The sequence below is a fragment of the Glandiceps talaboti genome, chromosome 4 (assembly GCF_964340395.1).
Source record: "Glandiceps talaboti chromosome 4, keGlaTala1.1, whole genome shotgun sequence".
Lineage (NCBI taxonomy): Eukaryota > Metazoa > Hemichordata > Enteropneusta > Spengelidae > Glandiceps > Glandiceps talaboti.
In genome coordinates, this window is record NC_135552.1 from 17,490,417 (window position 1) to 17,778,341 (window position 287,925).

Sequence of the window (287,925 nt, forward strand, 5' to 3'; positions counted from 1 at the left end):
ACTGTACAACCATACTGATCATCATCAATCATTTGCCTCCACTTCTCCCTCTCATCTCTTCTCTTTTTCTCTTTTTTGGTCTTCAATATCTGCTTCATCTTCATCAACGTCCTCTGTTTCTTTTCTATATACATGTATCTCCTTCGTTAAATTTTATTTCACAACCCTACATAATATCTCAGGCTTTAGTTTTCTGTCGATTCGCAGAGATACTAGTAATATGAGTAAACTGCCTCCTATCTCCAACGTCCGCACTCTAACACATGTCCCGGATTATGTAACCACCTGTTGCGTCTGTGACAGCTTCTCGTGTCAAAGGTCATGTAAAGTCTTGTGATACACAGTGCAATGAAATGCAGCCGATTCTTATACACTTGTCATTTTTTAAGGATCACACAATGCTGCCTGGTCTACGTATATATAGTAACAACACATGTCATGTAATGACGTTAGGTGAAAACTATGCAATAGTAAAAATCGATAGCTTAGTGTCACTCTTCTTGACACCGAGTGTATAAATAACATCACCAATGGTGCATGAAGCTATTTTTTATCGACTAAAAACCAACTGTAAGACTCCGTGTAAGACATTCTCAGTGGTTCGTTGCACTGTCAATAAAATGGATTGAAAAGACGAACACAAATTAATCATTTCTGTCTTTTACCTACAAAACTCCCCACGATGTTCTTTATACCACTTTCGCGCCTCAACGGTCCTGTTGAAGGAAACTTTGCAAAAGTGGGAAAATTTTCCAAAAATGCGAGTATTAAACTATTCATGATCGCTTAATATCAATATCTATTCAGCTTCGTCTGAAATATTAGTTTCTGTGACTGACCTATCTAATATATATATATATCATGGCATCAATTAAGATGACTCATCGTCTCAAATAATAGCATTTTGAAGGAGTTTGACATATGGGCCCCATATACATGAGTTCGATAACTGGGCGTGATTACATAGTTTACTATGTACATCGACGAAAAAAAATCAATTTAAAAAAACCAACACCGTTAGTTATTGTTACTGTGTCACTGCGTTTTATATGTTGGGGTCATGGGAAAACTGAGCCGCTGTGACGACCATAAAAGGCTTTGATTTCCCGCCGATTCCCGCTGATCAACTTTAATATCGTACAGTACAGTGTAAGCTTATATTGTGACAGGTCTCGAGTTTCACCATTTTCTAATTAAATTGTTCCGAACGTCTGCAATCTAATATGTGTAAATGATATTTATTCATAGTATTAATTAAAATATTTCAACAATTTTAGTCAGTTAATAGTGAAAGTGTATTTTTAGATTGTGACTCTAGAATGAAGTCTCATACTGTTAAGAAAACTGTTAAGGACATTATTTTTTATTTTGTGATTTTTTTGGTTACCCATTTTATTATTTCAGCTGCGTCGTCAAACGCCTGCAACTACAGATGCCTCGTTTTGAAATAGAACCAGATCATGTCGTGACGGTGTGCAGACAGACTATATCATCCAACGCGACGTGACGTCATCATGAATAACTAGGGACAATCGTCTTGGGCAAGTGAAAGGGACTACCACGCCGAGGAATGTCTCCCGTGTTACTGTTTTATGCTTTTCTCTTCACTTGTAAACAAATCAGGGTGTAAATCATTTGGACGCCCATCCACCCAGCTGCTGACCCTTTTTTAACTTCTCGCCATGTGTGCGATTCAAATAAAAACAAAAGACAAACACATCGGGACCACACCTGTACTTGTTAAACAAACGGTGTCATATCGACTGAAAGAAATCCACATTTAGTACTGATCTAGGCGAGTGTGGTCTAGTCATTTGGGTGGAGAGAATCACCTTCTAGCCCAGAATTTAGGTAAATAAACATCATAAAAAGTAGTTGCAGTCAGACATAAAAACGGTACCGATCGCACTACATAACTAGTATTTATTTCTTTTTGGAGGGAAACGTTACCAGAAGGCACATAATAAACTAGCTTTCACTTACTCTTTTATTTTAAACTAAAATACAACTATCATTCAAACTTGACGAAAATTAATCTATAATCTCAAAAGTGGTACCTTTTCTTTAAATTCATACCAAGCCAGTCATGTACATGCAATGTGTATTACAATGTAGCTTGTTCTTCTTGACGCTTTCAAAGAATGGTGTAATTTCATTGTAAAAAGTGATCGTGGGTTCTACATCAAATCTGATTCACTCTTTTGTAAAATGATATTTATATTTTGACATCGGTGGTGATATTTCCCCATCCCGTTACTAGTAATAGGTATTTTTTTCTTCAGTCTACAAGACTCATAACTTGAAATATATTCCAGTGTTGATTTACACTGTAAAATAAAAGCACACTAGATGACGTATTGCGTGCATATGTTGTAGACTTGTAGTTAAAAACGGTTTGAGAAACTACTTTAGAATATTGTTTGAAACTGATAATGACCCGGGGGGTAGTGAACGCCCCCCCCCCCAACACCAACACCAACACCAACACCAAAACGAAGAAGCTATGACACGTCATGGAGCTAATGAGCGGCACGTTTGGAGTTTAGCACTTACGAATTCGATGACGTCACTGTCCGAACAGAAGAAACAAACACCATACCACATTGAGATGTACATTGTGAACTGAGCGTACTTTACCAGCAATCAACAATAATGGTGTTAGTATTGGACTCGTCAGAAGTGACGTACACCCATGTAAAAATTATAGCGTACAAATTCCATGGTTGTGTTTTTGGATAGCCATCAGGAAGAGTGACGATAGACCATCAGCAATAGTCATGACAACAGACGTAAGACAATAGACGTTTTGTTGTTACTAAAATAACAACCATGACGTTCTACGACATTGTACTAATATCTGATAAATAGATAATATCATGATAATATGTTATCTACAAGTGTGTCATGGTGCTGACTGACGCAAATGATTTAAATTAGTTAATCTATAATTCATTGAGTTTTATTTTTCAGTTGCCTTGTTCTGAGAGATTGATATATAGAGTAATTTATTTACCATTATAACTAGTGATAAGACGTGAAGCGAATCTAACTGTTCTTCAATAGACTCTATTGCAGGAAACTTAATAAAGACAGTTATTTCAAGGTCCTTGTTTCAAGGCCTTTTCTTTGAAGTCAGTCTATTGTATTTGTTAAAACTCGTACCATTGACGGTAAGAAAATGGTTTGCATTGGTCGGAGGTAAACGTTTGTACATTCGTTGTCAGCATAACCTTTCAAATTCATCGCCATTTTCTTGTTCTTTAACTTTCACTTTTTTGGGATTAATTTACCTTGATTCGAATTTGCCCAGTAAAATGGCAGTGGAATACGTGGAATAATTATTTCTTCATTGTCAAAAGCAAATCATAAAATTAACTCACGATATCATGTATCGTCTTAAAAAATAGCCCCTTTACGGCATCTTCCGAGACGCACAGCAAAGGTTGAACCACAGACAATATTTTAATAGGGAAAAATGTTCTTGCCTATGTTTGAGCACAATATTATAAACTACTTGTTAAGTAAACAACTGGTTTTTACCAACATTTCTGTTAACTCTATTTTTATTTTCCTGTAACAGAATTCGAATGACTTAAAATTAGCATTGTTGTCATAATGGTTGCCATCCTGAAATTATGCGTCGCAACCTGGAAACCACTGCTCATGGGAGGGTTAGGGGGTGAGAGAAATGAGACATGGCGTGTCTGGTCTTTAATATAACGATAGTGTACGAGCTATACAGCTGAAATGCTGCAGTAGAAGCTATGTAGTATAATGAATTTAATAATCTAGTGTACTTGTAACTGTCGGATGTTCAATCTTCTGTCTGAGCGATTGAGAGGATGGGGGAACCGTATTTTTTATCAAAACATATTATGTAGATTTTGTGGCATATATTGATATTTTGTTTGTGTGCATATTTTAATTTGAATTCAATCCTTGTAGATTTCTTTTTTTCTAAATCGAACTCGGATCGATTTTTGGATTTGTTTTGTTTATTGTTTTTCCCTCCGACGGTTGATAAGCTTAATCCGAATGAATTTTAATCTATATTAAATAGACAGTGAAGATTTCTACAATCTTTCAAACCGAACTCCACATACATCAGATATGGTGTACCTATCCGTATAACATGGTTTCGAAGTACAGACCTCTCACTAGATAGAATAACAATTTAAGCAGTGACCACGGACGTAGTAATACTTGTAATCCATACGGCACCAACACCGCTTGGTAACGTGATTATTGTCTGTTAATGAGTGGCTGTAATTAGTGTGCAACAGACAGTCCGACTTCATGTTATTTAAAGTTATAAGATAAAACGAAGATTAAATTTAGAATTTTAATCTAGCCTGAAATGAAATGCCACTAATATTTGTAATTGTTTTTTCGCTTCTGACACATGGAACGCTAATTTGAAAGCAACAAATCGCAGTACTAGGGCTCCCGCAAAGCCATTGAGTATTTGAACCTTTCCCTATGCAGCTCCATTCTGCTGTCATCTCTTATCTCCCGTCCATACTCCTTTTGGAAATTATTGCTTAAAACGGGATGATGTATACATTTCAAGCTATCAATTCGACAACTAAAAACTTTGTTTGCTGGAATCGTCTCGCCTGTATATACCCTGGATTTCTCATCACCATGTGAGTCAATAACCTTTCACATAGTGTCCTTTGAAAGATGGAAGAATTGCAAAGTGACTCCAAAGTACATCCCAGCATTTTTTTTTCGCCCTCAGTTATCATGTAGTGACGTAAATTATTGAGCCACGCTTTGCGGTACTTCAACCTTGCCATTTTTTTAATACGACAACAAGGATCCGTATTCTGTTGACAGACTGCCGTTAAATTATCAACTCAGGCAAAAGACTGTTTATGAAAAGACACGAACGCAAATATGTTCTATAATGGCAATGGGAAAAACTGAATTAGACAATGACACAAAACCAACGTTTGTAAAAAAAAAAAAAAAAAAAAAGTAATAATGTCTACATGTATACTGGTCTTTTCTCGTATTATGAAATGATGTCATCAGTGTCAGTGAACGAATGTGTCTATTTACTCTAGCCTATATATTGGCAACTCGTTGGGTTCATAGACTTCACATTTTAAATCAATCCCAACACATTATCTCCGAATTGAAAACAGTTGATCTGTGACATGCGTACGTGTGTTTATTCAAGTGTTGACAGTCTGTTGTTTTGTCCTGGGTCTTGGAAATACGGAAGTTGTTTACAACTTGTACTTTCTGCCAATATCCGTTATATACGGTAACAATAGTCTTATGACCTGTTGTAGCATATAATACTAACTTTACTTTATATATGTATTTTTTTAACAACATGTTGGTAGGTAACAATGCATTGGTCTTCCGGCGATATTTGCTGTTTATTGTTTCCCTTCATATTGTTGTTTTCACCGAATTTACATTCTACTACAATACTTTCACTGTTCATGATCAAAACCCCTTGAACCCAAATTGTCTGGGACATGAGTGCGGTGCACATTTTGCACGTAAAAAGGCTTAACCCTTTTCTCTAATTCATATAGTGTGACTCTGTATATTTTACTATTATCTATGATTAATACTATCAGCTTCTTTTTCTGCATCAGCTTGCTTAAACGGGATGCGGTGCACTTTTACACTTTCTCTACAAACTACTTGAACAGTTTTCCTATAGTTCATATTTCATATTTACATCTGTGTCGAATCAACCCTTTATTTATTGCGCACATCGCTCCCTCCATGAGATGAAAGTTACCGGCGTTGCAACCAAAGTCCCGAAGCATGCCATACAGTCGTACACCGAACGAAGTGGTCATATTTCATATAGCATGGTGCATATAAAATCCTATATTTGATAACTACTTACTATATAAACCAGTATGCATTGAGATGATCGAATATCAGTTTTAACGATTGACTTTATCTTGCCATACAGTGATATATGTGAGAGTTTCAAATTGTTTGTGTGTGTATTTATATAACCATGATTTATATAAAATGTATGCTGCGTGCCTTCCGTCTTGAAATAGTATACATAATTCGTGGCTTGCGGCTTTACAGTAAAACTTAATTCATATTTCACTGCAGTACTTTCTTTAAAGTTTACATCTTTGTCATGAAACTAAACGACGGGCTAGTAAGACGAAATTTCCGAAAAGAAAATGTTTGATAGCTGTGTCACATATGTAGGGCTATGTAGTGAAGGGTGACATGTTATGAGTCAGACACTGCTCATCGTTTCATCACCTATAATATCACATTTCTACTCTCTGTGATAAGATGAAACCATTCCTGTTTTATTATCTGGCATGGATCCGTGTTTGGGCCTTCAGTTTATATTCTTCAATGCACGCTGAGTTGTCGTTCGTATCACATTTGTTCATTACATTTTACATCGTATCTATTCCCCTTGTGATGGATCATTTTATGGTTCTGTAACCAGGAGATTATTACAATACAACGTCGTAAAACTGCGGACCCTTTTACAGCACCGTCCGAAAAGTACCCGCCTTCATATTTCATTGCTTCAGCGGAAATATGTGTTCTGGTTTGCGAGAATGATTATTGTTTGACTATTGTAAAAATCATATATAAGGAAAATGACATATATATACATTTTATAATAACTTTACTAATAGACAGATCACTGTTACGGTTGTAGTATATTTCCATGAGTGACATTTTAATAAGATGTAGTATGGTAGACATGTTTTCGTTTGCCGATTCAACAATACAAACAATGCAATATCTATATTACTTCAGTACGCGTATACGATATTCCGAATTCACATTGTTACTACCACATTTTTGTCAAAAATAGATACTTTACAGCAGCTCTTAAAAAATGATTTATATACTCGAAATCCGTGTCAGTACTTTTTCTAACACGTGTAGGAAAAATTAACACATTTGATATCTTTTCATGGTCAATCAAATAAATTGTAAACAAAAAATGATGTGTTCATATTTCAAGGATTGCTTTTCTCGTTAAGTTTGTAAAGTGGTCTTTGGACCTTGTTGAAGAGCTCGTATAAACAAAGGCGTCGTTTTCATGTCACTCCACAAATTCATTTATTATTGTTCGTTTCATGGCCATAAATGTATGTCCTTCTCATTTTAGTATTTTTGAAGCTGTTGAAATATCCAATGGTGATCCGGTGCCATACAAATATGATAAAAATTATAAGTAGAACTACGGATGAGAATTTGCTGAATGCGACGCGGGGGGTTGTATGTATGTAGGTATGGTATTGTTTCTCACATGTCAATTTTGATTACTTATCTTGTATCCTGGATTTGAAGACCCCCAGTAGCGACATACCTCATAACCTAACCGGTGACTGTAGCAAATGCAAATGCAAATTGAAACAAAAGGGAAACGAAACAAAAGTAAGGGTAATTCCCCGGATGTACCGGAATATGACAACGCGTGGATCACGCGCGTGATGGTATAAGAATGTGATGAATAAAAATCGTTGATGTAATGTTCGTCTTGTTTATAATTTGTCCATTTTTTTTCTCTGTATACGTAAATATTTACGAATTGTGGAATGGGTCTAGAAACTTATAAAGTAATATCAGAATAGGAACCGGGATATTTGTCACAAGGTACAAACATTATTGAATCTCAAAATAAGTAAAAATATTTCTATAAACCGCTTGTCAATTTATCAAGATGAAGGGATTGCTAGATGAGTTCGTTTATCCGAACATATATAATCGAACATATACTTTTTAATAATAATAATAATAATAATAGTAATAATAATAGTAATATACTTATGTTTTTATTTGGTTTCAATCATAAACGTGTGATTTGTCTGCTATGTAATTATAAATGACAGTTCGAAGTGTCTTAGGCAGGACAATGACAGACAGACAGACAGACAGACAGACAGACAGACAGACAGACAGACAGACGTTTCAATCCTGTAAAGTATGGTTATATTTCCTGTAGATTTCCTTACATTTTAATGATTACCAGCTATAAATATTTCCCCCTATTTTGTTTGTCAAGATAAGGGATAGGAAGGCTAAGGAGGCCAAAGAAGAGGATGAAAGGAAGGCAAAGAAAGGAGGCATTGGAGAAAAACCTAGAGTATCTACCTGGCTAGGGTAAGACTTATGATCAAATACTTCAAGAAACAGTGTGTGTTTTTTTGTAAACTTGTTGTTTGAATAAAATATTTAAAAAAAATATATATTTTGTGTGAAATGATAACCTGATTGATTGATAGAGAAACAGTCGGTGAATGCCTAAGCCCTTGGGAGACTATTAAAAACTCGACTGTGTGGGTGATTGTAATATCCAAGTTTGGCAAACTTCGATGGGACTTTTCACGTAGTCTATAAATAGCTCTCTCGTCTTATTTTCTGAAGTACACCTTTAAAAGTTTCCGTAATTCCTCTGAAAACAAAAGGGTTTTCGAAACACCCAATCACATTCTTATTTATCAGTACTTCCGCCTACCTGTTACATACCACAGATATAACGGCACTTGGAAAGCTGCACCCTACTCTTTCAATACGTTCCTCTAACTATAAAAAGGTTTCTTGTAAATCGATGACACATGAATGCATAAATCATGAATGAACATATTATATCTTATTCATGTCCCATTGTCCGATTTCATTTCACACATGCTGCCATCATTTGAGAAGTATAACTATAAGCCTATAAAAGTTGCAAAGGTTGAATACCATGCACAATATTTCACAGCGTTCAAAGTTTTTTATCACACAGCATGCCGGGAAATTGCGTTGTGTGACTTTTGATTGGATGAATTGAAAAGAATGACATCATACTTCGGGAGACAGTTTCAAGCGAGCCCCTTATTCTTAATAAATTTTCTTGATTGTAACATCGTTATTATTGCCACAGAGGTAGGTGTAAACGTGCATATATATTACTTTCAACCTCAACTGTAAGAAGAAAAAAAATACTTGTTGGACGAGTGCTACTATTCGCTACCGAGGAACTTGAAACCGTGCCAAATTTATGGTGTCAAAGTTGACACATGCATTCGGTCCATAGCTGGACGTCCAGATTCAGTGATAGAGAAAGACTTCAAACGACACGGTTGCATTTGTGCTACCTCGCTGGAAACGTGTGAATTTTTAGGACAAACATTGAAGTCAACGTGTAGGGAAGACCTGAAGACCAAAGCCTTTGATCCGGCTGGATATTCTAGTTTCAGAATAAGTATTATCGCGTTCCTTACGCTAGCTGACTGGTATATATTTTGACTTTTCATCGGACTACATAACATTCACCGGTCGATGGTCGCTTAAAAACGGTTCCCCTTTCAAACAACTCGCTCTCGGAAGGTACATATTCTTCTTTTCATCGTCTCCCGAAGACAGTTTTGATGCCATTGAAAGAGAAAAACATGAACTCCCCAACGGGGTTGCTGTTGGACGGAGTTGAAAAACGAAGGATACTAAAGGGAAACAACTTTTATGAATTGTATGCGGTTGGACACGAACTTGGAAGGTATGTTTGTTGCTTCTATATTTCAAATTTCAAAATTTGTGTTTCAGAATTTGAGATGATTTGGTTTCACATAAGATACTCACATGTAGTCTGTTATTGTATTTCTGGACAAAAATTGTAACGTTATTTTTAAAAACGATGATATTTTGATGGTTTTCATACGGACTGTACGTTGCAGCATTGCAGTTTCTACTGTCACGTTGCACTGCACACCGGTCACCACCGTCGAATGTTGTACATCATACATGTACAAAAGTTACAGACGTCATTACGTGTTGTCGTTCAAAATGCCCAAAGGGCACACACAGTACAAACTTCGCTGAGATAGAATATAGTGTAACAACGTTGGCAAATTATCGGCGTTCCATACTATATAAGTTAACTGTTTACAACTGTCTACGACTCGACACATTACACACGATATCAAACCAAGCCGAGTTCACACTTTCGAGTTCACTAATATGTTGTTTTCATGTGACGGCTCGCTATTTCCCGAAAGCCACAACACTTGAACACATTCACGACCTATTGTCCCGACACCCTGTGTGATTGGTAATATTTCAATGGGGTCCTGAGCGAAACGTGGTCGATATTTCAAAAATCGAACTCTCTCTTTATTTTCGTGTTACTCACATTTCGCCGTTCTCACCCACTTTGGTTTCAGCGTTGTATATAATGTTTCTGTATTGTAATGGATTTCTAACTTTTCCACGGGTCTCGGATATTTCGTTGCGTCCGTATTATTGTATTGTGTCGTGTGAATGGTATTTGGTGGGCTTTACAATATAATGAGCGAGGACATTTTCATTTATTTTAAAAACACACACTCATATTTGTATAAAAGCTGTTTGTTTACATCGCCTGTGTTACATGTAACTTTCACTTGGTTTTTATTTGTTTGCTCATTTTCTGTTTTCACGGGTGTTTATTGGTTACGAGATTTCGTCATCTTAAATGAATCACATGACAAAAAAGTTTGTTTAAAGAAAATCCCTCCCTCAGAGTAAAAGGATAATATTGGCAATATAAGTGAATGAATAGATGTGCTACTTCCCCGTCGATAAAATAAGGAAGAATCTTTCAAAGAGAAAAAAAAGACACCGTGAATGGTTCAATATAGTAACCAACAGTATAACCATAGACTCTCTGTGGTTTAACATGAGTCATTTGATGGTTTGGCACTGTAAGATGGGTGGTTTGGGAAGAGAATTTGCACATAGTCAAATGTTTGTGTGTGCAAGGTGGGTAGCATGTTATTCTGACATGTATCTTGAAAATGGGTTGAAATTAGTCTTGATGACAAAAATAGTGTTGGCCCTCTGTGACCTTGTGATGCACAGTTCGCCCAGTAGTGTACACTAAAGAACACAACATGCCTTTTCTGATCAGTGATGCGATGGTTATTGATGAGGTATAGGAGGTGAGACAGTGTGAAAGAAACGGAAGGTAGTAGGTAATGTGTGAGTGACGGCATTCATTTTCCTTGAAAGAAGGGGTAGTCATAATGTTGCTTACATCTGCCTGCAGACGTTTTCAATTTCATGCCAAGTTTGCAAAACAACATGTAGTAATTACTATTGTGGGCATGGTAGTGGTATAAAGACACGTGCAAATGATTTGTTATTTGTCAAAGTAAAAAAAAAAGTCCTTAAAAGGAATAAAGCTATAAAATTTCATGGTAACAGAATTAATTTGAAAGATAATGTACAGAGAATTGAGAAATCCCCCATCAACATGGTCGAAAAGAGTCCCTTACAGAATACCAAAAGCTCTAAAGATCTGGCGATCCTCTGATGTAAAACTTTTTCATGAAGGCAAAGATCAGCAAATGTCATGCCCATGAAATAGTGTTTTGTCACAGAACTGCTCCTGTTTTCTCAATTTCAAACCGGTAGTTGAATAAACCACTCAGGGGGCCTTTTGCTTGAATGAAAATACTGAATACTAAGTGGTAGCAAGACAACGTAGCAGACATTTGGTATTGTGGATACTTTAGGTAGTGGTGCTAGGCTTAACACAATTCTATTCAAAGCACCATACAATGGTTGCTAGGCACCCACTTCTGTCTACTTTATTGGTATTATATTTCATTCTACATATCGTGAGAGCAGTAAAATCAAGTTGAATTTTTTTTTATATTTATATTTAAAATTTAGGATATGTATATGTCAAAGCAAGTACTCCCCTCCGATAGCCTTCTTCCTAAAAAATTACAAAAGTCAGACCTGTGTGAATAGTTATAGTTTAATATAAGAATCTAAATAAAATGAGAAGTTCAGACAGTTTGATATTCTAAAAGTCATAATAGTGAGACGGGCTTTGCTTCATGTATATTAAAGACACAAAAGTATAAATATAATGTTTGAATTTGATAATCAAAGTGCGAGTGCAGTATTTGTTGTGTACACCTATTTTGTATTTTGCCGCTCTTGTTTGTAAGACCCTAAATCTGTGTGTGTGTAGGTGGTTGCTGTGTTATCAAATGTTTGTTTGCTTTGGGAGGCATCAAACAAAGGTGAACCTTATCGGGGCACCCGTTGCAATCTATACATGCAGTTTTCTCTAGTATTGCATATGGAAATTGTAAACACTTATCATGACTTGTCATTTAATTTTTATCTGTTGTTATTTTTTGATAAAAGAAGTAGTTTTAGTCATGGATCTTTATGATCAGCTGGTACACGCATCTCCAAGGCCAGGTAATATACGACCCAAGTGTTGAACACCTGCGTCATCAGTAACAGGGTTCAATTTTAGAGTCTCCATAACACAACAAGCTTTCAAGTTCCCGATATCAAGGTCGAAGTCAAACATTGTGGTTACCTACAAATGACATATGCAGCAATGTTAAATATTTGATTATGGATACAATTGGGCTGCAAATTATTCAGAAAAATGGCCACCAGAAAGATCTTTACCATAATATGGCATATTATCCTCAAAACTAAATAGAATATTCTGTAGAAGGCTAATGCATCATTGTATTTGTAGTTTACAATCTACATTGTCGATCACGAACAGAAAAAAAGGAGATAATCCTAAAGGAAACAGAAACTTACTTTCTTTGTTAAGAAATAATATGGGAAAAAAGTTACAGTATTGTTGCAATGAAACTTGACAAATTCACATACGGAAATGAAACTTACTTGTTTATCAGCAATGTCAAGCAAGCTAAAAATGTTGTTTCTGTTTAAATAGCTACTTGCTACCTGCTAACTGAATAAATCACATCTAACAGTTTTAAACATGTCAGGGATTACTTGAATTATTGGTGTGCAGAATATAACAAATTGATTGCTCTCACACAGGTTAATGAGAAAATCAATATTCACAGTATGGTGTATCCCAAGCTAGACAGGTGAAAGCTTGGTATTTCTGTACCCGTGACAAGGGTAGAAAGTCTACTATATATAGACAGTGGGAACCTTTACGCTAAAATTCTTACTTGGATATGCATGACTTCATTGCATTGTTTCAAAACTATTGATTTTGTCAGTCTTTTTTGTGACTTTTCACTTCCACATTCAATAAAATCTGATAAATCATTCTTGCGTTTAGACAACGTGAACCATACACTGCTAGTACTAATTTACACAGGAGGTACAGCCCATGGCTTATCACTGCTGTATAGCATGGTAGATAGCGATTGTGGTCACCTGATAGATTGTGAAACGTATGAATTAAAACTCAGTAACAGGGACACTGGACAACACTTAAAAAGTGTCTCCCCTGGGACTAACAATAGCTATGACTCGTCCTCCCTTGTACTATGATTGATAATATATTTACCCTCACATAAAGAGAAACATAGATGTGCCTATATTTTTTGCTTACTTGAAGTAACACCTTATTTTGTAACCTTTTTTCTGTTCCAGGGGAAAGTTTTCAGTTGTGAAGAAATGTACAGAGAATTCATCAGGAAGGGAATTTGCTGCAAAGTTTATTAAGAAGAGGAAAAGAGGGAAAGATTGTCGCTCTGCCATACTTCATGAAATTGCAATCTTAGAAATGTCCAAAGAACATCATAGACTTATAAAACTTCATGAAGTCTACGAAACATCACATGATTTCATTTTAGTTCTTGAATTGTAAGTACGCATACGCCATAACCTGGTGATACTTTGATATTTACGTTTAACTTTTACGCAACAACACCACTTGTTACGCAGATCTTTCATCTGGTGTGAATGCACAGCTTTCTTTTGACGTAAATGGTTCGGTTTGTTGAAGAATAACAATTAAGCCACCATGAATTTTCACTCTATTTTGGTATTTTCTTACACGTCTTAAAGGTCAAAGTGGACACCTGTTTGGGTTGTTCAAGGTGGTCTGTAATTTTGTTCTACTCTAGTGACCTCGTTTTTCTTGTTGAAGTCCAAAGTGAAAGGATTCCAATGCTATTGCTGGTGTTTATTGGTAATTCCATTCACATCATAATAGGTGTGAATCCTTTATTCCTGAAAATGGTCACTCTGACCCTACAAATTCAGCTCTCTTGTTGCAGTCTTTCAAAAGTCGATTTCTTTTCAATGTTGAAGTGGCTTTTTCATCAGCACAAGAATGTAGCTCCTCATAGATGCTTTGTTGATCCGTTTTGTGCCATCTCAATCGTCGTAGTCTGAGGTAAACGTTCAGCCGTAGATAATCGGGAGAAAGAGGATAAAAGGACCAGTATGTATAAGGTTCAAATTGAACGTGCTGTTTGTCACATAGTCCACGCAAGATGCCCAGTAACTTTCTCTTGGTGAACTTACAATGCTTCTGAGCTGGGCGCTTCTGCTTCATTGCAAAAGTTGAGTGACCAGGGTACCTGCTGTTGTGTTTTTGCATTTAGCTGAATGTGGTGCTATAAATAAGTGTTGGGAACAAAAAGGGAAAAAATCAATAATTTCTGACCATTCAGTTATGTTTATTTGAAACCCTAGATTGGATTATAAGCTTAAAGTTTCAATGTGTTTCTCTTTTAATAATTTAGAAGATTTTACACAAAAGAGGAAAGACATTGGAGTACATTAGGAGCTGTGACATTTCTCATTGAATTGGTCACTTCCTAAAGTCTCGCCATTGAATCAAGTTATTGATCTGTTTTGATCATTAGAGAGACCTACCTCTGTGCTGGTCTGAACAATTTGGTGTAGATGTACCAATATCCTTGAAAAAAATTGCATAAATGCAGAGTATTAAATAATAGTTGCTGTAAGTTCAGTTTTAAATAGAAACAAGAATGACCTTTTAGTCTGTCGACAAAATGGATAAGATTTTTATACTTGACAGCTCAATATTTATGTGTAATTCAATTCAAACAGGAAAATATGACATGAAATCAATGCCACTTTTCCAGAGTGGATTGAAAAGATAAATAGTTAGAAAGCAACTTGCTTGGATCTGTGTGTTGCTACATTTTTTTTGGCACTAAAAGAAAGATTCATCTCGTTTAATCAGTACACATTTAAAACAAGACAGATTGTTAGTATAGTTCTCAAAAAAGTTCAAGGATAATCTTTTATTTGGAACTTTTACGCCCAGGGTTTTTTTTTTACTACCTGGCCGCTGCAGTTCATTTGGTTTGTGATGTGCTACACTACAGTGCACACTCGTCTCTATGTATACAAGCCTAGGTGAGTCTGTTACAAAGGCTTTAAGTCCTGGAAGGCTGCTTTTGTTCTTCTGCATACTTTGAGAATGAGGTAATGCCACTAACACTGCTGCAATTCGGTTACCAGTCCAATCTGTTACAGCAAATTGGTCTTCATTGTAAAGGCATCAGGAACATAATCCATGCACACACACTAGTCAAATCTCTCCCCTTTCCAACCATTGCCATAAGCTTTTTTTTGCACCCTGTTTCTTTTTTCTACCAATAAACCGGGGTGAATACTGCTTTATTTTGTTTGTTGTCTACTATTCCAACCACAAGCTCCACAATAGCACAGTTACAAACTCTTTGAGACCTGTTTTTGTGTCCGTTCTTGTTGGTCCGTTTATCTGATCTTTATTTCACTAATCTGTGGAGTGCTTTCATTCTGTGCCAACACAAGAATTAGCCAGTCTACAGACTGGGGGGACTATAAACCCTAGTACTAGTAGCTGGCTTTTGAGAAAACTAAAAGAACGAATGGCTAATGAATTTTTAAGCATTTAGCAGCTTAACTGCTGCTCCTATTTATCAAAGAATAATTGCAGCGTAATCACATTGATATAAATAGCACAAGCAGTATTATTCTGTATTTGGAACCAAGGTCATTCATTTGTGTTCGATTCTTTTCAGTTAACATTTAAAAGATTAAAAAATTATCGAACGGAAAGACATGAACTTAATTAGTATATTGATGAAATGCTTTGCAGACTTGGCAACCCATTGACTACATTCTGATTTCTTAATTTATTTGATCATCACATCTTTTATATCTTTTTCTTGACCAGAAAAATTGAACCTTGATTATTTTCTTTCACCTGTACAGAGCTGCCGGTGGCGAATTACATCACCATTGTGTTTGTGAAAAGGAAGGTACTAATTTCAGTGAACGAGATGTCGTCAGGTTGCTTAGGCAAATCATAGAAGCAGTACACTATCTCCATGAAAGAAATGTAGTTCATTTAGATTTAAAGGTGAGTACAAGCACTATTAAATATTAACTTCGTACATCAGACTGGTATCCTCTACTTTCAATTCCTATCACCATATTTCTGATGATGCATTGAAGATTAATATTTTACCAAGGTATGTTCAATGTATTGTGAATGGTAATCTGTAAGATATGATGTGTCATGCCATCCTATTAACCAGTACTCCCAGAGAAGACTGGTTAGGGCTGAGCCACCCGACATGCATGCATGTATCTTCCAATCTATCTCAATGTATGCCCCTGGTGATGTTTGCCAATATCATGTCAACTACTTTTACTTATTCTGCCAATCAACTTACAGACAGATTCCTAGTGGGAAAAGTACTCACGGAATGTCCATGTCTGTTGTCCATGTGCCCAACTGACATTCAGAGCTTTTTAATTCTTGACTGCCCTTTAACCTTTCATGATTATTTCACTACCTTTATTGCTCATCAATTCATTTGGAACACTTTTATGGTACCTGAAGTGCCAGTGATCAAGACAAAATATTGAGATGAATTAGGCAATAACAGGTACTTGAAGGAACTTTGGGTTAAATGCCACATAGTAAGTCAAAACTTGGTACACCTGGTGCCCCAAGGTTTTGTCCCTCTGCTCTGACCATCTGAATATGAATGGTGACAATCTAAGATTAGCTTGTCAAAATTCAACCTTACCTCATTCTCTACATGATTAATGTTTTGTTAAGCATAATATCTGGAAGAACAGAAGGTATGGTATTGTATATCTAGTTAAAATTAACCAGAGAAAGCTCTGAGCTATGTTGCTTGGAATTCACAGCCACAGGGAGAGAGACTGCATCGTCTGGTGTGACATTTCTCAAATAGTTGGCTCACTATGTTTTCTAGTCACGCCACTCTGTGGTTTGTTTGAAAAAAATACCAAGGCATGTGTTGCTAAAAGATATACTGATCGTAAATTCCAGAAAGACAGTTACATTCTTATTACAGAGTAACATCACTACCAGGATAAATATTTTCAATATATTTCACAATTTTAATATCCTCCTAAGTATAGCACAAATGGAAGTTTTTGTTATCACACCAATTTTTGTCGACATCTATGATGAACTAAGTCCTTAATTGAGTCCAAATGTCTACTGCACCTTATACCTAGCTAGAAAAACTAAGTATTTTATAATGAAAAGAATGAAAATTTGATAAACAACATTATTAAAGAGCAAGATTGTAAATAGAAAGAATTTTTCCCCTAGTTCCAATTCCTAAGATTTGCATAGTGCTGGAATGACTGCAACTATCTGTGAAATGTTTTAATTATAACTGAAGACATTATTCAACAGTAATTTGATTAGTATTTGTAAGATATTTGTTACTGAATATAGACAGTTTTATGTGTGGGTAGGGACATGGCATATGTGTGCAAGCTGTAGTGTGTATATTGTGAATTTAAACTTGTTGTGAATCGGGACCAGACTAGAAGTCATGCTAACTACTGGTTATTGCATTTGTTATATATCTACACCGTACAGCATGACAGTATGATTCTCAGGGTACATAGGGAAATGTGTTGCTGTGAAACAGGTGACAGTAGTACCCACCACCAGCAGGAAAGGATAGAATTAATCTATTTTTAAGTATTACAGGAAGTAAGACAGAATTAGCTATCAGGGATCCTCCCACCGGAATCAGGATGCTTGTTGAACTACCACTTGACCATGACATACATCAAGTAGTGCAAACTGTAATGAATTAGATTTGTAACCATATATTGACTTATACATCATGACTTTAATAGTACAAGTTTGAACACCATGGCATAACACAAGTTGAACATTGTAAAGTAACTGATTTGTGGTACCTGTAGTAACTAAATATTGATCAAATGATAATAGCATTTGTTTCTAAATACAAGACTATATGTTTGTAGCAAACACCACCAGTATTTTATAACAAATGATATATTAAAGTTGACATAAAATCAACTGTGTATGAGTATAAAATGTCAATATACAACTATAAAAGGTTTAAACAACTGTCAAATATTGTGGTAAACAAGTTGACACTTTTCTCTTGTCTCTTTTGTAACTGTTTGCCCAATATCTATATATATATATATCTATATATATAACAAAGAAATATTGATTGCTGAATTGATTTAACTGATCTATAAACAGATGATGTGTAACTAATTCCCGGTGTCAATAAAATAATAGACAAAAAGAACATACATTTTCTCATGAGAAAAGGTCAGAGAGCCACAATTTTATGCAGATTAGCTTTTACGCTAATAGTCCAAAAGTCTTAAACCAAATACAATGATGTAATTGTAGCCTGTGGTTTCTAGGGGCAACAAGGACAATACAAGGAGAATGAAGTAAGTTGATTAGTTCCATGGTGCCTGTGAAGAGTTTAGGATATTTGTTATCGCAATTCAATAAACTTGTCATTGAAATAGTCTGTTATATCACAGTTATAAAGAATACAGTCGTTGTTTTTAGGCAGCATAGATTTGTAAAATCAAAGTACACAATGATGTCCAGAGGATTAAAGTATTTATTGAGGTGTACAGAGTCTGATAAGTCATAATTTAAAGTGTTTGTCCAGTCATTTTTAACCCCAGTGTGACAGAGATGAATGGAACGAATTCCTTTGTTTCTGATAAACACTTCTGATATGCCAGAGATATTATGTTAGGTGATTTAAAACGTTTCCCTTTGTACAGTATCAATTTATGTAGTGTTCTGATTCTAGGACAAAATGTAGTTTGAGATATGATATCCTTGTAACACACTGAGATATTAATAAATGGGGAAATTCTATAGCCAGATATTGTGCAGATGTGGACGGAAATATATTAATTGAAAGAGTAGAAGCAGATTTTTTGCAAGAGTAGTTTTTTGTCACTGCCTTTATAGAGTAACCTTTGTACAGCAAATAGACAAGCAGTTACACGTACCAACATTATTAATAGTAATATGGGTAGTATAATATGGTAGAAGAGGCTCACAAACTGGTTGTAGACTAGAACCTGTACCCAATATTACTATTATTAGTAGCACCCTCCAATTTTCATGTACCTAGGAAAGTGTATTGATTTCAGTTAAATAGTGTTAGCACTTCTTGTAGCACCTTCCCACAGGTGGTTTCATTATTTTGGCATTGGAATTGTTGGAATCGTATCATGTCCATCATCTTCACAAAATGACAGGTGGATTTGTCACATAGAAAACCACAGGAAGTGATTTGTTACAGTTTGTGGTTTGTGTGAAGTGGTAGAATTCCAACAAGTCTGAAAAAACAAACTTTATCAGGGGGAGGAGATAACTGAAAAGATGCTACCATACCTAACACTTGAGAAAAAAACTAGACTGAACTCACGTACACGGTGTACTTTAAAACATGTTAATTCATGGAAAGCATTCTTAAACTTAGTTCCTTCTACTTTTTGTGCCAATAATGAGACTAATTATCACACCTGTTGGCAGCAATCTTATTAGAATATTCCATTCTTTAGTTTTTCAGGGTGCTAACTGTTATTCACTTCTCATAGCCCAACCTGAGTTGAAGCATTGTAATTACCCTGCAAAGTCTATTGGTCCTAACATAAAGGCACTGTTACTAAGCATTTATCAAAAGCTACCTATGTTCTCAATATACTGTAGTGATGACTCAACAAAATAAAAAGGTTGACATGTCCACAGTCTAACTAATCTAGGATCGTTCCTTATCAGTCCACATACAAGTGCTCAACAATTTGAAAAGAAAATATCGATCTCTTTTACTGTAATTAAACAGCTGGGGACATAGTACATCTGCAGCAAGCACGTTTCATAGGTATGAAGGTCCGTGTTTGAGTTTATATATATTGTATTGTTATCAGCCAAAGTAAAACCTATTGCCAAACACTCAATTACCTAAGTAACTTGATCAAAATGGGCAATAATTAGTAATACTGTTATCAAAAAGTACAAAATGAAAAAAATTGAAATGTAAACATATAGTAGAAAGGTAACAAGTTATTTGATTAATCCAAGACCTCATTAACTCAAACAATATTAGTAAAGAGAACTTTGCAAACAAAGAGAGATGGCATTCAGAGCTTTCCTATAGTAGAAACACTGTGTATATAAAAAAGGCAGGAAAAAGTAAAGTGTATTCCTATACCATTGGCTTTGTACTGTGTTTATAAGGAGGGATTTTGATGGTGTACTGATGATGTGTAAGATACAAATGCAATTAGTGTAAAAGGCAATGAACAGACAGACAAGTAGGCAGGTAGCATGCAGTTACAGATTTCAAGTTATAGACTGGCCCCTGGGACAGACAGAATTTGTAGACAGAGGCCGGCATTAGCCACTTTACAAGGTGATTTCCTGTCATTCAACACGTTGTGGTCTTGGTGTATGGGGAATTGATATGGTGAGGATAGTACATTCCTAGCTTGCTAGTCTAGAATGTGTTTTTCGCTGCTGGGGACAACAAATTTTGACTTCACTGGTCTTGTGTCACATTTACAGCCACTTTCTCGCTACTTCATTTCTGCAAGTAGATATACTTGAGAGAATGTGACACAGACAAGGTCTGCTCCTTTCAGAACCTGCCAGGTATCGAACAAAAAGGATTGAGAAAAGTGTCAACTTGACAAAGCTGAGTCAGAAAGCATTAGTCACATGATCGACAAGCATTTGTTGTAGTCGAGTCCAGTGGCTTTGAACTAGTTCAAACAGGTATTTTAGTTTGGTGCTAAGCAACTCCCCAAGTGTTGTTGGGCAGTTGTTCATGACCCAAGTTTTTTAGAGTGACAGCAAACTGTGTTTTCAACTTGACCAAACAACGTGATCAGGGTCCCAGTTGACTGCTCCTACAGAGACTTGTCATTGAGTAATTTGTGTACATAGACTCTTGGTTGCTTTTTGCCTCTATTGTTGTATTTTCATTTCATCTGATACCATTCGCTCAGACTATTATTTTACCGGCTCATTTCAGTCGTTCTCACGGCAGTCCATTCTGCAGATAAGACTGTGGAGGTCCCAAAAGCCTTCTGGCTTCTAAACCACTCTAAAAATATTTCAACATGCTGAAAGGTACTGCATTGTAAGTTACAAGTCTAACAACCCTAGAAAATGTCAATCTTTTTCGGAGTGCTAGCATTTCTACCTAGTAATGGCACCTGAAAGCTGTACCTGAGATTATCTGTTGTTTCAACAGGTAGAGGATGAAAACTGACTTTTAGTGGTCAACGACCAAAGTTTCTCCTTTATACATGACTACACAGCACCTTTCTTTTATTTCATCACAACCAGCTAGAACGAGGGTTTCGCACCCTATTGAAAAATACATCACAATAATATTGTTCCACGAAATATAGCGTTCAGTAATAAACAGGGAAAGCTGAGAATGAACAACAGAAAAATGTTTGGTAATTTAAGAAGTGACTTCAATGAATTCTTTAGGTAGACACAAAGGAGAAGGTATGCTGTTTTTATGGCAACAGACAGTTATATTTGATGTGGCGTAAATGTTGTGAAATTCCGAGGGGGGGGGGGGGGTTAGTAATGACTGCATGCATCATTTGTCTTGATATTAGAGTTGTTACAGTGGGTAATGATGTAAAGTTAATAGATAGCTTCAAGCAGAAATCCATCAGTATCAATACTTCAAAAGCTACCTATGTACATTAGTATTCTCAAAATAGAAATATGTTCAGCCTCACTACCCTGAGGAGTGGTTCAAGGAACTCAAGTTGTTTGTGTGTGACATGCTATTCAGGTGATACAAAATAGAACCCTGACTTTTTGAAAAACCTTTTAGATTTTGATAAATAGTAAAATGCCAAAAGGAACATCTTGTCCTGCCATTTTTGACAATACATAGAGGGCAAGGAAATGGGTAGGATTGGCTCAGTCATAAGATGTAAACAAAGAAAATTGTACAAGACGTCATCAGTCAGTTTGGTGCACAAACACCTTGTAGTGACAAGTGGAGTCCCTGGAAATTTTAATCTGCCCAGTGTTATTCTCCCTCACCAAGTGGAAAACAACACCACTTTTCATGGTATTTAAAGTAGCAAAATCTGTATTGCACACAACTTGGATTTTGAATATTTCATGATGCTAGTATTAGTAAGTATAGGCCTGTACAGAGGAGTCAGGGTACTAGTGTTTTAAGTTGTGGTTGGTTTTGTTTGTGTGAATTAACTGATACAGTAAATGGCCACAGGTTATGATCATCACCATTACATTAATTTGCTGCTTAATTCAAGTAATCTGTTCTGAATGGTCTTAACTCCAGGTACGGACACGATTTGGTTTAATCTTGGCCAGAAGGAATGATGTAAAGAATTCACAGCCTGCTTGCGTCAGTACTATATACATGTTGCTGTTTTTTCTTGTTACGTAAAACAAAAGCTTACTCTTATCAACAACAGTCTGTGAAATTCTTTGATACCTTGTTGAATGTTCTCACCGTCAAGAAACTCAATTTCATACCAAAGTTCCAGTTCTATCTATGCGGAAAAACCACCCTGATCAACATCTCAAGTCCTATAAAAATCAAGCTTCTTCATCCATAAAACTTCCTTTTTTCAAATAAAGTCACTCAAGAAGTGAAGACACTTTGAAGGAAATACAGCTTAGTTCAGGGAAGGATAGCAAAGAAGATTTCCTCAAAATGAGTTTCTGTTCAGATTTATAACTGTTCCCTTTAATTAGTGTGTGTTCCTTATGGGCATGCTACTAAAGAAATAGCAGCTCCATATCCCCAGAAGTGTGCAATGACAAGGGGATACATGAAAGAGGATGTAATAAAGTTGTTTTATGTTGTTAAGAATTCCCTCTGGTGTACTACCCCACGTGCTGTATTGGGCATGTGTTTCCATCAGTGTGGTCCTACATTCTTGCCAAGGTAACTTTAATGGATGTGGTAAGTGATTGAGGAAAGAGATCTACTTGGGTTGGGTTTGCTGTAAAACAGTTGTAATTATTCCTGGGAGATATTGCAGGATTGTTAGAGGCAATTGTTACAACCAGCCTGAATAAAAATTACAACCACACCGAGAGACATTACAAGGTGTTACTGTACCATTTAACTGGATGACTCTTGACTATGTTATGTTGGCATTGAAATGTTGTGAGTTTTATAGCACTTGAAATTCTCCAGTAACCTTGTAGTAGTACAGCAGTTTGGTGTCTTTTTTTCAAATTCAATGTGAGGTATTATGTAAAGTGTTGATGGATGAGTTTGTTCTTTGTTTTTATAGGAAGAATGGTTTATTCAGTCATATTGTAAATTGATGGAATTTGTTTAAAAAGTGGTAACCATTACCTTGTTATAACAATTCAAGAATTCAAAAAGAGATCAACTTGGATTGGCGCATATAAACAAAAAACCACTAACATTGTCATCGCCCTTGGGAAATTAGGCCCATTAACACTGCAGTTGCCATAGTGACCGGGGTTAGCTCTATTTTGAGCCACTGTGAGGCTGAAAACAGTATTCATTGCTTTTATACAAGTGTGACCTGTCTGTTGGAAAGAAAGCATTTTAGATGAAGTGTTTGGCCTGCTTTTATAGAGACCCTCCCAGGTTAAATAGACGGGATGTCTGAAGTTCCTTCTGACAAAACTCTCCTGCAACTTTGAATTGTCAGATGTAGACAAAAGTATACATAAAATTACATAGCGGTATAGTAATGCAGAGAATACTGTCTCTATACAAACTGTTCTAATGTGTTTTAAAGTTTTCTTACTGTTTTGTTCTTTTGTTTGGAGTGAATGGTGGGCATGAACGATGATACCTGCATGACGTCTTGTTTTGGGTCATCTTCCTGCATGCTCAATGCCGGCCTGTCTACTGTGAGTGTACCACTGTTCGCATCCTTCACTGGCCAAGTGATCAGTTCCACACTTATAAATTATATAATTGAATGTTGTAATTAAGAAGGATAGCGTAGCGTCAGTTCTTGTTTGTAAAGTTGTTGGTTGTTGTGTAATGGAGTCACTGTTCTTTTTAGAACTCCATTACAAGGGAGAGAGTCCCTGTGTCTTCACCCGCTATTCAGGAATTATAGCATGCTTGAATCACTACCTTTATCTCACCGCTCCTCCTGGCATAATAGGAACTCTGTCACTGGTGTGAGAAGAGGTGTTGTGCCTGCTTCACCAATGGTTTACCAATCAGGTGAAACAGGTTGCTGGTTGGTACATGGCATGGGGCAAATTTCTGAATCTAAGAATGGCTGATCACTTTTGCATCAAGAGCTTCAGTTCTGGTAGCACACTTCAGTGGATGAGAATTAAACTTGAAAGAGATATTTTAAATTTTACGGTTTAATCACATGGAAATGACAAGCCGGAAAAACTTCCTGGGAAAACAGATTTTTAATAGCCTGGTCCATTCAGGTGAGAAAAAACAACGGAAGTGTTTATGTAACTGTTAATAGCAGTCTGATAAACAGCTTTGTCTCACTATAGAGGTCCTACAAGTATATGTTTGTTACATCTGACTGATTCTGTATAGAATGAAAGATTCTGGTCATGGAACGTCTCCTTAATCAGTTGAATGACCAAGGATTGCATAGGTACAATAGGTAGCAAAATACTAACTTGCGTCAGTGCTTGGTATTGATTCTAAGAACCTGTTCTAGTATTACTCTCACATCTCGACTTCTCGATTTTTTAGTCAGATTGAGATGACTAAGATATTGATGGTGTAGTCTAAGACTGTCCAAGAAAAGTTCAAGGTCTGGTAAAGTAAACCGTGTTGTAGTTGGATTGTTGTAATAAAAACCACTGAGTTTGAACATCAAAGGCAAAGGCGCAGGTAATGTCAAGCTTCATAAAGTGGGAAAAATACAAGTGCTACGTGTATGTTTTGTCCTCAACATGACCTAGTGTTACACCTTGTTGTACTGATCATGTGAAATACAAATAATGTAAAGCAGTGTGAATTTGAAGAATTAACTTAAACATTGATTTTTGGCACGGTTTCACAAAAAAGGGGCTATTTGCACAGAGAACTCAAAAAGACTTGCGTATTTCAAGAATTCAAAGTACAGAGCACATTTGTTTGATCCATGCAGTGTATATATGTGTAGATATTATCAGACATGAAACAAAAATTGTGTTTTCAAAATTACTTTTAGAGATTTTCGAGATAGAGTGACGTTGCATAATATTGCCATGCTTTGAAGGACACCAAACCAGGATAAGATTTACACAGGCTTATAAAGTAGAGTTGTATACTTTCCACTTCTGTTTGGAAGCCAAACATCAACATCAAAGTATTTGCACCTTACACAATACACCAAGGCCAAGTGTAGAAGAATTCTAAACACTCTTTTACCCTCCTTGCAAAACCCTATTAGGGATTCAATTTTGTCAACAATTACTTTAGCTAAATGGGCCAGCTGATCCCTATTTCTAGCTGACTCAGGAATGTTCATTGGTAATGGTATACACACATACATGTAGTTATAAATTGTAAGTGAATGGTTACAAAACTACAAGGACAATGTTGGTGTCCTGTCTGTGTGAATTTGCTGGGACAAAGCTGATGTTATGCGTAGATTTTTTGTAAAAATGTAGTTGTCTAGACGATGACATGTCTAGTTTTGAATGATCAAGAATTGGTTTTCCATATGAATTTTTTGAAATATTTCAAATATGTTTTTGTTTAGCAAACACAAACAAATTACATGTATGGTAGAGTATTTAGATGTGGTAATAAGGTAGGGCTGAATGGGTAAATAATACTGCCCGAAACTGGTCACCAAAAAGAACGGATATTAAGTCATCTATTACTTGGAAGTCCTTCCCCAGCTAGAAAATTGAATATATACATCAGGTTCCTCGTAGTCTGTGGTCACTTGTCCCAGCTAGAAAGGATGTCAAAGTCTATATGTCTGACGTTAACACCTCAAAATCTGTGGTCTATGGTCCCAACTAGAAAGAATGTTGAAGTATATATGTCTGATGCTAACGCCTCAAATTATGTGGTCATTGGTCCCATGATACTTAATCTGTACAGTGACAAAGGTTGTGGCAATATGTTGTATGAGGCACATGCAAACTCTACATTTAATGCAAGAAGTATTGATTCAGGAGTACATAACACTTCAATTAGGTGTAGATACCAATACTTTGCAAGTTACAAAGAACCCTTTGTTCTACCTCCATGGAAGGGTCAATTCATAGAAAAACCCACTTCAATAGGGCACACCAGTAGTACCAGTATAACAAATCAATGTCCAAAAAATATTTGCAAGTGTTGTTTTTTTAATCTGACTTTTTTAAACTTCAAGTCTGTGTGATTCCAATAATAATTATCACTTTTGTTTGATTGTTTATTGACGTAAACTTGTTAGAAGTGTAGTGTCAAGTGAAATTTGAGGGCTCGTCTTTAATTTCCCTGGAACTAGCCACTCTTTTGTTGTGTGCGGTTACCTAATCTAGTGTTCAATACCAGTTGCAACCTGACACAGAAAACAATGCTACCACAGCCAGCCAAAATATTGACTAAAAGTCCCCACATATGTAGCTACACGTACACACGAATTCCTTTATAGTTATATAAGTTAACAATTTCAGTGACAGGTGATTTGCAACCTGACTTGTCTCACGTCATCTGTCACCTGTAATGAAATGTTATCAATTCATAAAATTTTTCCTGCTAAGTTTTAACCGAATAAGACATAGATTTATTAGCATTATGACATCTATAAGCCGAAGTAAGGGTTTCACCAGCAGGAAGAAATGCATGCTTTATAATTAACAAATAATTGTATTGTGACAATGAAAGTAGAGGGTATATACAAAGACTATAAGGATTTCCTGTTCTTTTTAATGCAAACCACATCCTGTGAGACTGAGGGAATACCTGACTGTTACTAGATGTGTAGTTGGAATAGATTTATCAATTCAACAACAATCAATCTAGAAACTAGAGGCTATAGTCCAAAGAGGCTGTTAAGATTTGATCATTTGCATACAATGTATTGTGTGCAAGTGTGATAGCCTTTGCTTGTCTTTTGGGTTTGTACACCTGACCTGCTTTGGAATTTTTAGGAGAATTTTTACTTCGTTTATTTAACACTGGCATGATGATTGACTTTATCAGCCATGACCAGGTTGATGAGAATGTGTCTCAGTGTTGTATAAGAGTAAAAAAATATCACATACACACGCACACACGCACACACACACACACACACACACACACACACACACACACACACACACACACACACACACACACACACCTTGACAGACAGACACACATTCAATCTCAACTTGAAGTGGAAGAAACTAACAAAATGTATGAAGGTTTGAAGCATAAAAAGTTTTATATATTGCATGTAAATGTATACAACAGATTTGAATATCAAGTTAACAATAGCTGCATGAAAGGTATGTGGAAGATAGCATGTGTAGCATGGTTGGGAGATCTCATTAACAGAGTACAGAGTAGTATAGGAGATCTCAAGTACAGAGTGGGTGGAAGATATCAAGTACAGAGGATAACATTTTCCTTTCTTTTCAAGCCTGTTTGGTAATATATAATTGTTAGTTGTTGAAAGGGGGCAGCATAGTTAGCAATTATAATGTATTTTCATTAGGCATCATATGAAGCATTCAATACACAGGTATGCCAGTAATTCTTTCAATTTGCAATTTGAGCTTACAGGCTCAGCAGGAATATGTTTCCTACTAATGATGCAAGCAAGTAATCAGTGATATTACACCCATGTGGTAGCACCTTGTGTTTACAGTTATGCTGACTTTGGACTATTACATGTAATCCTGGAGCCCAGGAAAGATTTGAGATATGCTGGCATATTACCAATAAATTCAAGACAGCACCTGTACTTGTAAGCTGTTTGATATACAGTTTATCCAAGCTCTATTTATTACACTAATGAGCACAATTGTCTCCCCCGTACATAATGGTGATATGTCATTGTATTGAGATGAGACATCTTGTAACAGTATGGTCTGTTCAACTGGGTCCAAGCCAAGACTTTTTTGTGTTTTGTAATTACTTGACTTATGTATCAGACTCTGGTGTTTGGTAACATGACTATGTCTGTAGCCAGGAGAGATCACTACAGTCTCGTTAATTTTAAAATTTATTTGGTATAGGGGATCTTCATCTTCTGCTTACATAAACACTTATGTAAAAATAAGAATTCTGTTTATATCCGAAAGTGATAATTCAGGTTTGTGTATATTAAAAGCAAGACGCAGCTTTCTGTGTCAGAGTGGTTAGTTACTGGCAAACTTGTAAATTACACTTTGGTATAAACTCTTACTGTGTGAGTGATATTGTCACTGTATAAAATAATACAATTGTATTAGTTTTCCCATATTACTTAGAGTACTGGTCATTGCTATGACAGGCTGCGTAGAGTGAAACTTGGAAACAATATTACATGCTAGCTTTGTCTAAATAGGGCGGATGTAGCAATGCAAATAGGTTCACTTTCTGTGTAACCATAATACTCTAGACAAAGTATTAACGAAATGTTGATAGTGTTGTATAATACAGTCAACCATGAAATACTAATGCTATAGCTTTTCTGCAAAGATGTGAAATGCAATTAAAAAAATCTGAGCGGATTAGGCAAAGCTGGCACTGTTTATACTCGTGAAAGGTATATGGAGGCTTAGTTTTATGCGTCTATACCCAACATTCATGTTTTTCTTGTCCATTGTTGTCATTGTTCCATCTCTCAACATCATTGTGCTTGGGTAAAGTAATATGTGTTTTCTAACTGTGTAGCGGATTATTGGTGTTTGAAGAATATCAAAAGGGTTAGCTTAAGATTCAAGAATGGTGTACAGCTGACAGTTATTGATGATGATGTCAATTTGTTCTCATCCCTATTGTGTGTGGTGTAGTATGTTCACTGGTAGTCTGTCTGTGTCTCTCTGTTCTTGTAATTCCTACCCGCAGGCCTGTCCTGTATAACTTTGCAATTAACGTATAGATGTCGGCATTAGCGTCTGCACACATCTGTGCTGTTGAGCCGTTCCGATAATCTTATCAGACATTATTAGAAACCATCCAGCCCTTGATAATCTACACTTGTGTATCACCATAACTAAGTCACGTCTGCCCTACTTTAATCAAACTTTGGTTTGTCACCGATGTTGCAGTTAAATGCCACCTTTCACCCAATTGTTATCACTTATTGATCACGAATTGATCAAGAGGATCCTTTAGTATAGAAATAATTTATCACAAAACATCCACTTGTGGCATTTGTACATACATAGTAGAACAGAGTACATTTGTAACTTCAAAATCTGTAGATCTTGATGACAAGGTATGTAGGACAAATCCAGTAATCTGCTAGCTACATTAACATACCTCTGGCTTTAAAGTCTAATCAAAACAGGACTAAAGCATATCAAACATGAGCTAGCAAACCTCCTAGATGACTTGATAATTTGAGGAATTTTTTTCATCAGGAAATATGGCTCAAAAGAAGGATTGCAAGTCAGTATTAATAATATGTATGATGTATGAATATTTCGTTGGTTGGAATAAGCTAATTATGGTACGTAATATGGGATGTGAGTAATTAGATTTGAGAATTAGTTGGAAAACATCTTTGATTAAAAAGTTTGTCTATGAACCATAGTCTAGAGACTATCTGTTGGGTTTGAATCTGAAGATCTGTTTACGTGAAGAGATCTTCAGATTCAAAGCCAATGGATAACCTCTAGACTAGTAGTAAGGTATGACTATTTTTTAAACTGTTAAAGTCATCGCTATTGATTAAAAGGTTTGTCTGTGAACTATAGTCTAGGTAGAGGCTTTGAGGGTTTGAATCTGAAAATCTCTTTACCTGAAAAGATCTTCAGATTCAGAGCCAATGGATAGCCTCTAGACTAGTAAGGTATGACTGGTTTTAAACTTTAAAGTCATCACTAAGTGTTGAAGTACATACTCAGACCATTTGAGTAGATGGGAAGAATGTCTAAGAATTATGTTGTGATTCAAGTAACACATTAAGTAGGATCACGTTCACCTTTATAGATCTGTGTTGAAGATTAGAAGATTGTCACCCAAAGCAGCTGAAAATATTAGGCACTTCACTTTGTTATTCAGTTTCGTACCACATAACTTGTGTGCAAGTCTTGATCAGTTATTCCGTGCTGCTCCACCCAGCAAAGTAGGCCCAACTTCAGGAATGATAATCCACAAATCCATACAGTATGATAAAATCACAAACAAATTAGATATGACGCACTGCAATGATTTTTGAATTGTTCAGTAATATTTCATCTGAAATATAGATTGAGTAAGGATAAAGTAGTATGTAGTCTTGTGCAAATGTGTCAATTGTATGGAATGACACAGTGGAATGAAGACTTAGCTATGCTATCCAGTTCGACAGTTGTCTAGTTCCTATACGGTATCGTTACGATTTTACACCTTCACTCACCACGTTGGCATCCAGACTAGTTTGACATTATCATTCACTGTATCAGATAGCCAAGTATTTGGGCTGCTGGAGTACCAACTGCTCCAAAATAGCCTGGAAAGTACATGAAATTCTTCTATAAATTATAATCACAAAACCGTCAGATTAAACCAGAACGTTTGATGTCTTATTACCAAAATTCTTATAAAATCCATTTCTAACAACTGGACTAGTAGAGTCAATCTCTCAGATTACCAATGGTGTACACTCAGCTAAGAAGACCAGACTAAAGAAAGTAACTGAGTTCTCATGACTGTGGTTTATTTTACATTAGCAAACACCTGTTACTTGACTGAGATTTTCTTCTGTTGTATGCAGTCCTCATTCAAGTTCTGTGCTGATTTTTCGACCAATTCTTTTTATCAGATACAAAAACAAGTTCTTTTTCTTGACACTTCTTGTGTTTTTGGCAGCTCCGTTGCTTTTTTTGTTTTCTAACATGATAGATTTGGAGTGGAGGGCACCTTCAACTCGCGTAACTTGACTCTTGTTGAGGTAAATTCTGATGAAAGCTTTCTGTGTTTGCATTCTGAACAGACCAAGGAACAGGTGCTGAAATAGGGTTCCTGTTGTTGTCATTCAGTTTTGTTCTTTACCTGTTACCCTGGGGAAATGTAAACTTTTAAAAACAAAGAAAAGGAAGTATTCATTTGAGTAGTACAATGTATGAAAACAGTTGAATCAGGAAATGCAAATTTAAAAAGTGAACAAACAGGGTTTACTGCTGTTGCTCTAGCAACAACTAACTCTTGCAGTCAGTGTCACCATGGGAATACTTCAAACATTGGTTGCCTGCTTTGCATATTGAGCCACACAAGTGGCTATCAGTAACATAAGGAGGAGAATTCAGAGAGGCAAATATTTCAATCCCAGGCTGTAGGGAAAGAGGGAGGCTGATAGACAGATGAATTGTGTAGGATACTTTACTTTCACAGGGGACTTGCTTGCTATATTGTGCATGAAAAGTGCATAGCTTTCAGCATACCCTGAAAACCAAATTCTTTGGCTCTTTTTACAGCCCAGCTAATTGAATGTTAACAGTTTTCTTTATTTTGATAGCCATGCTTGGTCAATTTCTTACTTCTCATTGCTATTGGGCCATGCAGGACTTTCTGGTTCTGCATGGTTACGAATAAATTCTCCCTCCCCAGACTTTTCACGACTTCACCTCTACCTTTTTTTTTTGTTGCCATTGCATATCCTGTCATTAGAATGGACCAACATGTTCTTTTCTGTTAGTCTTTGTACAAATTTATTTACTTGTGGTCAATAACGTACAAGGTCCATTATTACATAGCTAGAAAGTACTTTATCTCAAGACGTCTCCTTTACTGAAAGCTTTAGTGTGTGATGCAAGGTACCATATCATTGCCAGCCCACAAAGTAACCGGAGATGTACTAAATTTTAGACAAAGGGTGTTCTTGTGTTTCTTTTTCTTTCTTCTCACCTCTTCTCCTAGAATAAACTCTTATCTACGTGTTGTTGTAATAGGAACTCAGTTCAACTTTGAAAGTTTCAATAATATATTATTACACTATGTACCTGAGATTACTTGCACTGATGTGTGCACTGACTAGTGGTATTTTCACTGCAGTGCAATACCGAAAACAGTATTGCATACCTACATGCAAATGATATGCAAATTAGGACATGGTCGTTTGCTACACATGAAATTGTGCAATTGCACTGTATGATTTTATGGAGATTTGCCATTTAGATAAACATATGTAGTAATAACAGAACCCCATGCCATGTGAGTGTCACTGTGGGTACTCGTGTTATTTATTTGCACTCGTGCTTGCAGTGTTTTCTGCTACACTTTCAATCGCTGCACTTGTGAAAGTGTGGGCGCAGAGAGCATTGCAAGCACTTGTGCAAATACCTCGAGTACGCCACACTTGCACTCGCGTATCATGGGGTTCGGTCATACTATTGGATGTGTGTGTCACTAAGTGTGTGTTGCTGTGTTCATTGCATATCTAGCTGGTCTCTGTCAGTTGTCATTATGTTTGATATTCCTTTGAACAAAAAGTTGAAAAAATAATGTAATTTGTGGGACCCTCTCAAAGAACCTAGATCCTGAATGTACTATATTTGCCATTACATGTGATGAATATGTCTGACCCTGTATAAAATGACTACAGCTTTGTGGGCAGAGTGCCATCTATGTATGGGGGAAGTTTTATCTTGTGTCAGCTTTCATTTGTCACTGTCCAGCATAGAGTAGAGATTTAGAAAGGTGATGAAAACCGTGTCATGGATTAACAGTAGAGATAACATAGCACCACCATACAAACTGTCTACAGTTGAAACACCTGTAATAGAGGGAGGCTGGTACGCGATGTTTGTCTAGTTGGGACTCCGACAGATTAAGTTTCATAAATAAAGCTAGTCAGCTAACTAGACCTACAAGAAGTGGAACGCCGAAATGGACAGTAATGATAGATATCCTCATTAGTGTTTGACAAGCGTGATGACATAGACATTTCACCGGGTTCCTCACAACAATACCGTTAACCATAGAAAGCTGTGGTCCCTCTCAAACCAATCTCATATGTTTTGCCGCAAGCAAAATACTTATTTTGTGGCTGGTTATGTTAGTTCTCTGGCTCAGCAAATTAGTATGGTCGCCATAAAAAAGAAAAGAATAGTGATCGAGACGTAAACAAAGTAATAAATAAGTGATGAATTGCAGACTTTGGAGCCAAAGTAGAAATGGTTTACTTCTGTGTTGGATAATGTCTAGACATTCAGAATAATGTGTTTACCACTTTCCAATTGTAATATTTTCAGCATTTATGATTATAATGAAAAATGGAAGTACAGTGGTCCCTTACATCCTTCGGTATCCTTGTTCCACCTGTACATTGTTATGCCAACAATATGCCTATTCATCATTTAGATTTCACTATTATCTTTTTCCGCTTTGTGTTTCCTGACACAACTTTTTAAGTGATTTTTAGATTCACTACACTACACTATACTACACTACACTGCACTGGTCTAATGTTATGTTGCTTTTCATGAATACATGAGTTTTACAAGTTGTTAAAAAGTTGTAGTTCCAGAGATTTGCTTCTCTGACTGGACATACTGACTAAAACAAACTGGCTTGACCTGGTGAGTGACATTTTCAAACCAGATAGCCAAGTCTGTGGGTGAAGTTTGTTCGTGAATGGTTTCAAAAGTTATACCAAGATGACTACCACTATAAAACTTAGCCTCGTATCAACAAATGGTAATTTGTAACTACTTTAACTTGAAGGAGCCTGTTGTTGGTTTTACAGTGAAGGTTTATCACATTCTAGATACTGTAGATTTAAAAAAAAGAAGTGGTGTTGGTTGTGAGATATGACTTCTTCTCAAGAGTGTTTATTCCCAAGCCATGGGGTAACTAATCATTCTAGCCATAGGGGGTTGGCTGTGTTTGCTAGTTAGCCATAGGCAACTATATTTTGTGGCTACGCATGGGGTAGGTCATATTGGCGTGAATTGTGAGTTACAGGATTGTTCAAACAGCTATGACATTGGGACATATAGAAGGTGAATAAAAGCACTTGTGAATAACGTGAATGTAAAACCAGGAAGACCTTACAATGCTCACCTAATAGAGAGTCGCTCTTGTGTGAGTTTGAAGGTTTACAAGTAAATAAACACCCATTGACAGAAGCTTGTAAAGTAAAATCCTTTGGACAGGTGTTCCTTTAAATCAACACCTGTAATCCCCCTGGGCAACCTCCCCCTAAAAAACGGTACACTGTTAGAGCTACTCACTAGTAAACATTTTAGTCCTCATTTAGTTATCGACTATTGTGGCATTTTCCTGTTAAATTTCTTTCAAGTACTGACTCTCAGTGACAGGACTACATCCAGAAAAAACAACACACTTGAATTGTATTGTTTTCTTGGGCGGAATATTGGCAAACATCACGTACACCTCTCCTTGATGTATTCTTCATACAGTTATGAGCATGAGTCATTATTTTTCAAGTAGACATTTTCAGTGACTTGTAACTTTCTTGACAAATATTCTCAGATATTGAAACTTTGTTGCTGTATGTATAGTATATCTTTATGAATGAGGGAATGATCAGAAAAATGAACAAATCATTTTGATATTATATATGTTTATTATTCAATATTGTGTTTCATCTGCAAATATATTGAATATACATGTAGTCCCATCTGTTGTCAGGTGGTTGACTTCATGCAAGGCTTGCTATGACACAACAAAATCTTGTAACACTAGATCACAAAACTCACGTAGTCACCTCACACAAACTAGTGAGCGAGGGAAAAAGAAGAAATCTGAGAAACTTGTTTGTGGAACAATTGTACTTTGTTGGTAAATATTGATTCAATGAGTCATTTCTAACCTAGATGAACTTTTCTTCTCTTTTTTCCAGCCTTCCAATATTCTCCTCACACACAGCCACCCCACACAAAGCGATATCAAACTTGTAGACTTTGGGCTTGCCAGACTAGTCAATAAAAATGAAGAAGTACGAGAAATTTTAGGAACACTAGATTATGTTGGTAAGTTGTTGATATATTCATCAGGTGAAGTTTTGTAAGAAACCTTTGTTGAGGTACAGTATCGTGTATTTTAATTGTTTTGTTTATATTTTCAAGTTTGTACCTCAAGTATGGCAAGCCGTCACGGCTGAAATATACTACATACAATTCGCTAACTTCACTGGGTAGGACCCCTGGGTTGTAAATTGCTATAGGGAGGGCTAAAGACTTTTCTATGCAAATGTTAGTAATGTGACAGAGTGGTGATTGTGTCCTTTATGACAATGATGTATTGTTTGTTTCGTGTAAGCCCACCCAGTTAGACTAGCTGGTGTACTGATCCTTGATTTCATTTTTTTACCTTCAACAGCACCAGAAGTTTTAAGCTATGAACCAATTTCACTGTCAACCGACATGTGGAGCCTAGGAGTCCTAACGTATGTCATGTTAACAGGAGCGTCACCGTTCCTTGGTGAAGACAAACAGGAAACATTTCTGAACATTTCACAAGGAAATTTAGACTTTCCAGAAGAACTGTGGAAAGACATTTCACCTCAGGCTGTAGACTTCATTAAAAGGCTGCTTGTACTTCAACCTCTGTAAGTACATATATATTGTAACTGGTACATCTAAACATCTGTTTTTCTTTGATTTTTAGTAAAAAATTATCAACATTGTTGAAACAGAGTAAAAATCTCAAAGATTGTAAAATACCAGATGTAAGCCAGTGATAATTGTTTTGGTCTCAGAAGTATACTGAAATCAAGGCCAAAGTCTTACCTTGTCCTTCTTTCCCTGAAGATGTGTTTATTTTGGAATACGTTACAATTCAAGGCTTTGCTTTTTGCTGAAGTACAACAGTTTTCACGACGATCACATTTATTTGCTTATTTCAGTTGAATGCCATAAAATCAGACAAGTCGAAAGTTGTTTCCTTTTGCCATAACTTTATTTCCTCATATTTCTTTACAGAAAGAGGGCATCAACAAAAGACTGCATGGAACATCCATGGCTCAAAATAGAGTGTTGTCCCGACATGCAAGAATGTGCAAGATCACCATGTGGAGTAAGGAGAACATTGTCTAGCAGTAGTGACAAAGAAAACGTTGTAGCAGTTGAAGTAGCAGAAGCTAAAAGAGTGAAACTAGAATTACCAGTGACATCTGAAGAAGGGTTCAAAGAATTAGACTGTGTTTGTCAATCGTAGGGAAAGAGTTGGACAGAAAGTGATCTGAACAAACAGCGCCCTCTAGTGGGCAGACTTTACCCACTATCTGAAACCAGTGTGGACAACAATCCTGTTCTGTTCTGTCTGTTGCTGATTGAAACCAAAGACTATGGCAGCATTCTGCTTATGGTGCATGTTGAAGAAATGTTATATTTAACCAAATTGGCTGCTTGTGAATGAACTATAGCTTCTGAGTTATTCTAGTCTTATTGGGTTTTTTTTTTCATTGTAAGTTACTAATATATTAACAAAGCCAATTAACAAATATTAACATCTGATTCTAGTGCTGGAAATTAATTTTTCCGAATACGACAACTCTTCATTCGGGATCCTTCGATTCGTGGAATGTCTGATGCTAATACTTTTCAGGGCTAATTCTTATTTAATTTTCGAGTGACAAACTGTTCTGTGTAACAGGCACTGATTGGTAGAGAAGTTGAAAATAGGTAGTCAGCTAAGTGGTTTAGCCAATCAGAAGATAGCTTATCAGAATGTCACACGTGTGCAACTGCAGTCTACAATGGACTGTCTTATTTAGCTTTAACTGGGACTAAACTGTGGTGAATTTTGCGGTGTTTTTTGTACAAATTTTAAATTGTGTTTGTGATGCACACTCTCTCATACAAATGTGTCGTTACCTGATGTAAGTCGGGTAGTCTTTTGTATAGTATCTTTTCGTGGAAAGGGGGCTTGATTTGCACTGATCTGCAGTTGCACAGTTTCAAACTAACGACTTTGGCACAATAATGCCTCGAGGTAATTTCTATAGGTTTTTTAAGAGTATCTAGTATACACTGATAAAGTTATAACAAGGTACTGTAACAGTTGTTATATTCAGGTTTTGTATTTATAGTGGGATCTGTATCTAATGTTATTTATCACAAAGTGTTGGGTTATGGGGGGTGCAGGTATAACTTTATAGGTTGTACATCTTTACAAGAGTGATGCAGGCTAAATGGTTGTTGGAAAATTGCAGTGTTTTATCCTACTTCAGAGTAGTCACTCAGCCTCGTCTCTTTGAATTGTCTTAACCATTCTGAAAAGTTTGGTTGACTTTTCATGAGGAAATAACTGTGACTGCATTTGTAGCCTGTATATGCGTGTATATTGAATTGTGTGATACTGCACTGGTGTTACTTCTTCTAGTGTGTGGAGTTGTCCAAGTAAGTGAACAGTGAGTTACCAAATATCAAGGTTTCAAAAAGATAAGTCTAAAGATCTAAATATCAAGGAACTGAGTTGGTTCCTATGTACTTCTCACCCGTCATCGTTGTGTGTGAGAAGACATACAAATATCCCTCGTGTAGGCTGGACTTTTATCTCAAAAATATGGATGAGAATTTTACCAACTAAAGCCAGCATTTGAGGATTACAGTGTCAGTGTGGATTTCAGCTTTGACTAACTGCAGTGTAGATAGTGCTTTGGTCGATGACTTTGTGGCAATGCGAAGGACACACTGACATATTATATACATTTGTATATATATATATATATATATAAAATAACATCTTTTCAGCTCGTAAAACCATGTGAGCTGTGTATTCATATTTACTCATTGAAAGTGTTCCATTATTTCTAGACGTCTTGGTTTCAGGAATTCATCTTGCTGTCTTGTAGATAATGAATTTCTTATGTTTGCTGTGGCTAAGTCGTAGTTTGTAGAGATCTGTGTACCAATGGACTTGATGACCATTAGTCATCGGAATCACGGCTAAAAAAAAATTTCATGGAATTCCTGAAACTAAGACGAGATGAAATAGCTTAGAAATCAATTGAAATTGTTTGGTTTGACGTCTGACGTGCAAAATAATTTGTAAGCTCAAAACTGTGTATTTTTTTGTCCATTACAAGTCTTCCTTTTGCATGGAAGTTGTTTATGAGCATGGATTTTAAGTTTTAAGTCTCATTATTGAAAGTAAAAACTGACAGCCATGCTTATTGTTATTAAAACCTCAAACATTTTACAAAAGGAGGGAAATCTTTTATATAAAGCATCTGAAGTCATTTACAGTTTTAATGCTCTTGTTTCAGTATTCTTCCCTAAAACTTTTACCAATTGTATGTTTGTGGGGACCAAAAATTATTCATCAGGTTCAGACCTCAATCCAAAAATCTCATTTGATGTTTTATTAATATATTACATGGTTTGAAAAAAAACCACAGTGATATATATATATAGTTATCGATATATTTAATCTTTATATTTAAGGTTTAATATTGTTTGTATGGTTAGGTGTTACCTATTGTGGAGGCTTTCTGTGTTTTTTTTTCTCATTTTCTGTGAGGACAATCTCTCTGAAGCGTGGCCATGTTTGTTATCAATCATTTTAGTCCCTCTCCCTGCGTAGACTAACACTCTGCTAAATTACGACTTGGCATTATTTTGTCAAAAACAAAAGCGACCGAAATGTAATTCCTGCATTGCATTGCATACCCTGTACTTTTAGAGTAGAGAATATTTTGTGACAAGATATATGAAAATATTGCAATCTTCAACAACTTCAAAAATAGTTCATGTCTTTAGTATCGCATCTTCATAGTTTGATATCACAACATGGCCTCGTTTACAGAAATATTGTCACAGCCTCTATAAATTGGTGAAAGTTAGAACCTCTATTGTAAAATATTTAACTAATCATTGGTTCTTCCAGTAAGTGTTGACTAATACTTCTACTTATTATAAAAACAATTCAACCTATTTATTATAACAGTTTTTTATCATAATTATAGAAATGAATGTCTATGCAAGTTACACAAATAGACGACTGTTTTTTTTTTCCTGTTGCAGACATTTTCAGAATGAAAAGTTGATTCTTGATAGTGTTTTAGGTATGATGGTTTATACAATGCTGCAAATATATGCCTGTCTTTGTTTTCCCCATACACATTACATCGGTTATTGATTAAGAAATAAAATCATCCAAAATTTTCATTACATAAATTTGTCTTGTTAAAGTTTATGTATGTATGTATGTATGTGTGTGTGTGTGTGTGTGTGTGTGTGTGTGTGTGTGTGTGTGTGCATGCGTGCGTGCGTGTGTGTGTGTGTGAATGCAAGTTGTGCATGAAATCTCCCATGAAAAATTTTGTAATTTTCTTTTGTCAAATACAAATGCAGAATACTCTGATACAAAAAATGTGTCCCTTGTAACATGTAACAATTCTATGTTGCCATTAATTAAGGGTTGGATACATAAAAACAATATTGGAATTTATACCCTGGTCACTCTATATCACTATCTGTGGCATCTAGTTGTATGATACTCATATGAGTCAAAATGTTCAAAATTGTGATTGGTTAGTTTTAGTTAAACCTGCTCTAGCTGCAACTGAAACATTTTTTCATGAAATAACCAAAGATATATTCACTAAGAATTGGCCAGTTACTTATAGATATACATTGTATCTGTTAATAAGTGGTCAATGTTATCTGTTGGTAGTGAAGTGGCAAGTTTAAATCTTGAGCGAACGATTTGTTTTGAATGTCAACGTGATTAAACTGTACTAGTTGTAACTGGAGTATCATTTTTCAATCAGACAACCACAATATTTTCACTGAAAATTGTCAAAATACCAATAATTAAACATTATGTAAATCAGTACTAGTAAAGACATAAGGTGAGATCGTGATCACCGTTGAGGGCGCTGTGGACCAAAAATCAACATTTACCCACAGGTGATGGATCGAATACTTTTCACGGTGTACAATATTATGAGTAAGTTATTGTTATCTATTATTATAACAACAAATTTTTTTTTTTCAAATGTTCCGGATGCATCTTAGTGCGGTTTATTAAAATACTTGTGGGAGGCATAATGCTGTTACTCCTTGACCTTTTTTTTTTTCATTCTGACAGACTGAAAAATGCACATGAAAGATTTGACACTACTCACCTTTTCACTCCTAGTGACAAGGCCCCTTAGGTCACTCATATTTTCCTTAGCTGAATGAAGAAAAAAATCCTGGGGAAAACAATGTAATACTAGTGACTATCAGTTAACATCTTACGTTCTCATTGGAGTAGGCATTACAGTTTTTGTCAAAGTGCATATCATAGTTCAGTAGATTCATTTCATTAGTTCTTTACATGTAACATTGTATATTCAATTCATGTTGTGCCATGCTTGAACATCAACTTTATGTGTCATAATATTGACCACTACCATACAGTACAGATGAACGAAATCAACTTTTTCTTTGCCAGCTTCCAAAATAAAATGAGGATTGTCATGATATTGACCACTACCATACAGTACAGATGAAATCAACTCTTCCTTGCCAGCTTTCAAAAGAAAATTATTCAAATTGAGGTATCCAAACAGCTGGTTGGTAGAGCTAGCTACTCTATCATGACTATAGAAAGTTTGTCCTGAACAAAATACTGATGTGATCTAATTCTCCTGACTATTGATTAGATAACCTACATTTGCTTTCACTTTGCTCTCTGTTCCCTGAAGCGCAAATTCAAAAAATTTAAATATCAGTTAGGATAGTGGAATAGTGTAGTGATAGCCATTCTCAAGTCTACAGGTAGGTTATTTTTTTAGATAGCATTGATGTGAGAACATTGGATTAAGGGGCGGGATCAATACTTCAATGTAGGATAAAAAACTAAATTCATTTACTTTGGGTGGGGTGGGGGGGGGGGGGGTTGAACCATTTTATAAAATATTCTCATCCTACAAAAACTATTTTACTTTTAATGGATCTGTTTGTTTTGTACCCCTAAATACAGATATTAGAAGAATTGTTGTTATTGTAAATGCATGGCAACTAAAATAGAGCAGTGTCAACAAAAGAAATATTTTTAACTTACTAAATACTGGCTTTTTATTCATAGTACAACATATTTACTACTACATATCGATTCGAAATCGATTGTGCTCTCTGAAACAATTTTCAAGTTTGGTCAATTTAATTAGAAGGGGGTGGGGAGGAGGGGCTGGGCCTAACTAAAAAAAGTGTTTTTATCCTACATTGAACTATTGATCTCGCCCTTAATCATGGGCCGTGAAATTTCTGCTGGATTTGAAAATTTTCCATTCTTTGCCTGTGAGGGCGATCTTTGTACAGGCGCTCAAACAGTACTGCTATACTCAAGACGTCACCGGTAGTATTTCTCACAGAATTCAATCCAGGGTAGGCATAAAACCTGAACATGTAGCGCAAACTACTAGCCATTTTTCATTAATCACTTGTAAACATATCTATAGCAAATTTGGCAAGCCCTCTATACAAACATTACGTGTAAAGTGAGTTACGTTTCACATGTCAGTGGGTCTTTCTTTCCAAGTCAGATTTAGAGAAATATTTCATGATGGACAGACTTATGAATTTGTTAATCATTTCACATTTCGAGGAGGAAAATGTGGTCAACTGTTTATTTATATTTTTCCCAGTTACTAGTAGCCTCCCAAGGGACTGCTAGACCAAACTCCGTTGACTGTCCCAATAAAACGTCAACGTGGACAACTGTACTGACACAAATCAAGGTATTCATAAGATGGCTAAAGAATCAAACAGGTGGCTATGCAGCAAAGTATTGGCAGACACCAGACAAATGAAATGCATACATAATTTACAACTAATAGTAAAACAAAGGTATAAAATAAAGACAAAGTGATGGCGCTATATATATATACATCGGCTACACTAGTTCGGTGTCAAAATATAAAAATTCCTAATTTATAAATCTGATGTATGCATACGGCTCGATTCCTTTTACACGTAAAAAACATATCACTCCCACTGAAGGGACGGTTGACTCTCTATTTTAATTGTGTGATGCGCTCTCTGTGAGTAATTTGCTTAATATACCGGAACCTAAATTTTGCATTTTAATAGCAGTCTTCTGAAATGTTATCCTTCGTATTTGAAAGAACTCTTGAATTGATCAGCAATTTATACGTCATTTCTTCTGAAACATTATTTTATTGGCAGTTCTTTATTTCGTTGTTGTTGTATTATTTTCATTTTTTGGTGTACAACGCGCCGAGACGTAAGTGCAGCGTTTCTTTAAGAATTGAAATAATAGTAATTTGAAGGATAATTTTGACCAAATCACTAAATAAGGTGAGAACCATTTGATTTCTGGGGGGGGGGGGGCTATGGTAGCATTTTTTTTTTTATCCCCATCACTGTGACAGAATTTTTTTTCTATTGTCAGTCCTGCATCACATTATTTTTTTTCCATATGCAGAAACAATGCAATTTTTTTTCTCGCTTACCAATTTTGTAGCATATCGCAACATTATTTTTTTTACTTTTGTCCGTTGGAACAATTTTCTTTTCTCAAGCAATTACGGGATCAAATTTTTTTCCTTCTTCACCTGCCGACAATTCCCCCCCCCCCAAAAAAAAATCCTCCTACCCCCCCCCCCAGGAATCAAATGGTTCTCTCCTAACAGCGGCAAGGAGACGTTCAATATTAGTGACAAACTTTATTAACGGACGAATATCGCATATCTTTACTTTCCATATTTATTTATTTATTTATTTATTTATTTATTTATTTATATGTATTTATTTAAACACAAAACCAGCTGTGGAAGCAGTTTTAAGGTCGCCATATGGTAAGAGGGGAATATTAATATTCTTCCCCTGTCATGTGTATTTATTGCTGGTTGAAAATGAATTTCTAGACTAGGAAAATCCCAGTACAACAAGTGTTTGTGAATCACTTTCGTGTATGATCTGTGCTCAAACCCGGCGAGTCATCCGTCGCTCATCCTCAGTGTCAAAGGTCATAAATCACCTGATCAGGAGTGAATGAATCTCGGTGACCAAACATGGCAGAGGGCTCGAAAACTCCGCAGACACATCTGTCGAAAACCATCGTACTTGTTGGTTATGGCGGTTATGACAAACTGCAAACATGGCAGAGAGAAATCGAAGACCCAAAGGAAGGAGAGATTCTCATAGAAGTCAAGGCGTGTGGGCTTAATTTTGCTGAGATTGGAGCTCGTCAAGGACTCTACACTCCCTTACCTACACTCCCACTCGTAATGGGTTTGGAATGTTCTGGCATAGTTTTAAAGTTGGGAAAAGGCGTGGAGGAACCAAAGGTACACTTTATATACATATATGATCAGTGTAAAAGAAGTGAGAATTTTAGTTTTAAAAATCAACAGAGGAAAGCAATTACATGTAAAGATATTTAGGTGTTAGTTTTTATAGCTTTACATTTACATCACTGTTTAGCGAGATGTCATCCGGGATGTCATCATCATCCACGCTTTGATAACCTAGCCATGGAACGATTACAAATATTAATCTGATATTAATATTGTGACATTTAATAGTTCTACACAATCATGTCATATAATTGATGAAGAATAACCCGGATACATTAATTATTAAATAATGATTAATTATCATCAGAACAATCGGAAAAAAATAAATTAAAATTTGTGCAAAATGTCTAATGTTTATTGACCTGAAAAGGTGTGTTTGGTTTAATGTTTGGCAACCAAAGTCAGACATTAACTCTATAGATACATTGCTTAATTATTAAAGTATGTACACCTATTAGCCTGTAAGATCCATATCCAGGCGTTGTTTCCACTTAGTACATTAGTATGATGACTTATGTTGTCATGACAATGTTGATACTCACGTCATACACAAATTGTCATTTTATCTGCACAAAGTCAGTCTGTCTGCAATGTTTAATATGTAAACTCTAAAGTGAAATATCTGTGTGATGTGTAAATGTAAACTGAAGTGACCTTAGTTACATGGAAGAATTTTAAAATTAGTTTTCTAATTATAGTGTCTTGGTTTAGTTCAAAATGCTCTTGAGATTTGTTCATTTCACTATTATTAAAATGTAGCTTACTTCATGAGAAGCTTTGACCTTTGAACATCTGTATGGATATACATATTGTAGACAAATGTCAGGCAAGGTATCACTATTCATTGTTTTAGTAGTTTATACATATTTGTCAAGTGTGAACAGTGGGGGAGGTGTCTGGAAATTTTCAGTGATCAATCACACATAGATGAGAACTAAGTGTACTTAGTACAGTGTGGGTGTTTTCAAACTCTATTCTGTCAATAAACTGGATACTATGCTGTGATTCATTTCAACAAAACTTTGGTTCTGAGATTATTTTGTACAGTGTGTATTCAGACGGTGGGTAGCGAGTGGTTACAGAAGTAGACCAAAGGCTGGACCTTTCAGACTAGTACACCCACTTGAGTCAAAGTACAAGTTTTCATTCTATGTTTGAGACACTTTGGACTTTTTTTAGATAAGGATTTGTTTTATTTTGATGCAGGTTACTGATAAATATATTTCACTAGATGAACAGAGCACATATAAGGTCATCCCAACAATATTTTACAAATATAACATAATATTATATTTTGACAGGTCCTTATCTAGAATTCATCTCATTATATTACTATTATTATTATTGCTCAGCTATTAGTTTGTTGACTTAACATAGATTAGATATCAAAGCTGTTGACATTGTCATAAAATTGTAAATGTTGAGAATGTTGAATTGGTAGTGTGCATCTCGTAAACCACAATCTCTTTTATGGCACCATCCAGCAGGAATATGTACTCATGCTTGTGAGAATGGGTAGTGTGATGACAGATCCAATATATAGTGGAGAATGATTTCCTTGCATTTTTGTTTGTGAATAATTTTTGTTGATTCAGTATTTTTTCCTAGAAAATAAATAAAATAATTTTAAATAAATAAGCACACATTCATGCAAACACTCATACACAGGTAGAAATGTAGACAACTTTGCATATAAATGCAAGTGCATACATAGCACACATAACACATATGCATGCAAACATAGACTAAAGTGTGTAACCATGCACATGCAAACATAATCAAATTGACGTAAATACATACATGCCATAGTTATCCAAACCAACATAAATTAATAAACTGATACTACAGGACCACATTTTATATTGTTTAGTAACAAATAAATCATACATACAGAGAGAAAATTAATCTAAGTTATAAGTTGGGAACTTTCTCATATAAAGGTTGACTTCTCTATAATAAATAAATAAAATAAATATTTATTAAGAGACCATTTTTTTGAATGTCAAATTTAGTCAGTCACAAAAAAGAAAGAAAACAATCTCATGATAAAATTCAAAATAATCATTTAGTTTGTGAAAAGGATGGTATGTACTTTTATAGTTATTTCCTTTGGTAGTTTGTTCATTGTTTATCTCTTTGTTCTCTTAGGTTGGTTCTCGTGTGGTCTGTATGAATAACTGGGGATTATGGTCAGAGTATGTAACATTACCAGCTGAGAACTGTTTTGCAATTCCTGATGAGATGACATTTGAAGAAGCAGCAGCTATTCCTGTTAATTACCTGACAGCATATCTAATGTTGTTTGATTTTGGTAATTTACGTCCTGGTAAAAGTGTCCTCATTCACATGGCAGCAGGTGAGTAACGGCCCTACTCCGATTCATTTACGTCCTGGTAAAAGTGTCCTCATTCACATGGCAGCAGGTGAGTAACGGCCCTACTCCGATTGTGAGGTGTATATTAAAGACCTGGTATATTTTGATGACCAGGTATGATTTAATAACAATGGAAGATTGGTGGGGTTACCTAAAAGTTAACAGTTGTACCAGATTGAACACTTGAAGATTTCTAAGGTTCTTTGGTACAATATAGACCCTGTCCCATTCCCTAGTTCTCACCAACAGCCAGGTCTGTAACTTCGACTACTATTAAAGCCCCATACTACATGAAGTGATAGACATCTAAACATGCAAATTAAGCTATTAAAACTGCATTAGGTATAACTATTGTATTACTTTTTTGATCAGACAAACCAACAATATATTCACTTAAATTTAGTGTACATATACATTAGAGGTCAAATCTATAAATAGTACAAATAACAGTTTGAAATTGTGACCTTGCTGAGGGTGCTGATTTTAAGGTGTGGAGCAGAAAATCAATTTAGATTTATTCACCCATATTATGTGCACAGTGTGTCTATTATGAAACAGTGTGCAACTGATTTGTCATGTCATATTTGCTAAAATCCAGTTTTGTAAAATTGTTCCTGACGGACATTTTTCCTTTCATATGCTAAGGGATTTCTGTGTTTCAAATAAGTTACGGAGTTATCCGTATTCAGTATTCTACAATGGTTTGATTTTGATATCATATTGACCTAGCTCTTTCAAAAATGTGTACGGTGACCCAAAATATCTTTTCTTGATTTTCACCGAGAGTGGGAGTTTTCTGAAAACAAAGTAAAATTTTAAAATTGTTATTTCCGTGTGCACACTACATTAATAATCATATACCTAATGTTTATACACCTTTAATATATGATTCACTTCAGGTGGTGTTGGTTTTGCTGCAGCCCAGCTGTGTAAAACTGTACCTAAAGTTACAACATATGGAACAGCCTCACAACACAAACATGACGCAATCAGAGAGAATGGAATAACCCATCCCATTGATTACAGAACACAAGATTATAAAGAGGAAATTCTCAAAATTGACCCAAAAGGTGAGTGTGTAATTACTAACTATTTATCATATGTAATATACAATTTAAAAAGTTAGATTATCTGATAAAAATAATAAGTTTAAAATAAATTACATAACATGCTTAATGGTAGACAGTGTTAAATTGGAATTTATGTAATACATTCTTAGGATAATTACAGTATGCCAAATATATAAAAAAATATTATCACATTATTTTTTGGATATAATTATAATGGATGAATTTGATCAATTCTAGTTTGTTAGAAATTTGTATAGACCAAGGCTCTACTCATTATGGATGCTACATAGATCTAAGCCTTTGATAGACACTGTCAATGAAATATACCACTACTAACTAACTGGAATTTGTAGTTTGAAATTTTAGATTCATCAATGAAATACTTCAAACTAAGAAGTTTAGGTCTGGCACACTCTGCCCAATATATATATATATAAGGGCGGTAAGTAGATAAAATTGTCCTGGGTTCCCAAACAAAATTACCATAGACTCTTATGTGGAAACGCTGCCATTTTTACCCCTTTCTCCCTTGCTGTTACCACTATTCCCCTTTCTGTTACCACGGTTCCCAAATGTTTAGCAAAAACACTGTATATGTTGTGTAGCTGAGTCTGTACAGTAACCCAAAGATAAATTAAAAGAAATAATGTAACAGTGCTAACACAAGGGTTTGGGATGTTAGAGTACCCATAATGGCAAGACTAAAGAAAACAGAACCCATTATGTATGTTGTGTACCGTACCCTAGTCTGTTTTGCAATCCAAACAAAATGAGAGAGACAAGTAACATTAGAGTTAGGGATGTTAGAGTACCCACCATGACAAAAAGTGTAGAACACTGGGTCCTACAGATACAGTATATGGTGTACTCTAGACTGTTTTGCCACCTAAACAAAATGAGGTAACATTAGGGTTAGGGATGTTAGAGTACAGGCTATATTGTTCACAAAATGATTGTTAGAAACTTCAGCCAATGTAAAATTGTTATCACATTGACACCTTGTCCCAGTTATCTTCAGGTGTGTTAAATTGTGTTCTATAGTTTGTCTGTAATTGCTAAATACAGAAAATATGACAAAGTGCATAATACTATTTCTGTTCGTTAATTTTAAGTATGTCAGTTATTTTGTCCCGACTGCACCAGGTGTTGATATAGTGTTGGACCCACTGAATGGTAAAGACACAACAATAGGTTATCAATTGCTGAAACCAATGGGAAAAATCATCGTTTTTGGTAAGTGGGATATCACTCATTATTTTACTCATTACTTATTAAAGATAAAAATACTGATATCAGATTACATAAAGTAATGCATGTACTTAAAAATCACAATTTGAAACAAAGGAATGCTAATATTTACATATTTGTTATTTCATTGTTTGCTGTATATTCATATTAAGGTAATAATTAATTTTAATATAATTATCATTCAGTAATATCATATCATACTTGATAACAACTCATTGTATTTTTTACTATTCTCATTTACCATCTCAATATCCTGTGTATGTTTTTTGTCTATTAATTCATTGACATCATTGAGTTTGATGTAAATTGATACCAAACCTATACATGCTGACATTTGCTACGTAAGTCTTTGTTTTCATCTTTTGATGCATGTAAAACTTTGGGGTGCTTGATGCAAAATTTGTTTTTTTTTGGTGGGTCAAAGGTCAATGGTGAAGGGTTATAGCTCGGTGTAGTTGTATTAGATAGGTATCAGTTTTGAAGTTTTTCATGGGAAAGTTTTTGGGGAAACGAGATGCAAAAATGTTGTATGTAATGTGCTAGTTTCATATTTTTAGCAAACCATCACAGATTAACCTGATAGAAAGAAAACAAATTATCAGATAACTTTTTATGATGAAATGTCAGTGCTTCCCCAGGGTAATATTAACATGTGTTGCTATGGCAATACCATTTACCGGTGATGGTAGTGATGGTCCAGTCTGGCTGGTATTCATATTTGTTGCCATGGCAATACCATTAGCTGTTACTATGGTGATGCTCCTCCCCCATATGATATGGTATGCAATCGCAGAAGGATTTCAACACTATGGTATCATGTGAATAAAAGGAAACACTCAGTTATTGATTGATACATAGACACTAACTTCCAAAACCTACTTTCAGTGAAGATAAAGATTACTAATTTAGTTTGAACTTAATAACTCTGGATAAAATTCCTTACTTGTTAAGGAAGAGATTCTTAATGAAAGCAGAGAATTGTTTGTAAAATAACTAATACCAGTCTAAGTAGGTCTCAATCTGATTAAAATCTGATGTAGTGTACTTGATGTGATTTCTTGTTTAGCTCTTATGTTTACTGTCCTTTGCTCTTTTGTGAGAACCAGTTACCTAGATCTGACACAATACCATAACCTTTCTTGAGCCACAAGAGAGCACTGAGTGAATTTACTCAATGAATTAGAACACGTAATGTGCCAAAAGATTACATACAAGTGCTCACAAAAGAACAAATGACAGTAAACGTAACAGCCAAAAAGAAATTGTGACATGTACACTACATCGGATTTTAATCAGATTGGGACATAATATACTTTGTTATGGAATTTAATCCCCTTTCTACCAGAGAATATTTGTTTGTATACAAAAAACTACAAGTTGGGTAAAACACGATGAAACTGCAAAGAACTCAGACAACATTATTTTCATTTTTACAGTTAGTGAGGTTGACAAAGCTTATCAGCTCAAAATATTGCTCCCGTTACCCACTAAATAAACACACAGCAAATTAAATAAACACACAACAAATTAAATAAACACACATCTTATTCTATATATTCAAGATAACATTTTAATAACTTCAACCAGCTTATTTACATAGCTATCATACTCAGAAAAAAGAAAACACAATTTTAGTTAATGTTTCTAAATGTATGAATTTCTCTGTTTTTAGAAGCAGGTGCAAGAAGGTGACTATTTAAGCTTTCTTTCAGTTATCATATATAAACCACAAGTTAAGCTGATGTATCACTCATATTAGATAGACTAGATCTATTGCCATTTCATGTTGTATTTATACAGCCGGTAGTTTTTAGGATATTTGATATATAACGGCAGAAATGCCAAAATAATACAATGCAGTCACCAAATAAAGACTACAGTACATCAGATCGCTGCATTCATGATTGCCTTGTGGAATTTTGTATCAAATTTAGTTTCAATCCGGGGAGTGGGGTTTGTTATTTTGATGACAGACAGACAGACAGACAGACAGACAGACAGACAGACACCTTTAACAGATACAGAGTCAGAAAGGCAGACAAGCAGACAGCCAGCCTGAGACAGATGAGCAAGCAGACAGACAGATAGACAGACACAGACAGACAGACAGACAGAGGTAGACAGACAGGCAGGCAGACAGGTAGACAGACAGACAGACAGACAGACTTTGAAATTGAAAGCCATAGGTTTATATACATAATACAGTATCACTACTAGAGCCTTAACAAGTGAAGATAAAATAAAGATAGAAATAAATACATAATTGTAATTTATGATATTTGTTTCGTAGGTGGTGCTAACTTTGTGACAGGTGAACACCGCAGTTATTGGAATCTATTAAAGAATTGGTTCAGGATTCCATCATTCCAAGGAATGAATATGATGAAAGATAACAGAGCTGTTTGTGGATTTCACCTCGGAATGCTAAAAAATGAAAAAGAACTGATATCAGAAGCTGTACATGTCCTTGTACAGATGTTTCTGGATGGAAAAGTCAAACCCCACATTGACTCAGTCTTTCCATTTGAAAAGGTAGCTGTATAACAAATATTTTAATTCATAAAATGTGTTTTGCTTGATTCTTGGAAGTGAATGTATTTTTTTAGGGGGGTGTTATCTATGATTTTAGGGATGCAGAATGTGTTCAACTATTTACCACAAACATCATTATGTTCTCTTGTAATTCAACAAATCTTTCCCACTTTTATTGATATCTCATATGCTGAGGGGATTTACTGGCTTTGGTAACAGCTACACACATCATTCATTTCACAGAGCATTTATTTGAAAAAATAATAGTTCAATTGATATGAAACTTGAAAGACAAGCTCAAAAATGCCAACTGAATCGATGTACGGAAAAATAATTGATGGATGAACTCAATGGTTTTGGCAAAAAGCATTCAAATTGATTGACATTTTTTGAAAAAATGCCAAATTTGATGTGATTTTTGCAGGTTAGTGAGTAGTACCTGGTAACTAGCTATAGTGGCTGGCTTTGAATCTGCATGCAGCAGATTGAGCCATAGCACTATTAGGTTTTGTTTCTGAATAGCTAAATCCTCGAGCAAGATTTGAACCACAATAGTGCTTCAATCAACCCAACTGTATAATAGGGGACCTGGTAGGATAGAGGTTGCAATGTGAATGTTTTAATCCTATGCGCTTATAAAGGCTGCAATGGATTGTATGCTCCCCAGAAAGAAGTTATATGTGGCTGTTGTGGTGATATAGGTCCGTGCCAGGGGGTGATTATTTTACAGCACTTGATAGCGGCATCCATTGTAGAAGGCACATTATAAAAGTCTGCTAATATTTTGTACCATTACCAGGATTTTAGTTTAGGATGGCGATGATTCATAATTTTGTTTGTTTTTTATACAGGTTGGTGAAGCCATGAAAAGAATGCATGATAGAAAGAATGTTGGTAAAATTATACTGGTACCCAAACTGCAGTCTGATGGGGATGAGGAGAAAGCAGAAAATACTGACAGTGAAAAAGATGCTACCAAACAACCGTCAAGTACTGATGAAAATGTTGACAAAGAAGGCAGTACTGCAGCTAAAGACACAGACAAACAACAACCTACAAGTCCAGAAGACATCAATCCGGAATTACCGCAGACTGAAGATAATTAAATTCAGTGCCAAAAGTCAGAAGTCAGATTACATCAAACCAAAATCATTTGCATGGAATTTTGATTAGAACGACTTACCCTGTCTGTTATCCAAAATCATTGTTTTATTTCATAAATTTCTACGATATGTGTTGGACTTTTCTTTGAATAACCTAAGGATGCTTCATTTGATGGAGGTCATTGTATCAGTCTACAGGTGATCAATGTTATGTTGAAGTCACATTATCTATGGGTCGAGGGTGCTTTATTTGAAATATTATAGGCCTGAGTGTTTTGATATTGAAGTCATTGTCTGTCTATATATACTTCAGTTGAGAATCACGTGTGATTTAATACCAGCCAAATATTTTATTTCTCAGAAACACTCCCGAGAGGTCTTTGTCATTATTTGCCACTTACATCCCAGTCAAACTGATAAGGCCCCCTATGTTACTTGTCTCCGAGTCAAATTGACAATAGCCTAGTATTCTAATTGTATGGTGATTTTGACTATTGTCTCCCATCACAACTAGCACTGTCATAACGGTTGTGTATTGAAACCTAAAGTTAGATTGTGTTTTCTCACAGCAATATTCAACCACCACAAATACCTCTATGTGATGTCCATCATGAAATCTACACCTTTGTGATTGGCTACTCTCGTCTACTGAGGTTCATTAATATTCATAATGTCCATTTTATGATCATACAGCTCCATCTCTGAGTTTATTCTAATCACTTGGTGATGCTATTGGCCGTCATCTCTCAGTGAGTAATTTAAAAATACCCAATAAGCATTTGCACTGTTTTTCTGTCCAGAGTAGTTTCATTAAAAGTAAAAAAAAAACATTAGGAAAATGCGAGTCGTGATGTAGACGATAGTCAAAATCCAGACATGACTGAATACTAGGCTAAACTGACAAACCCTCACATGACCTGTCTGTGACTCAAAATAAGAACCCCATTATGTTTTTTGTATAATTATTATACTTGAACTTCATATCTGATATAGAATTCTCTGCCAAATTTTATCAATGCATTAGAAGTATAGAAAGTATTTCTATGAAGAGAATAAGAAAATGTATATTTAATAACTAGGATCTTATTTATACACATCCACAATGCATGTTGCAGATGCAGCCAATGGACAGATTTGTTTTGTTTTTTTGCATTTATTTTATGTTGTTTCAGACCAAAATTGATGTTTTTAATAGAATCACCCCCTGTAAATATTTGTGGGGAGGGTGTTTAGCTGTTCTTATGTGCCCTCCTACTGGTGGTGAAGGATATCTGCCCTCCTTCCCTCCCACTGTGTTTTAACTTGTTCGCCAGCCTACTGCCCACCCAATATTGTAAATGATTTACCCACTCCCCACCAGGAAAACGTTTGTGCTTTAAATTTCCACTATACCAACAATTAATTTTGACATACACAATTCCATGTTTCCCCTCCCACTGTATCAAAATCAGGACTTCCCTGCCACAATTCCTCCTTGTTTGTTCCAAATTGCCCAACCACTGAAAAATTGCATTTTGCAAGAGCAGCTTCGTTGACTGCACCTGATGTTGAAATATTACTTGATCTATAACAATATACAAAAGAGTCTCTTTAGACTTTATGTAGGGTATGGATATCTTCACTGTTTTTTAGATTATGTTCAAGACATGAAAAGACTGGCATGATGGCTATTATCATTTCACTATTATGAGTACTGTTTTTGTTCAGCTCTGAAATTTATGTATTAAGTATACTGTAAATTATTAAAGGCAGCCATAGTGTAAAGTGAACTGTGGGGATTGGAAATAATAAATTTGTAAAGTAGTGTTCAGAATGGAATTATTAGATAAGTGACATATAAGGGTTAATGGTCATGTTCTGTGCATTTTCAAAATTTCCCAGTGCACGTCACATGTTTGGAATGTTTGCAGACAGTAGTTTGATACTAAAATTTTAAAAAATCTCACTCTTTCAAGGGTCGACTCAAGTGTAATCCCAAGGTACATCTTGGTTCAAACTGTACTCTCTCCCTTGTATTGGTTTGGTTTGTTTGTGTTCCTCATAAAATCCTGAGTCATCCAAAGCACATCTGCATGTTAGGTGTGGGAGTTGAGGGGGGTTGGGGGGTTGGTTCTCACATAGCAGAATGTTTACTAAGCAATGGACAGAAAGAAGGAAATAAGTGGAGAGAACAGATCAAACTATGATATATTATGGGATTACGATGGATGCTTGAAAACACCCCAATTTTAAAAAAAAATTTAGTGTTAAATTTCGGAGTAGTGCATGACCATGGACTGAGCTTTAATTGCTGTCAATATTTTACCAGAAAATAGTTAATTTATTGTGTCGTTTGATGGTATAGACAGGGTAACTATTTGAGCAACAATTAATGTAGTGGTATTTGAATATATCAACAATGGGGGTGGGGGTGGGGGGTAAAAGAGTCAAACAAACATATCACAGTGTGAAATATACACCTTATCTAATACATCTGATACATCTTTCCATACTATGGTTCATTAGAACTGTTTTAGGTAGAGCTAGGATAAAACACAGATGCAGATTTTGAATTGGCAATTGAAGAAAGCAGTGTATTAAAACTGCGTTAGGTAGAGCTAGGATAAAACACAGATGCGGATTTTGAATTGGCAATTGAAGAAAGCAATGTTGTATAGTCATTGATACTGTATATTCAGTGTCAAAATTGTAAAGATAAATATTTACTTTATATCATGTCATAATGTTTTCTGTAATAATATTTGTATTACTGCATGGATGGAAAATAAAGTACAAAGTTGTGTATGTGTAAGTATTGCCTCATTTAAAGGACAGTCTCAGGCTACTGTGCATACACCCAGGAAATGAAATATGAAGACAAACTGCAAGTTCAAAACATCCAGAATTTGAAAATCCACTGTATAGAAACTACCACCATGGTTTCATTTTGCCAGCACCTACTGATGAAACAGGCTGCAACTGTGAGTAGTATAAAATGTCCCAAACTAACTTAGAGGGCGCCCTTGCAAGTCCATCATATACTTTTCTCAACAGACAGAAATTCACACTACAGTGTCATGTTTTATATTGCGGGCTTCCCCTTCCGAATGAAAGTTGACAACAATCATTTTGTTTCATTGCGAACTTTTTATGTATGGAAATCATCATGAAATGATACATTTATCATATTTGCATTATGTTTTATTCCATTCATTTGCATAATTTGTTTTTGTCAATGTACACAGTTATATTTATATGTTAATGTGTTGATATGTTTTTTTGCCAAAATTCCCACAACATTAAAGTCAACAACATTAGCAGTCTGAGAACTGTTATACTCATCAGAAATGCTAACACCACTATAAATATATGATGTGTGCAGCTACCTTTTTGTGGAAAGGGGTGATAAGGGAGCCCACAACATCTGCCCTCAGTCTAGTACCATTGCTAAACAGTGTTAGAATGACAGGCACACATACACTCTGTTAACATCAACGTATTTACAAAATTACATGAAAAATTAATTATGATATAATCTAAATATATGCAAATTCTTCATTAAATATTTATAGGATATTTATCAAAACGTAATCAGTTCTAGCCATTATCCAAAAGAATTTGTGTACTGAACTTCGTGTGAACTGAGCCAGCTGTTTTTGAGAAAACAATGACACAGACAGACTGAAGGACACACACACAGCTACATGTACAGACACACACATCACTAAAGGACTGATGGTAAAAAAGGACAAGCGAACTGAAACATTCAATTTGGTTCTTTGAACTTGGTTATTGCAAGGAATCAAGTTTCAGATTATTTTAAAAGTATGTTTTAGACTGTACTGTTTTGAGTAAGAATGGCATTATTGTATGAGCCATATAAGAGACTACATGTAATTATCCTAGAAATGATATTCCAATGATATTATATCATAAATGTCATAACCCAGCATAAACAGACATATACTTAAATTTACATAAATTATAACCATACACAGTTTAATGCACTATTTGCAGTTAATGCATCTTGAAATAATACCCCACCCCATACCCTCATCTTCTATCCCTATGGCAAGCGAGGGCCATATTTTGTGAATAAATGCAGAATAATATAATTTCCTAATCACAATAGTATTATGGGTGTTTTTGTGTTAAAATATCACCTAACACTTCATTTAGATTCGACGGATGTACAAAAAATATGATTTGACGGGTCTAATGCACATGTAAACTTCTTGATATGAAAACCCAGGAACAGCCATGTATTTTGAGAAAAAGTGTGCCAAATAGAAAACTAACAAAAAAAAATGTCTTTCAATTTTTGTCCACTTTTAGTGTCATTAAGGGGTTTTGACTACAAAACCACTTTTAGACCATGTGTTCCAATTAATGGTCTTTCGAGGTACATCTCTCTGATTTCCACTGGCCTCAAGATGGAAGGAGGGTAAAAGCAGTGCCTGGCTACTGGCTATATACTTATCGACTACTGCCCTCATGCTAACATTTCTCAATATGAGGTCAAAGTTTACACATGAACTCATGGAAATGTAGGTTGATTTTCTACCATCTTCTAAATAAAGAACATAGCTATGATCATAAATTATGACATATTTATGGCAATAGACTAATCACAGAAGTGGCTTCGATATTAAGTGTATATGAAATTAATTCAGAATTCTAGTCCTGATCATTCAGCTGATATTTACAATAGAGTTATTATAATCTAGAAATTGAAGGGCTGATACTTACCTGGGGCTGTGGGTTATATATCAGCTGATCTTGATTCATGTTCTTAATAGTCAGGGATGCTACCACTCTGGTGATGCCTTGCACAGTTGATGATACGCAGTTTGAAATTATAATCCTACCCCAAAGCAAGCCGTCATATTAATGTATATGCCAATTGTGGCAGTTACACTATACCTGTCAATGGAAGCAGTCTAATTTTCCTTTTAAGAAATACAGATTGTTTGCAAATTAAGTGTAAATTTGTGTATGATTTTTCACTGTAATACATACCATTCCTAATTAAATATCTGCTACATTAATTGGGTTAATAGTTGCTTTTTAGGCTCTCTGTCATTTTTAAAGTCTGCGAGCCGTGTCGTCATAAAGGAGGACTGGAATGCTTCTTGAAAAATTCAGTGTGGCAGCTTTAGTTTGTGTCTGAATTAAAACGTGATTGTAAATGACATAACACTGACAGGTTCATGTTTTCAAAGGAGGCTCAAATGGTAAAAATTTTGAATATTAAAATGACTTAATTGACTGTGATGAATATATGACACATTGTTCAATACTTGGGGGGGGGGGGAAGTATGCAACTATCATAGACAATAAACAACGATAATACGGAGGGTCCACATGAAAGCAGTCCCTCTTTTTTTTTGCTCTCTGAGGTATGAGGGAGGGACTTATACTATAGTCACATTAACATTTCAAACATGTTTTTCTTTAGTCTGGTTAAAGATCAAATCTGAATTCCCCAACATGATTAGAAGTAATTTTTACAATGTCAGACTGGGTTACAAAATCATAGCATAACCTGCATAACAAATTCATTACCATGTCAGAATGTACCCCCTGGAATATACCATGGCATGTGTGTTATTACTACTAACAGAACTTATCAACTCAGATTACCTTCCTTAGTGTGACTCTCACACATACCATAGTATCAAGGAAATCAACTAATACATGGACTGACCATTTAGTCTGTGAGCTATGCAAGGTTTCATCATTTGCATACTAGTACCATCTACTTGCATGCATCAGTACAATTCTCTAATACACAGTTCTTAGGTATATATTTATACTGACCTTACACACACACACACACACACACACACACACACAAATACACATGCATGGAACCATTAGCATATATACACACATGTACATTGTGCATACATTTACAAACAAACAGTAAACCTAGAATTTCTCACACCTTAAATTCCCTAACTTGTACTTGACTTCACAGATATTTGAACAAAGAAAAATGCAGTATGCAGCTAAAGATCTGACAGTGTAACAAAATCTTATTCCTAACGTTCAACCCCCTTCTTCCCCCACACACGTCAATAAACAGAAACCATTACCTTTATAACATTCTCGCAAGCGTGGACATGTTTTTCTGCTGACTCATCACAGAATACCCCCCCCCCCCCAAATAATGCCTAGCAGTGTGTCTTGGACAGTAATGAGTCTTGTGGTTTTAAGTAGATGCAGTAATAATCGCTAACTAATGTTATTTTACTTGTCAACTCTGTTGGTCATTAAAAAGGTAATGTTATACAACACAAAACATGACAAAGAGACAAACGACACTGTGGACAAAGTAAACTTAACTGCAAATAGAATAACGGTTTTTATTACTAATAATAAAGACAGTCATTTCTGTATTTTCTTTTGTCTGTTACAACAGGACTATTATGAAATCCTTTTTGTCTGATAGATCAGATCAACAGATCTAGTAGACGGAATTTAATGATGTCAAAACTCTGACAACGAGAAAAAAATCAACAACCTGTATTACAAAAAAATTTCTGTGTATCTATCCAGTTGAAACCACAAACTCAACATGACAAGAGTGTGTGGTATATACGTTTCACATACAACTACACATCCTGTTTTGGCAAATATTGTATTTGTGCGATTATTTTCCACAATTCTTACGACTGTATACATGTATCTACTACAAATGAACAGATGCCAGCTCTATCAAACAATCAGCACAAAATCTAGTAAACTTACGAGCAGCCGGGCGAGTTTGCAAAAAATCTGATTTCACTGGATAGGTACAAAGGAAATGTTGATCAGAATGTCCCTTTAAGATATATGTCTATGACAGCTTCATCGACACATAGGACAAATAAGATGTTCTGAACACCCTCAAAAGTACATGTTAACTTCTCCTAAAAAGCTGGTAGGTACAAATTATCAGTACTCACTGAATTTCAGTTGAACACTTGTAAGAACAAAATTTCAGCCATTGGAATCAGAATCAAAAATATACATGACAGCAGCCGAACAGCAAACAAGTTACAATTCTTCTTTAATAGGGGAGTTTTCATGCATATCACATTTGGTAATAATATTTTGATGGTGATTGTGTTACATGTAAATGCTAACTTTGTAGCTCCCATGTTTAGTATCCGGTTTTATAGTGGTCATTCTGGTGTAATTACACTAGTAGATGTTGACACAGGGTGAACTGCACACACAGAGTATTAGTGTAGAACTTAAACAGTTACACAAGTTTAACGAAGACAATCTCGTCTTTTAGTTTTAGATATACTTTTATGTCTAGTCAACAATTATTAATTCCTTGTTGGTTGAGCATGTTAGTCACAGTACAATGAATGAATAAAACACACCATATACAGTAATTTCAATTTTTTTAACATGTCAAATTTTTGGAATAGTTAGTCTTCTCTAGGACTTCGTTGAGATAGTAATTTATAATAATATACTGACAGTACAACCTACTGTCATCTAAAACAATAATCCTTAAATTGTCTTTTTATTTAAAACAGTTCATTTTTTTTACTGTAAATTGGACGAATACTTATAGGGAACAGTATATAGTGAAATACTATAAAGTAGTTGTTTTGTCTTCAAACTTCTGGTACACCATCAGTAAATGTCTAATCAGAGAAATGATTAGCTGCTCAGCAGATTTTGGAAATTTGGAATAATAATATGTAAACACGTAATATCTCTAACTGTTATTGCTGTCTGCATATGCTGTATTCATATTCGAATTCGTATTCAGCTAGTTAACTTATTCCACAAGCAGCAACTAATCAAGTACTTGACAATAGTACAAAGTTAGCAATATAACGTACGTTAACTTAGTGTATTTTTTTAAAAAAGCAAATCATAGGGTTTTTTTTCTCTTACAGTAGAAGTTTTTTGTTGCAGGTAACACCTGTCTTTTAAAAAGTTCTGATCTGTTGCATTGTCATCTTTCTGTAAGTACTTCTTATAGAGCAGCTTTTGTAAGACACTTCTCCATTGGTTAAAATTGTCACATGACTGGTGAACAGTGACCTATCAAACGCTGCAGCACCTAAACAAACTTGTCAACTTAGTTTCTTTTCACAACTGTCAACAGTGAAGGTTTGTATTTTTTTTTTAAGTGTTCTAGTGACAGAATTATAGAATACTGGCATGGAGTGAGAAGACAAACATATATCAATAAATTTTATGTTTCTCTGTACAGTTGTACTCCAAAAACAGTCTGCGCCCATTAAATGTGACAAAACTTGCCTCGATGTCAGTGTGAAAGTTTTTTTTTTTGATGGGTTAATAACAAAACAGTCGCAAGATCTTGACAATAAAACTGGTATGTGTGCCTTTGGTAAATGAATCACCTCCTTTGATGAAATGCTTTGTATAAATTAGACTGTAAGATAGGTCGTGAAGTTCCACCCTCACCGGCCTCCTCTAGGGGATCGCCCGATGTGTGAGGGCGCCCCATCATGGCGCACCTTACAGACTAGGTATAAATCAATACCAAATATGCCAATATCCTACAAACTATCTCTAGTACGAACACTGCAAGTAGCTCAATATCTTAAAACTGACATGTTGTTGGTCATTTTACATCAAATACTTCAGCCTATTTGATTGGTATTCAATCTCATCCTGTCATCTTCTCCTCTACACATTCACACACACGCATACATATTGTGGTCATTCAACACCGTTCTTCGACTCAAAGTTTTTTAGTTCACTCTTTCTCAAAGTCAGCTTCTCATTCAACTCCTATTCATTCACTTATGATTCGGAGTGAAACATGCAAGATTGTATGGATGTTGGCTGGAATATCTTGCCTTACAGCAGAAACATACTTGTAATATAGACTGTAAGATACACCATGTCGTCCAGCCCTCTCTTTACATAAGAGAGACGCCCCCCAACATTGCGTATGTTGCAGCCTTACCAGTAATTCCGCTTGCAATTCACAGTACAGTATTTTTGATGAGTACACATTACTCAAGTTGTATTCTCACACTGTTTCACTCTCTGTGAGTTATCATCAACACAATATTCTTAACGAGTGGATTTGCTCCGTTTCTTGGACACTTCATAAAGTCTATATGAACTTTTTTTTTTAATAGCATAATGAACACTTCATCTGTACAAATCATACAACACTGTTTAAAAACACAAAATAAAATAAGAACAACAACAACAACAACAACAAACAAAACAAAGCGAGTACAGGAAAATCTGTAAAATACAAAGCTAAAGAACATATTATACACGACTTCTTGGTCTTTCACTCATACAAATAAAAAATATGTTACTATGGCATCAAAGATAATTATACATTTGGTAATATTGGATATCAACAAACAAGTGTTTATGATGGAAGGGGCTTTATACCATGGTGACACGTTTATGCTGAAATAGTTGCCACGGTGAGCAAATTAATGATAAAAGGGTTGTCATGGTGATTTCACACAGGAAACAATCAAAAACCACTCCTCTGAATTAGTCAAGTATTTGATCAATTTTCTGCCTTTGTTTCCTTGAAGCCCTCAATGTTAGTTTGATCTCTAAGTAGGTATGTATGTACGAGATGTAGGTCATGTGTTATCACAGACCCTTAGTACCATGTGGCAAATCATTTCACATGTGGTTGCAGAAAACAATATAACAAGTCTTACAACGGCTAGGGAACATCAAAATTCTGTTTATATAGAGTAATAGTCATGGGAAAAAGAGACAACAATTTACTCATAAAAACATTTAATATAATTTTTGTCTAATCTCATGGAACTGCTGGATAATTGCTTGAACTTGTACATTTTATTTCTAGACACATCATCGTTATATCTTGGTACTACCTGACGGTTTGTTTTCACTTCTGGCAATATTCCATCATAAACACTTGGTAGAATGAATACTATGTTCAACAATTGAGAATGTATGAAACACCATTTCAATACTGCTGGATTTCGGGTATATTCCCAGAAAATATGACCTATAATTCTGTGGTGGATTTACACCATAGAACTTTTGGTCTGTCATGGTTTCTATCTTCTATCCAATACATCTATGGGAACAGTCCTCAGGACGACTAGATAGATAGATCCGATACATCTACAGATTACTTTCTCGATGAAATACACAATGGAGGGATACTGATGTTCAAAATGAAGATAACGTCCTTACATCAAACTTGTTTGTACCACAAATGTCAGAGGTACAACACAGTGGTGATCCACACTCATGTCACTGATCATTCAGAAAGTCCTAAATTAAGGCAGCGTAACTGCTGTAGTTATATGTTTCACTGACAATAATTCAGCAATGTTTGGTAATCAGTAATCATATGTGCTTCGGGTGTTTCAGGTACTAGATTAACTTAGTTAAGAAACATACATAATCCACTATCAATACCTCAAAGTCATCAACATGTACTGACGTACAAATGACATCAAGTATTACTACAATGAGATGATAAAAATGACACACCCATTACTGACTTTCAGTTGATGACTACTATAATCATTGACTATACATGAATGACATCATCATCGCATACTAAATGACGTAAAAGATGGATGTCAGCACTTTTCTGTTTCCTGGCAAATATATGGTACTCTAAATATCGTTGTCGGAGAGATGTCAGTGGTTTGAGGTCAACCTTAACAGTGTGCGAGATATGACATGTTGTGCCGTGCGCTATCAGCTACAACTTCTTGTAAGAGATGGCTGATTAGGTACGAACAATATGACATATCTAACAGTCTAAGGTCAAATAGACAACTATTTGTATTGATTTGATTTGGATTGTAAAGTGGTTGAGAAATGACGGTTTCTACTGGACACAAAGTGACACAAGTTTGATAACATATGTGTTGCATACTAGCATAACCTTAGATGCTATTCATTTCCTAACATGGATGTCAACCAAGCTAAATTTGAAAACAGTTCAACACAATATGTGATCTTAGTTAACAAAGTCTTGACTAATTCCTTGCACAGCTGATATCAACTACTGAACACATGTACAGTACACTACATTCTCAAATTTCATTTTATACTTCAAATTAACTTCTATTTTTTTATATAACTGGACTGTAGTATGAGGCATGTATATCAGTATAGTAGATGTAAGTGATAGAGGATAGTAACCATGACAACACACAATAACATAGCATTCAATATAGTATATAATTTCTCTATATATGTTGTGTGTGTCTCTCTCTCTGCTACTGGCCTTCAATTCCAGCTGAATTGGTATTCTGTTGTACTGGTGATTTCATAGCAAGATCATGAAGATCTGGGTAGTTGGGTAGAAGTGGACAGAATGCTGAACTTTGACTAGGTCTTAGGATAAAGGTAACTCTCTTGTCTGGAACATACAAGTTATCTGGTACTGTACAGGGTCTGTAAGAAAGTGAGAACAGTTACAACTTTAGTGGCGATGAAAAGGCTACCATGATATGACCATGTACTGAAAATCAATGGAGGCTACCGTGATGCAAGTATTATGGTATTACTTCAGTCCTTGAAAATCAAGTTATTACAAACACTTTGAAATATGGTTCATCAGTGTAAAGGTTATATCACCATTGGAATAAAGGAACCAAGTGACCATAGATTGCACACAATGCATGCACCAACAAAAACATGTGCTCGCAAGCTTGAAAGTAAAATTAATGACACACATGCGTTGTTGATCTTGTTTCTATAAAGCAAGCTTTCTTATCCGCCACTCCTTCTAATATTGTTTTGGTTAATCTTTACTATGAGTTCACTTTCTTTCTAATAGTAATACATTACTCTACCCCGATCATGTTACTTGAAATATAAAATTTCATTCTGAAAGTTGCTGAAAAGGTGACAAATATATCATGTGTAAGCCAAAAATATGGAATATATACCCTGTTGTTTTATGTCATGACAACACGTGTCTAGGTCTCTGGTTGAGCTGTCTTTGAAACATGAGTCAAAATGTTCAAAATTGCCATTATTTTCTCCACATTTTCTTTGATATTACTGGCAGTGGTATATAATTATACTATTCTCCAATATTTCTCTTCATTCAGCTGGAAAATGCTCATGACCTAAGGGTCGGGTCAGTCGTAATGCCAAAGCCCCTTAGGTCAATCATATTTTTCTTGGCTAAAGGAAGAAAAATATTGGGGAATAACAACTAAGTATTTTTACTGTAATACCTAAATACTTTATCTCATTGACCTTTCACAAACATACACAGACTGTTTTTTATGATAATTTGCAGAGACATTGATTGTTTTATGGACAATTCATTGCAGATGGTGGTCTTCACGGAAGACATAACCTGATAGTACAGAACATAGGTCACACTAAATTGTCATTAGTTTATACAGTAACAGTTTTGTTTAGAAAGTCTTGTACTGTGTGTGACCTTACAGGCCTTATTGTCATTTTGTTTCTTCCACCCACAGAATCTATCTTTCATATGCTGTCCACAGAATTTTTCACCAAAATATGGAATTTTTAAATTCAATCTTTTGTTTGCTCATGCACACACAATGCTTGGTCGAACTGTTAAAATGAACAAATCTGAGAATTGGACTTAATAAATGATGATATATTGTCAGACAGTGAACACTTGTGTGGCCCCAGGGTCCTCACTACCATGATAGTGTATTATATAGCATTTCTATTACATGTTTACGCTAGTTACTAACAATTTTGTTTTAGTTTTGGATGTCTTCATGCCATGTTGTGACCAAGCCTATGTCAATGACTCAAAGTGAAACTGACCAGTTTGTGGACAATGCAATTGAATTAATAGTGAAACCTTTGGCCACCAACCAACAATTATACAATCTGTCCCTGGAGAATGTACTGTGATGGTCCCTGATTTGACAATGGGATCATCCATCCCCAAGCATTGAAATACAGAGTGCAACCAAGCCTTGGTCACCAATTTAATAATGGAATCACCCATCCATACACATTGCAATACAGTGAAACCAACTTTTGATCACTGACCTAACAATAGAATCACCACCCCTAACAACTATCATGCATAGTACAGCTAACCCCTGGTCACTAACTTAAACCCCAATGTTTTTGAATCCCATGGTTTTGATTACTACTATCATATCAGTGGGCCCATAGGGATCAAATAGGATTATTCTTTTATCTAAGAACAACTTTCTATACTTTTGGCAGAAAACTAAATCTTTTTCATGCCTAAATTTTAATCCTAATATGACATTAGCCTTTAACAATGGAACTGTAACCATTGACCACTAATAATACAATGCCTAGTGCATGTTTTGCATGCAGGGGTTCATGGGGGGAAAACACTTTGAACAAAGGCACTGCAACTATGCACTACTTTGAATAAAATGAAGACAAACTCTTCTACCACCTGTAAGGCATACACCACACAAAGCTACATTTTTATTACAAATGAACAGCAGTAAATTTCATTATTAATTCATGTGGACTCATTTGCTTCAAAAACTAGATTCCAATAAAGGTAACTCTACCAATACTAATACTCTTTACAGTATTTCAAATTACAGCATAATGTTACATATTTGTTTAATGACTGCAATCAGGAATGGGATTCAACTGCATGCATACATGTCAATCACACGGAGGTGGAGGTCACATTATTATACCTGTACTGGGAGAACTTGTCAGACCATGGAGTGACCAACCCTTGGGCATAGTTTTCACATAGGCAGTCAATGACACCACATGCCACTTATTGTCCGTTTCATGACACACACACATATACACACTCTTATCTTCTATATGAAGTACAAGAATGTTGGTTTCATGCCAAAGAAACAGACATTACAATAGAAATGAACACCACAAACACAGACTGAGTTCTGTATTTTTACAGCCACTCAGATTAAATGGATTGCTTTCTCTGCTTGCTGTAGGCCAACAAATAACGGTTTCACTCTATATTCAATCATTTTCCATTTCCTTTAAAATCACAGTTTTTTTTTTAAAGGGTGACTTGCCCTCAGCGGTAATTACTATGGAAATTTACTTTCAAGCCATCAATATGGTATTAAACGAAATCAGTATTATTGGTTGATTGATGAAGCTTTGAAAGGAATGATTGAATGAATGATTAAACGGTATACAGTTTATAAGCACATCTGTCAATTATTAATCATTTTTATATTATTCATAATTATCATCTTAAAAGATAGTTTTGTCTTAACAATCAAATTTGCTTGATTTATGTTCAATGCATTTTGTGGCTGTTAGTGTACCACTCATAGTATTGCTATCAATTATCGGATTATGTTACAGTTTAATTCATTATATGGACTTGTTGTTTCTAGTACAGTTTTTCAATGTCTGTGGAAATCATTCATTTATGTCACTAAACCCCTTTCATAGTACACAGACAGATTTTGCTTTGACGAATGGCAAACAATTATTTTATTTTACGTATTTCAATACCTTGGTGTTTAAAGTATAACTGTTACTGTATTCAAAATCCAAACAGAGAAATAGTGAGTTTGCAAAGGGTGGTTGAATTTTCTACCAAATCATAGGATGTACTTTATTAATGCTGATTAGGCTGAGTGACGCAATTTTTCTTGAAGGCTAATTAAAGTTTAGATGTTGACATTTCCCTGTCTGCAAGGTATCCTTTCACAGAAATATGTCATTTTTTGTAAAACCTCTACACTGTGCACAATTGACCTGTTCATGTTTTTTTTTGCCAGGGCCTCATTAGGACAGACCAATACTTAATTATCCATGCCATTTCTTGGTGGCCTACGCCTGCTATATAAATATCAGTAGTCATAAAAGCATTCTGAATGCGGGTATGAATCATTTGGTGACGGCTTGAAAATAAAAGAACTAATTCAAAACTTTGTTTTCAAGTAACTTGAGTCACTATACAATATCACTATACTTCTACAAAGATCTGTATGCGTAGGTTTCACATGTTTGACTCCCACACAGGGTGTGACCAGATCTGCAGTTGGTCTAAGGTCAAAGGTGAAGAGGTCAGGTCAAGAAGAGACAGTACACATGTTATGCACTGCAGTACAGTAGCTTGTAACTCTAACTGTGCAGATTTCATAACCAAGGAAAGACAACTATGAACTAAACTATGGGGATAGCTGACAAATACTGGATTGCAACATGGCACAACAATACCACATAGGTCTTATAGTCTGAAAGTGAAAGGTTCAGTCACTGGTTCGCATATGTAACCACTTGCTACCCCACGGTTGAGTGTATTAGATAAGCAAACACAATACCTGGATCTTTCAGGCTAATAGGTCCTTATAAAGAAAAATGTGTCCAATGTTAAAAGTACTGATATAGTTTGCCATTGAAACACCACATTAGAAAGCAAAGTGCATGTACGAAATATTCACAATACAAAATTACATTAGAAGGCTACACATCTAAATATCTAGATACTACTCCCTTATATTTTTCTTCATTCAGCCTAGGAAAATACAAGTAACCTAAGGGGCCTTTGTCACTAATACAAGTGACCTAAGAGGTCTTTGTCACTAATATAAGTGACCTAACAGGCCATTGTCACTAATACAAGTGACCTAAGAGATCATTGTCACTAATACAAGTGACCTAAGAGATCATTGTCACTAATACAAGTGACCTAAGAGACCTGTCACTAATACAAGTGACCTAAGGGGCCTTTGTCAATAATACAAGTGACCTAAGGAGCCTTTGTCACTAATATAAGTTCAAGTTCAAAAGTGACTAACCCTTAGTATTGAATGAAGGTAAATGTTGGAGAATAATACTATAGCTCTGTAAGCATGATCTACGAAATGTTGGGGAAATGATTTGTGATTTTGAACATTTTGACTCATATTTGAACACCATAGAACAAATGATGCAGACTGGACTAGGTGGATTTTTTGTTTGAACATGTTAATGAATGAGGCATAATGGGCAATAGACACAATCAATACTTAAAGTGGCACAAGCTGAGTTTACAAAACACACAATCATAAACAGCAACTAAACTGATATAGTATGATATTAATGTCAATACATGCCTTCTGTGGCAGAAAAAAATTGTACTCTGTCATTGTTTGTATAGTCAGTGGCATAGTATGACAGAACCCCATGACACGTTAGTGCAAGTGTGCCATACTTGGGGTATTTGCATGACTGCTTGCAGTATTCTCTGCGCCTGTACTTTCATGAGTGTAGCGAGTGTAAGTGCAGCAGAAAACACTGCAAGCACGAAAGCAACTACCCCCACCCCACCCACACTGAAACTCACGAAGAATGGGGTTCTGTTATTATTACATATATTCGTTGGAAGCAATAAATTTCCATACGTGACACTATGTGATAAAGCATTTCAGCGTTCAACGAACGACCGTGTCCTTATTTGCATATCCTTGGCATACAGGTATGCAATAATGTTTTCAGTATTGCACTGTAGTGCAAATACCACTGTGGGTGTATGTGGGTGCATTGTTCAGTATGTAATAATAATAAGTGTTTCCTGGACTTTTTAAGAATATGTAATGATTGATTGTGTCCACTCACCTTGACTCATCGTCTGTTTTCACTTTCTCACACCCATCTGGTGGTTCTCGTGTTAACAGATACGATTTGTTATGATTTGGTGAAGATGCATACTTGGCCAGACACTGGTTCTCTGGTGATGTATCTCCTGTAACAAGTCAAGTCTCGTTATTTACATCATTCATTCTTGGGACTAGGACATAGTGTTTTATAAAGCACACACACACACACACACACACACACACACACACACACACACACAATGATGGCACAGCAAATATTACATGTACAGTAACACAGAATTGTATAGACTGACAGATTCGTCACTGTTTGTACAATGTGAAGTACAAAATAACTACAAATCTTCAGTCCTTGTAGAATATCAGCAACAAACATTATATATCTTACACACACACACACACACACACACACACACACCAAAGTTCACACATTTATTAATAATTCTTCTTCTACCTGGTTTGGAGGGGAGGGGGGGGGGTGTATTTGTTGGTACACAAAAAACTGTAAGTTCAGAGCAAAACATGATTTAAAGATGCTTCTAAATCAGAACGACTTGGCTTGGTTTTCAAGGAATTCTTCCTGCAATCTATAATGTCATTTTTATGACACTATTTATGTAATTCTAACCATAAGAGACACATTTTGTTTTGTGACAGAAATTTTCCTTGAAAGACAATACGACCTTTCAACATTTTATGGGTGTATCATGTCATAAATTTATTTTCAAGGACTTTTCGAAGAGTTTAGGGAAGTGAGTTGAAATATTCAGACTTTCAATGATGGGGTGTGTGAACCTTGGCATCATAATAAAACGGTGTAATAATATACACAATGTTGGCTGCAAACATTCTAACTATATTGTGACATACACAAATTTACTTCTATTTATAGTACATTTAATTCTCGGCTTTGATAAACCAAAACATAAAATTACTTCTTTATTACAAGTTGTTGAAATTCTCTTTGTTGTCAACTTCTACCTTTTTTACATGTAATGCATTAAAACACACAAACCATGCAAAAGCAAAACAGAATGCATCGGCAATATTTACCCAATGATAAGTAGCAATGTTAATAGTAAATTATGAAGTAAAACACATAAAAGACATGCAAGATAGGGTTAACACACCAATGAACAGAAAACACTTGGGTTAATTAATGAGAGTGTTGTTAATAGTGACGTGATGAAAGCAACTCAGAAGACAAACCACAAAGACGGAAAACAAGAAAAAAGAAAACAGAAATACAGTGTACGGTACTGGCAGCAAGACATGGCCACTCTATTAGATGAATCCCAATATTCCAAGAAGAGACACAGACATAACAATGAAATATCAGGATTTATCTACACAAAACACCAGACTGGTCATGTCTTTTAAAATCCCAAAAGTGAAATCACTGATACCGGTGATGATGAGTTACTACAAAGAAATTAAAACACAAGTGTGTCAGCAAATCAAAGGAACCATGCACCCACCATCCATCTTTTCACATTTTTTTTTAGGATTTGCATTTTGAATCCTAACAACTAGTTTGGTATTACAGCTTATACTTACTCTTTAGCCTACATATCCCTCACAGTGCTGGCTTTGATTGGTTAATTATGGTCACATGAACATCATGTGACAAACAAGACAGTTTATAACCCTTCTTCTCATTGGCTGACTTAGCTCGTATGTATACAATGTAATGCATGTCAACCACTGAGACAAAACCTTATAAACTATGATGTAGTTGGAAAGGGTTCTTACACAAAGTGGATAAAACTTGTTTAGTTTAATGTGAGGGATTCCAGTGGCTAGGATAGAGCAAGCATAAAACTGACCTTGTTTTTCAATCTTGTCATTTCCGGATGAACAAGATCTGCTGCCAGGTTGTGATCCGTCCAGACTGACAGGGAACTGAGGTGAGATGGACTGGCATCGACTACCTGATTTACTACTATCACTATTATTATCATCGTCTTCAAGACCATCTGTTCCTGCTGGCGTCTGTGTGTCTATGCTCCGTGTACTGCTGTTTGTTGTTCGTATCATTCCTGGAACTGGTGCTCTGTGACCATCTGGGGTTGGTTCCTGAGTCTGAAAACAATTGCCACTTTCAATTGTCAGTTTAATTACATTACATCAAACAACATTCAAAGTATGATATTTTCAGGCCAACTACAGAGATTGCAGTACACTGTGTTGGAAGGCCAGATGTTGAGGAAATGTATATGACTTTAATCTACAAAAGTCAATGTAAAACAAGCCATCGAAGATGACACAGCCCCCGCAGTGGATGTTTGAGACTTAAAGTCCTAGCCCCCCAAAAAATAAAGTGTGTTTTGGTGGGGACAAAGAAAACAGTATTGCTTTTGCAAATTGCCATGATTTGTCAATTGGATGATAATAATGTGTAACTGGTGCAGAATCACTAATGATTTTACAATCATTATCACTGTGCTGATAACTTGTTTGTGAAACAGTTCTTTGTAATTTGTCTGATTTACACACCTGTGTCATGCTATGGACTCTATATGTAGCTATCTCACAAGTGTTTTTGTGAGTTAATGTTTGTTGTTTTGTTGAATATATCTGTACCCTTTTTAAATGAGGTTTTGTGACATTAATTTTAAGTACACATGACAAAGGTTGTGAAACAGTTCTTTGTAATTGGTCTGTTTTACACACCTGTGGCATGTTTTTGACACTACATGAAGCTGTTTCACTAGTATATTGTGTTAATGTGTCTTGCTCTGTTGAATACATTTGTACTTCCTTTAAATCAGGGTTCGCGACATTAATTTTACGCGCACATGATCTTTCTGTTTTTGAGAATTTTTTTTTATTATCAACTTTAAGTGTTTGTTTCGTCTTATGTATATACTTTTCTTCAGTTGTACATGTTATGATGGCAGATGAACATATCCCATAATGTGCTGTAAGGTTAAAGGAATCACTTGGACTATTTGTTGTATAGACTAGTGTAGGAGTAATTTCAAAAGCCACACTTGCAAGAGAATCCTCAGTCAATGTTGATGTTAGTTGTCTTAAATGGGTACAGAGATCATGTATTGTCTTGAAAATGATAAGAACTGCATGTCCATCAGGCATTGAATAACCTTGATCACTTCTGCTATGAGGATCGAACAAGTGGAACTGGTCATCTTGAGTAAATAATGCCATACCATAGTCTTTCACTATAAGAATACACTGGGATGAAATTTCTAGAGCACTCTCAAATACACTCTCCATTTTATGAAATTCAATATCAGTGGTAGGAGTAAATTGTTGGATCCTGTACTGGTTTACAAGCATACAGACACAACAAAGGCACACACCTTGCACAACAGACATAAATACAATAACAAAGTTCTCAGAACCCGAGAACACTCTTCAGTTGAGGAGGTTAAAGTAGGATTTGGGCACCGTCCCAAATTAACTGCTGGTCTGAACATAGACCACTAGAGAACTAGAGAACACAAAGAGAACAAAAGCAAAGACAACAACCAAAATCTAATAAAACACATGTGATAGGACAGTACATACATAAAATAAAAGACAGGTGATAGGACAGTACATACATAAAATAAAAGACAGGTGATAGGACAGTACATACATTATTAGAAACTTGTCCTAGAACTCACTACAATATTATAAGTTGTACCAAGGATACAAACACTTGAAAGAACTAGAAATAGAAAGTCCAATTGTCTTAGTTTATATTTCAAATTACTGACTAGGTATTAGCAATAAAACAATCATGGGAATGTGTGTCCAACAATACAGGCAGTCTGTAGGAAGTTTTTATTCTGTGCACTACATGATCAATGTAAAATTAACAAAGATATTGTCCTTCTGCTGCGCTTGTATTCTTCGCCTTTACTTGTATTATAATTATTACACCAGGATGTTGCTCCTGCTTGGAGGTGATATAGAAACAAACCCAGGTCCTCCAACACCAAAACAGACTTGCCCTGGTAAATTTGCAATTATTGGTAGTATACATCAAGGTTCACCCCAATTTTTGATTACTGAATCTGGTGCATGTCATTCATAAAAATTAATTGAAAACAATTCATTTCCCTTTATTTCTCTAAAATTTGATATCCTTTTAATTTTCATGAATGGAAAATGATTTTTCATCCAAATTTGCCGGAAATACGTACATTTTTAATGTGACGAATTTGGGCTAAGAATAACCGAATACGTTCAGTGCAAACGTGCAGTAACAAACATGGCTGCCACATTGGAGCTACCTCGTGGTACTACGATCGCGATTCACATCCAAACGTGATCATTTAGGACATAAATTTTACCATGGAACCGTACCGGAGTAGTTATTTCTAAAGAACATGTATAAATTTTATGATTTTGTTCGTATTTATCGATACAATGTGAAAATTGCCGTGACATCGTACATCGTATGCGTACTGTATTACGTATACGGGAAGGCTTGGAAATTACCGGCTTGATATACCCGGCCATAGAAACTACCAACATACCGTCTTCTACTTTACGACGGTACTACATTTACTGTTTTTGTTTCGGCTACCATTGTTATAATCAAGGCGATAAATAAGTTCATAAATGATGATAGACGCAGTGTCGCTGTTCACTTCCTTCATTAACGGCATTGAATAGAATCTCTTGAAGACGTTCACATCAAAACAAAGGGGCGCTGAACGCAAACAGAGGGGCGGTCCATGAAAACAGAGGGGCGGTGCGCCCCTCAAAAACCCCTCGTGGAGAACACTGATAATGTAGGGTTAAACTTACAACGGAATCTACTGTATCGTGGAGAATGGAAGAAATTTTGTGCGAGCACTACAATTCATGAATGAAATCTAAAGCACATACGTCATCAGCCTCTTTTTGGATAACGTTGGCGATCTTGCACAATATTCTCAGATTTGGATTCACACTATTAGACATATTCATATATTAGACGAATTGGATAGGGACCAAATAATTCTCAAAAAGTACAATAAACCGTTTTCCGGCCATATTTGATGATTTTGATAAACAAATATGCATACTTGCGCTTACAACTTTCATTTAAAAGCTTTATTTACACACATACCATTTACCACAAATGTACAATTATGATTGGCACAGCATGAAATGCATTGTATGTAATGAAGTGTGCACTAGTTTTCATACTGGTACAAAGCGCATTGACAATAAAGATTAACAATTATCCAAAGCACATTGACAATAAAGAATAATAATTCTCCTTACCTTTTATCGATGCAGATATAAAAAACAAAAGTCACTCTTACAAACATCCGAATCTAATCTGAATTTGAATTCGATAATCTAAATTTGAATTCGATGATTGCAATTCTGAACCCATGTTCATACACATGTACAATTTACTCTACAAATTATTGTTACAGACATGTGAAATATTTTAAATGTTTGTAAATCAGCTAAACCACATCGCATCCAAAAGAAAATCAGCGTGCATATGTAACTCATTTCTAATTATGAATGTACCAATTTTGGAAGGAATCGGTCCATGATTGTCCGAGATATGGCTGAGGACGGACACACGCATGCATGCACGGACGGACGGACGCACGGATGCACACACGCACGGACAGAACCCAATTTATAAAGCCCCCGCCTCGGACTTCGTCCGACGGGGGCTAAAAATCAAGACCTTGTGATATGATGTGATTCACATTGGGAACCAGATCTTGTTCAGTTATAAAACTGTCTTGCTCAAAAACAACACAAAGTACTTCAGAAATATCTCTTAAATAAAGTTTTCCAATCATATATATGTAACAACATCTCCATATATCTAATAAAATCTGTCTCTTTTTTTACCATTTGATATGGTAAAGATATACCAAACTATTTTTAAATTCCATCTTTCCATGAGTATGGCTGAATTCTAAAGTGACAAGTATGGACTGGTATTCAGAAAACAAATGAATACAAGTACTTGTACTAGATCTAAATTTAATGTTCTGTGTGTTTACCAATGTGGTATGGATAAACTTACTCTGTCTGCGTCTTCACCGTTAATCCCTGAGATACCTGTGAGTACCAATTTTTCAATCTCTTGATTAAGCCCTTCTACACTTCCCCTCGTTCTTGGAACCTTTGGAATGCTGGGTGATGGAATTGGCATGGCTTGTGACGTGGCTGTCGTTGCTGGTTGTTGGACTGCAGCATGGTTCCCATGCACTGGTGACTGTCGGTTGTTATTTGTTGTATTCTGTCTGCTTCCTTGCTTTCTTATATTGTGTTTTAGTTTCTGTCACAAGACACAAAGAGTTGAAGTCTTTAATCTTAATTTGGCAAACTTTCAAAGACTTGATGTTCTGGCAGGACTCCAAAGCATGGATAATTTTGTAAACTATGTTTGTCTGCCAGGAATGGTGTACATTTATATAATTTGATTGTAATGGAAAGTAGTGCACATCACACAGGTCAAAAGGTTAGTAAAGTTTCTTACAAGGACTACAGAATTATATGTACTCTAGGAGGGTACACCTAAATGTCAAAATCATTCTCGATACCTGCAATAGCACTTTCCCTCATGCTAGAGTGCCAAAATAGATCAAGAAGGTTGACTTATTCTCAGTACCTGTAACAACATTTTACCTCATGCTAAAGGGTCAAAATAGAACAAGAAGGTCGACTTATTCTTGGTACCTGTAATAACATTTTACCTCATGCTAAAGGGTCAAAATAGAACAAGAAGGTCGACTTATTCTTGGTACCTGTAATAACATTTTACCTCATGCTAAAGGGTCAAAATAGAACAAGAAGGTCGACTTATTCTTGGTACCTGTAATAACATTTTACCTCATGCTAAAGGGTCAAAATAGAACAAGAAGGTCGACTTATTCTCGGTACCTGTAACAACATTTTACCTTCATGCTAGAGGGTCAAAATAGAGCATGTATGCCTATACTAATGCGTGTGAAGGGTGTGGAATGGAAGTTATGGTGCCGACCAAGAAATTGAATGTTCATTAGCAGCAATATATGATATTTCAGGTATCAAGAATTGTGTAGCTTTCATACCTCTTTAATTCAGCACTACCCCACGATACTGCTCTAGGAAAGTAGACCGAAATGTCGAAATGATTGCGCAACACCCTTACCGCTTAATTCTTTTGATCACCACTATCCCCACGATACTGATCTAGGAGTGCAGAGCGAAATGTCGAAATAATTGAGTAACATCCTTACCTCTTTAATTCTTTGGTCAGCACTACCCCACGATGCTGATCTTTTATGTGAACCCTTACTCTTCTTATCGTCATTTGAATCATCCCACTCAGTCTGCAATCAAACAAAAAAATTTGATTTAGAAGATCATTTTACCTTCTTTTTAATTTGACATTTTCATTTTCATGATAACGCAGTCATTTTTTCTGCAACTATGGCAAGTATAAGGTACATGTAGCTATATATAAACATGACCTGTCATAGAAAATACAGAAGATATATTGGAAAACTATGAAAGGAAATGAAAGTACATGAATAATTCAGCCTGTTCATCAGACGTTGGACTATGGGATATCATATATGGGATTAACACCACTTCTCTCTGTAAAGTGATTACTGAAAAGGTGAAGGTTCATATGCCATGCACTAGCATGATCAATTCTAATTTCATTAGTACCAAGAATTCTAAATAGCTGGATAATTAGTGAGATAAACAATTGGATGGGAGATAGAGATGGAACAAAACAAGGGCTAAAGGGCTATGTTTCAATCCTGGGTCATCACATTAGTGTAACTCTGTTATCTTATCAGTGGAACCATACGGCTTACAAGTTACATGGTGATCAGTTTTTTGGTTCAGGACCAAATTATTCTACAGCTCTGCCAGGCAACTGTTTTTCAGTCCTAATCCAAAGTAAGCCTTTCAGAAAAAAGTAAGTAAAGTGGGAAAAGGCAGGAGGCATTAACAGTGACCTCAGTTGTGTAGAAATAGAAAAGAAGAGAGCAGAGAACATAATAAGCAAAATTGAAAAGTAAACTATAGCATTACAAAGATAGTGGGAAAATGTATGTTCAAGTCACATAATTTTTGTTTGATATTTCCAATGTTTTCTACTTATTATTATCATTACGGTGTTAAAACATATATATATTACACAATTTATGGAATGAACTCTTCCACATCATGAGTTTTTGCATTAATGGACTTTAATTTCTGTGATAGCTACATTTTCTGTTGTTGCCAAAAAATGTGTTTTCCAAATTAATAGAGTGAACTCTAACATTATAACATAATGAGTTCTTAAAAATAAACTAGACTTAAGCACAAAATAAATGATTAGTTACTATAAGTACTTCACTGTTCAATTCACTAGACTGAACTCTTAAATGCAGCTATGTAACCAAGAACTTTTAGTACAACTACTTGGTCCTGCCATTTGTATATGTATGTATACTGTAACCAGCTTACTGTAATTACTTAAAATGTCACTGTTTCATTTGTACACTGTAGCCTGTATAACTACTTCATAGATTGAGCTGAAAGTCAGTGTTCATTTGTATACTGTAGTCTGGTGTCAATGTGATTGCTGGATGTCTTCATTTTCACATTTCTCTCAAATTTTGAAAACTTTCATGCCTTCAATGATAACAGGTTCTGTATTTACTTCTGAGATGTTGATAAGTTGACTAAAATTTACATCTAATGTGATGTACAGTGCATGGGTTTCCAGTAGTATTTTAATGTGTCTACCATCATGTTATGACATTGCACTGATTATAATGGTGTGACTGCTACAATTTTCACCATGGTTTACATCATATAATAAACGTGGTGTCTTATTTGTGAATGTTTGTTTAGGGGGGAGGGGAGGGGAGGGGAGGGTTTTTTGTCATATAGGAACGAAGTTCATTTATTGAGCTTGTGTGACGTTGTATGATCATCCCAATTAGCAGTCTGTGTTTCCGGACAAATCCTACGACAAATCTCAAATGTATTACGTCAAGGCAGATTTGCAAATTCTAGGAAATGTGTATAGAAGCCAGAAAAGTATCCTGCCTACATGTACAATGACAGCAGACTTCCTGGTAGTATTTACTACAATCTCCAGTGTTAAGAAAACTGTTTGAGGCACATATCCATTTTATATGTAGTCTAAAGAATCTAATTCATTGTGTATCCATCAATGAATGCTATTTGTGTAAAACTACTGATAGGATGGATTTAAATCGCTAGTTTATTTTGATACACAGTAAATACAGGTACAGTAGAAGATGCAGATGACATGCTGAGGAAACCAGATTGAAAAGAGATAAAGAGGATGAAATGATGGTAAAGAATCCAAGCTGATGGTAATAAACTAATTGATCATGGTAAAATAAAATCAGTGAGGCATACTGTCTCTCTTTGACAGCTATACTAAGAAGTGCTCAGAAAGCAAAGACTGAATACAGCCATATATCTCATGGCCATCTTTTTTAATCTCTTGAAACATTTCTATCACTGAGGAAGCTCCTTGTTTCTATGACTGGACTATCTAGTGCTACTAGTCAAAAGGAAATGATGTGTTCCTTGGCCATCAACAATTAACTGACAATACACTGTATCATGTGTGATCATAAAATAGTGACGTCATGAATATTCAACATATAGTGCTGATTGCGAGCACTATAACCATAACACTGATAATTTCCACACAATTTACACTTCATTTTAGTGTGACACTATCCTTATTTCAAAGCATTTATTCTCTTTCATAAAACTGTGATCACAGAATAACTATGTGTGTATGTGTCAAATCCATCACAATATAGCACTAATTGCAGGCATCTTTTTCAATTGTATGCAAGTCGATCTGTTCATGAAATAAAAACAACCTGATCTTTTCCATACACTGGTAACTATTGAAGTGTGAAACTGATCTTCAACATTACAACGTCAAATCCACACAGTGGGATAACAAGTATGAATTTCAGAGCAAACGTGACCTGCATGGTTATATATAAAGTGATCTTAACAAGCTGAGTGTTGACTTGTCTTTCAACTTCCTCTCTCAGATACCAGCTAATGGGTCAGTAGCTACTGACCCATTTTGATATTTAGTTCATCTTAACATTACCCGTAAATATACATTTTTTATCATCCTATCATAAATACCATAGTTTTATTAATAATATATATTTACAAATATTACTAAGCATTAAATGCTATATTGCTCCTCATTTTTATAGATGGTGAGTGACCTGATGATTATTTTCTTTTCAAGGTCCATTTTAACCCAAGTACAATTTGGAGTTTTGTTAAAATGGTTTCATACCGTAATTCTTGTGACTTTGTATTAATTAAATAAATAACTTGCAAATTTGTTTGAAATATATTATGTACATGTACTTTCAATCTTTCTAGAAATATGATATTTATGTTTTTCCGTGCCATCAGGCAAAATATGTATCTGCCACAACCCACGTACAATTTGCTATGGCTCCAAACTTAGTGAAATTTGTCCAGAAAATAAAATAACAGAACCCCATGATGCATGAGTGCAAGTGTAGCATACTTGGGGTATTTTCATGAGTACTTGCAGTATTCTCTGTGGTGATACTTTCACAAGCATACCATGTGCCTAAAAAACACTGCAAGCATGAATACAATTACTTCCAGTACCCACACTAGCACTTACACAGCATGGGGTTCTGTTATTATTATATATATGTATCCGAAACAACAAATTTCCATTAAAATGATACTAAGCGATCACATGCTTTTGTGTGTTGAATGAAATGGCATGTCCTCATTTGCATATCATTTGCATGCAGGTATGCAATAATATTTTTGGTATTGCCCTGCAGTGAAAATACCCCTATAGTATGCACATGCACTGAGTGCAAGTAATGTCCAGTACATATACAACGAAAACCAAGTATTTACCCCAGATCTTTTGTTTTTCATCTGTTTTTGTCTTGATAACAAAGAATTGAAAGGGTGATAATTGATTCACTAGTTAACCCTTACATTGTAAGTGAGATACTTTAAAGCGCCTTGGCACTAAGCAAGCCTTTTCACTAGCCTAGCTATCACAATACATGTAGTCACAGTGAACTTTTTAGACCCAGTTTTTGTATTTTTGTCGGTATTTCTAAAAGGTAGACATAAAATATTAAATGTATCCATGCCTCAGTAATGTTTATGAGGTGGAAATGCATTAGGTATAAGGAACAAAAAAGTATTGGGTCTTGAGTGTCATGTACGGCTGGCCATACAGCCACACAAAACTGGCATTCTAAGGGTAAATAACTAGGCCTATGGTGGTCACATGGCATTCATTTAAATGGTTAAAATAACTGAGCCTATGAGGTAATTTGGCCAAACATTTCATAACATTCAAATAATTAAAGCAGACTTAGGGGGTCATATGGCCATACAGTACATGGCATTCAAATGGTTAAATAACTGGGTCTAGGGGGTCATATGGCCATACAGTACATGGCATTCAAATGGTTAAATAACTGGGTCTAGGAGGTCATATGGCCATACAGTACATGGCGTTCAAATGGTTAAATAACTGGGTCTAGGGGGTCATATGACCATACAGTACATGGCATTCAAATGGTTATTAAATAACTGCACCTCGGGGTCATTTGGCTATACTACATTGCATTCAAATGGTTAAATAATGGACCTAGGAGGTCACCTGGCCATACAGTACATGTATATGGCATTCAAATGGTTAACTAAGTGCACCTAGGAGGTCACCTGGCCATACAGTAGGAAACATTCTAAGCTAAATAATTAGGCCTAGGGGGGTCATATGATCATGCACTACTCTGTGGGCCAGTACAGTATTCTATAGTTCAAAGCCTAGTCACATGAGATCAATAATTTAAGTAAATGTGTCAGTGTCAATATAACCATGCAAACATGTAAGAACTGTTTTTAAATGGATACAAATTATCCTACAACATGCTAATCTAACAAACCAACATTTTAATTGTGCTTTTATTTTCATTATGCTGCATGGATTGAATGATGAAAATTATAACGCACACCCCCCCCCCCCACATCCCATCCCCCCCCCCCCCACATCCCATCCCCCCCCGGTAAATTGTTGACAACCATACAGTACTTCTGTTATCATTTTGATTTCAAAATCACTCAGGTAAGTGACATATAAAGCAAAAGTTCATTTTCTCTAGCTTTCATACAGTATGTAAATTTTGGCCAACATTTGCATCAGATCTATTGGCAAAACACCAATGTCGTCTTCAAATATTTGACTTTGCTTTCAATGAAAAGCACTGAAAAGAAGAGTTATTATTCACCAATAAAAGACTGTGAGAGATTAATGGTGTATCAATACTCTGGAGTTTAGTCAATACAATACGCACGATATGTACATGTTGAAGTATCGATGTACTTTTTATATTTACCCTTATCATATTATATAGGTCATTTTTTTTCTTTTTAATCCCTAAAACACTGAAATTTTTATCTTATCTCTTGGACTATAACTGATTATTCACATGTCTTTCTTCATAGTTATCTGAGGCTGTTTTATACACAAGGTAATAAAGGTTTTGCTTTCAATAAAAGATGTAATTTCTGTCCCAAGTCTTTTCATGTCATATATATTTCATCATTCATTGACGTGCATAATGTACTTTTTCTTTTATAGGGTTCAAACGTTCATTGACTTTCATAACTTTACATTTCACTGTGACCTCTAAACTACTTCCAGAAAGCTGTCTTCTCGCAACTTTTTCCAAGTGCTGCTTGACAACATTACACATACATTGTAGTTTCAACCGTCTGGTAGGATTTCATAACAGAAGACTTATCTTTTCTGCTTTCAGCAAAGTAAAGATAATCACTCACCATGCATATGTAATGTCAAAAGCTTCAATATGCCCCTTGGAGACTTGTATCAATTTCTACAACTACATCCTGTTTAACATTATATTTCAACAAATTATACATGAAAAAAGTACAAGCAACCCATCAGTCCGAATAGCTCCTGTTGTGTTGTTACCCCAAGTTTGAACTTCATCAATTGTACGTTACAATGTCAACGTACAGGCTACATGGAATCATAAACTGTTTATGATTGAATACATGATCATGATCACACCATACGATCAGAAATCCTGTCATTGTGACATTTTGATCCAAATTAAACAATTTAATAAACATTCCTACACTCCAAACACTTTCAAAACAATTTTACCACTCAACCTACCAAACTTTGTTGATGAGATCTCTTAGAAAAATAAAAGTTTTCAAGGGTATTCACTTTATGATGTCATCAACCTACACAGGCCAGCATAGCTGCAGTAATTGTAGCATTTGTTGTGATTTTGGGGGGTCTTCTTCTGTTTTTGTGCTTTTTTTCGTTCTGATATTTAACTGCAAGCAAATGTTACCGATTCAGATCTGAATCGCAAAGCTGGGTTTATTTTTATGCTAAATTACACCTTGCCTACCAAAAAATCAGATATTTCCTAACTCCAACATTAATTATGGAACCTTCAAACAAAAGAAATGTTCAGAGGTACGCCAATAACATCAAAATCAGCAACGCATTCAGCATTCTGAAATGGGTAGTACACTGACATCGCGTGGTACGACTGGAAATCCTGTTGGAAATCATGTTATTTGAGATATTTTGATTCAAATCAAACGAAAATTCCTATACTCTTGAACAATGTTATAACTCAACCCACCAAACTTAGTTCCCGCTCTCTTTGAAAAACCAAACATTTCGAGGGGATTTACATGATTAACTTTATGTGTCAAGGAAGACGCCATTTTTTTGGATTTGTTTTGAAGTCTTCAACACTATTTCCAACAGACACTTGTTGAGGTGCACGATTTGTAGAATTCTATAACATATTACATTGCTTGTTGTCTGCCCTTAATGGCGTCTTTTGAAAAGTGGCTGCTTACAGAACTTCAGTTTACTGTACTAAAATCAAATATGGCATCGGTCACAATGCACATGCATCATGGAATTCACTTGTTCAAAAAATACAAAAAAAAATCAAAAAAAATAGAAAAGAACATGTACTAACTTGAAATTAACAAATCTGAGTAAGCTACCCTCTGGGTATCGACATGCCAGATATCAAAGCAATCTGACAAGTAGTATTTGAGAAGTTGAAAATATCATTTTTGACAAAAATGCAGAAAAAAAACCTGAAAATGGCACAGATCAACTTGGCATGAACAAATCTAAATAAACTCTCCCCAAGGAACATGCACACCAATATCAAAGTATTCTGACAGTCGGTTTCGGAGAAGAAGACGAAAATAACAAAAGTTGACAAATAACAAAAGTTGACAGACAGAAGACAGCGAATCACCCTAACCCTTAAGCTCTGTCACTGACAGCGGAGCAAAAACAGTGGGTTTTTTTAAACACACTTGGGAAACCAGTTCATTCATGGCAATATGGAAGTCTAAAACATACTTTAGGGTTACCATATGTTTGTTATGGAGTGTCAATACTTTAAGTCCTTGTTGACTGGTGAATACTTCAATTTTGCTATCTCCAATCCCCTATCCATCCTCCTCTTAACAGTATCATTCAGAAATTTCCTGTGCGTCATATGACACTTCACATCTGAAAACCATCCTTTCACTACACTTACGACAAATGGTCTATTTTGTCCAGTAAGTATATATGTACAGTTAAAATGGAAAGAAACAGTGAACACTGATATATAATATAAATGTAAACATCTGCTACAGGTACATGTACCCCACCCCTAGACAGAAACTGGATTCAAACATTTATACCAGTACTGTACTGTTCTTGTGAACACAAGTGCATCACTATCATACCTGGGGGTGAGAGCCTGGTTCTCACAGAAACTGGACTCACAAACAAACAAACAAACAAACAAACAAACACGGTCACTACAGTTTATTCTGAACACTAGTGCATCACTATCAGGTTAATATCCTGTCTAATTACTACCATAGTACCTTTCCTGCTGCCATCAAAATCTACATTTTCAAAAAATAACATGGCATCTAAATTTGAAAAAACACAAACACATTACTGTGTGAATTACAGGACTTAAATACAGGATACATGGTATTTGAAATGAAGAGTAGAGATTATTTCAATCAAACACTTTTGGATTGTGAACTGATTTACTAGGTGTCACAGGGGATAAATGTTGGTTGTACAGCAATGCTCTAGAGGCAGGCAATCTTCTCCCTTGAGAAGATTTATCTACAAGGCGGCAATGCTATTGCTTCTAGACAGATTATCCTGAAATAAAGGTCTGTCATCGAACACCTCTGTATACCCCAATTTACAGGAAAGCTCATCATGTAAACCTCCTCATGTAAACCACTGGACACTGGATTGGATTTCTTTCACCACATTTGGATAAAAGGATAGTATGAAATAATCATGGATTAAAGGGTTTCCTTCATTGATAAAGTTTCCATCGCTAGCAACTTTGAATATTCAAAAGAAGTAACCAAACAATATGCACTTACTATGTTTGTATAAATCTTTCTAAAACCATGCAATTTGTACATTCAAGAAAAGTTGAATGAACTATCAATTGCCCAAACATTATAAAGAAAAGAAAAAAGAAAAAGGAAGAAACAAAAAAACAACAACAACAACAACAATAATAATAACAATAACAACAACAAATACTAAATGTTGTTGTAAATAAAAATTTATCCTGGCACTCTTAAAACTCACAAAACACAAATCTCAATTTACATTTTGCATGGCCTCGCCATATAATTTATGTGACAAACTTGATTAGAATGATTTGTGATTGATAACTTGTCCTCTACAGATGTAATGTTCTAATCCCATTCACCAGACATCCAAACACCAAATGTGACACAAGACATGATGAATCAGACAATAAATCATAATGGATTTACATCACCCACAAATAAACAATACTCTAAGTCTAAGGTGTTTACAGCTTACATATTTCACCTGTGGTCAACTCAAAGATGATGACAGAGTCAAAATGACAAAAACTCACTCAAATCATTAGGTCAGAAAAAAACAGATAGGAGTGGTTGTAATGACTGACATCTATTAAAATTTTTGCTTATAAATTTTGAATCTTTGTGGAAAGGTTATTATAACACTGGATAGTAATTGTTAAATCCACAATAAAACAGTATGGATTCTATGATGATTTAATGACTGACATACTTTCAGCTGTCCATCAATACCCCACACACGTGCACACCCGCACGCCCGCACGCACGCACACACACACGCACGCACGCACGCACGCACGCACACACACACACACACACACACACACCCACACACACACACCCACCCACCCACCCACACTATAATTTTCTCCCTCCTTACCCACCTTAGTTTTGAAGGACATATGTTATCTTAGTCTGACCATATTCTTTTCAAGATGCTTCAGAATCAGATATTTGTATTTCCAGGAAATCATGGATGCTATGCTATTTAATCTGAATCCAACAATATTTTGGTATTTTGTCTTGAAGATGTTTTGATACACTGGCAAAATATATATCAATCATTCATTACAAATTTGTGAAATGTTCTTAAAGCACACGTTAACCATTGCTTTTTTCTTCGAAGGTGCATGGTGGACACTTTCACAACCCAAATAAAAAGACTGATGACCTCGATCAGGACAAAGATAATTCTGAGTGGCCTTGTCAATCAAAATGTGTGGCTTCATGCAATGGCTTATTGGACTGATAATTTGTCTACATTTTAAAAGAGTGTAGGTTAGGTAGCAAATGTGCTATCACACACAAAACAATATCATCTTCACTGCAACACTTTTAGTTGTTAAAATTATTCGAATATTTCAAAAACAACATTACATGTACCTTCACCGTAACCCTAACTGTAACATTAACACTGACAGGAAATATTCTAACACTGATTGGACCAAAGTCTACATATATTTACAGATTCCTTGACCTCTAAATCGTCCTGACGTCAACTCAATAACATGAATTGGATTGATTTTCTTCATTCTAACAGAATATTTGTTGAACACATTCCATGTTTTCTGTTTTTAAGTTCTGAATGATAGTATAATACAAGAGTTGATTTTAATGTATATAATGGCTAAATAGAGACAAGCAGCTGCATATCGAGATAAACAGATTGTATGTGCCATTGATTTCACTAGACAGGCTTTGTGATATTGTTTGGAAGAACCTCCTATTGAGCTCCTTTCAAACCAACCCCTCAGGATAAAATACATGGGAGTACTTCAAACTAAAAGATAATTTGTCCAACATTAAATGTTTTCCATCTGAACGGCTACTGTGACATTATAAAGGAACACATACATGTATATGAACTCCACTCTGTCCATAAGTCAAAGTCTAAGCACTATCCATATTAAGTCAAAATCTACTCGATAGACTTTAATTTTCAGAAGCATTGATCTAGCTTGCCTTACATATATATGTCTTACTTGTCAAGTACAGTTCCTGTAATTCATTTCCTCTGAGTAACGGTGTTTGAGTCAAAATGAACGGCTACATTACCCATTAAGCATAACACTTCAGATGTTCATTATAATATATATACTATACACTATAACTGACTATCCATGAGACAGTGTATTTAATATTAGCTTTCAATCACTGGCTATAATGACACTCAACAGAGGTTACTCCCAAATACTCAATACTCAATATGTGATTCATTTCATCAATTTCTTCCTTGGGTCACACTTGAGAATATCTTTAGCCTCCATAGATCAATTACATGTAAAGCTATGTTTTCTATTTGACAGAGCTGGTTAGAATGAATTGAAGTAGTGATGAAATATAGGCACACTTATATGGTAAGGGTAGAGGCCACCTTCCATCAGATTCAACCTTTGGTACATCTCTGCTGTCAATTCATCACCACACATAATATAGTACAATTTGTTGTATCAATGGTTACAGCTCTCCATGATATTGACTATTTATCATGTATCAGCTACTGGTATTGACATTCAAATTTGATGAGTGTGTTATTTCTGAGCCATATTTCTAATTGTATAGGATATTTATCAGTATATTCCATGTTTGGTTAATTTCTGTGGTGAATTGAAATTTACAACTTTTATTCATTCCAAGCATCAGCTGTTATAGAATTTCATATCTAGTCTTTGATATTTACAACTTTCATTCATTCCGAGCATCTGTTATAGAATTTTGTATCTAGTCTTTGATATTTTTACTACTTTTATTCATTCCAAGCATCTGTTACAGAATTTCATATTGAGTCTCCGATACATATGCTTATTTCCTTGTACTTATATGTCTTATCATCACATGACTATAGATTATGGGTGACCCATTTCATTTTTATTTTGAGAACCCTGAGGGTGACAGCTAGTATCTGAGTTACTAATCAAATCTGTTGAACTGAATCATGTAATCATAATAGAAGTGGATCAATACATCCATATTCAACACATTCAACTACAATGCACTTCAATTATATTTACAATTAGGCTTTACATCAATCTCAACTCATTTATTCAACTGAAATTACAAACCTTTCATTCATTCATTCATTCATTTTTGGTATGTGTTGTACACTCATTTTACCTGCAAATTGTTCTGATTGTCATAAAGGAAATTCATTGCCAACATAATAATGGAGAGAAGTGATGAGGGAAATGAAACTAGATGAAAAGACACCATCGCTGTACTTATTACTAATAAATGTTGTGGATTCAAAAACAAGAAAACAGAAATCTGATGAATATATAAGTATACATATACATTCATGTATATATATATATATACTATATCTTGCAATATGTTTAGGCGCATTTATTAGTTTTGTTTGTTTGACATGTTCTGTATATATTATTTTTTTTCTCTCTCTCTCTCTCTCTCTCTCTCTCTCTCTCTCTCTCTCTCTCTCTCTCTCTCTCTCTCTCTCTCTCTCTCTCTCTCTCTCTCTCTCTCTCTCTCTCTCTCTCTCTCTCTCTCTCTCTCTCTCTCTCTCTCTCTCTCTCTCTCTCTCTCTCTCTCTCGAGTTTTTCATTTTTAGGAGCCTGTAAATGGGACTTGCTCCCATTGGTCTTCCATTAAATAAATAAATAGTTTTATCATATCATGATTTCTGGGTAAAGGTTTGCATCATTATGGTTTAAGGCCTGGGTCTTGTTCTATTTATCTGTGTGGAATTTTTGACGATTTCCTGTGACATGAAAGGTACAGTTCAAAAACTTGTCACAATGTATACATGATGATATTTAGTGCAGTTGACATTACATTTGGCATTCAAAATGCTGGTTATAGCGGGATTTCTAGTTGTCAGCTAGGTTTCTATACAAGGGGACGTGCAGTGATCACATGATACAACAAGCAAAAATATAGCTGTTGGTGAAAAATACGCCTCCATATATGCAGGGCTCTTGACCAATCAGAATGCGAGATTGGTGACAGGTGACGTATGATATGGTTTAAGGCCATGTGTCTTGTTCTCTGTTTATCTGTGCTAAGAAAATGGCAATGTAGCACATCAGCTGAGGTATGATTATTTTTGCTTTAAGGTTTCATTGTTTCTGAAGATGTTATCATTTCCAGAGTTGATTTTTTAAAATGACTGAATCTTAAATGCTCAGTGGAGATGATTTTTTAATATTATAATGGCTGAGTTCAAGGTTACATGTACATGTGGGTGGGTTTTTAAACATGGTCAGTATCACTGTCACAGATACAATGTGTAGATGGTGGCTTCTGTATCACTCACTACAAGTATAAAGTTAGTCTCAGATTCAGAATCATATTCACATTGGAGGAAAATACAAGGCCCGTCTCATATTGAGCCTCAGATTCAGCCTCACACAGAAAAATCTCAATGACACCCAACGAAAGCTGTCAGACAAGAAATTATACCATAGGGATTATAGGAAATGTCTCACTTCTCACCTATCGTAAAATATTACTTCTACAGACTTTTAAATAAGATTAAAATCTTTGCGAACAGTTCTCAATGCAGTTTCCATCATTGGAATAGTGCGTCTACCAACAAACACATCTGCTGAACTTTGACCTTTCCTAAATATCTTTGTGACAAGCTATTATCTGATTTTCAGGTAATGTTTTCCCATGCAAGCTGTGACATTCCCTCTCCAGACAAGTGAGTGTGAAAGAGGAACATTTCCTGTAGCCTGGACATTATATTTTCTTGTTTGACAGTTTTTTCTGGTGTTATTGTGATTTTTCAAATATGAAAATGAACATGAGGCTCAATATGAGGCTAGCTTCATATTGTCCTCCAATGTGAATCCGATTCTGAACCTGACACTAACTTTATACTCTTCACTCACCGTCAAGGGTAGACATCACACACAGTAATAGGTCAAATATTTGTTTGTGGGCAGATGGTTGTTATATGACCATAACCCTGTGACCTCCTGATTTGCATATGATTTGCATCTATTCATTAGAGCTGGTTTACACATTGGGTATAGGCACTCAGGAGTCATGAATATTCAGTGTGCAACTTGAATACATTATTCCTGCTGACTCCCACAATGCATAGCCCATAGCAAAGATACCCTATAAAGGTACAAGCTCAACTTGATGTTTCTCTGAAATCGCAAGTAATTGTAGGTGATATAAAATCATGAAATGAGACTCCAGAATCTATAGATTATGAAAATGTCAATTTTCTGGAATGTCGTTTCCCTTGAATTCTGAAGTGTCACAGCTTCTTCCGTTTATCATAAGTACTGTATTTTGCCACCAAAGTATGTCAAAATGACACTGCAGCATTTAATTTAATACAACTTGGCAAGTTAGGCTTGCTACAGATGTTTCTTGTCTCACAGCAACTGTATGATTTATCACTGACCTGTGTTATGTGGGAAAGGGTCACGGAAGAGGTAGGTCACCGTCCTATATCGAGATGATTATTAGATACTAGACACATGCATGGTTACTATCAAAGGTGAAGCCAGGCAACTACACGCTAATACAACATCTGTAAAGACTTGATTCTCACCTGTGTTGATTTATGTTTCATTTCAGGACCATAATTTGTTCCATCTCTTGGCCATATACCTGTTAGATAGCCAGTTATAGTGTCTAATGAAGAAGTACGCCTAATGGAAGATGAAGGACTAGCTCGGACTGGTTTGGGACGCTCAACTGAAATCAAAACAGACAATCATAAAATTAATGCAATATAATAAACTGATAACATTTTTAAAATTAAACTGTTGTCAAAACAGTATTTATTTCTTCCAATTCATCTACAATATTTACGAAATTTGTTACATGTCAAACCTAAATGTCTTCTGATATACAAAAATCAGGCTGTATTACTGCATTTCAAACACCTGTAAAAAATTACCAGCTCATCGTGTGATAACTTCATCATCCACATGAACAGTAAGAATAATTGATAGCAATGTATTATCCATGTACTGGTTTTTAGAAACTAACCAATAAACACACAAGCAACATTAATGACAAAAAGGTAAAAGGCAAATACCCATGGTAATCCTGATAGTAGCTGTAACAGAAATATTTTTTGATAATTTTTTTTATTTGCGACTTCTTTATTTTAAGGTACTTGTTAAACATTATGTGATCATAATCTGATTAAAGCAAATGCTATTAGTATCCAACAAATTCACACATTGTTGATATACAATAGGGAACTTGCAATCAAGACTGAGCATGCTCAGATGCAAAGGACCATGGGATTATCTGTAGTTATCTTAATACCTCATCTGGAGCTACCGATAAAATAAACCACCCACAAAGGTCAGGGTGACTATGAATTGATTATCTGTGGTTACAAACCATGTAACAATATTGTTTACAATACTAAATGATTAGCATTTATTATCCCATTTCCCATGATGCAACATTCAATATGGCAGGTTTGCAAGTTCCCTATTAAATGGTTAGAACGTTTTATCCTAGATTGCATGGTTGACACAATCAACAACTCACAGGTAATTCAACTTATGAGAATTTAATATATATATATATATATTGTCAAATGAATAGTTTACCAAGATATGAGGTGAAGAGGATATGCAGACATGATATGGGAACCTGGAAAGGACTGTCTGGATATATGCAGATATGGCGTTGTTGATCACAAATATAACTATATATTCCCTGTTTAATAAATTTTTACTAATAGCTCTCAGGATCCTACTTGCAGAAGGAGTCAACAACAGTGACATCCCTTTTCTTTTTCTGTCATGTGAAAACCTGTGCCACAAACCTGAACTACCCTAGCACTGCCTAAAATCATTGAATTAACAAGCCTGGCAATAAAATATTAGCAATCTATCGAATATTTACTTCTTTGGTATCTCTTTGACTACAATAGTCTCACTCAGATGACCAGAAGTCACGAAATCAGAAATATCATAATTTCAAATACCAGGTTCAAGTATCTCTTTCACTTACGTATGTTCTACGGAGTATCCAATATGGCAGCATATATTTACATAGGTATAAAGTAGGACTTCTGATATATCAAAAGTTCTAATTTCAAGATTCTTGGTCATGCAAGCAGGGACTTTTGTTGTCAAGGAGATGTGAAATACATGTATAAAGTAGATAGTTGATTGATACCTAATGTTTGACCACTGGACCATGTATAGTTTTTGTTATTGGCATATCACAGCAGTGTTGGCATGCTATGACCAGGCTAGTTACACAGCGTAGAAGGGACAATGTCAGGACCAAGTTCCGACCAGTGTACCCTCTAGTAATGATAAGCCAAATTTTGTTGTTGTGGGTCAGCATGATAATAACTGGCATTTCTTGTGAATCACCACATTGTAAGAGATAGGGAACACCAAATTTTGGTGTGTCACTAGAAATTGTGTGCATCAGTGGTGCATGAAATTGGCTTACAGCTTTGGCACACTGGTCCTGACTTACTAAGTTACTTCATCTGCAAGCAGGACTATACTATAGCTGTCACAGTTGAATCAGTGCCAAAAAATTAAGCATGCTAAAAGTTGATGGGAAAACCTGCTACCATGCATGGGATTACATTTAATGAAGTGTCTTCACTACACCATTCTTGTTTACAATATGTGAGATGTATTAAAGTAGAAAGTGATTACTTTCACTGTGTACACACTTCTTTTTGGTTCGAATTAGTGTCACAACATACGTGTGTGACAAACAGGCCACAATGGCAGAACAGTTCGATCAATTTATCCTATGTGTTGTTTTCATCAGTACTCTGAAAGACTCAGCCACAAAGCAGACTGTTTACAGACAATAGATTTTACAATATGATTGTTGAAAACATTCAATACAATTTGACTTGGCTGTTTGCATTTGAAATAGTGATGTCATGGAAATGTGACAGATATACGCAGTAGACTATTTCTGTATAGTATGTGACAGCTGCAAAAGTTGTAGTGGCGGGCAATACCCTTATCTTCATTTCTCACTACAATATATATGGCATTAGAGGCCACAAAGTACAGATACCTCTAAAAGCACACTCCATACAACATATCTTATTCAACCTTTATAGCTATGAATTTATCATGACTTTTTTAATTGTTGTACAAGATTTCTTTCAGACCCTTTAGAAATACAGAACCATGTACTCACCATCCCCAATACAAGGCATCCTGTTTATGGCCTGTTATTTTCCTGTTTATGGCATGTTATTTTACACATTTTACAGAATAAGTGTGTGAAAAGGTGACTATCTCTGGTATTTATCATAGTATGATGCATTTACACTATCGTCATTTATCAAGATAGGGATGAACCAAATACAGGGTAGACATCTGTCAGGGACAGGTCACATCAGTACTATACCTGATAACACATGCATATTAGAACTTGTGATTCAATGTATCCTCCATTACATTTGTAAATAACCAATACATTTTCAACTATAATGAGCACTTGAATATGTACTTGCTTGTTCTGTTCAAATTGTCAGGAGTAACTCATCTGATATTATCACTTGTCTATGTTTACAACACTGATGAAACTTAAAAATCCTCCCACATAATTTTTTTCTCCAAAAAACTATCAACACCAGCTGCACTGTATACACCCACATTATGTAAAACACTGCAAGAATTCAGCCAAGTGATATTTGGACTTCTTCCCACCTTAGAATTCTCTCATCTCACCTCAAATAATGATATTTTCATTTGGCAAGCTTGTACCATTTCCCTACATGTGGTATAAAACACTGTATACTCATATACTTGTATGGGATCTAGATGAGGGTGCAGGCCAAGATGTGAAGTTTTGAAGAAATGATGCTAAAGATGTAGAGATATCTGTATTCTACTGTTACAGTACTTGTCAAGGAATGATATTACTGCCAAAATATGGGTATTTGCGTATGACGATAAGGTGATAGTCTGCTGACATAAGGCAGTCAGTAAAATCCTGATCTGAAGGCGTAAATACCTAATTTTGGGATGTAACATTTCTATTACATGCACAATGAATGTATACACAATGTATATGGTGGGAAATGTACATAATTTGGTTTACTATGATTTTCATCCACTTGAACTTGCCAAAAGAGAGAGCATCTTCTAGAATTGCAATTAACAGAGCTTCATTCTCCAATGTACAATGTATTTTACCCGTGGACTTATCTCCTGCCTGCCAATTATCCTGGATGTTCCTATCTGAACCAATTGCAAGATTACTTGATTGTATATATATATGATACATGTCCCAATGTACACATCAGATGTGTACACTGGGACATGTATCATATATTCACCATTTTTCTTATTTAAGTTCACTGCCTAATAATAGCATTGTTACAATTAGTAGATCCTACAGAATGGTAACATCGCTAGTTCACACACTGACATCCATTCCAAAACAAATTTTGTACAGCTTGAAAAAGAAACCACTGTTTGCAAAACTTTTTGAACAACTTCAGGCACTGACAGTCTAAGAATGTGTACACAGTTCTAAATTATGGTTTTAATAAGTTGAGATAGATACCTACTACAAAGGCTGCATAATGATTTGTCTGATACATAATTCAACATCATGTCACATAATTTGTCTATTCATTTTTCAAACAGGAAAGATGTAATAACAGTGGAACCTGATCACCATATTTGTATCGAATGCTGTACATACATGTACATTTAGACATGCTTTTGACAAGACTTGAGAGAGTACGGATGCAGAACATACCACGGCAGTCATGTACAAGGCTAAATAGGTTTGATCAGTTACATGTACCTCAAGAAATATAACACGAAGAAATCTACGTCATCAGTTGTATTCTCCTAAAATAATGATGTAGTTGATATTTCTAACGTGAAAACAGCACGCATTACCCTATGGTAAATATACAGTCGGATCACAGTACATTGACAATTTCGCTGTAATGGTGATCACCTGGGTTGATTTACATGACGTGATGTGATGTACTCTCACAAACTGATGTTACATTCTAAAACAACAAACCACATGTACAAGAACATTTTTTTTCAAATTGTCTTACGTACTTTAAAATTAATATCTGACATACTGACTGATGATACTGAATACAATCGCTGATTGAATGATTGCAGGGAAAAACCTATTGAAATATCTAATAAAGAAGATAAATGCATCCATTTCCTGTTCTAGTTTTCCAATATGTCTTCCAATTTGGGTTTTATATGACAGCTAATATCTAATCCTTTATCATGTTTGACACAGATGTACAATAATACAGTAAGATAAAATCAAACTAATAAATGGTTTCCCATCATTCTGTCTGGCCGAAACTATCTACCCCAGCCAAGAGATGAGTCATCTAAGTACTTAGCAATGTACAACTTGACTTGAGGACAATAGTGCAACATAACACACCACTTGTGTTAAGTCATCTGAAAGTTCAACAAGTGAAATCATTTCCCTCCTTTCATGTAGCATCTTTCCTTCTGAGATGAATCGATAACTCAAAATGACATTATGTCAGCTGTCATAAATGATGCAAAATTTATATGACCATTTCTATGTTCGTTTTATTCCCTACAGATGAAGTTTACATAAGGCTGTTAATATCTTGTCATGTAAGAAAGCACTTCATTTTGTCACACTGTTTGTATTTCTTTCCAATCACAAAATAATTGTGATGACCTGGTTGAGGATAACGGTAGGATATTATGGCGACACAAGTTTGGCGCATGAGTTTGATATATCATTAGTATAGTGATGAAACATTGAACCACAATTTGACACCTTTTCTGTCTATTAAATGTCAAAAAATGGTTGCTATTGACAACTGACCTTGATGGACAAGGTCACACAAAATTTGGAGAGTGAAGACAAAGGCACCACACAAGTATTTCAAATCACAAATGTGAATATTTATAACTGAATTAGAAGTACAAAGAAGTAGAAGTACCAATTATATTTGATGAGAAATGGCAGTGGATGACTACATGTGTGGTTAAAACAGTCAGAACCAAGACTGCTTCTCAGGCAACCACCACACTCAAGAATACATCAACCATTGTAATCAAATAGAGAAATAGCTGTATACATTACATGTGACTCAGAGAGGACCACAAACACTATATAAGTGATGGGATAGGTTGTGGACAGCTATCAAGGACAGACAGACAGACAGACAGACACACACACACAGACAGACGAACGAATGGACGGACAGACAGATAGATAGACAGACTAGGCAGAGACAGACAAACAGACCATCCAAAGAACACTGTGTGCCCATCAATGTGTGTTGATTTGAGATAGAAATGGCTGTGAAACCTACTCAGAAATAGAGACCTACACATCCACGAACAAATCATACAAACCAAAATACATCAGACATGAGAAATGTGTGGGTTGTGGATAGCTATTTGTGAAAAAAATACTTTCAGAACTTTGAATAGAGTACAATGAAACATCATTCAGGAAGCTTAACATAATAAATGCACATTTGGGAGGAATCTGTATTTTTTGTACAACAGTTTGACTACTAAGCTTTTGGGCATGTTACTGTTGAAGTAGGTAGTAAAATCATTCTGTCAATGGCACATGTACAAAGTGTGATAACTCAGCATTTTGAAAGTCTGACTGAAAACTATTCACATCGTACACAGAAGAGAATTAGCAAAATGTCAGTATGAATATCAAGCCAATTTAGCTTTATATTGCCAGCAAACAGGACATATAGAATGTGCAGTGACATGAAGAGTTTGATGATTCATCTCTGTGCTAGGTTTGATTGTAAACCATTGTACAGTACAGCCAGAAAGATGGTTAGATATCTTAACTCATGATAATGGTACACATTTTAACAGCTATTTAACAGCTATTTTCCCACACATGATCCTAGCTCTGTACAATAGGGAACTTGCAAACCTGCCATGTTGAATGTTGCATCATGGGAAATGTGAGAATACATACTAATCAATTAGTATTGTAAACAATGTTGATACATTGTTTGTAACCACAAATAACCAATTCATAGTGACCACTGTGGGAGGTTAATTTTATCAGCAGCTCCAGATTAGGTATTACAATAACCACAGATAATCCCATAGTCCTTTGCATCTTAACTTAACTTCAACTTCCTCCAGGGATCATACAATACGTTGAAAGCAAATGGGATTAAATCCTTTCTACAATGAATTCAGTTATACTGTTATTCTCAGTAATATGTACATGTACAACTTTGATAGATTGGTTAGTTGGCACAAATCTGGGGTAACATTGTATAGTAAACAAACACATTGTCAAAAAAAAAAAACGAATACATTTGCCTCAAGTTTTCTGCATACAGCAGGTAACATGTTCAAGTCCTTGAGCTGACAACGTACTCAAATAATTCAAAATGTCAAATTCGACTGTGCAAGGCAAATTTTCAAGCTTAATTCTAAAATACACATAACTTTATGAATGTTTGTACCTATTCAATATTCTGTCTGCCATATGACTGTAATTATGTAAATACAGCTAACAAGTGTCATATGCATTCCTTCCATAAAGTAATATATGCATTTGCACGGATGGTTTTTATTCTTGCTTATCTGTTATGTTGTATTCAAATCTTTCCACACATACACACATAAAATTGGAAATACTTCCTCCGAATACAGTTGTACAACGTATGGTATAAATCTGGGTCTAAAATTAGCTTTTTACAAACGTACGTACAATTAGAAAGCATCTGATGACAATAAATTACCCATTTCTATGGAAACAGTATGTTTCAAATAATCATAATGGACTATTTCACTATTTAATTTGTATCTGCTTTCATAAAATTACTAAAACTCATTTATTATGAACGCACTCAGACATTGGAAATCTTAAGATTATGCAGTTGGCCTGGTGATTCAGTGTTGCCACGGTAATTTATGTACTCTTCTAATTATGTATTAAAATGTCCAGACTTGCTAATTGACCACTTTTGCATGTAGCTATGTCTGGTTATTTGATATACCACTCACTTAGTGTCTTGCCAAGTTGATCCTTTAACTTAAATTTCATAAAATATGAAATAACTGCAGTGACCCTACCTGTATACGTACCTGCACATATAGTTTTATACAATATTTCATGTATATTTTAGGAATACACTTGGATGAAAGTCAGTGATTTGGAGGCACTGGCATGTGCTCTGATGTGTATTTATTATATTATTGACTTCAATAAAGTACACATTTTGTTTTCTACTTGGTTGATCAGATCTAATGATATACATTACATATAAAGTATACAAAAAGCAATCAATGTATATAAGAATTCAATCAATATTCCTGAAGCATAACTGAAATTATTCCATGTTATTGTAATTAAACCAGTTGCGAGATGCTATCGTCATGGCTACTTGGGCTTTTTCAAATGATAGAAATTAGAAAATTAATACTATGTAAATGTAGAATATTTATTTCCTAGAACATCTACAACTTCATTTGTTTCAAGGAAGACATTTTGGTTCTGCAGTTGCTATACAAAAGTAGGTGTGGTCAGTCAAGGTGTGAGAGACTGCAAGGAATAAGACATGCTCACTCTCCATTTACCGCATTGTCCTAGTTGCTAGGGACCAGGTCTTCCTAAATGAATCTGAAGCGCTCGCTCTCATGTTTTGTTTTCATCTCTGAACACTGCAATACACTTACTATGGGCATAGTCCTAGTTGCTATGGACCAGGACTTCAGTGAATCTGGAGCGCTCACTCTCATTTTTTGTTTTTTACCTCTGAACACTGCGATACAGTTACTATGGGCATAGTCCCAGTTGCTATGGACCAGGACTTCAGTGAATCTGGAGCGCTCACTCTCATTTTTTGTTTTTTACCTCTGAACACTGCAATACACTTACTATGGGCATAGTCCCAGTTGCTACAGACCAGGTCTTCAGTGAATCTGAAGTGCTTGCTCTCATGTTTTGTTTTCATCTCTGAACACTGCAATACAGTTACTATGGGCATAGTCCTAGTTGCTATAGACCTGGACTTTAATGAATCTGTTATGTTCATTGCCAAGAACACAGTCCTATCTTTCTTACGACTGAACATCTCAATATAATTACTATGAGTATATAGCGAGGAACCTGTAATATTAATATCAAAACATCCATGATAAGTACCCAATTTTGAACCAAACACACTTGGAACTACTGTGGGAAAGTTTATTGTTGCTAGTGATGTTCAAAATAGATTAGGAATGTTAATTCCCTACGACCGTAAAAACACTTGTATTTTATCAGGCTGAATTATATATTTATTTAATCTTGATGAGTATGGTAAAAGTTGATACACTATCAATTCAGCTATTTTGCACAATAATGACATCATTTTCACTTTCACATGATGTCATGTAAAATATCAAAACTCACTCGTTAACTAAATGGATCCCATTGTTTACTATTTACCTGGTATTTACCATACCAGACTTTTCTCTAATATAACATTAGCAAATGGTTGATTTGATTGATTCACCATGATATTTCACAGTTTTATCTTTAAATACCATTGCTATGTCCAGGTATATGGGACAAAAAGACAAAAGATAATAAATATTTTATTGTAAGGATTGTTTATAATTGTTGGTTAATTCAGTATTTATGAATGGATTATCGTCAACCTGATAGAATAATATCTTCATCCCTAAGGGTATCAACATGTAAGTTGTGTGCAAACAAACATACACACACACACACACACACACACACACACACACACACACACACACATACACACACACACAACTTACAATAATATACAGATATGATCACAGCATTACTACTGTAATATACAATACATGTAAGCTATAGTTGTGCTAATACAGAATTATGAACACGTACAGATTTTTTCATTCTATTTTTTTTATTCTTTAATTAACATTTCATTCTTCTTTGCAGGCTACAAGCACAAATAAGAGTTGCCTGTTACAATGTACAATCTAGCTAAATATTCCAATTCTAAAGTACTTGACGACAAGGGATCAATACATGGTATTATCCATGAAGAAGTGAACAATTGTTTAGGTAAACAAATTGTACAACATTCCAAGTCTTACAATTTGTTGCATAACAGGAGATATACAGATCTATGTCTAAATGTGTATCCTGTGGGTGGAGGAGGGTCTATGGTCTAAAGCATAAACACTGCACCTAAATGTAGCCATCACTGTCAATTATTTGAGCTAACAATATAATCTTTCAAGAATCTATGTTTGGGACAATAAATGTCAATTAGTAAACTGTTTCTTAGAGAGGTCTGTAGCCAGAATTGTAATTGCCAAAATACCTAACTATCCCAAGATGACCATAAACAGCAAAGGTAAAGTGCTAATTACATGTCTTCATTTGTTTTAACACAGTATTCACACTGAATACAAGATAATTAAATTGTCAATCTTTGTGAAGGTATGTGAAGGTAGACACTTGATGGACATTTACCTTTCAACTGGTATAATACAAGAGTTTCCAACCACTGAAACCCTGGCACCAGACTATAAATTTTGAACAAGTTTGCTGACAATTGATTATTCTACTCAGTAAGCTGTGCTACCTGGAATTTACAGTCTACATGTACTTGCAAATTTGGACGGTATTGCTACTCTAAATGTCTGTCTTTCCATGAAGTCCTAGCCACATGTGACAAACAAAACCAACTGAAAATAGAAAAATAATCACTTTAAAGTTAGAGTAACAGTTAGCAGTGTTGGTCTTTGTTGTTACATTCTAAAACCATAATTCTTCCATTGATTTAATGGTTCAATTAATTCTAAATGAAAACGCTGCATACTGAAGTTCCACCTATTTGCAATGTTTCAAATGAAGCTGTCAAAAACTCCATCGATTAGAAACCTACATTTACACAGCACTTTCTTAAGTTGACCATCAATACACTCAAACACACTTTGAAATGTCTCCAAATTAAAAGCAGTCGAGCATACACTGGCTACAAACTGTTTACTTTTGCATTTTAGAGTTGTCAGTTTCATGGGCTAAAGGAAATCGATAACAATAAACATACTATGGTTGCAATGTTCAGTACTTCAAAAATTAAATACAACTTTGGACTTATTTGCTTCACTGCATGTAGGACAATTTCAATGCCTTTGATGGTTGTCAAGACTATATAATCTTTCTATATGTACATGTATGTATGTATGTATGTATGTATGTATGTTTGTACGTACGTACGTACGTACGTACGTACGTACGTACATACATACGTATGTACGCATGCATGCATGTATGTATGTATGTATGTATGTGTGTGTGTATGTATGTCGTTTGTACGTACGTACGTACGTACGTACGTATGTACGCACTACGTATGTATGTAGGTAGGTAGGTAGGTAGGTACATAAAAAGTAGTACGTATGTATATGTATGGAGAAAGTTTCCTTTGCAAAAATATAGAGTTGATCTTGTATGCTAGATAATATACAGGAGAGAAATGTATGTATACATAAACGTATTTGTACACACAAACTGTGGAAACACATATACAATGTATGTCATATATTTAAAAAGGCAAAAATGAGTTAATTTGGTGTAAGAAATCTTTTAAGTTGATTTTGGTTGAGATCGTTTTCATTCCTTCTCTTATGGACATACATAATTCTATATAGTAATAGTAAATCCTCAAAATGTGTTCCCATGCAGATACAAAAGCATGACTAACAGGCCTTAGTCTACCCCCTATACGGTATTGTTACGATTTACACCTCCACACACATGGTTTAGTTAGAGACCACGTTGGCATCCAGACTAAACAGGCCTATATGCTAAATGACTAAGAAATCCATTATGTGCATAATAATGAGTGTGGAGAACATTCCTGCAACTGGTTCTCATGGATCATCAATAATTGCACCCCATGCCAGGTATACACATACATTTGTAATGATGAAGTGGGCGAAATACCAGGTCTGTGACTTTTATGCCTCTATACAAGGTGTACATGTGTGTGTACACAATGGATAACTCTAACAAAGTAAGAAAATAACCAGGTTGTCAGGTGCTTTAATACTTTCTGTTAATTTCCTAAACAACACAATTACACAAATTCAAATACTGATTCAGGATGTTAATTTCACTATTTACCAATACCTGCCTAAACTGTACAAGAAACTAAAATCTAATGAATCTAATTATCACAGAGCAACATTTCAATACTACACATTAGAATATAACTACATTTTCAATTCAAGACTCAGTATATATAATATATCAACAGTACATGTACATTGCATCAAAGCATATCAAACAAACACATGGTATTTTATTGTTATAACATGGACCCCACTGTTTGTATAAACTCAATAAACTAATAACATAACACATTCTGTATTTTCAGACTATAGTCCATTCCCCACCTGATTCCATTCAAAGTCAGATTAAACTGATCCAGAATTTGATCACTGAAGCCACTTTCTGTCCCACTAAAAAATTGAAAGATGGATTCGATTTGAATTACATTAGTGTACCTGTCCCCACACACACCCCGTTTCAATTCAAATTACGCGATGACTGTGCCACAAAGCACTATGGATCATTACCATGACGACACTCTTTCCAATTGGACTTCATGGGAAATCATGGCGTTGATGAAACTATTCATCACACAGAGGCTGAAAGAGCTCGTGGACTAATTCTTGTGAGGTGACCTACAGATTCTGACCTGAGAACGGAGTAAGATCTTGTGAACATTACATGAGTGAGTGGTCCCTCCGTTTACAAATGATTGTTGTAGTTTTGGCTACAATGGCTGTTATAGGCAAGTCAACAGCGAGATCAATAAATTTATTTATTTCCAGGATAACCAACGGGAGCTAGTCCCATTTATAGGCTCCTAAGTTTCAGTGTTAGTGTAGGAGGAAACCGAAGTACCCGGGAATACCTGTATTGTTCGGCAAGGTCAAACTGAACGACACTCTTCTTACTTAAAATGTGGTAAATTTAATAAAACCCTGAATGGGTTTGAACCCCGACTGCAGTGGTAAAGAGGCAAGTGTTTAACCACTCTGCCACCGACAACCCTGTTTCAGTGACATGGTGGCAAAAATTGACCTTGGGTTCATGATACAACAACGCAAGTGCATATAATGTCGTCCCTATTTTGTTCATGATCAAACTAATTTACCTGAGTAGTACGTTCCTTTCCAACCGGGTGTAACTGATCACGAGCTGGTTCAAATACTTTGACTCGATTCGAAATTACCACCCTGAATAGCCTTTGATCTGGATTACATTATTCAAATTTCTATACGGATTACGATGAGAGGGCAGATAAACCAACTCTGATCCGAATGAGATTTTATAATGGGGACAAGACTTATACACATCACAATGACGACTAAGGAATATGTAATTTTTTGACCTTGTATGTACTTCTATGTTACACAGCTTCTGTTACATATTTTGCATGTACACGAAATGGCAACACTTTTTTAAAACACCGTAGGAGGTGTGAAATCTTGGGCAAAAACCATTGCAAATGAACATGGCAGCACATATATATGCATGTACCTCAAGGATTTCTTTCTGATCCTCTTTAGCCCATGCAGTGTCAGTCTGGTTTTAAAACTTGGCTTTTCTGGTATTACACATGTAGCATATAGGGCTGATGTGCAAGCATTAACCTGTCCACTTGCTAACACATACTGATGAAGTGTTAATTCAAGCAAATGTTATCCCGAGCTAGTCTGATATGCTAGCCTAGTTCTAGCAGTTGGAAAATGATTCTTGAGCTGCACTAGATCAAAGCCTGACTCAGTGTCATACATACATAATATATACCCTCTGCAAAACACATGAACTGGTTAGATTTTGATCCTTGACTCTAGAAGTACAGCAAAAGCCAAATTGGCATTTTCCCAACAGGAAGATCATACCTAACAATATAAAGTCTAGACATTTGAATTGTGCCTACACGTACATGTATGATGTATTGCAGTTCTTGTATTTGTATACTCACAGGATCTTTATGACAAACAAGCCTGCCATTGTAGGTCAAATCTGATGTTGAAAAAATTGACATACTATCTATCATTATCTTTCTACATACTTCGAAAGAAATCAATGATGCTCCAATATCCAGTGTTCTCCACGAGGGGTTTTAGCAGGGTGCAGCACCCTGGTATTGAAGGCCAGCACCCAGCTTTAAATGTTTTGCGCCTTGGTATATCAGTCATGTGCCCTGTTGTCATAGTCTCCCACTTCCCGTATTGTTCTATGAACATTTGCATCCTTTGAGCACGTCCTTGCTATCATTATTTATCATGTGTTAAACCCTCTTAGAAAACAAACGCCCCAAAAACAAATGATCGATCACATCATTTCCGAAGTAAAGTGACACCGTTCCGTTGTACCATGCGATAACGTGTTTCCCCTCCACTGTCATGAATTACATGGCAAAAGTGATGCTGTAGACTTTTGACTTATTCAATGTTGTAAAAAAAAAAGTATAACACAGTCATATACCTTTTGATAAAGTGGTGATGCTGTGTCATTAGCTTTATGTTCTAATTTACTCTAAAAACACTTTTAGTTAATAGTTGGCCATTGTATATCGCAAAATTCGACCAGGGCGACTGTATACAAAATTCCAACACGGCAGATAATGACGTCACAAACTCTTGCAAGTTTTTGAAGTCCTCAAGTGTAAAGTATAGTAAGCCTCACGTATCACAAGATTTCGGCCAGATGCGACACCATATAGACATATGCAAACTTTTTGATGTTTTTTTTTTAAGTCTACTCGTCTCTGGACATTTAGTTTGAAATAATTGTAGCTTCCCTGAGAAAAATAATCATTACTGTTTGATATAATTTGAAATTTGTCTAACTTTATTGATAAAACTAATTGTTATTGTTATGCAAATCATATTACATTATGCAAATGAGCTGTCCTGCTATGAGCACAATTCGTGGAGAACACTGATATCATTTGCGATATGCAAAATATACATGGCTACTTTGGACATTTGACCTTGAAGGTCAAAGTGAAATAATAAAATTATCACCATCAGAAAGACCAGACACATGACCTGTGTCTCAATGTTGTCTTTCTTGTCAGAGCTATGTACAAATTGAGTATTTTTTTCAACAAATATAGTCAGTTTGGAAACAAATTAATATGCATACACATACCCACTGTAGTAGCTCACCTTTGTGCCAGATTTGAATCAAAACCAATTATGCTTATTTATGCTGATGTTGAACAATCTTCATCATGTTTCATGGCAATTTATAGACAACTAATACCCTGTGATATTTTGTTAAAACAGATTACAGACACAATGAACACAGACTGATACCAATATATTACAATACAAACAACACACACACCCAGTATACACTAATTATAACATTTTTGTAATTAAGTGACAGAGGAATGGCAGATTTCCATTATTCAATGGGCTGCTATGGCAACAACCTGGCAATTAATAAACTGCATATGATACATGGACAGGATCTTTATGTATGACCACTGACCAGATCATAATCTATGCAGTGTTGTGCATATCATAACCATGTGTACAGGTTGACTATGTCTGTACACTGTGACTTTAATATACAATAATTCATAACATGTTCTTACGTTTAGGTTATAATAAGAAGTAAATGCAAAATTATACAATTCTATGGTCTCTGTGTCTTCCTAAGTTAAATGTTTCTTTCAAGATCTGTATGTACAAGTTTTTCTACAAACATGGTTACTGTTGTTGACTAGTTAATCTTGGTTGGAACAACCCCATCTACTACCAATATCAATGTTTTAATTATATTTTTTGAAAGACGCTTCTTCCTTCAGATGGAAGAATGAAAAGCGTTGCAGTACTTCTAGGACCAGCACATCTTTAACATGACATGACATGTATTTGTAACACGTTGACAAAAGCTTTCTGGACACAGGGTCAGACAAACACAAATATGTACAGATGGAAAGCTGCCAACTAGTACATATTGTTTCACCTGATACTGGATCCCATCATCATGCTAAAATTGGACTTTACGTATTATATTTCACTATTGGCTTCACTATCCATGTCACATTAAAGAATGGCCTGTTTAGTAACAAATATATATTGATTATATTAACAAATAGCAAGATGATAGCAATACAAATGTATTCTAATGAAATCATCCGTACAGAAAAAAAGAAGAGAAAATTGGCTGCATTAGAGTTTTGTTGTGTGTAAACAGTGAAATGAGATCACCATGACATGTTTATCTTTGAGTTGATTTGCAAGTTTTGTATTGAATACAATGCAGCTACTTAACATTGAGCTTTAGTTTTGAAAGCGTTACATGGATGCATTCATATACTGTATGTAATATGGGTATATTGAATGACTTACTAATTTTCTGCCTGACAGAGTGTTTTTAACATGAGGGTTACACATGTCAATGGTTCCAATATAAGTTTAGATGAACAATCCACTGTGAAAGGGGTTTGTATGTTTTCTATACGCACCATTTCTGCGCACTGATCCTTAGTTGTACTGTTGTATATGAAGAAAGGATAGGATTTGGGGAGTGGTGGGTAGACTTAGTCAGACTTTGAAGTTTGTCACACCAAATATATCTAATTTACACATCTTATCTATTCTACGCTTTATTTGCAAGGTACTTTATCTATACATGTACATCTGGATGGAAATTTAAAAGTCCATAATCCTCCCACAGCTATTATCTTTTAAATGGACTTGACTTGATGAGGGACTTGTACCTTACAAGAGAGAATCATAATGGTTATAAATTTTTACTTTTAAATTTTTTAGAACATTACATTATAATTGATCGCAAAATATATTCTACATGATGTCTGTGTAGTACGAAGTACCCCCTTCCCCACCAAATGTTTATCCTACTCGTTTTGGCCAGTAAATATGTACAGGAAAGACCATTCCACATCAGTCTCATTTTAAATAGACTTTCACCCCTAGGATATGTGTAACTATAAGTTAACATGCATGAACCAGGTTCAACAAAAAATATGGAATATACACAGCGCATTTATGTTATGACGACAACGCATATCTACGTATTCGAAATGAATCAAAATTTTAAAAATGGACATTCCTTTGCCCAATTTTTTTTATATTACTGGTGATGGTATAATTATATTATTCCTCACTGTTTTTCTTCATTCAGCTGGAAAATACTTCTCACCTAGGGGTTGTCGTGACTCGTAGTGACAAAGCCCCTATTGGTCACTCGTATTTTCCTTGACTGAGTGAAGAAAAAATATTGGGGTATAATATCTAAATGTCAATTTCCAAAACATAATTTGTATGATACATTTCATATACTCTGAGCAGTGATTGGCAGGGTCATACTTTGTATTTTGAAAAGCTCAAAGGAGCTGTGCAGCCATGGCCAGTAATTTGGTTGCTTCAGTTCAGATCTTGCAACGTGTAATAATTAATAGGTATCAAATCATGTTTTGTTGTTATTTGAGAACAAACAGCTGCTTTTCATATTAGGCTATTTTTTCCTTCACACATGGAGTGAAGATATACAATTTATATGGAGTTAATAACAAAAGCCTTTAGAGGGCTACACACCATTAATTTATTTCATCTTTCACTTCTACATTCATCTGATCCATGTAAACACAACTTGAAGAATACATTAAATGAAACAGCATTCTCCTATTTTCAGAATATTAATACACAGATCATTAAGCCAGTTATACATACTGACAGATTGGTTGTTTTTCACAATTACAAGACCTGCTTAACTAGGACCCCGTGCAGCTCTGATAATATTACCATCTCAAATTTAACAACATGTCCACACAGTTTTGTAGACTGGTATGAAAAACTATCACTTCTTCTTGTTACACAGGTACATAATGAGTATAAGGTTGTGGCAAACAATTGAGGTCAGGTCTTTCAGTTTTACTTGCCACTGAGAATATTATCACACATCACTCTTGATATTGGCATTCTGCCAATTCCATAGCATACTTTATACCATTAGAATTGTTACTATGTTCCTGTTTGCTTTCTATTTTATTGTTACATTCCTAACATTATATAACACAGAACTACTAATCCTTTACTGATCCTATCATCAAATTAGCATGTCTGAAAAAAAACCCACCAAGAATAGTTAAAAAATTGAAAAATTGAGAATATGCTGTCCACAATGAGATGATCATTTAGCAGATGAAATACAGAAGACAGGTTAGAATGTTTTGGTAATATGCCAGCTTATCATAGTCAGTTCAAGGTTTCACCATTCATTACAGTGTTGTGTTCAACTTCTTGGAATCATGCCAACTTGTGAAATAATTTATCTTTTTGGTAATAAATGGTAAAAACAAATAAATAATGCTGTACACCGTTGGAATTTGTAGTAAATACCCATCAATGACAGCTGTTTTCTATGAGAGCCACTAACTCATTCTGACCCCTGATAAATTTTACACAAACCTTTACTTACCAGGACAAACATTCTCCAGAATATACACCCCAAACACAAACACAGGCTGGAGAAACCAACAAAAAGTAATTATAGCAATACCATGATAAAAGTATTGTGTGTTAGCTAATGTACTTCAAGTGTGAAAGTGGTGTTGTACATAGAATGAAGTCTGTATTCTTTTCTTCACCATTTTTTTTCTGCTCTGGCGTTGCTGCAGGCCTTATAATCCTGTAATGGCTAGGCATGGCAGCTTTATGTCTTTCGGCTTAAATGGTTTTCATTTCTGTCTTCAGATTACTATGATAAATGTCCTGTATCTTAAATCTTTATTTACTACATGTTAACAACTATATCGTTAATAAAAAAAAAGAGAAGAGAGATAGACTGCAGATTCTTGGTACATATACAATGTACAGGTATCTGTTTTCTTGTGGATTTGTTAGTTTGGCATAGGAGTTAGTCAAACATGTTTTTTGATAAGTAGACAATACCATAGATATTATCTTTTAGAAATAACCTGCATTTGATATTGCAAAACAGACTGTTGGTTTTATAAAACTTGAATTTCCACATATCCAAGAACACATGCAGCACATGAAGCAATTCATTGCATGTAAAACATTGTACTATGGGGTGGTTATAAACCAGCAACGAATGTCAGTTGAATCACCTGTCCACTCTATCTATGTTGGGGTCATCACCTCCCTGCGGTAAACTAAATGGATTCAGTTTTTTCAAAGGTGTGGTCAATAATCAAATTCAATTAGTTAAACGATTTGAGTTTCTCAACGTCCAGTCTGTTCATGCTGAAGGACAAGAGAAACTCTGACTCAATGGTGATGGTCAGTGGGAATACCTTGTTTGAGCAGCTTTCAGATTGGAAATATCAAACATGGTACAGATCTTCAACCCGACTGACATGGACATGCAATCGCTTAGAATTGCATCATCAATTGCGACCAGAGTCAACTTCAATGTGTCCACAATCACAAATTAAAATCAGAGTAAAACTCAGTCCCGACTTCAACCACCCTCTCACACACCAACACTAACCTCACCCACCAGACACAGGGCTGACTTGCTATTAAACTGTTCACAATTGAATTTTAAGTCTAAGAAAGACAAAAAGAGACTCTACAGCAGCTCAAAGTGTGCAGTACGGTGAACCCATATATATTGGTGCAAAATTTACTTTGATTACGTGAAAGAGTAATGTTTGGAAATTTCAAAGCAATAATACTACAGTACAGCAACCAGAATAGTTCAACAAGCAACAAATCATACATTCTCACAAACCAGAGCATTTCGTCCATGACACTGTGAAAATCTGCGATGTGTTTTGGACGCTGCCGTAAAAGAGGCTGTGGATTACGACGATGCAAATTATAGGGGAAAACATAGTATGTGGCGGCTGTTGCTACTTGCAGGAAATCTGATTTTCTGGAATAAGCCAGGTCACTGAGGTGACATGTACAGCTATGCGATTATGAATTTGCACAAGACAGGTGAAGGTTTCAGAAGCACTCTGTCATATTTGATGAGTTGCTATTCTCTCCCTCGTTGCTGTCACATGTGTAACCACATCATTACATGTACAAATATGCACTGCTACATTTATCTGACCACAGTCTGGAGGCTATTTGTAGCATCAAATCTAACGATCTCTCTTAATCTCAAGATCTCTCTTCCCCTCAATCAGAAACCCTGAACCAAAAGTTGTTCAAGCAAATGAGTGAACCCCAACAGTAAAATTATGTAAACAATGTATAGGTTGTCCCCTGATCAGACAAATGTACATGTACCATATTTTGACATAATCTACATGTAACTGTCCCAAATGTCCCAAATAAACACCAACTTACTATTGGGCTGAATTCTGTGATTGATTGACAAAGACATGATTGGTGTTAATGAGTGTGTGGATGGCTCATTTGAATTTGAAATTTCATCCCAGCATCTCATTCAGCTAGACAGGAAACGAGATTCAAAGCCATAGATAGCCTCTAGACTAGACTGACCAAGCCATGTCAGTCCAGTCACATTTTGTATTAACTAAAATATAAGATGAAGGCCAACATCTGACATATTTGTCAACTGAACAGGAATCTTTTCTTGCAAGTTTCAACACAACTTAGAATGCCGATACCAAATCTGTAGAAAAAGACAACTATACGAGGAACTTGAGCTGAACAACACGGATTCCTATTTACATCAAAGCATTGCATTATACCATGACACAGGAGAAGTTTCCTGTATATGGGCATCACAATGACAGTCATTCATTCAATATTTTCTACCAGAACTTCAGAGGGACTTTTCCAGGAAATACCTATCTGCCAGTCAAAGGCAACTCCAACTTGAGCACACAGTCATGTACAAGTATAAATTATGTATTTGGTTGGTCATGTATGATGCTGTTCTCAGTCAGAGATTTAGGCTTCATTAACATGCCACACACAAGACCACCTGGGGTCTCTGTCAATGTAGAGGTCATCCACTATCTAAAACATACTATATGCAAATTTAGGCTTAATTACCATATTAAACAAGAACATCTGAGACTTTCATCAGTCTGATAAGATCAACACCCCAAGAGGTCATGCACCACTTCAAATATACTACCAGTATGTGCAAGGGTCCACATTTCCTTACTATATTACAAATAGGAAACTGAAAATCTAGGGTATGAAATGAGGATTAGGAATGTCCATACCATGACAGAGTAGACCAAGTACACCAAACGATTTGGTATAACATTATCAATACAATTAATTATAAACCAAACATCTGGAATATTTGTATAATCAGGCTTGAGTGATCAATTCCACCAGTTGCAAGTGTAATAGTTCACAAACACTGTCACAAAGGAATTCCTATACAAGTGGCAAAGGTGCATTTGAGAACATAAATTCTTCAAAGGAACCAAACTGCACCTTTCCAACCTTTCTAACCTAGATACGCAAATGAAGGTGATATTTTTATTACATTAGGTGTAATATTAATCATCACATACACCCTAATATTCCCAGTGAGACGTCAAAGTAAAGTAAAATAAAATTGATATATTTTCACAATACTACACTGATGTCAGACGTATTAGTACTAGTAACTTACGTCAGAACTACATTTGTACTTTCAGTTTGTCATACTGTACCAGCCAAGCATGAACTACATGCATGGCGATGATGTTAATATGTAAATTAAAATTGGGATTCAAAATATCACATTTTTTTTGGTTTTCACAACATGGTTTCCTTTCCTATCCATGGGTTATGAATATCGGACATCCTTGTCAGTCAAAGTAAACAGTAAACAAGCACAGCTTGTACTGTCACATTGCTTTCTATGCAACCATCATCCGTGTCAACAACAACACTTTCATCCTTACATTATAATTCGAACACACTGTTGCCAGCATCAAGCAGCCATGACTGTAGCTCGCACAGCAGCAGCAATGTGTACCTGGGCAACGATGGATAACTGACTGCATATTGAACATAACCATTATAGATTTTGCTGGCACAGCGAGCAAATTAAATTGTAGTACATCTCAGAATGCAGTGGTATGATCCACTGATATCACTGCCGTCAGCTGGAGCCCCTTCACTTTATTATGAAATAAGTGTATGATCAAAACAAAATAATTTCAATTTTAGCACAAAAATGAAGATTATCATCAAAATGAAGGCAATTATTGTCTGTGTATATGATAACAAAATAATCTCCTGATATTTCTGATTTGTTTGACATCAGTTCGGACGAGAGTTTTTTTTTCGAAGCTACATGTATATCCTTCCTCGCCCACATGTATCCGTTGGCGCAGAGGGATAAGGGAGAAAAACTCATCCTCAATGATGTTACACTCATCCAAAAAACAGTGTGTTTGATCAAATAACAATGATTACTAGAAATAATCCCCAGAAAGTGTTTATTTGGAAAGTAATCATGGTGTTTCTGTCCATCCTGTCATGTCACAATAGCAAATAAATATTATTATAAAAATATTATTATTATTATATTACAGACAGAAAAACAGGAGTAAAACTGAATGATGAGTATGCAAATTTAAAGTCCTGAGAATAATATTGACAATACATTGATTTATTTGAACAAGTTGTGCAGGGTACAAATTCCCCTCCCTTCCTTCCAAAGTTCCTACTATAAACAAAATATGATTTTTTTTATCAACCACCCTCACATGGGATGCTACTCAAGCTCAAAATGTAATATAGCCTCACTTGAGAATAAAATCATGGTTTCTTGACAAAAGTGAACATTTCAACAAGTTTTGTTGGTGAAGTAAGTGAAGTCACAAGAACACTGTGACCAGTAGTAGCCTCACAAACACAAACACAAACACAAACACAAACACAAACACAATCACAAACAAAAACACAAACACAAACACAAACACAGGTTTGAAATAAGTATTTGACATTTTGAAAACATCTCTATGTAATGTAATCAATAAGTAGCTCCTAAAAATTGACTACATGATTTAGCGTTTTCAATTATTAACGTTTTTTCAAGAAGTGTCTGCCTGAAAACACAGGACATATATTTCTAACAAAAAAAACATAAATTATTACACTTCTCTATAATTATATCATGATGTATTGACTTTGCATGTACATGTACACATTTGTATGACCTTTCAGATCAAGGCAAAGGTCAACAGGAATATTTTGATCAAGAAGAACAATATCTGGATTTGCTGCATCTACTAGAGCAAAATTCTATCATAACTCATCATACTCTACAAATATTTCAGTATTTTTGTTGTTGTTTTTACAAATTTAGTCAAACTGGATTCCAACAAGGTGCAAATAGCCATTAGCCACTGTAAGTCATATTGCTATGAGACCTGTCTGATCATATAGATTGATCAGCTGTGCACGGCAAAATAACAGAGGAATAAGTCAGACAAACTTCAAATGATAGGATAACCAATTTTGATATATCTCCTCCACAAATTTCCATCAGCTGCAAACACTGACTAATACAGAGAAGTTATACTTATGACCCACAGGTACATGTACATAAAATTTGTATATACTACCACTACCCATTGTGAAACAACTCAATATGGCGACATAAAATGAACTATGACTTCATCGCGTTGAGATACCATTTTCAAAGCTTATAAAATAATGACTGTAACCTTTTCACAAAGTAGATAAACTGCCTATTATTGCATGATCATCATTTCATCTTATATACATGTAAGTTCATTTGAAAGCAAGAAACTAGGACAAATAAACTCCATGCACACAAACAAAACTCATTTGCAGGTAATTTATATCATTACATTTGTCAATTCTGAAATATTCAATAAATAGCATACACTTTTACAGCCCACGACATGATAATATTACTTGGCTGAAAATTTTCGTGTTTATTTATGCTATAACAATGGTACTGTAACAGTTTGAATGAAGATATATTTTTAGGCTATTAAAACCAACAGAAAGACAACCACTTTATATTATATACACGAACTGATACTGAGATTTTAATTTTACAAATTTACAAGACCTTCTGTTTATAATTTCCCATTAATATACCAGGTAATATCCTGGGCACTGGATGGTTATCTACATACTTGTATCTGACTTATACCATGTAACAATTTGGTGGCACACACCTCTATAATTCCTCCACCTTTGTCTTGAATCATTTGTTATACAAATCTGGTGATTTTGAGGGAAGAGGGATAATTTTCTTGTACATCATAACTAATTGCTGATGAAAAATGTGACTGATTTGAATGGAAATAAGACTAAAATTGGTATACATACAATACCTACAACATAACTATCAGTTATCAACTGGTTTATGCAAAAACACAGAACAATGCTGGGCTGTGGTTGCAACTTCTTTTTATTTCATTCACATTTTCCCAGTGTCTGCAGAGTAACCAACACATACAAAACCATTGAATTTACTCAGGCCTTTCAAAGTGCCCTACCTTGATTTCTATAAGTTGACAAAGAAAATACATCCACACTGGACAAGCATAAAGTATATTTGTTATCATAGCTACCACCTCATGCCCCTGGAAAACTTGGGTAAAACAAAATGGCTGATGGGGTGTGAACCTGCACGTATTTTACTATTAGACAAGGCCTAAAAACCGCAAAATCAATATCTACAAAGAGTTGTGGAGTCCAATTTCAACAATGCATTAGGTTGCCGGCCACATTGTGGTTACCAAAGTGGTAATTGATTGTTGTAATTCTTACACACATCCTTGATAAGTACAGGATGAAAATATACCCACATGCTTCTACATGACTGAAACTCCTACAAAGAAATGGGGAAAGGGAGGAGTTACACATTTAACACACTCATGAGCATTACCTAGCATGACAAAATGTGGTTACCATTTTGAAAACTGATCTGAGCACATTTTACACACCTATTGGGTTATTTACTATTCTAGTGACATGATCTTGATCAGCAAGATCGAACAGTTTTATATCACTCCTTGAAAGAGAAAGAATACCACTAACAAACACATCATTATGAGTGGAAAATGTATGTTAGTATAAATATGCCAAATGTTGTAATGCTGTTACCAACTTGGTTACATCCTGAATCACTACAAATGTTACATAATGCTACAGTAACACAGTCAAAAGTATGGGATCATGCCATGGAGAGGGGGGGTTTGGGGGTTGGGTTATTCAACATTATTCAAAATTTTGTCACGCTGTGCCAGTTTCACAGGCTTTCAGAATGGTGTACACTGTCCAAACAAAATGCATGGTGGCAAACACATTAACAGCAACAACATCCATGTAAGCCATACATGTAAGCTACAACATACTGAATTCACACTCAGCAGAGAAACAGACACATAATCTTCATTGCAAAAACCCAACCACACAGTGGTGTCTTCTTTCTCCATTGTTTAGTTATGATGTTGTAACATGTGAGCAAACTTTCAGAACGGTCTGAAAATAAGACTAGAGTACAATATACTGCTGTAAATCATACCACCAGTTTTTACAATTTCAAATATATTTCTCAAAGAACCACACCTAAAATTTAGGAAATCACACGATGCTAGTACTTCAAGAAACATAATAATTTCAATTCCGATTCCAAATCATTTTGGAATTCACAAACGCATGCATGTATACATGTAGGTCTTGCTTATTTTTTCTTTTCTAAAAACCTCACTAATACAGAATGATTAACTGACTTGGTTCATCATACCCTGCAAATCAGACTTGTCTGCAATGAAAGGCTTTAAATAGTCATTCATGTTTTGGTTGAAGGAGCATGTACATGTAACATGTGGATGTTTCTGTGTGAAAGGTTTGCAACATATGGCCAACAGGAAATTTACATGTTTCTGTGACTTGTTCTCAGCTAAGTTGGTGTATTCAAATATTTTAATTTGTCAGCACTAATTCCTAACCAGGGTTGTGGCCTACTAAAAGCTATTATGTGTGGTAAAATAAAAACGATGGCAAAGACTATCAAAAGAGACAGAGAAAAGCAGTTGAGAAGAAAGCTATACAAAAGTTACTCTTATCCAAACTAGCAATACACTGACTGGCAGCCTACATGTACTGTAATGTGTGAGGTAAAAATATTACTTGGTGATATATTTCATCACAACTGAGTTGGGGATGTTAGGTGTATTCATAATAAAGAAACCAGATTCAGTAGGGTAAATCATCCAGCCAGATGATTGTGACTTGATGTTAGGCAATCATGGACATTTTCAAATAATTACACGTCAGCCAAACATGTGCTTGCCATGAAGCCCTTCAATGTCATTCAGACCAATCCTATTTAAAATGATTTGTTGGAACATTTCATGTACAGCATTCCTTTATCTACCTCGTCCCACTGTTTTTTCTGATGCAAACTCACAAATTTCTTGAGTACCAAACAATGTAACTAACATTTCAGGATTTATAGCAAAAAGTAATCAACAATCTTCAGATAATCATATTCATAATGATCGAGATATTCATTTTTCAACATCCATTTGATAGGAAGGTACATGTATCATCAGAATGTCATGTGAAATGAAAACAACAACGAGACCCCGATTCCAACCAGCTCAAGACCAGTTTTATGTCAAAGTACGGTGATGACAGCAACTGAGCTACATGGGTAGACACCACTTTGAAAGTCACTAGCAGGAATACAACTCATGATAACCAAGGTCATTTGTGCAGCAACATGCCAATGACAAAAACTTCTTATGTAGTTTATCTATTCCACATAATCTTACTATTACTTATAATCCCACACTCAACAGAGTTACAACAGTAATACAACAGAAAGGCACTGTTATATAACTGTAGCGTAAAAGCCGAACATGCATGAAGTTTGCAAACTGAAGTCTTTGGAATCATCAAATCTTATAAATGATCCAGGGTGTACCTTAACCATTTTCTTTACTCAAGTATTTCACTGTTCCAATGTCACCAGGCATTATTTTTGCATAGGTACTCCTAACTTAGGAGAACTTGCACGATTTTCATAATTTGAAAAGAGGTTATTGTGTTAGGTAATACTACTATGTCTATTGTCTGTGTCTTGATACTGTAAACACAAAAGAGTTCTATTTAGTATTTAAAGCTGTGTGATGATTGTTTCATTCAAATGTGGAACACAGTTACACTTATGGTATCAGTCACAAAATAAATGGATTTCATTTTGAATGGTGACAGGCGTTCATTGCTTCAACATTTCAACAACTTTGCAGGTATGATAAAGAAACATATTATATGGTAAAAATTAAAACTGCCATATGCTGCATCATCGGAAGTTCTCGAAGTTCTATAAATTATATTTGGATTTTTGCAATTTGATAAATGAACAGCTTGAAATATAAAAGACATTTTTACATCTGCACCATTAATAAACACTGTATTGTTTAACTACATTATTTGTGTACAATTTCATAATCTTTCATACCATTATTTTGCATAACATAACAGTCACAGAAATAATTCATGCTAAGGCCTAAAAAAGATAATTGTTTGGTTCCGGTTACCCGACCCCACCTAGCTTTTCACTGCCGACCCTAAACTTTTTCGAGAAAAAAATAATAAAATCGCAAAAATCAACTTTAAAATATAAAAATGTTCTTCCAATCTGTAATGGCTGTACATCTGATAGGAAGAAATAAACAACACAGAGACCATTTTGAAAACAATGAAAAACCTAAACTAGACACACATGAAAAAAAATATAATAAAATAAAAAATCTACCTACCCCACCTATTCTACAATTGAGTGTAATAGGAACCACACAATTTTTTTATTAGGCCTAATGAAGAAAGATGATTTTAAAACCTTTCACATTCCTACTCCTTAAAAAATCAGATTTGCCCCTGGATTAAATGGGTCCCTGGGACACCAAGAACCTTGGGACAAGAGTCTCTAGGGAGACTACATCTCAACACCAATTCTCAACCAATACCACCAACATGTCATTACAGTAAAGTCTGTTACATGTTATCTGATGCAGGATAAAATTAAACAAACTGTGTAACAGATTGACTGCCTTACTGCCAGACAAGACTTCTTGTGCTGTGCTACAAATGCTACATTTTGTTTGATAAGAGATAGATAGTGAAAAAGTGAGTCTCTGTGCCATTCTACCTTACATAATATTAGGGGAGTCTCACAAGGACCCAATTTCATTTACTTGTGTTGCATTTGCATACCTCACTTTGGTCACTGCAAATGATAGTGGGGTTTTTTTTTGTATTAGTTCCGAACTTAAAATAATTTACCAAGTAATAGTAGTATAAAGGTTAGTGTTGATTCCATTGTTTACAAGCTGACACTAACAATCAGTATACAATTGCATACAACTTATTCCTACATGTAATCTTTTGTACATATGTTATGAAATTATTTAAGTATATAAGCAAGGAATCACCCTGGGGAAATCAATAAACTACAATGCGTTCTAACTTCTACAGCCAAGTCATTTCGTATTTTTCTAACAAAATGACGACTATATAGTTAGCATACATATCGGTTTAATGCCTATGATCTTGGTTTCCAGATGGCTGCAGATCAATGGATGACAATATTATGATAAACAAATATGCAACTTCATCAGAAATGCAACAAAAACGTTTATGTACAAAATGAAGTTACTGTAGTATATTACTTTACAGCTTGTATCATCTTTAATTCAAATGGCACTTTCTACTTTTTCCTCAACACAATAACCATCGTTTTAAATGACATTCCGTAAAATCACAACAAAATTAGTTTTAATGTTGAAAAACAGGCAATATTTCACTCCAGGAGAGAAAACCTTTCAATAAAACAAGTCACACTCAGATTTGATACCTCCCATAATTTCACGTTGATGGAGGACCATTTGACAACGAGTGCTTATGAGGGCGGGTTGAATAGAACGAACGACAGACCAAAGCGTAGAAATTTTTAGAAGCACCTCAGAAATTTCAATGGAGAGAAAGAAAAATATGTTTCTTTTCAAAATCGAAACCAGTTGTACAGATATATTCAACAGAATAAAAAATTACACATAACTGAAATTACTATTATGAAATGTTTCACTTCAAATCGTTCATTCTTATAGAAATCGCCGCGATCGGGTACTTATTTCTCCACTAAATATTGAAATTTTATTATTTTTATCACATGGCACCAGTTTAAAAAGAATTTGGTGCCAAATGGCACAAGAAGCTATAACTTTATGGGGGTCTCTCAGGAAATCTCTAAATTCTTCGGAAAACGAGAGAAAAATTGGGTATAGTTTGGGGATTACAACATAGAAATCAGTCAAAATGGCGACTGAAATTCAATGCAAAGAATGGCAATATTGGCATGATGCTTACCTTTGTTGAAACTTGGCGACGTTGGACTACGCCTCTCGGGCGATGTTCTGAGGTCTGGTGAACGTCTGTGTTTCACCCTATGAGTATCCGAGGCCCATAACGGCGTCGGCGATGAGGTAGGGCTGGATCGACGACCGTTACTCCGCGTTGGACTGCCTTGTCGTAGCGAAATCGGCACCAAGGTAGCTTTCATCGGCGGAGGCTTTGTTGCCGAAGGAGAAGCATTTCTCCTCGGCCTCTGAGGCGGTTGTGAGGCCATGATTATCACAAAACTAAAAAGCGAGGTAGTCTTTATGGTAAATGTCCACTTGGCAAAGTCTCAAGCTTGTAGGATAATAAGACACGCATAAAATAAAGTATTTTTCAAGCAATTTCACATACAGGCTATCTCTTCTTACTGCATCCGCCAAATGCGAGGAACAAAATATTTCTCCTGCATGCAGTATCATGTGATAGATCGTTGCGATTCCATTGGTCCCCAATCTATACATATTCATTTTTTATGCTAATACATAGAAACCCAGTGACCAGGAATCACCCTCCTGAATGACGTTACCAAGGATCTTCCTATTTTGATTGGTTGTTGCTGGCAAAGGGTCTACACTTTATTACGAGCGCTGCATAACTCTTTTACTATAGCAATATCGCGGCATAGCGTGAAGTCCGTTCCCATCGCACCTAATTTGATTTAACTAATCATCCTACGTCCTTCGGTTGTATGCGTGCGCCCTATTTTCAAATGTGCCGACTGCTTTCAATGATGTCGAAGTATACTTTATTTTTTTCCAACGTGTTTCTGTTTTATTATTCACGATAATATCATATTCTTGCCCTGGTTTAGATAATAAGATTGCAACAATTAGTTTTTTCAATAACCATTACATAATTTGGATGTAGCGAATGTATGTTGACCGTGTTTTGTTTCATGCCTTTTGGTTTTACATCAACAACGATCAATAAGAAAGTTCCGTTTGCACGTAAACTGCAGTTGACAGGAAGTTAGTCCCTACAAAAAAAGTTGCTGAGTGTGCTGTTCATGATCATACGAGACAGTAGTTTGGCACCGTGCCAATGTAGTACAAACACACAGTTTCATGACGCGAAAGCAAGTTGGCAAAATGCCAGGAATTATGAATAGGTTACACAGATATATTATTAAAATGGATGTTACTGATATATAAATGCACCGCATAATAAAATTCGCTATCGACCATTGTTATCAGAAGAAATTAAGCTGTCCACCAAACGTTCGTTATCATTTTTGCGCCTATAGAATTTGAAGTCAGGCAAATAATAAGTTCCAGGGTTGAATATTTATGACATATTTTGTCGGGTTATCTCCAAATAAGCTTATCTCTGAGAGACGGGTGATGGGATCCACCGACTCCATGGCGTTGAAACGTCGACAAAATAGTGCACTTGTTCAAAAAGTGATGGCCAAAACGTGTACTAAACTTTGCCTGTATACAGTTGTTGTTTTTAAATGCGATCCATTGGTAGGCACAGAATGTCATTTTTTTTACAAAATGTTACCAATTCATTTAAAAATCTTAAAATACTTGACTTCAACATTCTAACTATAAGTATAGTATCACAAGGTAAAAAATACCAAATGATGATATGAGTAACAGCAAAAGAAAAATAAAAAAAATAAAAGAGAGAGAGAGAGAGAAGAGAGAGAAGAGAGAGAGAGAGAGAGAGAGAGAGAGAGAGAGAGAGAGAGAGAGAGAGAGAGAGAGAGAGAGAGAGAGAGAGAGAGAGAGAGAGAGAGAGAGAGAGAGAGAGAGAGATGACAAGGCACATGAGTTCTAGTATAATTGTAATCGAAAATTACGCCTATCTATGGCCACTATCGACATCTATACTAGTATGACTACTGTCTCGGGCTGTCCAGGCAAAGTGTGGCAACCATGTCTAATTTACATGACGTACGCTCATATACACATATTCCGTAAAATGAGTGCATAAAGAAGCGAAATCAAATTATGATATGAATAACACCCAGCATCGTATGAAGTGTTGTCAATCAACTGCAGAATGTACAGGTAACACGAGCTACAGAAGCAAATATGACCTTTCACCCTGACATCGATGTCATCCGCTTAGAATCTCACATAATAATAGAGATGACATTTCGTATCATTCGGCACGATATTTTTATCCGCAAATACAAATATATTTTCGTCTTGTTTCACCATCAGCAGACAATTCTACAGGAGACAAGATGTGTATTGGCAACTTTAAGTGTTGGCGTGCAATACATCCACATTTTTTTTAAAATTTAAACTTTTTGTATAAACTTAATTCATTTTATTTTAATTAATTTTCCATTTTAGCTCTATGACCTTAAAGTAATTCCGCTGGGAAGTATTACGTGTTCGAATAAAATTCATCAATATGATGCAAATAGACCTATACCTCCAAACTATGACCACCATGAAAAAAAATGACAAGCATGCATGCAGAACTGGTAAAAGTTGTATGTATGTATGTATGTATGTATGTATGTATGTATGTATGTATGTATGTATGTATGTATGTATGTATGTATGTATGTATGTATGTATGTATGTATGTATGTATGTATGTATGTATGTATGTATGTATGTATGTATGTATGTATGTATGTATGTATGTATGTATGTATGTATGTGTGTGTGTGTGTGTGTGTGTGTGTGTGTGTGTGTGTGTATGTATGTGTGTGTGGGGGGGGGGACATGATATGGCAATTTCATGGACCGATGACTGATATTGCATGCGTGTAATTAGTCTTTGTGGACATGGTTATTAATTTTCACAAAGCTATTTTAACACATTTTAATTTGTACTTTACACCATATAGACATTGGAGACCTCTCTCCAATATCGCATATGATTTCGTCTTTTGGTCGCCCTGACAACTAAGAAATTATGCCCACGTAACTCAACTATGATATGTGTTAGTGATGATGATGACAATTAATAAAACTGTGCGAAGGTCAGTCTATGTTTGGTTCGATGAACTCAAGACATCGGCGAGTAATTATTCTCAGCGGATCATAGTATTAAAGTTTATGTAAACTTACATGTTTGTTCTATCACGTGAGTACACGTTTGTATTTCATCAAGCCTTGTCGGACACTGAATGATTTACTGCCACGCCTTGCACGCCTTGATACTGTACAGTAACAACGCCATGCCAGTGTGTCAAAGTTGCAAATATATAGAACATCAAAACTTTTGTGGACAGTGTCAATTTTTTAAAGATATCCTTGCAATAGCTATCTTGTGTTCATTTTTATTGGATAATTATATAGAATAAATACAATACATCTGTATCCTGACCTCATGTACAGGCTAGGGCGAACATAAAGCTAGTTTGATTTTTTAAAAACCCTTTGAGTTGCGTTTTGTTGAGACCATCCAGTTTCATTTGTGTACATGTATATACGTGTACTACATTTTGGGTTGGGGTGGTAACTCGTTTTAAGAACTCGAGGCAATGCTAAAGTTAAAAAAAAATTAAGGTGACTCTATGATTATACATTTTCATTACAAAATGAACCAATTTTACATTTTCGAATGTATATATATGACATGAGTATACGCAATATAAGCTTACCACTGTAGCAGGCAAAAATACAGCGTGACATCGAATGTAAATATTTCCAGGTAGCGTTGCCATGTTCCCGTATGGTAATGAGGTACATTTGTATACAAACAGGGAAAAGATTGTTACATTGTTGCAATTGTAACATCCTGCACATCATTTAATCGTTCTTTATTCTCCTTTCATACTTTTACATCAACAGGTATAAAATACTCTGAATTCCGACAAACGTCCTTGCCATCAACCATGGACTGTATGCTCCCCAGGGATTCGACGGTGATCATGTCAGGCCGTTGCGCCAATACAGGACTGTGCCAGGGGTAATACTAGTAATTGTACAGAGTTATAATTATGACATCTATTGTGGAATGCGCTTTACAAATGTCTACTATTATTACTGTTATTATATTTCCTAGAAATTGGAAACTATTACATTGACAAAGCAAGGTTTTAGGCAGTGTTAATCGTGGCGCCATGTATGATATTATATATACCTGTTTTTAAATTTATTACACTTTCTAGTAAATTACTTTAACAATTACATGATAGTGTTATCATATTCTTGCATGCAAGTCAGGTGCTTCTCGTGGATGACAAATTGATATTTATTTTGGATTTTTAATTCATAAAACAACTCTACTATGTTTTTTTTACTTGAAAAAAAAGTGTGAAACAACATATACTAAATCCTAAACATTAAATTTAAAAAAAAAAGTATTTACTATTGTATGTACAATAACAAACTTTTTTTACACTTTTTTTTAGCTTTTTGCAATTTATTAAGTTACAAACATGGATTTGGTTGATGTTGTTTCACATTATTTTTTTCGAGTAGAGTTGTCTTAAGAATTAAAAATAAATTAAAATAATTAATCATTATTCTATAGAACACTAGTAACCCACTCCACCCCATCCCAAAAGCAAGAATATATCACAAGACGTGTATATTAATTCCTAAACGACCAGCAAATATAATAGCTAGTTCTTGATATGAGCTATTCAGAGCTTGCAAATAGTGTGAACACGATGACTGCTACACGTACACAGTCAGAAATATCACATCAGTTTCATGTATGGCCAGCCCTGTTTCTTGATTTAGTTTTACGCTGTCCTTTAAAAGTTCAGTTAAGCAAGGAACCTAAGTATTTTTTTTTTATAATCCTAAATTACAATTTTCATATTCTAACTCTCAAAAACTTCTTTTAGTTATGTTATTTATAAGTTAATCCTCGAAAGTTTACCATACTCGACATTTTCGATCCAACACACTACAATTTTCACATTATAGTTCGCGCGCAATAATCATATCACATTTAAGTTTATAACAGAATGGATGTATAATTTTCATATTCTAGTCCCCAAGAACATTTGTGCTTGGATTTTATAATACACACCATTGTGTTTATTTGGTGTGTAGTTCACTAAACGACCTGATATACGTACAAGGTTTGCTCTATGATATACTGTGTAGATCACTAAAAGACTGGGCATGTACAATTTCGTATAACTGAACAAAGAAACACAAGTCCACTTCATCGTCTTAAACCACAGCCTCTGAATGAATGATGTATGTATGTATGTATGTATGTATGTATGTATGTATGTATGTATGTATGTATGTATGTATGTATGTATGTATGTATGTATGTATGTATGTGTGTGTATGTATATATGTGTGTGTATGTATGTATGTATGTATGTATGTATGTATGTATGTATACATGTATGTATGTATGTATGTATGTATGTATGTATGTATGTATGCATGTATGTATGTATGCATGTATGTATGTATGTATGTATGTATGTGTGTGTATGTATATATGTGTGTATATATGTATGTATGTATGTGTGTGTGTACAATGTATGTATGTATGTATGTGTGTGTGTGTGTATGTATGTATGTATGTATGTATGTATGTATGTATGTATGTGTGTATGTGTGTGTGTGTGTGTGTGTGTGTGTGTGTGTGTGTGTGTGCCATCATGCATGTATGTACTGTGATATACTCAAACTGTATCAGACACTGACTCAGTCCCCAACCCCTGCCTCTACAATCAGACAAAACCTACATTCAAATTCACAATAAGTCAGTTTAACCATTTTCCATATTTTATTGTGAACAATATCAAATCACAAACTGATAGGATAAAGGGTACTTTTTAATACTTCATTAGGAGCTTACACCCACAGATAAATATGCTAAATAATATCACGACGTTTTAACACTGATGAAATAACAGACTTATACAAGTTATAGTAAGTGGTTAGCTGTGACCTATATTAGGGTTGACCTTTACACTGATTGGAATATCTACAAGACAGGAAGTGCAAAATGCTTTATTACAATTTATTTCTAAATTGACTGAAAAAAAAGATACAGAAAGATAACTCCACATGTGAAAATACAATGTAAATATATCTTTGTGATGACATTATGAGAGAGTGGTTTTAATATTATTGTGCAGTGACAACATCCGTGAATATTGATAGTTTTACATCTGAACAGTCAACACAACACATATGGCAACTGCTTTGTATGAGCTGTACAGTAAACCATCCATTCTGACTCATACTCCTTTATATCTCATGCATGCCACATTGGATGCGCTTGAACAAAAAATATGGAATTTAAACCCTGGTTGTTCTACATCACAAAGATGTGTGTCTACATCATTGGTTCTGGGGTGCTGACAATGAAAGTCAAAACAATTCAAAATCACCATTATTTTCCCCTGATTTTTTCATACATAATGCCTGTGGAGGTATAATTATATTATTCCCCAAAATCTTTCTTCATTCAGCTGGAAAATACTCATGATCTAAAGAGTTTAGTTTTGTTACAACTTATCTTTTGACTTGTAGTGACAAGGCCCCTCATGTCACTTGTAATTTCCTTGGTTGAAGAAAGAAAATACTGGGAACAACATTAGATTATTATGTCACATGTTGTCTCCATAAACTTAGGAATACTGATATCTTCTAAAGGTTTGTGTATAGCACTTGATATGATGTAAGGGACGATTGTACAATGTCGCACAAGCTCAACAAATGAACATCATTCGTTTAGGTCAAAACCCCTTCCCCCTCCCCCTAAATGAGCGTTTAATATGATTCAAAATATGATTCAAACTATAGCGGTCACACCACTACGATCAATGTAGTGTAAAACATGATTGTAAACACATTAAAAGACTCAGTGCCAGAAACCCAGCACCATATCTCATATCAGAAGTAAATTTTTATCAATTTATCAACATCTCAGTAGTAAATACAGAAGCTGTTATCATTGAAGGCGCGAAAGTTTTTGAAATTTGGTTAGAAGTGCAAAAATTAAGTTCAGCAATTGCATTGACACCAGACCCCATCCCCCTAAAGAAAATAAGTTTGCTTATTGAGAATGTGTGACATTGTGCGATCATCCCTAAGGTAAATCCTAATAGTTCACAAATATTGCAGGCATTTAGTTTTCGAAAAGTCAACTTTTTACACCAATTATCATCAATGGAATTGATGAAATCATATGATGATGACAGAGAATAAAACTGTTTACTGCACTTTTACATTGTGTTTCTGTTTCTAAAGATAACTGAACAGTTCTTTGATAGGTTTGATTCAGTGTTTATTTCTACAGTGACAAAATAAAATGTAAGCATCATACTAATTTGTATATTACCTGCAACATGACATATTTTACAGTTCATGTTATCAAAGAGTGACAAAAAAAGACAATGATATTGTACAAAACAAGGTAGTCTAAAGTCACACTTTGTCCTAGCGTACTAATACTGAATCCCTAGTAAACAAAGCCCAGCAAAGTCTTTATTTTCTCAGATGCCTGAAAAAATTTGATGTGAGCCAAGATATTTTAGTCAATTTTTATCATTCAACTACTAAAAGTACTTTAATCAACTATCATTGTCTGGTTCAGGAACATTACGCTGGAGGAGTTAGCTTCATCTGCAGTGAAGAAAAAATCATTGGCACCAATCTGCGTTCACTTGACTCCATGTATCACTTGAGGACTGTCCACAAGGCAACATCCACAACATCCATTACACAACATCCTACTCATTAACCTTTGTATGCTTTGGTCGGTACTATCATAGTATAAAGACATCCTCTGAATGTTTTAGCAAAAGCTTTTACCCTTCTGCAATTTGATTTTTAAATGAGTCCCAATTTTCACTTTTATCTTGGTTGTTTTTTATCTGTCCTTTTGTTCTCTTTTTTACCGTCTTTAGGAGTACTCGTGAATAGTTATATTCCAATATTTTAATACTTTTATGGCAATAAAGTATCTGAATCTGAAGCTGAATCTGAACATGCCTCCTTACACCAGTCTTAGTTCAGGTCAAAGTTCACATTCAGTACATAGTTATGAATTGTGGTAATCAGTATGTTTGTAATATTAAACATGACAAGATTTAGGTCATTTTTGTACTCATTACCACTATTATATCGGTTAAGAACAAACTGAATCCCTTTGGATCCAGCTTTACAGCATTTGAAGATTCAAAACCTTTTTTTTTTGTATTCCTTTACTGCTGATTTACAGAAGCAGAAAGTCTTATTTACATTCACAATACTGCATACTTCTATTTGACAGTAATAAAGAAACAGCACACAACTGTGTGTGGGGTGGGGGTGGGGGGTGGGGGAAGGGAGGTTTGAGTGACAGGGAATTGGAAAGGAGTTGTGTATTTGTAGGTGTGCTTGTGGCTATTATGGGTGGCAGTATTATATGGAAGCTCCAGAAAAAAAATGATGTGTCTTTTCAATCAAATGACATCAAGTTAGTATTCACATTGGTCCTACTGTAACTACTGTTTGTAGATTGTGAACCACTAGTCCATTGGGTAGATGTAGTTCTATCTAAGTTAGCTCCTGTATTATCCATACATGCTGTTTCTTTCATAACAGCTTTCTCACATGCAAAGTCATAGTGATACTGTGCTGAGTTAGTATGTGGTACTGATGGTACATACAACCAGCGACTGCCAAGTGTTGATACATTCGCTATCACTTCCATTTCGAGTGAAAGTTCAAATGGAATGTCATCAGCAGTAACCAAACTACTGAATCCAACTGTTTGTTTTCCATCACAATTACTCTGCATGGAGTGGTTACCATGACAACTTGTTGACATGTGTTGATTCTGTATATGAGAGCTCATTGGTTGCTGTCCTGTCACATGGCTACCTGGTAAACTCATTGGTTGGTAGACAGGATGTTGGTTAACATTACCAGATGTAGGAAGACTTCCTGTTTGGTGATAATCATAACTCATTGGTTGTTGATGAGGACTACCAGGTGTACGAAGACTTCCTGTTTGGTGGTAACTGTCATTTTCTCTGGCAGCAATGGCTTCATCAAATGATGGCAACCCAGTCTGAAACCATATAACAGAAACAAATAGAAGTTAAGTGCCATATAACATCATGTAAAATCACATTACTCAAAGACACTTTGAGCTAATAGTAGACTTCATAAGTACAGTACATCCATACTTGGAAGTTGTCAGTGACTGAGCAATTAGCTTATCATTATATATATTTATCAGTCACAATTTCAGCTATGATAAAAGTAACACTATCATGATATTGGCATCCATATATATAAAGTTTAAAAACGCATCTTTTCCGCAAAGCTTTTAATTAATTGTCTTTTAAGATGTATCAAGAGTTGTTTTAGTGTCAAGAGCTTTTTCTTTTTTTTAGATTTGTGAACCGTTTAGAGCATTTTAAAAATAAATATTAAAAAATAAATATTATCATTATATTATTCTATTGTTTTCTTATGTCGTTGATTATTTTCAGCAGTTTCTGCCCCAAAACAAGAAAGTTTACATCTCTTAGTTGTCAAATCTTCACCAAAAATCCAATATAAATATGACTCAAAGTGCCCCCCCCCCCTCCTCCCAAACACTCAAAGTTTGCTTCATTTTCAGGACTTCAACATCATTGACAATACAACATTTTTGTTTTGATCAGAAAGCAGGTAACATATTTCTGAGTTCACCGTGTATTTTACCAGGGTTCCCCACAAAACAAGCCAATCAATCAACTATGTGGTTAAAAATTAGCTGTTGATCATATCACATAGGTCAAGCAATTACTTGAAAATTCCATGAAATTTGATATTTTTATGATAAGTTTGACTGACTATGATTTATCAGTAAATGAATTGATTGATTGATTGACTACGATTTTAACTGATAGTTACAGACACAGGCATTGATAATTTGATATATAGTTCAATAAGTCTACATTTGAAAACATACTCCCAATGAGTAAAACCTCAAAAGGACAACTTGCAATCTGATTTTGAAAATGAAGGGCATGGTCAAAAGTCACTGCTTGCATGATTGTACAGCTTACCTGTAACAATAAGGGTTTAGATACATGCATGTGTCTCAACATACAAAACTTACCAAGCTGGTTGAGGAAAGTGTCATTGGACCTTGAAGAAGAAGGTCAAGGTCAAAAGTCAGTACCTGATTATGCAGCTCACCTCTAACAATATGGGTTTAGATACTTGATTGGTGTCTCAATATGCAAAACTTCTAAAACCTTTGAACAAATCGCTATTAGACCTTGAAGATGACTGCCAGCTAAGGTAAAAAGTCAAGTCGAATCTTATTTATGATAATATGGCATAGACACTTGAATGGAATCTGTGTATTCAACTGAATGGTTGAAAAGGTTAATGTTTACAACAAACATGATTACTGTTCATCTATACTGGTCAACATCACAAAATATTAAGTGCTGTGCATATAACAGTTAGTGTTTGATATTTGTGCCAGGTTTGGTTGAAATCTAATTGTGGGTGTTAGAGATATGGCTGTACAAGAATGGATGTGTAAACAGACAGATGGAAGGCTGAACAGACAGGCATTTGTACAGCTCCCTCTTGGGGGTTAATTTTAAACTGCAATGTCACTTGTCTGTCAATCTGTATTGTTATCTGTGTTTGTCTTTCTAAAATGCTCCCATTTTTTTTTTCATACATTCTAATTGCATGCTACAAATCTTAGTATTGACTTATAACTGCATGGAATCATTTACAGGCTACTAACTATTACTAAATGACAGAGCTACATTGCATCCCGCCCACCCTAAAAGTCTTTCCATGTCATTCAATTGAGTACCCTGGAGTCATACAGGCATGATATCCATCTTCACAGGTAATCATTTCTCTCTCTCTCTTGTCAACAAATTTCCCAAGTTGGACCATAGGTAACAAGGACTGCAGGAAACTGTCTTCAAGGTCCATCCCTGCAGCTAATACTAATAGTTTGCATACTGAGAATCCTGATATATACCCACTGTATATGTACACTGAATACAGTAAAGGTCAAAGCATCACGTCATTTCTTGGAAAACTACTCAGTCTTCAGTGAAGATACTGTACATCTAAAGGCCAAATAAATGTGGTGGGACTCTTACTGTCATTGAAATCACAGTGGGCAAACATACATATAGATATTGGATTTCAAACCAGATTTAGTTATTGCCTAAATATCAAAATATGCCAACACAGCCAGTTTGTATTTTTCTAATACATTACTGTGAATATGTTCATTATATGAATGGTTATGCTATACAGCGAAATGGTGCTTTGATATTAATCACTTGTTATCATTGATTTGGTCTGATTGTTATATTTCATAAGTGACGGAGAGCCAAAATGAGTTCAGTAAGTAAAACTGACTGTAAAAAATGGCTTTTAATAATAATAATAATATTAATATTTTATTCATATAGTGTCAATATTCACTGTTCAAAAGCCTGATCACAGTATATGTGAAACCAAAAACAACAATGTCTGCATGAAAATGAGTAAAAGGCCATAATAAAACATATGACAAAAAAAAAGTTAGGCCAAATAAAAAAAAAAGTTATCTGGTTCTGGTTACCTGACCCCACCTAGTTTTTCACACCGACCCTAGACGTTTTTTTTTTTTTTATATATTCGACAAAAATAATAATAAAATTGTGAAGTCTCGCAAGAAATAGTGGGTGCAGAAACTGACATCAACTTACTAATAAAAAGACAATATAAAACTATTCTTCCAATCTGTAATGGCTGTACATCTGTAATGTAATCGGAACTACACAATTTTTTTAACGCCTCTAATAGTAAAAAGCTATTCTAAAAAGGTGAGTTGTTTAAGTTCAGATTTAAAAATTGACAGGCTTGGCAAAAGCTGGATTTTGAGAGAGAGAGGTTGTTGTAACAATGTTATACATGTAGTTATACAGAATGGGGGTCACTCCACTAAAAGCATGATCACCATCTTATTAGAATATAGAACATAGAAACAGGGTGAAAGTGAGAATAGCAAGATGTGAGAGATAAACATGACTGACTTGTAAACGTACACATCTTACTTCTAGGACTTTCCTAAGGGTCTCTGAAACATGAATACCGATTTAATGTCTCCAAAACATAATTGGGCCCACTATTCTGCACATGTTCCATTGAATATACTTCAAATAATTCACAAGCTTTCCAGTTAAGGCCCTACTATCAAGCAATGCACATATTAGAATACGCCGCAGTAATTTGCTGTCATGTTGGTTTAGTCTTCCATGTCAGTTGCAGGAAACCTTGATTGTTACATATCATGTATCTTTGAAAAGGTCATGACCTTTGACTGTGATGTTGATTTCCTGTGGGAACGAGCTATATTATATTAAATACGAACACAGATGACCCTTCATTTTAATGACCAGACCTTTATCTGTGTGTAACTAAGTGGAATAAAACCATTGAAATTTCAATGAAAGCTGACTTTTCAATTATCAATTGGTGACAATGGCACTGAAGCAAAGTTGACCATGAAAGGGTATCTGTCAATTATTATTACAGCAGTGTAGATTATAACATGGTGACTATAATAATTCATTGAAAATGTATGCTATAAACTAATATAAACATTGCGTATATACATGTATTCATGTATGTATAAACTTAAAATAAATCATCACAATCTATATCATGGTGTTCCCATGATAAGTGATCAATTTTAACATAGTGATATTAATGCACATTTTTTTTTTTCACAGTACCTTCCAACAATTAGAAGCTTTCAAAGTGCTATGATACAAATACTAACTCTGGCACAGACCTATCGTGTTATAACACTTTCAACTTTCTGCTGAGCTAGCAATCCATGCTACCACTATGAGCACATATAACCATCAACCAAGCCATTTTCATAATCTCCATCCTGCCAGGTACCCATTCTACAGCCAGACTGGCTGAGATACAAATATAGTTGAAATCTCACTAAAGGACTAGAACCAATCAGAAAGAAATAGTAAATACCACTGTGTAGATTTCAAGTCAGTTCGCCTTAGTATTAGTAGCCAATCTACCATTATGACTTCAATTCAGTTTAACATGTAGTTGTATTTTTTGATAATCTCTTTTCTGTATAAGTGACTGACTGTTTTGTTTGAAATATCATAGTTTTTGATTAATAAATACTAGTCTGGTCTATTACAGGGTGAGATACATGTGACCTTTGTATCATAGTCACAATTGACATGAAAACCCTTACATCTACACTCTTGCTACATTTATGTTGAAGAGACAATACTAGGATGTACTCTACTATTACGGTCTACTATCAGTCGTTTCATTACCTTACACATTTTTTGCAAAAACATAATATTATAATTATGCCTAGAGTATATATCCATCATGCACAGAAACTGTACAAAAATTTGCACAGAAAATATCAATCACCTAACATTTTTTTTAGATGTAACTCGCCTGTAACTTATCGAATCATTTTACCCTGAAGTAAAATTTCCTCACAAAATAGTAAACATCAAAACTAAGCAACATGACAATACAACTGGCCCGAGGGGATTTATTCCACAAAAACACAGATGGTAGTACTGTTATCAATTTCACTAAAAATGCAAAGTATAAAATCTGAGAGTTGATTTTTATCTTTGCATTTCATTTCATTTCATTTCCTTTCCCAGCATAAGCTAGCAAGTACAGATCTCTTGGGATACATATTGTATAAAGTATGACATCATTCCTACTTTACAAATTGCATAATATCACATGGGAGACAGATCTATCATTATCAATTTTCCCACTTACACACAAAAAAATTCATTAAAACACAGGAACTCAACTGATTGCTTCCTTTTGATAACATATTCTGTAGACAAAGAGAATACTATCTACAGACTGATAAATAGATATGTGAAAGATGATGTGAGATGAAAAGTAATATGAGCCGACTTTTGGACAGGAAACTCTCCGCGTGGTGGATTTATTGGTCTTCTATCTATACTTGTCGCAAATAGAAAACTTAGGACGATAGTCGTCTCAGATTTTTAAACATAATACATATCTCCCATTTGTTTACAACCAAAACTAAGCTTTCATGACGAACACGATTTGAGGACATATGCACCTTTTTGAAAAAGCCTGTAATAACATGTAATGCAAAGATGTGCATTTGTCTTGAGTGTTATCCATATTATTTTAAAACTAATACCTTAGTATATCCTGTAATTCAAAGAGAAGTGTACCTGGTTGATAACCAATACATATAGGTATTGTGTTGCTGAATGTGGTAGTACTTACTCCTGGTCCGGGTTGATATTCAATGACTTATTGGGTTACATTACCTGAGAACTATGGCTTACTTGGCTTAAAAATCCAATAGTTTCTGTAAGGTGTATTTAATGTTGTTTCTTGAAATGGAAAGTTCCCCTGGTTGATAACTATAGTGTCTGGATGTTCTCTCTGATTCATAGGTTGGTGATACACCTGGTTTATAACTAATAATAATGTCTTAGTCTTGTTTTACAGATAATTCATATATGATGTACACCTTTTTTATAATGAGTAACATCCGAGTGTCATGCCACTCATGATTCATAGGGTGGTGGTGCACGTGGTTTATAACCAATAAGATCTAAATGTCATGTTACCTGTGATTCTTAGGTTGGTAGTACACCTGGTTTATAACCAATAAGATCTAAATGTCATGTTACCTGTGATTCATAGGGTGGTGGTGCACGTGGTTTATAACCAATAAGATCTAAATGTCATGTTACCTGTGATTCTTAGGTTGGTAGTACACCTGGTTTATAACCAATAACATCTAAATGTCATGCCACTCATGATTCATAGGGTGGTGGTGCACGTGGTTTATAACCAATAAGATCTAAATGTCATGTTACCTGTGATTCTTAGGTTGGTAGTACACCTGGTTTATAACCAATAAGATCTAAATGTCATGTTACCTGTGATTCTTAGGTTGGTAGTACACCTGGTTTATAACCAATAAGATCTAAATGTCATGTTACCTGTGATTCATAGGTTGGTGGTACACCTGGTTTATAACCAATAACATCTAAATGTCATGTTACCTGTGATTCTTAGGTTGGTGGTACACCTGGTTTATAACCAATAAGATCTAAATGTCATGTTACCTGTGATTCATAGGTTGGTAGTACACCTGGTTTATAACCAATAAGATCTAAATGTCATGTTACCTGTGATTCTTAGGTTGGTGGTACACCTGGTTTATAACCAATAAGATCTAAATGTCATGTTACCTGTGATTCATAGGTTGGTGGTACACCTGGTTTATAACCAATAACATCTAAATGTCATGTTACCTGTGATTCTTAGGGTGGTGGTACACCTGGTTTATAACCAATAAGATCTAAATGTTATGTTACCTGTGATTCATAGGTTGGTGGTACACCTGGTTTATAACCAATAAGATCTAAATGTCATGTTACCTGTGATTCATAGGTTGGTGGTACACCTGGTTTATAACCAATAAGATCTAAATGTCATGTTACCTGTGATTCATAGGTTGGTGGTACACCTGGTTTATAACCAATAACATCTAAATGTGATGTTACCTGTGATTCATAGGTTGGTAGTACACCTGGTTTATAACCAATAAGATCTAAATGTCATGTTACCTGTGATTCATAGGAAGGTAGTACACCTGGTTTATAACCAATAACATCTAAATGTCATGTTACCTGTGATTCATAGGTTGGTAGTACACCTGGTTTATAACCAATAAGATCTAAATGTGATGTTACCTGTGATTCATAGGTTGGTAGTACACCTGGTTTATAACCAATAACATCTAAATGTCATGTTACCTGTGATTCATAGGTTGGTGGTACACCTGGTTTATAACCAATAAGATCTAAATGTCATGTTACCTGTGATTCATAGGGTGGTGGTACACCTGGTTTATAACCAATAAGATCTAAATGTCATGTTACCTGTGATTCATAGGGTGGTGGTACACCTGGTTTATAACCAATAAGATCTAAATGTCATGTTACCTGTGATTCATAGGTTGGTGATACACCTGGTTTATAACCAATAAGATCTAAATGTCATGTTACCTGTGATTCATAGGTTGGTGATACACCTGGTTTATAACCAATAAGATCTAAATGTCATGTTACCTGTGATTCATAGGGTGGTGGTGCACATGGTTTATAACCAATAACATCTAAATGTCATGTTACCTGTGATTCATAGGTTGGTAGTACACCTGGTTTATAACCAATAACATCTAAATGTCATGTTACCTGTGATGCATAAGTTGGTGGTGCATCTGGTTGATAATCTGAATCTCTTGTGTTTCTTTCTGAGTGAGTATTTCCAAGAAACACAAAGCCATCCTCTTCTCTCTCACCAGATCTTTGTTGTTGTTGTGGTGATGTTGACGGCTGTGAATTTCCTCTCCTTCTACCCAAACTACCAAAGAAAGATGATATTGTGTCTACCATAGCTGTTCTATCAACAGGGTATCAGGTTCCTCAGTTTTTGTGTCTAGATTATGTATGGAAAAAAAGACAATAGAAGTTCTATAAGTTATTGTCTCTATGAAAGTGAATTATGCTATGATGTTGACTTTTTAACTCTGCCATAGAACATGTCTCTGTCTTAGTTAACCCCAATACGGAATGATTGGATTGAGGTATACTTCTTTTTTTTAAAGCCAGCGAACAGTTGGTGTGAAAGGATGGTTGAAATGTTATACATATGTTTGATATATTTTATTAGTCTAGTTCCAGACAGGGACAGGATTACATATTAAATACTTCATCTTAATCCCAGTCTAGTCAAGGTCCCCAACGAAAGTTGTCAAGTGTGTTTGAATGTCATAGTGAGCGAAGAACGAACGGCGAATATCAGTAGTAATCCATCACAAATTGACAGGCTGTCGTCATCGCTCATTAATACATTTGATACAACTGTTTTTACCATGTTTTCATAGGATGTGTTCTAAATGTGAATGTTATCATTATCAAATGTTATCATTATCAAAATCAATTTAAGAAGAAATGGGAATAAGTCTGTGCTTTTAATTTTTTTCTTCAAAATATAGTCAACATGGTCGTTACCCTTCAAAATCCAGAATATGTTGCAGTGACATTTAAAAGAAAGCTTTCTCCTTGTTGTCCATTTACACATGAAAAGGTATACAAAACTACTTGTCTTGTTGATCCCCATGACGATACATATAGACATAATAGATATCTCCTGTGGGAGGCAAAGTAGGTTATACTTGACTTGAATCATAGACTAGGCAAAATCAAAAAAAATATTTGTTTCCGATAACATGACTTTAGAAAATAGGGTAAGACATGCAGGTTGGGATTTTATATTTTACTTTCAAATTTTAAACATTACTTTGACACCAAGGTAAGATACTCGGTCACAATACGTCCATGTGCATTTGATGAGGTGTAAAAGAATTAAATGAAGACATAGTTAAGTAGATGAACATGTTACGCAGACTGTACTGTTATAGTCTAAAAAGACTTGATTTCTCTAGATGTTAAGAGTGACAACAGATGAGACAAAACCATGAAGATGTACACAGAAACAGAAGTAAATTGTTACCATTTTGCATGCAAGAAAATGTTTAGGGTCGGTCAGATTATCAGAAACACACTTATTTTTTATATGGCCCTACCTGTGGAGATAATCTGTAGATATAAATCAATGCAATAGTATAAATCACTGATGTGATAAACACTTTTTATGAATCTTTTACTTGCCCTAGAGATGTCATTATTATTCAAGACTACCTGGAGTCAAACTCCCACATGTATTAACATCACAGACAAAACAAAGCAAGTTTTGCACTCAACTGATTTCTGTACATTTTTAGGTTTAAAATGTGCACTTATATATATATATATATATATATATATATATATATATATATATATATATATATATATATATATATATATATATATATATATATATATATATATATATATATATATATATATATATATATATATATATATATAATGCATATGGAACTTGTATGTAAATAGATGTAAAATCAGACGTTTCGAATAAAATTTCTTTATCAAGGTATCAAGGTATCAAGCTTCAGACATGTTAGGTAAACAACTGAACATATCTGAATGTTATGGAACAGAACGACAACCACACATGATTAACGGTTATACATGTGAAAAGTTCTAATATATATATATATATTAACTGGTGACATCTAATAAGTTACACTTCATTTTCTTCTAAGGCGTATAGAATAGATATATTTCCTTTCTCATAAAATCCATCATAAATTATTGTACACCACAATGATAAAAGAAACGACATGTATGACAAAAGAGTTGAGTACAGTCCAGAGTCTCAAAGTGTTTGTCAAGTCAAAAAAAAAAAAGTTGTGGAACGCCCACTGACTCACTGTCAATTAGAGGTAGGAAGACTAATACTAAGTATTCAGTATTTGTAATCAAAAAAATGAAACAATTATGGTTTTATGGATTTATTACAGTTAGTCTTATTATGAAAAATAGCAGGTAAGGAGACAAAAGTCTTGGTCAGTTGGGTAAGGTCTAATTCAGAGTCAACAAAAGTACAATTATAATTATATATATATATATATATATATATATATATATATATATATATATATATATATATATATATATATATATATATATATATATATATATATATATGACTTTCAAAATGGCTGCGAACTCAATCTCCTTTTTTTTAGTGTTGAGATTTTTTCCTTAATTTTCTTGAATGAAATACTATTGTTAGATTTAACTGTTAATAAGTGTTATCATTTGAGAATGGATGCACACATTGGGAAGTATGTCATCTATTAAGATAGCTATTATACATTCACGTCTTGTTCGCCAGAGCACAGACTAGACCCTGGAGCCAGACCAATAATTTTATTTGTACTGTACTCTCCTAGTCCTGCTTGCATACGGAGTAATATGGGACTCGATTCTGACAACTGTCCCTCCCTTCTGAGGTCGTACACCGTCTGCAAGCAGGACTAATACTCCCAGATAAAATCATTCACACAAACACAATCGACAACGAAACAAATGAGGCATGTAGTTTTCTGCAATACAATTACATTACCCAATGGTTCGTGATCAGGTTTGATAAAATAGTAAACAACTGAAAACGATCGAAAATGTCAATGATACAAAAACAACGTTAATATTAAATAGTCGTTACCTTCTAGGCCCAGGCTTCAACGGTACACAGTGTGTAATTTACAAATAGATAAATAATGAAATACGTGTACACCATGAAATTTGACGCGATGGGGACTTTGATGACCTCTACAGTATAAACCATGTATTTTCACTGATTAATCAAAGAAGTATTGTCAACCGGGGAATATTCCTACCTGCCAGCAAACTTTTTCTTCAGCATAACAATCACACAACTATGCGTCATCTCACTTCGCAATGCAGCAATGTTTGGCTTCCATCTTGTTCGTGATGTAGGTCATGGAAAGGTCAAATATATTGTCCATCAACTAAATATTATTTTTGAAGCATTTCAATAACATCTTCCTTTCGTATTTTTGTTTTGAAATATTTAGAACTAAACTTTTTTATAAAAAGTTAAATATACATTATCCTAAATAATGAATCAAATACCACAAGTATCAATAAAATATTTACATTTCAACAAAATATACCTGTACGAGGATGTTTCTACGCATGCGCCATAACTACGCGCCAATTTCGCACGTTGATTTGGATACGTTGATTAGGTCAGCAACGTATTTTTGTGGCTTCATCAGTTTTTGACATAACGATGGCGTCTATTGACAGTCCCAGACCAAGAGTAAACGCATCTATGCTACCTCAGAATCAGGGGAAATTTGTTTGCCTCTTAGGAAAGGTGAAAAACGTAAGTACATGTATATTATAATAAAAACTCACAATAAAGCTAGGTTATCATTGACATTGCAAGTTGAATATTCATATAACATTTATTTACATGTAACAATTGGTATCTTTTGTGTATCACTGTGTCACAGTCCCTCTATCACATGGATGTGTGTTTTACAAATAGTTTATTTGTTAAAGTATTATTCTAATCATTTGATATTATTATGCTATGGCCATCATCAAATACATAACACTAAAATTGAATAATAATGTTGTAAATTGTAATGATGTGTGGTAAAATGCGATGATATTGTAGAAAGTAGATAGACTCAGAACTATATAATGTTATATATAATGCCTTATATATTGTCTAATACATACCCCGGGTTGTGTAAAATTCTGTGTAGTATTAGAAGTGTTCTGACTGAGAGATGAATGACAACACTACATTCCCTTGCCTGCACAGTAAATAATACACATCACCATATCATGTAAACATATTATTTCTTCTTTCACTGTCCATTGTTTTAGGTTGATCCTGATCAGACTGCTTTTGTTATGACAACAAGTGATCAGCAAGATGTCAGAGTTTTTCTTCCGGAACCGGTGGGTATCAATATTCCTTGTCCTGTTTGCAAACAGTGTATGGGACATGATTTTGACAATGTGAAAAGGGAGGGACATTGTCAGAATCAAGTCCCGACTGCAGGTAGTACTACAATATTCCTCTATATTACTAGTATAAGGAATTATGGAGTACTCTATTGTTGTGAAATATCTAAGGCAATATATTGTTCAAAATTTCATCTTAAAAATGTGAGACTTGGTCTAAGTATTGGAACGGAAGAGAAATGAGAATTGGTCAAAGTGGTGGCCTAAGAAGTGTTTCTATGTAAAGCATATTCACGATATCCCTAGCAACTATGAATAAATAAACATATCCATAGCAACATGAACACTTAAATCTTTACAGCAAAACAATCAGTACCTTAATGGGCATTGCGGATGTGATAGATATCTCAAGCATACATAATAGCAAAACTAAAGTCTTTCTAGAGAATAAAAATGGAGCTTTTTCTTTTCAAGGGAATGAATGAGTGCTCCTAAAATGTAGAAATTAAAAGAAAAGTTCCATACTGACCATAGCAATACTGCAAATAAAAATGAAGTGTTTTGGGATGACATAACTCTGTTTACAAATATCCAAGGACATGGACATTTTAAAAATAATAATAGCAATTATCAATTCAGACAATTACACCTTTGCAACAGGAAAACGTTGTAGTACTGGTATATTCATCATGTAGTTTGATGAGTTTCAATATTTAACAGTTACAGCTCACTAAATTGGTGGCAATTATCCCTTTGAATAGTTGTACCTTAGCAATAGCAAATATGTGCAGTATTTCGATAATTTCAATATTTAACAGTTAAAACTGAATTGTCTTTCAGTGCCATTGTAACTGTTTATTTTCAATGCAGTTTTAATACATAGAATTGTGTAGTTCAGATATTGTCCACACTTGGCTGTAATAGAAGCACAAGCTTATCAGCTGTAATATGAATTAACTTACAACCTGGTTGTGTGTAACTGGAATCACTCATTTGAATCGAAGAAAACAAGGACATCGTTACACAGTCTGGGTTCCTTCAAAGATAGGTTGAGGAAGTGAAAGGATAAGTGGGCAAGTATCCCGGACAGAAGACAAAGCAAGCAAATTATACTGTCAAATGTCCAATTGTTTGGAAACCTTGAAGTCTCAAATTGCACAGAGAAGTAGTGAATACTTTGTGCTTCCCTAATAACAGATGCATTGGACATTCAGATTTGACCTAAACTAATTACAGTGTTTGTGCTGGTTTATTCATGTGTATACACACAAACATAGGCAGTATGATTCATGTCTGACAGAAGTCTGGTCTGTTTATTCAGGCTAAAAAATTGACTTGATGGTTTCGTTACTTCTCAGCTAAATGATGTTGTTGATGGAATAATTGAAGTGATCGGTGAAGTTGGTATGAACTGTGAAATCCAGTGTCATAATTATGTCAACTTTGGTGATACAGATTTTGGTAAGTTTCAGGTTTCAAATCGACAGACACTTTCTCTGAAGGGCTCTCGTTTCCTTTTTTGTTATCCTGTCTTTAACTCATTATTTTTGCCAGACTAGGTCCCTTTCATCCTTATTGATCTTTTCTTTAGAAATTTATTTTCAGCATCTGCCAGAAACAAAGATTTAGTTACCTTGTTGGGGTTTCTTTCTATCACTATTTTGTTAGCGTAGGAGAACACTATTAAAACACAAAGTTATATTTTAAGATTCAGTCATGATTTTTTCATTTTATGGCCCACATTTACAACTTTATACAAGTGACTTTCCGTAAAAATCAGGAAACAGAGATTTAGTTACTTTGTTGAACATCGAGTCTCAAACTAGTTGATAACTTTTTGTTGACCACACAGATAACTTCTGAACCAGTACTGTAATCATTAACTTCATCACATGTTCTAATGTACAGGTGATAGCCTTTCCAAAAGAAAATTTTAGTTTTAAACTTTTTCAACAAATGTACTGCAACTATCCCTAATGGTAAGTAATTGAACTGTGCAGATTTCAACTCATGTTTCTCTACATGAATTATTTCTTAATCTTTGAGAGAGAGTAAACATAGCCAAAGGCAAGCAAGAGAACATCCTTTCAATGTAAAAGAAATCATGATTACTTAACTGAATAGCTTGAAACTAAATACTAGCATCCATATTTTATTTCCAGATATGACCTTATATGATGAAGCCATCAAAATGATCACAGACTATCCGGAATACCATCAACTGGCAGAAGGCTAAGCAACTACAGATTATAGGAAATCTCATGATAGAAGAACCAGAGCATATCAGTTAATATCTACGCTGTCAGTAACCACAGACAATCTATTGATAGTCTACTGACATGTATTTGATGTATATATGTACACCTACTGTGTATTCCACACAGGCAGCCATACTACACATCATGGCCAGCTGGAATGACAGATTAAACTGTACAAGGCACATGTACATGTAGTAGCCATGGAATTAATGAAGCATACCTTCCTTCTGTAACACTTTGGGTTGATGTTTCATTTGCTTTTTATTTGTGTATGTGACTGGAATATATTTTCAAAATAAACTGAATTTTATTTAAAATTTAAGATAGTGTTCCTTATAAATGAGCCTGGGTATGTGTGCGTGTGTCATGTATGTATGTATGTATGTATGTATGTATGTATGTATGTATGTGTGTGTGTATATATATGTGTGTGTATGTGTGTATGTATGTATGTATGTATGTATGTATGTGTGTGTGTGTGTATGTATGTATGTATATGTATATGTGTATGTACGTGTGTCATGCATGTATATGAATATGTGTGTGTGTCATGTATGTATATGGGTATGTGTGTGTGTCATGTATGCATTCATAGATGTATTTGTGACAATCTTTCTGACTAGGAAAACAACAGGATCATACACATATGCTATAACACTGGTTATATTTTCGTAACTACCTGGGCCAAATTTACCCACATTTGCCTCCCATAACAAACAAGGAATTTCTGTTGCATCATTACAGCACATGCGCCCACCTAGGAGCACACCCATACCAGTGTGGTTTTTTTTCGTAGCGTGGGCAGTTGGGTGCAGTTCCATGTTGGCAATTAAACCACAGTAAAATAGTCGTGGGCAGTACTCAATTATAGTCTAGCATGTAGACATCATCCATGACTGTACTTTATAAGACTACTATTATGTCAAAATACCTGAATTAATTGACCCAAGACTTTATATTGCTCAATAACTAGTTTTATTGAAAAACCATTGGTCATAGTTTCACATGCTGAAATTGATAGCAAAAAATTTACATACACATGATTGGGTAAATGTACCTCTAGAAGTCCTTGCTGGTATGCATATTATAATTATAAGTGTGTGCTTGGGGTAGTATAGTGCTTTGAGCAGTGAGCAGTTAAAGCTGTTTTGTATTGTCATATTTCTAGTTTGAGAATGAAACTGTCATCAGTAAAATACAAAGATCTGCTACCATTGAGAAAAGTACTGATATACATGTTCAGTTTCTATCTACAGTTGTCATGATATTCAGAAATCAACATCTTGATGGCCTATACATGATAGGTAATGAATGGTTTTACCTTTCATGATCTCTTCAAAGGTCAAAGATCGGGTCATAGGTCAACAATGAGTGTTCCAGGTAGAACAGCCTTCAATGAAACCAAACAGAAATTCAACCAACCTAAATTTCAACTTTCCCAATCAGTACTACTTTGAAATATCTACAGTAAATATACAATACATCTTGAACCAATAATATACTGGTAACAATTGAGAAATTTGCCACTTGTGTGAAACACTGTATTTTAACAGATGAAATCAAAACTGGATTAAAATACATGGCAAGTTTGAATACATTCAGAATGTGTTTTCATGAGACGAGTGGTGAGATGGTGGAAAGCATCCATGGAGTAATAATGTTGTCTGTTAAAGATTTAATTACAACTGGGAAGTACAGTTGATTGTTGCTAAGTGATGTAAAAGTCATCCCAAGGGGTAGCATTGAATTTCAACTTTCTATTCTCTATCAAGTGCTATTGAGATTTGTTTTGACTGGCAACTACTGCTTGACTGTGAGTTACATCTACTACAAATGTCACTGAACCTTCAAATCAAATCTCAGCATCTCACTTCTCTATTTTTCTGTTGATTCTTGATTTAATAGATTAGTTGCCTTGTTTTGTGTTTTTTAAAACCCAGACATTATTTCCCAAGGGTAGGAAGATGATACAGATTGTCTGTACTTGCAGGTAAAGAGATACAATGTATACACTCACTAATAATAAAGTAATTAACTTGTTACTTAGTAACAATAGTGTAACAAAGTTGATATTAGTTCTGGGTAGCTTAACAAGTCATTTCAAATTGCATTCTCATTGCAAAAGCTGTTTGGAAAATTTTTGAACATGCACTAGATGCAATTGGGACATATTTTTTTTTACCAAGTAACCAAAGATATATTCACTAAAAAGTCAGTTACTTATAAAAAGACATTATATCTGTGAGTTAGTGGTCAATATTATATGTAGGTAGTGTAGTGACAAGTTTAAATCTTGTGCAAAAGTTTGGTTTTGAAACTATCGCCATGTTAGAGCTGTGCTAGTTTTATAACGGGAGTATAATTTTTCGATCTGACTACCACAATATATATTCAGTGAAAATTGTCAAAGTACCAATAATTAGACATTGTACATGGTAATCAGTGGTCGGTATTATCCAAAAGTTAGTAGTACAGAAACAGGTTGAAATCACTGTCACTGCTGAGGTCGCTGATTTTTGGGTGCAGACCAAAAAACTCAATTTGATTTGATTTATCGTGTATATAGCTACAAAAAATAAGTTTATCCACTGGTGATGCAATACTGTTCAGGATGTACGATATTAAAAGTAAGGTATTGTACTTATTGAAACATTTTCAAAAACAAATTCCAGTTACAACTATTGCAGCTTTAACATGAATACTCTTTTTTTTCTGAAGCATTAAAATGTAATTTGATAATCTCAGCCAGCAAAACAACACTTGTGTATGCATTTATTCTCTTCATGCTCTTAGTAGTACTGACCAGGACAAGAAAACACTGTCTACACAACAGATTCTGCAAGCATCACCTAACCCATCAATACCCCATTACCTGACTACACTATGGAAACATTGAAGGTGGAACCATTCCTGGCCACAAGTCTAGTTGATAGTCACCATACACACATTGTTGTAAACATTGTACATGTACAGTCTGCATTATTTGCATATCATTATATTAAACCTGCATCCAGACGTAACATTAGTTTTGCCAACTGAATGATTGTTCAGACCATCTGCTCTATGATCAGAGAAATCCCTGGAGCATTAAGGTTACCTGTTCAAATCAATTATTTTTGCTCAGTGTATAAAAATAGAACAGGATATATGTGGTATTACCATGACTTATTACAATAAGTTGATCTGTTTTCCCCTGACACTCTCTTTTTTAATACTATACAAGCTACTTTAGGGATATTGAGTTTTTTGCTCTTCATCCAGTATTAGTAATGTGATATCACACTAGGAATCAGTCTTTATTTACAGTCATCTTTTTGTTTAATTAAGAAATCTATGGGAATATGGAGGTGGGGAGTTTTGGGATGGGACCTGGTGGTGGGTAGTTTGGGGATGGGGCCTGGTGGTGGGGAGTTTGGGGTAGGCAGGGACCTGGTGGGGGGGGGGGGAGGATTTGGGGTAGGGACCTGGTGGTGGGGAGTTTGGGGATGGGGCCTGGTGGTGGGGAGTTTGGGGTAGGTAGGGACCTGGTGGTGGGGAGTTTGGGGTAGGGACCTGGTGGTGGAGAGTTTGGGGTTGGTAGGGACCGGGTGGTTGGGAGTTTGGGGTAGGGACCTGGTGGTGGGGAATTTGGGGTAGGGACCTGGTGGTGGGGAATTTGGGATAGGGACCTGGTGGGGGGGGGGGGGGGGTAGGGCTTTGGAGTTTGGGGCTGGGACCTAGTAGTGGGGAGTTTGGGGTAGGACTTTGGAGTTTGGGGCTGGGACCTGTGGTGGAGCTTTGGAATAGGACCTGGTGGTGGAGAGTTTGCAGATGTGATCTGGAGGTGGGGAAGCTGTGGGATGGGATTGACAGTTCATACAATGTACAGTTATATATCATTAAATCTTGCATTATTGATACAATGGTAGAGGAAACTTTTTAACATTTAATTGTCGGCATTTATTATGTGTCAATGACAGATGACCTGTAATTGGTCAAGGAGACTGAAGGACCGTTCCATATCTAAGTAAAGCTGGCAATAAACGCTTAAAAGTAGGCCTTGTTGGCTGAATGCTATGAGTCGGTCTTCTTGGTTGAAGTGACTGTACTAACACCATCTAATGTCATACATTTACAATGACAGTTGGTGACAGGACACTCCCTATGTTTCCTGTAAATAGAAAATCAAAGTGCGATATTAGAGATACGGTATCAAAAGAGGAAAATGTCTTTAAATAAATTTGTCAAAAATGACAATTCCAATGGGTGGGTTAATGAGAAACTTGCACTCAATGATGACTTTTAAACTTTTTGTCATCTCAAAAATCACAATTTTCTGTGATCCAAGATTTGTAGCTACGGTAACAAGGCTTTACATCTGAACAGCATACATGTAGTTACAATAATGGTAGTTGGGTCATTAAATGTAAGTATCACATATTTTTTAAGGACTTAAAAAGTTCTTTTATGTAAGCCCTGTTTAGCAATATAATAAATTATGAAAACTAGATAAGGAAATTCAAATGAAATGTGCCTACTTGAACCATTGAGTCATGTGAACAGAATGGCCACCATGTCGACATGTCTGGCACCAAGTAAACCAATTGTTGAACTGACTACGTTTATAAGATGCTGAGTCTGTGAAAAAAACACAGTATATAATGAAATTGTGATTATTTGATGATTCATGTAGATGGCAACACGTTTGTGTTTTTATCTGTGCATGTGTGCATGCATGTGTATGTATGTTTATGTATGTTTATGTATGTGTGAGTGTACATGCAGGGACATCTGTCTGTTTATGTGTGTTTATGTATGTGTGAGTGTACATGCATGCACGTCTGTCTGTTTATGCGTGTTTATGTATATGTGAAGGTTAAAGGTCAATAACTTTTACTCTGTACCAATCTAAGGCATGTATGGAAGAATGATCTTGTAGTCGTACATAGCTTGTGGTGGAAATGTGACAGAAAAGAGACATGCAGTTCATCCCAAATATGTGAAAGTTGATAGCTATCTGATGTTACAATCATTTCACTGTCTACTACATGTATATCATGAACTTATGAGAATTCTGTACTGTCTCTTCACTGGTCTAATTAATACGTATCAAAACAGTGACAAACTACCAGAGAACATTAAGAATGAAATCATCTCAAATTAATACTGCTATGACATCTTTGATGGCCAAATCAATATGTATTACTGTAACTCCAAAATATTTCATTGTATTTAACAAAGAGATATCATCAATGAGAGTCACGTATAGGACCTTGTCACTTCATTTTGGTTTCTCCTCTTATACATGGTTCTAATACTTCAATTATTATCAGTAAGACCTGATAATTTTCAACTTTTTAAACAGTAAATCATATAGGTGTATCACAATCATAGAGATAATCTTTGTGCTAAGGCTCTTCCATCATTCGACCTAACAGCTGATAACTAAGCTTTGTGCTAAGGCTCTTCCATCATTCGATCTAACAGCTGATAACTAACCTTGAGTTTCATGAGTTTTAGTCGTGGAAGGTGGTGTAGATGGTGTTCCCATATTGATAAGACACAATGCACACCGAGGTAAAGGTTTCCGACAACCAGGACAGCTACTTATCTGTCAAACAATTACAAATATCATAGTTTAGAGATAAAGGTTTTTGGACTCTGTAAAACAATCACAAATCTGTGGATCAAACTACAACTTTCTTCTCTATCCATAACTTATATTCAGCTTATCTGCCAAGCTTTCTTTGTGTGCTGGTCACACACTGACATATGTTTTCACAATGAAATGTTGTGTTGAGTGTAACTAGACTATGTGCAGTTCTTACAGGTGAGAACTAGAACAGTAGAAGAGATATAATATGGACTGATCAGACATGAGGAGAGATACTGCTTAACCCATTCTGACCGTTGGTGGCGCTGTACCATGTAATTCGATCACTAGAACAGTTTGAATACATGAATACATGTACCTCAAGATGATATTTTGTTTAAATTTCACACAAGTGTGCAGCTGTAACAATTTTCATCATTTTTTTCATGAAATGACTAAACTGATGATACAACCTTTTATTATTCATAGCACAGTATTTCATTTTCATTTTTACTAGAAACATTTAAATATTCTTTGACAATTTTTTTCATCAATTCAAAATTTGAGCTATATGTTGAAACCTCCTTCAATGGAGACCCAACTGTAACAGTGGTGAAGGAATGTAAACAGTGCCACCAACATTTCAAGTGTGTACATGTTCCTGACTGGTATGCAAGTAAATACGTAACTGTCCTTCCAAGGGTAATAGTTATTAAGTAATGCCAAATATTACTACATAAAGATAAAAAGCTTATAATACAGAATAACACAGAAAATTGTGTAATGTTTGAGGTTGTGCCTCTTTTGGATGAACTTACCTTAGATTTATTAGACATTCCAGCACCAAAACCCGCTGTCATGAGTCTTGCTCTAGACGACCCTGTTAGCATATTGCTGGCTATTGATTTACCACAAAAATTACAACTGATAAAGACTTGCTGGGAAGGTCTACTGCTCTGATCACACTGACTTCTATATATATCAAACTTGGCCCTGGAATAAAAAAAAAGATTCAAGATTTTATGAGTGGTTTGTTATCATATTTGTAAGTGAAGACATATTTACAACTAAAATAACAAATATGCAAATTTACTCTTACAGCAAAACAAGTGCACAAATGCATCTATCCATCCATCCATCCATCCATCCATCCATCCATCCATCCATCCATCCATCCATCCACACATCCATCCATCCATCCATCCATCCATCCATCCATCCATCCATCCATCCATCCACACATCCATCCATCCATCCATCCATCCATCCATCCATCCATCCATCCATCCATCCATCCATCCATCCATCAATCCATCCACCCATCCACCCACCCACCCACCCATCCATCCATCCAAACATCCATCCATCCCTGCCCAAACACACACCCACTGAAGTTTCCATACTCACATGGTATAACTACATATACAATGTAGTACAAAACGTAGGCAGGCTTACCTCTCATGCCAAAGTCTCCATCTATCTAACAGACTTCTATAACAGTCCATCCAGTGTTGGACTCTTTCATCTTTGGATATATCACCTGGTAAGGCTTGTATCATCACTAAACTGGCAGTTTGTACATCACCACTCTGAAAACCAAGTACATTTATATATCAAAACAGGTAAGTTCTTTACAGAGTCTCCAATCAATGAAAGTTACCCCAGAGCATGACTGGAAAATAATGCCATACAATGTAACATTCATAATTACTTAGCATGATAAGTTAGTACTGTACAGATAATCAACACTAATCAATTCACAGTCACCATGAAATATTCTAAACATGGATTTTTTGAATACTAATTTCAAATGACAAATAGGCAATATCTTTATCACATACCGATACTGAAAAATAACAAATCTAACAAACCATGTGTAGTTTACATACACAAAACTGGTCACACTATTGCAATACTACACCAGAACATATCATACATGTGTGTCTTTTCATTATCAAAAGAAATGTGGCATACAGTTCACTAATTTTCTGTGCAAAAGTAGAGAAAACTGAATGATTGCAGTGCTAGTGTAGTCTTACTTACCATATCTACATATTTGGCCATCAAATCTACACCATCTTTAGTTAGTCCAGTCAATAACATGCCTTCTAAATTACCATCGTTTATCATTTGTTTGGTTAAAACATCAATATAGTCAGATAACTGCCCATCAGATAAAAACAAACAGGCAAAGGAAACTCGGTCTTCCACCTTCATTCCAGACTCACTCTGTAAGGTACGGGGTAGATATGGATTTAGAGGTGTTTAATAAGTTTTTACAAACTAGTCATACCACACTGTAATCTTTCAATATTGACCAACCAATCAGACTGCATGCAAGTTTCTTGCTGAACCAATCACATTGTATGCAAATCTCTAGTCTGAATACTGACCAATCAGATTGCATACAACTTTCTTGCCTGACCAATCAGATTGTATGCAAGTTTTTTGTCTGACCAATAAGATTGCATACAATTTTATTGCTCAACCACTCACATGCTATGCAAGTTTCTAGTCTACATACTGACCACTCAAATAATTTGGCTAGTTTCTAATCACTGACCAATCAGAGTCGATGTAGCTTAAAATCTGTATACTGACCAATCAGAATCACTATACTAAACTCACCAAGACAAGTTCATAGCGATCACTATCACTTGTTAAGAATGCAAACATCGCTCTGAGGTAGGGGTTCTTTAGTTGCATACAAAGAGTACCACACATCTCTCTCCATAGAGTATTTTTGTCATCTGTGTATCCAGACAGTGCCATGGCAACCACGTTGAGATTGAGGTCCCCCTCTGTTGAGAGACAAAATGACATTACATACGTTAGAAGATATTTGTGGAGCAATGGAGTGAGAGACAAGTGTATTTAAGGCATGAACTTACCTTCCTTGTCATTGGTAGATTTAGCCCTTGTATTCAATACCAAAGGTATCAACTAACATTTACTGTCACTGGTAGATTTAGCACTTCTATTCAATACCAAAGGCATCAACTAACCTTCCTCGTCATTGGTAGATTTAGCACTTCTATTCAATAGCAAAGCCATTGTCATTGGCAGATTTCACCCTTCTATTACCAAAGCCATGAACTAACCTTTCTTATCATTGGTAGATTTAGCACTTCTATTCAATATATCGATAGTTTTTCTAAGTTTTAGATTAAACAATGCTATAGCTGCAGCTCGTTCAAATTCTCCATTTTCTTCTAATCTGTAAATAATGAAAAACATACTTCAAGTTATTACCATCAAGAGTTGAAGATAATTACATATTATTCTCCAATATTTTTCTTTGTTCAGTAAAGGAAACATCAGTGACCTAAGGGGCTTTGTTACTACAAGTCGTGAGACGAGTAGTGACAAAACCCTTAGGTAATGAGTATTTTGTGGCTGAATGAAGAAAAATATTGGAGAATAACATAATTATACCAGTGCCAGTAAATATCAAAGAAAAGTCGGATAAATTAATGGCAATTTTGACTCTTATTTCGAACACAGCAGAACCAGTGACATAGTTGTGGGTTGTTGTGACATAGATGTACGTTATTGTGACGTAGAATGGCCAGAGTATAAATTCCATATTTTTTTGTTCAACTTGGCTTGTGTATGGTATAACAAAGTATATATTTGCAAAAAAAAAAGAAAAAAAAAGAAGCAATAAACGTCTTGTCTAAAATTAAAAAATGTATATATTTATGAAATTGACTTTAAAACAAAAGGGGGAAATGAAAGACATGATAGCTACTGCTTTTCTGTCACTGACAAGACTGGTTGGACTCTATGAAATCAATGGGTACTCTACATTTTATTGTCTGACAAGCATTGCTGTTGCAATTTCAACCCACAGCATTTATGGTATACATATTTCTTTCAAATTACTTTTGACCAGAAGTCTTAATACATTTTAAAATTATGTTCATCTGAATACTCTTCCCTTTGTCCTTGATGCAATCTGCCTCTCTACAAATCATCAACTTTTGTTTGATTGATTAATGATTGAATAATGATTGATCATTATTTTTTGAATGTTTCTGTTTGAGTACTTTTTAAATATAGGGTACTAGATAGGTAAATTTTTAAAAAAATGAAAAATTTGAAATTTATAGTTACACATAATACCTTACATGTAATCACAATTAAAACAAAGCAACACTTACTCATTTAAGAAGCCTTCAAGGTCATTGTCAAAATTCCAGCCACAAAGATGTAATATACGTGTTCTAGAAAGAAGAGATGTTGATATTGTACTGAGAATAGTAAGAAGACTTAGTTATCATCAACGTTGGTTCTATATCACTGAGAATACAACAATGTACTTGATATAATATAGAGCTAACAAACATGAAGGTACACGGTGGAACTGCAACAGAACCAAACTTTGAAATGAACATACTTAATTTAACATTCATAAAGGTAAAAGGAGTCACTCTAAATGTGTTCTGTTCTGTCCTGATTTACTATGATGGTCTTTGAAAATGTACACAGGTTGCCTTGCACTTGACTTTCGCACCATAAACCTTAAACCATATTCACAAGGCATCCTACCGAAGCACTCCACATACCAAACTCTGGATACACAATTTTTGATTTATGCATAGTTTAGTATCAATAATAGAGTCACATGTGAATGAACATAGCGCAAGTTTAGAACTTCAGGAGGAGCATTTGCCCAGTGGTGTCAAATATATGAGGACAGTCTTAGATGAGGGCAAGAAGTCTGTATAATTACATTGATCTAATACTACCATGCCTTGTATCCATGGTACACGATACAAAAATGTTTGGTGCCCCTATAAATTGAAACTATTTACACTACTACGGCAAGACTGGAGGATCCTAACGAATGACATCACACAAACTGGATAAACAAAGCTAACATTATAATCTTTGACTAACCTGTCTTCACTCCTATAAACCAATGATTCCAATGGCCAATCCAATCCCTCCCAAGACACCGATCCTACATCGCTTTTCAAACACAAACCAGTACTGTTTAAGTCACCATTTATCATAGATTTCACACCAGGTAATTTGATGACACTCTTTCCAGTATTTCTTATCTTACCCTCATCTCTCAGACTCTTCACCTGTGAGGCAGTGTTAAGGTAAAGTTGCACTCTCATCATATCAAGACATAATGAAATATTACATACTCTGCATGGTTAAATAGTTCAAAAGATAGCCGATTACCTGCAGATATGACTGGCTGAAATTGCCGACATTTCCAATGTTGTTAGAAAATTCTTACCGATTACCTGCAGATATGACTGGCTGAAATTGCCGACATTTCCAATGTTGTTAGAAAATTCTTACCAAATAGTCATACATAATGAGTTTAGACAAATTACATATGATATATAACAATCCTATGTTACATAACAAGGCCTTGGAGAAACTCATTATTTCAGATTCTAGGTGGTCATTATTCGGAATAATTGGTATCCAATGCCCTAATAACCCTACAGAAGAAAATCATCAACAGATAAGCATTTACAAGTGGAACTTGTTACATACAGGGAAAGTAAACATATGAATTGGATTAATAACACTTGGCACAGCATGTTGGAAATACAGAGAGACAAGAATAACATGCCATCACTTTATAAGAACAGTTTTATGGCCACCATACATGATAGTTCAGTTCACAAATAAATTTGCAGTTCCTCTGGCATTTCATATACACTTAAAGTGGCCATAAAACTATTCTTATCAAAGCATGACATGTAATACAAATCTCTGTACTTCCAACATGCTGTGCTAAGTGTTATTAATCAAATTCATGTGTTTACTTTCCCTGTTTGTAACAGGTTCTGTTCGTCAATGCTTTGATGTCGACAGTTGTATTTTCATAATATATCACCATGGAACAACAGTCTCTCTCATGTGTGTGTTTAATCACATGGTCACTAAAGTGTAACAACCTAGGTAGGCTTTTACATCAAAGGATATCAGCAAGCCATGACCATAGAGTTGCTAGTTTACTATCGCCTGTCATTTCACCATTCTCACTAAGTGAATCAACATTTAGTCCGTATCCTGCTTTGGCACGCTGTTTTATCTTGATAGAGATATCATCGTCATCCACGGTTTGATTATCCAGTCCATGAAAACCTTGTAATAGTTTCTTTCCACAGGACCATGTCACACTGGCTTGTGGAGACCATGCCTGTATGTAAGATTGAGATAAATTAGTTACTGAACGCTACAATTTACACTTTGAGATACAACCACCAATGCCTCCCGACAGTTAATGTTAGAACACCAATACTTACCAATGCAATCCTTTCAAACAATGCCAGTGAGTGAACACCAATGCTTAACTGTGCAATCCTTTCAAATATTGTAATATCTTTAATAGCGCCCCTACTGTTATTGTTAGAACACCAATACTTACCAATGCAATCCTTTCAAATATTGTAATATCTTTAATAGCGCCCCCTACAGTTAATGTTAGAACACCAATACTTACCAATGCAATCCTTTCAAATACTGTAATATCTTTAATAGCGCCCCCTACAGTTAATGTTAGAACACCAATACTTACCAATGCAATCCTTTCAAATATTGTAATATCTTTAATAGCGTCCCCTACAGTTAATGTTAGAACACCAATACTTACCAACGCAATCCTTTCAAATACTGTAATATCTTTAATAGCGCCCCCTACAGTTATTGACAACATTCTGTTTTCATGAGTAGGATGCCAGGCAAATGAAGACACAATATGGTTACCAAGAAATGCTGAAAGTAAAAAGAAAATTGGTGAAACTGTGCTCAGAATTTTGCATTTGAGTACAAATATTGTCAACTGTTTTGCTAGTTGTCTCACGACTTTTACTGTATCTACCTGATGTGTTCATCACAAACAACACAGATTTGGCAATAATTAAATTCTTTTATGTGAATTCTTCTACAATATTTCATTTTGGATATTTTTCACAATTTACCATTTTGGCGAACATTTCTAACATCCTAAAAACTTTGATGAGGCAATGATCTATATTTAGTACTGACTGAAACTCAAATAGAATATGAAGTATATTTAGATGGTTAACGTTATCATACATGTACAAGAATCTCACTTACGAAACTAAATTGAAATAATTTAAGTTTGAAATGAAAACCTAAAAACACAAGATAACAGCCAGAGTATGTCTGCTAACTACTGTTTTTTTGTTTTCTTTTCTTACGTTGAACTGTTCTTTCTATTATAGCAGGTTCTACATCTTCGCCACCTAGTAATAACAAAGATGTGTAATTAGAAAGATTATGGAAAGCGAAAAACAACCACTTGTAAAATAAAATTATATATGAGACTGTTTTACGTATGGTTGGCAAGAAGACTACAACAGCAACATGACAGGAAGGGTATTCCCCAAAAGTAGTTAGCAAAGGTCATCAACATCCCATACTCACAAAATGTAACCCTATTGTTTCTGTAATAAGTGACATCTTCTGATGCTTATTGGTGACCAACTAGAATTCCTTTGGGCTTGAACCTTGGACATGTAACATTCACATTGCACGTTTTACTGCATACTTTGCAGCCATTGATGTGTGTACACGTTTTACAGCATACTTTGCAGACATTGATGTGTGTACATAGTATGACATTACAAAGGATTACAGTAAAAAAGTAAATATAAATACTTACTAAATGTTGTATGTTGTACATCATAGAGATTAACAACAGGACTATCTTTACAAAGTACAGCTAGTAGACCGAGTCTGGTTGGACACCAGGATAATCTGTTTATAGGTCTAGTTTCATTCACTGTCACAACGTTGCCATGGTTAAGGTAAATTTACGATACACTTATTCATTCTTACAGTGTAGAAAGTTGTCCTTTTGACGACAGACTACTTATAAATGTTCCTCTACTTTTTAAACATTACCCAGTTCATCTTCAGATTTAGTGAAGTTCTTCAAAGATTTCCTTACAACATGACAAGTTTCAAAAGCACTGATTGCCATGAACACAGCAAGATGCCATTGACATTCACAAATCAATGTTGAAATACTTTATCTACAACAACAGACATCAGACTATTGATGAACGGAACCTGTTACAAACAGGGAAAGTAAACAAACGAATTGGATTAATAACACTTGGCTCAGCATGTTGGAACAGCAGAGACTTGTACTACACACCATGGTCTGATAAGAACAGTTTTATGGCCTCTTTATGTGTACATGAAATGTCAGGGGAACTGGAAATTTGTTTGTGAACATGAACTATTATGGAAAGAGGCCACAAAACTGTTCTTATGAAATGATGGAAGGTAATACAAGTCCAACATGCTGTGCCTAGTGTTATTAATCCAATTCAGTTCTTTACTTTCTCTGTTTGTAACAGATTCCGTCCGTCGATGGTCTGATGTCGACAACAAGGTCTAGTAAGAAATTCATAACTTACTGACATCTACCACTTCAAATTTTTTTTTGAGGGTTGTGATTTGAGAAAATGACTTTAGTAGTATATACTGTGATAACTGTTAAAAGAATTTATAGTCTGCTGCAAACTTTGAAAGTATAAATGACTATAGAACAGTGTTCAATAACAAATAATGGCACATGACTACAACACTCTAAGGATATAGGTTTTTCAAAGTTCCTGAGATCCCATATAGTGACTTGTCCTTCACTATATGATGCCAGTCTAGCAGCTGAGTGTTGGTCAGCTGTTAAACCATACACTGCCTTGGTGATTGCCACCTTAGTTGGCCTGGATGGATCTACAAAACAGAATAAGAGAATTCAGTTAAAGTTCATGGATGATCAACTTTGGCGTTAAATCATTACGATAATAACTCCATGGTGTATGGTGTAAAATTATGCAGAAATACTTGCATTTATTGACTGAGTATTTTAACTCAAAACTTGGATATAGTTCATTTCTTAGCTTGAGACAGCTTCATCTGATATTTTCACTACTACAAAACTTTGTGATTTTACAGTCTTCAGGAAGTTCTCAAACTTCCAAAGACCAATTTTCTCTAATTACCAGACTGGCAAATTGTATTCATGTGCAAGAAGGCATTTTTGTCAGTACTTATTTTTGTGTTTGTGTTTTCCGGCGAACTTAGTGAGTGAAAATAACTCTTTTGTGAAAATTTCCATGTTTACAGTAATATGTAATTTCCTCTACGATTAACTTCCTACATACATTGTAGAAAATGTTCAATCACACACAGCATGAGGAGTGTAAAGTTTCAATACTATACAAAAGTCTCTACGGAAAGACTATAAAAGTATGTCAATATGTACAGTGTTTTTTGTTAAGAGTTCTCTAGTCATTTTACAGAGATTCCCTACCAAAATTATGGTACAACATATTGGAAACTATGCCAGTTTTACCACATTGCCCTTTTTGTTTCTGAGCTTCCCCAACTTGAGCAAAAATACTGTAAATTAGTAAATCTTGATGACAGCATTTTTAATTTATTGTATTGTTAGCAGTGATGATTAAACACTCCTTTCTGATACCTTAAACCTAGATATTTTTGCTACTAAAAACGTTTACAATTTTACACTCTTCAGCTAGTTCTCAAAGACTAATATTTACTAATTACCAGACTGGTTACATTTGTGTTCAAGGCAGCACTTATTTTTGTGTTTTTGTTTTCCAGTGAAATTAGCGAAAATAAGTTTTTAGCGAAAATTTCCCAGTTTACAGTATGACGCCTACATGTTAGCCTTGAAACAATCTAAAAACATGGACAGACTTTCAACTAAGCATGATTGACGATATGAGCAATGAAATGATAATGAGGCTATCTTGAGACAAGATATTAAGATATTAAGATATTAAGAGAAATAGAACAAGAAGGCCCTTTCCCTTATTCCATAGTACTTATGGCAACTTCAAAACACACACTCAAAATATATACATAAAATTCAAAATTTGAGGAGAGATACAAATAAACGATATTACCTCGTAGGTCGAAGACTCGTAGATATTTGTTATTCATTCCAGTAATAAATGTATTTGGATCGTGATAGGACCAGGCTATTGAGGTTGTGGTCTCAGAAAGACCTGTCAAAAAAATAAAACAAATACATCAATATTTTTAAACATAATTATCAACTTGATTACAATGTCATTAAATGCTGGACAACAAAACAAATATATCTGTACAAGTTTCGGGAAAATTTCAGAAACTAAACAGACAGCTGAAACAAAAGAGTGATTTCAACAGTTACACATTGTCAACAGAATTTCTCTGTCTGTAATGTGCTATGACATTGACATTGACAAAAAACTTCCCTAACTCCACTTGAACTTATCTGGTGACATGAAGGACTTACCTAACTCCACTAATGGTTTGATTGCTGATGAAGGACTACCTAACTCTACCAGTGGTTTGGTCACTGAAGGACTTACCTAACTCTATTAATGGTTTGGTCACGGAAGACGGACTCTCAGAATATCCCATGGTCCTAGTTCTTTCAGGTGTGGAACTCAAATCCACTGCTGTGATAGAAATGTGATGAAAATGCAATCATGGAATATTATCATTTTGAAAAGCAATGTGATTTAGATACACTTGGCAAGTGGCCACACTGTAGGTAGCTACATAGAATAAACAGACCAATCTTGACAAGAGTGACCTTTGACCCAATCAGGTCACTATCAATTGTCTAATGGCAACAATTAACTATTGAAGGGGTTGGGAGGGGAGGAAGTGGGGCCTGGAATTAATGGAATGACAGACTTTGAATAAATTTACCGACAGTTGCCTTTCATTATAGTGGCACAATTGTATCAATATTTTCATCTCAAAGATTGTCACTATTTTACTATGTTAGGCAAACTTCAAACTAGACAGACTAAAGGTCTTGCTGAATAAATATATCATGTGTAAAATTGCATATCACCACAACAAGTCCTAACAAATTTGAAATCTGCATAGCAACATATTGTACTTTGATATGTAATTATTACAATGTTGAAAGCACATGGCTTGATGATTTCTGAATTGATAACAAAATGCCACTGAACTTACTTGGTTTAGTATTGATATCCCAGATCAATATAGAATAATCAGTTCTCGACTTCTCACCAAAACCAGCAGCCAACTAGAAAATAAAAATAAAAATTTTGAATTAATTTAATAATCAGCATAAAAAGTAAGTCCACCTTTAATTGCCGAGTTCAAACACACTTTTTGATGTAAATAATACTAAATAGAAGAAAATCTTGATGTACTTTGACACTACATTGATGTTTTGTTCTGTATCTTAGAAAAGACATTACAATTGAATAAAACTCTCCTACATTCCCACATTTATTCACAGTCAAAACAAGTGAGAAAAACTCATTGCCATTACACAATATTTGTCATACACAACAAAAACGAAGACTGATAAACAAATAAAACCATATTTTCTGTCTGACTGATTGGTTTACTGATTGATTCATTCATTGACAGACTGGCTGACTGAGACTGATTGATAGATTGATTGACTGACTATTGATTGATTGATTGATTAATTGACTATTAATTATTTGATTGATTGATTGGTTGATTGATTGATCGATTGATTGATTGATTGAGACTACTTGACTGACTGGGAGATAGACTGATTGACTGACTATTGATTGATTGATTGATTGATTGATTGATTGACTATTAATTATTTGATTGATTGATTGATTGATTGATCGATTGATTGATTGACAGACTACTTGACTGACTGGGAGATAGACTGATTGACTGACTATTAATTAATTGATTAATTGATTAATTGATTGATTGATAGATTGATTGATTGATTCACTGGTTGACTGACTGATTGATTCATTGAAATACTACTTGACTGACTGAGAGATAGACTGATGGATAGATTGATAGATTGATTGATTGATTGATTGATTGATTGACTGATTGATTGATTGATTGATTGATTGATTGATTGATTGATTGATTGATTGATTGATTGATTGATAGATTGACAGATACTGACTTACTGTCACAAGTTTTCTATGTTAAATCTGTAGTACTCTGGTAAGTTTTGAACTGTATAAATGTAATATTACAACTTACCAGGTTAGAATTGAGAGGATTCCATACCAAACTAGTACAAGTTCTGCCATGTTTTGGTACAAACACTTTACCAATTAATCCCTGTGGATCTCCTTCCTGACCAAAACTAGTCAAAACAACTCTTCCATGATTTAAACCAACCGCTAGTAGATTCTCTGGCTCTGGTTTGGGGTACCATGCAACACACTGGATTACAAAAACAAATGACATCTACATGTAGCTTATTGATTCATATCATTCAATAAATTATTCAGCTATTTGTATAAACAAAGTGATGTTTTGATGATCAACATTATTGCATCTTAATTTTTGCAAAAATTGATTGATTGATTGATTGATAGATTGACCCAACAGCATAATGAGTTATTACACCAATGCAGTAAATCATCCATCTAGTATAGACACCCAGGGGATAAAACCTAGATGGTAATACCTAGGGGATAAACACCCACATAATATAGACACCAAGACAGTGAATACATCCTGCAGATACACATCCAAACGGGGTATAGTATACCAATAGAGTCAGACTATACAAGCATACAGTGGGTATACCACTTACCATTTCACAGTCACTACATATGGGGATTACACTGTCACATGAAATATACATACTCATTACTGAATTAACACACAGTAGGGTTCAAGGGATATACACACTGTGACACAGTGACAGTGGTACACATTCAGGGAAGCCTGGGTTTCCTCTGGCATTTTTGGTACATTTACTAATTGGGTCCAAAATGTTGTGCTAAATACACTTAGAACTAATTTTTTAATTTCTCCAAACCTTTGTAAATTTACAAAAAAAAACAAGTGATAGCAGAAATACAGCTGGCATACATTCCTTGATCTGCCATTACCTTCATATTATACTGGTTATCAGTATTGACTGATAGTAAATTTGCAAACATATCATCAGCAATGGTTTGGCCTTGTGACTTGGATACATTGCCTTCTGATATCTTCTGTACTCCATATAAAGTTAGATCAGTTCCAAACGTCAAAAACTTATCAGGGTGGACTGGTGACCACAGAATCTCAAATCTGGTACTGCTTGACATCGTTACTATTTGGTATCAGGAAATAGGAATATTGAAATAATCTGGTAGAATCTGAGAAGAGTAATAAAATCATTGGATACCTTTAGTTAATAAAATCATTGGATACCTTTAGTCTACTAGTTTGACTTATTTCTTTGTCACAGAAAGTGAAATGTTAGTACATTTTGTACATATAATAAATATATACATGTATAAATATATAAGAAACATAATTTCATATGACTCATTTGGTTCTTAATAGTAACTCTACGTGTACTTCTTGTAGAATAGGAATTCACATGTACTTTTGTTGACATGCATGCATTGATGGATGGATGGATGAAAGTGTACTGACACTGCTGGGGAAAGAAAACAGACATCAAGACGACAAAGAATTTCTTATCTTTTTGTTTTAAATGTTTAAAAAATGTATAAGGTCAGTGGCTTATTAAAACTAGGGTAATTTTTAAAAAAATGAATTACCATCAACATCACCCTCATCATTTTCGTTTCCTATAAATCATTCATTTTATCATATAGAGATAGCAATAATACTAACCAGTAATATTCACTTCTAAAAACACTTTTCCTTAAAACAGTATCCCCATTTATGTAATTATGTGATTTAGTTACATCATATTACTGGATACTTTAATTTTCAGTTTCGATTTCACACCTGACTTTATGGCAAAAAACAAGGCTAATACACTTATTAAACTTATCATATAAAATATTTGCAGCTAGTTATCAATGTCTGCACTGCACTTCATAAAATCTGACCAACCTCCAGTGTACTCTACTGCACTTGATCTATATTCAACAAGCCGTGTGCTGCCAGAATGGAGTCACCAACATACTGTTGGCAACCTTTCTAGAAGAAGGCGTATCGACATTAGCGTTTCTCAGACCTGTTCGTTCCTACGCTTCCTGATCCTGCTGTACAGTCCAAAACGAGGTTGGAGAAACATACACGTTTTGCGGCATATCTAACGGCAATACTTTTACATCTATTTCATATATTATAATAACTTTGAAGAGAGCAACATTTTTAAGAATATGTTTTCCTTTACCGTGATATATTACTACAACTATTTAGCTATTGTTTGGTTGAGTTGAGTCAAACTTTTACGTCTACCGTTAAACAGTACATTATTATTAACCTTGCACGCGAGAAGTGCCCCAACCTTTGACCTCATCGAATACACACTATACAGTACTTCCACAAGACCTCTTCTGATTGGCCAAGTGGGTAAACCACTTAAAACTATTTATGAATAATATTCTTTATTATAGAATGATAGTTTAAGATAATGCTACCTATAGAATATAAGATGACGTATTACTTATTTTCTTGCCTAACATAAAATTTACGGCTTTTTTGATAAAAACAGGAACATGTGAAACCAACAATTAGTTCTAATATTAGCCAATCAGAGCTCGGTTAATAAGTGGGCTTTGTAAACAAGATTGCACTCACTTCCGTGTTTGTCTCGCTCGTGTAACTTCAAAATAGGAGCTGAAAGCCTGCGATTATTCACCGACCAGGTAAGAATTTTGATGTATTGGACAGGAGGGCATGGTTTAGGTTTTATGAAGTGTTGTCTAATGCATTATAACTGCGAAAAGATTGGACGGTTAGCGCAACGTAAAATAGGAAATTCCAAACATGATGGCTGACATCACGCACTACGACAGATCAGACTGGACATGATATATCACATAGCACATTAATATCCGGACCTACCGTACAATTATGCTATGAAAGTGTAGACGTCGAAATGTTTTATGTAGGAGATTGTTAACTCGATTTCTGTTCGAGAAACAACAACTCGCGATCGTGATATGACTAATATTGGGGTTCTCAATAATGAAAGTGAAAGTTGATAAAAAATCAACAAAAACATAAAAATACATATGTATAAATAATACGAAAACATGATCTGAATAAATGAAAGGGAACGGATTAATTTGGACATGTAAATGTTTCATCTGCCATTTTTTAACACATATATGTTTCATTATGTTATTCATTGACACATTTGTCAAATCCTGACACATATTTGCTTGCATATATGTACACAACATTCAGGAACTAGAATTAAATGCACCCACTTACCCACCCCCTTATGAACAAAACACACTTGCATGAAAATCCACTGTACTTGGCAACCACAATAACGCTTTTGTTGTAGTTTTTCTGAAAGATTATATAATTTCCTATTTTAAAACTGATTTTCAATATTGATATAAGCCAAAGCCTCATGTCGAATGGTACTATTAGAAAGGTTTCTGAGAATGTTTGGATACAAAAAATAAAGATCTAATAACCTTGACAATGTCTTCGACTTTTGATCAAAAAAAGGTCATGTGATCAGTGAGTTGCCCATCTCCTACTTGTTACTACCTCGGATTATCATGCACGCCACCTACTTTCATTAAAGTCTAAGTTATTTTAATATAACTAGGGTTGACAGTGCCACATCAAGTTAAACTTGTATCTGTGTTTGCCAGTGTACATGAGTCCTTCTTCCTCAAAGGGAATGAAAATTGCACTCTGCATTTTTTCATTGGTTGCAATATATTCTTCAAGTATTTTTCAGGTTGATGAAATCACTGTAAATGTACTAATAGAACTGACAACACATGTTATAGCATTCAAAACGACAAAACATGTACAATTTGCTAATGATAATCCATTTTCTTGAGTGCTACTTTTGTAGATGTGATTCAGTAAACATGATAATTTCATTATCTGAGTCAACTGACATGTTTTGAATAGACTCTGATGTTAACTCAAGCTTTAAGTTGCAAAATGAGGTAATTTTTATCAGCGCTTTATGTGTAGTGTTGTATACTTCAACAGTCTTCATAGTAGTTACCATTAAATTGTGTTATTTTTTTATCAAAGTTATAAACTGTTGATGATTTGTAGTCTCGGCCATTTAGCTATGACGATTTGTTGTCACTGTTGTTATTTCTCTTTTTCTCCAGAAATACGGAATTGAAAATGTTATCACGATCCAAATGTCGTGGTGAGTCATACAGAGTATTGAGTGGTTACTGTCCTGATGATCACTGCAAAACTAAACTCTACTTCCCAGCCTGGGACACCAGTATAGAATGCACTGGTTGTGGACAAAGGCATGAAAAATCAGCCATATTAAACATAGAACAGGTCACTGATCCAGAGGTTGCACTTCACAATATGGTTCGAAATGTTTTGCTTGGTAATGTTGTACCAAAGAAAGGTTCAGACTCTATACGTGTACTTGGACTGTCTAATTATCACTGTAAATTACTGGCACCGATACTCACAACACATGGAATGGATAAAGCTGGAAAGGCGAAACCCTTGCCAAGTCTCAACCAGGGTGACATATTTGATTGCTCAATTCTTGGTGATAGAGCATTCCAAATTAATCCAGAGCATATCAATATAACAGGATATGGACGTGATCAGACAGGAAGTGTCAACTACCTGGAGAAGACCATAGAAATGATACATCGCTTTAACAAAGACCATGGTGAGGTTTTGATACCGCTACATGCTGACGGTGATGGCCATTGTTTAGTACATGCTGTATCTAGAGCACTTGTAGGAAGAGAGTTCTTTTGGCATGCTTTACGTGTCAATCTACGGAATCACTTTGAATCCACCCTGGATAGATACAAGGCGTTGTTCCATGATTTCATAGATGTAGACGAATGGATCACGATTATAGCTGAATGTGATCCAGAGTTTATACCATATGATGGTGAGGCTCTAGGACTGCGTAATATACATATCTTTGGTCTGGCCAATGTCTTACACCGTCCTATTATTCTGTTGGATTCACTTGGTGGCTTGCAGAGTTCAGCTGACTATTCTGGTAAGGATTTCTATTATTGCCATCTCTGTTTTCTTATAATCAGTTATTGCAGCATATCAGTGTTAGCAGTGTTAAAACAGAAAAAATGTGTGTCAAAGTTGATTTTATGTGTCGTGTACAGAGATCCTAAAAATGATTGAATGTCAGTGTGCGCACATTTTTTTTGATATTCAGAGATACACAAAAATAGCATTCCCATATAACTCTTGTCGTCTTATATTTGGTTATAGACAATGACAATGACAATGACATTGTCTATGGTTTGGTATATACCAGCATATACAGATAAGTCAGCTATAGTAAACACGGAACACTTCTAAATTTAATGATATAAGTTCCCTTCTTAATTTTCCATATCATTAGTTGGATTAGAATCATTTTTATCACAACTTAGAAACTCAAAGCTTTCATTATTTCTCAAATACCTTTGATAGGTGTGTTTTTGCCAGCGCTTGTACCAGTAGAGAAGTGCAAAGGAAAAGATGGAACACTACACAAACCTCTATGTATCGCATGGAGCAGTTCTGGAAGAAACCATTATATTCCAATGGTGGGGGTAAAGGGTAGGTGTAAAAGGAACCATTATATTCCATTGTTGGGGGGAAATGGTCTGATTGCCTTAGATGATTTGTCAGTGTAAAGACATGTTGTTTCATTTATGGTAAACTTTCTGGCATTGAAGGAAGACTAAATATTGCCATTGAAGATCTTTTGTCACAGAGTATGATCATGTGGCAGATAGATCCATATTAATTACCCTTGGAAATGTCATCTTTAGTAACTCCCCCATGTAGACATGTTACAATGAATGAAGGAATATTTGTTTTTGACAATGAATTTCTTGTTTCAGACAGTCGGAGTTTTCTTCAGTGAATGTGTACAAAAAAAATGTCCAAATTGTTCAAATGTTATACTGTTCCTGGGATATGAGATAGAATAAGATATACCCTTTGATTGTCCATCAAACATGGAAATTTGCCTATCAAGAAGTCATGAATCACAGACAAGTGTATTTGTTGCACTATTTACTTTTAAATTATGGACAAACATTCACAAATTATTAAGTTAAAATGTGTGTGACTAGAAAGACTAGAAATGTATTCACTATTCAGCTTCTACTGTGACATTGAAATCAATCAGTGGCCATATACTAGTATGTAGATGATTACGATATGTTTGATGTATTTCCAGGACGACCATTACCCAAGATTCCAAGATGGATGATGGCGAAGGCATGGGGTCTGCCTCAAGAGTCAATGAATCAATATGTAGAGTTTGATACTGATAACTTGTGTACTATTGGTGGAGAAAGAACACTTGGGGTAAGGAATGAGTCAGTAGATTTCATTGGTAGTTGTAATAGCTAGGATTTGATTGCTATTGGTGGAGAAAGAACACTTGGGGTAAGGAATGAGTCAGTAGAATTCATTGGTTGTTATAATAGCTAGGATTTGATTGCTATTGGTGGAGAGAGAAGTCTTTGTGTATTTCCTTGGGTGTGGTAGTTACATAAGTTACATATTATGATCAAACAACAACAATGATGATCTTATATTTTTACATAGGACTCATACAGCTGTATATTTCTGCCAAATTTTTGAGATGATCCACATACTATAACAATTATCAACACCCCTGAGGGTCGTCAGGGTATTTGTTACTCAACACCCCTGGGGGTCATCAGGGTCATTGTTACTGTAATGCTATCACTTCTTTTGTTGTAGGATAAATACATCCAGAAATTGGCCACAGCAATGGAGGAAGTTTTCCAAGACAAATACAAAGTACATCCATTACTTGTGGCTGATATGTATCAATATGTCTATAAAAGATCAGGTGAGAAACTTTGCACCAAAATTGGAATTACAAATATCTTTAAAATGTGCAGCATGGATATTTTGATAGCAGTGTTCAAAGCCCACACACACTTTTCGTTGGCATAATAGACCAGAAGAGGGCAGCTAGGTTGCTTTGATGCAAAAATAATGTTTGGAGTATAATTGTCATTCTATCTAGAGAGTACTTTGAATTTACAAAGAGAACTTGCTGCTTTTATGACATTATTTAGTGATAGATGGACTGTGTTCAGAGCAGTGATCCATATCTCTTTGTTTTACCTAATTTATGTATCGGGATTTGAATAATATAATGGTAGCATATATACGGTACAACAACCAAGAAAATCCCCAGTCTTCTGAAGTATTGGGGGGGGGGGGGGGGTATGACTTTGTATAGAGTTAGGGGTGTTTAAAAACTGAACAAAGACAACCTGTTGTATACTTTGTGTGTAGGTATTGTTGGCATATTGCCAGAAGAAGTGACTGAAGCAGCGCAGAGGGCAGTAGATGAAAACAGATTGTATAGATGTCAAACTTGTGATGCTATCACAGAGTTCAGTATATCTCCTGATTGGTTTACTAGAGGGGGTATGTTGTATTCCCTAGCTGAAACCACACATGGTAAATTACAACATACCAAGAAGTATTCATTCCCAATGCATGGTGAGTGAGTTTAACATGCTTTTGTATGCTTTATTACCATTAGTCTGTAAGGCATGACATGACAGGGCGCCCTCACACATTGGTCAACCTCTTTCATAGATAGAACCAGCCAGTGAGGGCAGAGTGACACAAAGTATACTACAACTTATGTTACCATCCTTCTGTTACCATGTTTTGATCTCAATTTAGTCCTGCTATTTTTGCTGATCAATTTACCTATCAATCATATTAAAACAGGAACACAACAGAAATTAAAACATTGTTCCATGCAATGATGTTGGATCTGTGTCTGATTTCAACAACGGTCGATATTTCAAACCTGTACTTTAATATCGAACTCTTGCATCCATTTTAGGTTTGATATGTTCCTATGATCCATTAAAAGATGAATTAGTTCCAGACATGTCACATAGTGGATTGACTCAGTGTACATGGTGTCAGGGGTAAGTGACAAGCTCCTACACATTGATATCCCATAATATATCACTGGCAGCAATGTTTGATTTCTGTCTTTTGTGACTGGCTGCTTGCAATAATTTGTAAACAAGATGGCAGCCTGCATCCATGTCCAATTGCACAGTGTAGTGTAGTGAAGCAAGTGAGTGGTTGAACTCAATGTGTATAGGTTCCTTAGAAATAACACATAATGTATCAAGAAAGACAGTTATAGTAAAGCAAGTTGATATAGTGATTTGAAGACTAGTAAAACTTTACCACAACGTGTAGCTACCAGTGTTTGGATGTAAAGTGAATAATTACATTTGATTTGTTTTGACAGGAATTCATTGCGTTTAGTGAAAGGTGATGGTACAATTGTGTACACTAATGGAGACAGAACTAAGACTTCAGCTCCTACTACTAGATGCAATTGTGGCTTCAAACATTACTGGGATGGTAAGGAGTACGACAACCTACCAGAAACGTAAGTTTGTACGTAATGTGTTGCCACATACATGTATAGCTCGTTGCAGACATCAAAGGCAAAGTTAGTCACAATGAAATTGATATAAACTGTCATAACAAATTTGGGAATGATTTTTTATGACCCAAAGTTAAGATAACTTGTTCAGGTAAACCATTGATAAACAAATAGATTATGGCCTAAAACAAATATCGGTTGCATGGTATTATTTTGACCATAGAAATATGAGTTTCAAGTTATTTTTATTTTATGTGTTGAAACACACACTATGACACATACATGCATGTACACATACACACACATACTCACAGACATGTATAGTTTAAGTGCCCATTCACATGCACACACACACACACACACACACACACACACACACACACACACACACACACATGCACGCACATGCTCACAGACATGTATAAATGCCCATATTCACATGCACACACAGACACACACACATGCACACACACACACACACACACACACACACACACACACACACAGACAGACAGACACACACACACAGACATGCACATACACATTCTAAAAAAACATGTCTAAGTGCCCATTCACATGCATACACTAACTTGTACACATAGTGAACACACCAGGTATTTACTTCACCATAGTTTCTTATGGCTTTTAAAGAGATATTGCATAAGAAAAAACTATATTGTCTTAAGTGGAAATAAATAACATGGTAATTATGTTTCAGCATACCTGTGGAGTTGTCGTGGGGTGGTAAATCTGTGAAAGAAACAGTTTATTGGTTTCAATATGAAAGTATACCAGCTATGAATAGTAATGCCTATGAAATTGCTTCAGATCTAACACAAAAACATTTCCCTGGTGAGTTTGGAAGTGAAAGATTAATTCAAAGTGTTGCCAATTCTATACTCACAAGGGTAAGTTATATTTTAATGGTTTTATTCCATCCATCAATCAATCAGTCTGTCTGTCTGTCTGTCTGTCTGTCTGTCTGTCAGTCAGTCAATCAATCAAATAGTCAGTCAACCAACCAACTAACCAACCAACCAATCAGTCAGTCAATCAATCAATCAATCAATCAATCAATCAATCAATCAATCAATCAATCAATCAATCAATCAATCAAACAAACAAACAGGAATGTCCAGAAATGAGATAAGGTGCCAGAAAAAAGTTTCTTGCTGGATCAGTTAGTAGTGGGTAGATGGCATATTTTAAAATGTTAACTTATTCACTAGAAGTTCTGTCCTTTGTCTGACTTCAGGTTGTGATAGTTTGACATGTATTTTGTACAGTTTCTGAATAAAGACAATCATTATAGCAAAATTTCATGAAAGTTCCATCCTCTTGTAAAAAAAAATGTTGTTAGAAGTGAATAAGTACTGTTTTACAAAAAGATTCCAAATAGTGAAGAACTTCAGTTGAAGTTATCACACCCCCCCCCCCCCCCAAGTGATCAGCAGGTTGATGTTTCCAATTATAAGTGACAATTTTGATAACTCGAGGATTAAATGTGATGTTTGTATTGACTGTTTTCATCTAGACTGCTAAGAAAGAGGAAGACTACAAACCCATCACATTGGCAGGAATGCAGGCACCAGAAACACCATTTGTGTCAGAGGTCAGTACATCAAGGGGTCCAACAAGTCCACGAAGATCAGAGTCATCATCTGGTCCAACAAGCCCTAGGAGATCAGATTCCTCACCAGGTCCTTCCTCACCAAGAACTCCAGTTGAACAGTCTCCAACTAAAATGATACTGACTGGCTTCAAGGTATTAAATAATGGTTATTATTCTGTTCATAGATGATATCTGTGTCAGTCGTGTTACAGTTTTCTTTGTAACATTTTAGCCCCCAACATGCAAAGTCCAAATGGTACTACTACAATAAGGTTACCTCCTTCTGTCTGTCTGTCTGTCTGTCTGTCTGTCTGTCTGTCTGTCTGTCTGTCTGTCTGTCTGTCTGTCTGTCTGTCTGTCTGTCTGTCTGTCTGTCTGTCCGTCCATCTACTTGGGGAACCAGTAAGACCGTCCATAGTTGTCAGTTTTAAACAAGGAAAAGAGCATCTATGGTCTTTGCTATGATACCATTTTTGCACTGGTCTTTGAGAACTTGCTGAATATTGTAAAATCACAACATTTTGTAGTAGTGAAAATATCTAGGTTACAGTATCTAGGTATGTTCATCCAGAACTGGGGGTGGTATTTACTACATTCATGTCCAGGACTCAAAATTAACCATTTTCTTTGGTAGTCCTAGTGGGCTACCAATTTTAGAAAGTGGTAGCCCAAGGATAGTGACCAGTAGTCCTATATTCCTGAACTGAAAACAAAGTTCCTCTATTGGAAATATGTGTTATTAAAATGCTTTTGTGTCCATAAATCTTTCATCCTCGCATAATCAGTGATAGCCTGAGTGGGCTACCAGCTGCAAATTATGGGAACCCCCGTGACAAGAATTAGTAGTCTTTGGACATGGGACTACTGATAATGTTGAGCCCTGAATGTCATCACATCAATGTTACTCATCCACAGAGTACAACGTTTCACAAAGAAGAACTGAATATGAGTGAGAAAGAGAGGCAGATCAAAGAGAGAGTGGAAACTCAAGCTCCATTGCAGCAGAAAAGAGCAACTCTAGTAGAAGAAAGACGAAAACACAGAGATGAGTGGAAGAAACGACAGGAACAAGATATGAAAAAAGAAGCCTCAACATCAAAACAAACAGAGATTTCAGGAGGTAATAAAACTAATGTACAGCCACCAAAACCAACAGGAAAGAAAATCAGATTGTCAACGTCAGATGGACGACAGGTAACTACACAACTAACTCTTTATATTACAAGTTCTTGGGATATATTGCCCTTGGATTTATTAACCCTCTTCAGGTCAAGTTCATGTAAAAGATAATGGTCGTGGCAGTGTTAATAGTAATCTCCTATCCACACTGTGTAGTTTTATCTTGATTAATTTAGTAGTGGAGTGGTTGAGGGTCCTATAATGAGAAGATGTGTTGACATGACCTCATACATCTTGCACATTAACAGTTTAGATCAGTAATAAAAGGACTATTCTATATAAAAAACTAGGGTAGGTAGAAAGGTGCTTGCTGTCCTATTTTGCTCTCATAAATCATACTTGATACAACTTTGTGGGCCTCTATGTGAGTTACCTTATGCATATTCATATTTTGGGTAGCCAATCACTACTCAGTGTTGATAGTAGTTACAGTGACTGTAGTTTTAGACTGTCATAAAACATAGCTAGCTGGGGGTGTGCCATGAACTGTACTCTAGTCAGAACCTAAACATAGCTAGCTGGGGGTATGTCATGAACTGTACTCTAGTCAGAACCTAAACATAGCTAGCTGGGGGTATGTCATGAACTGTACTCTAGTCAGAACCAAACCATAGCTAGCTGGGGGTGTGCCATGAACTGTACTCTAGTCAGAACCAAACCATAGCTAGCTGGGGGTATGTCATGAACTGTACTCTAGTCAGAACCAAACCATAGCTAGCTGGGGGTGTGCCATGAACTGTACTCTAGTCAGAACCTAAACATAGCTAGCTGGGGGTGTGCCATGAACTGTACTCTAGTCAGAACCTAAACATAGCTAGCTGGGGGTGTGCCATGAACTGTACTCTAGTCAGAACCAAAACGTAGCTAGATGGGAGTGTGCCATGAACTGTACTCTAGTCAGAACCTAAACATAGCTAGCTGGGGGTGTGCCATGAACTGTACTGTAGTCAGAACCAAAACGTAGCTAGATGGGTGTGTGCCATGAACTGTACTCTAGTCAGAACCTAAACATAGCTAGCTGGGGGTGTGCCATGAACTGTACTCTAGTCAGAACCTAAACATAGCTAGCTGGGGGTGTGCCATGAACTGTACTCTAGTCAGAACCTAGGCATAGCTAGCTGGGGGTGTGCCATGAACTGTACTCTAGTCAGAACCTAAACATAGGTAGCTGGGGGTGTGCCATGAACTGTACTCTAGTCAGAACCTAAACATAGCTAGCTGGGGGTGTGCCATGAACTGTACTCTAGTCAGAACCTAAACATAGCTAGCTGGGGGTGTGCCATGAACTGTACTCTAGTCAGAACCTAAACATAGCTAGCTGGGGGTGTGCCATGAACTGTACTCTAGTCAGAACCTAAACATAGCTAGCTGGGGGTGTGCCATGAACTGTACTCTAGTCAGAACCTAGGCTTATATTAGTCATGATTATGATATAATTTTTAGGTTCCCTAAAATTTAAAACTGAAAAATTGAGAAGACACCATTGTGGGTACTAATTGCCACATTATCAATACTGTTTTGAAGTAAGTTCTATTAGTATATTGTATATTTGTCTTATTTGGCCTCAGACTGTGCTACGTTTAAGAAAAAACAGATAATATATATTTGTAAAATTTGAAATTATTGACAATCATAGCAAATTAAATTTGTGTTTGTGTTTTAATCTAGTTGATGATGTCACTGGAGACCGCCATCACATACAAAGACTTACAAACCAAAATAGAGAGCGAACTACATGTTCCAACTGATCGACAGAAAATTAAATTTGGATTCCCGCCAAAAGAATTAAAACCCCCAGAAGACGGTAAAGAAGATGAACCCATTCCATTGCAACATGGTGATAAAGTGGTTGTAGAGATTTTACCAGATCCAAACCAACCCAAAGGTATGTTGTACAATGTTTGGATTTGTGCAACATGTTCCAGTTACTCACTTTGCAGCCACTTTTCAAAGAAGTGTCACAAGAGGGCGCCCCCTCATTAAGAAAAATAAAGGTTATAACTTTGATCATGTGTGCCAACCCACATGACAATACAAAAAGCTGAAACCGACAATAAAACACACAAAATAACACTCCTAGTTTCTCCAAATGAGGTCTTCAATACCAAAATATTCCTGGGTTCTGAATCAATATTTTCGATTTCAGTTATATTTATCGTTCAGTACAAGAACACTGTGAATCTTTGACTAGTTCCAGTTGTCTTATTGTGACATTTTTTTGTTTTTATCCACCTCAGAGCAACCCATGGAAACTCAGTCTTATGAGCCGACATCCCAACCAAGGCAGGCATGGAGTAGTTCTGCAGAACAAGAGTCAGCTAGTGAACAGATGCAAGGAATGGAACAATTAGCTCAAGATCAAGGTCAAATGTCAATTTCATAATCTATGTCTCCATCAGTACTTTTACAGTATAACATGAAATTTCTAGTTTGCATGAGCCAAGTGAATATTTTAAACTGTTATTTGTTGGTCACAAGAACACAAAGATTTGTCATTTGCTGGTCACAACAGCATAGAGACTTGTCATTTGCTGGTCACAACAGCACACCAAATTGTTGTCAGTATTGTACAACTGGAAGCTGGCAGCAGTGAAATGTTGAAGTTATTCAAATTTGAAATATTTGTTTCCATGCAACATTTCTAGAACATTTTGGATATAAGAGATTTCTATATTAGAATAACCTTATCTAGCCAGACTTGTTGATAAACATCTTATGAGACACATGCATGTGTACTCAAGGTATAATTGTCACTATCATACAAAGATACTAATTCATATCACAACTTTTGGATTTGTAGGAGCAGAGTTAGATTTACAAATTTCATCCATGGCTTTGATGGCTACAATTACTGGATCGGATTTATGGAACTATGTCCAAAATATGCCACAACTGTTTGTCAGGAATGGACTGTTTTATAGACAAGTAGAGAGAGATCTGGGTCTGGCTGATAACAAGCATTTCACATTACCAACATTACCAAATAAGGTAAGAAGTATAGCAATACCAAATAAGGTAATAAATATGGCAATACCAAATAAGGTAAGAAGTATAACAATACCAAATAAGGTAAGAAATATAGCAATACCAAATAAGGTAAGAAGTATAGCAATACCAAATAAGTTAAGAAATATAGCAATACCAAATAAGGTAAGAAATATAGCAATACCAAATAAGGTAAGAAGGTAAGAAATACCAAATAAGGTAAGAAGTGTAGCATATCAACTGAGGAGAAATGACAATATTACCAAATAAGATAAAAATGACAACATTGCCTACAACAAAATGTCGAAGTGCCAAGAGAAAATATTGTTTAGTCATGAGTGCGTGTGTGATATATACCTTGTTTGAAAAGCCACCAAGTAATTATAAAGTAGGATTTGTGAATTTTGGATCATGTAGAAGTTAGGTTTACATTGTACATGTATTGCCAATGGAATCTACTACTGAACTTATTACTAGTTTGATTACAAATGTCATATTCCATGCAGTATTTTCATCTGTTGTTCTTATCAAATTTTTTGTTGTAGTACTTCAGTGAAACTTTGATCTAAGACATTTTATTTCCATGTTGTACTTGTTGCAGACCTTTCGGTACAGTGCTGCAACAGACAGTTTGGAGTTATGTCTAGAGCCTCTTGGTCATTTCCCTGTCGGCCCAGGAGTGGATGATCCTGCCAATTTATCAAAACTTGCAAGTGAAAAAATTGCTGGAGCTGGAGCTGGTGCTACAGGTGGTGTTGCGACTCAAGACAGTGAACAGGATAGTATGTATGGTAGATTAGCAGCTGGTGCCAGTGGTGTTATTAAACCTGGCATGAGTAGAGACAGAACAACCAGACTAGCTTTCACTGGACAAGCTCATACATTATCTGAAAGCAGTTCACAGTCTGAAGTGTTCACTGGACAAGCCCATACATTGTCGGAAAGCAGTACGTCAGCACAATCTGTAGCTTTCACTGGACAGGCCCACACTTTGTCTGAAAGACGTTCGCAGTCTGAAGCTTTTGGTGGACAGGCCCATACGTTATCTGCAAGCACTTCATCTGCAGTAAGTGATGGTACAACTCCACAGGTGAAATCACAGAAAACTGAACAGGTTCCATTTCAGGTGGATAAGGAGACAGAAGGAACCAACTCAGAAAATGTTGAAATTAAAGACAGCAGTCATGGTGTGCAAGAATCTCCCACTGAAATTTGTGATTTGAAATTGGAGGATCTAGAAAAACAAGACTCAGAAGTGAAGGACACAACATCTGATGATGTCATTGCTGTTGAAAGTACAGCTTTTGATGACATCACAGAGGTCAAAGGCACAACAATTGGTGATGTTGTGGGTGAAAAGAGCACAGCATTTGATGATGACATGGACACCAGTGCAGAACCAAATATTCCTATATCACCCATGCAAGTTGACAGTACTGGACCTAATTTACTGACTGGGCATACTTCACAAAATCAAGTGTGTGAGTCAATGTCTGAATCTGAATCTAAATCTGAGTTTGCTAATCCTTGCCTGGACTCTGATCCAGCGGGTGCATCCAATGCCAATGTACCTGCCCTAGTAAGGACTGACACTCAACCGTTTACTCTTACTAGTGACACAGATAACAGGTCCCAAGAAGTTACTGGTGCTGGAGATCGTCTTGTTGCCAAGAAAGTTGGACCAGGATATACTATACTGACTAGAGAGACAACAGAGAAAGTCGATAAACAAAGTAAACCAGCAGAGCTTATGGAAGACAGTTGATTCCTACAACGACATTTAGAGGACTTCCCATAATATAACATTATCAGCATTATGTTGGTCTTTGAACAAAAAGGTTAGCCAAGATAAAATGTGGAATTCCAAATTGAGAGACTGATCAAAGTAAATGGTTGCCAATATTTCATCTAGAATAATTATTTTAATGATGCTTATTAATTCATTTCATAATTATAAGATTCTTTATGTCCTGATGACACTTGGTTTTTTAAACACAGAATACATATGCGAATATTTCAAATTGTTGTGTGGTGTTCCCTGTGGTATAAGTTAACCACCACACAACAATTTGAAATTTACAAATGAAATTCAAGCATACATGTATTATCACCAGAAACTAAACTTTTTTTTTGCCAATAGGAGAATAACATAAGCATTGACAATTTTGATCAGTATGTGAAAGTTGTTGGTCCTACCTAAATATTCAACAAGGCAAGAGGCAAAATTCTGTAACTAAAATAATACTAAGGCCAAATAAAAAAAAGTTGTTTGGTTCCGGTTACCCGACCCCACCTAGTTTTTCACACCGACCCTAAACTTTTTTTTTTACATATAGTCGAGAGAGAGAAAATAAGAAAATCGCGAAAATTGTGAAGTCTCACAAGAAATAGTGGATGCAGAAGCAGACATCAACTGAAAAAGACAATATAAAACTGTTCTATCAATCAGTAATGGCTGTACATCTGATAAGAAGCCAATAACACAGAGACCATATAGAAATCAACAGAAAACATAACTACCTGAACTAGACACTCACATATAAAAAAAAAATAAATTCAAAAAATAAAATAAAAAATCTACCTACCCCACCTATTTTAAAATTGAATGTAATCGGAACCACACAATTTTTTTTTTACACCTAAGCATAATTCGTAGGGATCAAAGGTCATGGACTAGGCGTCAAGAAAAAAGAATATGAATGAGTCGGTTCAAAAGTGAATTATCTCTGATGTTTTCTCAAATGTGATAACATGCAGGGTAAACATTTCACCATCACAACAGTTGACAGTGTTAATAGATAGTACTGTACTATGACAGTACTGCTTTGAAGGCAATTGCTTTCCTCTGTGAATCGTTTCTTTGAATACTTGACACAAAGAGTCTAATATCTGTTATGTGTTTTCAAACAACTCACCATACGCATGTACTCCTTCTCATTTCAATGTTGTGGTCTGCCATTTTATCAAATATAGGTTAGACATGTTCTTTCAAGGACTCACCTAGGTGGTATGCTGTGTTGTGTTGCACCAATTTGTCAACTTCATACATGATACAAAAGATAATGTACATGTTGTTGTTGTTATTACCCGACTCATGTCATACCTAGGTGGTCTTTTGTTATCTGCCATATTGAGGTTAAAAGTTATTTTCACAACTTGCCTAGGTAGTACTCTGATTCACCATCTTGTCAACAGAAAATTAGAAGTTATTTTCATGACTCACCTAGGTGGTACATTTTGCATCATCGCCTTGTTTTACTAAAATAGATATTTTGACTTTCAGAATTCACCTAGGTGGTACATTATGATTCTCCATCTTGTCAACTACAGGTTAAAACTTGTTATTTCATGATATACCTAGGTGGTACATTGTGACCCGCCATCTTGTTGACTAAAAATTAGAAGCTCACTGAGTTGGTACAAAATTGTCTTTAGGTCATGAGAATCAAATTAAATGATTTAATTTTTAAAGTTTTATTTTGGGGAAAAAATATCCCGTTATTTTCATTTACTTTGAAAAGAATAGTAAGTTGTTTAATATGATTGTAAACCCTTAACATCTGAGATGAATTTCAATTATACCCACATGAACTTCCAAACCATTAGATGTGCATATATTTTCAGAATTTTGAAAAGTATTTTGAAATGGCTATAAAATAACGATTATGAAATAGTTTGATAGTTTACTCTACCATAGATGACACACTCCATGTACCAGGATTAAATCTCGTAGCAAAGACAATAATGGAGTACATTTTGTACCTTATGAATATCATAAAAAAAATAATTTATTTTCTCATCATTATGAGAGTTAGCACTTCCTTGTAGTAACAGTTCATGGGTCCTACTTTTTGAACATTATGTCTGAAGCAGATCATCTCTCTCTCTGTTGCCATAGAAACAGTTGGTATAGAGTGGTCATGCTAATTTTAAAATGCATTACACTACTTACCATAGGGTAAGGCTACATATACAACATACTGACTTTGTAGGGCAAGGCTATGTACACAACATACTGACTTTGTAGGGCAAGGTTATGTACACAACATACTGACTTTGTAGGGCAAGGCTATGTACACAACATACTGACTTTGTAGGGCAAGGCTATGTACACAACATACTGACTATAAGGCAAGGCTACATATACAACATACTGACTTTGTAGGGCAAGGCTATGTACACAACATACTGACTTTGTAGGGCAAGGCTATGTACACAACATACTGACTATAAGGCAAGGCTATGTACACAACATACTGACTTTGTAGGGCAAGGCTATGTACACAGCATACTGACTTTGTAGGGCAAGGCTATGTACACAACATACTGACTTTGTAGGGCAAGGCTATGTACACAGCATACTGACTGTAAGGCAAGGCTATGTGCACAACATACTGACTTTGTAAGGCAAGGCTGTGTACACAACATACTGACTGTAAGGCAAGGCTATGTACACAACATACTGACTAAGGCAAGGCTATGTACACAACATACTGACTTTGTAGGGCAAGGCTATGTACACATACTGACTAAAGGCAAGGCTATGTACACAACATACTGACTTTGTAGGGCAAGGCTATGTACACAACATACTGACTGTAGGCGAGGATATGAACACAACATACTGACTGTAACGCAAGGCTATGTACACAACATACTGAATGTAAGTCAAGGCTATGTACACAACATACTGACTTTGTTGGGCAAGGCTATGTACACAATATACTGACTGTGTAAGGCAAGGCTATATACACAGCATACTGACTGTGTAAGGCAAGGCTATGTACACAACATACTGACTGTAGGCAAGGCTATGTACGCAACATACTGACTGTAAGGCAAGGCTATGTGCACAACATACTGACTTTGTAGGGCAAGGCTATGTACACAACATACTGACTTTGTAGGCGAGGATATGAACACAACATACTGACTGTTGGATAAAGCTATGTGCACAACATACTGACTTTGTAAGGCAAGGCTATGTACACAGCATACTGACTGTAAGGCAAGGCTATGTACACAACATACTGACTGTAAGGCAAGGCTATGTACACAACATACTGACTGTAAGGCAAGGCTATGTACACAACATACTGACTGTAAGGCAAGGCTATGTACACAACACTGTTTAAAGTTTGTGTCTGAGATAATGTACATTGTATATACAAGTACATTGATGCTTGTATAGATGTTTGTCATGTGTTTAGTTCAGTCTTGTTACATTTGAATTCTGTAAACAGTTTGTATTACTGTACTAGTCATTGCTTGTAATGTACTCATTTATCTTACCTAAACATGAAGTTTTCAAACGTTGATATTTATCCTGACATACTTAATATCATGTTATACTGAAAGTGGTATTACCAAATTATAGTCAGCATAAAAAAAATGAAATCTTAAACCAACGTCTTTCAATTGTCTTGATTCACAAATTTAACAAGTACATCAAGATATTTACAACTTTGATATTTCATTTGCTATGCAGGAGCGTACAAATATGTAAACATCACTTAGCCAATAAACTTTAATATAGGGACTTCATTGCAGTGGTAAATGTTGCCTCCGTACACTCAGATTTACTATCATGTTGCATTAAATTTGCTCACTTTATAGTCAAAATTAATGTACATTTCATGTCTAGTGAATGGTTGTCATGGCAATGGTGATGTTGCTATGGTGTTGGTTGGCAGTTTCAAGTAGTTTATCCAACATGTGTAAGGTCTGGTTTAACCTCTATGTCGGTATATAATTATGACAATATAACAATCTTTTTGTAGTGTTGTCATGGTAATGTAAATGCACAAGTACTGTGTTTCCATGGTAGCGTAAGAACGTGCTGTGCTGTGGTGACATCTTTCGCCCAAGTGCATACAGATGCAGTGTGTAACGTAGCTTTAGTAGTGTTGGGAAATGTGTCAGTGATTCATTTGTTATTATTATGGTATTCAACCAAGATGTACATGACGATGGGTGACCGTTTATTATGGATACAGCTCTCCAAAGTGAAATGATGGTATTGCATTAGATAAGGCTATGAAACAACACAAGCATTGTTGTTTTTTATATGTGTACAGTGTAACTGTATCTTGACAGTATTGTGTTTTTTGATATTCAGATGTATAAACAATGTTTAACATTTAGTGTTGGAAAAACAAGATTTACTGATTATATGTTAAATAAAGCAAAGCTTGAAGTGAAACCTGTAATCATGCCTGAAAATGATTGTTATCTGATATGAATTATTATTGTATATATGTACCAGAGACTACTTGCATCATTGCGTGCACATACTCGTGGTATTTTCACTGCAGTGTACTACATATGTACCGGAGATTACTTGCACTGGTGTACGTGCATACTAGTGGTATTTGCACTGCAGTGCAATACCGAAAACATTATTGCATATCTGTATGCAAATGAGGATGCGGTCATTAATTATACACGAAAATGCACGATCACACAGTATCATTTTTACAGAAATTTGCTCTTTCAGATAAACATATGTAATAACATAACCCCATTCCATGTGAGTTCCAGTGTGTGTACTGGGGGGGGGGGGGGGGGGGGGTATTGCACTTTTGCGTGCAGTGTTTTCTGCTGCACATTTCATTGGCTATGTTCGTGAAAAAACTACTCCCACAGAGAACAGTGCAAGTACCCCGAGCACGCCACCCTTGCACTGACGTGTCATGGGGTTCTGTTATATTTACACATAATACACATTCTGTTTTTCAGTAAAAGGTGTGGGCATGGCAAAGTGTGTGTGCAGTTTGTGTATGTAAATATAGCAACATGAATTACAAAAAAAACACCACCAATAACCTGTTGAAAGGATCATTTGTGGGGATGTTACTCTAGTTATGACATTGTTCAGGGCAAAGTGATTGTATCAAAGATAGGCAAAGTCTGCAAAGTTGTTTTTGAGTTTTAAATTTTGACTTTAAAATGGTTGGGTTCACCTTGAAGTGAACAAAATCCTATTTCTAAGTACCTGTAGAAACACACAAACCAAATTTCAGGTGAATCAACCTAGAGTTTTGGAGATATTTTTTCCAGAAAAATAAATGATATAATCATCTTGTCTTGAACAATTCTTCATCTAGCCACTCCTAGAAACATCTCATCAAATTTCAGACTGGAATTGGTTGGCCAAAAAAAACCACCCCAGAGTGGTCATATTTTAATATTTAGTAGTTTATTACTATTTATTTATTCTAAGACTGTACATAAACATCCTCTTACACTCTTTAAAAACATACAACAAAGTAAACAAGATTGTACAATGTGGACATAGAAATTGGTCAAATCCGGAAGGTAATTTTAAAATTACAGCATATGTGTAGTGTATCTGTTGATACCAGTTAGCTGTATCAGAAACCATGTACAATGTACAATGTAGAAACCTGCAGGGACAACATGTAGTTACAATTCAGTACAATATCTCGCCACAATTACTAATGCGCTATCTGAGACAACAGATATGTCTACATTTTATATCTGTGATAGCTATGAAGGATGAATTTACATTATCTCCTTTTTTTAAATTTCAATTGATCAGCATTGAATGGAGAAGAACCAAAATGTTTATTTTCATGTACTGAACTTAATTTGAAGAAAAAGTTCTAAATCCATATTTCAGAACTGTGATTGTGGCTGTGGTTTTACGTCAGTAGGCAACCATTACATTCTATATATAAACAACCATGATTCTGGCTGGTTTCAACCTAGTCTAGCTGCTAACCCTCGGGCTATTGCGACTCACTAGCAACCTTTGGTTGCCTTCACAGTGAGCAAAATAGCCCAAGGGGTCTAGCAGCAAGACCATACAGTTTCAACCATACAAAAATTGAATCCGATTTGTGTCAAAACCGGACAATATTCTGAAGAATGACAAAAGTAGTCTCCAGTGTCTGAATATGCCCAACGTCTATTTGCTTTGCTTTCTTCAGTGAAAAAAATCCACACAGAAAAAGTATATATGGTAGATTATATATTTATCATGGTGTCCTGTATATTGTGTCTGAGGTGTCTACATTGTAAAATATACATGGTAACTTGAGTATGTCAAGTGTCCACAAATTTGAAATCTCAATAAAAGTCAAAAACAATATTAATTTTAATATGAAAACAAGAATTTTTTTTCAAAATAGTGAAATATATTGATTCTTAAAAAGCATTACATAAATTAATATAAATTGAAATATTGACCCAAAATCCTCAAAAAAACAACAACAGAGAAGCTTCAAATTCTCATTCTGCAAGGTGGAAACTTACTGCAATAACCAAGTGATATCTTTCTTTCAAAATTTGCATAAAATACTTAAATTAATGAATATGTCAAAAAAAAAATCAATATGACTAGAAATAACATTGCACCAATGAAATCACCATTGATGAGTGAAATCATACCAAAGAAGTGTGTTCATTTTCTATGTCAATGAAACAATATGAACAGACACGTGACAATATATCCAGTATTTGTACAAAACCACCCAGTAAACAAGTCCCTTGAATAAATCCCACTTTAAAGTACTTCAATTATGGATATCAAGTCGATAGCACAATAAAATGATCAAAAAGAAAAATCTTCAACAAATAAAGTAAAACAAAAACAAGTTTGGTGGGATATATTTCCACAATTTAAATATCTATCAAGAGCCACAAAATTCTAATCCATCATTTGTGTAACTTTGATTTTCATACATGACAATAGTACTTATCATCCGTACATTATTACCTGATAATGACAAGGAAAGGTCAATATTTCAAATCAAGTCAACCAACACAGTGAACCATATTGCTATACTTGTTTCTGTATATTCCCTAGTCCATAGCATAGACTAGTATTCTTCACCTGTTAGTACGTTGTTAGACTGACCAAAGACACATTGTGTCCTTTCACCCTCATCAACCATCTCTGAGAGATAGGGTGACACAACACACATATGTAGATTAGTGCTTTGTAAGCTCTGCAAGTGTCTGATAACACTTGTTTCGTGTAATATAACACTGAAACTTCCTGTATTGTGAATTTGACATTCATTAACATAAGCAGTTAACTGGTTAGTCCTGATTGCATACTGAGTCTTAAAGTCGTCCCTTCCTTCTCTGTCCTGCAAAGAGCCAGCCGTGAAACCTGGGCTTACCAGAAATGCTGGTAACTAAAGAATTAACGCACCATGTGGTTAAATATTAGCAATAAATCGATAATTTTCATGTGGCTACAAAAGTCCCAGTTCGGAGGACCAAAAATCCAGAAAATCAAAAGTTCAATTGTAATTTCAGGGTTCTGCCTTATGTACAATGACCTAGTGGACACCCCAATCAAATATGGTGGCGTTTGTGAGGTGGGACATTTGAAATTACAACCGGAACTGAAAAAGTTCTGATTTCGACACTTTTTTGGATCTTGCCTGCAACTACTATCGTCAAAGACATGTAAAATGACTACATATTCAATTGATTGCTAATATTTGATCGGTGGGTATGTATTCTTCGGTGATTGGTGCAGAAGCAATTTGCTTCCGTACTCAAAATAGGCACAGTACATTGTTCTTCATGGGATGGTGTTGTGGGTCATGTCAGTAATCTAGAGCCGTGCACTGTCTGCAAGCAGGACTACTAACTGGTGGGACAAAAACCTTGTACCACACTCCCTCTATCATAGTGTTAGAAGGACCATGTTCTTACAATACATGCATCACTCTGACTGGTCGTTTAAACAATACAACAGCACCTTAATTGGCCGGTTTGAACAATGCAACAGCACCCTTATTCGTCAGTTTAAACAATGCAACAGCACCCTAATTGGTCAGTTTAAACAATGCAACACTGTACGATAACTGATCTTATTCATGAGGTATCAACTGACATAGATTCTTCAGGACATACGTAACATTGTACCAGAAACTCCAAGCAAACTAGTTGCAATATTTACAACCAATAAGCTAACAAACATGCATTATGAAAATTGGAATATTTGTATATTAAGAATTTTTCTCCATTATTTCGGGAACAATCAAATATGTATATTCTGTACGTAGGTGTGCGTAGAGAGATTTAACTTATTTCGGTATATCAAGAGAAGTTACACTTCTAGAAAATGATCAATGTGATCGTGGCATTGTAACTTTCATCTCTGTCCAAGTGTGTTTGAGAGACAAAGATATTTAGTTTCAAAGTTAAAATTGTTACAAGTTTAAATCTTTGTTAAATGCACTAAAAGGGTAATTTCAGGTGATTCTTTGCACCACGTATAGGTAAAGAAAGCCAAGGGAATCTCTGAACCATCACTGACAACCCCCAAAATTACATATATGATATTACATGTATAAAGCACATACCATGGTGAATCAATAAAAACTGCATGTATAATTAAGTAATTTGCATATGTTAAATGAAATAGCAACGTGTTCATGGTGATAATGATGAATGAAAATACACAAGCTGTAAAATGTTATTTGAAAAAAAAATGCCCCCAAGTCCACTGCTACTCTACAAAGAAAAACTTATTCCAATACACCCAAATAATTAAGAATTGTCATCATAGATTTAAAAAATTGACAGGTTTCATAACAAGTCCACTGTCTGTCTGTGCAACAAATATTTGAACATATATTTGTAAATTGTAGGCAAATTGCTTAATGTCATTTTCACTCTGTGAGGGCGCTGTTTGTATGTGTGACCCTGGCAGTACAATAACGCAACCAAAAGTATCAACATTTAAGACAATTTGAAAAACTTTGTGAAATAATCATAAAATATATACTATACAATGACAAAAAGACAATAATTAATAAAATACTGACACAATCAAAATGTGTCCATTTCATCCATTCCATCCATTCTCCATCATGTAAATTGTTCATTCCTTTTTTTATACACGGGAAGAGTACACCACATTGGGAATGATGTAAATGGAAAAGTTAGTTACAAAACTATCTAGCCATGGTTGTACACCATTGATGTCCACAGTGTCATAGCTTTGCCTCCATCATATTGCGCAACAAGTTGCCTAAAGTGAAAATGAAATCAGAATAGGATTTGACAACAGTCTGGTACATGACAGACTTACTATTTAAATTTATTTACAGTATTAAAGCTGAGTACAGATTTAGTAGCATTTGCCTCTGAAGATTCACCAGTGCATGAATCAAGCAATGATATGATTGACAGTGTTTTACATTTTTAATGTCATGTGCATTCTATTTACAGTCTATTAAATGGAATATATCATGAGCAGATAAGAGTAGTGGGTTCAGAGGTCAAATAATGAAATCAAGGTTCAAAGGTCACATGATGGTATTCAGAGGTTATCAAAGTTGTCAGTCAAACACTGTTTTCATCACTGCACAGTATACTTCCCATTAAATATAATGATCATCTTAACCTCTACTGACAAAATATATTTGTGGTTACCACCTGGTTGAGGTGTTATCCATCTGGTTTATGTGATTTACACCTGGTTTTGGAGTTTCTTATTCTCACTAAACAGTGAACTGGCTCTACTCTGAAAGATGTTGGATGAAAGAACTAAATATATATTATGAACTGCAGTTATAGGAAATTAGACCCTGATTAATATGCAATATGTTATCTTGCATTTCAAGAAAGATTCACGATGAAGCTTTTATCTAGGTTAGAATGCAGAAAAAAAACCTGTCCAAAGAGACAGGTAGAGAGACAGATGGATAGACTGATAGACTGACAGACAAACAGACCACAAAGTGCAGGAAACCGTGTTTGTCGGACAGTTGATTGAGTTGAGTTGATACAATAGAAAGATTCCATTTACAGCATTCATTTAGAGATCTTGGGATGCATTAGTACGCCATTGCCTGTAGAGTAGATCAGACTACTCAACTAGCTTTAGTGGTGATCTTTTTTAATCATGAATTATTTGACCTTTGTCTTCCAGTTCTTCTAGAACCTTCTCCGTGAGCAGTACATTTGACACAAATCGTCGGCCATTACATATCCTTTCAAGTCCCTGTAAAATATAAATGTCGGTACAATATCAAATTGTATGAAATTCAATTCCTTTATTGGTGTTATTCACTTTCATATGTGTATTGTCAATATCATTAATACTTGAAGACTTAGTACCATATTTAGTGCTTCTATAGGTATGTATACAACTTGGTGGTTACTTCCCATACATTCTTTAATTCTCAGTCTATCACTCTATGTCGCCCATACTTCCTCATACAAATATATAATACCCTTAGGTAATACGACCTTACAGCAATTTTAACCAAATGGCAATTACTTTTCAATATCTCGTCCAAAGATTGGGTCCTTCCTACCATAAAACCTTGATCCTCATAACCCATATCTTGGCCATAAAAAGTAGTACCATACTAATAAAATACCAGCTACCTTGTATATAGTACTTACCTCTCCAGCATAGGACAATAGTGGTGAAATTTCACAGGCTACAGGGTAGGTGTCGGCTTCACTGGCTTTCCGACTGTAATAGCAAATTGTAGTATGTACACCATAAATGATACAGAGTACACCTGAAAATTATCTTGGAATGGTAAATTAAAAACAAACTCAATGTTTCTCTCTCCGTTTACTACAGACTGATCACAAATTGATTAATTATTCAGCGTTAATGTCTGGCAGAATAATAATCCGTAAATTGATGGTAGTTGGTATCCTTGGTTCATCATATTTTATTTTCTGTTCTATTGATTCTTGGAACCATGAACAATATATTTCCATGAATTATCTCTCTATGTTTTGGTATACACTGAGGAATGTTTATAATATTTTTCTTAAATTTGTTATTTTGAAACTGTCAGAAAAAGGAAGCCCTACCCAGGAATGGCGAAAAACATATATTCCATAATGTATCTTCAGAATGATGTACCCCCCTGCATTGATGAAATAACCCTTACCTGGGAATAGCTGGGATTGGTGTACCATCCTGATCTTCAAATATACCCCCTGCATTTAGTATATACCTATGATGTAATGACATAAGTGCATGTTTTGCCGTTGTTGGCGTATCTTTCTCTGCTTTATCACTATTCTTCAGAGGTGAAAACTCATCTTCTCGAAGGACTTCAAATACTGCGAACTCACTGTAATAATCAATACAGATTTATTAGTTATTAATATTTCTAATGTTAGTCATCTATCATTATTCCTTAGTGTGAGAGAGTTACAACACACACAAGGAAACAAATCTCAAGTTTATGTCAAACACTTCTTTCTCATTGGATATTAAGTTGATCTGTGTTACAAATACTGCATAATATGACAGAAACCCATGATGTGTGAGTGAGTGGTAGTATGGTGCATATATGTGTCATGGTGTTCTGTTATTATTACAATATGTTTACCCAAATCTCATTTGCATATCATTTGCATAAGCTATGATGTGTGTTATATTGCAGCTGTAGTGCAAATACCACAAGTATATGTGTGTGTGCACGTAATCTCTGGCACATAGATATAATAATTTAATAATGGTCGTTTACTTGCCTTGAAAATTCAAACACATCAAACACAAACTTCTCCATTTTGATTCCATTTGGTTTTTCCGGTGTTATCCTTTCTCCATTTTCATCTACAAATGCTATTTTCTTCTTGGCAACATGATGTTTTAGTAAATGTTCATTCTCACTGTAAAAAGACATAACAATAATAATTAGACATTCTCTCTCGACACTAGATGTGGATTACTTTCAATATCCAACTTCTGACCAATAAATTATATTACACGAAAATACCTTTTTGTATGGTACAATCATTAGCCGTGGACAAACTATACACTGCCTAGCAGTAGAACAGAAGGCGTGTTGATTGGGAGAAGCAAAATGGTGCCAGTATACATGGTATTTCAATATTTGGCCATGCTATCAGAAGTACACTATCATGTCAATACTGACCAGAAGACCATGTTCAAAGGTAAGTACCATATTTGTACAGAAAATGTGAAACATCATTTATGGTGAAACTAACAAGAAATTATATTGCATCAAACAGTATCAACTCCTGAAATAGAATATTACTGCCTAGGCACATCATAAAAATAATGAACATTCAATTTCTTGGTCGACGCTATAACTTCTGCTCTACATGCTTCACATACATTACTATAGGCGCACATGGGAATAAGTGGACATTTTAATTCTATTTTGACTCTCTAGCATGAGGTAAAATGCTACTGCAGGTACCGAGAATAAGTCAACCATCTTGTTCTATTTTGACTCTCTAGCATGAGGTAAAATGCTACTGCAGGTACCGAGAATAAGTCAACCTTCTTGTTCTATTTTGACCCTCTAAGCATGAGGTAAAATGCTACTGCAGGTACCGAGAATAAGTCAACCATCTTGTTCTATTTTGACCCTCTAAGCATGAGGTAAAATACTACTGCAGGTACCAAGACTTGTTGACATGAAAATGACAGTAACATCACTATTTCTAAATGAAATGGAACCCTATTGTCAGGTGTGATGGCCTGAAAAGAAAGTCTCATGTGAAGTAGATGGGGATACAATAGCTCAACAAACTAAATCCACTTAATACTGAACCATTACCACTATCGATGAAAGGCTTTCATGCTTTCATATAAAAGACAAAACTCTAACGGTAACCATCCATATTCAAATACAATCTATAAGCTCCATCGCTACATACTCATATCATTCACAATTTCAATTCTAAACGGATATTTCATTATGTTCTAAAATTTCACAAAATGATGCAATAATGACTTGGAAATAACTCTGTGCATGTATGATTAGTGTAAGCAAACACTGAAGTATTTAAACAACATGTGTTACAATGAATGAATGACTTAAATATTACAGATACACAAATCTAGTAATTAGTGAAATAAGCCATGTTTAAACAATTTCCTGAACTAAATTCAATTGAAAACTAAACAGCTGTTACATATGTGGAATGGACTATCTCAATACAGTATTTCATTATAATCTGTGGTCTATCATTAATTACATTACAATGGAGTTGGACTATACACTGAGTTTGTTTGACCACATCAGACAAAACATCTGTTGTTACCTAGTATATTTGACTACATATTGATTTCATATACACAATGTCGTTATTTGTCGAACTGTTTTAAAAATATTCAATTTTATACTCAACTATTATATCGTATTGATAGACACTGCATCTGTTAGTAAATAGTCATTCAAATTCCAAATATTTATGTTTTAAATATCTAAACATTACACATTTTATATATAAATACAAACTTTTTCATGTTTTAAAAAAAATAATTCTGTGATGATTCCACCCTATCCAAAAACTATCCTAATTTCATCATTTTAAAGAGCTGGGTCCCCAACATACCCCAATTGTCTAATGCTTGTAAATGAAACACTGCCCTCGTATCTGTAATAGTCTTGTACATGTAACATTACCCTTCTATCTGCAGTGGTCTTGTATTATTTTTAGCATCATTAAGAGATACATTTCATTCATGGCGAACTATTTCTCAGTCGAGGTCAACAAATCCTTCAATACATGCCAGGTCTTATTCTCAAATATAGCACAGAACTGCTGCTCTGTTGCTCCACACTCAGTCGGTGCGACTATTACATGTGTCGACCTATACACACCAGTGCTTTACATTCACCATATGTCAGGGTATTTTAGAAACATAGTGAGGTTTACATTTTAGTATGCCTTGGTTAATATGTCATAAAAAACATACATGTAGTATGTACTGGTCCATCAATCCAATCACCCCAATCTCTCAGATTTTGATCACATATCACAAAGTTATTGAATGTCCTGAAACATAACTCCCTGTACACACACATGTAATATGTACATCCCAGCCATCCTATCACCCACATACTCTATGCTTTTGATCATATCAAGTTACTGTTAGCCACCGAGGAATACATTTCAGTAAGCCTTGGTTTATACATCCTCAAAAAAAAACCTGTCATCATACATGTAGTGTGTACATTCCATCCATCCAGTCACCCAACTCGATCAGTATATAAAGTTATTGCTATAAACTGAAGTATACATTTTATTCATACCATGACAAGCCAATTATAAGCTTGTGTGTCAATCAATCAAACATCCAACACATTGCACATTGAATGCTTAATACCTAAAACCCTTCCATCCAATCAGTCCATCTGACTGTCTTCAATAACTGACTGTATGTATGTATGTATGTATGTATGTATGTATGTATGTATGTATGTATGTATGTGTGTGTATGTATGTATGTGTGTATGTATGTATGTATGTATGTATGTATGTATGTATGTATGTATGTATGTATGTATGTACGTACGTACGTATGTGTATGTGTATATATCAATTCATATACTAATGATTAAAAATAATAATCCACCAACCTGACTACTTGTTTGATAAAGTCAGTTGTAAAGAAATGATTACAAATGTTGCCAGCATTGAATGTAAGTCTACCATCTTCATTTCTCTTCTCGGCTGTCTTCAGAGTAATTTCACTGTATTCAACAACTTGATATTTACCACCAACTTTACACACTACACCGACAGGTTCAGTTGGATAGGCCTTCTCTACTACCTGTAAATTAAGATCAACAGTGTTATTTCATAACTTGGGTACTTGCTGCTGAATTCACATTGTTTATAATCTGTAAGACAGGTTCAGCATTATAGGTCATATCTTGTAACTGTAAAATAATCAGTTTTGTAACACTGCTCCACAACTTGATAATTACCACCAACTTTACACACCATGCCACACAACGCCACACTGAAGGTTCACTTAGGGATGATCGCATAACGTCGCACAAGCTCAACAAACGGACATCGCTCATTTAGGTTAAAACCCTCTCCCCCTCCCCCTAAACGAAAGTTCACAAGTGTGGCATCAAACGTTCATATGCGATGTAAACGATGATGAAAACTTACACCGTCACACCACTACAATCAATGTAATGTAAAATCATGATTGTATGTAAAACACACATTCATACTACACCGTACCAGAAACCCAGCACCATATCTCACATTGGAAGTAAATTTTTATCAACTTATCAACATCTCAGTAGTAAATACAAAAGCTGTGATCATTGAAGGAGTGAAAGTTTTCCATCAAAATTTTGTTAGAAGTGCGAAAATGAAGTTCAGCAATCACATGACACCAGCCCCCCTCCCCCTAAACGAACGAAGTTTGCTTATTGAGCTTGTGTGACACTGTGCAATCGTCCCTTAGAAAGGTAAATTCTACTTTTTGAAAATATTGTTTATTCATCCTTCAGAGAAATATTTGAATACACAGCAGTACAGTTTTCCTCTGTTCTCTACTTTACATACCATGGTACACTAATAGGTTCAGTTAATAGCTATGCCTTCTCTATAATATATAGTATAACATGTGTTTGCCAAATTATATGTTTTCAAAAAGAAAATTTGTTATTAATTCTGCCGCTCTTGGAACATGCGTCAAAACAAACAATATTGCCAGTACTTTCCTAATATTATATTAATTATGACTGTGTAGGTAGAATTATATACATTTCCCTAAATGTTCTTTATTCACCAGATGCCAATACATTTGAATACAGTTCTGTCATAACTCATTTTCCACTCACAATGAAAAGGCTCCTTAAGTTACTCATATTTTTGTCAACTGATCCAACTACAAATGTGGGGACGGCATATATTAAATATACATTCACATTCATATTCATTTTGTGCCCCTACTTGCCATTTTAGGGCAATTATTCATAGTTGATGATGGAAATCATCATGCAATGATAGGAGGAAAATTCTCACCTTTGCCCCACAGTTTGCCCCCTTGCTGAGACAAAATCCAATAAATGCGGGGTCAGCCATTTTGACTAAGATATTGTCAACACAGTAAACATGGATGTATTTGATACCCCTCTGGTCCATATCATCTAAAATTTTACATTTTCCCAAGGCTCTGTACAAGCCACCATTACCATCTGTGAATTGAAAAAAAAAATTCACGCTTTTTGAATAATTAATTTTCAGAAAGTATGACCATGAAAATGACCACTGGTTTTTGTTTTTAAATTGTAGTACACCACTGATGACGCTGACTAGATGTCAGTGAAAATTTACCATTCTAAAGAATTTTTTCCTGTGTGAATACAAATTTTAATTCGTTATTTTTTTCATATAAAATCAATACTTTCTACACAGGAATAAAATAACATGATATTCCACTGATGGCATACTGTTTATACATGTACATATTTTCAAAATAATTACTTCACTTCAGAACAGATGTTTTTATTCAAACAAATGTGATGTTTACACAAACTCAACTCCCATCAAATAAACAGTGACAAAAAACATTACAGCCACAGTCCCTATTTTGATTGCACATAAAATAAACGATGCAGATTCAGTCCCTGTTGTGATTGTAATGTCCCTTGAAATCAAATAAACTGAAATGCTGTAGGGGTAATTTTCTTCTCAAAAGAATTATTTTAGTTGAATATGACAGGATGCATGTTACTTTACCTGGAGCTCTGGCAATTTTCCATTTTTTCTCCAAGATAATTTTACCATCAAAACTCATACAGGGCAACATATGCTGTTCAAACATTATTACATTATCTTTTTTCAAACCAAAATAATTGTGTTTTTTGAAAAATTCTACGGTTGGTTTGAGAGTGTGTTCACTTGTCATGATGTACCTGCAGACCACAAACAAACAAAGAATTACTACAAAGATTATCATCATTTCCATATACAAACTACAATGCAGGATAAGTTTTGATATACACTGATTTTTACTTGGGGTGGGTAGGAAGGGGGTTGGGGTTGGGAAGGAGGGGTGCTCATGAAAGTGGGTGGATCGAGGGGGGTGCCTCCTGAACATAAGTACCAGGACACAGAAATCTGTAAAAGTCTTCAAAATAGTGTGATATGTCACAGCCTGTCCAGTTTTATTTTTTTAAAGAGCTTAATAGGATAGGCAATATATGGCATTAACAACACATTTTACATTATTTTATGTGTGTAGGTTACAGGTAGGATACATTCAGTCTTGGCATCGATGGTACGTTATAACTCACAGTCAAAAGCCTTGTCAAAATACTATACACAGTTATGGATTAAAATACATAAATAACAACCTGTTCTAGTTTTACAAAATAATTTAACAGAACCACACCTATTACTGCATGTCTCATTATATCACCATTACATGTTTTGATGGCTATTTACACATCCACTAACAAACCATATCACTCATTTTTTACACAACTAAACAGCTGAGACAATTGAAAGGTAAACAGTAGCACAGAGAGAGTGTGTCTAGTACACTGAACAGAACTACAAATTACAAAGTGAAACTAAAATAGCACACATAGTGTCTCTCGTATACTGACCAGAACTGCAAAGTAAAACTACATGTAAAATGGTACCTGAAGAATCTGACGATTTACCCCAAATAGTGATAGTGAACGATGTCAAATTAGATGTGCTTTTGATATGTCATTATGTGTCATTTAATGCACAATTCCAAAGCATTTTATACAATACTTATTATCACATAGAATATATCTATAGCCTTCATCCTAAATACAATATTGAATGTGAAGCCAAATTTCATATGCATGTATGAATAGCACAGCTTTCAACAAACAATGCAGTCATATGAATATTTTTAGTGAATATACATCATCATAAGGGGTTTCGTAGACCACTTATCCTAATGGAAAACAGTTTTCAGCAAGACAATTAAAAGTATACTATAGATAGAATGTTATCAGTATACAAGGGAGAGTGGATGTTGAAGTGATAGTCTCCTTGAAAACATCTTACCATGGGACTTCTCCAGAATTTCCTGTCCGCTCACGTGCCAGATCTTGTAATTTCAATATCCTTTCTGCTTGTAATTGATAAAGTGTTTTCTCAGATGGTAATCCGACATTATACATGCCTTTAGGGTCCTTGACTCCAAGTCTGGTGCCCTGACCACCAGCTAGTAGTAGCACACACACTTTACCTAGAGATATTCGCTGCAGACCTGAAACAATATCAAAAATATCTGTCAATAACAGAAAGCTGTCATGTGGGTATTTTCCCCTCATGTTTTCAGCTGTTTTATTCTGTTCTCAAAATCTTTAAAGAATTTCAGAAGTTTGACATAATGAACAAACTAAAAGAAGACATCTAAAATTAGAAAATTGGTGAACATATGTGCCTTTGAAGTATTTATATGTAACCTCCAAAGCCTGGATTTGAATATAAAATCTAAAATCAAAACATTGTTGTCCTTGAGATTTCACACTGACATGGCCAACATTTCATGACTAACTTTGCATGGATTCAGTTGGAATCAAACTCCCATTCTTCATAACGTAACAACAATAGCCTTCTGAATTTATTATCAACTCGCCAATAAATAACAAGTTTACCTAGAAATACTATAAACTAGGTCATTCACTTGATGTAAATACACAAATGAAACCTTTCTGACAAGAGGTCTATGATGATGATTCACCCATCATATGTTACCATCATATTGTTGTCTAACTATTGTGCACAGGGGAAGCAAAGGTTAAACCACTGTGTATACGGGAGACAGACGTTAAACCATTGTGTATAGGGAAGACAGAGGTTAAAGCATTGTGAACTGAAGTTTAAAATTACCACATCTGGATATGAACTACAACACATTAAATTGCTGGTAGAATGTGTACTGTGGATTCTCATTGTAATACATGTAGTTGGTATGCTAAGCATTACAATGTAGAACTGACAGAGTCGGTATTCATAGCTACAATATGTTTCATGATATTACCATATGGTGAGTGTGGTAACCATAGTTGTAATCATGTTAACATGAATAGAAATACATAAAATACATATTTGAAAATTGTAATTTGTACGGCCAAATCTTGTGACTGAGGCACTTTCTGCATAAAGAGAAAAGCCTGCAGTTTGAAGCACGTAGTCCGGTTTCACTATCAGTAATCATCATATATTTGATATTACACCACAATGGTCAATCCTCTACAAAGAGGTTTTTTTATACAACAGCTGTTTCAATATAGTCAAATTATCAGCTTATAAGTTATAAGCTGCACATAACTGTAATATAATAATACGTTACTATGTTAAAGATAGTATTTGCTACTATAAAACATCTATACAGTTATTCTCTAGTACTACTCAGTTTATTTTACCAAATCTGTTTGTTCATGCCAAAATTCATATGTTTCTAAAGAGCAAATAAAAATCACAGTCACAAACTGTCAGGTCAGGTAAAACTACCAGCCCTAGTCATTCTAGTAGCTATATAGGCATTAAATATGTCAAATCTACCAGAGTTCCCAAGTCATTTTACTATGTTTCCCTTAAGTGGCACAAGCTGAGTTTAGGGGAGAACCATTTGATTTCTGGGGAGGGGGGGGGGGGGTGGAGGAGGATATTGGGGGAAAAATTTGTTGCTAGGTGAACGAGAAAAAAACAATAATTTGATCCCGTAATGGCTTGAGAAAAAAAAAATTGTTCCACCAGACAGAAGTAAATTTAGTTGCGATGTGCTACAAAATTGGTATTACACCAAGAAGAACAAATTTTGCATTGCTTATGCTTATGGAAAAAATAATTTGATGCAGGACTGACAATAGAAAAAAAAATTTGCTGTCAGTGATGAGAAAAAAATTTGCTGCCATACCCACTCTCCCTCCCCCCGAAATCAAATGGTTCTCCCCCTTACATGTATGTAAGCTTTTTACTCAAGTGAAAATACTAACATAAAACCACATTCCAATATAATGTTAATGTTTATGCATGTCTCCTATTAGACTCTCTACAGTCTTGGGAGTGTAGGTAGCAGAAAGGGCTGTTTTCTATGTACTGATATCTACCATATAATTGTACTTGAATAACCTTGTACTGTTGGGAACCCATCGCTCTCATCGACTACATAGGGCTAACCATTCATTGACATACTGCGTTTCTGCTAGCGATACTCTCTAGAGACTATATAGAGAGTCTATAGCCTTCTATGACATTAGGACTAGCATTGTTAGAACAGTTGATTACATAATAGGAATTTCCTGAACATTTTTTTTATACGTATCATAAATTACATCATCAGATCATTTATGGGTAATATCTTACATTGTAATACCAGGTTTGAGTTCAGTCAATTGTGAGCGAAGGTTAAGTATGCAAGTTCTTGTCAAATATGCAGCTTGTGCCCTGTAACTATACAGTTACAGTATTTTTTAAATATTCATAACCTAATAAAGCTATTATTTTGTATTGCGAGCATCCTTGAATAGAATATTAAATCTCAAGTGACTGCGATATTTATTTTTTGTCATGATATTGTCTCACAGCTAGCCTGAAATTCATGCTGCACTGTTGTATAGGGTACAAGGACAATGAAATGTTGTGTTCAGGCTAATAGTAATATATTGATGCAAAGGGTAAAAAACGTATGGATTCGACATGGTTTATTGTAAATGTTGAGCATGGGGTATACAATTGTATATATATTGTATGTAATAGTTGAAGGCCTGAGTACTACGGTACTACATGCATTACCAATTTAGGTAAATGTATAAATTCCATTTAGCAAATTCAAGTCTAAACACATGAAATCTGCCAAATTAATGTCTATGCATGGCTTCATTCTACAATATATATAATTTTCTTCATATTTCATAATGGACAGACATGATGCCATATTTCATAAAAGAAATCGTCCAAAAAACTTAGACACAGTGACAATAACTATGACAGACATTTGCAGTAAAGTGAGGAATCTGAACATTCAACACAATACACGTAACAGATAATCTTTTGAACAAGACATCATATGAGGTGCAATACATGTAACATGCCCAATAACAGACTGAAGATAAATATTTGATATAATAACTTGTAAATTGTCCTATATTAATATGATTATTATTGTATTTATGAAGAGAGATAATTCTTGTTTTGTTTTAATATTTCCATTGTTAACTGTTACATAACCTATCTTATCTTTATGCTCACAGACTAATCTTGTTGACTTCACACCTTCTGATATGCATAGATATAGTTCCTTTGACCTTAGAAATGTTTTATCAGGACATCCATATACTAGTATTTAAATTTAGTTTGGAACTATGAAAATGTATTATTACTAAACTTTGACAAACTCAAAGTTAGTCCGAGAGTTTTGACTTCAGGAGTTACTGAGTCATTTTCAAGGTGTTTCCATCGTCAATTAATTTCATTTTCTTGTTGAGTCTTGTGTATTTCATTTCATTGTTGCTGCACAAAGCTAACTTCTCAAACTATGGGAAATTAATTAATCTATTAAGGTTACACATCATTTTGGTAACTTCCATTTCCTAGTATTTCTGAGCACTTATAATCTGTGATGAACATACTTTTGGAAGGGTGGATGGATGGATGGGTGGATGGATGGATAGATGGATGGATAGATGGATCGGTGGACTAGACTCATAGTGACAAAAACCTTACGTCATAAGTATTTTCCAGCTGAGTGAAGACAAATATGTAACATGTATTGGAGAATAACATAATTAGACCAGCGCCAGCAGTATCAAAGAAAATCAGGCAAAGTAATGGCAATTTTGAATGTTTTGACTCACATTTCGAACACAGTAGAGCCAGAGATATAGACACACGTTGTCGTGACATAGAAGCACGCTGTCGTGATGTAGAATGACCAGAGTATAAATTCCATATTTTTTGTTCAACTTAGCTTGTGCATAGTATAATATTTATGAAGTATCCCCATCAAATATCAAAATATACAAAAGTCATGTTCAATCGATAAGATTAATATTTTGAATTTACCGGATAGTATCTAGTTATTTTACATCTCCTTGCTGTTGGCTATATAAATGTAGAGATGGTATAGCAAATGTACAATAAAGGATGTTCTTTGGGTGAAGATAAGTAGACACAAGCTGACAATTGTTTTCATGATTAATGGAGGGAGTAGCTAAAAACTGAGTTTCCAACTTTAATTAAAAATAGATAATGTGATATTAGGTTTTGTTACAGTCAGTACCCAGTACAATTACCAGATGTGTACCAACTAATCTTCACGTGCTAGTGAGATTTTTTCATGCACTAAAAATGAAATATTAATTTGATTTGAAAACGGCAAAAAAGTGGCTTACAACAAAATATCATGGTATGATTCACTAACTGATACAAGAATGTTTTTTTTTTATTAATATGTATCATGCATATATCATATCATACATGATATCACACTATATCATATTTTAGATACTGTAGCACATATCATATTGCAACAAAAATAGAAAGCTTGCAAGTCTGCTTTTATCTTAGCAATGAAGTTTAATAATGTGATGTGGAGTAAAGTGCCTGGGAATGGATTGATGTTGAGTCTTAACTTTGTATTTCTCAAGGCCTTTACATTCATAAAGTACTGAGGCAAATTTGACTGTCATTGACATTCTAGAACCATGGGCTATAGTATATGAGAAATATAAACGTGGAATTTGGAAACAAACTATTGAACACTATTTTATGTAAATGGGTTCTTTTTTCAGCAAGTAAAATTCTAAAATTAAATATTGTGTTTTTAATACGTAATTGATATATATTCACGATGGCTTAGATTGTAAAACCCTAAACCACTATTTTGTAATATGGGTGTATACAACATTCATGCCACGCTATAAGCTGGTGTAGAAGCCTGATATGGCTGAACAACACATTGACAACGTATCTTACAGTCCATGTACATCACCTAAAGTGTGTGAATCACAAAATATCACAATACAATCATGTCTATAAAACACAAAGTCACAAACCTTCATCAGCCCAAACACCAATTTTCTTTGAATCTCTGGTAACTGAACCAAACTGTTCAGTTGGGATGTGTTCCATACGATCATCTACCAACTCTGTTTGTTGCATTACAGCAGTGGCTTTCTGAAAGTATCTATTCACTTCTCCCAAATCTGTTCCTTTGATATCGTTATACAGAGACAGTTGTTCCTCTTCTGTCAAATCATCCCAGAATTTTAGAAGGTGTTGTTGGTTGTGTTCCTCCAACTCAGCTTTCAGACTGGCTACATCCATTTCTGTAGGCATCTTTTTCAATCTGCAATAAAATGAAATATCAAACTGATTATCAATCAATCAATCAATCAATCAATCAATCAATCAATCAATCAAGCAAGCAATCATTCATGTCAATTATAAAGCACCAGTATCCAATATTATGCAAAGTTCAGAGGCGCTGGACAATTATGTATAATGTTGAAAGGTCTACTGATATCTTCCTAAAAGAGTAAGGGCTTTTGATGTATTTCCAGTGGCAAAGTGTTCCAGAGGCACAGTGCTGCATGTGAAAAGGCACACCTGCCAAATGAAACGACTCCGAGTCTACACTTGGGCTTGCAAATTAAACTACATATGTATATATGATTTTGTGTTTTGTACTTTTCACATAATTGAAGACAGTGTTATACATAACCACTATAGCTATCAAGCAGACTCATATCTTTAGAACCAGTTACATTTACACCCCTTTGCAAAACACTATCAAATTTGCATTTGTCAAACTTCCTTTTGCAGCTTGCTTTTTTCCTGTTCTCTGGGCCTGAGATTTGACTTTTCGTTGCAACTGAAATTCTCTGAGAGAACAACAAAGATGGGATATTAAATGGAATACATACATTTCTGATAGATTTAATTTCAGAATTCTCTCTCACCATGTATTGGATATCAGAAATGATTAAACCATTCGAGTTCCAGAAAACAAATGTTTGTATTTGCATAAACAATACATTATAATGAAATTTTCACATTTCACATTTTCTTTATTTTAATGAAAGCATACAAGACTTTTTTGGGAAAATATGTATTAATTTGCAGAATGGCATCAAAACTATCATTCCATAAATACTAGTTGGCTATACTATAATACAGTAAATTGTTACTCAATAAGTTAAACTCAAAAATACGGCTACTGTTACTACTCTGGCTATGGGTGTACATATAGTATATATAATGGAGCAAGAGGTTTAAATAATTGAACTTTATTGACAGCATGTAAGTAAGCTGATAGTCTAGTTCCTAGTTACAATTTACACCTCCACTCACAGCCACGTTGGCATCCAGACAAGTAAGATGATATCTGGTATGACTCAGATACCTAAGATTTTATGGACTCAAAAGATTGGGGAGTGAATCTCAGTATCGCTGTGTTACATAGACACAAAGTATTCAGACAATGTAATAAAGACAGGGTCCCATGAAGCTGTGTATCCAGAAGAAATATCTCTACATGTATGTGAGCTTAACCTTTACTACATCAATCTGCATGAAATGACGTGTAAAAAAAGTAACAAAATTATTGGATTAGGAATAGGGTATGTAGTCTTTTGACAAAAACTAACTTGTACTGCTTAAGTAAATATTTGCAACAAAAAAAGAGGAAAATTTTGTAGACACATGATCGACAATATAATTTTTTTAATGACTGTTCATATGATGCAATCTGACATTGATGATTGGGACTTGTCAGATTGTATGGATACAGTAGATTAAGATAATGGATGTATTAGTGACACCACACTAGTAACACATCCATGTGTAAATGTAGGCCCACACTGACTTGAAAGCTTGAACTCCTGTTATTGACAGAAAATGGTATGTAGAACATGGCAAGTCGTGTAGCTCTAAAATTAGTGGACAAACAGAGATACAGACACAAAGAATCAATGTAATGATTGACATACACAAAAAAAATATAATTCCATGACGCTTGGATATCATAATCAAGATAACCAGCAAACCTAGCGAGCAAGTCACGTAGTTTTGAAGCAGTCAACACACCATGGTGACACTGGTAGATTAGCTACATGCAGTACTATATAATATATATCTACATCTATAGTCACAGGTGGTGTTTAAAGGTATGACAAAAAAAGTTGTGGCTGACCTACAAATGTATGATATCATGTGTGAACACGTTTTGGTTAACCACTTTTCAACTCCATTTACCACCATAGCTCACCATTGATACGTGTAAATTAGCCACCATTCACTGTTGTCATTGCAGCTATAGAATCTAGCTGAATTTTAAATCACTATACCAAAGACCTCGGAGTGAACATGCTTCATGTTAAACTTAAAGTATGCTGTGGTGTGGGAGGGTGAGGTTGCATTCTCGCAGCTTTCTTCTGTGACAATACAAAATATCCTCTTGACAGTGCACCTTGGACAATGCCGTAAAAGAGGCTGTGATCTACAACAATGTCTGTTGCTATTTTAGCTATGGGTCAGATAGAATTTTGTAATTTTTTTTATATCTGGGAAAGTGGGCAGTGACTTTTGCAAGACACTGTACAAAAGCAAACATGCTAGGCTAGATACAATGTGATAATAACTTATATTGTGATTTATGACTACACATAGTTGAAACAATCTGTACTATATTCAAACATTTTTTTAAAATAAAGCCAACAATGTCTGATACCTACCAGCAAGTATCTATATAATGACAGCAAACACTTCATTTATCATGGGGTCAGAAAAGTACACATTGCCATTGGTCATACCATATTCTGGATGATGCAATGGTATCCAAATATTTTCAAAAACTAATATTACTAATAATTTCATTATCTGAATGAGTAACAGGGAAGTACACACTACAATGTGTTATACTTACATGATGTTTCAGTAAGGAATATTACATTTCTGTAAAATACAATCATCAGGCTCAGGAATTTTTATATCAATGTATTTCCTGCACTAATAATACAAATATTGTAATGCCAAGCATCTGCTTGCTCAAGAATGTTATGTCATGGATTTGAAAGGCTATATGTTATTTGATCCAATTAATTTTCTTCAGCCACGAAGACAAGTCTGCGGATATATCAACAATTTCGACGTGGCACTTAATTGTTTATACTACAGTGAGTCCATGTCATGGGTCAAAGTGTCAAGGGCTAAATTGTAAACTATTTGGAATTTACTGTATTGAACTTAGATTTGATCAGATGATCGTGTCTTCCAGGTTCAAACGTTTTTCAGTTTTTTGTTATGATCGATGTAAAATCGTGGCTTCGATATACATTACGTTCTTGGTGTATCATACCTTGCACGATCATGATCCCCTGTCACAACAACACACTTACCCCGATTTAGCACGTAATAAATTGGAATAAATTCAAGTCTCAGAACTTGAACTAAACAAGGTTGGGAGGAACACACGACGCGACTGCCTTCACTGAAGCCTACACGAGTCGACCGTTCGACAGGAAAACGTACAATGTAACGTACACCAGCGATCAATACGGTCGGCAACGTGTAATTTTCAAGGAATCGATGGGTAGGGGTGTGACTCGATCTTTCTTGTAATAATATACAAATAATGCAGACGTACAGGACGCTACGGTACACACAGTGTCTGTGCCCCCGAGTTTATAACGTTGAGATACGATGGCGTGTCGTTACTGCTGCTTCAGTGGAATTAAACCAGTATTTACGCAGCGATGAACCAATGATTTGTAAGTTGTACCTACCTATGGGTTTACCTGCAACGACTACTTTCACAAAAACACAGAGGTTGGCTAGGCAAGCGGAATGAAGAACAATATACGGAAATCACTAACTTTACAGGATACTATAGTACTAGGGCCAATGCGCATACGTACAGGGAGCACTTATGTCACGTGACTAGGGCTATTGTCTTTGCAACAGAACAGAGGGCGTCCTTTAGGACAACAGTGTAAACATAGATGAAAACATTTCGAGTCGTCTCAACACATGTTTAGACAAGGAAGTCAGTCGTTTCACTTTCACAACAATTGTACATTATGCCACTGGTGCACCAAATTTTCTTGCGCGAATGTTGAGTCTTCTTTGAAAACAAACTGCTTAATGGCATATTATTTTTTAATGTGATTTTGAATGTGATTTTTTTCAGCATTTCCTCTCTCGACCAAAACACAACTTGCAAGTCAGTTTACTCATTGCCATGGCAACTATCCAAGGATAACTTCAACCATTACATGTTGCTGGTTTTTTTTACTACTTTTTGATGACGTACCCTCCCAAACTGCAGCCTTTTTTTCTAAAGAGGGGTACATAAGTACTCTTTTAATTACTGACTTGTTGCACGATTTCCAGTAGTGCTGCTGTATCGTGTGAAAAATACCTGTTGTATCTTCTTGTGTGTGGGTTTTTACAAATTATTTATTGTGTTGGGGTGTAGACCATATATTCTGTATTTTATACCCTTTACTTCATTCAAATTAGATTTTGAAAATATATGATGCCTATCTCTTGAAAAATCCTTTTACGTAATACTCATAATCTTTTATCCTGATATTCTTTATTTCATTATATATGTATCAATTTTCTCACCAAATATAATTTTCAGCATTCTGCTTTCGACTGACTGCTGTCCTCTTGGAATCACATCCTAACCAGGGATATATTACTGGAGATGTATGATGGATAGAAATGTTTTTGTATATTGAACACTAGAGGGCAGCCTTGCAGATTTTGATCAATAATCTAGGAATCAAAATATGAATCAAGAAAGGATTACGACTTGCATGGGTAGAAAAATGAACATGCATAAAAAGCGAATTCTGATATATTCTTTTGTTTTCATAATACGTTTAGCATCTTTCTTACACACGCAAATTCCCAACAAGCGTAACTCTAGATGTACTCCCGTGTACCTTTGCTGTTACTCACTTCTCTGGTACAATGATATACCTCGAAAATTACCCACAATGAATCTATCTTGGCGAATTCTCCAGCAAGATAGCCAGCTTGTGCAATGCAATGTGAAACCATGGCACATGGTGAAACGTAACACAAATATTCAAATTAGTGCATGTAAAACCGTAACAACAGTTTTCAACTACATGCAAACATCTAAATGATAAAAATGACACATGTATAATCACAAGTCAAGTAAAGTTTAGGTATTCCAACTGAGCATATCTATGTCTAGTAAACGGATGGGAGACAAGTAGAATAAATTACATAGACACAAATTACTCCAAATTCTCTGATTACCTACTACTCATTGTCAGACTCAAATAAGTTGCTCAGTGTGGGACACTAATTATATGCCCAGTGTCAGGCACAAACTTGTCACTCAGTGTTGGGCTCATATTAGATGCTCAGTGTCAGACTCAAATAAGTTGCTCAGTGTCGGACACAAATTACACACGCAAATTCCCCAGGGTGTTTCACATAATGTTACCACTCTTGTATGCCACTAAACTATCTCTCTTTATGTAAACCAAAAATAAGCAGTCTTTCCCATCACAACGTGGTGAATATTACAAGAGTATTTGCTGTCGTCTGACAAAATGGACGTCGCCTGACCTCTGGACGGTTGTGCGACTTCTTGTCAGTATGTGACGTCAGGGAGGGCGGTATGTCGGCATGTCGGCAGACAAATTGCCCGTGTAACATCAAAAGTACTCTCGGTGATGTACACTGTGTACATCTAACATTAGAGCGGTGTAACTTTCGAAGTACTTCACCTACAGCCGGTACATCGATGTACAATATTACTGTTACGTTAGCGTAACTCTCCCTTAGTGTTACATCGGAGTATGTACACTAGCGTTACATCGTCGAGGTCAAGCAATGCAGAAGAGGCATGCAGCATCAGTGTAGTTCTTCACCACTGTACCACCAGCAGAGAAGCCGTTGTTACACTAGCGTAACTCACCTCCAGCAGTACGTCGAGGGGGGAATTTGCATGTGTAACTTGCATGATTTTTTATCATGTCTTCAAACCATGTATGCTGCCCTCTTAAGTCACATCCTGACTAGAAATATACGAAGATAAAGACAGACAAAAGATAGAAATGGCATTCATGTTGAACACTAGAGGGCAGGCTTACTTATGCGCTAAATAAACTGCAGGCTGCTATGGTTTGACATGACAACTACAGTACAAAAAAACTCATAAAAGTTGAGGATTTACAATCAATTTGAAGCAATTTAATACTCTAGGTTGCCAGGCTTGGAAATGTGAGATATGAATTATTCTGGTAAAGTGCAAAATTACCTGTGAGCTAAATGACATAACAGAATATTTGCATAAATGAATACACAAAAGTGATTATACAGAAGTCACCAAAATTTAAATGGCAAATATGATGATGGCAAATATGATGATCTCCATCATTTAGCTTATATTGAAATTCATAATTGCCAATATAGTTTGCTAAGAAAGAATAAAAATCCCCCCCCCCCCATGCAAGGGGACAAGTTGTAGCATACATCTCTCCTTCTCTTGTGGTGGGGATGGAAATAGACAAACCATTCCATGATGAGTAAAGATATATTGATCCCCTTTTCCTGTCTATTAGTTCATCTAAATCCAATCTGATCAAATCTGGTCAAGGACAATACTTCATTTGTTTTGTTTTATTGTATTTCTGACTACCATCCTTGTCATTACCTGACTACCATCCTTGTCATTACCTGACTACCATCCTTGTCATTACCTGACTACCATCCTTGTCATTACCTGACTACCATCCTTGTCATTACCTGACTACCATCCTTGTCATTACCTGACTACCATCATTGTCAAGTTACCTGACTACCATCATTGTCTTTACCTGACTACCATCCTTGTCATTACCCAACTGCCATCCTTGTTGTTACCTGACTACCATCCTTGTCATTACCTGACTACCATCCTTGTCATTACCTGACTGCCATCCTTGCCATTACCTGACTACCATCCTTGTCATTACCTGACTACCATCCTTGTCATTACCTGACTACCATCCTTGTCATTACCTGACTACCATCATTGTCAAGTTACCTGACTACCATCAGTCATTACCTGACTACCATCCTTGTCGTTACCTGACTACCATCAGTCATTACCTGACTACCATCCTTGTCATTACCTGACTACCATCATTGCCAAGTTACCTGACTACCATCCTTGTCATTACCTGACTACCACCCTTGTCATTACCTGACTACCATCCTTGTCATTACCTGACTACCATCCTTGCCATTACCTGACTACCATCAGTCATTACCTGACTACCATCCTTGTCATTACCTGACTACCATCCTTGTCGTTACCTGACTACCATCCTTGTCGTTACCTGACTACCATCCTTGCCATTACCTGACTACCATCCTTGTCATTACCTGACTACCATCCTTGTCATTACCTGACTACCATCCTTGTCATTACCTGACTACCATCCTTGTCATTACCTGACTACCATCCTTGTCATTACCTGACTACCATCCTTGTCATTACCTGACTACCATCCTTACCATTACCTGACTACCATCCTTGTCGTTACCTGACTACCATCCTTGCCATTACCTGACTACCATCCTTGTCATTACCTGACTACCATCCTTGTCATTACCTGACTACCATCCTTACCATTACCTGACTACCATCCTTGTCATTACCTGACTACCATCCTTGTCGTTACCTGACTACCATCCTTGTCGTTACCTGACTACCATCCTTGTCATTACCTGACTGCCATCATTGTCATTACCTGACTACCATCCTTGTCATTACCTGACTACCATCAGTCATTACCTGACTACCATCCTTGTCATTACCTGACTACCATCATTGCCAAGTTACCTGACTACCATCAGTCATTACCTGACTACCATCCTTGTCATTACCTGACTACCATCAGTCATTACCTGACTACCATCCTTGTCATTACCTGACTACCATCCTTTTCATTACCTGACTACCTGGACTATTATTGTCTGGGACCTGACTGCCATCCTTGTCATTACCTGACTACCATCCTTGTCATTACCTGACTACCATCCTTGTCATTACCTGACTACCACCCTTGTCATTACCTGACTACCACCCTTGTCATTACCTGACTACCACCCTTGCCGTTACCTGACTACCATCCTTGATATTACCTGACTGCCATCCTTGTCATTACCTGACTACCACCCTTGCCGTTACCTGACTACCATCCTTGATATTACCTGACTGCCATCCTTGTCATTACCTGACTGCCATCCTTGTCATTACCTGACTGCCATCCTTGCCATTACCTGACTGCCATCCTTGTCATTACCTGACTACCATCCTTGTCATTACCTGACTACCACCCTTGTCATTACCTGACTACCACCCTTGTCATTACCTGACTACCACCCTTGCCGTTACCTGACTACCATCCTTGATATTACCTGACTGCCATCCTTGTCATTACCTGACTGCCATCCTTGCCATTACCTGACTACCATCCTTGCCATTACCTGACTGCCATCCTTGTCATTACCTGACTACCATCCTTGTCATTACCTGACTGCCATCCTTGTCATTACCTGACTGCCATCCTTGTCATTACCTGACTGCCATCCTTGTCATTACCTGACTGCCATCCTTGTCATTACCTGACTGCCATCCTTGTCATTACCTGACTGCCATCCTTGTCATTACCTGACTGCCATCCTTGTCATTACCTGACTGCCATCCTTGTCATTACCTGACTGCCATCCTTGTCATTACCTGACTGCCATCCTTGTCATTACCTGACTACCATCCTTGTCATTACCTGACTGCCATCCTTGTCATTACCTGACTGCCATCCTTGTCATTACCTGACTACCATCCTTGTCATTACCTGACTGCCATCCTTGTCATTACCTGACTACCATCCTTGTCATTACCTGACTACCATCCTTGTCATTACCTGACTACCATCCTTGTCATTACCATGGGTCTTAGCATTCATTTATGTTTATTTCAGACTCTACAAACACAAATGGTAGCTTCTTTCTTAGGACATTTATTTCAATTTGAAATAGTTTCTCAAAGGATAAAAGTACTGTAGGAACAGTGAGATTTACTGCTTACTCACATGTTGATTGAAGAGTGAAGATTCAGTTCAAATTTTTCTTGTGTTGCCTAACACTTGGAAGATTTCCCCATAAAAGAGAAATAGTTCACAACAACCAATTCTTTATGCATGCCTCAGAATTCACAAAAGGGGTTACTATTTTCATTTAAATAAATGTGATGTAAAAATGGCAAACTTAGACCAGTACATTATTTGACACTATTGTTTTTTGATGTGTCTTCATTACTGTTTTCAATAGCTTCCATTAACATTTCAGTGTCATTGTATTGTAGTAAAGATTGCACCATGTCATCTAAGTCAGCGTCACCATTCAGAAATCCTTCAATGTTATACACAGATACACTAATTCTGTGATCAGTCACTCTATCCTGGTTAAAGTTATAAGTTCTGATTTTCTCTGATCTTGCTGATGTCCCGACTTGTAGTTTCCTGGATACGTTTTGCTGACTTTGTTGTTTCTCTAGTTGTTGGTTGTATATTCTAGCTTCCAACATCTTCATGGCCAATGCTTTGTTTTTGATCTGTGATTTCCCTTGTTGACACTCCACTGCTATTTCTGTAAGTAATGGTAAAAACATTTCAATGGAGTAGTTTGTCAGCTTCTCATTCCATAACATGGAATGAGGCCTAAAAACCCCAAATAAATAGTACTGAATTTGTAGCTCCTCGGAAATCAATACAGTGTACATGAAATAAAATCTCAAAATTCATGAACTTTTGGAAACAGTAGCCCCATCTACATGGCACTAAAATCCTACCTGAGGCAGGACTAAGGATAGTTTGAAGCCTGTGTAGACATAAACGCGTCCCAAACTTGTCCTAAAACCATTCTGACTTAGGACACCTTTGAGAGGTTTCCTGAAACCCTCCTGACTTTGTCCTATATAGTCAGGACGGAGTCAGGAGGCAACGCGCGACATCTACGCCATAACCTTCCTGCGTGCAGACACAAAGCTATCCTACTTCAGGTAGGACTCAGGTAGGACGACCTACATCTAGACGGGGCTAGTGTTAAACAATATATATGCAAATAGTGGAAAAAAATGAATGCTTTGTAGCTTTCCTGTCTGTTCTATTAATTCATCAGTAAATACTTATCACCATCACATCAAATTGTGATTGTGTATGCACAGTATGAGTATTGCATCTAATTTGAATATTAACTTATTTGTTGGCAGGTGTACGATCATGACAGTACATGCATTGTATCTTATTTGCATATTAACTTACTTGTCGGCAGGTGTACAATCCTGACAGCACTCTCTGTTTTGTTGACATGTTGTCCACCTGCTCCACTGGCTTTCTTTGTTTCTATTTTCAGATCATTTGGATCAAGTGATGAATTAATCTGTAAGAATTACAAGATTATAAAAATGTCTTATTTGAATATTTTGTGTATAGTGACTTATATATAATAATCATATTGATATTTTAACAGTATTTGAAAGATATCTATATGTCATATGCCATTATGAAAATATTTCATATACATCCTCAAAAACACATTTAATGTGAATTATGATGTAAAATGTTATGATTCATAGTAGAACAATACTGATTTTTTTGTACGGAACAGATATTGGGTTTGTGTGGACTGACACCCCTAATGCGTACAACCTATACCCTATGGAGCTTTAAAACACATTAGAAAACATTTATTTTGCATATTTTTGGAGAAAATAATGGTTCAATAATTTGCATAACTGACCTTATTTGGACAAAATGTGCCTTGCACGTATGTGAGGGCGCTGTCCTCATTGATTTTTAAAATGGAGGCAATATGGATGTGACACTGGGTATGTGTGACACTGGGTATAATGAAAACCATTATAATCAAATTTCAAAGAAGGGATATGGTTATGAACTACATTTGCAAATGAATGACAACTTGTGAGTCATTATATCAATATTTATTTATAACACATATGAATTATGATATAATCCCATACTTGTTTTGGGTGAGGTAATATAGCCACTGCCATGGTACTGGTGTGTATTCGACCTTGTCTTTCAGTTTTAGGAACTCTTTGTACTCGGTGAACTCCACCTTCATATTTCATGTATTTATACACTTCTTCTCCACTGATGTTGACAGTCGCATGTCGAATACCACCTACAATTATTGTAACATTATTGAAAAGAAAAACTTATCAAAATCAGATAAAATTTCACACAAACATACATCAATTTTTGGAGCGAAAATCAGAACATCACAACATTTGTAAAGGACAAAATCAATAACTTATTCTTAGGTTAAGTGTTCAAATAATACTGTTCAAAGACTTCTTTCACTTTGGTATAAATGTCTGCCTTTGTTTAACAAATATATATTTCTATTGTTCTTCACATACAAGGAGACAATATCAAATATTTTCATTATCGCTTCCTATTGTTTCATACTTCAGTATTACACACAACTATGTAGGAAAGAGAAAATGCAGAGATAGACTATGTCAAATATGATACTAACATAGTCTGTCAGGTATGCCATGATGGGGTGCCCTCTTGCATCAGTCAACCCCTTTCACAGCGAGTTCTAGCTGATAGGCGTGGCACAAGTCGTAACTTACAGACCAACTACTATCATAGTACTTCAGCATTTTGTTTTGTTTTTGTTTTTAATTAGTTTCATTTAGATTAGTTTATTTCATTAGATCTAAAAGACAGATAAATATCATGTATATACACAAATCAAATCAAAACTGATATATTTTTGTAATACACCTCTAACGATGCTGACATTGTCAGCAAAACTTTAGGATTCACTTTGAAGAAAATTTTTGAGTCTGGAAATAGAAATTTTCATTTGATACTATAACCCATAAAGTAATAGACATGTTTCTAGTCAGTTCCATTTATGAGATTTGCAGGTTTGAGCCCCATTGCTGCCATTTATTTCTGAATTAATGGCTAAAGTCCTTGGGCAAGATTTGAACCATGACTTAGCCTCAGTCAACCCAGCTGTATAATTGGGGATCTGGTAGAATAGAGGTTGCAATGTGAATGCTATAATCATATGTGCTTATAAAGGCTGCAATGGATTGTATGCTCCCCAGGGGATTGATGATGTAAAGGGCTGTTGTGTTGCTATAGATCCATGCCATGGGTAATAATTGTAAAGTGTTTTGAGCACAGAGTAGGAAAGTGCTATATAAAAACCAATATTAGTGGCAGGATTAGGGAAATGTGAGAATCTTGACTTGTGTTGCATATTTTACATACCCATGTCACTGTCACTTAGTACATATCTTTATATCATTATCATTACAACATACTAATGTCACTGTCACATAGTATATATCTTTATATCATTATCATTACAACATACCAATGTCACTGTCACTTAGTACATATATCTTTATATCATTATCATTACAACATACCAATGTCACTGTCACTTAGTACATATCTTTATATCATTATCATTACAACATACCAATGTCACTGTCACTTATTACATATCGTTATATCATTATCATTATCATTACAACATACCAATGTCACTGTCACTGATGTGAAGAACATCAAACTTCCATCCCTTGTAAATTGCATATCTTTGGTACATTTCAAACATGTCAGTTGTAAATAACATAGCTTCTTGACCACCAACACCAGCTGTTAATTCTACAATGACATCATCGATATCATCATCTTCATCTACTGGAACCAGTAAGGATAAGATCTGTAAGGGAGGTGGTTTCAATTGTAATGTTAAGTTTTCATATTATGACATGTACTTGTTAATAACACTTTGAAAGTACAGGGTACTATACTGTATTGCACCATACTGTACCGTACTAGACTATTATAATACTACAACAAGGATCCGAAATATCAGCTGTTTTTCCTCTGTTACAATGTCAGCATATCATGTTGTAACAATAAAACAAATCATCAAATCATGATGTTGTAAATTTATAATAATAATGAGAATCTTATCTTTATTCGTCCATATAAATTTGGAAATTTTTTTGAATGGTTGCCACTGGAGAAGTGCCCTAGTGCTCTAGTGTTGAAGAAGAAGGGGAAAACCGGAGTACCCGGGAAAAACCTGCACTGTTCGACAGGGTTAAACTGAGCATCACCATTCTTACATAGACCTGATTAAATTTTAATCAAAGCCAGTCGACTCTTGTCGGGTTCGAACCCAGACTGCAGAGGTAAAAGGCATACCAGGTAACTGCTCGGCCACAAATTGTTCTCATGGTGAGATTCTTTGTTGAATTTATCAACAATGTCATAGAAAACTTTCCTTAAATCTGTACATAGCTGTGAACAATTCAAGGGGTATGTTACATTACCTCAGACTCTAATCGTTCAGTGTCCTCCAAACAGTCTTCTTTTTCTTGAGTTGCAAGTTCTTTCATTTCAGGATCATTTGAATCTGTAAAGATGTAGCAATACAAGAATTGAATATTTTCTGTTGTACAGTCTTAAATTACACAAAACACGTTGAAACCATGTAGATCAGTAAGTTTAATTGTTTTGTACATGTCACTTAGTTCTCTGTTTGCTGAAATGTGATGATTTTGCAGCTTGACTGTAGAAAGGAGACATAAATTTATAAATTATAGGAAACGTTTAGTTATAGAAGACATTTAATTATAGGAAACATTTAGTCATGACAATTTCTGACAATTTCAGGAAGTCCATCCTGGAATCAATGCTAGACCACTATTACCGGTATCTATAACCTTTATTTATTTCAAAAACAAATCAAAACAAAGACTATAACTGAAGATCTACAAATATTCTTATCATGCATCTCTATTTCAGTTTGTTCAGTTGTACTAGATTGTGAAATAGCACCCTCGTGTAAGGATATGATTTGTTACCCAATTTATTGTTGTATTCTTTTTATACTGCATGATATGGGGCATATGTCATGGTTGGGGTACATTTTATCTAAGTTAGGGGGTTCAATAGTAACTCCTTAGCAAATGTGTATTTGTTGTAAAGCTCATGTAAAAGCTGGGGACATGTTATTGAACAAGCTACTGCAACTTCAGGCCAACATCTTATACATTTGGTTACTTACTGAGAACATAGATCATAGATAACAAGTACGTTTGTTTCATCATAGGCAGTAGAGGGGAAATTTCTCCTCCACTTTCTATGGTTTCATAGACATGTTGAGACAAGGAAAACAGACTAGCGTCTCAAGTCTGGTAACAATGTTTATTTAACGCTCACCTTTCTCATTATGCAATGTCACAGGATATGTTCAACAATTTCCTATGGAACTGTATTCTCTTGTTTATATTTTGAGTTTCAGAACTATCGCAGAAGAAATATTTTTCACAATCAGGAATAATTAATTTGAATCAAGAGTCTTAAAGTCATCAGTTCCAGTACTGATGTGCCGCTGAGTATCTAATCAAATTATTTTCATATAGCATATATACTTCTGGATATATGAGACTGCTGGTACTGGTAGCAGTTTTGCAGCCTTATTGTTGAGAAATATGCAGAAGGAACTCAAAAACACGGATGAAAAATAATTTGACACTGACAATGTGTATTAGGAAAGTTGAGCTGTTCTTTTACAGGGCATCTATCTGATACGACATCTGAGATTGGCCATATCTATGTGAAAAAGTTCTGCTCAAAATTACCAAAGTGTAATGAAAGTGTGGAGTGATGCGATGTTTGGAACTAGTGTGGATACTCTGAGTGATAATGATTTACATATTTTACAGGCATGATGAACTGAACAAAAGATACACAATGTCATTTTGACCAACTTTGAATCTCGTATTCTTAACTGATAGGGATATATTTCTGACTGGTCTGGTATGAAAAATTATAATTGTGTCATTCATTCAAATATTTCCCCATGTCTTCATTAATTCATGTTCTGTTATGATCAGGAATGTATACTTTTATCAGATTTGTATGTCAAAAGCACCAGAGAGCAATGCTTTCGATCCTAAAATTTCAAAAAGTGCCAATTTGATAGACACAACTCACCTTGTAACAAAGTCTCTATCTCAGCTAGTTCAATTTTCTTCTCTTCCCATTCTGTTACTCTCTCCATTATTGGTTCTAACTCATTTCTTCTTTTCTTTAAACTTTGTTGTTTCTTTCCAGTCAGAGTAAGATCTCCTGACAGCTGTTCTTCAATTTCTTTGTATTTGGTGAGTAAATTTGACAAGTAGTTTTTCACTTTATCGTTGTTCAAAGAGATGCCCTCAACATTTGCAGTGGTTGAATTCCATTGTTTTTGTGTCAATGTTGGTATCACTGAAATCTGGCAGTTTTTACTTGGATTTATCGACCGAATATTACCATGGTCTAGTGAGACTGAGACTATAAAAACACACTGTGATGAAAGTTTCCTGGCTGCAATGCTATTATAACCCATCTGTCTTGTAGGAATACTATGATGATCACATGGATACGCCCATCTACAAGTCCTGGAGACACTGTATCTGTTGTGATATTGTCTCTGTGCAATCCCTGGTATATTACACCATAGAAATCTCCTGATAAGAGTAATTGCCTTCATTTGGTGCACTGCAGCCATTTTGTGGATGGAAAAATATGACCTTGTGTGAAATTTGAATCACTCCTTTTCTAGAGTTGTTTACAGTGTAAATCTGGAAGAATTTGAAAATATTTGCCAATATTACAGATTTGATTAATATAACTTAATGTCTAAACCACACATAGTAAGCAGTGAATTAGTCATCATCACCATCACCATCACCACCATCACCACCACCACCACCACCACCACCACCACCACAACTAGCTCAGAGACGTGTCTATCTGATTCTACTTGGATTGAGAGTTCAGGTGAATGACATTTTCAACATTTTCAAGCCAGATAGCCAAGGCTCTGAGCTACACCACCATCAGGGTCATCAGCATTCACCATCACATGGCACCATAACCACCACTATCATCATCAGTGCACATTATGTAACACCAACTTACCAAGACCCTAAGTTAACACTGTTCTCTCTCTCTCTCTCTCTCTCTCTCTCTCTCTCTCTCTCTCTCTCTCTCTCTCTCTCTCTCGACAACGACGACGACGACAACAACAACAACAACAATAACAACAACAACAACACAAAACAACAACATCGATGATTTTAACTGTCTACAACGATTTTTGATACATTTGATTTGAGTAAACTAAAGCCATGGAGGTAGGATTCTCCATCAATGGCCACGGCCACGGCAAGGAGGCAGATCGCCCTGTACATGGCCATCTCTTTAAACTGACTTTTGATCACGAGCAAAGTCGGTTTCTTTTCAGTAAATCCCGTCATAATGATGAAATTGACTTGGATCTTTCAGAAATAACCATCTACTTACTATCTTACTGCCATGTTTTCACACATGGGCGCTGACATCTTGCAGTCGACAAGCCTCGTTTTCAGGGTTCTGTGCGCGATGGATATTGGGTAAAGCTAGGTAATCGGAAAAGACTGAAAATGGCGACTAGGTGAATGACGACCAAACCTCTGTCAAAGTGACGTACTACTGCTACGAAGCACTGATTTTAATGTAAGTAATCATACATCAACTCATATCATAAACAGCTTTCGTTATCGTGTTGATGTTGCCGTGTTTATCTTAAAATATTTCTGTATTACAAATATCTTGAGAGAGCCCCAGTGGTGATTTGTGTTTCGAGCTCTCACTGAGCTCGTCTAGTCTCACTCTCAGTGCCGCTGTCACTTTTCGGCAAGATAAAAGCACTCGACTCAAAAGAGAACGTTGAGTCACAAACGAAAGATTTCCAGTAGCAAGTAGATATCAGTGTCACATATTTCTACATTTTTCTTCCTTTTATTTAACTTGGCCAAGAGCCTGTCCACTTATTATGTACTTTCGATTACCAATAGTGTACAACCGACTTCCGCATTCACATATTTACAAGTGCATCGATTATTTTGTTTTCCCAATGGGAAATACTAAAATATCGCTAATGATATAATGTGGTAATGGAACTCCTAGACCGCGGATTATGTCAATTCAGTCCCATGTCGATGTTTTTGACAAACTACTCTCACTTTCTATCATATGATATGGTATACAGTATTCTTTTTCTTTCTTTTTAATTGATCAACAATAGTTCATTGACCTGAGTACCACTTGCAAATTTGATTTGATAATTTTCAAAATCAATGCGAATTTTTCTGACAATGATATAAATGGTTCGCATTCCAGACAGTGAGTACATACTTGATAAAATTATTCCTCATAACAAATTGGTTTATCTTGTATTACATTGTTGACCTTTGCTGTAATAGATGGATTGGACAGATAAGACCCAATAGCAAGTTGTGATGTTTCTCATTACTGTTACATATATACAAGCAATGCTATTATTTCCTGTTGTAAGCCTTCATGGTCCAAGTAATCACACTTGTGACTTTACTTTAGATCTTTATTATTGATTAGGTTGCATTTACTTCTTGGATACTATCAGTCGTTCAGGCAATTTAAGGCAGGGCTCAAATTTAACTTATGCTTGGTAGTGAGATTTATGCAAGTTAGTTATTTTAGTTACAGTTTTTTGTATTGACGTTCATTGGTCTAACAGACTGCTACCTTATAAATTTGGTAGGTGACATACAATGTTTATGGTAGTGGTCTATGTACCCAGGACTATTGCTAATTTGAAATGTAGGGCAAGGAACAAACAATTTACATGTCCTACTAATTAAGGTAAAGTTACTTGCATTCACAACTAAATGCAAGTACATAACCCATAACACCAAATTAAAGCGTTTTCTGTTTGTAGCACAATCGTTTACAGCATCCATATCAAGTGTAAAAGTACACTGTTCCAGTTGCTATTTGACCACATTAGAAAGGCCACATGCTACGATTGTAAATAAACCAATTGAAACAGTATACTTTTATACTTGATATGAATGCAATAAAGAGGAGGAGGGAAGGGGTAGTACATAGAGAAAGTGCTTTATTTCAGTGTTACTTGTTGTAATTATATGAATGGCCACACAGCATTGTTATTGTGGTATCATGCTCCATGTTATGAAATTGATATCTGTTGACATTTGTAGAGTTTCTGAAACAATGAGGGTCCATAGTAAGATCATTGGCCTTGGACATGTATGTATGTTACTTCCTCTAGGCATCTAACAATATCAAGTTATTGTGAATAGCAGGAAATATCCACTGCTTTTTAGATGTCAGCATTTAGGTCATGTCAAGGTATTATATACCGTATTCTGTTTAAGACACTCTAAAAGTGAATGGATTTAAAAGAACTCTTGATTACTGTAAAGTGTTTGTGATGAAGATATTAGATATACAGGTATTAGTATAAAACACTGTTACACTGCCCTCTCTCACAAAACTCTATATACAAAATAGCTTTCATATTTTGACTAAAATTATTGCATGTAATAATTAATAAAGAGTCTTCATTAATCAAGTCAAGAGGAAACTTTTATTGAAAATATTTTCAGTAACAGTCATGTTTCATGATGTGTATACTGAACTATAGTAAGATAGCAAAATACTAACATGATGGCTTGCAAAAAATACATTATTGTCCTAGAGTCAAAAATATGGGTGTGTCTGTCCACATATACTGTTCTGAGGCATTTTGGTATTTTGCAAAACTTAATGTTCAGATCCACCCTCAAACTGTTTTACCCTCAAAATAGGTAAGTGTAATTTTTTTAAATATTTTTTAAAATCAATATCAAACAAATTAATCCTTTCTCCCTATGGAGTATTTGTTTGTACACAACTACAAATTTGGAGAAAGAGGATTAACAAGTTTCTTAAAAATACTCAATTTTGGTGGTTGACAAAGACATTGCATTTGGAGTACATCATTGTAATATATAGTTAGGAAGAGTCAAAAGGAAAGTGATACTGGAGCAAGAGATTTCATTGGCATTTACAGTCCTGTAGATAGCTAGTAATATTCATAAACATAGGAATACAGTTTAAACATGTAATACAATGTAGTTGAGGTAGAAAGATCAGAGCTTAAAGTTATAACCACCAAGAATGAAAACTATTTGATAACTCTGTCAGTGTCTGATATGTACTGATAAAAGATTGTTGTAGAATTTGTATGGGTGGTCATTATAACATTCTCTGCCTGTATGTTATGTTCTTCCTCATCACTACACTGGAAACTACAGAAAACCTCACTTTCAAAATTGACCTTTTTTTTAATAACATCACTGACAACTTTTATTTGAAAGACTGAACAGATTGACCTGGCTAGGGGGTCCAGTGGAGACTGCATTAGCAAAAGATGTCCTTCTGTATTACATGTAAATTTTAATTCAGTTGGCATGTATTATCCAGGGAGTGTTTTGGGAGTATTGTGATGTCATAGGGAATGCAGAAACTGGGACCTTTGGGAGTATTGTGATGTCATCGGGAAATGCATAAACTGGGACCTTTCCATTATGTGCTACTGATATGTAGAGTTTGGCGAGTGAATAGGGTGGAGTCACATGAGACAAAGATGCTGCCCTTCTGTTGTAGGCAGGAATATTACATTTGTAGAGCATGTTTAGGCCTTAGGGAGTGGATGTCACATGTCATGTCTCTGTTAGTAAAATAAAAACTGGCAGCTGAGATAGGTTTCACTATAGTGTTATAACTTTCAAAAGGACATTCCATACTCAATTGTTGTTCTTGTCTGTTAAATTGTCTTTCTTTAGGATTCTCTAGATATGAACATGTTTACAAGTATGCAGTATCTTTTCTTGAAATAATTGAAGACAGATATGTGTGTTTTTGGAATGCAATGTGTAATGATGAAGTTACTGTGACTATTCTGATAGTCCTCATTTGGTGTAGGTAGATTCCAACATAACTCTGAAGTAGAATAAAACACAACTCAAGTGCTGAAAAACAGTTGTATCATATCATATACATAGTAATATTTCTAAGAAAGTACACAAATGTAATGAATATTATTATGGAATATTTATGTGGTATTCTGTGATTGTGTCCATCTTTTATTTCTGAAATCATTTTGATATATTTATTAAGAAACTGGAAAGTGTACAGAGAACTAACCACAAATGAACTTTAGATGAAGTGGACAGTTGAATGAGGATATGGACTGTGAAGTGTATGAAACAGAAAATTGTAGAAAAGAACTAATTTAAGACCTACTCAGGGAGTAATTTATTGTGCATACACTGTTAGTTACTAAAAATGAAACTCGCTGTTGGATATATAGAATATTATGAATTGGAGTGTGTGTATGTTGTCAAAATAAAGATGTTACACAGAAATGTATGATCAGTGAAGAACTGGACTAACTTTTCATATAGTATCATCATAGAAAAGGCATTGAGAAAAGAGAAATAGGCCATTGCAGAAAAAGGAACAATTTATTACCTTTTCACAATGTGAAACTGTATGTACTAGGTAGAAATATTGTAACTGATATACGCCGGGGAAATAGGAATCATTGTAGATTATAAACAAAGTAGAACTTTTGAATCTCACTCATGTGCCACACTACAATGTTATTGTAAAATTGAGAGTAATACTGATGTATTTTATTTATAAGTACATGTATGCAAACATCAAGTAAACATTAAAAATGATAATTTTTTTTTTGCTATTTGATTGATTTTTGAATTGCCAATAAGCCTAACTAGAGTTATAATTATGAAATGTGAATTATCTTAATCATGGCTGATAAGGAATATGTCATATTGCTAAAAAAAAAAATGGCCAGCGTATTGTGAAAAGTCAAATAAAAATGAGTGATGGATATGAATAATATATATGTGTAAAGAAATGTTATTGAAACAGAAGAGATCACTCTTTTTTCTTTCATATTAATATTTTATGATGTGGATCATACATTGCTGTCTCTAGCTAAAATGTACAAGAATGAGATGATTTTATTCATGGCACTGATTGTTAGCCATTTATTATCCATTCATAAAGCCTACCTAATTTGACAAATCAATTTACGAGGCTGTTCCATTTACTGTTGTATCTCCCCCCAAGTGAACCATAGCACCCTTTTCTTCAATTATGCTTTCTCAGTCTCATGAATATTTAATGAGGCAGCAGCAGAGGCCATCCTAGGAGGAATAACATAATATACACTATTCAAAGGTGAGAATATTTTGTCAGAATAATTTTAGCTAAATAATCCCGATGTAAAAAATCTAATTTTGATGATATCAAAACACTATAGTTGATGTAATAATGTGACTTTAAAATCATATTTGATATTTTTATGATGCCAAATCCATGCATCTGATTTAAGTGTGTGTACTGACTGACCATAATGAATCATTGCATTATACAAAGTACCACACACTATAAGTCAATTACAATCATATTGTATGCACAGAGGCAGCAAGGACCTTTGGTATTGCATTGCCAGTATCAAATCCCAACCTTATAGAGCACCAAAATGCTCCCTCCTAAATATTTTGTATGGTTTGAATTTTGTTCAGTTAATACAGAAAGGTGAAAATCAACTGTATATAAACTCTCAGGTGACTAGAATTCTTGAAAGTATGTGAATTCATATGTTGTATTTCAGAACACTTTGTCGTGGGCCTCTGCTTTCATCATGACAAACTACATGTTGTATGCTTTCAGTGCACATTAATCCTAAGTAGATAATTGTGAATTTCTGAATACATCCTGATTGCTCACCTGGCATCATTATAACTTGCCTAGATTTCCCTTTCGCTAATTCATGTGTATAATATTTGAAATCTGGCGATTGCTACATGTACCTTGTGTAAGGAGCCACCAAATAATCAATATACTTATTGTTGGGACCATGTTGTGGGGAATTTAGTGTGCCCTCCAAGCTCTAAACTTAACTTGACACTGATGCTGATCCCTCATGTAAATTTGATGTACCCACTGCAATTCACAAGAAATTTCAAGTTTTCATCTTTGGACCTCAATGAAAAAATTTATCAGATTAGAGTACTGATGGGTAGAGATGGTGGCGATCGTCTGAAGAGTTAATATTAATTAATAACGTATTAATGTTTGTGAGATTTTATCTAAAATTTTCTTTTTCAAGTAGATATTAGTACCTTGATGATTCAGTTTTTACATAAAGACTTCATCTCATCTGTATAAAACAGAGTGGGTCCAGGAGCTCTCAGGTAAAACTAGGATGTTTGCTATACCATGAATTGTATTTCATAATTTCGAAAGAGGGGAGCCAGATAGTATTTCATCCTTGCATATTTTGCATACGTACAGCTCTTGACAAAAATATGAAATGGCATTATTTGAAGTACATTATTCGTAGTACATAGTGTCTATAAAAGTACGTTTGTCTGTTAGGTGATGTGATGTGATGTTTGCAGTTTGAGATACACACTTACTAGTCAGCTGTATGTAAACATGCCATGTAGTATGTTCCTAGTAAATACTGTACTGTTGTCAATGAATTGTACATGGGTTCTAATAAGAGTGAAGTCAGAATTCAATTCCTATCGCCTTTTTTGTAAACTCCAGCTCAACTCTGTCCCAACTATTATTAGTATTAAAGTGGTCATATGATATGGGTGAGGATTGGGTATTTATTTTGGATTTTTAATTTCCAAAACAAGTTTTTTAGGGCTTCCTACTTGAAAAATCAGTGTGAATATACATAGACCATATATGAGTTTGTAACTCAGTAGAGAGCAAAAACTATTTAAAAATGTGTAAAAAGTTTGTTATTGTACTTATAATAACAAACATTTTACACAATATTAATCTGCTGCAATTTATTGAGTTACAAACAGGGACTTGGCATATGTTGTGTCACATTGATTTTTCAAGTAGGAAACCACGATAAATTGTTTTATAAATTAAAAATCCAAAATAAATACCTCATCCATATAGCCACTTAAAAGTACATGACTGTATACATGTGTATATAAAAAATTCTAAAGCGCAATAATGATAATTTTACTTAAAATCTTGCCCTCTTCAAGGCATTTATTAAACGCATCCAAAAAAGAGAAACGCAATAAGTATGTGTACATTTGTACATGTGTGTTTGTACTCTTGTTTTATATCACAGAGAATCACAGTATTAGTACTCCTTCCCCATAGAACATCCTTTCATTACACAGTTCTCGCTTGATCTCATCTCAATTCAGATAAGAGATATGGGACATTGTACCATTACAATACATGTTCCTTGCTTGATCCAACCTCAAGTCAAGTAAGTTAAGACATGTGGGACATTGTACCATTACATGTTCCTTGCTCAAGTCAAGTTAAGTAAGATAAGACATGTGAGATATCCTACAAATACTTAGACACTTTTCTTGCTAAATCCCACCTAAGACGTATGGGACATCATACCATTACACATTCTTTGCTCATCAAACTTCAAGTCAAGTAAAGATAAGACATGTGGGACATTGTACCATTACATGTTCTTTGCTAAATTCCACCTATGTTAAGACATATGGGGCATCCTTACAAATTACAATTACATATTACATATTTCTTACTAAATCTCTCTCCAAGTAAGGTAAGACATGTGGGACATTATACCATTACACTTTTCTTACTAAATTCCATCTCTGGTATGTTAAGACATATGGGAATCCCTTACAATTACATATTCCTTGCTAAATCCCACTTCAAGTAAGGTAAGACATGTGGGACATTGTACCATTACACTTTTCTTACTACCGGTATACTAAATTCCACCTCTGGTATGTTAAGACATATGGGAAACCCTTACAATTACATATTCCTTGCTAAATCCCACTTCAAGTAAGGTAAGACATATATAGGGATTCCCACATTACATATTCCTTGAATGCTAACTCCTACCCCTGGTAAGATAAAACATATGGGATGTCGTACTATTACTACTATACTTGTTCTTGCTAAATCTAACCTCTGGCAAGGTAAGACCTATGGGATGGCCCACCATTACATATTCCTTGAATGCTAACTCCTACCCCTGGTAAGATAAAACATATGAGATGTTGTACTAATAACTATATACTTGTTCTTGCTAAATCCAGCCTCTGGCAATGTCAGACCTATGGGATGTCCTACCATTACATATTCCTTGAATGCTAACTCCTACCCCTGGTAAGATAAAACATATGGGATGTTGTACTAATAACTATATACTTGTTCTTGCTAAATCCAGCCTCTGGCAATGTCAGACCTATGGGATGTCCTACCATTACATATTCCTTGAATGCTAACTCCTACCCCTGGTAAGATAAAACATATGGGATGTTGTACTAATAACTATATACTTGTTCTTGCTAAATCCAACCTCTGGCAATGTCAGACCTATGGGATGTCCCACCATTACATATTCCTTGAATGCTAAATCCTACCCCTGGTAAGATAAAACATATGGGATGTTGTACTAATAACTATACTTGTTCTTGCTAAATCCAGCCTCTGGCAATGTAAGACCTATGGGGATGTCCCACTATATTTACATCTTTCTTGAATGCTAAATCCTATCCCTGGTAATATAAAACATATTACTATAATTTTTCTTGCTAAATCCAACGTTTGGCAAGGTTAGGCATATGGATGTCCGACCGTTGTGTATTACCATGTTAAATCCCACTTCTGGCATTAAGACAAGCCACATGGGATACCCTATCATTACACATTTCTTGCTAAATCCCACCCTACATAAAAAGTCCTACTTTGATAAAATTGTTATACATGTATACATTGCCAAGATAATGTCATATCTTGACAGTAGTCTGATGAAAATCACAATTACTAAAATATATATACATTCCCCATCATACATACTTTCACTCGACATACATGTATAACAAAAATATTACAGCCCTAATAGAAGCCTTTGCTTCTTCAGAATGGAATGTTGTTAGCCTTCTTCATATCAGACAGATTACCATCCAATCCTCATGTGAAAACATCCATATTGAAGCTGTAATAAAAGATATAATTTATTACAACCTTCAATATACATGCAATCTTGCCACTGTTTGGAACATTTGGGATACTTGCCAGCTAGATGAAACTTGCATTGCACACAGATACACTGTAATATATAGTAAAAAGTAGTACAATGTTTAAATTCCAATATTTTCACACAGCTCTTCAGGCGTGTAGAAGTGTCTGTGCATACATGCAAAATGAACAAAAATGCACTAGGGGAACCCATGTAAAGATGCACAAGGGCCAGGGGAAGTTACTACCTGTAACAAATCATACACCAGATATTTTGAATTATACCTTGCATTCATGAAATGTGCAATCACTGATAATGATAATGATGGTGATGGTGATGGTGATGGTGATAGTGATGATGATGATGATGATGATGATGATGATGATGATGATGATGACGGTGATGATGATGGTGATGGTGATGGTGATGGTGATGATGATGATGATGATGATGATGATGATGATGATGATGATGATGATGATATCAATACTTTATTGCCATGTGTATAAAAAGATATACAGTGAAATTTGTACTTGGAACTACAAATAACAAATCAATCTACATGTGTACGACTATAGACACATGGCACAACAACCTTCTGTTTATCTATTAACAAGAAAAGTGAAACTGAGAAAAAGAGAAAATGTATTCCAGGGTAAAATATTCTGCACATATTGCAATGAAAACATTACAAATCATGACAATGGTAGATCTCTAAAGTAGTCATGATTCAAGTAATGGTACTTCTAACATTGCACAGCTAGGTACTTCTAACAGTGTAGTGTACAATCTAGCTGTTAATGAAATGAGTAGGCGTAATCAGTGCAGTTTAGCCAGGGTCCATACCAGGTATTTCAGTCAGACCCATGGTGATTGCATGCAGCTCTGTGACTAGAATTCTTTGATTTGATGTAGGCATACAGATAAGATGGCATATGGGTTCATGTATACTACCATTAGGCTTTGGTTGACCCATTGCATAATAATGTCACTTTCATTCTCCCCAACAAGACATCTAGCAATGTGATTCTTGTACTATTGCATATCAAGATTGAAAAGATCAGTCTTCTCCTTTCTTCGCATAGAGATTGAGTTGTCTAATGCAGGATACCTCACTAATTCCAATTGACAAGATTACTTTCTCCATTACTTGTCTTGCAAGGAGATTTCCTGAGTAAACTCAATCCTGATGAGGAAAGCTTAAATTCTGTGGAACACTTGGTTAATTTGTTTTCTATTATTTCATCCTTTGATCATTGAGTAATTTCTACACTGCGTAGGAGTGATAAGCCTCGGAAATTGTAATTTTGATTTATAAATGTGATTTTGTTATTATTTTCTGATAAAATTTTCATTGTTAAAATATGGTGTATTTGGTACTAAACTACAAGGCAGTGAATTCAGCATTGCTAGGTCAAATCTTGTTTCTCCCATGAATTTAATTGTACGGAGTATTTTATTTATTGTTGGTTTGAATCAGCTCCAGACTCATAAAAATAAAATATGAAATCTGTCTCAAAACAAAACTACACATGCATCAATAGTAATAAAGAAAGGTAACTTAAAGTAATACTTTGAAAGGTTCAGATAATAAATGATGACAACGTCATGAAAGTCAGAACAATCAGTAACGACTAACTGAACAACTGTTTATGTTCATTGAATAAAAGTTAAAAATTAATGTTTAAAATGACTAGGTTATGAATTTTACAGTAATATGAAATTAAATATTAAATATCAAGGAAGTCCAATTTTTAAGGGTATTATCATGAAATTTATTGACTTTGATGTTGTGGCTTTGTCATCTCAGATCTGGAGATTGATTTGTTTTGATTACATTTCTATACCCAGATTTCGATAAGATCTAGGTTGATCTGATTACATTTCTATACCCAGATTTCGATAAGATCTAGGTTGATCTGATTACATTTCTATACCCAGATTTCGATAAGCACTAGTTGATCAGATTACAAACACCCATGCTTCACTAACCATGTATTATAAGACTTTAGAGTGCATTAGAAATATGAATTAGAGCAGTTGATTACCAGCAGATGTCAAACACTGTGACAGCACAAGTAGAAAAATGGGGTTGGGGTAACACAAAGACGTCAAAACCAGTGATACTAGGGGATGGAGGTAATATTATAAGGTGTCAAACACAATGATACTTAGGAGATGGGGTAACACTAGGATGTCAACCTAGTGACACCTAGGGGATGGGAATAACATAAGACATCAAACCCAGTAACACATAGGGGATGGGAATAACATTATAAAATGTCAAACCCAGTAACGCCCAGGGGATGGGAGTAATATCATAAGGTGGCAAACTCGGTGATACCTAGGAGATGGGATCACATTATAAGAACATCAAACCCAGTGACACATAGGGGATGGGAGTAATATCATAAGGTGGCAAACTCGGTGATACCTAGGAGATGGGAATAACATTATAAGATGTCAAACCCAGTAACACCCAGGGGATGGGATGACATTATAAGAACATCAAACCCAGTGACACATAGGGGATGGGAGTAAATTATAAAACATCAAACCCAGTAACACCTGGGGGATGGGAGTAATATCATAAGGTGGTAAACTCAGTGATACCAAGGAAGGGGGATAACACTACAAAACTAGTGGTGTAGGTATGCATTGTCATAAAACAACCAGGAAATACATCCATAGTTTCAATTTGAATGCGTACAATTTGATTTGCAATAGCCATGTAATCAAGCCTATTGCATCAATGAAAATAACACAAAGTCCTATGTATTCAGTATTTAAGGCTGCATGTATGCACTGGTTTTCACATGGAAATAAAACTGACATATGTATGATTTATTCTTCAATATCAAAGTGTAACTCTGACATTTGTTGTAGCTTGTCGTATTTGCTGTGTTGTGTAGTCTATATTAACCACTTACTTCCCATGTGAGCATGTTACGTAAGCAGAAACAAGGACTGAATCTTTCAGGCTATGTGCTGTGCTGTGCTGTGCTGTGCTGTACTGGGCTGTACTGTGCTGTGCTGTGCTGTGCTGTCCTGTGCTGTGCTGTGCTGTGCTGTGCTGCGCAGTGCAGTTCTCTTGATATGTACACACTGACATCTATTAATCTACTTCTCATTTCACATAACTCAATATTGATGGAATTTTACTTAGTGGTAACATCAGCTAAATGTGAAAAAGTACCTTTCATTAGATTAAATCCGCAATGTCATACTGCAGATACCTTACAATGTAAAGATGTTATTCCTTGAGTGACATCTCCATGGTTACAGTTTGAATGATCGAAGATTAAAACTGAACATTCTCATAGTAACCTATTGACTGATATGTGTACAGTGACCCCCAATGTGTAATCTTGAACATTCTTAGAAAGATTACATTAAATGATCAAATGGCATCACAAAGTGCTTTCCTGTAATGTCGTGTATACATACAATGCCAGTGACTACTGCACCAAAACTCGGTATCACAGAACACCTCTCTCAGTCTTCCTGTAGTAATGTTATGTACTCATACAATGCCACTGATTACGGTGCTAACACTCTATTAGAATGGCTTCCTGTGATGTCATGAACATATACAATGCTATGCACTAAATCTCTGTATTGCAGAATGCCTTCCTGTGTAACGTCATGTACACGTACAATGCTATGCACTAAATCTCTGTATTGCAGAATGCCTTCCTGTGTAACGTCATGTACACGTACAATGCTATGCACTAAATCTCTGTATTGCAGAATGCCTTCCTGTGTAACATCATGTACCTGTACATTGCTATGCACTAAATCTCTGTATTGCAGAATGCCTTCCTGTGTAACATCATGTACACATACAATGCTATGCACTAAATCTCTGTATTGCAGAATGCCTTCCTGTGTAACATCATGTACACATACAATGTTATGCACTAAATCTCTGTATTGCAGAATGCCTTCCTGTGTAACATCATGTACACATACAATGCTATGCACTAAATCTCTGTATTGCAGAATGCCTTCCTGTGTAACATCATGTACCTGTACATTGCTATGCACAAAATCTCTGTATTGCAGAATGCCTTCCTGTAGCATCATGTACATGTACAATGTTATGCACTAAAACTCTGTATTGCAGAATGCCTTCGTGACTGTGTAACATCATGTACACCTACAATGCCACTCATTACTGCAGCAATAAACCCAGTTTAGTAGTCCATCAATACAACTTTAACAGCCATAATTGATCATCATTAACTGTTATAAATTAACAAGAGGCTATTGGCATGGTAATGATTTTTCATTACAAAAATCAGGACTATTTCAGTAATTTCTGGTTTGTTTATGTGGCACTCCACTGTATTATATTTTCAAAGAGCGGAAATTTGTTTCTGTCTGTGCATAATTAGATGAATTCACAATTTCAGACAAATATTAAACTATTCATAGACCCAGGGTCTAAGACCTATTTGGTGTAATTTGCTGAATGTCATTTTCTTGATATAATTACTTATTAGATGCATATTACATGTTGTAAATATATACAATGAAATCTAGTTGAAGAGAACTCGACCAATATTTTGTCATATTGTCTGCAAATCCATATAAAAACATTGTCTTTCCAACTTTGATACCTCGGGATAAACCTAAGTACTGTTTTCCCATTTATTATACAACTGCTGACATCAGACCATGGATGAACAGAACAGGGAAAGTAAACAACTGAATTGGATTAATAACACTTGTCACAGCATGTTGGAAGTACAGAGACTTGTATTACATTTCATCATTTGATAAGAACAGTCATATGGCCTCTTTACATAATAATTCATGTTCACAAACAAATTAGGCGTTTCCCTGGCGTCTCATGTACACATAAAGAGGCCATAAAACTGGTTTACTCAAACCATCAAATGTAATACAAGTCTCTGCTGTTCCAACCTGCTGTGCCAAGTGTTATTAATCCAATTCATTTGTTTACTGTCCTTGTTTGTAACTGGTTCCATACATTCACAGTCTGATGTCGGCAGTTGTAAAAAGGAGAAGATAATTCCTGAATGTATTTTAAACCAAAGTTAAATGTAAAAACAGTACCTTTATTCCATTTGATACCGCAATAAATTTACCCAGAGTTGCCCCATTTCATTTGTTTTGAAACAGAGAAAATCAAACCAGACTTTTAATTAAAACACATAGACGTATATGTATTGCAAGCACTTGAGAGAAATGTTAGAAGGAAATGGAGTGTGATTTGACCCCACTTTACCAACCATCTGTACTGGGACTCTATGCAATGTACTGATAATGCAGAGTAAGATTAGATGAGATAATGGATTGCCATGGCAACAGAGTGAGGCAATTGTTGTATAAATTCACAAATGATCTGAAATGAGGTATAGAATAGTTCTCGTAGGATGTTAAGTTTCCTGATAGAATGGTAATCGCAAGTATTGCTTATTTCACCTTGATACTTATAACCCAGTCATATAAAATGAGGTGACTTTTTTTCCTTGTATGTCATCATTTAGTTTTTCATTGAAAGGTCTCCCAAATGATGGATTGACCTATCGGATATTGGAAGGAGGAAAAAACATCTGTCTGAGATAGAAATGAAATAACATATACATGTATGTCGGTGATACAAAAGAAAAGAAGAAGAAAATTGTGATATTGATAATTGAGACATCTGTTGGTGATAGATAGGAGAGAAAATCCTCTGTAGATGATAAAAAAAAGAGAACAACATCTGTCATTGATAGAAAAAGATAAAAATGTCTCGTTTCGAAGTTTAGGGTTATATAGTATTTTACATTTATTATGCCATGCATGAGCCAAGTTGAACAAAAAATATGGAATATATACTCTGGTCATTCTGCATCACGACAACGTGTGTCTATGTCATGACAACGTGTGTCTACGTCACCGGTTCTGCTGTATTCGAAATGTGAGTCAAAACATTCAAAATTGACATTACTTTCCCTAATTTTTCTTTGATATTACTGGCGCTGGTATAATTATGTTATTCTCCAATATTTTTCTTCATTCAATCGGAAAATACTTGTGACCTAGGGGTTGTCACTACTTGTCTAACGACTCGTGGTGACAAAGGCCCCTTAGGTCACTAGTATTTTCTTTGGCTGAACAAAGAAAAATATTGGTGAATAACATCCATTTATAGAGCTGTCATTGTTAGAAGATGAATTTCTAGTTGAAAAATTGTTGTGTCTTTCATTTTTATGCCCAAACAAAAACCAGCAACCAACCAAGAGAAAAGTATCATTTAACTACATCACTCATTTTGTGTATGCTGGTAGTTTTGAAGTTGATGATTCATGTATTAAATTTGGAGTGAAAACAATTGCCTTTTGACGTACAAACTTGTGTGCAAATTTATGGATGCATGTACCTGTCTCTCCATGTATTCAAAAACTTTACTTTGAATGATATGTGTTTATTATACTGTATGTAGGAACGTACATATGTGGTCGCGTTGCAGTACACATTTATTGCTACATGCCTGTATTCAATAAAGTAGGGTTCATATTATGGAAAATTTGAGCTCATATTACTTTACACTTTTGCAAAAGTTCTGTATGAACATATTGTAAAGAAAACGACAAACTTAAGATCCCTTATGCATGGAACCTAGTACTAGACAATAGAAATTTGAGAAACAAGTCATTGCCATTGCCTGCATTCTGAATGACTCCCTAGCACGGTTTTGTGATTGTATAGTTATTATACATGAACAATTATTATTGGCTGTATTCATCATAAATCATATCAATAATGCCCCACCTAGATAGCAGATATAAATACAATGTCATTCATGTTTCTTGTATGAATAGCCCGTCCTGTATTTATACATTGATATCGGAAACTGAACACAAAAAATATATTTTATTCATGAATATTGATTTTGTAATGATTTTGGTATGACTATGAAAACTACAATGTAGACTGAGATGGTATAATTGTAAATTTACTTGTAATAGGATTCCATTCTGTACATACAGTATGGTCATGTATATAGTGATTGCATTAATAAAATCAATATGACTGGCAATTTAACACATGCCACAGAATAACAAGTAATAGTATGTTATATAAATGTTGATGTCATTTTCACCATTCTATAAAGTTTACAAAGTCAATGATTATTGTTTGTATGGATAATGATGTGTACATGGAACTAAATTCTGAGGGTTTTTTTGTGTGAAACATTCCAAGATGGCTTTCTCCATATATATATATATTAAGTGTACACTTGTTAATGCTATAATTAGGCATCATCTTCCAGGAATAAAGCAAATGTGAATAATGATCAAGCAAACAATATATTTTTTTTAAATGGTATAGATGACCACCGACTCCAGCGTTTGGTCATTCCTGACAGAGGACTGATATGATATGCAAATGTCCAACCAGGATTCCAACTCCAGTCTGATTAAACTAAAATCACGTGGGGACGCAATGACGTCATCATGTTTATATGAACACAGATATCTGTGCTGGAGCAATAGCCATGACTAGACTGTGAAAGTTTTTAAGACGTAATACTGTCCCTGTCTGAAACTAGACTGTAGCTTACCAGGAGTGTATAACATTGTGTTAACAAAGAAATACATTTTGAGGTATGAAAAGCATAAAGATGGTGAAAGACAGACATTGTAATGAAAGGAAATACAATGTGTAATTCGATTGGCATCCTAGGAAAAGTAGAGCAAAAGTCATTTTCCTAAAACACCGTGATGAGGTTATATTTTGATTTGTCCATTGTGAGACATCATCAGTGATTTAACATTCCCTATAGACTCTATTCACTGTGCCTACATCAAATCAACTTCAATCATACTATGAACTGTTGCATTACATGCTTGATTATTCACCATACAGCCACGCCAATAACATATCTCCCAATCTCTTGTCTTTTTTTTACCAGGATTTCAGTTGCCATGACAAAGTATAAATTGACCAATCATTGACAAGTACTGTACATACAACAATCAAAGAGAGAAATACAGCTTTAATATAGGTAAGATGCTTATATGGATGACTTTTTGAAAGATTACAAAGTACCAGTACAATCATATACAATTTGAATTCAACAAAGGACAGTGTTGCTGAAGCTAACAAACATATGTAATGACTTGTCAAGGGTGATTTTAACATGGTTTGATGATCAACAATCTCCATTTTGCTTCTCTTGTGTTAACACTCTACTATCGATGTAAATCACACATTTGTAAAAAATGTCATATTCAGTGAAATTTTCCTTTAAAAATACCATTGTAGACAATATTATGGGATGAATGAAAACATGTTATTAATTCAAATAACATATTAATTCAGATTAATTCAGGTTTTTGATAGTGAGAAGGTTAATAGCATACATTGCATTCATATTACATTCCTCTTACATTGCATATTGCATGAATATTACAAAAAATGCTTGTGAAAAACAAATCATCAATTACCTCTGTGAGTTGGTAACTTTTCAATTCCTATAAAACCATTCAATTGCTATTCCCCCACAGACTATACAGCCAGTGTACCATATTCTATAGGTCAGACTTTAATCAGAAGTGATGACACCTCACAAATCGTGTTATTGAAAATGCAATCTTCTAACACTTGTTATTTCCCCAAGGTGTTAAAATACCACTATTAAATATTAAACATAGCTAGAATATCTAGTAAAATGTAGATTCTTGTGTTTCCATGAGAAATTTTGAAGAGAATTCGAAAACTGGTGATTTTTTTAAGACTTTAGAAAGTACACAGTGCATAAATTGATGTTACCAATTCATTGTTTTTTTATTAACAAAAAAGTGATAAGAAAAGAAAAAAAACTTCTGAAAAATGAATTCTTCTTTTATGCAACAATTTTACAATAGTTTTCTTTGGTAGAAACATAGACCCTCCACTTGGTGGAGGGTCTATGGTAGAAACCTGTAAAAAATGATATTCATATTCATGTTTTGATGAAAATTACAACTTGATTGACTGTGTATGATATCAGTATGTGTTTATTGATAAAACAGCTTCTAAGCAATCACACAGAATAACAACACTCAAGACAAGAACAATAACTATTTATCCAATGACATAATCACTAGCATAAATATGTGTGTGATATAACAGTTAAGATAACATAGCTGTTTATATAATCCAATGATCTATTTATGAAGATAGCAATATTACCATTATAGTAGTCATCTGTGGTATGCCCCAGTGAGAAATGCCCTGTATGATCCCTCTCTTGGTGATTTGAGAATGCAGGCTCCAATTCAAAGTCTAGCAAAGTATTGTTAGTCATGAAATTTCTTCTCACAGAGTCAAACTAATTCTTGGAAGCAAATCCCAATTTTTGCCGACGTCTCGTCAGCATTGTCAGGGATGTGACAATAGGCCATTGTAGTACACCCCGGACGATGCTGATGAGAAGTTGGTGAAAATTTGGGATTTTTGACTCTGTGAGTAGAAATTTCATTATAATAGAAAGTAAACAATGTCCAGGCAAAAGTACCCATGATTTGAAAAAAATGAGAGAAAGAAATACATTGAGAGAATGGATACCAGAGAAGATGCCATTGATCAAAGAATGTATTTGTTTCTTTTTTGTGTCTTTTTTTTGTGCAGAAAGCAAAAAGAAAAAAAATGTGTTTGTCTAAAGACCATACCATTCATCGATAAAAACACATTATTTAGAGTTGGGCCATAATCTAGTCTTGTTGTACTATAGTCATATTTTGGTGCTAGGTTTATTTTAGCTGAATACATGGAAAAGCTTTTAACCATGGAAATCAGTCTGTATTTATGAACTGTCATATTTCTTTATTCAGTTGTTGTGAAAGGTGTCAACAACAGCTACACTGGATATGGTGGGCTGACTGCATGAGTTATCTACAATTAGTGTCTACTTTCCTCTTGCTCTGCCCACCAAATTAAAGTGTACCTGACACGTTCTTTAAAATTGCCATTCCGCCAAATTTTTCATGCATAAAAGTAAATATGTTTACAGTATGTATAAAGTGTTATCAGTATTCCTACTGAGCCATGGAACAGACATTTGTCTTATCACTCATAATATATGGTTGGTTGTCTACCCTTAGGCTGTGGGATCATGTAATCAAAGAACATTGTATGGAATGCATCATTACTCCATGTAAACTTATGATGTTGCCTTCCAGCAGGGGTACTCAGGCAGGTCGGGGCATTACTCCATATGAACATATGATGTTGCCTTCCAGCAGGGGTACTCAGGCAGGGTGGGGCATTACTCCATATGAACATATGATGTTGCCTTCCAGCAGGGGTACTCAGGCAGGTCGGGGCATTACTCCATGTAAACTTATGATGTTGCCTTCCAGCAGGGGTACTCAGGCAGGTCGGGGCATTACTCCATGTAAACTTATGATGTTGCCTTCCAGCAGGGGTACTCAGGCAGGGTGGGGCATTACTCCATATGAACATATGATGTTGCCTTCCAGCAGGGGTACTCAGGCAGGTCGGGGCATTACTCCATGTAAACTTATGATGTTGCCTTCCAGCAGGGGTACTCAGGCAGGTCGGGGCATTACTCCATGTAAACTTATGATGTTGCCTTCCAGCAGGGGTACTCAGGCAGGGTGGGGCATTACTCCATGTGAACATATGATGTTGCCTTCCAGCAGGGGTACTCAGGCAGGTCGGGGCATTACTCCATGTGAACATAATGATGTTGCCTTCCAGCAGGGGTACTCAGGCAGGGTGGGGCATTACTCTATGTGAACATATGATGTTGCCTTCCAGCAGGGGTAATCAGGCAGGGTTGGGCATTACTCCATGTAAACGTATGATTTTGCCTTCCAGCAGGGGTACTCAGGCAGGGTGGGGCATTACTCCATGTAAACATATGATGTTGCCTTCCAGCAGGGGTACTCAGGCAGGGTGGGGCATTACTCCATGTGAACATAGGATGTTGCCTTCCAGCAGGGGTACTCAGGCAGGTCAGGGCATTACTCCATGTGAACATATGATGTTGCCTTCCAGCAGGGGTACTCAGGCAGGATGGGGCATTACTCCATGTGAACATATGATGTTGCCTTCCAGCAGGGGCACTCAGGCAGGATGGGGCATTACTCCATGTGAACATATGATGTTGCCTTCCAGCAGGGGCACTCAGGCAGGGTAGGGAGAAGGGGTATTTAGAGTTATGCTGGTAGAGCTATCCAAATAACGTGCTTTAATAAAAAGGATCAACCCTGTGATGCAATCAATAGTCAATCACAGTTTCAGACTTGCTCCTGAATGAAAATCATAACTGCCATTAAAATGCATGGAAATAGTATTAATAATACAAAATTTTATGATTCAATTGTACTCAACATATTTCACAAAACTATGCGATGAAATTTCCAGAGTGACAGTAGGTTTCCTGTCAGCTATGATGGACCACTATAGAGTACATGTATATGGAAATTATAAGTAACTTTATTACAGAACTACCCATTCGGCAGGTATCATATGGTAAAAAACAACTATAATAATGCTAACAACAGATTTACTTGTAAAACTGTAACAATACAAGAAATTTTCTAAAACCTGAATATTGCAATTATAAACAACTTTTCAAAATTCTGCATAGTGTGCAATGATTGGTTATAATTCTAATAAAAAGAAAAATGTTTTATTATAACTTGTGCTACATTGTATTTTATAAATAATGAGAATTCATACAAGTTTTTCATGAGTCTTATAAATCTAGTATTACTTGCTGTGGAGTGCCATAGGCAGTATCCAGTGAAAAAATAATAAAATTTGGATCATGTAATATGCACGTAGTAACAATTGAGAATTTCGTATCTTGAGTTTCATGTAATGGTGCTGTGATTATATTGCTCAAATGGTTAACTTGAAGTGGGTGTTTCAAATTGGATGTTGGTGAAAATGTCACATATTTGAGAATATTAAATGAATTTGAATTTAACGTAATAATACCATGCATGACATGTTTTCTTCTATGTAACTTGTAGTGGGTGTTTCAGATTGGATCTTTGTGAAATGTTACATATTGCAGAATATTCACTTTACATATCTTGAGTTTGATGTATATTAAATGATGATATTTGAGAACGTTCAATGTACCTTGAGTTTTATTCCTTTTTTATTTTATTTTATTTTATTTTATTTTATTTTATTTTATTTTATTTTATTTTATTTTATTTTATTTTCGGGATAACCAACAGAAGCGTCCCATTTACAGGCTCCTTAAAAATACAGCAATAATACATACTACAGTTACATCAAGCACAAACATTAAAAATAGAACACAGGAAAGAAATGTTTCATGTAATGATGTGGTACATATTTTATTTCCCTAATGGTTAACTTGAAGTGGGTGTTTCAAATTAGATCTTGGTGAAAACATTATATGTTTAAGAATATTGAATGAATCTGAATTAATATAACAATGCTGTTCATGTCCTGTATTCTTTAATTTTTAACTTGAAGTGGGTGTTTCAAATTGGATCTTGGTGAAAACATGACAACAGTATTAGAGCTTCGATAGAATCATTGCATTATAAATAACACACTGATTGTCTGTCTTAAAACTCAACTATCAGTTGACAGTGATTGTTTTATCTTATAACTTAACAACCAGCAGATCTTAGTTCTAACAGACTTAGTTCCAAATTGATTGGATTCCGTGCTGCCTTGATTCAATCTGGTGTAAAATGCAACAGTCATTACAAATGTAACCAATAGCATATTATTATAATTGTTTTCCATTTAGGAGATCTGATCAGGTAGCGATTGCTGGCACATCAGTAGTCAGCTGTCTTGTAAATGTATGTGTACAGTGTATAACACTTTCACCTCATCTATCAAGGTTACTTGTTATAGATTGCTTGTGTCTGATGGAGTAGACTCACTTAGACAGCCACTGGCAATATAACAATCTAGGAAAACATACACAGGTAAAGGAATTCCTTCAGTTGTAATTAGATAATTGGTGTGTGCCCAGCATGTGTTAAACATAGATGACAGGTCTGTTGGAACTCTGTGTGCACTGTACACAGAAAACCTGTGTAAGTATACTGGAGTTTGTTTAGTTAGTAATTAGATAATTGGTATGTATTGATGGAATAGGTCTCTAGTGCTCTTAGCAAGTTGTATATGCAAAACCTACAGATTCAAATATACTGACATTTGTTTTACTTAAACTTGGATGGAAAAGGGGTATAAGGTTAGCACTAGTATGATATCACACATTTTACAGGAATATGACAAAACCTCATGTGGCACAATTTCAAGTGTGGTGTACTCAGGGGGGAGGGGGGTATTTGCACGAGTGTGTGTAGTGCTCTCTGTGTCAGTACTTTCATTGTAGTGAGTGAAACGATTATAGTGAGTGAAAGTGAAGCAGCAAACTCTGCAAGCACGATTGCAAATACCCTTGAGTACCCACAATGGAACTCGTGCAGCATGGGGCTCTGTTATTATTACATAATTTTATGTTTATCAGAAATAGCAAATTTTCGTAAAAAATAAAAACTTTGTCACTTGCATATCATTTGCATACAGGTATACAATACTGTTTTCAGTACTGCAGTGCAAATACCACTATGCATGCATACTGATGCAAGCAATCTCTGGTTCATAGCATTGTGTAATAATAAGGGAAGGAATATTCCCTAGATTAGGTATGTGGTAAAACAATATATAGACATAAGGTTTGTAGATATGAAGGTGTGTAAACAGACAAAAACTTACACATGATGCATATGAGTGTAGTTAACAAACATAAGTAATTTGATAATTGATGTGTAGGTGTGACACAAATGACCTTGGTACATAAGAAAACTGAAAACTAACTGACATTGATGGATAGAAGTTGTCCTGCCTACAGTCAACAACACAGCATCTTGTTCATATATACATATGGAGGCCTATATGTATATGTAGCCAGGGCTGAAAATTAAGAGTAGTCCTGTGTCCACAGACTACCAATTCTTGTCACTGGGGCTACCATAATTTGCAGCTGGTAGCCCCCCCCCCCCCCCCCCCAGCTACAATTAATTATGTGTAGATTTAAAAGATGGGAGAGTTACAGACAGAAAAGTATTTAAAAAAACAATATTTTTAATAGAGGAACACTGTTTTCAGTTCAGGAATATCGGACTACAGGTCACAATGTTTTAGTGATGAAATCATAAGGTAAACTTCCACTTAGTAATCAGTTCATTAATAGATACATTTCATTACATGTAAAGTGAATTGCTTGAATCAATCAAACACAACATGGCTGATAAAAGTTTGTAAATAGATATGAGAATGATCTTTTATTTTGAACAAAATCTTGTTGTTTTAGTTGACATGTGCATCTGTAGGACTTGCACACTTCATTTCAACCAGTATGAGTGGTAGTCAATGAAAAATGAAAGGTGAAAAGAATTGTGTGTTTTCGATTATATGACCTCAGCAAATAGGATAGGTAGGTTGGGATTTTATTTTATTTTATCTTTTTAATTGATTTTATTTCTGAAAAAATATTGCTTCAACCTAAAATCAAACAAAATGTCGGTCCGAATACCCATTCTGTGATAGTTTGATGAAATATGAACAGGCATCACTGGGGAAAGAAAACAGACGTACATGAAGGTCAAGAAGACAAAGAATTTCTTTCTTTTTCTTTTTTTACATGTAAATGTTTAAAAAATGTTTAAGGGTGGTGGCTTATTGGAAACACATTTTTTTATATTTGCCTAAGATAATATAAATGTACATACAATTTCACTTTACAGCCATAGTACAGAGCTACTGAAGCATAAAATGACTGTGATGTAATGCACTGCTTTAAATTTACCTTTATTGCTTTGATAAATTGGATGGCTTGCTTTCCATCACATAGATTATTAATGGAGGCAAAGAATGTACAAGACATCGTTGTAACACAGCAGTGTTGTTCAGAATGTTGTATTTCAGTGGAATTTATTTCTTGTTTTAATATTTTGTGTTACATTCAATAGTACTGAAGAAATTCCTTAGTAGAAAGGCAATGTCTTCATGAGAATGTTATTTTGAAATTTTAGGGCAGTATTAAAAAGTGAAGGTTATTGGAAATCGTAGTGAAAGACAAAATACCAAATACATTGTACTTCTCAATAAAGGCCAAGAAACTGTATAGTGTGCTGTCAGATTAGCAACATCGTGGGTGGTGTTTCTTTGCAGTGATATCACCGGTACCCTTCACTGTTTAGCCTTTACATGGTATAGACAGTTATAGTTAATTCACGTCAAGCTGATATCTTGAAAGATGCAGTGTGCGTACTTTTGTATTCTGGAAATGAATGCCTTCTTCTAGACTTTTGAGTAGTAGTACGTTGTACATTTGACATGGGATGCTAGGTGAATACTTAATGTTCCTTGGTATATTGAAGTATCATTTTACTGATGTGAGATGTTCCACCCTGTGGTAGATTGTACTGGATGTCATGGCAACCAGTATCAGATCCCTACAGAAGATAATCTACTGCTGTGAGACCTAAATGTGAGATGTAATGCTGATGGGATATTGTGCAAGGATGTTTTTAAAAATGTAACACACCTGTACCTTATATGCATACTACTTTCACACAAGATGTACATGTGTAATCAGTTGTAATAGTTAAAAATGTGAACAGTGAGTTATAGTGTGGCTGTAAATTACACATTGCAACAAAATACTTCATTAGTTAGAAACATCACTAATAAGTTATTATAGCTAAGATTTAGCTATTGTTATCATAATAATAATAATATGAGCACTGATTAATTTTGTGTTCATATTGACATGTTTCTATAATTCATAGCATATTTAATGCATTGAAAAAAAATAACGTTATAAATTGGGTAACTGCTGGTAATATATTTCTTCAACTGGAGGTTTCTAGACAAATATGTAAATTATGAAATGAAATTTTGCCAGGGGTATCTGTTCTGACACATGTCAAAGTAGACGTTATGTTGAATAAACTGAAAGTAATGCCGCTGGCCATGATGTCAGTTTTTATCATTTTGACAGAGAATAACGATGACTGTCTGTAGATTATGAATGCAATAGATATGTTTTTTGCTTCGGGCCATATGATGTTTAACAAGACAAGTTGCAGATGAAATTTAATTGCTAAGAGCTTTGTCATGCATGCTTAAATGCAGATTTGATACTCAAAAAAAAACATACTGAGAGTTTGATATACATGGTGGAATTATATTGATGGTAGAGGTACATGTATGTGTGTGCATTATAATGCAGTACATGTAGCTAGCATTAGTTTTGACTTCGGTGTGTGTGTTTTTTTATTTTGAGCTTTTTTCGCACTGGGGTTTAAACACAAAATTAACACTACAGCCCCAGATGTACAAACTCAAAAAGATGGAGCAGTGCAGATCTGCATCATGAAAGTTGGTCAGATTTTCTGCTAAATTACAAAAAAATGGATGTTTTCTAACTTCTACCCCTTCACAATCCAAGATTTGTTCAAACATACAGTACCCAATCCTGTCAAAAATGGCAAATGTAGCTAAGCACCTGACCACAAAATTTTGAAACTGATAGTATGATGAGATTACGCCGAAAAAAAACATTAGTGAGGGTTCCATAATTAATGTAGAAGTTAGGAAAAATCCAATTTTTGACAAATCCATTTTTGCAATGCAGATCTGCAGTGCTCCATTTAATTGAGCTTGTACAGCTCGTCCGGGAACTATAGCATTAGTTTTGTGTTTAAAGTCCAGAATGACAAAAAATCTCAACAAAATTAAAAAACAAAAAAACAAAAAACAATCAATAGTAATGCTACAATTATTGCATCTATATGCATTATAGAGTGAGTTCACTGGACCATTACTAGTACTGTAGATTGATACGATCTTATTACTTAATATCACAGTCACTTTAGGGTGAGCTTTCATAATTTACATGTACATTAAAATGTAAATTTATCACTCAAAGACTGCCTTCCCCATGTGTTCTTATGATTCTACAAATTTACAGAGTGAAAAGTGATACATAGGGTAAAGAATTATCAGGAATTCACCATCATTTCTAAGCTGTCCATATTTTCTGAACTGCTTATTTGAATTCAGGTGAGTTTCACCATCGTACTTGTAGCCAGGCCTCAATGTCTAGGTCACAGTTGTTACTGTTAACTCATTGCTGCCCGTAAGCTAAGATTAGATTTATCTGAAACTTTTCATCAAATCACAGCCTTGGGATAACTGAACTTGCAATCTGAAATGCAGATTTACCAATTACTATTCCAGAGATTGAAATCGACTTCTCATTATGAAGCTTTAATTGTTGAATGTAAATGTTAGCAATGAACCATGTCCAGAGTCCAATTAGCAACGAACCATGTCCAGTCCAATCTAACAGTCACATATCCAGGTATGGCTATTCAGTGATCTAACAGTCACATATGCAAGTATAGCTATTCAGTGATCTAACAGTCATATATCCAAGTATGGCTATTCAGTGATCTAACAATCACATGTCCAAGTATGGCTATTCAGTTATCTAACAGTCACATATCCAAGTATGGTTATTCAGTGTAACTAACAAAGACATGTTTGAGAATAACAATACCCAGCTTTTCTGAAGAGTCGCAAGGTTTAAATATCTCCTCAGTTTGTCTTTCAAAAGACAAGCTGCATAAGCCTGCGTATTGGAATCTAAGATAACCCTTGAACTGTAGTAAGTTGAACTGTAGTCAGTATCATGTAAGTGCAATTTGAAGGAAAAAGAGGAAACTGAAAAAATGCTCATATTTAATCATATGTTTAGTCCTCCATAGGGGACACTCTTACAGTAGGCTCCATCAGTTCACAATATGTCATTTCTGAGACATGTAAAATCTGATTTCAACCAAACCTGGTACAAAGGTGACATATCATATGGGGGACATACATGTATGCACATCACTTTGTTTCATACCATGTGCAAATTTGATCAAATTGCAGCCATATTTCTGGTCAAAAATCAATATTTACTGCATAACTCAAAAAACTATAATACATATGTACATGTAGAGATGCTATTCAAGTGTCTACCCCATATTATCAGGAGTAAGCTTCCTTTTATGGCCTTGACCTTCAAGGTCAATTATCAAAATCAAGACATTTCTTGCATATCACAGACACTTTGCAAAAATATTTTAAATTATGCCACCTTTCAGTCATGCTTATAGAAATACAGTATGTGGGGGACATGTCTGCTATGAAGACCTTTAAAAAAATATCACAGTGGATCTATTAATTTCAAATTGATGGATTTCATTATACTTCACAATTGTGCATAGTTAGTACCGTTCTTTACCACTTATGTTACACCATATGCCAAATAATACCAAATGTTTTCATCATGCATTTGTTTTATATTCTTTTATATTTATTTTCATTATGGTAACAATGGAGATGAAACTGTTAGCATTGCTATAATAGCAGTTCTGTGAGTGCCTCAAGATGGACCATATGGAGTGTAACTAACTTTTATCAAATGTACAGTACATCATAACAATCAGGGAAATGATACATTGTAACATCCCTGTGAGTACCTCAGTAATCAATATTAAATCTAGATGGATTGTAAAAATCAGGGGTATGATTGATACATTGTAACATCATGATCCCTTTGAGTATCTCAATAATCACTACTAGTAAAATAACAGATGGATTGTAACAATCGGAGGCATGATACATTGTATAAACATCCCTGTGTACCTCAGTGGTCAATAGTAAATATACATTGTAACAATCAGGGGCATGATACATTGTAACAATTCCTGTGTACCTCAGTGGTCAATAGTAAATATACATTGTAACAATCAGGGGCATGATACATTGTAACAATTCCTGTGTACCTCAGTGGTCAATAGTAAATATACATTGTAACAATCAGGGGCATGATACATTGTAACATCCCTGTGTACCTCAGTGGTCAATAGTAAATATACATTGTAACAATCAGGAGGATGATACATTGTAACAATTCCTGTGTACCTCAGTGGTCAATAGTAAATATACATTGTAACAATCAGGAGGATGATACATTGTAACAATTCCTGTGAGGTAGTAACGTCCCTGTGAGTACCTCAATGATCAATATTAAATGTAATTTGTAACAATCAGGAAAATCATACATTGTATATTGTAACACTCCTGAGTACCTCAATGATCAATATTAAATAAATATTGTAACAATCAGCAAAATGACACATTGTAACATTCCTATGAGTACCTCAATAGTCAATACTAAAATACAGATGGATTGTAACAATCAGGGAAATGATATTAGATTGCTTTTAATGCTATGACCTGTCTAGTCAGTGTCTAGTGAACAAGGCCAGTCATGTAGAAAGTATGCTTGTGGCAGAATTGATTTGGTAGGCAAATGAGCAGGCCACATTTAATGCTTACTATTTCCAGTCAAATTACAGTTATGATTGCAATATGATGTGTAGTTCACATATAATGTATGCGCCATTACAGCTGTCAAATGTCCTACCAAAGTTATACCAAAACGTTTTTTAATTATGAATACAAAAACATAGAACTACCACCAGTGAGCACAGGTGATGGTGAACATTGGTTTGAGAAAATGACCACAAAGAACATAAAATATTGAATTTAATTGTGAAAATGATGACTTGAGTCTCGGTAGTTTAAAATATGTAATTGACTAAGGCAAAACTAAAGGCACACTGTTGGCAAAACGCTTACTGCTATCATAGACAGTGGAGGCGGGTCTATGCTGCTATGTAATAATGGCAAGCTAGCATGTATTGTCAGATTTACCCTGTGATATATTGAATGCATCTCTTTCAAAAAATCACTATTTGATATGTCACTGAATCACTAAAACGTGCCACAAGGAAGACTGGTTCAGTTGTAATGCAGTACTTTGTCATGTAGAATACAGAAAAAGGAGAGAAAGACAGGAAATGAAATGAAATGAAGTGTGGTTGTGTGTAGGAGGGTTGGATGCACTCTTTTAGTGTGCCATACAGAAACCCAATATATCTATCACATATTTATATTGTATCGATCGACAAGACTTGGTACTAAAGTAAAAGTGTCACAAAACTTATCATATAGAGCCAATGAGATCCAGGATGTACAAACAAAAAATTAATGTATATGGCATTGTTACACATGACAAGAAGTCATTCCATAGGGAACTTGCAAACCCGCCATGTTGAATGTTGCAATATGGGAAATGTGATAATAAATACTAATAAATTAGCATTGTAAACAATATTGTTACATTGTTTATAACCAGGAATGATCAATTCATAGTCACCCTGATCTTTGTGGGAGGTTAATTTTATCAGTAGCTCCAGATTAGGTATTACGATAACCACAGATAATCCCATAGTCCTTTGCGTCTGAGCATGCTCAGTTTGGATTGCAAGTTCCCTATTTCCCATTCTCACAAACCAAAGCTGATATTTCTTCTGCGACACTGCCAAATATCAATACCTCTTGACAGTGTGCAAGACGGTGATGTAAAAAAAGGCTAGGGTTTACGAAGATGAGATTTACCAGCTCTCTGTTTAATACAAGGTCACCAAATTTTAGCAGAAAAACACTGCTTCGGTGTACATTTATAGCCTAAGGATTGTAGGCAGTAACAATGATTTGATTTGTGTGATTCATATTAACGGAAAGATTATGTTCTGTTTTCTTCATAGATTGTAAATGACAATGGAAGCAGGAACTCAGGTGAAAGTCATTTATGATTTTGAAGGCAGTGAATCAGGAGAACTAAATGTCAAAGTGGGAGATGTTGTTGAAATAACCAGTAAAGTTGATGACAACTGGTTGATTGGCAAATTAAATGACAAGTCAGGAAGATTTCCAGCCAGTTATGTGACCCCAATTGTTCAAAAGCAGGTCGTTGCCATAGAAACATTTCCAGCAAGTGCTGATGGAGATTTGGAATTTAAACAAGGTATGGAGTTTAATGACAAATTTTATCTATTTTATTATTCCTAGTCATAACCATGGCAACAAATGTGGTGTATTTGCATCATATTTACAGTGTTGGCAATAAAGCAGATATTCAGCCCGGTTATAAATCTGATCACTTTTACATGTAAAGTCTACAATTTTTGGAAAAAATGAGATGCAATATTTACTCTATTCAGCAGGACATTATTCATGCCTGAATAAACTCAGCCGAACACAATGTAATGTATAGAAACTTGCCAAAATCACTAATTTTCAGTAAAACAAGTTGTAAATTTGTAACATTTTCAATACTAATTAGACAGTTATGATTTGGAATAAAACTAATAAAACTACTATACATGTTAACATAGAAGTGAGTATATACGATGTGATGAATGGATTGAGATGAAAATTTAGGTGTGTGAAAAAACAGTCAAATACATACAAGATTTGACAAGTATTTTAATATTTTGCAATGTGTTGAGTTACAAACAAGGACTTGGCATATGTCGTTTAACTTTGTTTTTTCATGTAGGAAGCCATGATAAAATTGTTTTATAAATGAAAAATCCAAAATAAATACCCAATCCTCATCCATATGGCCACTTTAAAGCCAAGATGATAAAATTGTCAGAAACATGACACACAGATGTTGAATGATGAATGAATCAACTGCTCTAGATTTCCTTCTCCTGACTTCAAACCTTAGCAACAGTACTGACAGGTAGAGTCTCTTGACATTTGAAAATGGATGGGACAAATTACAAATTAAATATAATATAATATTTTTGGCTTTTACTACCCTCAGATTGTATATCAAATGACATATCCAAGTATGTCCGTACTTAGAGACTACTACATGTTATGTACTGCGATAACATTCAAAATCTGAAACCACAGCGTAGTGTGATCAGAAATTTAACATGACGTTACAAATGGTCATTGCTAATAGTGTCTACAAACAACATACATAAAATATTGCCTTGTACTCTGGAGAGTGTGCTGTTTGACTAGTTTGCGCCCTAAATTTACAAATTAATGACATATTCATGAAACTGCGTACATTTAGTATTCGCTAGCTTTGATTTAATAAATTTCTTATTTTTTACCAAAATTTCAAATGTCACCAATATCATTATAGATAGGATTAGATGTGATGAACAGTACAAACATATAGTTTCAAAAAAAATGCTACATCACAAAATCTCTGCTGTACCATTACTTTACTATTCAGATACTTGCTTAGTTGTAGGAGAGTTTGTAATAATCACTCTCGTAAACTGTTGTTAGTCGAGAGTACATTTTCCCTGCAGTAACACTGAGTTTATAGCTTTACCTTGGAGAGGTCATATGATGTATATAAATTACCTACAACTGGTGAATGACAATTACTTGTACTAGATTCTGTAATTATGATTAATGTCAATTAGAATTCATTTGATTTTGACATTTGATCTCTTTTCATTCTAGCATGACATATTATGTGTTTAATATTACACAAAACTGTGTATCATAGGTGAAAACATAACACAATGAAATTGATAATTTGTTATGTATGCTTTTTTTTCCTGGTGAAATCAATAAACCAAACCAAATCTCAAATATTATGTGTTTGATATTACAAAAAACTGTGTATCATAGGTGAAAACATGAATTATGAAAAATGTATGTACATTTGATTTATGAATGTGAGATATTGAAAATTTGATTTTGTTCTTATTGTTGGTATATTTGGTGATAATATCAAATTGATATTTAAGGGTTATGATATAGTGGTGATGTGATTTCATTTTGATATTTTAGGAGATATATAATAACTGACTGTAGTAGATCAAATTGACACATCATAGAATTGTAGATCATCAGGATTTATGAGAAATATGATTTCATTTTGATATTTAGTAGCTGTATTATAACTGTAGTAGATCAAATTGACATGTCATAGAATTGTAGATCATCGTGATTTATGACAAATATGATTGATTTTGATGTCCAGGAGATACAATCATGGTACTAAATCAAACTGTTGAGTCTAAAGTCATAGATCATAATAAATTATGAGAAAGTTGATTTCATTTTGATGTTTAGGATATACAATCGTGGTACTAAATCAAATTGACACTATATAGATCATATTTTAGTGATTTATAAGATATTGATAGAATGATTTCATTTTGATGTTCCTAGGTGATAGAATCACTAAATTGTTGAGACATGCTATTATATATTTATGAATTATGATTTAAGATAAATTGATTATTTTATTTGACGTTCTTCAGGTGATGTAATCACTATAATAAATCAAACTTATGACACAGATATTAATTCTATGAATTATTTATTTATGATATATTCAATTTGATAATTTGATTTCATTTTGATATTCTTTTACTAGGAGACATAATCACTGTACTCGATCAAATTGATGGTAATTGGTGGAAGGGACAGCTAGGAAGCAATATTGGTATATTTCCAGTCACTTACGTCCAAGAATGCAATGCAAGTAATAATCAATCAGGTAAGAAGACTGTCCTTGCAACATTGTAGTGCAATTAAACAACATTTACTTAGAATGCAAGCTCACATCAAGGGATTCATGATGGGTGAATGGTTAGAGTGGTTGCCATGGAATCTACAACTTGCAGGTTTCAACCCCAGCGTTGCTGATTGTTTCTGAATGGCTAAAGTCCTTTGACAAGATTTGAACCATAATTGTGCCCATAATGACTCATTTATTTAATAAATATTCATAACTCATCAGTACACATGTATTTTCTACTTATATTCATAATTTCAAAATATTGATATTTCCCCTGTTTTTATCTTCCAGCACCCTCAGTTGAGACCGCAAAGGCAAAGGCTTTACAAGATTTGAGTGGACAATTAGACGAGGAGCTGAGTTTTAAAAAAGATGATATTATTAGTATCATTGAAACAATAGATGGAGACTGGTATAAAGGTGTTTTGAATGGCAAAACTGGACTTGTGCCGTCTTTCTGTGTTGAACTCTTGTCAGCTGATTCTGATCTATCACATTCCAACGCAGCACAGGACAATACTCAAGAGGCAGACTATCTAAGACTTAATGAGAATCTCAGAAGAAGTCTACGAGGTGAATCTGCTCTAAAAAATACTAATACAGCATCCAATTCCCAAGGTAGTGAACCATGTGCAAAAACTTTGTACCCTTTTAGTGCGGATAATCCCGGAGAGTTAAGCTTTATGGACGGTGAGAACATTATCCTGACACGGCGAATTGATGATCAGTGGTTCGAAGGAAAAATTGACGGAAGAGTTGGTGTCTTCCCGTCTAATTATGTGACTGTTATTGTGGATTTACCACCGGGATATTCCAGTCCCTCGCTACCTACAAATGAAACAGGAGTAAATCAACAAATTCAAAGCAATGGGGTGGACAAATCACAACAGGGGAAAGCCTTGTTTGATTTTAATGCTGATACTGACCAAGATTTGCCTCTCAAAGCTGGACAAATTGTCACAATTGTTGAAAAAGTGGATGCAGATTGGTACGAGGCCAAAGATTCCTACGGTCAAATCGGGTATTGTCCGGTGAACTATATTGAAATTATTACAAGTAAACCAAAAAAGAGACCTGCTCCTAAGCCACCCATGAAACCTAAAACAGCTGATGTAAATATGTCAATAAAAGCTACAACAGCAACAACAGTTACCTCAACAATGCCAATAACAACAGCGACAGCAACAAATATAGACGCTGAGAGGAAGGAAGTGGCAATGTTATCACCAATGACAACAACACCACCAGTAGCAGCAATGCAAGCAGCAGCACAACCCTTGGAACCAAAACCTGTGTCATCGCAAGGTGATGCAGCTGATAATATGGAACCGACAGCTCCAACAGTAGCACAAGCTCCATCAAGTGATCCTGTGAGTGGTGGTCGTGACTTCAGTCCAACCAGTGCAAACAAAGATCCATTGCTGCCATCCTTGTATAAACCTGGTGGTAGTTCTTACAAATCTGTGTCTTTCCTCCCCAAGGGTATGTCATCATCAAGTAGTGGTGACTCCAACAAGGGTGACATGTTACAAAGACAGGATGCTGTGTCTCAGCAAAGTCCTCCTGCATTTGATCTGAGTATGTTTGATTCTCTAGCACCCCCTAAAACTACCAGTGACAAAGCAACTACAGGTGCTGAGAGGACCCTTCTAGATGCTAGTCCAATGACGGAGACCAGTCCAGGTGGAATACTTTTTCCAAGCCAACCAGCAGCCAGTAGTGCAGGGGCCTCTAAAGTTAATCCTTTGGCACCACAACCATTCATAGCTGGAGCAAACAGAGAAATTAAATCAATTCAAGGCCCTGTGGCATCAGATTCCCATAGTTCCATAGCTACTACATCTGGTTTTGGAACAGAATTTGATCCATTCCAGAGTGAGGGTAGTGTACAAGTACAACCTCCCCAGCAACCTCCTCTTGTTGCAAGTAACGCTTCAGAAGGAATTGTGCCACTACAGCCCAGCCAACCTCCCCCTCCCCTCATTCCAACCACTGCTCCTGTAGCAAAACCAACTTTAGAAACTAAATTACGATCCATCTCACAACTCAGTCAGGATTTGGATGATTTCTTTGGCACATCAGATAGTTACACGTCAAGAGTGAGTACACTAGATAGCATTGACAATGCCATAGAACCAACCGTGTCAAGTAACCCAGATCCACAACCATTCATACCATTTACTGAAGTGCCACTTCCTCCAGTACCACCGAGACAGCCTTCTCCAAACCCTTTCGCAGCTGCAACTTTTGAACCGCAACTAGAAAAACAGAAACCCAGTGCAATAGTAACCACACCATCCCCTGTTTCGTCAGGTTCATCTAGACAAAGCTCCCAAGAAGCATCACCCGGATGGTCTCGTAATTTCAGTATTGATAGTGTCACATCAGAGTTTTCTGATGATGCAGGGTATTATCATGGCTTGAATTTCAGCATTAGACCAGCTAGTAATGTGACAGATGAGCCAGGTTTTAAACCATTCAAGATACCACCTCCCCCTTCTTCACCACGAAGACCACGCCATACTAATAAAGAAGAGCGCCCTCAGTCACCAAAGTTTGATCCCAAGACTGCAGTACCACGACCAAAGCCAAGGAAAAGTTTAGACTCAACATCCAGCTTGGATAGTTTGCCACTTTCTGCTCCATCCCCTATGTTACCTGGCAGTGGTACAGAGCTTGACAGTAAAGCTGTGATAAGTCAAGCCTTAGAAAGCTTTGAGTGGAATGTGGGTGAGTTACAACGCACTGATTCAGTTGAAAGTAAACCACCACCATCTCATCCACCACCATCATTACTCATAGATGTCGACTCAGAAGTATCAGGTAAACAATTCATGTAATATCACTGCTAGTCTGTAAGATATGGTGTGTTGTATATTCACCTTTATATCAGCTTCCGCTTCAAAGAAGACCGATTTATGGCTGAACAACACAAAGTATCTTATAGTCTATATCACTACATGTAATGACTGAATTATGTAAATGCTGCTACAACCCATTTCAAGTTACTGTTCAGCATCTCTGTTTGATACAACCATGCAGAAACCTATAAAAAAAACTGCAAATGCTACACTTTAAGATAGCAAGATTGAATGAATACAATTTCTTGCAACATTTTGTCTAAAATAAATGAATTAATGTGCCACCATGCATGTAAGCTTGCAGTAATGTAGAATGTTCATCATCCAAATAGAGATAGCAAAAACTAAGGTTTCAGGATTTAACGATTTCACACTTAGGCCCAAAACATCACCTGTTGTAAAATCTTTATTTGGATAGTGAACATAACTCTGTACATCAGACTGGATGAATGGAACCTGTTACAAACAGGGAAAGTAAACAACTGAATTGGATTAATAACACTTGGCACGGCATGTTGGAAGTACAGAGACTTATATTACATTTCATCATTTGATAAGAATAGCTGTATGGCCTCTTTCCATAATAGTTCACATTCACAAATTTCCAGTTCCCCTGGCATTTCATGTACACATAAAGAAGCCATAAAACTGCTCTTATCAAACCATGGTGTGTAATACAAGTCTATGCTGTTCCAACCTGCTGTGGCAAATGTTATTTAATCCAATTCATTTGTTTACTTTCCTTGTTTGTAACAGCTTCCGTTTGTCCACGGTCTGATGTCATCAGCTGTACTGCATGCTGGTTGTCTGTAAAATGTAAATGTAAATGGTATTCCTTTGTTGATGACAGTTTTAAAACTCATTGATATCACACATACAACTTTTTCACCTCCATGACTAGTTTAACTATACATCTAGTTGCTATACATTTATACTGTATATTGTCTTGTAGATTCATGCCACAAAAGACTTCATCTAGTTGTCAGCTAGCTAGACTGTATGTAAGATACATTGTTTCATTCCAACCTCCTCTCACCTGATGATGTGTGAGGGCGCCCTGTCATGGTGCACTTTACAGACTACATGTAGTTGTCAGCATAATAAAAACTTTCATTATTCAGTTACTAATAGTATTACAAATCACAGGAAGCACTACCTCATTAAGACTACAGACTGCCATTTACAAATTACATCACATTAGATTGGATTTTATTGTCTTAGTTTGGATCTAGGCCACACTATTAGAAATGAAATGGTTCTAGGAATGTATGTTATATTCAGAGGCAAGAGTGAATGGAAGTATTAAAATTTGATAGTATATAGACATAATGCAAGTTGCTAGTCCTACACTCTTACAGGGTTTTACATTGTTTAGTTGTGAATTCATAAGAGTTACAACAATTTGAGAGAATACGAACACAGTGAAAGGTGACCATGAGACAGTTTTTCATGCCTGTAATGATCACTAACAGCAGACATATTTCTGAATATTCCAAACCGTCTTGGTACAATAATCAGTCACCTACTATCATTCCCTCTCTCACAATAGCCATTGTTCATACCAAACTGATAATATGAAACTTAGATAACAATTAAAAGACAACAAGACAATTAAAAGACAACAGCTTTGTTTATATTGCCAGCCTAGGAAGTTGTCGGTAATTACTGGCATTTGCAGGTGATAAATGGTCCAATGCAGGTGAATTTCTGTAAATACCTGCATTCAGCAGGTGATGTTTTAAATCTACTGGCATTTGAAAGGTGAATTAGCTGCATTTGGCAGACACATTTTGAAGCCCACTTGCATATTGACTATTTTCATTTTGAGGAATCTTTTTATTTTTACATCAATATGAACATTTTCATTCAACAACATTGATGATTATTTTTATTCAACAGATAAACATGGCATTTGTCACAATGAATCTTGATAGGAATTAAAGTTTGATATCTATAATTTTCCTTTGTTCCTAAATTGTATGTCTGACGAGCATTCTGGTCTTAAGTTCTAAATTTTAAGAGCATTTTGCTCCCAAAATTTAAAATTCAGGAGCAAATTGATCTAAAAAATCTTGCTCATAGAGTTGACTTCCTAGGCTTATTTCCCTTGCCAAAACTGACAAGTCATTGTCCCTACCAAAACTGATAACTCTGCTAAAAGACAAACAAAAACCTTTACTTTACCCATGTCAAAACTGAAAACTAGTTTCTTGACATTGCCCATACCAAAACTGACAACAATAACTTTGTTTACAGCCATTACACAATCTGCAGAGACTGCATCACAATCATCAGGGTCAAGTTCAGCTGTGGGTGACCTACTAGGATTAGGAGACCCCTTTGATGCTGGTCAGCCGTCACCAACTAATGATGCAGCATCTAAACCCAATAGACCAGCCCCTCCAGTGCCGCAGAAAGGTGAAGTCATTGTTTTAGTTTACAACATATACTGTGATGTCACCACAAGATCAAGACTACCTGTAGTGATATATGATGGATTCTAGTAATTCTACACCAACAAAACTTTTACAGTCATTCTGAATGAGGTCACTCAAACATTTTTTTCCCCTCTCCTTCAATGAAATATAAAGAAGCTGCCTGACCTCAACTTTCCATCCTACATACACGTGACAAAAGGGCAGCTATATATTAACATATTGGTATTGTAAATTCTAAATCTAAAGTTGTGTTTTTTCAATTATTCCTGACAAACTAGAAATGACACATTTGAGCATATTCCCCGGCCCTGTCTCATTTATTTAAATAAAGGAATGAAGACATTATGTGTTAATTGTTAGTATTGATCTTGTGTTTGAAATCACAGATTGAATCTTTACTTAAATAGTAAGTAATATGTACCCTGCACCTTCATATATTCCTTTACAGTGTGTTTTTATTCTATATTAACACTAACCATTAACAGTTAACCCTGTGGATACTAACTAACAACCATTACAGTTAATAGTGTGTTATACAAATGAATGTGATTGGTTCACATCAAAATTGGGCCATTATTGGATAGGCAGATGTGGGGCTTATCAAATATATCATGTGTTCTAACCTGTGAATTTCAAATTCAAATTCAACCCTGCTGTGACCCTAACATGAAAATAAGAGTAAATTATACACATCCATGCACAATAATCCCAAATAGAGACTGACATCATGGCTGGGAGTTAAGAACAAAAAGTTCACTTTGTACACAAATTATACTTACCACATTAGTTATCAAGAAATATCAGTTTTATTTTGGGGTTGAAAGATGAGGTTCAGCTTTTTTGTTAAAAGATGGTGTTTCAATGACAATTTCATGGATTGTATAGAAAAAGTAATCTTGTATGATTTACTGGATAAATATGCAGTTTTGATAATATGGCTTTAAGTAGTATAATGATAGTGTGTTAGTGTTCTAAATGTCTGTCATAAAGTATGAGAGGGTATTAAAACTGAGCTGTTTTCTTTTTTTTCATTGATTTTTTCCCCCTCCATTTCCCTTGCCTTTTTCCCCTACTTCACAATTTGACTCCACAGTAGCTGATGAGCAATCCGATAATGAGACCTCAAGTCGGACTATCAAAATTGATGTCACTCTCACCTTTGAAAAAGAAGGTAAAACATACTCTCCTCTTAGACCCCCCTCCCCTGACTACTGTCGGGGGGATGTTCTGTGAAATCCCCCTCCTCTGACTCTGGTCAGGGGAAATGTTCTGTTTTAGTTTCAGATCAACCTGGATCTGTGTAGATTGATAGCTTTGCAAAGTCTGCTGTGAACAAAACAACACAACCATTTTTTCATTTCAGTCCCCTTTCCTCTGTCAACCCCCTTCTCATTCACTTTTTATGTTTAACCCAAGCTGGTTTTTGTTTTTAGCACATTTGGTCTAAGGATGGGATTACAATGTGTGTTCACCACAGAGGTAAAAGTTGTCAATGTCATTCATAGTTTAAAAAAATGAATAGAATAATCAAACTTTATAACACTCTTTTCACAACTTTTGCTATGAGCATTTCTATAAAATGAGCATTTTGTACAATTTCTAGAAGACTGTTGTCTGTGAACTAGTCTCTTATCATTTGATGTCAAACAACTTACTGACAACCTTTATCACTGTTTTACATACAACTGTGAACCCATCCCTTAAACCATCAAATATCTCTAAGTGTATGTTTTGTTGTTTGTAGGAATTTTGGCGATCATGATGACTATAAACTATGACTATGAAGCTATCAATGACATATTCACCAAACAAATTGTTTCAAGGAAAGATCCTTGTATTTTTGCAAAATTACCTTTTTCCAAAAATTGACAAAATGAGGTGAAAAAGTCATGTATTTTATGAACACACTGTTTTGGAAATTAACACTAAGAAAGTTCAAAATAATATTTGTTTTGTTGAAGGCAACAACACGAATATTATAAGTCGTCATGGTAACCAGTATAGAGTTTTAGCTGGGATGATTGTTGTGTAGTTTAGATACTTTACTGTAAACTTATTGATATCAAAATGTCAAAGCTTGTTGGAATATCTGAAGTTAATGTAGTATCAGTTTACTCTCTACTTTATCATCTGAAAAAATCAAGGAATTCTGTCTTACAAAATCTGTTATCTCACCCCATGAACTTTTTGAGTCGGAATCTCTTGATTTTTTAAGGTACCCTGCACTTGACAAATCAACTCAGAATAGTGCTACTTTCTAAACATGATCTTTAGATGAGATATGTTATGCAATTCCGTCCTCAACGGCCTTCTCAACAACCAACTCTTTCTTGAGAGGGGTAGCCGATATGTGGGCGCTCTAACACAGTATAACTTACATGCTAGAACCATCTACGTAAGAACTTTTGTATGTAGATCATATGAAGCACTTTATAAGGTTCTCTCTGATTGGTTAGGAAACAATGGGGTAAACATATTGTGCCTATCACAGTTAGTTACATATATATTATGCTATCCAATCAGTGGAAACTTTATAAAAGCTTCACATCATCCCGATGTATAATTCATCAATAGTCAAACTTAGGCAGTTTCTAATTGAACTTGGAGACAATATTTTGGATGATATAATTTTGAATATAAATTTAAAATGGAAATACAAGAAAGGAAATGCAATCTTGTTTTATGATGTTACTATCATTCTGTAAGTTAATGGAATATATTCATGGTCCAGGAGTTTAGTTTTTTTTACATGTGTCAAACCTCTTTATGTACAGGAAAGTAATGCTTCATTTCCAAACAAGCATTGATATCTTGATACAAATTGAATACGTATGTATGGTATTGTCTAAAAACATTTGTTATATTAAAACTAACATGCAAGCTAGTACAACTTTAAGGAAATTTAATTAAAAATATGGCATACTAATCAAATCTGTATGTCTTGCAAGATTGCAAGATTTTGATGGATGCATGCCAAAATTGATTTAAAAAAAGAAAAGTTTAAAAAATAAGTTACAAGCATCAGATAATTATAAGCAAATCAGTGTTTAATAGCAAAGTTTAAGAAAGGGTCATATGCAGTTTTATTGGTTGATGGGCATTATCACTGTATATTGACTTTAGTGAATATTGACTAGTTGAAATTAACTTATTCACTTCTTATTTACCTGATATTTCTGTCCAATTCTCTCCTTCCCCTTGAACTACACACAACAGGTGATGTTTATTGGAAGAACCCCCTAGCTAGCACCTTACATAACATCAAAAGATTCCCTAGGTTAGTAGTTCTAATCTCTTTATAGATCTTTTCTCTACAGGTAAAGCGCCACCAGTGGCCAGGCCACCACCACCAAAGAAAGTACCGCCACGACCAGCGCCCCCAAAGACAAGACCACAGACAATCATAGAAGATGAAATCTTGGCACCTATGAGACCTGGAAGTAAGTAAGATACTTTACATGAAAGATGTTAAAGGCATGTTTCTGTCTCTTTGGCTAAGAAACTCAAAATTAAACAGTATAATTACAAGAAAACGAAATATCAACCAAAGTTGATGACAGTTCACAGACAGGGACAGATATGCAAGGACCAGTTTTACATGTAAAGACAAAAGTTAAGAATCTACATCGTCATTAGAATTTGAAACTTGTTTTTTACAGAATAGCTCTAATTGAGAATATTTCACCAAAAAAGGAAAAAAATATTCATGATACAAATGTTGAATATTACAAAAAAAAAATCAAAAAGAAAAGATTATGGTGAGGACTGTACAGATAGTTCTGTGAAAACTAATATAAGTCAATGACCCGACTGACATAGACAAAACGAAAACAAATTAAGAGTAGGGTTATATATCAATAAATACATATTTTGTAAATATGTAGAGAGAGAAACATACTGTAAACCTGGAAATTTTCACTAAAGACTTATTTTCACTTATTTTACTAGAAACAAAATTGCAAAAATAAGTAGTGACTAAAATGCCTTCTTGTACATGAACACAATGTTCCAGTCTGATAATTTGAGAAAATTGGTCTTTGAGAACTTGCTGAAGACTGTAAAAATGCAAAATTTTGTAGTACTGAAAATATCTAGGTTTTCAGTATACATGACAATATATATAATGTAAAGAATCTGATATAGAAGTAAGAGAAATAAAAGGGGGACAGCATATAATGCAAATTATTTATTGTATTGGTACACGGAAACACTTGTTTTAATCCTTGGTGTTACAAGCTAGTCACTGAAATCTTACCCTCCAACACATCTTTATCAAAGTGACATTTGGCAAAATATCTCAGGTATATGAAAAACATGCAAAAAATATTAACTAACTTTGTAATCATTATTTAACTTAACCCAACAAAAATACCTTACATATATCTAATTTGCATAACTATTGGTAAAAAATATGTAACATATTGAGTTGTTGTCAGTGAAATATTTACATATTGTATTGATGTACTAACTGTAAACAGAATGCTTCCAGGCATTACAGTACAAAACACGTGTAACACCATATCCTCAATACAGACAACATGGCTATATACTATTACATGTAAAACTGGGATGTATACCAGCACATAGTTCTGAAATCTACAGCTGTGTTAGTTCACATACCATACATCACCAGTAGCCATATACTATACACAATGAGAGAGTGAGTGGTCAGCCTCTAGTACTACCATAGTATATTGTTGTGACAACATTGTTGTGAAATAACAACAGTTTTACAATGACCTTTGTACCTCTGTGTATCAGTTATCGCTGATTGCTATTTTTATCTTGTGTATATAAGTTATTGATCAACCAGACAGGATTGTCGTAATACATTCTCATCATATAATAGTATATACTGGGATTATTCAGTAGTCTTTTAGTCTACAAAAATCTTTCTTACAATATGACCTCCGACCAGGGTTCATTACTGCCAGGTAGGACTGTCTATGTTTCTGTACATAATATTGTGTCGGCTTCCTAGTACACTATACAGTGGTTGACATGTTAGCTAATACTAGTCAATACACATTGTACCGTTACAATAGCCATGATGGGAGTGTATTTACAGATTGCACTTCCTAGTAGTTGGCAGATTCATTATAACAGAATGAATCTTGTATACTATTGTACTGCTAAAGTCATAGTATTAATAGTATATAAAAAGACTGATGTTGTAGGTAAGCTTGACAATACTAGAATGTGTATAGACTAATTAGCTAATGAGTACTGACTAGCATATACAAGGTAACAGATACAAAAGTTGAAAAGTTCACTGACATCTATTCATGATGACATTTATTCAAGATCAAGACATGATACCAAAGTTGTCTGACATCCCTCTTTATCATAACAAATGTATAATGAGTTATTGTAGGGTTAGGTAGACTTAGAGTTTTTTGGGTTTTTTAAATTGACCCTTATGACCTTTGGTCTAATTTAATAATTTGTCTGATAGTTTGTTCTTGACTTTTCATATAAATAAGGTATGACCCATTAACCTGGAGCCACCTAAATCACTGTACAGTACAAAAGTTCATAATAATGTTGTTTAAAATTTCACAACAAGAAACAGGACTTGAATAACCTCTGGTCTAATTTGATAATTTTCCAATATATTATTGTAGACTTTTCATTTTAAAAAAACCCTGTGACCTTGGACCACCTAAATCAGCGTACTTTTAATATGGTACTTAATAATTTTCTTTTTTTTCAAAATAAAGCAGGGACTTGTAACCTCATGCTTTAAGTTAGTCAGTTTTCTGTGAGAATATGTTGTCAACATGAAATGTAGGGAAAGTACTTGACTCATTAATTTTGGTTCGACTTTGTCAGCCTGCAGTGATTTATATTTCTGTTTGAATAGATACACAATTTGACCTTTTGACCCCAGGTTTGATTTAGTCAGGTGTGTATTATGATGTATATAAGAGAAGCTATATGAAGCCAGGACACGTAACACTGGACATTGGTCCTTGAAATTACTATAGTGTATTACTATCACTATTGTCATTATAATGTATGTATGTATGCCATGGTACAAATAGGGGAATGATCTCATAGCCTCTAGTTCCTTGTACAAAATGTGAATAGGCTGTAGTTTATTTGTTGTTATCCAGCTCAATGCTCACAACCATGGAGATGACTTTACAATCTGGTAAATCAATGGATCTTGTTTCTGTTGTAAAAAAAATTTAATTTGTTAAAGATAGTTTGAGACCGAGGGTAGGGCTGGTCATAGACTTTGGCGAGAGACATCTATAGGCTGATGTTGAATAGTTTGAGACAGAAGTTACGATTGACCAGAGATGTTGGAGAAAAACATCTATGGTCCAACATCGCTTTGTATCTTCAACTGGTTGATCTTGGTTTGTGTCGTCCTCTCACTGTGTAATGATCAGCCAGCAAAGATACTTTAGGCTAGGACTGACTGAGCTCTGTTTGCAGAAATATATGTGAAGTATTGTAAAATGGTTGCTGCATATGTGATGTTTTACTTGTGAATATAATACCATAGTTATCTACATTATGATATTGTCAACTGATTGACATCTACCTCCATATCCATGCCAGCAAAACCTTCAGTAGTGTATAAATAGATGTCAAATATTAGAAATTCACATTTCTACCCATGGATGGACTGATAACACATGGTACTTGAAACATCAAGTCTTTATTATATCATTAATAAAATGATAACACTTACATATTTTAAGTTACAATAAAATATTATAACGTTACATTTTGTCTATGTATTCTACTATGCCATGCTTTCTATAGCATGTTATGCTATGTTATGTTATGTTATGCTATGTTATGCGTTGTTATGTTATGTTATGTTGTTATGTTATGTTACGTCATGTTATGCTACGTTATGTTATGTTATGCTATGTTATGCATGTTATGTTATGTTATGTCATGCTATGTTGTCATGTTTTGTTATGTTATGTTATGTTATGTTATGCTATGCTATGCTCTGCTATGCTATGTTTAATGCTATGTTATTATGATATAGAAATTTATAGGGTATTAAACCAGGGTTATGAAAATATCTTTGCTAAATAAATTAAGCCAACCTCATCATATACCAGTATTATTGTAACACTGTAAAGCCCCACCACCACCACCCTTTCAAACTGGAGTTAAAATTTAGGGGTGAAAATTGTGCTAGCAAACATATAATGATGTGTATGTAATCTTTATGGCACCACTGATAAGGTAATACCAACATGTAAGGATTGAAACTCTGACCTTGAAATGATAGTAATAAATGTCTAATATTAAGTACATACCATATAACATAGTCAGTAATTTATTGTATTCTCATAGATTTTATAACGTTTTACTTCCCTTTTGCCAGACTTTAATCAAACATTTTGTCAATCACTAGAATCCAGGCAAATGGGGATGTGTATTTTGATTTCCCCATCGTTTTCTTCTCTCATATTATACTTTCAGCATTTGATCAAGCCTAGCTTTAGTTTCTTTGTTGGCCTACAGATAGGATAGGGATTTGAATTTGTTATTTCTCACTGATGGGGAAATAACAAATTCAAAACCCAAATTTGCATGGATTCCAGGCTATATTATAATAAAAATGTAAAAGTACATTTCTACTAGCTTGCTTAAGTTATAGATATTTGCATTGTTACTGAAAGTCTATGATGTGATGCAGTACCACAGGGACTTCTGTTGGTAACATTGAGTTGCAAAATACATACTTCAATACCAGGTTGAATTATAAAAACATAATTAGAATGACAATAGGATCCTGTTACATGGTCTATTTCTGTTTTGGTATGTTTTATATAACATGTTGATTTTTTTTGTTTAATTTGTACAATAGCTATGGAACAGAATGAAGAGGAGATTTCATCATTGGAAGCCAAGATTAATGAGCTGGATGCAGACATCTTTGTAAGTTTATAATGTAGTAAATATTTGTAGATTAGATTGGAATACAGGTAAAGATTTTGACCTAAATTACTAATGAATCAATTGTTTGGTATATGACTGTCAATGGGTTGTGACCTAAATTACAAATGAATGAATGGTTTGGTATATGACTCTCATCGTAGTATTTGTTCAGACAGAGTTCACTGGCCAATGCTGACAATGACTAACATGTAGTCTCGTTAAGGTTGTGACAATGTGCTGTATATATGTTTTAGGTACATTGGAATATAGGTAAAGATTTTTTCCTAAATTACAAATGAATCAATGGTTTCAAATTGGTATATGACTCCCAGTGCTGTAATATCTGTTCAGACATTGTCAGAGTTCACTGGTCATTGCTGACAATGACATAACATGTATACTAGGCTGGTTAAGTTTATGACAATGTGCTGTATATATGTTTTAGATCAGATTGGAATACAGGTAAAGATTTTGACCTAAATTACAAATGAATGGTTTGGTATATGACTGTCACTGTACATAGTATTTGTTCAGACATGGTCAGTCAGAGTTCACTTGTCAATGCTGACAATGTCTTGTAAAGGTATGACAATGTACTGTATATATATGTTGTAAATTGAATTGGAACACAGGTAAAGATTTTGACCTAAATTACAAATTCTTTGGTGTGTGTGACTCACACTGTCTATTGTTCCACAGACAAGGTAGAAACTGTGATTGTTCAGACATTGTCAGCGTAAACTAGTCAATGTTAACCATGAACACAATGCAGCCTGGTCATCATTCAGTGATCAGTACAGAGTCTACAGATCATACACTCTGCTAACTGCATGTCTATGGTAGTGGCCACACCTAAATTATTAATGACATGTTTATTAAACCATTTTTCTGACTATTTATGTCATCTTGACCTTAAGAAAGGAGAGGTATTATTTAATACCAAGGATTGTAATCACAAATAAATACAGTTGGTTTCTTAATGTTTTATTGCTTTTAGAATTCCTAGACATAATTGAAAGATTAAAGTATGGCGTGCATATATGATTGTTATGTTGTAAAGTCAGTGATAAAGTATTTGTTTAGTGTTTGTTTATTTGTTTGTTAATTTTACCACTATTCTATCTACAGACCAAAAGGAAACTAGATCTAGGCTTGCTTGTTTGTATGTCTGTGTGTGTGTGTGTGTGTGTCTGTGTTTTTGTTTGTTTGTTGGGTGTTTTTTTTTGTTTGTTTGTTATACCACCCATGCTATCTGAAAGCCAACAAGGAAACCTAGAGCTAGGCTTGTTTGTTTGTTTGTGTGGCTGTCTGTATGTCTGTGTTTTTTGTTTGTTTGTTTGTTTGTTTGTTTGTTATACCACCCATGCTATCTGAAAGCCAACAAGGAAACTAGAGCTAGGCGTGTTTGTTTGTTTGTTTGTGTGGCTGTCTGTATGTCTGTGTTTTTTGTTTGTTTGTTTGTTTGTTTGTTTGTTTGTTTTTTATACCACTCATGCTATCTGAAAGCCAACAAGGAAACTAGAGCTAGGCGTGTTTGTTTGTTTGTTTGTGTGGCTGTCTGTCTGTCTGTGTTTTTGTTTGTTTGTTTGTGTGTTTGTTTGTTATACCACTCATGCTATCTGAAGGCCAACAAGGAAAGACGAGCCAGGCTTTTTTGTTCGTTTGTTTGTTTGTTTGTTAATTTTTACCACCATCATATCTGTAGGCCAACAAGGAAACCAGAGCTAGACTTGATCAAATGCTGAAAGTAGTGAGTGAAGAAAACAGAGAAAGTGTGAATCAACAATTAATAGACTGCTCTACACAGATTGATAATTTGACTGAAGAACAAAATTCTGTAACAAGTAAGTAGAAATTGTGGATGTCAAGTTATACAATTATTCTTAATTGGATTCTATGCTATGCTTTGCTTTGCCATCCTAAGTTTTCTATAAATCAAAATAGGTTACAGAAAATCAAATACATGATTTGTGTTTAATCACATCGACTAAAACGCCATTGGGCATGGTTGGAATTAATCACATCGGCTAAAATGTCATTGGGCATGGTTGGAATTACAGTTCAGGCCTCGAAATTCGTTTTTTTTCCCACCTGCCCATTGGGCAGGTGATTGAAAATTTTACCTGCCCAACCAAAATTTTACCTGCCCAATTCACCTTTCACTAATTTTGTTACTAGTCCTTTAGATCAAGTCTTCTATGGTAAGTACCACTATTGAGCCACCTGTCTAATGCCCTGATCGCAACATAGCCTCACTCTCTGGCCCATCCAATACAATACGTAGTAACGCATCTAAATGAGTCGATACTCGGTGAACTGCGGCAAACGTTCTCTTCTCTTTTCAACCATTTATATTCTTTCTCCCATTCTTCACGGAATTTTCGCTTTCTTTTCCTTTCATCCTGCTTCCAAAACGTTGTCGATTTGCTATCTCCGTCATCATCTTTGTGTGACTTTTCAGTCTCTTTCGATGTACTTGGTATTGCCACTAAATTATCACTCTCCATACGCAACTTCCCAGCTTTCTCGCCGTCACCACCCTCACTTTCTTTTCTTTCTTGCTTCTTCTTCTTTTCATTTGGAGTATCATTGTTTGAAGACTTCGTAAATCCAAACTTTAATAAGCTCATGTTTATTCAACAGCTTTCATTAGTATACGTAACGTCACTTCGAGGTCAGGGCCCGCTGAGGTAAATACTACTTCATGAACACATGACATGGCTGGTCACATGAGTGAAACACATGGTTGCTATTGATATGCAAATCAAACCAATACGTACCTATGACGCGTGTCCATATATGGAGAGGTTGAAAGGTCATTGCATTCTGGCATTAGGCAATGCGGAAATGAAGAAACTTAGGTTTGATCGAAACAAGCTAAGTTACAAGAGACAAATCGACAAAAAATAAAACCCCAAAACGATTGCGATAACAATTATTGACCAAATTAGAATAAGCAGTTTATAATAAAGTATTCCAAAAAAAAGCGCCGGCCCAACTGGACAGGTGTGCATAAATTTTACCGGCCCAGCACCACTTTTCACCTGCCCTGGGCCGCTGGGCCGGCGGGAATTTCGAGCCCTGCAGTTGTATGATGGGTACCTGATAGGATGTGATTGTAATGAGAAGAAATTCATCCTGTCGTGTAGTGTTAGTGGGGACTGTGTGCTCGATGCTCCAAAGGAGTTTGAAAATCTTCCATGTGATTTATAGTAATGTATCGTAGTTGTATGGCCATGTCACTGGTCAGAAAGTAGAGGAAACTGCTGTAACAGTCTGCATGGGGTTAATTTCATTTTGATTTGATTTTATTTATTTTCTAAAGCGCCTTTTCTATTCATTAATATTCAAAAGTGCTGTTATAATTGTACAGAGCTTTTATATTATCTCCATTGTTGAAAAGATTTTTTGTAAAAATACACAGAGTTCATTTATCATGTTATCCTTGTTATCCATTTAAAGGTCAGTTACGTCAACTAAAACCAGATCCTATCGCTGATATGAAGAGAAGAAACGTGGAGAAGAGAGAGAAAGTGACAAAAGAACTACTGCAGACTGAACGAGATTATGTCAAAGACATCAAACTATGTTATGAAGGTTTCATTGGCTCCTTAAAAGACCAAAAGGTAAGATTTAGATTGTTTCATCTCTATGTGTCATTTTATACCTGGTATATTTAGTATGTTTCATCTCTATGTCATTTTATACCTGGTATATTTATTATGTTTCATCTCTATATCATTTTATACCTGGTATATTTAGTATGTTTCATCTCTATGTCATTTTATACCTGGTATATTTAGTATGTTTCATCTCTATGTCATTTTATACCTGGTATATTTAGTATGTTTCATCTCTATGTCATTTTATACCTGGTATATTTAGTATGTTTCATCTCCGAGGCTATATCATTTTATACCTGGTATATTTAGTATGTTTCATCTCTCTGTCATTTTATACCTGGTATATTTAGTATGTTTCATCTCTATGTCATTTTATACCTGGTATATTTAGTATGTTTCATCTCTATGTCATTTTATACCTGGTATATTTAGTATGTTTCATCTCTATGTCATTTTATACCTGGTATATTTATTATGTTTCATCTCTATATCATTTTATACCTGGTATATTTAGTATGTTTCATCTCTATGTCATTTTATACCTGGTATATTTAGTATGTTTCATCTCTATGTCATTTTATACCTGGTATATTTAGTATGTTTCATCTCTATGTCATTTTATACCTGGTATATTTAGTATGTTTCATCTCCGAGGCTATATCATTTTATACCTGGTATATTTAGTATGTTTCATCTCTCTGTCATTTTATACCTGGTATATTTAGTATGTTTCATCTCTATGTCATTTTATACCTGGTATATTTAGTATGTTTCATCTCTATGTCATTTTATACCTGGTATATTTAGTATGTTTCATCTCTATGTCATTTTATACCTGGTATATTTAGTATGTTTCATCTCTCTCTTACCATTGTATACTTGATATAATAGTGATATATTTATCTGTAAGTTGAATGTTGTATTTATGTGATGTGATTGTATACAACGCTGCATAACATATTCTATTTCCTTCTCAAGAAAGAAACAACATTTTCTTGTCTTTTCAGACATTGTCTTTCATTATTTGATATTTCACACCAACATTACAACAATTAAAGTGGCCATATGGATGAGGATTAGGTATTTATTTTGGATTTTTAATTTATAAAACAATTTTGTCATGGCTTCCTACTTGAAAAATCAATATGAGACAACATATGCCAAGTCTTTGTTTGTAACTCAATATATTGCAAAAAGCTAAAATACGTGTCAAAAACTTTGTTATTGTACATACAATAACAAACATTTTACATTTTACGTACCGGTCTTTTGCCATTTATTGAGTTACAAACAAGGACTTGGTATATGTTGTTTCATGTTGATTTTTCAAGTAGAAAGCCATGATAAAATTGTTTTTATAAATTAAAACCCAAAATAAATACTCACTTCTCATCCATATGGCCACTTTAATATAGTCGTATACTACGATAATTCAGTTTGTTTCTAACTTTTAAGTGTTGTCTGAACCACATTTCATCTTCCAGGCCAGTGTTGTCTATGTGTAATATCTAAGATTTAAAAAAAACAAAAAAAAAACATGTTTCACCAATTTTACATACTGTATAAGAAATCAAAGTGAAACAACATTGATGATGAAAATGATTCCTTTGCTTCGAATGCCAATTAATTTTACTATGTTGAAAGTTTTTGTGAAACTGATTTTCTTTGTTGAGTAGCAAACTTGTGAATGAGTCGAATGTACATTAAATATGCTGTATTCTGGATACACACTTTATAGCTATTTTTAAAACAAATGTGACATGAGGTGACCCCAGATTATGGAGAAATTAGAGCCAGAATGTTGTGACTGATGTCAATATTATGTGGCAATACAAAGAGAAATCAACAGAATGCTTGTAAAAAAAATCTTCTTTAGAACATTAACATAACTTGTAAAACTGAAAGGCAGGGCTATTTCAACTAGCTAAAAATATGACTATGTTTTGGAAAACATGGAAAAAAACAAAAGATAAACAATGTCTGTTTAACAACTTGGGTCTTCACTTTATGAACAGCACTTCAAGTGGCCAAAGTGTTCAATCTTTTGTTTTTCTAGTAACTGGTATATGATAACAGAAAATATTGCCTGTTTTACATGCATCATACTTACATACCCAGCATAAACCTGCATGTTGACATGACTGTGTATATTGTGATGTTATTTCAGTTCCAGACACTACTTGCCAGGGCCATAGCAGCACACAAACAACAAGAAGCCAACCAAGAAGACAATAATAAGAACAAGAACTCCAAACCCATTGTGTGTTTTATTTCATTTTTTCCACTTTTACTTTCTACTCATTTTACCTTTTGATTTTATTCTCACTCTGTCTCCACCCTGTGGCCATCACATGCAGGTATCAACCACTCTCTGTCTCTCTGTCTCTTGGCACTGCAGTAGTGTCCCAGTAACAACACCAACCTAACAAACCCACACATCCCTTACACTGTAATGAATGCTATATTTGTTTTCAACTTTCTCTTTGTTTTCCCAAATTGTTCATATAGGAACATGAGGTCAGAATACAATAGCATATTGTATGCAAAGACAATTATGAGAAGTGTGAACTATGGATACATGATTCTAAAAATGCAACAGAACCTTTCAGTTGTCATTCATTGTACATTAGTAATAAACAGCGTAGTTATTCTGTCACTTCTACTGTCCAAGTAAAATGATAAATTTGTTTTAAAAAGTAAGATCAGTACATATATGATGCATAGACACCAAGATTGTTTGATCCAAGACTCAACAAAATCATTGAACAAATAGAAGTTAACATTTTATTTCAATCTTCAAGGACCTAAAAATAATTAAATATATTGGAAACTCAAAAAAGATATTTATCCACAGTACTGTTTCATCGGCATACAACTGCTTTTAATAATCTGATCTCCTGTACCCTGTAAAGTTGCATGTATTATTTTCTTTGTAGGACTAATCATACTCTCCAAACACATAGCATGCATAATATGAATTGAAGTGTTTGATTTGTGTTTCTATTTTCCCAATTTGACTATTTACTGACACATATATTAACTGATATCTATATTCTAATCCTACAAAGCTCTTTTATTAGCAGGGTGATGGGAATTATTCAATGGCACAAGGATTTTTACTTTTCAGGGTGCACTTGGGCTTCTGTGTTTCGCTGGTTTTGTCAGAGGCTTTGTCACTGGCTTTGTCACTGGTTTTGTCTCTGGCATTGTCACTGGCATTGCCACGGCTTTGTCACTGGTTTTGTCTCTGGCATTGTCAATGGCTTTGTCACTGGTTTTGTCTGGCATTGTCACTGGCATTGTCACTGGTTTTGTCTCTGGCACTCACTGGCTGTGTCACTGTTTTGTCTCTGGCATTGTCACTGGCATTGTCACTGGTTTTGTCTCTGGCATTGCCAGTGGTTTTGTCTCTGGCATTGCCAGTGGTTTTGTCTCTGGCATTGTCACTGGCATTGTCTCTGGCACTGTCACTGGTTTTGTCACTAGTGTTGTCATTGGCATTGTCACTGGCTTCATCACTGGCTTTGTCTTGCATTTACTGCTGCATAGGCACTTTGCAATGTCTGGCTAAATTGCAGTTATAGTAGAGTGCAACAAAATACTAATTCAACAGTAAATTCTTTCTTTTTGGTGACAGATTCTTTCTTCTTCTTTTCTACTTATCTATGAATGAGTGTTTTAAATTCTTTTTTAGTGTGTAGCTTGTCTTTAAATAATGAGTGACAAGTTCTTTTCCATTGGCATTATTATCACTTTCTATAGCTAGCAGGATATGGAGAATTTAGTAGTAGACATTGGCACAGCTCAACAGAATTTGAACAGAAAATTTATGTCACCATTGTTATTATAACACTACAATGATTTCCAAACTATGAAACAGGTCACATGTTCTATTTCTGACCTTTCCAGTGATGAAATGATAGGAGATATAAAGTAGAACTTGATGAAGGAAACATTGAAATCTTTGTACACAAAATTGAAAGGAAAACATATGATATAATATGAGACTGAAATGTATAACTTAATAATTTGTCAAGTGTATTTAATGACTATCATTGACTTTCATTCTATAACAGGCAAGGGGAGTAGAGCTGGATATATTATTTGGTAATGTAGAACAAGTTATTGATGTGTCAGAACGGTTCCTAGAGAATTTAGAAGACAGTGTAGCTAGTAAACCAGCAGAAGACCAGTTAACTGGTGAGTTTTTAATATTGATGACTTGTATTAACTGGTTGGTTAATTGGTTGTATGGTTGTTTGATTAAATGAAAGATTGGTTAATCTACTGATTGATGATTGATTGGTAGGTTAATAGGTTGGTAGGTTGGGTGGATCAGTGGGTGGGTTGGTTGGTGGGTTGGTTGGTTGATTCATTGATTCATTGACATACAGAATTGATAATAACATCAACTTGTAGTGCTTACTTAGTCTGAAAATCTTGTCTTCCGTAGGTATGTGCTTTATCAACTATTCCAAGGAGCTTGAAGATGTTTATTCCCAATATTGTAGAAACCATGATGATGCAATTGCCTTATTAGAAAAGGTGAGAAATGTGTGTCATTTGTGAGTTTTTAGTATGACTTGCCATGTCATACCAAATGAAGATAGGACTTAATCTAATGCAGGGTGTATTCATTTCACCAATCTCCACAGTTAAAGGGCCATGCTTCAATCCTTGGTCATCACATTAGTGTTAATATTAATAAAGATTACATGGAATCATTCTTTTTTTGTGTACAATGTTTATCTACAGCTTTGCTACACAACCATTTTCACAGTCTGAAAGAGTTTAGAAAAAATCGCTCAACGGAATCATTCGACACTTACAGAAAGAATCGCAATAAATTTAGATCTATTTGTAGAGAAAAGAAGAAAAATTACACGGACATACAGTTTAACAGATATCGCGACGACTGGAGATCTGTGGCTGGGACTGTCGGCATGTGGTCAGTAATAAAGCGGTATCGCAAAGGTGGTTTTGAAAGTGCGCCAATTTCAGGACAACAGTGGATAGATTACTTTTCCAGGTTGCATAATCCCCAAACTATGTCGTTTGGAGACACATTTGAAGATGTAAATGAGTATAGACATTTGAATTCCGAATCTGTACAAGTAAATGTAGATCTTTTGAATGCTAGAATTACTGATGAGGAAATTTTAACAGCTGTGAGTGAGCTGAAAAAGGGGAAAGCTGCGGGTCCAGATGGTATACCTTCAGAGTTTTATAAATGTACTGTCAACAGGCTATTGCCGTTAATGAGTGATTTATTCAACGACATTTTTGAAACTGGAGTCTTTCCTGAGGGGTGGTGTAGAGGGGTTATCATACCACTGTATAAAAACGGTGTCAGGTCTGATCCGAATAATTACAGGGGTATAACTTTACTAGATGTGTTTGGGAAAGTGTTCTGTGCCATTTTGAATAAGAGATTGTACGTTTGGGCTGAAGACATCGGGTCTATCTCCAGTTGTCAGAGTGGTTTTAGAAAGGGTTTCTCTACTATGGATAATATTTTCACACTGTATGCCATAATTCAAAACTATCTGCGTAGACGCAGGGGTAAATTCTTCTGTTTATTTGTTGATTTCGCTAAGGCTTTCGATTCTGTTAATTACCATTATCTTTTCATTAAACTACAATCAATTGGTCTTTCGGGTAAAATGTTTAATATCATCAAGTCCATGTACGATGATGTGAAGTCATGTGTTAAATTGGATAGGGGGATTTCAGAGTATTTCAATTGTGGTATCGGAGTTAGACAAGGAAGCGTACTAAGCCCTGTACTTTTTTCTCTTTTCATCGATGAACTTTACCAAATAATTACAAAAGCAGGATTTAAGGGGGTGCAGCTTACACAAGACATGTTTGATTTATTTGTCCTGCTTTATGCAGATGATGTTGTGATATTTGCTGACACAGTTGTGGGTTTGCAGCATTTGATTAACTGTCTGGGCCAATTCTGTGACAAGTGGAAACTTAAAGCAAACTTTAAGAAAACAAAGGTTGTAACATTTCGAAAGGGAGGTCATAGTTCAAGGAACGAAATATGGCATTTAAATGGTACGAGTATCGAGGTGGTTAGCTACTATAACTATTTAGGACTGTTGTTATCATGTAGAAATAAGTGGTCTAAGGCAGTTAGTAATCTAGCTGATCAGGCCCGTAAAGCAATGTTTTCTATATTTAGTTTTGAGCGTAAAGTTGGCGTTATAACCCATGAGGTTTATTTTAAATTGTTTGATAGTCTAATCTTGCCTATTCTTTTGTATGGTTCTGAGCTTTGGGGATTTCAGCAATTTATGCAAATTGAAATGGTACAACTTAAATATTGTAAACATTTTCTTGGAGTGCGACAAAACACTACAAATGAAGCGGTACTTGGGGATTGTGGCAGAACGCCAATTTTTGTAAAATCATTGACGAGATGTATAAAGTACTGGCTACGTCTTACTGAACTCCCCGATAACAGAGTTGCCAAACATGCTTATAAATTGATGCTGAAAATTGACGAAAGTGGTCACACGTCTTGGGCAACAGAAGTAAAAAATATTTTGCAATACTACGGTTTTGGTATAGTTTGGGTGTCACAGGGAGTGGGAGACACTATTTCTTTCGTAACGGAGTTCAGTCAGCGCGTATCCGATATTTATAAGCAAAATTGGTTTTCTGATGTTTGCTCCAAGGAGTCTTTAAATACATACTGTAATTTCAAGAGCGTATTAGAACCAGAAAAATATTTGTTGCAGCTTTCAGATGTAAGATACAGACATGCATTAGCGAGGATTCGATGTGGGAGTCATAAGTTACGTATACAGGAAGGTCGTCACAGCGGCTTAGATGTTACTGAGAGAATATGTGAAGTATGTTCAGAGGGTATAGAAGATGAATTTCATTTTCTATTAGTATGCCCTTTGTATCAAACAGTGAGGGAAGCTTTACTACCTCAGTATTACTGGATATTTCCTACACGTCAAAAGTTTTTCAATTTAATGAATGTGCAGTCTGCAATATTACTAAGAAACCTTGGTAAATTTATATACAAAGCAATGTACTTAAGAGAGGAATTCTATGCCAGCTAATGTCATTACACTCTTTCTGCTTGATGTATTATATTATTTTTTGGTCACGTAGGCCTGTGGCCTGTAGTGATAATAAACATATTATATTATATTTTCACACCTAGATATTAATCCTGATCCGAAGTGGAATTTAATAGCTTACAATCATCACACTTTCACATCACATTTATGTCATACTTTGTAAGTTCAACTTTGATATTCCAAACTCAAAGATATGGTACCAGTACATGTATGTTGTTACAATTTATACTCAAATTCAGTAGTGATTGATAAATTTATTGGTTTTTGTTTGGATATGCAAACTTTGTGGATCCCCAGATATCAAACATCTGAGTGTAGATTGTATGTGTTCAGATACTCCACTTCATTTCAAAATCTGTTTATGGTATATTTAATCATGTTTGTGTTGTATGCTTTCCACTATCAGTATGAAGACAATCCAGATATCCAAGAATACATCAGTGATGGACTGTCTATTGTCAGGTAAGGGATACATCAGTGATGGACTGTCTATTGTCAGGTAAGGGATACATTAGAGAGGGACTGTCTATTGTCAGGTAAGGGATACATTAGTGAGGGACTGTCTATTTTCAGGTAAGGGATACACCAATGAGGGACTGTCTATTGTCAGGTAAGGATGTCTATCCATTGGTAGTTGGTGATATCGAATACAGTAGATTTCATCATAATTGTATGAAATTGGCTCTAAAACAGAAATATCTCAGTTTAGGTGAACAATCTGATTTCAGATTGTCAGAATTCATGTATTTAGGAAATAAGGAATACAGTAGTATTAGCTTTCTAAAATTAAGATTATAAATGCCTCTCTCCGACTATTCATTCATATTTATTCCAAGATGTGAAGTGAACAACATTTCATAAAAATATGATTGCATTCATGTGAAATTTATGAACAAGGACTAATTGCATGATCATTTGCATACAGGTATGCAGTGCAGTAATGTTTTCAGTACTGCAGTGCTAATACCATTATAGTATGTGCACGCACAATATGCAAGTAATCTGTGGTACATATGTAATGATGCCTCTTACCCCATACTTTACCAGTAAGAATGGTAGACTCTCTCACAGTCCTCAGAGCTTCGCATAGCTAAAACTTCACATTAACACGTTAATGAAAGGTTAGCCCTATGTGATCAATGAGGGCACACAGTACAGGGATATTCGAGTACAATTATGCAGTAAATATCGGTACATACAAAATAACCTCAAGTTTTAGCTATGCGAAGCTCTGAGGACTGTGAGAGAGTCTAGTCTAAATGGTATGGGTATCAACATCTATACACTAGAGTTCGATTTTGAGTCATGTGATTACTTCATTGCATATCACCTCTTTGTTTACAGGCAGAGTACAAATTGTTGGGACTTGGCGTCATTCCTTATCAAGCCAGTACAAAGGATACTGAAATATCCATTGCTGCTCAATGAACTTATTAAGGTAAATACAATAATTGTCAAGTTTTTATCTTCAGATTTGGTGTAGGTTGGTTGATCAAATCATTGTCTCTGTTTGTAAAAACAAATGAAAAAGGATATGAAATGAATGGAACCATTTCTTTGAAGAAAATGTAGAATTGTTGAATTGAGTTGCATTCTGGACCATTTTCTGTCACAGTGAGATATCAGTTACAAGGAGTTTCAAATTTGGAAAAAGTAAGAAATCAAAGTCTATGTACTCTACAGGTGGATGGCAAAAATATGTTTATATCGATGAATTAAATTATTAGTCAGACAACATGTTTACATATTTAGGACAAATGAAAGTCCACACTACTGATGGATGGCAAAAATATACATACTATTTGGTTGTTGGGTTGTTTTTGAGGGTTTTTTTAAATTTTATTGAAAGAGTGTAGCCCAGTTAGCCAAGGCCTATCGTCCTTGGGTCCCTTTATATTCCCATAGACCAAATTCTTAGCTACAGTTGATGTTTTCCCATCATGCTCTGCACCCGTCCAGCCTCCTCTGATACAATATGTCTAGTTATTGAGGAAAACTGTACATTTATTTTAATGGATATTAATGAATATTGATTTGGCAAGATTTTATACCCATGTCACCAGGAAATTTCAAAATTAAATATGTCCTGGCATCCAGCATTGATAATGTTACTGGACCAGGTTGAATGTTGTATCTTTTATTTATCTTGGGAAGTTCAATGTCAACAGTGAAGTTTCACCCCAATCACAGCATCTATGTTACAAATCATTTTGACCTTTGAACTTGGAATCATTCACCATGTTGAAAAGCGTCATAAAATATCAAAGATACAGGTCACTCTAATCATATGGCAGCTGTGGTGCAAGTCAGTTTGACCTTTGACCTTTGTGTTGGTTGTAGGTAACAGAAGACGGTCATGGTGACAAACACAATTTACTAACAGCCATCAACACAATGACAGATGTAGCCAGTGCTATCAATGAATTCAAGAGAAGAAAAGATCTCGGTAAGAATCATCATTTGTACTCCTTCCAAAAATTAATTGAACATTTCTACCTAGCATATTTGGTAACTGTTACTGTCCTTGTCAAAAAGGTGGAATGACGTAGTGAAAGGCAATTGTGTCTTTGAAATATGGAACTTTAATGCCATGGTAAAAATCTAACTACTCAAGTAAATAAAAACAAAATACATAACACAAATATTTGGCTATCTTGGGGCTACTCAGCACCACTTGCAGCTGGGAAGGTCACCAGCAGGTCACAGTGTAAGGAATATAGACTACCGAGGGAGGTCCCAGCAGATAGGTCCTATGTGTAAAATTTGAAAAATATATAATCTTTTGAAAATCTGAACATAATATCTAATAAACTTGGTAAACTCAGTCAGAAGGAATGTAAGAAGTTCTTCCATTTCTAGACAAATGATTTTTAGATGACAAGATTTGTGTTAGACTGTAAGATATATCGAGTCACACTGCCCTCACTGGCCTGCTCTAACCAGGGGTTGACCGATGTGTGAGGGCGCTTCATGACAGTGCTCCTTACTGACTAGATTTGTGTGTGTTTTCTTTACAGTTTTAAAGTACAGGAAGTCTGATTCAGACACAATATCTAACAAACTTGGTAAACTGAATCTACATTCCATCAAAAAGAAATCACAGAGAATGAATCAAAGATTTTCACAAGTTACAGGGTTTGGTTCACAGGTAAGTCAAGACACCATACTGTTGTTTTGTTGGTATGATAATCATCAAATGAGTTGTAAGCAAGACATCATACTGTTGTCAATAATCATCATAAATGAGTTACAAAGTTAGACACACGTTGTGTGTTTTTACAAGGCATGCTGTTTTGTGAATTAAAGGCCAGAGATTCAATCCCAGGTTCTCACATTCGTGTTATCCTATCAGTGTAGCCATATAGACTGCATAGGAGTATTCTTTCATTTTTTCATTCTGAACCAATTGTATCAATTTTCATATTTGTGTTGCAGACAATAGATGAGAATTTTATTGAAGAAGAGAGACGGTTTAGAGATTTGGAAAAGACAATCAAGATATTTGTAAAAGATGTCAATTCTTACTTAGAAAAATTACAGGTATGTATTACAAGCAACTAAGTGTTCACTCATACATGGTGTGCATGTCTGTCTGTCTGTCTGTCTGTCTGTGTGTGCATGTTTCTGTGTGTGCATGTGTGTGTGCATGTGTCTGTGTGCATGTGTGCTTGAGTGCATGTGTGCGTTCGTGCATTGAGTATGGCTTCGTTCAATCTCTTGTTCATTAGTTTTGTTGTTAAATACTACCCATAACAATTAGACGCCAAATACATTAATGTGTAAATGCAACCATTCCAATGTTATAGCTATCTATCTGTATATCATCACATTCATCCCAACATAAGTATAAGCTTTACAAGCCAGTCTTTCAGTTTGTGATTTATGCATAAAAATCTGGCATTGTTTACTCTGACAAATATGTCGCAATCAGTGCATTGAACACATGATAGCTTACATTGACTGTATTTGTTATAAGTGATGTTCTGTTTGTTGTTGTTTATTGTAGGAATCAGTGCTTTGAACACATGATAGCTTACATTGACTGTATTTGTTATAAGTGATGTTCTGTTTGTTGTTGTTTATTGTAGGAATCAGTGCTTTGAACACATGATAGCTTACATTGACTGTATTTGTTATAACTGATGTTCTGTTTGTTGTTGTTTATTGTAGGAATCAGTGCATTGAACACATGATAGCTTACATTGACCGTATTTGTCATAACTGATGTTATGTTTGTTGTTGTTTATTGTAGGAATCAACTTCATCACAAGCCACAGTAGCAGAAGACATAGCAGACTACTATGCTAATCAATCTAACTTAGATGAAGTGGCCAAGTATAGTAGATCACAAAGAGATTTAGCCAATAAATTATACAAAACTTATGTAAGTAGTTGTATCCATTCCAGTCTGTGAGAAACAACGTGTTGTGTCACATCTGTGTTTGAAATTTTTGAAATTTTTTGTAGATAAAAAAATTTTCATTTATTACTACGGTCCAAATATCTTATATATGCTCTATGGTTTGTGTTTATCTGTTTACAGACACTGTTTGTTCAACAAAGGGTGGTATCACCCCTCAATCAACTCCTCATCATGTTCCAAGGACCTCATAAACTAATACAGAAAAGGTTTGACAAACTTCTAGACTATGACAGTGTTTTACAGAAAGCTGAAAAAGGTGGCCATGAAAAGAAAAAGGTGAGTTACTATTAAAGTATCCTATCTTAGGAGTGTGTGTATATAATATAGAACAATCATAGCTGGGACAGAGGAATCTAGTAAAATGTACGACATAAATACTTTCCTTTACATTCAAGCTAGATATTGATGGGGTTGGAGAAGTTAAAAGAGAGAATTTCTGATAAATTTTAGAAAATTTCCAAAATGGTTTCCTCTATTTTCAAATGTAAAAGCCTGTGGTTAAAAGTGTCTGGAAGTCATTGAATCCTAGATAGAGTATGTCACTATGTATAACAGGTTTATTGATCCGTTCTGACAATTTGCTATCCAACTACCATTTAGCCTGGAATCCATGTTATTTCTGAGGAAAACAAAATTCAAAATCCCCAATCGCCTGGATTCTTGGCTAACTAAAATGTGGCAGTATATACCAGAGAATAATTCTATTAATACATTTGATGTCTTGTTTGGTTATGTCTGTCATATTATATTGTGTGGTATTGGTCTCTGTCATCTTCTGTCAGCATTTGATGTAAAGATGTAGGGAATAAAAGGGAAGTCTTGATTTCTCTTACTGTGTCCTATGTTGTGTGTTACATTACTAATATCTATTACTACCATATCTTCTGTGTGTATGTGTGTGTGTGTGTGTGTGTGTGTGTGTGTGTGTGTGTGTGTGTGTGTGTTTTGGTGGTGTGATATTGATGGGGGTACTAATAACTATTTTACTACCATATCTTCTGTGTGTGTGTGTGTGTGTGTGTGTGTGTGTGTTGGTGGTGATGGTGGTGGTGTGCTATTGATAGTGGTACTAATGTCTTACTTCCATGTCTTCTGTGTGTGGCTGGTGTAATATTGATGGGGGTACTAATATCTATTACTATCATATCTTCTCTGTGTGTGTGTTGGTGGTGGTGGTGGTGGTGGTGTGATATTGATGGTAGTACTAATATCTATTACTACCATATCTTCTGTGTGTGTGTGTGTGTTGGTGTTGGTGGTGTGATATTGATGGTGGTACTAATATCTATTACTACCATGTCTTCTCTCTCTCTGTGTCTGTGTCTGTTCCTTACCACTCACATTACAGTCTAAATCTAAAGACAAGGAGAAAGATGAGGACAAAGACACGGATAGTCCTAAATGCTCCAAGTATCAAGGAATAAAAGACAAAGAGAAAGAGAAACAACCAAAAGAGGTTGGCTTTCGTTCAACACTAAATTAATGTTGTGATTGTAGTAGACTATTCTAATCTAGGTCATAGAATTTATGTTGTATTCTAGCCTGTTTTAGTAGTGCATGGGTATCTTTTATATGACTGTGTCTTTGTTTGGTTCATTCCCCTGCATGGTTCAATATATATTGATTTCATGCTCCTAGAAGTGTTATAGTTGTACATTGGACTCTGTATTTTACTTATAGTATTATATCTTGCATATTAATTCTCCCAATCTTTTAATACTTACTGTTTGTGTACAATATTGTCTTCAATTTAACACTGTGTCACTCTAACTGTCTCGGATTGGTATGAACCATGCACTTCAACTTTCTGTGTAATTTGTGTCAAGTTTTTCGTCTTCATCGAGAAATCTACTAGACAGTCATAACACCTGAAAAAGAAGCATTTTAGCACAGTCTCTGATGTAGGGAGTGTGGTTTTAGTTTTGCAATGCATTACCTGAAGTAAATAAGTATAAAAATAGTGTGAATGTTTGGTGAGTTTTGCACCTCAGTGGGCTATTCCAAGCACTTTGGTTCAAATATATTGAAATTCAAGTCACACTTCTTGAAAAACCTTTGACATCCTTCCAAATATTTTACCAATACAAGAACATATAGACATTGATTCCCAGCTTGAAAATGTATGTCGCATTTGCCGAAATGGTTGGATTATTGGAATGTTAATACTTGTTAATACTACAGCTAACATCAACAGATCTTATGACTGTGTGTACATTATCAATCTTGACTTCATTATACCAGTACTTCTTACCTCTACCCCTCCCCCCCCCCTCCACCACCACCCAACCCTCTCAAACCTCCTGCCAGCCTATGAAGTTAACTCTTTGAGCAAGATTATTTAGGATCAATTCACTCCCAAAATTTAAAACTTAAGAATAAAATGCTCTTATTTAAAAGTAAAATAATATGTATTGGATTTTAATTCTGAGCAACATTCACTGTGACAAATGCCATGTTTATCTGTTCAATAAAAATAATCATCAATGTTGTTGAATGACAATGTTCCTATTAATGCAAATAAAAAGATTCCTCATCATGAAAATAGTCAATATGCAAATTTGCTTCAAAATTTGTCTGTCAAATGCAGCTAATATTCAAATTTCACCTTTCAAATTCCAGTAAATTTAAAATGTCAACCACTGAATGCAGGTATTTACAGAAATACACCTTGGATCATTTATCATCACCTGCAAATGCCAGTAATTACTGACAACTTCCTAGGCTGGCCCTCCTACAACTTCAAGGGCATGACACATCAACCTATGAAACTTCTATTGTTTCGTACCAAATCTATGATCTATATACAAAGTACCAGACAATTTGCTGAAAGTTTGTTACAACATTATTATTTTGTAAGTTATACATTTGAGAATGATCTTGTTTTATTTTGTAGATCAAGGATGAGAGAGAGATGGCCAAGAGGAATTATGCTGCAATGAATACACAGTTATTGGATGAACTACCCAAACTTTACAGTCTATCTGTTACTTTACTTAAAGAATGTGTGCAATCATTTATAGAGGCTGAACGTGATCACTTTGATGCTACATTAAAACGACTTTACCCATTACTCAAGGTAAGTCAAAATGATCTTACCCATTACTCAAGGTAAGTCAATACGACTTTACCCAATACTCAAGGTAAGTCAAAACGACTTTATCCATTACTCAAGATAAGTGAAAACAACTTTACCCATTACTCAAGGTAAGTCAAAATGACTTTACCCATTACTCAAGGTAAGTCAAAATGACTTTACCCATTACTCAAGGTAAGTCAAAATGACTTTACCCATTACTCAAGGTAAGTCAAAATGACTTTACCCATTACTCAAGGTAAGTGAAAACAACTTTACCCATTACTCAAGGTAAGTCAAAATGACTTTACCCATTACTCAAGGTAAGTCAAAACGACTTTACCCATTACTCAAGGTAAGTCAAAACGACTTTACCCATTACTCAAGGTAAGTCAAAACGACTTTACCCATTACTCAAGGTAAGTCAAAACGACTTTACCCATTACTCAAGGTAAGTCAAAACGACTTTACCCATTACTCAAGGTAAGTCAAAATGACTTTACCCATTAGTCAAGGTAAGTCAAAATGACTTTACCCATTACTCAAGGTAAGTCAAAATGACTTTACCCATTAGTCAAGGTAAGTCAAAATGACTTTACCCATTACTCAAGGTAAGTCAAAATGAAGTGTACATTAAAACGACCATGATTGGTATTATAGCCAACTCACTCATGGTTGTAAAATTTTAAGTGGAGAAAAAAAAAACTTTTAGATTATTTTCTGACAAGTCTCCCTCTACAGCGTGACTTTGGTCACATGAATTCTAAAGAACAGCAATGTGTGATTTTTTTTTACACATAAAGAGATCATAGTTAAGATCCTATATATAAGATAGATAAGAACACTACAATGACAGTGGCACACCGTGGAAATGCTTTATTAGGTTCTCACAGTTTGTACCCCCTGAAGTGGGCTATTTCAAGGAGGTTACGTTGTAGATTCAAACGTTTACACAGTCATGCATGGTGTCAGATTTTACCTAGTCGTGCTGCCAAGTTACCATTACAATTCTGCTGATGCTAAAAGTAACACCTTTTAGCACCTTCTTGTACCTGTACCCATATGGTGAATAACGCCACCAGCCTATGCTTTGGGGCTATGTGTAAATAAAACTTGTTTGTCTAAACTAAGCATCTTGCTGGAACTCGTTGACACCTCTCAATCCGATAATGGTCAGTAGTTGTACCTCAGATCACAGGCAAGAAACTGTGTTCCTTGTCTGTACTCAGATGTTGTACCATGGCTCACAGTCCTGCTTACAGACGGTGCACGCGTTTCGCTCAACACCGTCCTACGAAAAGTAACCGTCCTATAGCGAGTGCGAAAACAATTTGAAATACTTTCGCACCAATAACAAAATAATTACATATAATTTTTTTATAAAGCTATCAAATATTAGCAATCGGTCGAATATGTACTCATTTTACATCTTTTTGACGATAGTAGTCGCTGGTATGATCACAAAAGGTGTCGAAATCGGAACTTTTCCAGTCGATTTATTGCTGGTATTTGAACACAGATGCGTTAAATCTTTAGTTACTAGCATTTCAGGTAAGCCCAGGTTTCACAACTGTCTCTTTGTAGGCGACTTACTCCGTATGCAAGCAGGGCGACATGGACCCTCAGACCACTAGTGGTCAACCGGTCTGAGATGGATCATAGACCCTACGAAATGGATGTAGCCTAGTAGAAATGTCTGTATTTGTGAACAGTAAGGAATGTCTCTCAGATAGACTGTGTCCATGACTGTACAATGTTGTGTCAATCAAGGCCTCTTCGCAGGTTTGTGAAAATGATGCTGGGGACTAATCTCCATTTCAAAAAGGGAAGTTTTTCTAACTGAAAAAGGTGTTTGTCCTGAATGTTCGATAACTTGCATTTCCGTCATTTTCTCGTCTCTGTTAATTTTAGCGACGAAGGGATATGATATTCCATAGAACGCCTTTTGTTTTATCAATTACAAACAATAGCATGTGAAGGGCGATATAATGTTGCCTTGTCCGAGAAACGGGAAGTACACTAGCTGTTTTCACTTCACTGCTCACACTTACATTGAAGAGCTATGTAGTCAGTAATCTTGGCTAGTCTATTCTATTGTCAAACAGAATTTTCCCTCAAATTCAACATCACTGTCAGAATATATTCGAGAAAGGTTTACAACGTTTAAACTTTATTCATCCTGGATTCAATAGCAAGTGTACATTCTTTGATCACGGATTTGCGAGTGCAAAACATTATAAAACTTAAAAGCACGGGACTGCAATTTTGTGTTCCTTGTCTGTGTAACCTCAGATCACTGAAAATATTCATTAGTGGTCTGAGTCTGAGTTGGAACACATCTCCGTTTATAGTGCTAGTTGTGTGTATTCACTAAGCCGTTTCAATATAATAATCATATGGATGTTTTATTTTCAACATCACGCAAACCATTGGCCTCTTTTCATGGTAGCGATTAGTCTATCTGCTAGACCTCGGATGTTCTTCCGATACAATACGACACACGACCGAACATCGCTATCGAGGATGGAACATCCAAGGCAAGCCCTCACTGCGAACTTCGTTCGCTTATAGTATCGAAAGAAAGCACGAACATCTAGCAGCAAGACTAGGTAGCGATTTGACAGACGCCAACAAAATCGAATTTTAGACTCTAATATTACTCTTCGCACGTACAGAGTACTTTTTATAGGATAATATCATAAAAAGTGAATCAGAGCAAGCATCTAACCTAGAGTCTAAAATCAGATTTTATCCGATAATGGATATTTGTGTAATGTCGCGTCTTCATGGGGTCAGGTGTAAAAAAGACGGGTCAAAGTTTGGAAATGTGCACTCAGAGAACTGCGACACAACTGCTGACAGAGAGTTCTCAAATCATATTTCAGAGCTAAGGTGGCTATTGTCCTGCGTGTTTATTATACAGCGGCCAAGTTCGCGTCACAATTTGTAAAATAACGCTACGACATTATACTAGACAATAAAGAATAAATAAGCCTTTGAAGTTTCTGTGCTCCTACTATAAATACTTCCTATGAATCTGGCCACAGCTACTCATGTCCTAGTCTAGCTGCTAGACCTCAGGTGTTATTCCGAATTTACAATACGACAAGGATGGGCGTTCGTCATCACGGCGAACTTCGTCGGGAGAAAGCCCGAACGTCTAGCAGCAAGACAACTTTCTATAGTGGTCTGAGCGCACCATGCATACAATGAAAAGATGGAAAAGAAGATTATGCAAATACCCGACACTTCTTTATTTCTGTTGATATAGATGATGAGGCCAATTAACACATTTCTACCAGCTTAGCATATTAACTAACCTCGGATTTTCGAGGTTGGGAAGTTCTCAATTGGTCATACTTTAGCATCGGAGAGAATTGTAATGAAATGTTGAAGAACTTACAAAGTTTCCATGGATTGCATACCTTCATACCATCATCATCTTCTTACTTCATGTGCCTGGAGGCAATATCAAGATTTCAGAACTGACACTAACATGAAATGTTTTGAATCTTTCACAGCTACCAATGATTCTAGATTCCTCAAGAGAAAATATACTGGATCATTTCAACTGTAAACACCAAGTAGGTGTAGAAAAAATGATGGGATTCACTTTTGTACCAAGAAGTTTTGATAAAAAGTCAGGCGAGAAGAAATCAATAAAAAAAGTGACGTCTCCAGCCAAATCAGTACAAGTAAGTCTAATTGTCAAATTTATCAAATTGTCTTTTGATGGGGATTAAAATTTGGACAAGAAAATCATGTGTCTGGTAGAAATTCAGTTGTTTGGCAGAGCTGTAGCTGTAGCTCTATCTGTACTGATGAACAAAATAATGATTCTATCTGATCTGTATGGCTCCACTGATAAGAACCACCAGGATTGAATCATAAATAACTGACAGAAGTTGTCTGATGAGATAAATAACTCAGCTATTTTATACATTGTTTGATCAGGGCACAATAGTAGAGGGATCAACCATCACAATATCATTAAATACATTCATCTGGTCGGTAAAACATAGTTACTCTGATAATACATTCTTGTACCACGACCGAGCATTCTTATTATTTATGAGTAACATTTCACTTGTTCAGGTTGACAGGCTTTGTCAAACTGTCTGTTTGCTAAGGTGACACAGTGCTGATGACTTGATCATAGAGATGATGTAATTATTATGCCTCCTCGTCTCTGTTCATGGTATTGCCCGCTTGCCTTCATCACATTACAAAAGTTTCAACTTGCCATTCTAAAGTGACTCTATTTCAGTATTCTCTATTTCAAACTGTTTGTTCATCTTTTTTCAGTCACACTCCTCATCACAGGATGATGCACACAGAGCCTATTTACTGTCAAGGTATCCAACAGATGCACTGTATAGAGTAACGCAAGACTACACAGCTAAAGATTCCATGGATATCAGCATTAAAAAATCAGATGTTGTCGGTATTCTTAAAAAACAGGATCCTATGGGAGGAAATGAGAAGTGGTATGTCGATAATGGAGGTAAGATTTTCATTTTTGAGAAAATGAAACTTTTGCCATATGGATATATGACAATAGTGGAAGTAGGTGTAAGATTTTGACCAGTTATTGAGAAGTAAATGTAAAGAGAAAATGAGACAAGAGATGTATGAATAATGAAGCAAGAATTTTGGAAAGAGGGGACATTTGACAAATAATCAATAATAATAAGAAGAACAAAATATTGAAAAGAGTTTGTCGCTAAGATGCTATGTAAATGTTTTGTAGCTCTTTCAAAGTGATATATTAAATAAAAGTTGACTTTGAAGAAAAAAAATGAATAAATGAAAAGATGCAGTACAGTACCAATGAAGAAACAGTGTGTAGTAGATTTGAAGACAGAGAAGAAGAGATGGCCATACATTTTACATTTAATGACTTTTAGAATTTCTACTATGGTACCTTTATGGTTGCATCTATCATATCCTTGCATACAGAATAGTGTGAGGATAAGAATGTGTCACTTGTCATTTCAAATGATAAACAGCTGTCAGTAACCATGGTAACTGTGATCTCTTTATTCCCGACAGCATCACAGGGTTTTGTACCACCAACTCTCTTAGAGCCATGTGGTGATGAGTACAAGACAGCACCCATTGCTTCAATATCAGATCTTAGTAGCAGTTCTCGATCTCACACTGGCTCAGTTACAGAAGACGACTTTGGTTCCTCCTATCTACAACAGTCACAGCCCCAACAACAGCAACAACCTGAACCTCAAGTAAGTCACTAACATTTCACATTCTAAGTACAGCTCGTGATCAGCATGTCTTAGAAAAAATAGAGTTGTGAAATATTTTAAATTGCCGTATGATAAAGGAAAGATGTAAATAGATACAATTGTGTGAAGAGTTCAAATAAAGCAAAAGCTATCATATGACAGTAACAATTTTTTTACCAAGATTGTAATCAATGACTGGCCAGTGTGAAAATGTGTGTAAGGGAAACAGCAAACTAAACATGAGAAATGAGTAAAAGGAGTTAGTATTTAAAGTTTGGCATGGCCTCAATACCCTGACTGGCAGTGCATACTTTAATAGATTAATTCCAATTTTGTCTTGTTTTACTGCTTGTAGTATTACTATGCGGAGTGGGCATTTGAAGGAACCGGTCCCAATGAGGTTAGTTTAACAGAAGGTGGACTTGTTACCGTTATTGAGATGCATGACATAGAGGGTAATCTAGAATGGTGGTTGGTTGAAAAAGATGGACAACAGGGTTATGTGCCAGCCAATTACCTTGCCAGAATGTGATTACCCATGTATTTACCCATGGTGCAACATTCAAGATGGACATTTTGTAGTCATGTATTTACCCATGGTGCAACATTCAAGATGGGCATTTGGTAGTCATATATTTACCCATGGTGCAGCATTCCAGATGGCCGTTTGCAACCACGTCCCATGGTGCAACATTCAAGATGGCCATTGTGCAGACAGCATGGCAGTTTTTTGCCATCACCAAATGTGACTTTGGACAATTGTTGTGTACGTAAGATAGGTATTAAAATGAGATTTCTTTCAAAAGAAAATATACCATTGTGCTCTCATGATTGATCCTGAAAAGTACGATTTTAAGAATAATGATGATAGAATGCAAGGAAGTTCCCCAAAAATTACAGAAAATTACGGAAACCAGAATGAATTTTTTGTAGAAATTGATAAGCCTGTAGCCATACATAGAATGATCTGATATTTATATATAAAGTCAGTATAATGTAAAATTGTGATAATTGTGATGTTTAGAACAGAACTGTTATTTGTGTAAATAGTGTTAAGATAAACAACTCAAGAGTATCAATCAAGGCTTAACTATATATTTGAGTGCTTTTTATGTATTGAATGTGTTATAAAAGGAATGACCTAAAATGTAAAGTATATTATTGTACATTACAAATCTGTATAGTAACAATTTCAAACTAGCAATATGACGTGTGTAGATTTCATGTCAACAAAAATTCACTTTTGTTCTCCAATCTGTACTTTGAGATTTAAAATTGGCAATACAAATAACAATAATTAACAAGATTGAGTGTCAAACAAATAATTCCAGTCAACTCATCACATGTATGAAATCTTCATTCCTATTGGTTGTTGGTGATCATTAGCCTGTTTTCTATTGGTCATCAGCCCCAGTCAACATTAGTATGAAATATTCAATCCTATTGGTTGTTGATGATCATTAGCCTGTTTTCTATTGGTCATCAGCCCCAGTCAACATTAGTATGAAATATTCATTCCTATTGGTTGTTGATGATCATTAGCCTGTTTTCTATTGGTCATCAGCCCCAGTATGGAACCTTCATTCCTATTGGTTTACTATTGAAATCGATTGTCACAATGATTGGATGTAGCTGATCATAGCAACAAAACCTTATTGTTCGTTTTTTGACCATTTTTTAAACATTTTTTCATGAAATACTTGTATTTATTTCATCCTTGATAGACTGTGTTGTACACTGCAAATGGGCACTTTAGAGGCTTACCACAAAATGTTTATAGCAATGTGTAATATGAATTAATATTTATTATTGTTTATTTTTGTACTAACTTTTGTTATGGTGCTGTGATGTGTTTTTTGTGCCATTACTATGCAAGTGGGTACAGGTAATAGCGTATTATTTTTATATATTTTAAGGTAAATGACAACTTATCATTCATCATAATTTCAGATTGTCTTTGATAAAAATTACCCCCATTTACAAGAGAACAGTAGCCCTTAGAAGTCTGACATCCTATATTTAGGGTGTACATGTAATTACATAGAGTTACAGAAACCAAGTCATTAAAGCCTGATACCCTATATTTAGGGCGTAATTTCCTAGAGTTACAGAAACCAAGTCATTAAAGCCTGATACCCTATATTTAGGGTGTAATTACATAGAGTTACAGAAACCAAGTCATTAAAGCCTGATACCCTATATTTAGGGTGTAATTATTTAGAGTTACAGAAACCAAGTCATTAAAGCCTGACATCCTATATTTAGGGTGTAATTATCTAGAGTTACAGAAACCAAGTCATTAAAGGGTTGAATATTATATACCTATAATTAGAAACTTGACAATGTACTTTCTCAATTCAGTTAAATTCACTGCTTTCAACAGTCACTATAGTGTCGCAATGATTGTCTGTGATTGGCAATCAGATTTTGCTTGCATAGATCAGTGTTTTGATTGGGTGATAGCAAGGTGATTGTAGTAAGTCAGATGCTGATTGGCTGATGAGCTTGTATTTCAGAACATAAACATTGTCAGCCAATGTAATAGCATGTACCCTTTTTCAGTAACAAACATAACCAATAACATATACCAATACAGTGCTTTGCACAGATCAGTCTAGTCATTACAGGAACTTAGTTGCAAGACAGAAAAATACCAGGCCTCAGTGTCTACTTGTGTTTGAACTCCGTGAAGGAGACTGACATTACAGTGAAGGATCAGCTCAATAACAGCTGACAGTTGTTATTGACAAGTTTTGTCTAATGCAAATGTAAAGTTACAAAATTGCATGTTAGTTAGCAAGTTTTTATGTCTGTTTTTGATAGTAAGTAGGTGATATATGTAAAGCAGCTTTGCTTCTAACACTCATGAGCTCCTTTGAGACCAATAGTACCAATGTACCATCACCAGTGTAATGTTGTGTTGCTTAGGGCGACATGTCATGGTTGAAGGCCATTAGGCAGTGTCTCCCCCCTTAACCAAATTGCCCCAATGTTCCAACCATCTTAATAAAAGTGACTGTGAAATCAAGAAATGATGGCCTGTTGCACATCAAGAGAAGTACTTTACACAGTTCTTTGCAGTTTGTTATAAAGATGCTGAGAATTTGAAAGTGGATGTAGCGGTAGTGATGTATGTATGAAATCCTAACATTGCAATGTTAAAGTCATAGCTATAGAGACATAGAGTGGATTGACTACTTCTTGACTGCAGCAATAATTTGACTATGTTAGTTAACATCTACATTGTCTGTGTGGTGACTCTGTGTTGTCGAGTGTCTCCAGTGTTTGTTGACATCACCATATAAGAGCAATCCTGGCACGGTACTTGATAGTATGCAAGTTAGACAGTGAATTATATTATATAATTATCAAAGGGTTGATAGATCATCTATACATGATAGAAATTATCAGAAATTATCAAAAAATTGGTAGATTATCAATCATTTCACCAGAAAATGTCAAGGAAAACATACTTGATAATTTGCAAGTTAGACAATGAATATGAGATAATTATCAAAGGATTGGTAGATTATCAAATATTTCAAGAGACAATGTCAAGGAAAACATCCTTGATAAGTTGCAAGTCAGAAAATTATCATTAGTTATCGAAAGATCGGTATATATTATCAAATATCATGTAGAGAGAAAATGTTCAAAATAACAGGGAACATGTCTGTATCGTGTGGTAAGTGTAACGATAAGGCATCAATTTCTTCAACTTAAAGTGAAAGCTGTCCAGTTGTATATGATTCATTTTAGTTGTGAAAATGAGGAAAACAATGTAGACAATGTATACGGAATATGGAACATAATGAGATATGATAGATTATCTACATGATATAATATAATGGAATTGTGACCTTAGAAAGCCAAGTGATTTTGATTTGAACAAATTTCAAAAATGATAAAATTATGTATTCCTTGTATTTAATGTAATGGTGCCAGTGTCTATGTACTAGTATGTTACTATGCAGTGTGTACTGATTTGTAGGCAGGAATTATAGTGTACTGATCAATACGATGAGTTTCTAACGTGATTGGTGTCTTGTAGTCATAGAAACAAGTCAAACACTTTCCAGCAATACTGTGTTAGTTGTTAATGTAAACATTTTGAGTCGAACCTAAAAAAAAAAAGCAATATGAAGAAACTGTATGTGCATTATGTCTAAATATATATACGCATGTGAATAAATACTAGTATAATAATGTGATGGGGGTTTTTTTGTGAGATTTATAAAAGTAAATGATGGGTTATCCATAGCATTGTAAATGGTGAATGGCATGTCTACTTAAAATAATCAGTTTTGTATTGTATTGTATATATATGGATGTATGTGGACAGTGTTCAATTTATGCTGCAATGTATTCATTTGTGCCATCCAAGTATAAACGTATGTTTATTTTCAACTACCCAATCTGTCATATACTCACTAACTGACTACCCAATGTCATATACTCACTAACTGACTACCCAAGCTGTCATATACTAACTAACTGACTACCCAATCTGTCATATACTCACTAACTGACTACCCAATGTCATATACTCACTAACTGACTACCCAATGTCATATACTCACTAACTGACTACCCAAGCTGTCATATACTCACTAACTGACTACCCAAGCTGTCATATACTAACTAACTGACTACCCAATGTCATATACTCACTAACTGACTACCCAATGTGTCATATACTCACTAACTGACTACCCAATGTCATATACTCACTAACTGACTACCCAATGTCATATACTCACTAACTGACTACCCAATCTGTCATATACTCAGACTCACCTTTAATGGAACCTTCTTCACTATCATTGTATATGATACCATTGTCATACAATATGTTTACATTTATCAATCCCTCCACCACCGTTATCATAAAGCTGTGCAGTGCTGTGATGGTCATTTTTTTTTAGTAATCCCTCCTTAGCTAATTTTGATATACTTTTAATGTATTTTCCAGTAAGTTATTCAACAAACAATCCCATAAATACTTTTAAGACTTTGTTGTTTATGTTGCTGTTTAGTTAGTGCTCATTTTATCACCATTTGTGACAGTTCCATCAATATCAGATACCCTTTCAGAAACTTGTCATGATCTTAACACAACCACTTCATACAGTCATGATCACCTCATACTGTCATGACCTTATCACCTACTGTCATGACCTTATCACTTACTGTCATGACCTTATCACCTACTGTCATGATCACCTCATACTGTCATGACCTCTTCATATTGTCATGACCTTATCACCTACTGTCATAACCTTATCACTTACTGTCATGACCTTATCACCTATTGTCATGATCACTTCATATTGTCATGACCTCTTCATATTGTCATGACCTTATCACCTACTGTCATGACCTTATCACCTACTGTCATGACCTTATCACCTACTGTCATGATCACCTCATACTGTCATGACCTCTTCATATTGTCATGACCTTATCACCTACTGTCATGACCTTATCACCTACTGTCATGATCACTTCATATTGTCATGACCTCTTCATATTGTCATGACCTTATCACCTACTGTCATGATCACCTCATACTGTCATGACCACCTCATATTGTCATGACCTTATCACCTACTGTCATGACC

At 35.2% G+C, this 287,925-nt stretch overlaps 10 protein-coding genes across 14 annotated transcripts; 5 read left to right on the plus strand and 5 right to left on the minus strand.

The window, feature by feature from the left end:
- The first annotated feature begins 9,063 nt into the window (after positions 1-9,063).
- On the plus strand, positions 9,064-39,241 carry LOC144433566 (serine/threonine-protein kinase 17A-like). Its single transcript, XM_078121885.1, has 6 exons — positions 9,064-9,502; positions 13,378-13,590; positions 15,964-16,111; positions 34,987-35,116; positions 35,466-35,694; positions 36,068-39,241. The coding sequence occupies exons 1-6, from the start codon at positions 9,378-9,380 to the stop codon at positions 36,300-36,302; spliced, it is 1,080 nt and encodes a 359-aa protein (XP_077978011.1). The 5' UTR covers positions 9,064-9,377; the 3' UTR covers positions 36,303-39,241.
- Positions 39,242-43,095: 3,854 nt separating this feature from the next.
- LOC144433600 (synaptic vesicle membrane protein VAT-1 homolog) lies at positions 43,096-54,504 on the plus strand. 2 transcript variants are annotated; one of them, XM_078121930.1, is made up of 6 exons: positions 43,096-43,389; positions 45,547-45,754; positions 46,672-46,842; positions 47,986-48,075; positions 50,381-50,622; positions 51,474-54,504. In XM_078121930.1, the coding sequence occupies exons 1-6, from the start codon at positions 43,114-43,116 to the stop codon at positions 51,726-51,728; spliced, it is 1,242 nt and encodes a 413-aa protein (XP_077978056.1). In that variant the 5' UTR covers positions 43,096-43,113; the 3' UTR covers positions 51,729-54,504. The 2 variants fall into 2 exon arrangements, with proteins under 2 accessions (XP_077978056.1, XP_077978057.1); XM_078121931.1 differs by having other exon boundaries at positions 50,402-50,622.
- Positions 54,505-58,098: 3,594 nt separating this feature from the next.
- LOC144433939 (protein FAM117B-like) lies at positions 58,099-118,333 on the minus strand. 2 transcript variants are annotated; one of them, XM_078122350.1, is made up of 7 exons: positions 117,934-118,333; positions 89,202-89,347; positions 75,436-75,528; positions 74,238-74,492; positions 70,174-70,324; positions 68,244-68,370; positions 58,099-63,110 (listed from the first exon to the last, which is right to left on the minus strand). In XM_078122350.1, the coding sequence occupies exons 1-7, from the start codon at positions 118,190-118,192 to the stop codon at positions 62,933-62,935; spliced, it is 1,209 nt and encodes a 402-aa protein (XP_077978476.1). In that variant the 5' UTR covers positions 118,193-118,333; the 3' UTR covers positions 58,099-62,932. The 2 variants fall into 2 exon arrangements, with proteins under 2 accessions (XP_077978476.1, XP_077978475.1); XM_078122349.1 differs by having other exon boundaries at positions 70,069-70,324.
- Positions 118,334-123,617: 5,284 nt separating this feature from the next.
- LOC144433930 (uncharacterized) lies at positions 123,618-137,354 on the minus strand. 2 transcript variants are annotated; one of them, XM_078122339.1, is made up of 3 exons: positions 137,251-137,354; positions 134,132-134,375; positions 123,618-126,915 (listed from the first exon to the last, which is right to left on the minus strand). In XM_078122339.1, the coding sequence occupies exons 2-3, from the start codon at positions 134,330-134,332 to the stop codon at positions 126,301-126,303; spliced, it is 816 nt and encodes a 271-aa protein (XP_077978465.1). In that variant the 5' UTR covers positions 134,333-134,375; positions 137,251-137,354; the 3' UTR covers positions 123,618-126,300. The 2 variants fall into 2 exon arrangements, with proteins under 2 accessions (XP_077978465.1, XP_077978466.1); XM_078122340.1 differs by lacking the exon at positions 137,251-137,354 and adding an exon at positions 137,076-137,241.
- Positions 137,355-137,598: 244 nt separating this feature from the next.
- LOC144434654 (replication protein A 14 kDa subunit-like) lies at positions 137,599-140,884 on the plus strand. The gene is made up of 4 exons (XM_078123159.1): positions 137,599-137,762; positions 138,275-138,349; positions 139,714-139,816; positions 140,518-140,884. Exons 1-4 carry the CDS (start codon positions 137,667-137,669, stop codon positions 140,589-140,591), a joined length of 348 nt encoding a protein of 115 aa, XP_077979285.1. The 5' UTR covers positions 137,599-137,666; the 3' UTR covers positions 140,592-140,884.
- A 3,429-nt stretch (positions 140,885-144,313) lies between these two features.
- On the minus strand, positions 144,314-160,205 carry LOC144434255 (GATOR2 complex protein MIOS-B-like). The gene is made up of 21 exons (XM_078122708.1): positions 160,067-160,205; positions 159,103-159,354; positions 158,240-158,425; positions 157,199-157,271; positions 156,577-156,666; positions 156,127-156,228; positions 154,791-154,927; positions 153,846-153,975; positions 153,382-153,426; positions 152,811-152,932; positions 152,145-152,357; positions 151,088-151,278; positions 150,349-150,411; positions 149,287-149,402; positions 148,814-148,986; positions 148,229-148,414; positions 147,641-147,774; positions 147,004-147,178; positions 146,092-146,203; positions 145,131-145,230; positions 144,314-144,763 (listed from the first exon to the last, which is right to left on the minus strand). Exons 2-21 carry the CDS (start codon positions 159,301-159,303, stop codon positions 144,667-144,669), a joined length of 2,646 nt encoding a protein of 881 aa, XP_077978834.1. The 5' UTR covers positions 159,304-159,354; positions 160,067-160,205; the 3' UTR covers positions 144,314-144,666.
- A 600-nt stretch (positions 160,206-160,805) lies between these two features.
- On the plus strand, positions 160,806-174,273 carry LOC144434486 (deubiquitinating protein VCPIP1-like). The gene is made up of 15 exons (XM_078122939.1): positions 160,806-160,827; positions 162,274-163,151; positions 163,586-163,714; positions 164,343-164,473; positions 164,876-164,987; positions 165,443-165,652; positions 166,008-166,095; positions 166,431-166,574; positions 167,290-167,479; positions 168,106-168,336; positions 169,099-169,377; positions 171,031-171,247; positions 171,600-171,725; positions 172,163-172,350; positions 172,949-174,273. The coding sequence occupies exons 2-15, from the start codon at positions 162,290-162,292 to the stop codon at positions 174,110-174,112; spliced, it is 4,071 nt and encodes a 1,356-aa protein (XP_077979065.1). The 5' UTR covers positions 160,806-160,827; positions 162,274-162,289; the 3' UTR covers positions 174,113-174,273.
- Positions 174,274-180,018: 5,745 nt separating this feature from the next.
- Positions 180,019-200,983, minus strand: LOC144433732 (UDP-N-acetylhexosamine pyrophosphorylase-like). Of its 2 annotated transcripts, none has more exons than XM_078122089.1 (11): positions 200,874-200,983; positions 197,145-197,437; positions 192,145-192,349; positions 190,837-191,012; positions 190,120-190,292; positions 188,709-188,902; positions 185,842-185,982; positions 185,253-185,438; positions 184,747-184,819; positions 184,255-184,339; positions 180,019-183,364 (listed from the first exon to the last, which is right to left on the minus strand). In XM_078122089.1, exons 2-11 carry the CDS (start codon positions 197,425-197,427, stop codon positions 183,327-183,329), a joined length of 1,554 nt encoding a protein of 517 aa, XP_077978215.1. In that variant the 5' UTR covers positions 197,428-197,437; positions 200,874-200,983; the 3' UTR covers positions 180,019-183,326. The 2 variants fall into 2 exon arrangements, with proteins under 2 accessions (XP_077978215.1, XP_077978216.1); XM_078122090.1 differs by lacking the exon at positions 200,874-200,983 and adding an exon at positions 200,487-200,601.
- Positions 200,984-206,206: 5,223 nt separating this feature from the next.
- LOC144434079 (peptide chain release factor 1-like, mitochondrial) lies at positions 206,207-212,806 on the minus strand. Its single transcript, XM_078122534.1, has 6 exons — positions 212,184-212,806; positions 210,515-210,597; positions 209,709-209,895; positions 208,163-208,326; positions 207,444-207,561; positions 206,207-206,769 (listed from the first exon to the last, which is right to left on the minus strand). The coding sequence occupies exons 1-6, from the start codon at positions 212,737-212,739 to the stop codon at positions 206,402-206,404; spliced, it is 1,476 nt and encodes a 491-aa protein (XP_077978660.1). The 5' UTR covers positions 212,740-212,806; the 3' UTR covers positions 206,207-206,401.
- A 47,785-nt stretch (positions 212,807-260,591) lies between these two features.
- On the plus strand, positions 260,592-283,258 carry LOC144434256 (uncharacterized). The gene is made up of 18 exons (XM_078122710.1): positions 260,592-260,683; positions 262,302-262,465; positions 264,630-264,722; positions 266,539-266,662; positions 266,916-267,007; positions 267,118-269,004; positions 269,972-270,027; positions 270,910-271,003; positions 271,906-272,011; positions 272,583-272,713; positions 273,001-273,105; positions 273,818-273,949; positions 274,109-274,264; positions 276,888-277,064; positions 280,583-280,756; positions 281,367-281,627; positions 282,071-282,304; positions 282,660-283,258. Exons 2-18 carry the CDS (start codon positions 262,340-262,342, stop codon positions 282,834-282,836), a joined length of 4,125 nt encoding a protein of 1,374 aa, XP_077978836.1. The 5' UTR covers positions 260,592-260,683; positions 262,302-262,339; the 3' UTR covers positions 282,837-283,258.
- Positions 283,259-287,925: the final 4,667 nt, after the last annotated feature.

What these genes read in the sequence shown, in the direction of transcription:
- LOC144434654 (XM_078123159.1), top strand. Translation starts at nt 137,667, where the DNA reads ATGGCGTCTATTGACAGTCCCAGACCAAGAGTAAACGCATCTATGCTA. An exon ending in TCTTAGGAAAGGTGAAAAAC is followed by an intron (nt 137,763 to 138,274) that starts GTAAGTACATGT and finishes CCATTGTTTTAG; the next exon opens with GTTGATCCTGATCAGACTGC. An exon ending in GAGTTTTTCTTCCGGAACCG is followed by an intron (nt 138,350 to 139,713) that starts GTGGGTATCAAT and finishes GTTACTTCTCAG; the next exon opens with CTAAATGATGTTGTTGATGG.
- LOC144434255 (XM_078122708.1), bottom strand. Translation starts at nt 159,303, where the DNA reads ATGTCAAGCAGTACCAGATTTGAGATTCTGTGGTCACCAGTCCACCCT. An exon ending in CAAACCATTAATAGAGTTAG is followed by an intron (nt 156,229 to 156,576) that starts GTAAGTCCTTCA and finishes TTTTTTTGACAG; the next exon opens with GTCTTTCTGAGACCACAACC. An exon ending in ATCGCTATGAACTTGTCTTG is followed by an intron (nt 148,415 to 148,813) that starts GTGAGTTTAGTA and finishes CGTACCTTACAG; the next exon opens with AGTGAGTCTGGAATGAAGGT.
- LOC144433566 (XM_078121885.1), top strand. Translation starts at nt 9,378, where the DNA reads ATGCCATTGAAAGAGAAAAACATGAACTCCCCAACGGGGTTGCTGTTG. An exon ending in GTTGGACACGAACTTGGAAG is followed by an intron (nt 9,503 to 13,377) that starts GTATGTTTGTTG and finishes TTTCTGTTCCAG; the next exon opens with GGGAAAGTTTTCAGTTGTGA. An exon ending in TAGTTCATTTAGATTTAAAG is followed by an intron (nt 16,112 to 34,986) that starts GTGAGTACAAGC and finishes TCTTTTTTCCAG; the next exon opens with CCTTCCAATATTCTCCTCAC.
- LOC144433732 (XM_078122089.1), bottom strand. Translation starts at nt 197,427, where the DNA reads ATGCCTACAGAAATGGATGTAGCCAGTCTGAAAGCTGAGTTGGAGGAA. An exon ending in GAAAATTGCCAGAGCTCCAG is followed by an intron (nt 190,293 to 190,836) that starts GTAAAGTAACAT and finishes TTCAATTCACAG; the next exon opens with ATGGTAATGGTGGCTTGTAC. An exon ending in GGGCAAACTGTGGGGCAAAG is followed by an intron (nt 188,903 to 190,119) that starts GTGAGAATTTTC and finishes CTTAATTTACAG; the next exon opens with GTAGTAGAGAAGGCCTATCC.
- LOC144433930 (XM_078122339.1), bottom strand. Translation starts at nt 134,332, where the DNA reads ATGGTAGACACAATATCATCTTTCTTTGGTAGTTTGGGTAGAAGGAGA. An exon ending in CACCAACTTATGCATCACAG is followed by an intron (nt 126,916 to 134,131) that starts GTAACATGACAT and finishes ATATGGTTTCAG; the next exon opens with ACTGGGTTGCCATCATTTGA.
- LOC144433939 (XM_078122349.1), bottom strand. Translation starts at nt 118,192, where the DNA reads ATGGCCTCACAACCGCCTCAGAGGCCGAGGAGAAATGCTTCTCCTTCG. An exon ending in GTCGCCAAGTTTCAACAAAG is followed by an intron (nt 89,348 to 117,933) that starts GTAAGCATCATG and finishes TTTTGATTTCAG; the next exon opens with TTGAGCGTCCCAAACCAGTC. An exon ending in TGACAAGATTGAAAAACAAG is followed by an intron (nt 68,371 to 70,068) that starts GTCAGTTTTATG and finishes GACTTGTTACAG; the next exon opens with GAGATACATCACCAGAGAAC.
- LOC144434256 (XM_078122710.1), top strand. Translation starts at nt 262,340, where the DNA reads ATGAAGAGAAGAAACGTGGAGAAGAGAGAGAAAGTGACAAAAGAACTA. An exon ending in ACAAGAACTCCAAACCCATT is followed by an intron (nt 264,723 to 266,538) that starts GTGTGTTTTATT and finishes ATTCTATAACAG; the next exon opens with GCAAGGGGAGTAGAGCTGGA. An exon ending in GACTTTACCCATTACTCAAG is followed by an intron (nt 277,065 to 280,582) that starts GTAAGTCAAAAT and finishes AATCTTTCACAG; the next exon opens with CTACCAATGATTCTAGATTC.
- LOC144433600 (XM_078121930.1), top strand. Translation starts at nt 43,114, where the DNA reads ATGGCAGAGGGCTCGAAAACTCCGCAGACACATCTGTCGAAAACCATC. An exon ending in GGGAAAAATCATCGTTTTTG is followed by an intron (nt 48,076 to 50,380) that starts GTAAGTGGGATA and finishes TTTGTTTCGTAG; the next exon opens with GTGGTGCTAACTTTGTGACA. An exon ending in CAGTCTTTCCATTTGAAAAG is followed by an intron (nt 50,623 to 51,473) that starts GTAGCTGTATAA and finishes TTTTTTATACAG; the next exon opens with GTTGGTGAAGCCATGAAAAG.
- LOC144434486 (XM_078122939.1), top strand. Translation starts at nt 162,290, where the DNA reads ATGTTATCACGATCCAAATGTCGTGGTGAGTCATACAGAGTATTGAGT. An exon ending in CAGTGTACATGGTGTCAGGG is followed by an intron (nt 166,096 to 166,430) that starts GTAAGTGACAAG and finishes TTGTTTTGACAG; the next exon opens with GAATTCATTGCGTTTAGTGA. An exon ending in CAACGTCAGATGGACGACAG is followed by an intron (nt 169,378 to 171,030) that starts GTAACTACACAA and finishes GTTTTAATCTAG; the next exon opens with TTGATGATGTCACTGGAGAC.
- LOC144434079 (XM_078122534.1), bottom strand. Translation starts at nt 212,739, where the DNA reads ATGGCTGCAGTGCACCAAATGAAGGCAATTACTCTTATCAGGAGATTT. An exon ending in CTGAACGATTAGAGTCTGAG is followed by an intron (nt 209,896 to 210,514) that starts GTAATGTAACAT and finishes CCTCCCTTACAG; the next exon opens with ATCTTATCCTTACTGGTTCC. An exon ending in GATTGTACACCTGCCGACAA is followed by an intron (nt 206,770 to 207,443) that starts GTAAGTTAATAT and finishes CATTACTTACAG; the next exon opens with AAATAGCAGTGGAGTGTCAA.